This window comes from Saccopteryx bilineata, chromosome 4 (assembly GCF_036850765.1).
Source record: "Saccopteryx bilineata isolate mSacBil1 chromosome 4, mSacBil1_pri_phased_curated, whole genome shotgun sequence".
Lineage (NCBI taxonomy): Eukaryota > Metazoa > Chordata > Mammalia > Chiroptera > Emballonuridae > Saccopteryx > Saccopteryx bilineata.
Window position 1 is genome coordinate 8,712,128 of NC_089493.1, and position 248,185 is coordinate 8,960,312.

Here is a 248,185-nt window from a genome sequence, read left to right on the forward strand (position 1 = left end):
AATGACCAGGGCCACCTCTCAGTCCCAGGGCCAAGGACATCTAGGGGAGGGGAGCTCCTGGCGGGAAGCCAGCCAGGTTTCAAGAGCAGACCTGCCAACCACAGGGATTTTCCCAGAACTGAAGCACCTGGGTGTGAATGAAGGGGTCAGAGGTCCCCACCTCCACCCCTCCCCCTTCACAGGCTATGCTCCACAGAGAGCCACCGAGGAGGGCTCCCAGGAGGAGGTGGTGGAGTCTCGGCCCTGAGGCCCAGCCTCCGGAGGCTCGCGAGCCCCCGCTCCTCTGGATGGAAGGGGGTTTGCTGCAGTTCATGGAGCTCCGGCTCAGGGCCCTCCCAGGGCCTTCTCTCCCTCCCCAGCCCTGAGCCCAGTCCGCAGTTCTGTAAGCTGGCAGCCAGAACGCGGAAGCTCCAGGCTCCCCCAGGTCCGGATCTGCTCCCGGGATACACTGGCAACATCGGCCGAGGATCTGGACATTCAAATAAAGTGAGTGTAAGGGGGCGCTGGTAGAGGCCACATCTTATAATCGGAAAGGCGTGGGCTTGGGGGACAGAGGACCCTCCAGAGAAGGGGCCAGGGAGCGAGGACGGGACGGGGAGGGGAACAGGAAGAGGGGGCGGGCTTTCATTAGGCACCCCCTGCGTGCACCTGTGCTAAGCACTTTACACCATGATCTTACCATGATCTTATGTCATCTTCCCCGCCTCCGGAGAGGAAGCCGTGCCCTCATCTTGCAGAGGAGGAGACGGGACCTCAAAAGGTAAGCGGTCCCAGGAGTGGGCTGATTTCAAACGCGGGTCTGTGGTCCCCTGGGCCTCCCTTTTCCCCACTACGTACACGGCCTGGGCTCAAGTGTGCACAGGAGCTGGGGGGAGGGCAGCGTGAGCGTTTCAGATTCTGTTGGCACAGCTCACATCAGCGGCCTCGAAACAATTCTCAGGTGACCAGCCCATGGAAATTAACTGTAGGGCACCCTCCGTTACTAACTCAAAACCTGTACGATGGCTTTGGTAGTCTGTGTAGTTCGTTAGAGCACTGTTTTGTTTATGATTTTTCTTAAGAGAATGGATATAAATGTATTTATGTCCACAGATTCATAGTTTCACTTGTCATCTTGCTGGCCTCCGTATGAATCTCCCCATCCGTTCTCTCTTCGCCACCGTCCCCCCCTCCAGGGGGCATCCAGGAGCTAGGCCACCCCATCCCCACCCCTAAGGAGAGGAGAGGGAACGGATGCATCTAAAGAGGATTGATTTCACCTTTTTTGCCAAGGCCCGTAAGTGAGCTGCAATGTCCTCGGTGCTGTGTTAGGAGGGGCTTTGGCAGCTGTGGTCTGTTAACAATATCTGCCCTCCATGTGGAGGGAGAGGCACGTGGGAAGGTGCTGGTCCCTGGAAAGGCAGAAAACCCAGAATGACAGGCGGTCCTTGAGCTGCAGAAGGGAGTGTCAGTCTGGACATGTGTGTGGGTGGGTGTGGGGGTGCTCCTCCCTCCCCAAAGAACCTCTGCCATGGCCGGTGCCCTGGTGGCTGAGGTGGCCCCGGCCGAGATGAGTGATGTTGGGGGACTAAGACACCGGGTCCAGCCTGCGACAGCTGGGGACCTGGCATCACCTCTGTGACCAGGAGTCAGCTGGTCCGCCCCGCCCTAGGGAAGTGGGCTCAGCCCCAAGCCCTGGCTGAGGGAGGTCCGCGCCACCCCTGTCTCTGCCTGCCCGGGCCAGGGGCCCTCTCACATGGCCACCTGTGCGCCTCCAGCATCCATCCAAGTGTCAAAGGCGACGCTTCCTCTCGGATGTCACCGGAAAATGCTCATGTGAGACGTCTCTTATGTGAGCGATGCTAAATGAGGTCAGGGGGCTGCAGGACTTCCGTGGAGCAAGGAGACAGCTAGAGGTCCTATGCTGGGGACCCCCGTCCTCCAGGGCTGGGGTTCCTGTGAGGAAAGTAGAGCGTGCGCCTTGGGCGCAGAATTTAAGATGGTGCCCAAAATCAGGATAAATAATATTCTGGTGCAAAAAGTAATGGGGGAAAATCCACAACAAATAAAACAACATTTTGAATAAGGACAAGATCATCCTTACTGAACGTTCTTTTGTCTCAGGCTCTAACATAGCTCTGCCCAATTGAGCCTGTTTAAAATGTTGATATTTTGTTCATCGTGGTTTTTTGGGGTTTTGGGGTTTTTTGAGTAATTTTGAGTTTTTAAATATGGCATTAAAATACTGTTTCTCTTGATTACTGACATTTGGGGCGCCCCTCACATTCTGTGTAGGGAGGGCAGTGCCCCCCAGTTTCCACCTAGACCCCAGCTCCCTGCTGATTCTCCCTGCTATCTCCCCCCTTGGGCTCTGTCCCCCCTTCAGGAGCTATGATGAGTTCTTCCTGTTCTTTTAGGACCACTCAACTCTTTCTGTCCCTCCCTCCAAACTCAGTCCCCCATCTCCCAAGATCTGAAACTTTGAAATTACTCTTGGCCAGGAGCTGCCCAGTTCAGGGGATACATACAAGAGAGAGATCCCATGGAGGTGAGGCCCCGTGTACAGAGAGGGTTCTGGTTCCCTTTACTCTAAGAAGAGCCCCCATTGGCCAGGAGGAGGCTATAAGGGCAGGTGGATTTGGGGATCAAACCATTGGCCAGTGAACAAGAATGTGAGGTCAGTCTGTATGGCCACTGGGCGTGTTGGAAAGGGAGGTCATCCCTACCTCGGCCAGTCCTCTCTCAGAGTCCAGACCGTCGGCATCTTTCCTTGGCAGCTAAGGAGGTGCGGGCACACTCCGCGCAGGGCCCAAAGCTGGTTTGGAAAAGGAAGGGAGATGATGAACACATTCCGGCCTCTCCCTCTGGAGCTTGACGATTCCCTCATGGCTCTTAGTCCATACCTAAATTTTATATTCCAGATAGTCAAAGAACCACTCCTGCAGAAGAGATAATGAGAGAGACAGAAGAAGAGCAAGTACCAGATCACAATTTCTGAGAACACAGAACTTCTGCCTCTAAATCCAGAGACAAGCAGCGGCAGAGTTGAATGGGGGAGGACATCTCCTAGTCCTTATGATAAAAAAATGTAGGCCAGGTAAGTTTTACTTATTGCTTTGCTGTGTGAGTTTACTGAGCCGATTTTTTTTTTTTTTTTTTTTTTTTTTGTATTTTTCTGAAGCTGGAAACGGGGAGAGACAGTCAGACAGACTCCTGCATGCGCCCGACCGGGATCAACCCGGCACGCCCACCAGGGGCGACGCTCTGCCCCTCTGGGGCGTCGCTTTGCCGCGACCAGAGCCACTCTAGCACCTGGGGCAGAGGCCAAGAAGCCATCCCCAGCGCCCGGGCCATCTTTGCTCCAATGGAGCCTCGGCTGCGGGAGGGGAAGAGACAGAGAGGAAGGAGGGGGTGGGGGGTGGAGAAGCAAATGGACGCTTCTCCTATGTGCCCTGGCCGGGAATCGAACCCGGGTCCCCCGCAAGCCAGGCCGCCGCTCTACCACTGAGCCAACCGGCCAGGGCTGAGCCGATTATTTAAGCAGCCAGGGCTCTGTTTTCCCATCTGTAAAATGGAACAATACAAATAGCTTGCTCTTGTTTGAATTACAAGAACAATATAAAAGCTCAAATCTGCAAATTGTGGTGACTTCCTCAGAGGGTGTGGCAAGGGGACATTCCAGTGTGTTGCCATGATCACGATGAAGCATCATCCTTAATGGAACGAGAAGCCAGTGCCTAGAGCTACAAGGTCTAAATAAATGCCTGAGCTTCTGAATCTCCCTCTTCTCAGAGACCATTACCTCAGGGCTGGGAAGCACTGAGGACCAGGCCACCATTATTCTAGCCACAAGGCAGGGAGAAGCCCAGTGGGAAGGCAGGTGCATACACAACATTCTTCTTGCAGTTTTTCTGGCTTCAACAATGAAATTGCTGGTCCGTTGCCGATAGTTTGAAACATCAGCCAAACCAGGAACGTGGCAAGACAACGGGGCTGCAGAAACAAACTCTGCTGAGCACAGAGGGACACAGTGGAGGGGAGGACAGAGGGGCGAAATCTCCAGTCCAGAAGAAGGAAAGCCTGTGACCTTGGAGGGCCCAGACCCCGCAACCAGCCGGAGCCGCTGCAGACAGATCCTTCTCGCCCAGACGTCATCTTCCTGGCACCCCCGGAGATGTGCTGGGACTCGGAGCCGCGAGCCGGCTGCATGACCCAAACAGCCCAGTGCTGGGAGCGGGGGCCCTGCCCCTTCCCAGCTGTGCGCTTTTTGTGGGCACCTCCCCTCTCTGAGCTCACTTTTCTCTTCTGCAAAATGGGAACAGTGAAGCCCCTCTGACAGGGTTAAGAAGTAAGCAGCTAGTAATTTTTAGAAACGAAACAATGCATCCAAGGTTACACGCTGTCTGTGCTGGGACCAGAACCCAGGCCTCCCGTTCCTGCCCAGTGTCTGTCCACTGGGCCACCCAGCTATTTGTGGTCTGACACCCTTGTCACTTTATTTGTAACCAGGACAGAAGTTACAAACCGGTGGTCTAAGAGATAGTTGGTCTTCACAGCACTTAAACTTCTTTTTATTTTTGTTGCCAGCAGTTTGAAAACCATGGGAAATTCACATACAAGCATGGATTTCCATCCTCCCCTGAGAAATCAGGACCTCTGTGAATGGGGGGGCCTGATTCTCGTGTGACAATTGGCTGGCCCCTCCCCCAGCTTCCGCCAGGCCTGCTTCCTCGGTCCCCTTTCCTCTCCGGCCCCTGAGCATTTGGACACAGGCACCTGAAGCCCTTCAGAGCGTGAGTCCCTTGTCGCCTAGAAGAGGGGAGGAGACCTCTCAACCCCAGAGCTGATGTAAATTGCAAAGCACCCCTCAAAATGTGTCCGCGGTGATGAGCAGGCTTGGGGACATGATTTATGAAGAAGGATGAACACATCCCAATGTGCCGATTTGGCTAAACAGGGACGTGGTCAGAGATGCACCCAACCACCGGCCTCCTTGGAGAGGAGCTGAGTCCTTGGAAGCGCCCAGGTGTGTGTGGGGGTGGGGGTGGGGGTGCGCAGGGGGTGCAGTTCAGAGAAGCAGACACTGAGCCATGGAAATGACCAGCTGACTTATCGGGAGACTACTGCCCAAGCTGTGAAAGCCTGTGGGGAGGGCGGGGTGGCCCTAGAGAGGGCGGGAAATGCTGCTCTGTTTCCGCCTAACTTCATCTCACATGAGAACACGGACCACTGAGCGGACACAGGGTCAGCAGCTCTCCTGCTGGGAAGGTCTGAGAACGGGAGGAAGTGGCCCCCGGAGACGTGAGCAGCCCGCTGTCTTCAGAGCCCAGAGGAGGTGGCAAAGTCAGGCTCCCTGGGGCACCGGGGATGGCTGTCCAGGCAGGGCCATGGGATCCTGGTTTGGGTAGGTGACTTAGTCAAGGCTCTTCTCAGTTGCAACAAAAGCCCAACTTGAACTGGCTTATGTGAGAAAGACGAGTGTTGGCCTCCATAAGTGATCGTGTCAGAGGTAGAGCAGCTTCAGGCGTGGCTGAATCCAGGGGACAACTGCTGACATCAGGACCTGGTCTCTCTCCATCGTTCACCTCCGCTTTTTTCTCTGTTGGCTTCATTCTCAGGCAGCCCCTCCACGGTGGTAGATGTTCTCCATCACAGACGGGGACCACCAGCTCCAGGACCACCGCCTGGAGACTCCTTTCCATGAATCCCAGCAGACATCCACTCTTATTGGATCGTGTGCAACCTACCAGATTGATCTAGATAGAGATGTGACACAGTGATTGGCCATTGAGCACTCTGGGCCCACCCACGGTGCTGGGGTTGGGACAGGGTCGACCTCTGGCAATCCACATGAGCTGCTGGTGGGGAGGGTTCTCCGTAGGAAAGCTGGAATCCTGTGTCCAGAAGCAGAGGCAGGGAACTGGGGGGCAGAGCACAGAGGGCAGGGGACGGGTTGGCAACAACGAGGCAGCCTCTTGGGGCCTCCCAAGCAGAACCATCCCTGGGCCTCCTGGGGCACTCCAAGGTCTGGGAAGGTCAGCATGGAGGCTGGCCCGGGTCGCACAGTGGACCCAGGGCCATGAGGCTGGACGGTTAACATTCTGGCCACTTGGATGAGGGCCACCTTAGGGTACAGGCGAATCTGCAGTTTGAAGAAGTCAGTGCACACAGCCTCGAGGGGCCTGGAGGCATCTGTGCAGGGGGCCGGCGACTCTAAACCCAGAAGCACCAGAGGATGCTTCCCAGGCATCCCCCGTCCCCTCTCCCGGGCAGCCTCGGCCTCAGAAAGGGCGACTGTCCTCCCGTGAACGGCAGGTTTAGGCCTGGCCATGCGGTGCCAGCCGATGAGAGGGGTGGGAAAGAGGCCTGGACATCGGGAGAAGGTTGTCCTTGCTGATTAAAAAAAAAAAAAATCACGCCTGACCAGGCGGTGGCACAGTGGATAGAACGTCGGACTGGAATGTGGAGGACCCATGTTCGAGACCCCGAGGTCACCAGCTTGAACAGGAGCTCATCTGGTTTGAGCAAAGTTCACCAGCTTGAGCCCAAGGTCGCTGGCTCAAGCAAGGGTTCACTCGGTCTGCTGAAGGCCCGTGGTCAAGGCACATATAAGAAATCAATCAATGAACAACTAAGGAGCTGCAACGAACTGATGTTTCTCATCTCTCTTCCTTACTATCTGTCTGTCCCTATCTGTCCCTCCCTCTGACTATCTCTGTCACACACACACACACACACACACACACACACAAATCACATTTGATTGCATTTGTAAAAACAGCCCCTCTCCCCGCTGTGTCTGGATGGCAGGCCCATGCCGGGACTCGGGCGGGGGGGGCTGCAGCTGAGCTGCTGTGCTGGAGGTGGCCGGCTGGGGCGGCCGTGGGTCCTTGGGGATGTTGTGGAGTCGCTGAACTCGCCAACCGGGAGCCGCCACCTCTGGAAATGCAGTCATGTGACAGAAACTGTGCTTGGGGTTTTCTGTTCCATGCGGCATAGGGCAGCTTGCGTGACCCAGGACAGGACTGCAGCTCTGCTCCAAGCGGGAAGGGACGCGCGCAGGCTCAGAGCAGATGGCCCCAAGCGCGCTGGGGATCCAGGTCTGGCTGACAGACCTCCTGACCGCAGCCTCAGCTCCGCCAGCGGCCCTGACCACCATGGGCCTCTCTTATTGAAGACGGTTCAGCTTCCGCCCCTTCCCATCACTTCTCGTCCACAAAGGGACCATCTTTTCCCAAGTAACTTCCTTACTCTTTCTTTCAGTAAGCCTTCCTCAGAAAGGATCAGGGACACTCCTTTGTTCACAGAGGACTCCCAGCTCACTGTCCATCACCAGCGGTGACTGACTTCACTCAACCACAGCCGTCCAAGAGCCGTGTGTGTGGCTTGGTGCTAAACCAACGTGGACACGGTGATTAAAGGCATGGAGCTGCTTGTGGACGCCGTAGAGGGGGGAAGGGAGGACACAAAGCGACGTGCAGTGTGGTCCCGATGGCAGAGACACACACAGGGAGACGGGAGGAAGCACAGTCGTGTTCAGCCCCAAGTGAGGAATAGGGGGTGGTGATATTTATTTTTTACTTTTTATTCCTAGGTGGTTTTCTACACTGAGCATATACCATGATTGTAACCTCCCAAACTCTCATGAATATGAAGAGAACACACTTAACACAGCACGGGGAGGAGAGCAAAGTGGTTGTTCTTTTTCCACATTTACTTTCCAGTCACAGCTGGCACACCATAGTCTATTAGTCTCAGGTGTGCACCACAGTGAGTGAGTAGACATTATGTAACTTACAGAGTGACCCCCTTTTCTCCCCCCCCCCCGAAGGCTAGCACTCACCTGACACCACCATTCATAGTTATTACAATATTACTGAGTCCATTCCCTATGCTGTGTTCTTTGCATTGTCGTGAAGAACCCCCGAGCACCCACAGGCCACATCAGGGCAGAGCTGACCCTTCCGGGAGCTTCCGGCCAGTGTGAGGCTCACCCTGCTGAACACAAAAGGGGAGAGTCGGACGCCTGTCACCCGAGGCTCTGCATGGATGCCACCCCTCTGCCTCCAGTGCCTCTATCAAATCCTCTCCCCGGCTCGGCTGGGCTCAGCTGGGCTGGGCTGGGCTGGGCTGGACTGGCCGGATCTAGGGAGTTTCCTCCCCGAGGCCAGAAAGCAGCCGAGCCCCCCCTCCCCACTCCCACAAAATTCTTCAAGCTGAACTGTGTGGAAGCTGGCCCCCCCACCCCACGCCCCACCTCAGGCCGACTGCCCTGGAGCTCCTCACACTCCAGCAGTTCGGCACATGGGAGGTTAATTCTCTTTATCAAAACTGTACAAAATCCTAATTTTGCAGAGTGGCAATTTGGGGAGGGGCAGGGGGGGAAGAAAACCCAGCAATGGGAAAATGTTGGTTCTGCAGCACTAGACAGTCGGTTCTCAGGGGATCAATTATAAAAACACTCATTCAGCTATTTCTATTCAAATGAACACCTGAAGAGGAGGCCTCAATGGTTTTAAAAGTGTGTGGATATTACTGGATAAATGTTAGTCCAATAAAAGAGATCATCATCCGCTATTTGTGTACATTTAAGTTGACACTAAAAAGATCTTCGCGGAGGACGGCTGCGGCGGCTTCCGTTTCCGCGTGAGCTTTCATCTCCTGCTCCCTTAACGCTTTAGGGGCCCAAGAAAACAGGCCAGCTGCGTGGGTCGTTGGTCGTGGGGCTGGGTTTCCTTCTCCTTCTTCTTCTTCTTCTTCTTCTTTTTCCTCTGCGTCCTTCGAGACGAGACGAAAGGGAAGCGGGTGGTGGCAGGCAGGCCACACCTGCAGTGGGGAGCCAGGCCCCTCACACTTATAAATATGTAACGTCCCTGCTCCGAGGCACAGTCAAGATCCCTTAATGAGAATTCACCAGTCTGGGTTTGAAAACAGGCATTTCCATTTGCCCTGCGGTCACAGTACGGGGACCGTTCTTATTCAAAAATTTATTTTTCTTCTTTTTTTTTTAAGGCCTGGAAATATTCTGTGCCCGTGTTACGCTCGCACACACATGCACGCACACACGCATGCCCTTGTTTCTATGTTCTCTTTAAAAGGGAATGAAGGGGGAGGGGGCTCAGAGCCCTGCAGCCCTTTCCCCAGCACTGGCTGGACCTGAGGGAGGATCCCTAGCTCTCAGATGAGAGACTCCCCTAAACCTGGTTCCAGAGATATAGATATTTTCCATGTCCAAGAACTTTCTCAAATCAGAATGAAACGTGTAACTAAAAAGAAGGGGAGCAAAACAAATGAGGGAGGGGTACATTGGGGCTCAACAGCCCCCACAAAGCAAGGTCAGTGAGAGGTCCACTTACCTGAGGGCTGCCCAGAGGTGGTGGCATAGCCCAGCGAGGGCAGGACAGGATGACCAGGGGGCCATGGTTTCTGGGGAAAATTCCCAGGAAAAACAGCATCGGGCTGGTCAGTTTTGGGAAACAGACTTTTAGAAAAGGCCCATTCTCCTCCTGAATCACTAAGTTGTTGGCCGTGTTGGGGAAGGGTGGGTGTCACCATGGGAACCCCGCGGGAACACCCTACCTATTGGGTCTCTCCTCCCCTGCTGATCCCCCGGCAGGGGGCACAGGCTGGGCATCCGGTGCTTTGTCCCTACCTCCCACTGGCCCGAGCTTGTGAACACGCTTGAGTGCAGCTGCCTGTTCCCAAGCAGCAGACCCAGATGCCAACACCCAGTCTCAAACTGAGTTCCCACCTTTCCTCCACAGTGGGGGGCACAGCGGGGCAATTCCACAAACCCCCTGTTTTGCACCTTCCTCTGCCTAATTACAGCCCCCACCCCCGGGAAAGCCACTGGCACACTGTGGGACACGGTGCTTCCTGTGGGCCGGACTGTGTCAGACAGGTGCTGTTTTACTCCATCTGAGCTACAGGCGGGACAGACTGTAGGAGCTGGTCACTGAGCCCCCTGGCCGGAGCGGACAGATTCCTTTGTGGGCCTCCCTGTGGTAGGCAAGCTGAGCCCCCATGCCAGGACTAACAGTGACACCTGCAGTTTAACCTACCACATGTCACGCTGTGGACAGCCACCCAGGAGGGCACCTCAGGCCACCACACCACCACTCACCTTGTGGCCAGATGGGGAGGCTGGCCAGGGAACCCCTGGGGGCCAGGGAGGGACTCAGCTCTCACTTCCCTGGCAAAGGAGCCCAAGGGGCCAGCTCTGAGCCTCCAGAACAAGGGCCTGGGCCTGCTGCCCCACTGACCAGAGCCACCGCAAGCAGCCCTCCATGCAGTCCTGGGCTGCACTGGCTGGCGAGCTAGGCCGCGGGCAGTGGGACCCGGAGCCGTTTCTTGGGTACCTCCTCTGTGGAACAGCTCGCCACTGCTCCCTGGCCCCCTTGCCCCTCTGCAAGGTGAGAACACCCTCATGTTTCAGATGAGGAGACCGAAGACCACAGAGGGGAAGCGGTTGGGTCAAGGTCACCCAGAGAGACAGTACCTCAGTCTGTCCTCCAGCCTCTGACCACACAGCAGCACTCAGGACCGCCACGGCCCCTCGGCTTTGCAGAAGGCATTGATGGCGCCCTCCCGGCCCCCGCCGCCCCGCCCCCGTCTGCCCTCTGTGCGCGCAAGCTGTGCTGTGCGTGGGCAGTTGCCGGTCAAAGTCAGCGACTCCGACCCCTGGACCAGGTCCCGAGGTCGGTCTCCTTCCGAGGCCAGGCTCCGCAGCCGCAGCCCGGCTTTCTCCCGTCCACCCGCTGGCTTGCTCACTCGCACAAGTCTGAGAGCCAGGACGCGGGAGCGGGCATGAAAATGAACCGACGCGAAGATTTCTTTATATCTTTTCTCAATATTCTGCTGATTGCTAGCTCAGTAGCAGATGTGGTGTGCTTAATGATGCATAGACAAGCAGCAGCCCCTAATCCCTAAATGAACTTCTTATCTCTAAATATATACAGGAGAAGCTATATAAACTGGATTTAGCCCTCTGCTCTCCCAGCGCTCTGAGCAGAGGCATGGAGGGTGAGGGCGCCGGGGGCACCAGCACCCGGAGGGCAGAGTGGAGAAGGGCAGGGTGGCCACCCCCAGCGCCCACCGCTCCACGTCAGCACGACAACCCTGACAGACGGGAAGCCCAACTTCCTGTCCATCCCCCAGGGGGTCGCAGGGCCTTCGCCCCCAGGAGCCTTCCGTGGCAGCGACAGCAACAGCAGAGCCGGCGCCGGCCACACGCCACCCCCGCCCCCACTCTGCCTCGGTGCTCCGTTTCAGGCGCTGAGGTGATCCCTCCCACCGCCCTCGCTCCCTGACGTCGGCCCCTGCACGGGACACATGACGCCCTGCACGGGACACATGACGGGGACTCAGGGAGGGTTTGAAAGTGGATTCCTGACAAAGGAGGGGAAAGGGTCGGCGCTGGCTGGGGCGGCGCCAGTGGAGACAGGCGTGATTTCCAGTGCAGGTGTGTGTGTCGGAGTGGACCCTTGGGCGACAGGGATGCGGAGGGCCCTGCAGGAATGCCAGAGAGGGGACGGAAGAGACAGCCCCGCAGAGCCGGGGCAGAGGGGGCCTGTCCGTCTAGGAGCTGGCAGGTAACAGGCCGGTGGTGGCCGGAGGGCGGGGGTGGGGAAGGGGCCCCTGGGAGCAGCGGGGACAGGCCCTCCAGTATCAGGAAAGGGGCTTGATCTCCATCAGGCAGAAGGTGGAGACCCTGGGGCTTCTCTTCTCTCGGGTGGCGGCTGACCGGTAGCGGCCCCTACGGCCGCACCACGTGGGTGGGCAGGAGCCTCGAACTTCCGGTTCAAGTCCCCCGGTCCCTACAGGCCGGCTCAGCGTCCGGCCACACCCTCCCCATAGCCGTGTGTCCCCCACGGCCCGCTGCCCTTGAGGGAAACCCGAAGAAGCACCCGGGACTCCCCCGCCCCGCCCGCCCCCAGACCGGAGCCGCACACATTCAGCCCGGGCCCACTCGGAGAAGCCACGCCCGGGGTGCGGTGGGGGACCTACAGTTCACCGTACGTGGCACACAGCTGGGTTCAGACTGGCACCCGGTGCTCATATGCAAAAGAGGCAGCATCAGTATTCCTCAGGATGCTCCCTGGGAAGCCCGAGGGGCCCGGCTCCTTCATGAATTCCAAACAAAGAGAGATGGTGGGTGGAGCACTGGGCATGCCAGGGGGCGCCGCGCTGGCCAGCCAGAGCCAGGTGGGAAAGCCGCCGATGGGCCAGGAGGAGAGACCAAGCCTTCATGGGGGGGGGGGGACATCCTCAAAGAGGGGACTTAGGAACCCAAGGAGCCAGGAGCCAGGAGCTTCTCCCAGGACCCCAGTCAACCGGCCTCACTTTATTGCCGGAGAAACTGAGGCCCAGGGAGGTGGGAGGACTTGCGGAGGAGAACACACAGCCCGTGGTCGTTGACTTGGTCCCATCAGACATAGCTGTGTTTGATTCTGATGCTTGTTGGCACAGGTGAGGCAGGGCCGGTCCCTTCGAGGCCACGCTGGCCCTGCTGAACCCGCACGCAGGACAGAAGGCAGGGTCTTGGCTTCAGGATGCAGACCTCGTGTTTGGGGACGAAAGCAGCACTTAGCAAGCAACACGGAGCAAATTGTGGTAAGGAGAGGAGGGTGGGATGCCCTCCGTGTTCTCAAACAAGGGCACGAGCAGGCACTCCGCACCGGGTTCAGCCAGGTCTCTGTGGGGCTGGTGTCACCCCAGAGGGTGGGTGTGGGGGGGCTCTCGGGGCCTCGCAGCCATCCTTCACTCTGATCCCTGCTCTGGCTCTGTCCCCCACCCCGCCCCCCACACCACCACCAAGTCCCCTTCCTTAGGGTTTTCCGGGAGAAACGGTGGGCAAAATCCTCCCCCAGTTGTTGAGCCAATGGCACAGAGAAGACGCAGCTTAGATGGCGTACAGTGCGTGCGTCTGAAACAGTCAACCGAGGCCAAAAGCAGCCCGCCTCCCTCCTGCGGCACAGCTAGCAAATCGATTGGCAGGGAAGCTGTCTGCCTGGACGCCTGCGACCTACCAGCCGGACCCCTCTTGTCGGAGCTAGCTTCCTAACCCGTAAAACGCAGTTCAGAAGGCCACCCCCGGGCTTCCTGGAGGAGTCCAGGGTATCGGGTGGGCGCACCTGGCAGACATACAGCAACCAGCGCACCCGGTAGGCATACAGCAACCAGCGCACCCGGTAGGCATACAGCAACCAGCAGCCAGGATCGCCCGCTGTGAGCTGTGACAACAGACGTGCTCCAGGATGTGAAGCAGGAAAGACAGGCGGGACAGCCACCAGGGGACTGGCCGGGCGGCCACCTGGAGGGGGACAGGGCGCAGCCTGGGTGCCCGGCCCGGTGACGTTTCTGCTCAGAGCCCAGAAGCCTTGGCACTCACAGTTGAGAGATGGAGGCTGCGTTCCTGAGGGAGAGCGCGTGTGCCAGCCAGGCGTCCAGATAAGCGGGTTTTCCACTTCTCACGTCGCCTGGCGGCAACGCTTCCTCTACGGCCTTTTTAGCGCCGCTCCTGACGGGCTTAAGTCAGCACGTCTCCTTGGAGGGCAGTGGGGGCCCCACGGGAACCTGGCCCCCCGGGGACCTGGCCCCACGGGAACCTGGCCCCACGGGGACCTGGCCCCACGGGAACCTGGCACGGTTCTCTCCTGAAGGCTCCTGGCGTCCGTTTCAAGAAGTGAGTATTCGGGCGGTGACCCCATATTCGTGGGGGTTTTTTGTGGTTTTTTTTGTTTGTTTGTTTGTTTTTTGTATTTTTCTGAAGCTGGAAACGGGGAGAGACAGTCAGACAGACTCCCGCATGCGCCCAACCGGGATCCACCCGGCACGCCCACCAGGGGCGAAGCTCTGCCCACCAGGGGGCGATGCTCTGCCCCTCTGGGGCATCACTCAGCCGCGACCAGAGCCACTCCAGCACCTGGGGCAGAGGCCAAGGAGCCATCCCCAGCGCCCGGGCCATCTTTGCTCCAATGGAGCCTTGGCTGCGGGAGGGGAAGAGAGAGACAGAGAGGAAGGAGGGGGAGGGGAGTGGAGAAGCAAATGAGCGCTTCTCCTATGTGCCCTGGCCAGGAATCGAACCCGGGTCCCCCGCACGCCAGCCGACGCTCTACCGCTGAGCCAAACGGCCAGGGCCCCATATTCGTGTTTTATAGAAATGAATCACGGGCCAAGATGGGGGTTTTGAAATCACATAAGTTGCAGTTTATTTAGCCCTGTGCTTACGTGGTCTTTGGCCACCAAAGTTCTTTGGCCCTTGTCATTTTATTTCACAAAACCTGCCACAGCCAGGAAGGTGAAGAGCACCGAGTCTCTGGGTGGCCAGCCACTAGACCTTACAGGGATCCCCGATCTACAAGGACGCATTAGCCAGTCTCCCTGTCATGGCTTATTCAGTACATGACAATCTGAACTTTCACGCCACGGTCTCTTCCTCGCGCAGTGGGAGAGACCACAGGAGGAAACCACTTCAGGGTCCGATCACCCAGGAGCAGCCAGGGGGTTCAAGTTCCAAGGTGACTGCCTCCCAGCTGGTGCCCTTGAACGAGTCACCGAATTCCTCTGAAATCTGAGGTCAGGCAGCAACCATGAATGGGGGGTGCAGAAAGCCCCCAGCAGGGCCTCGGACACAGGGGAACCTTTCCTCTGTCCCCCGGCCCTGAACGTTCCCATCACAGCGGCTGCTCCGGCATCTACAAGGCGTGGGGCCTCGGACAAACGTCTCCCTGTTCTGTGCCTCGGTTTTGCCCTTTACACACTGGGAAATAGACTAGCTGCTTGAAGGATGGTGCCGCAGTGGGATAGCCCGCTGGGGGACTGGGCACCGTGTCCAGCTCACCGGGGCTTTATGAAACGTTAGCTGGAACTCCCCACCCCGCACAGCGGGGGCTCCTCAGAGCAGGAGGGCGTTGGTCCTTCAGTCCCTGACTTTGGCTGACAAGTGACTCTACCACACATCATGGGCTCTGGCTACAGACCCGGATCAAGCCATGGCCCAGCTTTCAAAGAGCTTGGTGTCTGGTTGGGGCGACACCATCCCACCCTGAGAGACGGGGCCGCAGAGGGCTTAGGGAAGGGAGGGCTCTAACCGAGCCAGTGGGACCAAGAGACTTGTACAGCCCGAGGGAGAGAGAGACAGACAAGCGCAGGGGATGCACAGTGCGGAGTCAGGGAGTCAGGGCGAGAGTTGCCAGGAGAAGGAAGAGCGAGGGGCCAGGGTACGGTCCCCCAGGTCCCGAGCCCCAGAAGTATGGGCTGGGGCCCCAGGGGTACTGCAGAGTGGCTGGGACCTTGGGACCAAGGTTCTGGCGAGGCTGCCTGCCCCGGAGGAAGCAGGCCGGGAGGAGTGTGGGGCTGCCCCGGCCGCACGCCCCTTGCCTCCTTCCGCAGAGGTTCCCAAAGATTTGCCCCGTTCGTCCTCTTCCCGGAAGCACCCCCGCCAGCCGCCCCCTCCCACCCCGCCCGAACTCCTCTTCCAGCTGAGACGTTCACTGCTCACTGCACCCCCCCTCGGGGAAGGCTGTGATTAGAACCAGCAGACAGACAGACAGCATCCGGTCGAGACGGGCGTGTCCCCAGACGCCTGCTAGGTTTTCTCCACTGTCTTCCGCTCCGGTTACAATTGCCGAATGCCTGGCAATGGGAGGACCCTGTGGTCAAACTACAACTCCCACCACGGGGTGCGCAAGCGTCTCCTACTTCACCTCCGCTTCTAGCCCAGTGGGGAGGGTGTTGGCGGGGGGTGGGGAGCCCTGGAGGTCAGTCAGCAGCGGACAGGGACAGCGAGTGAGCGGCAGAGCCTGGGCCGCAGTGTCTGTGGGCCGGCGGTGCAGAAGGACCGGGAGGGGTGGCCACGGTTATCAATGGACATTCGAAGAGCTGTTTCTGGTCCTGATTAAATAAAGCCTCATAAATATTCAGCTCAGCCAAGCCGAGCCCCACAGTGATAGATGTCAAGGGCGAGGAGGCACTCTGGGGGGGGAGGGCGGCAGAGACGTGGGCCCCTACCTCCACAGGTCACGTCACGGCGCCCACACACGTTGGGATGTGAGGGGCACGTGGCTCACGGCCTCCCCTGGCCTCAGTGACATCGCCCCCTCTCACACGCCCTGCAAGACAAGTGAACCTGGGTGCCAGGGGAGAAGTGCCACCAGCACGGTCCTGGGGTCGCAGTTCCGAGGAGGCAGGGGTGCCACTGGGAGCTGTGAACCGGGAGCCCGGCGCTCAGCTCACCAGACAAGCCAGGCTCTTCTCCGGGACCCCAGCCCCCTTCACGAGGCTGCTGAGGGGATCAGAGCAGGGGGGCTCGCACGGCTATCAGCACCAGCCTGGCACTCAGGACACAGGTGTGACCCTGTACTGTGGAAAGGGTGGTGTGTCCCCAAACACCCTGATCGGGAGGCGTGGGCCTGTGCCCATGGGGGGCTGAGGGCACCGCACGGTCGAGGAGTCCGGTGCAGACAGAGCAGCGTGGAGGGCTGGACACTGGACCTGGAACGAAAGGGGGACTCACAGCACGGGCAGGACAGCAAGGGGCTCCCACATGTCCCGGGGCAGGCTGGTCACTGGCGAAGGGGCACTTCTGGCCTCCCGCCGACCCTAAGCACGACGCAAGCTCTCAGGACGTGGCCGGAAGGCAGGGTCGGGGACGAGCCTATGGGACAGACGGGTCGTACAGCCATCCAGTTTGTGCTTTCTCTTCCCCACGCAGGTTGTAACCGTGCTAAGAGCTCAGACCACACCTTGTTCACATTGAAATGTTTTATGACCTTCAGGACCCCCCTTCCCCGGAGCTGCTGCGTCTTTCTGCTGACCGGTCACACTGCTTCCTGCCGGCTCCACGAGGGGCCTGCTGTTGACCAGCTCTGGGCTGTGCCAGGCCTTCCGCTCGGTGCCCGTGCCCCGCCCCACCTCTCCACCCCAAGTGCCACCTCCTGCTTCCAGCTCCCTGGCTCTGCTTCGTGTCACCAGCCAGTTACAGTTCAGGTGGTTTGTACTTCCCCATGTCACCCTCACAGCCAGCAGGAAGCACGTCAGGGCCTGTTACTATGCTGCGACACACCTGGGCGGCCACAGCTCTGCCAGCCCCGGGAACTCTGGCACCTTTGTTCCTCTGACTCTGGTCTCCGAGCTCCTTCTTGCCCAGAAAAATGCTGCCTGTCACTCTGCCACAGCGCTCTGCAGGCCGGAGCTCATCTAAGGGGCCTCCTGCCCTCTGGAAGCCCGGGGAGCTCCCCGAGAGCCTTCCAGCGATTTGCAATTCACGTGTTTCCTCGGCCACAGGCGGTCCCTGTGAACTGCGACCTTTCGTAAGGACGGGGCACCGCCAGGTATGTGCGCCTAGTCCCCAGGGCCTCTGCCTCACTGCTGAATGAACGGGTGTCTCAAAACAAGAAGGGCCAGGGCTTTGGAACCAGCCAGATCCTACCTGTGACTGGCTCCGCTGCCTAACCAGCGCACTGAGTCGTTACAGCAGCTCAGCGTGATGTCAGCAGAGCGCCCCAAGCACCCCCGCAGAACCAGCTTCCCTGCTCACCCGAGCCCCACGTAGCCGCCCCCAGCACGCGGAGGAGCGGTGACCCTTTGCTGGATGCGTAAGTCTCACGGGGGCAGGGGGGGGCAGAGCTGCGTCCTCTAGAATTGAGCCACCGCAGTATAGGTGCGGAGGACAGGAATCAGGCTAACGTAAGGCTCTCTGATCTTGCTCCTTCTAACCATCTGATGGGGGTGTTCATTTCTGCATGAAGCCCGTCATGGCCGCAGACTGCCATTATATGGTCCTCCAGCATCTCGGGGGGCCTTCTCCAGGGCACAGCCTCCCCTCGCCTTGGACACGATTCCCCCCGCGAGGTCCAAAGCCGCACCTGAGGCCTGGCTCATGAGGACACACGCGGTTTCTTCTCCATACCTGGTCACCAGCCAGGACGACGTGGGGGGACAGTGCTTATGACATAACATTGCTTACTGGTATGATCGCAACTATGGAAAAAAGAAAGTATATAGGCCCTGGCCGGTTGGCTCAGCGGTAGAGCGTCAGCCTGGCATGTGGGGGACCCGGGTTCGATTCCCGGCCAGGGCACATAGGAGAAGCGCCCATTTGCTTCTCCACCCCCACCCCCTCCTTCCTCTCTGTCTCTCTCTTCCCCTCCCGCAGCCAAGGCTCCATTGGAGCAGAGATGGCCCGGGCGCTGGGGATGGCTCCTTGGCCTCTGCCCCAGGCGCTAGAGTGGCTCTGGTCTCGGCAGAGCAACCCCCTGGAGGGGCAGAGCATCGCCCCCTGGTGGGCAGAGCGTGGCCCCTGGTGGGCGTGCCAGGTGGATCTCGGTCGGGCGCATGTGGGAGTCTGTCTGACTGTCTATCCCCGTTTCCAGCTTCAGAAAAATACAAAAAAAAAAAAAAAAAAAAAGAAAGTATATAAAAGACAAAGAAAATATGTACATAAAAGATCTTAAAAACGAACTCGGGGAGGTCAGATGACGGATGATTTTTATTTTCTTCATATTTTTGTATTTTTCAAGCATTACAATGAATATGTATTTCTGTTATGATCAGAAGAAAAAAGCTCAACATCAACAAATCCTAGATAGCATCACATGTGCCTAAAATCAATTCAGCTAATGATGAATTTCCCAACTGACATCGTCACGGGCAGTGCGCACCGTACACCAGGGTTTCTCAATCGCCGGCCCCCCACTGGCAGCTGGAAACAGTGCTGTAAACAATACTTGGCAGAGTCCGGGTGTTCAATATAATGAACAAGGCCTCCCACAAAAACAAACTCATTTTTTGATGTCAATTTCTATTTTTACATGTTTTGTAACATTAAGTATTGTTTTTCCTAAATCCTCTAAGGGGACTTCTGTCCTAATTTTGTGTTTTAAATAAAAATTTATCAGATGAGTACTGTCAGGTATGACAGAGCAGTCCAAGCGCCACCTGAGCCACGCCTGTCCCCACAGTACCCTGCGTACCCAGCTCTAAGCCACCCCCACCCTTCATGCCCTGTGTACCCAGCTCTAAGCCACCCCCCACCCTCCGTGCCCTGCGTACCCAGCTCTAAGCCACCCCCCACCCTCCGTGCCCTGCGTACCCAGCTCTAAGCCACCCCCCACCCTCCGTGCCCTGCGTACCCAGCTCTAAGCCACCCCCCACCCTCCGTGCCCTGCGTACCCAGCTCTAAGCCACCCCCCACCCTCCGTGCCCTGCGTACCCAGCTCTAAGCCAACCCCCACCCTCCGTGCCCTGCGTACCCAGCTCTAAGCCAACCCCCACCCTCCGTGCCCTGCGTACCCAGCTCTAAGCCACCCCCCACCCTCCGTGCCCTGCGTACCCAGCTCTAAGCCACCCCCCACCCTCCGTGCCCTGCGTACCCAGCTCTACGCCACCCCCCACCCTCCGTGCCCTGCGTACCCAGCTCTAAGCCACCCCCCACCCTCCGTGCCCTGCGTACCCAGCTCTAAGCCACCCCCCCACCCTCCGTGCCCTGCGTACCCAGCTCTAAGCCACCCCCACCCTCCGTGCCCTGCGTACCCAGCTCTAAGCCACCCCCACCCTCCGTGCCCTGCGTACCCAGCTCTAAGCCACCCCCCACCCTCCGTGCCCTGCGTACCCAGCTCTAAGCCACCCCCCACCCTCCGTGCCCTGCGTACCCAGCTCTAAGCCACCCCCCACCCTCCGTGCCCTGCGTACCCAGCTCTAAGCCACCCCCCACCCTCCGTGCCCTGCGTACCCAGCTCTAAGCCACCCCCCACCCTCCGTGCCCTGCGTACCCAGCTCTAAGCCACCCCCCACCCTCCGTGCCCTGCGTACCCAGCTCTAAGCCACCCCCACCCTCCGTGCCCTGCGTACCCAGCTCTAAGCCACCCCTCACCCTCCGTGCCCTGCGTACCCAGCTCTAAGCCACCCCCACCCTCCGTGCCCTGCGTACCCAGCTCTAAGCCACCCTCACCCTCCGTGCCCTGAGTACCCAGCTCTAAGCCACCCCTCACCCTCCGTGCCCTGCGTACCCAGCTCTAAGCCACCCCCACCCCCACCCTCCGTGCCCTGTGTACCCAGCTCTAAGCCACCCCTCACCCTCCGTACCCTGTGTACCCAGCTCTAAGCCACCCCTCACCCTCCGTGCCCTGCGTACCCAGCTCTAAACCACCCCTCACCCTCCGTACCCTGTGTACCCAGCTCTAAGCCACCCCTCACCCTCCATACCTTGTGTACCCAGCTCTAAGCCACCCCCCACCCCCACCCTCCGTGCCCTGTGTACCCAGCTCTAAGCCACCCCCCACCCCCACCCTCCGTGCCCTGCGTACCCAGCTCTAAGCCACCCCCCACCCCCACCCTCCGTGCCCTGCGTACCCAGCTCTAAGCCACCCCCCACCCTCCGTGCCCTGCGTACCCAGCTCTAAGCCACCCCTCACCCTCCGTGCCCTGCGTACCCAGCTCTAAGCCACCCCCACCCTCCGTGCCCTGCGTACCCAGCTCTAAGCCACCCCCCACCCTCCGTGCCCTGCGTACCCAGCTCTAAGCCACCCCCACCCTCCGTGCCCTGCGTACCCAGCTCTAAGCCACCCCCCACCCTCCGTGCCCTGCGTACCCAGCTCTAAGCCACCCCCCACCCTCCGTGCCCTGCGTACCCAGCTCTAAGCCACCCCCCCACCCTCCGTGCCCTGCGTACCCAGCTCTAAGCCACCCCCACCCACCGTGCCCTGCGTACCCAGCTCTAAGCCACCCCCCACCCTCCGTGCCCTGCGTACCCAGCTCTAAGCCACCCCCCACCCTCCGTGCCCTGCGTACCCAGCTCTAAGCCACCCCCCACCCTCCGTGCCCTGCGTACCCAGCTCTAAGCCACCCCCCACCCTCCGTGCCCTGCGTACCCAGCTCTAAGCCACCCCTCACCCTCCGTGCCCTGCGTACCCAGCTCTAAGCCACCCCTCACCCTCCGTGCCCTGCGTACCCAGCTCTAAGCCACCCCCACCCTCCGTGCCCTGCGTACCCAGCTCTAAGCCACTCCCCACCCTCCGTGCCCTGCGTACCCAGCTCTAAGCCACTCCCCACCCTCCGTGCCCTGTGTACCCAGCTCTAAGCCACCCCTCACCCTCCGTGCCCTGCGTACCCAGCTCTAAGCCACCCCCACCCTCCGTGCCCTGTGTACCCAGCTCTAAGCCACCCCCACCCTCCGTGCCCTGCGTACCCAGCTCTAAGCCACCCCCACCCTCCGTGCCCTGCGTACCCAGCTCTAAGCCACTCCCCACCCCCGTCCCCACAGTGCCCTGCGTACCCAGCTCTAAGCCACCCCTCACCCTCCGTGCCCTGTGTACCCAGCTCTAAGGGTGGCGCACGGCGGGAATGCGTTTCAGCTTTTCTGAAACTAGAAGCCAAGGCAGAAACTGGGGAGCCGACAACCCCGCCTTTCCCACGGAAAAGGCAGCACCGGAGAGCCAGAGACACAGGACACATTTCAGGGTTAAGCTTTAGAGTAAAAAGTAAGTTCAAAGCCCAGTTTCCTGTGTGCCCACGGGCAAGTTGTTCCACAAATACCCTGTTTTCCGCACCTGGAAGTGGTGATGCCCTCACCGTGTCCGTACTGAATGGACCGACTGCTTGACACCAGCTGTTGGGGTGCCCGCACCCTCAGCCAGGCTTTCTCATGAAGGTCACTCAGCCCCACCCACGCGCACTTTTTTAAAGGGAGTTGGGGGGGCTTTGCCTGACCCCAGACTTTCTTCTCCCTACTCTGGTCGTGCCCGGATTTCCTATCAGAAAGGCAGCATGGAGAATCGGGAGGGGTGGGTGCCAGGCACCCTGCCATTGGCCTTTGAGTCCACCCTCTAACATACTCAATTCAGGTTTAAACACTAAAAAAAATAAATAAATAAATAAATAAATAAATATATATATATATATATATATATATATATATATATATATATATCTGCTTCTCTAAGCATGTTATTTACTTGCTAATCCACATGTAAAATTCCAATAAGAAATGAAAATATAAAAAATGAGTTCCATTTGACTCAGAAACTGAACGTGTTCCTCCTTGTGGACAGTCCCCTGGCCCTGGCAGACAGAACTGTGCTGTCCTCCCCGAAGGCCTGTGTGTGTTCTGCATGCTGCCCAGGCCAGTGTCTTAGCACCGACCTCAGCCATGCTGGCCCTGGCTCTGGAAGCCCGAGGTCAAGACTGGGTGCAAACTGGAGCGCTTGAAAGGTCAATGTTTGGTGACTTTCAACTTACCATTGCCATTTTTTAATCTGGCAATTGAAGAGGTTGGTGCCCCTGACTAGTCAGGTAGTCTGTGCTTTAAAAATTCTTGTGGCACACAGGTTGAAAATCACTGGTTTGGGCTACTCATATCCACAAACAGAAGGTTTCAAAAAAACCAAAAACAATTGGTGACCATGTTTGGCTGACATATTTACCAAAAAAAAACCCACCATCAGGTTGATCTGGCACCTGAAACTTGAACAGACCCTCTAACATCCTTTCTCTTACCAGTGTGAGAATGGCCAGTGACCATTCGGCTAACCCCACTAAAAACGGTCAGTCAAAACTCGAAAGGCCATGAGTACTCTGGGCTGAGCACCACTGCGCTGAGGCCAAGATCGCAGTGCAGCTGACCTGAAAGCAGGCACCTCGCTACACCCTGGCCAGTTGACTCAGTGGTAGAGCGTCAGCCCGGCATATGGAAATCCTGACTTTAATTCCCAGTCAGGGCACACGGGAGAAGCACCCATCTGCTTCTCCATCCCTCCTCTTTCTCTCTCTCTCCCCCTCCCGCAGCTATGGCTCATTCCAGAGAGATGGCCCCGGGTGCTGAGGATGGTTCCCTGGTCACCACCTCAGGAGCTAAAAATAGCTCGGTTGCTGAGCAACGGAGCACCGTCCCACATGGGCAGCACATTGCCCCATAGGGGGCTTGCCAGGTGGGTCCTGGCCCAGGCAGATGCAGGAGCCTCTCTGCCTCCCCTCCTCGCTGTAGCACTTCTCTCATTGGTGGTTTCATGGAGCTTACAATTCCATTTCTGTTGAGTTTTTGTAAGAGCTATTTAGTCGTCAAACCACGGAAATTAAAAAAAAAAAAACTTCATTAAACAAGCATTTTTTGGGACTTCTCATTTGTAATTTGTGGTTGGATCACCGCTCAGGATGTGGCACTCAAAGCCGTGGGGCTTTCGTGAGTGAGGGCTTAGCAGTGGGAACACTGAGGCTCTGACTTGAGTGGGGTTCCATTTGAAACCTGCCACCATACTCACCATGGGGAGGAGGACACCTGGGCGTTGGGAGGCGATTGGAGGGTTGGGGCCTCGTGGAGAAGATGAGGGCTAGGATCTGTTCAGTGGAAGCCTTGAGCGGCCGCTTGTGGTGGAAGTGGTGTAAACAATGGCTTCCATAGGGCATTGGGTCATCTTTGTCAGGTGTGGCGCTGGAAAGAAACAGTCTTGCGCAAAAGTGCCCTCTGAGCCTGACCAGGCGGTGGCACAGTGGATAGACTGTTGGACTGGGTCTCAGAGGACTCAGGTTTGAAACCCCGAGGTCGCTGGCTTGAGCAAGGGGTCACTCGGTCTGCTATGGCTCCCCGGTCAAGGCACATATGAGAAAGCAATGAAGGTGTTGTAACGAAGAATTGATGCTTCTCATCTCTCTCCCTTCCTTCCTGTCTGTCTGTCTGTCTCTCTCTCTCCCTCTCTCTCTCTCTCTCTCTCTCTCTCACACACACACACACACACACACACACACACACACACACACACGCCCTTTGAGGCATCCATCCTGATGGCCACTTTCTCATGTTGGAAGAGCTGAAATACTTAGTGAACTCCTTTCCAAGTGGTAGTGCTAAGTGCCTGCCTGCTTTCTTTTATCTATCTATCTATCTATCTATCTATCTATCTACGTATCTATCTATCATTTCTCTAAAGAGTAGGAGAGACAGAGAGACAGACTCCCGGTCAGTAACATAGTAAGGTTTAAAATTATAAGCAAAATCTGTATCTTTAAGCTGAGTATTAGAGAATGTTGAAAATGCTGGTGGGCTCTCAAGACCACACAGAACAGGAAGCCGCTCCCCAGGACACAGCCGCCTAGCTCCCCAGCAGTGGAGGAAGCACACCGGATCACAAGCACGCGCCTGCGATCAACATCCTGTAACCAACGCACGCTAGAGCCAGCGCCTCTTCTCCAGGCTGCTGGACGGGGCTCCCTGAAGACTCTGGAGGGTTGCAGTCTAGAGGACTCTCAGGATTTCTACAAAAATTGTAGCAAAAGGCAAGATTTACACGGTCTGAGAAGCCAGAATATTGAGGGTATAATTTCTAAATAAGACTGTTTTATTTTAAAGATTTTATTCACTCATTTTAGAGGAGAGAGAGAGAGAGAGAGGAGAGAAGAGAGAAGGGAGGAGCAGGAAGCATCAACTCCCGTATGTGCCTTGACCAGGCACGCCCCAGGCTTTGAACCAGCGACCTCAGCATTCCAGGTTGGAGCTTTATCCACTGCCCAACCACAGGCCGGGAAAGGCTTAATTTTATTAAACCAAATTAGGAAGAATTATGATTGCTTCCAGGAATGTGCCAAAATGACTGAGCTGGGAAGCACGTGTCCTCTCTGCACAGACACTGGTCCTGAGCACCCTGTGAACTCGAGGAGAAACAGGAACGTGAGACCAGCCCACGGTACAGCTCCTCGCAGCCCTGGCACGGGGTCCAGGCACGAGTGGCGCTCCGCGGGGGGCGGCTTCTTGACTGTGAAGGCAGACCGTGCTGTCACTCATGGGGAGCAGTTCTGCCCAACTGTCTCTTTTCGACAACTTTATCATCAATCTCTTTATTAACAGCTCTGCTGCAGTCAGAAAGCGCAAACAAGGACCGATTCTCAGGCCAGATTTCTGGAAGCCGCACAGCACCAGGCACCATGCAGCGTGAGAGTTTGTGAGGGGGGTGTTGTGGTGTTGCGCCAAGAAAGCCAGCATCCACAAGGGACAAGGAGAGTTGGGACATTTTACGTTATTATTTTTAAATGCAAACACTTTTCTTTCATCTGTGTCAAGTTTGAAAGGATCCAATATCCACTTGTGTTGTGTGTGCACTCATGTGCACACGCGCGTGGGGACAGGGATGGGCACAGCAGAGACAAAAGATCAATTTACTCCCCGGAAACCTGGTCATTTTGCATTTACTTAAGTCTTCTTGGAGCAATTATTGTATCGTGCCAAGACTAAACTTAATAGCTTTAGGACTATATGACATTACTAGAACATTTACCAGGCTGAGATAAATGTCTGCAAAAGGAATTCATAAAATCGAAATTTTCAATTATTTAAAATATTTTCAAATGGAAATCCGTTGCATCAAAAACCAGCAACTCACAAATTAAAGGAAATGCTTCTATAAGGCTTACAAACATTTCTTAAGAGACTTAGACTAAAAAAAAATGACAGACTCATGACTAATAACGAAATTAAAAACATTCAAGTTTTCCCCGGTATGGAGGTAATACTTTATCACGGTGACTGTTAATTCATGATACTCAGTCCAAGACTTAAACCCACGCTAGGCCAGGGCTTACCCCTGATGCAGTTGTTTGAAATATATTCAAAACATCAGGTAAACAAAAATTTTACAAAATGTTGTTAAGACTCTGACCCCATCTAGCTGAACTGACACTGCTCCGTGTTCCAGGAACGGGTCTCAGGGCCGTGGTGCCTGCACTCAGGTGGAAAAGGAACTCGCTGCTAAGACCAAAGTGGCAAGTTCAAGCCTCAGTTAGCTCTGGGGCTTCCAGACCATTTCACAACGTGCAACAAAACCAACACACCCTCTGGCTCTCCCTGGTCAATTCTGGGGCCTGGTTAAGAGGAAGAGTGGAGGGTTTTGCATAAATCCCTTCTTACTGCTAAAAAACACAAAGAAACAAAAACTATAAGCTAGGTGGCAAGAAGGAACTATCATTAAAGGTGTTATCCTGTATTTTAGAAATATAGCAAAAAATATTCTGCTCACACAGACTGTCTGCTCTTCACTTCAAAGGCTACGTTCCCCATACTACTGGTAGAGTTTAAAGATGCCTCAAACAGAAGGGAAGAACTGCATGGTCTTACTTAAGGTGAAGTATGAACATTTTTCAAAGTTGCCATTTTAAGCAGTAGATGGTTCAACTCCACAAACTCTAACAATGCTATGCCCTAAGCTCTGAATCAGTAGAACTTTTAGTTAACCGAAAATGTGCAGCATCTAAGGTAACTAAAGGAAAAACACAATCATTCCCATCCGGACCTTCCCCACTGACCTGTGCGTTCTGAAACGCGAATTCAAGCACTGCCTTAATTCTGCCCTTTCAAAGGCCTGGGGATTGGGAGCGGACGTGGAAAAAAAGCAAATGTCCTTACTGTCCCACTGCTTCGAACACAATACAGATGTGATCTGATAAGCCGCAACGATGTTCCCAGGGCACGATACAAAAGCGCCCTCTCGGAGGAGTAAGAGCAGGAGCTGAAGTGGCTTCCTGAGTATATGAAACCACTTCCAGAATGAAGTAAAGGCGCTTCTGCCACTTGTGGCTCTGAAAGAGCAACGCCATCTTCTGTGGCGCCAATATATACATGAAACATCGTGAGGACCTTTAAACTGGGAGACACACGGAGGAGGGATGACTAATTGACTCCAGTATTCCACAGAAGCAAGCAGATCCCGGTCTCCAGGATGACTGAGGTCACGATGACAGAATACACTCAAGTGTTTCATTTACCGAGTTCAGGTCCGAGTAAGGACAGCACCCCTATGTGATTTGGGTTTGAAAAGCTAACAGAAGAATGAAGAGAATTAAAAAGAAAAACATACAATTCAGAATAAAAGGCAACTAATTTTCCTTGTACTATTTTTATTAGAATTAAAATGGGCAAAAATGGTCCAAAGCCCTGGTTGGCAAACCGCAGCTCGTGAGCCATATGCGGCTCTTTGGCCCCTTGAGTGTGGCTCTTCCACAGAATACCAGGTGCAGGCGCTACCTCGATAAGGTATGTACCTACCTATATAGTTTAAGCTTAAAAAATTTGGCTCTCAAAAGAAATTTCAATTGTTGTACTGTTGATATTTGGCTCTGCTAATGAGTTTGCCAACCACTGGAAGGATTGTTCAATGACTTTATAGGTGAACAGTGTATCTTTTACTTTATTTTAAATTTAATTTAGCCTGAGAGGAAGGGGGAAGGGGGGGAACATCAGTCTATTCCCATATGTGCCCTGACTGAGGATCAAACCGGCAACCTCTGTGCTTTGGGCCGATGCTCCGAGCTGTCCGGCCAGTGCAGTTTTTCTTTTTCTTTAAAATGCATTTAAGCTCACTGACAGTTAAGTGTCTCCCGGGCTCGGTCTACAGGTTTGAGTGTATTAATGATTTACCCTCTCACGTGTCAATGACTACTTGGAGCTGCTGACCACTGACGGCCACCCTGAGTGTGGCCAGGACTGACACTATGAAGAGCTGTGACACATTTTTCTGTGCGGAGGAAAAAAACAGAGGCATTAATTAGAAAAATAAAAACTTTATTCCAGAATACACCCAGAGCCACAAACACACAATTTTCAATCACCACTTTACTAGGAAGAAAACGCCCGAGGGCCACGTGGGTGACAAAGCGCAGAGGCGTGGTGCTCGGTCCCATGGGCAGTGTTCTGTCACAGGAGAGGAAGTACAGGAAGTTCAATTCTGTAAGTGTGGACAATGGAGTCGAGGGTAGTTTTTACAGTATTTTCTCTTTTATTGAATAGTCTCAAAAGTTTAGTAGAAAGTTATCCCACGTTGCAGTCATGTGGTTTTATACACAGGAAAGGTGTTAGAAGTTGGAATTTTGGGAGTAAGATACGCACAACTGTCTGTCCCTCGGAATAATGGCTTTTACATAAGGAGGTCTATCCCCCCCCACACACAGCACAGAAGATAAGCAAACTCCAGGGCTGGCTACCACACGGACATCCAGAGCGGCTCACTCCTAACCCGAGTTTACTAGGTAGTGCTGAGTACCTGGGGCTGTAGTAAAGCAGCATCTGATTTGGGGTTAAAAAATGAGAAACACAGGATCCTAGCTGGCTGTGTCTATAATCCCAAATTCACTAAAAAAACAACAGTGCCACCTGCTGACACTAGAGATACAGCACTGGTCCTTGGAAAACCAGCAGCTCTAGAGGAAGCACAGCAGGGGTGTGCCCTCTCCATGCAGGGAACAAACAGGCAAGGTGCAGCGCCCACACGCACAGGACACGGATTGTAGAGGGGACAGCTGGAAGTGAGCAACAACCACATTCAGATTTCCTACCTAACAATCACTTACATGAAAAACAAACAACTGTGTGGGCTATCAGTTAATATTAGGCTACTGGTATTGGCATAAACTAACCAGAAACAAATCTTTTCTAAATGTAACGGCAGTCAATTCTTTTATAAATCTTCCCTTAGAACCATACTATATAAACTTCAAGTAGAATCAATTATATCACTGAAACAACAATAGAAGAATAAGAATACAAAGTCAAAAGAAACCAGCCAACTGTGGGATTGTGCTGTTGTTTTTTTTCTTTTATTGTGTTTTCAATGGAGAAATACATCATCTGTTTACAAAATAGCTCTTGAAAAATACAAGGAGTACAGATACTATAAAACAAAGCAAACTCCAGTCATGAGACGCTACGTACATCATGCGAAAGCAACAGTCTGATCTTCAGGTTATGAAAACTAGAATTAAAAAGTCACTACACAGAAAAGGTCCAAGTTTCCAGCTTGGCAAAACTTGGGTGCAGTTACATGAAACGGTTAATAAACTGAACTTTTTCCCCCAATGTGTAAACAAAACGACAAGACTAAACCTGTGCCTGGCCATTTCCACCGAACTCTGAGGCTGCACAGAGCTGGACACCCGTCCCCTGCACCTGCTGGATGGCCCCTGCTTTCCCTCGGCTGCCGGGAGGGCGGGCGGGGCGACTGCGCAGAGCCAGGGCGTGGGAAGTGGAAATGCTGTCCACTAGACGTGATAAAGGATGGTGAAAAGAAGGCGTCAATTAATGCAGGGCCTACGGGGAAAAGACTACACTCCAACTTTGGAAAATTAAGTCAGAAGGTCAGGAAGAGTTTAAGTGACTGCAGTTTACCATGGAAATGCACATGTGGAAGAACGGAGCACAGTGGAAGAGGGGTCGGAAAACATGCTGTCAGAAAACTGTTGGGTTTGCTTTGTCCAGATGAAGGAACAGTGAGTTTGTCAACACCTGGCACCCCTTACAGTTCGTGAAGATGGGTGTTCCGCTGCTGAGTCATGAGGAACTACTATCTTTAAAGAAAAGCATCTAATCTATCGACAGGACGAAACAAAAGGAAACGGGATTAGCGAGACTGACTAGATGTCAAGTGCTTGCTAGAAATGATTTTTTAAATGTTTCTACATGTAAAATTTACTGACAAATTTTGGTCAACCACTTAAAAGTAAAAATTCTTGGAGAAAATGCCTTTTTGCCCACATGTTTAAAATTGGAAATCAACTTTACTATAGATAGGAGTTCTGTGGAGTGTACAAAATCCCTCCTATGTAGAGATCAAATGGCCGTCCAAGGTAGAGATCATGCTGGCAGGACTGCTCGGAGTCCTCCTAACGTGTCAGCCACGGGACCAAAAGTTAGTGTTCTGTGCCACGTGGCCACAGGGTCACTGGTTTCACATCATGGCTTAAAAAAATACTGGCATTTTGTTTTGTCTGAAAGAAACCCTACCCCTATGCATACAAGCAGGAAGGGGGAAAAAAACCAAGGTGGGAGGGAGCAAAAAGCTGTGTTTCAAAGACAACAGATTGAAGGCAAAGAATATGGAGCTTTCATGAGCTCAAGGAAAACATTTGCCGGCTGATCGCTGATTTCTATGCACTCTAAACAATCCTATAAATAAAACCAATATATCATCTCTTAATCATGACCCCATCAAACCAAGTATTTCTTAATTATTCTTTCAGTGTCAAATACATGTCCATGAACTGACAGTTCCCTGTGGAGGGTCCCAGCGGCCTCGCGGGACTGAAGGGGACAGACTCTCAGCCTCTGTCTGAAGCAGAGCAGCTCGCCGCTACACAATGGGACCCAACCTGAAGACTTAAGGTAAAGGAGATTCTTCCAGAAAAAATGAAAATCCATGAGGCTGAAAATCTAAAATCAGTTCTAGTCTCTAATTAAAAAAAAAAATACATAAAAGTGCATCATCAGAATAAGGAGTTCTTATGCCAGTTTGTATCACAAAGTTTCCAAACAATGCATCAAACATAAACCCAATCTGGATGTCAATTATGGATACAAATATAGCTTGAGGTTTGCTTTTTTTTTTTTTTGCTTTTTTTTCTTTTTAAAGGCAGTAATTTTTTGAAATAGTTAATGCAACTGTTGCTAACACAATAATAATAGTACTCCTGGCTTCACATACTGACCTGGACTTCCGATCAAGTGCTGATTAGCCCAGTAAGGGAGGTCACCAAAAACAAAAACAAAAACAAACAAACAAAAAAAAACCCAAACACCTAAATCCACGTTCAGCCATGTCTAGTCTTGCACCCTTCGTTCTCCTCTTTAGCATTTGAAGACAACAGGTTGAGTTGGCAGATATTGTTTATGGACCCCTGAGGTGGTTTTTACCGATTCAATCTCAGTTTTATTGAATTCTTGATAACAGGAATAGGATTTGCAGGGAGAGCAGGGATATCAGAAAGGTCTGTACTGGATGTTTTCTGAGAACAAAAGCAAAGAACACAACATTGTTCAAAGCACTGGAACTTACCGGGGAGATCCACCTTCCCATCGCTTCACTCCTAAGAAATGGGTGGGGCCTTAGCCTAAGTATTAAAAATTTAAAGAAAAATGCTCTAAAATGTCAAATGGAGTGAAGAGAAATTGACTTACTATGAAATTATTCCTTCTACATTTGTAGAAACATTTTAGCAATATATGGAAAACTTAAGTAATTTCAAATATAGCTTTTATAAACACACTCCTCTCAGAATCCCCTATCATGTAATTAAGTTCCTATTAAACTATTTTTACTTGTAATAACACTAATGGCTGCAATACTGACTGGTGTTGGAGCACCCTCATGTGGGGGAATACTTCAAGTTCACCTTACACACAGAAACAGCAGTTATCATTTTCTAAAAATTATTTTCTGACCCTGTAAATTATGAAATTAAATCTACACAACTGAGCAATAATTTATTCTAAATTTCAGGGAAGTTTCACATTAAAAATAAATTGCAAGGCTTCTTTAACATTCAAAAACATAGAGATGACTTTTTAAATGTTTTATTATGGAAAACTCCAAAAATACACAGAAGTCGAGAGCATGACCCGAGGAATCCCCATGCATTCATCATCCAGCTCTATCAACTGTCAGCTGGAAGCACCCCGGCTACTGGGCAGTCCGGCGCCTACCACTCCCTCTGCAAATGCTGCCAGTCTAGCTTACAGTAGTGAGGGCTGTTTGTCAGATAGAGCCACAGCATTTAATCACCCTGCCACATTCCCCTTATGTCACCAAATACAGGGGTGTATAATGTTAAATCAACATAATCACTCTTTCATAATTGTGTGATTTTCCTCTCAATGGGTCTCACAATCTTTTCATTAGAAGAAAATTCTACTTCCTCATAAAAATAGCTAGAGGGCCAACACCCATGGGTACTAATCACCATAGGGATGAACTCACTAGGACAGAACGATGAGCACAGTCCCCTAGAGAGTGAGTGACAACTGGAAGACGTGCAGCACACTGCAGGACAGTTCCCGTCGGATACACAGGTCTGTCCGTGTGTTGATAGGAAACACGACACCTCCTAATGTTGTTTCAGTTCCTCACCCCCAAACACATTTTTATTAGATAAAGGTTAGGAAAATAAAAGACATTCCAGGATAATAAACATAATATTCAGAATATCTTTAGGGGCTGTGATATAGGTTAACAGCCAACAAAAACACATTTTTGAATTATCACATTAAAATAGCTCTGAACTGCAAAGCAGCAAACACCCCTGTATCGGCTCCGCAGCACGGCCATATTGATCTCAGCTATTCTGCAGGGGTTAACAAATTTAACTTCTAGTTAAAGAAAATATTTACTTTGTGTCAGGGTTTGACCTAAACTCTGGAATATATTCAATTCAAAAGAATTCAAGAAAACATTTCACAAACAAAATGGAGGTTCACAGATCAATAGAAAAATGGTTACAGGTGCCTACTGTATGCAAGACTGTCACAAGTAGAATTTCTAGGTCAAACAAAAAAAGTTATTTTAAAGAACTACAGATTACATTAAATTCGTAACTGAAAGTCAGAAGTAAACTATAAGGCAGAAACACATTTTAAAAATAAAAGAGCATGTTAACCTTGTAAAAATAAAATCCATAAAGAATGGTGTTTAGTTGTTATCATTTCACTTTGACCGACAAAACCTCTACATTAACACTGCACACTGTGACTAGGAAGAAAGAATCTAAACGATTTGCAATACCAAATGTATAAGGAGCGGGATGTGTCAGTGTCTTCTGAGCAGGGAGGGGGCGGAGGGTCCATCAAGTCCTGTGCTCTACTAAACAAATACTCCTACAGGACAGCACGTAATTACGCCACAAAGATAATTTTATTAGTCGTCTGCATATGTTCATTTTAACTCATTATACCACACTAACCTTAACGACATTTATAAAACTCTCCTTGCTTTTTGCACTTAGTACCTGAGAGGCCAACAGAGAAGCCGCTGTCTGAACAGTTTCTGATTGGGTTGTACTTGTCTCTGTATCAAGCTGTTCCTGTGAGACAAAGAAGATGGGGGACGGAAGAGACTTAAAAAAGCGTAACAGAACATACCCGCATTATGGCTAATAGAGAAGACATACTAGAAAACAGGAAGATTAGAGAAAGATGCAACTACATTACAAAATCATCTAATAAGCCTCGTTGTAAGTTATTACCTCATTTCATAGACACATTAATTTTTATTTGCCCACTTAAATCTTTGAAGGCATGGTTACAATATCTCATGACTTTTCCAACCAACCTCCAATTTGGACATTCTAAGCAAACAATAATTAAAACACACAAAGGCACATTATGAAATGTTGCCCAGACAATAATTAACAAAATATAAACCCAGCTCTTAGCTATGTGAAAAAAACAAAGCCCACTCAACATCATTAAATAAAATTAACCAGAAACACAAAAACTGCTCCCATGCCTTTAATTAAAAGTAGAAACTGTCTCTAAAACATTCGTCCTTCCTTTTGGTTTCTCTTCCCAGCCTCAATAATCAATGATTCCACGTTTAATCAGAAAGTATAGGGTGAATGTATCATGTCAATTCTCCTGCTCTAAGCCTTTAAAAAGCAGGACACAAAAAAGATAACATACATTCATATGGATATACAAATAAAAGTAAACATAAAAGTTTGAATTTCCATAAAAAAAATATATATCTACAATAATAAAGCCATGAAACAGAGGTGTTCCCCTCCGAAACAACGGAGCAGGGAGCAGGGACATAAGGACAGAGGAGCAGGTGCAGAGTTTCGGTAGCACAGCTTGGCAACATGTATCCAGTCTTAAAAGAATACACACTATTTGCCCAGGCAATTCCTCTTTACTTAATTTATCCCAATGAAACATACACAAATGGCTGCAGGTATTTATTTGGCTATAGTCAATACTACAGTAGGGAAGAGCAGCTTTTCTTTAACAGAAACAATGGCTAACAACAGGAAACTGGCTGTATAAACAATGGTAACTGTTTTAAGAGAATAGGCAGCCATTTATAGTATTTTCTAGATTATAAAATGCCATGAAAAATTTTCTTTGTTTACCTAGTGAATCAAGATTAAAAAGCAAAAAGCACTGGCAGTGTACACAGACCACATCTGTAAAAACATAAAAACAATCCTTGCCAAAATATCAATCATGGGAATCTGGACAATGTGGGGGAATGAAGATTTCCAATTTTTCTACAGGTGGGAAGAAGTTAAAAGCCTTTAGTACATTTCGATTTCTGGAAACAAGAACACTCAAAGTTGAACCCGGCCTGGCTAAATCCACCTCTGCCCACGCATCCCTCTTGTTCAGGCCCGTGCACCTCAAGGTCTCGTCAGAACCTTCTGCGAAACCTAGTTCTCTAATCGCACCCTCCTCTCACCCCAACAGCGACATGACCTTCTTCGTCTTGGACTGCCAATAATCCTTCGAGGACAAACTACCTCAAATACTGTCTTCTTCTTCTTTGGAAGACTAACATTATTTCTGCACTCAGAAATAGTATCTAACTCCTCCTGCCTCGCACCACCCCTACCATCCTTCATCACTTTTTCTTTGAGAATGTAATTAACTGCTTCTGCCTTTCTTTTATTTCTTCCTTCCTTTCTTTTTTTTTATACTCAAGTTTAAGTTCTTTAAAGGTATGGAACACAGCCCACTCATCACCCTACCCCATCAGGGGCCCACCCGATGACAGTGCATCTAGAAGGACCTCAACGTTGGAGGGATTCCGTGTCAGCACCACAAGCTAACACTGAAAAGGAACAAACACGTATGTCTCTGAAAACAATACTGAAAACCTACAACAATCTTCTAGAAACATTCCTATCACACCTTCTGTCCTCTTAACTGCGTATGTATTCCAAGGCTAAATTCAGTATACCTTTGTTTCTGATTTATCATGTTCACTCAAAGCAGGACAGTTAGCATCTTCACTTGTTTCATCCTGTTTTTTAAAAAAGAAAGCTTTATTCTCTAAAATGAAAAATTTAGATTATTTGCCAATCAATGATTTAATCTACATTTTAAAATTATAAAATAATTTAACCTGTTGGATCAAATATGGCCTTAAAAATAGATTACTGGTTCACTTAATTTCTTTTCATATTAACAAATATAATTAGTATCATTTTTGGTATCTGCCAAAATTAAAAAGAACATGACAAAAACGATTGTTGATCGATCACCACCTAAAAGTACATTCCCAAAACCTCTGAGTTCATAAAATATTTTTTGTAAGAAAAGAGAAAAAAGAAGTTCCCTGATTAAACATTTTAGGAACTTGTACTATATACTATCACCTGCACTTAGGAGTCATTCACACACACACGTGCGCACACACACTCACTACTGTCTCCTGAATTTGGGAGTCACACATACACACACACACACACACACACACACACACACTACTGTCTCCTGTATTTGAGAGTCACACACACACACACACACACACACACACACACTACTGTCTCCTGTATTTGAGAGTCACACACACACACACACACTACTGTCTCCTGTATTTGGGAGTCTCTCTCACACACGCACGCACACACATAAAGGTTCCAGAAATAACATTCCTTTACCTTTCCCAAAGTTTATTAACCACAGAATCCCCTGCTTAGTAAGACCTATTAAAATCCTGAAGAGAAGGTTAGAGAAATGTTCTCAGATCTTAATTTTTTTAATTTCTTATAATTCTATTCAAAACAACTCATTTTTGATAAAGAGGGAAAGTGGGAAGCCAAAAACAACTGTACTTTCCCATTCCTGCGGTGACATAATAAACACCACTTTCCTAAGAAAAATAATTTTGACACTAATTTCTCTGCTTTATTTACTAAGCAGAACTAAAATTTAATTTTAAATGTGGCTCTAAAACAAGATATAGAAACCACAGGCTAAAATTGAGTACGAGAGATTTACCTGCAGTATTAGCCAATTACAATAAGAAACTTATGTGCATCCTGAAGATATACGAACTCAACAAATAATAATTAAAATCACTACTTGGCAAATTTCAATTCTGACTGGGTATGTGACATTATGGAACTATTGTTAATATTGATAAATACACTGACATATACACACATGAGAATATATATATGGTTGGTTTTTTATTAGTCTTTATTTTTGGAAATATTTACGGTTGAAATGATATGCCTGAGATCTGCTTTGTAACTGTGGGGAAGGGAGGAGACTTTTCCACAAGTTTTTAAACTAGAAATAGGGCATATTTCTCTATTTTTATTTTACATTCCTACCATTTATATAGACTTGAAAGGCTCTAGCACAGGGGTAGTCAACCTTTTTATACCTACCGCCCACTTTTGTATCTCTGTTAGTAGTAACATTTTCTAACCGCCCACTGGTTCCACAGTAATGGTGATTTATAAAGTAGGGAAGTAACTAACTTTACTTTTTTTTTTTTTTTACAGAGACAGAGAGTCAGAGAGAGGGATAGATGGGGCAGACAGGAACAGAGAGAGATGAGAAGCATCAATCATTAGCTTTTCGTTACAACACCTTAGTTGTTCATTGATTTCTTTCTCATATGTGCCTTGACCATGGGGCTACAGCAGACTGAGTAACCCCTTGCTTGAGCCAGCAACCTTGGGACCAAGCTGGTGAGCTTTGCTCAAACCGGATGAGCCTGCGCTCAAGCTGGCGACCTTGGGGTCTCAAATCCTGGGTCGTCCACATCCCAGTCTGATGCTCTATCCACTGCACCACCGCCTGGTCAGGCGTAACTTTACTTTTACTTACCAAGTACTTTATGTCAGATTTTCGCGAAATTTGGCAGAATAAATCTTTATAAAACAACTTGCTATAGTTAAATCTATCTTTTTATTTATACTTTGGTTGCTCCGCTACCGCCCACCATGAAAGCTGGAACGCCCACTAGTGGGTGGTAGGGACCAGGTTGACTACCACTGCTCTAGCACATGATACACATTAAGTAGAACTAAACAACCTGGCAATACCTAGAACCCGCTTCTTCTTCCTCATCTGCTAAAATCTCTAATACCAAGTACTCATGAAGAGTATAAAAGACCCAGTTCAAGAGCGCTTCAGAATTAGGTACTTACTTCTGACAATCTTCTTCAAACTTAGCATCGTGGTTTAGGCCTGGGTTCTAGACTTTCTGACTTTCACTGGCTTTGTAAATAGAAAAGCCAATGAATCTCAAGTTTCTCTTCTAAGAGATGAGATTAGTCTAAGAGCCTAAGATCCTTTCTCTATCTTAAAACTGCTTTTATTAGTCAATTCCATAGAGCTGCCATATAAGCATATCCCAGACTAAGAAAGTATGCAGAACAAAATATTGCAAGAAAAAAGGGGAGAAAACTAGACTTGACCAGTTACTCAAGAGACACCAATTCATTGCTTAACAGGGATCCTAATTAGTTACAGATTTGGACAAATCAGCCTTTTTGAAAAAATAAATCAATGATACAATCAAGAATATTTGGGCACTAAGTAGACATTTGAAATTAATGACGTTAGTTTTCTCTAAGTGGGTTACCTGTATTTTGTTATACTTTCTTTTATGTCACCATTATTTTTTAGATAAGATTTTTAAAAACTAATGTTATGATGTCTAGATTTTCCATCTAAATAATCCAAGTACGGGGAGAATGGAAAGGCTGGAAAAACAAGGGGCAAGGACGGGCTCAGTCCATCACACCCGAAGCTGCAGGATGGGTACATGAAACGATTCTCTTTACTCGTACATATATTTAAATTTTTCCCTACCAAGTTTTAATACTAGATCCCTGTTGCTCCTCAAATTAGACAGGAAACAATTATTTTCTACCAAAGTTTAAGAGCAAATGAAATTAAAAACATTGTGCCGGTCCACGTTTAGTTAGAGCTCACAGAGAATATTAAGAAATTAACCAATTAGCATTAAGGGAATGGAGTGATAGGCATCTGAAGTCAGGCTGACATATACCGTACTGAGGTGAAAAGAAATGTGAGCTCTGAAACATCCTGACAACCCCGAACAAGTATCGACAGACAAAATGTGGGATTACACTGAAACCAGCCCGTTCTGAGTCTGACGGGCCACACAGCCCAGCGGCACTGAGGCTTTTAATGAGATTCCGGAGCCTCGTTAGCTACTTGCCCACCACTCCCTGCTTCCAAACCGTTTTAGCCTAGTCTTTGGAAGAAGCAGATGACTGAGGAAGGGATGCACTGAGCTAATCCCTTTTTGGTAGTGTTTCTTTTTTAAAAAATATTAAATTTTACATGAAAAATTAACAATTATTTCTTAATTGTAAAAATAAAAAAGAAAAGAAAGGAAAAAGAAATCCCCAGGCCCAAGTCTTGAAGTCTCTGATTCAGTGTATCTGGAGGAGGCCCTGAAATCTACAGTGAGCAGAGGTAGGGGAGGGGGCATGGAGGAAGGGCCTGAAAAAGTAGGTCAGATATACACCCAGGGTTCAAAAATCACTGCTTTTAGAGATAACTACAAAGACACAGATGGGTTTTCCGAATACATGTTTTAAAATACACTGTAATCATTCTTCATTCACACTTAGTATCATCAGAGGGACAAAACTGATTATATTATTCATAGTTCATTAATAGTGACTATTTCCTAAAACAAAAACACTTCAGAAAAAAACAAGGAATAGAACATTTAAAATTTATAGACAGTAACTTTTTACTACAGATCACACACTCCCTGAAAAACAAATTTTTCCCCATTCTAAAGAAACTTTGTTGTAATGAGTTAAGTTCCTAAATAACCAACTGTCCCCCAAAATCACGACAAAATTGATGTTTTGGACTGTCACTTCTGTGGCAATGGTGGATGCCTCACTAACAGGACAACACATGACAGTGACTCCATTGAGTAATGAAAATGTATAACAAGGCTATTTCTATTCTACGACACACACTACAATCAATGTACACTTTTAATGGTTTTCTTAAAATTGTTTGAGACCGACGAGATAAACCATCCACTATAAAAAGTTGAAGTATTGCTAGAAAATTTCCTCGAGGGTTAGAGAAAATAATTGTTCAAGGTCCCAAAACTACTGTGGCTGCAGCTCTGGGCAGTCCCTTCGTGAGAACTCCCTGAGAACCACTTGTGTTCCGTGACCCTGCAGTAACCCCACGCACAGTGTGGAAACTCCAACCCCCGTTTGGAGCACAGAAACAGAAAACTGTATCCCAGAGGACCACAGAGACTCAGCACACGTAGGACAACTGTAAGGGAATAAATGGAGACGCCATCTAGTCCGTGCCAAGCTGTGTCACAAACCAGACATGCGACAGCAACTGGAAGGAGGCACAGCTGAGAGGAGGCTCCTGGGGGCCGGGAATAGGGAAACTGGCCCCAGGCACTCCCTACAACTTCCCCAAGCCTTCCTCTGCGCCATCTCCCACTCTGGCTCTGGCTCGGAGGGTCCTGCCCAGCCCCCCCCACACACCCCCGTTAGGGCTGTCAGCCCGATGCCCGATGTTCCCCAGGGTAACTAACACAGATACCTCTTCCGTTTTGGTTTTCTTGGGACTCTCTTCCTTATGAGGCGAGGATCTCCTCTTGACTCCGACCATAGGATTAGGTATTTTTGTTGCCGCGTTTCCTGAAGGTCTGGGTTGCGGGTTCACCAGGCGTGTTGATGAAACTACTCTGGAGACCGCAGGCTTTGGTGGTGACAAAGTGGCTGGCTGTGTGGCAGTTTGAGGAATGCTTTCACTCGATGTACCTGAGGGACAGACAGATGTTAACATCCAAACATTACAATAACTCACATCAACATCACATTACAAATAAAGCTTTGTCTCTGAATTAGATTTCATTGATAAATTTACAAGCAAATACTAACATGGCGTTAAAAACTGAGTTCAGGCCCTGGCCGGTTTGCTCTGTGGTAGAGCGTCGGCCTGGCGTGCAGGAGTCCCGGGTTCGATTCCCAGCCAGGGCACACAGGAGAAGCGCCCATCTGCTTCTCCACCCTTCCCCCTCTCCTTCCTCTCTGTCTCTCTCTTCCCCTCCTGCAGCCAAGGCTCCACTGAAGCAAAGTTTGCCCAGGCGCTGAGGATGGCTCTGTGGCCTCTGCCTCAGGCACTGGAATGGCTTTGGTTGCAACAGAGCATTGCCCCCTGGTGGGCATGCGGGAGTCTGTCTAGACTGCCTCCCCATTTCCAGCTTCGGAAAAATGAAAAGGAAAAAAAAAAACCCTGAGTTCAAACTACTTCATTAACAAAGAAAGCCATCGTTCCAAAAGAAAGCTAAGTCCTGCATAATCTAAGTGCTCCCAGCCGGTAAGATTCTCCTGACCCCGAGCTCTCACTGGTGGCACAGGGACTGCGGTGGCCAGTGTGTTGGTCACAGCCCCTCCTGACCCCAAGCTCTCACTGCTGGCACAGGGACTGCGGTGGCCAGTGTGTTGGTCACAGCCCCTCCTGACCCCAAGCTCTCACTGGTGGTGCAGGGACTGTGGTGGCCGGTTTGTTGGTCACAGCCCCTCCTTACCCCCTGAGCTCTCACTGGCATTCACTGGTGGCACAGAGACTTCAGTAGCCGGTATGTTGGTCACAGATGCTGCTGTTACAGCTGGAGCAGGACTGTTTCTGCTATTAAAAAAAGTAATCGAAAAGTAAATAAAGGATAAAACTCAGTAACAAAACTTATGTGAAGTTATTTTCTAAAGTGACTGTTCGGGCTTACTTCTCAGACATATACCGGTATATACATTAGTAGTGACTTTATCCGCTAGCCATAACCAACAATGGCGAGCACACACACCTTCCATAGCAGTGCTAGCTCAGAACTTCCTGTAGCATGTTCTCTGTCAGCATCGCCCCCGGGGCAGTGAAAGATGGACACAGCATGGGGCAGAAGCAGATTTCCAGTTGCCCGTGTGCAAAATAACACAATAACTAATACGTAATAATACAAATATAAACTCCGTTTTGTGTACTCACAACTGTAAGCCTACTTTTGCTCAACCCTATATTTAATTCTATTTAATATTAATTACATTTACAGTGCCACATGAGGCTAGTGACTACCATATTAGAACAGTTCTTAAAAACTCGTTCTTATCTGACTTAGGGTATAAAAGAATCGTATCAAAAAGTACAAGTAAGATAACAATCTGAGAAATGGACATAAGTTTCTGCACACAAAGTCTAAGGATCCGTGAAACCCTGAAGCCCCCAGTGGCCGAGAGAAACAGCAGAGCTGCTCGAAGCCCATGCCCCTTTCTGTGTTCCAGATCCCACTCCCTCCTGTCACCTTGCAAAACTCCAACGATTCCCCTTCACTCTCCTAGCTCTTCAACTTAGTTTCCAACAAATTCTATGTATAAGCACTTAAATAAGTCCTCTGTGGTTCCTCAATCCTTCAGCTCAAGCTCACACTCTTCAACTGATAAATGACGTCACGACAAGGTGAACAACACTAGAGGACTTAACGAATCCTGGTGCCTATGTGACATTCATATAAAAAACCAGAGTGCATTCAGCTTATAAATGCTTTGGAGCTAACTGGTATAGCAGGTCCTCAAATAATGTCATTTTATTATAATGCTGACGAGAAAGAAAAACAAACACTATAGGTTTCCGGCTGGGGACCCTGGACACTGTCTGTGTGAAGTCCTGCCCGCTCTCCCCACATCCGTGCGGGTTTTCCCCAGGTGCTCAGGGTAGGTGCTCTGGCTCCTCCCGCACCCGAAGACATACACGTTCTGTGAATGGTGGCCCAAACTGCCCCAGTCTGAGTGAGTGTGGGTGTGGGTGCAAGGGGCCTGGTGAGGAAAGTGCACCCTGTCCAGGACGGTTCCCATCTGGTCCCTCAAGCTGCCGGGATAAGCTCTGGCCACCCGCCACCCTGAACTGGAATAGGCAGGTTATAAAAGCATCACCTTACTTGTTTTTATTAATCTTTCTTAAATGTATGTATAACTCATATATTTCAATGTTTGATATTAGAATTGTTTGGAGTCTTTATTTAGAAATTTGGTGATGTTTTTGATACTAAAGATATGCCAGCCTGACCTGTAGTGGCGCAGTGGGATAAAGCGTCAACCTGGAAAACTGAGGTTGCCGGTTCGAAACCTTGGGCTTGTCTGGTCAAGGCACATATGGGAGTTGATGCTTCCTGCTCCTCCCCCTTCTCTCTCTCTCTCTCTCTCCCCCCTCTCTCTAAAAATCAATAAATAAAGATATGCCATGCGAAGTTAAGAGGGTTTAACCCAATCAGCCTCTGGTAAAACTGGTTTTGTTACACGCTTTGCTTCAAGTCACAGCTTCCAAGAACCTATCAATGACATTAAGCGAGGAGTTACTGTACAGGGAAGTAAATGAAGGCAACAGAGCAGGTGATACCCCAACCCAAGAAAGTACAGGGAGGAAATAAAGGCCCGAGGCGAGAACCCTCCAGGCACCACAATCTAACGATTGAGCTGGGGAGAAGAGCTGACCCCAGAACCACAGGAAGGAAAACCTGATGGAGCTGGAGAGGGGCCAGTGCATAAGAGATACTCATTATTTGTTAAGCAAATACACAACCATTAACTTCACAATCAGAAGTCTTCTGTACAGATGCTATTTAATATTACTTCTAATATTAAACTTTGGAAACTAATATTAAAATTTTTGAAATGATAAGTACCCGTTTTACATATACATTTACAGTTGTGAGTACGTGAACCAGCTTATTTTCGTATTATTTGTATTACAGCTGTGAGCCAACTTTTGCCTATCCTTGTATGTGCATGAATGCAAAAGTACACAAAGGCCTTTATACAAATCTTTAAATTCTTAAAATTTCTGCTTTTACATTTAAAAAAAATTAATAAAAATTTGAAAGGTAACACTATAAATGGGGAACAGTTTTAAAACTGAAGATTCAGAGGCAATGTCTTTATGTGAAGTCTTCAGATTATGCATTACACAGCCTAAAACGTATCGCATACTCACAGCCCAAGACAGAGAACAGAGCCCTTCTCTGCCCTCAGCATGTTTTATTTCAAGCTCATGCAAAGAATCATCCCAACTTGAATCTTCACCACTAGGAAAAACCTTTAAGAATCCAATTTCTACAATTCCTTTTTTTAAGTTTCAAGTGCTCAAATTTTAATGATCAACTCAACAAGTGATCAGCATAACCATTATAATTTAAATTAGCAGCATCCCCAAAAATCTACCATAACAGCTCCCTTTCAAAATACAGTTGTTTATCCAGTAAAAAAAAAAGTCTGCAAGTATACACTATAAAGATTTATAGAAGTTAAATATAAAAATGGCCTCCCCCTCTCATTTCTCTCTCTCTCTCTCTCACTTTCCCTCCTGCTGCCATGGCTCAATTGGAACGAGTTGGCCCCAGATGCTGAGGATGGCTCCACAACCTTCCACCTCAGGCACTAAGAAGAGCTCAGTGGTGGAGCAATGTCCCAGATGAGCAGAGCATCGCCCCCTAGTGGGCTTGCAAGGTGGATCCTGGTCAGGGTACATGCAAGAATTTGTTCCTGCTCCCCTTTCACTGAATTAAAAGAACAAAAACCTTTTATGCTCAAATTTTTGTTACCACAGCCATGTATTTCTTTCATAATAAAAACATTTAACTTCTATAAATGTTTTTTAAAAGAATTTAATTCTTCAAAAGAGTTTTCCTAACATAAACCAGCCCACATAGATCTTCACCTTCTTTAGGAGATCCCTAATATTCACAGATATGTTCCCCTGAGACACAGGTCTAAGCAGCTCTAGGACAGAAAAGTAACTTTGGCCCTCTCATCTGTTCTCCTTAGCACACCATACCACTCACTGTAGGCAGGCGTCTCAGTACATGAAACTGAAGGGCTGTGACACTAATACTCATATCTGTATCAAGACAATATGGAATACAAGTATGACATGGTAGGACAACAAATTACTTTCTGCAAAACTAAGAATTAAATGGCTATTTAAAAAATACATAAGATGGAGTAAAAATAATATTCTAAATAGATGACTTTAACAACAAGAGCATATCTAACTGTTCATAAATAGCCACGATAATAGAAATGCCCTTGTTTTCCTTACCCCTGAGAGCTGCCAGAACTGTTCAATGGACTGGTCTTCATAGCACTGGTAGGCGAAGGCACAGACATGCTGTTATCACTGTCCATAGATAAGTCGAGGCTGTTTTCATTTGGAGGTGTCAATCTGACACCTTCCACTGAATGCTGCAATTAATAAAATACTTAATCAAATACATCAGATCTTTGAAACATAAACATCTTGCTCATGAAGTCTGTAGTGAAACAAGTTTTCTAATATTCTAAACGATCATCTTTCGTATCCAAAAATGCTACCAGTCTCTCTCTCCACCAGACAGGGATTTGTGCAGTACACTACACTCAAGTTACCTTTTTCTTCTTCTGAAGCACATGATTAGGTAGTAGTTCGTGGAGTTGCTTTCTTCTTACATGCATTGCAGCAATTTTCATGTCCACCTCAAACATCTTGCTGTTTATTGCTTGCCTATAAACTGTACAATCAGGAAATTGTTACAAGAAATAGAAACATTTTAATAAAGGGAGTTAAACTCAACCTGGAGGGGCTATTTTAAGTAGGGATCCTTTATACATCAATACTTCCTACCTGTAAAATTATCAGGTGAGAACCTACCTCTACTCTGACAGTTCACTGCCTGACCAAACTCAAAGTTGCTTTTACCACAAGTCTACATAATGAACAAATCCACAAAGTATATGAACTCTTCCAGTGTAATAACTCTCAAAGTGGTAACCTTAATAACATATTTTCTATTACAGAAATAACTCAACAGGTCACAGAACAAAAATAATATGCTAAAAATAAGTAAAACCAAATAATTTCATTCCAGAGGTTCCCAAAAATGGAAACACTCATTCACTCAGTTAAACAACAAATATTTATGGTGTGGCTATACTGTATCACACTGTTCTAGACACAGAAAGACCAAAATAACTTCAGTCTGCATCCAGTAGAAAAAATACACAAGCAAAAAAATTTAGTCAAACATAGTTATCCTTTGAACACAGGAGTTAAGGGTGGCAACCTCCCAGGAAGTCAAAAAATATGAACACAGTAACTCTAGTTAGCCTTCTGCATAGTGGATTCCCAACTATGGGGCTGACCCTTGAACATGGGTTTAAACTGTGTGGATCCCGAAAGATTACACGTACAGTATAAGTGGACCTGCTCAGCGTCCACAAGACAGCAACCCATGTCGCTCAAGAGTTAGCTGTATTTCATATCAGATGGTGCCAGGTGCTACGCAACAACGGAGTAGGGGAGAGAGCAAGCTACGCCTGGGGACTGAGATTACATGAGTGAGGGAGGGAGCCCACTGTACCTGGTGGAACAGCACTCCAGGAAGAGAACCATCAGGACGAAACGTCCCGAGGGCAGAGCATGCCTGGAGTGCTTGAGGGACACCAAAGGCCACAGGAAAGGAGGCTTTAAAAGTAGAGATCAGTAATCCTTTATCTGCAATTCTAAAATCCCAAAAGCTCTCACCCAACACACAAGCTTTTCCTAAGATTGGCACCAAAACTCATCTGGCAACAAACCTTGAACTGAACTATTTGTGGCTATTTGGCCTCTACCTTTGTGACTATCAAATGCGACTATCAAAACAGTAAGGTTACTGTCTGACTACAAATGTTGCTCCGGGCCCTGGAGTGGTACTAACTTCAGTACCTTTCTGGCCCCGACACACATGGATAAAGCTTTCTGAACTTAAAAAGTGAAGTCAAGAGACATAATGAGAATGTCAGATCAGGTAAAGGCTTGTAAACCACAGTCAAGACTGGGACTTTGATTCTAAATGACATGAAAAGCCATTACAGGCTGTGAACAGGCGAGGCATGATTTAACATTTAGGATGCGGACCGAAACAGGTGAAGGGGGGCAGCGGGCAGAACAGGGATGCTACCACAAAGCAGAAACCCAGCCCAGCAAGCAGTGCTTAAGTGGCCTGGACTAGGCTGACAGCAGCAGAAATACCAATTAGCAGAAATTTCAATGTAGTATTCTGAAAGCATAGGCAAACAAATTTTTTAATGGATTTATACCAACTACAGCAGGTTCTCAACGTTTCATTATACCGCTGATGGGGGGGGGGGGGGGAGTTTGATTCCCGGCCAGGATGGCTGGCTGTGTGGTTTGCATGTTCTCCCCATGCGTGCACGGGCTTCCTTCCGGGGCCTCCGGTTTCCCCCCACATCCAGAGCTGTGCAGTTAGGTGAACAGGCATGTCTGACGGAGTGAGGGTGTGTGTCTGAGTGCACTGGAAGGGTGTCCTGTCCAGGAGAGTCCCACTTGTGCCCTAAGTTGCCAGGAGAAGCTCCAGCCACTAGTCACCTTGAACTGGAATAAGGGGAAATAATTATCGTACTTGTTTTTATTAATCTTCCTTAAATGTATGTATAACTCACCTTTATTTCAATGTTTAATATTAAAAGTATTTGGGATCAATATTTTGAAGTCTGGTGATTTTTTGAGACCAGAACTGTGCCATAGGAACGTAACTCGTGCTGATTATCAGCCTATGGTAAAACCGGTTTAGTCAGAGATCATTTTGCTTAAGTATAATTTTTCTAAGAAGCTATCAAGGACCTTAAGTGAGGATTTACTATACAAGAAATACAGGAGGAGGACTCCAAGTCCAAGTTTTCTAGTTTGAAAAAACTACAAGAATTTAGTTGCCAAGACCTGAGAACAGAAAGATTTGAAGAAGTTGGACGCGACTAGAGGTAAGAATCTGAGGTTTGAACATGTTAAATTTGTTTTATTAGAAAATACCAAAAGTATTCCATTAAAATCTTTTAAGATACAGAAGAAATATTTCCTGCTCAAAATACCTGAAAGTTCCTTGAAAATCTTGATGGTTCATTAATACAAATTTTGATAAACTGCTCAACTTAAGACTCAAAGTACAAAACAGATTTTCTACAATTTTTTATTTATTCATTTTTTTTGGGGGAGGAGAGAGAGAGGGAGAGAGAGAAACAGAGAGAGAGAGAGAGAGAGAGAGATAGGGGGAGGAGCTGGAAGCATCAACTCCCATATGTGCCTTGACCAGGCAAGCCCAGGGTTTCGAACCGGCAACCTCAGCATTTCCAGGTCGACACTTTATCCACTGCGCCACCACAGGTCAGGCCAAAACAGATTTTCTAATTCAAGTATCTCTACATGACTTGTTAGTTCTTAAATAGTTTAAGTTTGACATCAGTATTTTTACTTTGGAAAAAAACACTTCTGTGGTGCTCAGCAGGTGAAGGTATCACCCTCCAAGTCACTTTCAAAAAACCTAAGTGCTTTTGTTGTCACAATAACTAAGGGTTATTACTTGGTATGGATACCAATGGGGAGAGTTCCTCACAGTGAACAATGATACCATGTCCTACTTATATTCCTAAAGATAAAAAAAAAAACATACTGATCAATTATATGAACCAAGAACTCAATTCAATCTTATATAAAAACCATGAAGTAATTTTAATATGAACTTTCCAGCAATGCAACTACCATATATATCAAGAGATCACCTTTTGTTCAACTTAAAACTTTAACTTTTATTATGTCACCACTGGTAATGCTGCTGGTCTCTTAATCAAAACAGGTAACACCTGTATCAACTGGTCAGTAGGAATTCAAACACCACACTGCTGCTAATTCTACATATAGGTGTATTCACCTGATCAAAATATGTCTTCCAGTCATTGCACCTAAGCAATTAATACTGAAATATATATTCTTTTCCTTTTATTTCTCCCTTATATTTAGTGTATGATACAAGCTTTTAAACAAATTATAACAGTTTTTTCTCTCTACTTCTCCAAAGAAGTAAAAAAATTTTAATGTTAAATCTGAATGTCCTTTGGGGAAAATTCATTGAGGACAGGTAAAACTGACACACACTAAACAATTTTTAGTGGGGGGTACGGAAAAAAGAGGTGTCCAAAAGAAACTTAGTCCCTAAAAAAGATGCAATTTGTCATTGCCTCTATGCACATTCACCATTCCCTTGAAAAGCTGCATCACTACAATCTACCAATTAAACCAGGTGTTTAAATTATACTGCCTAATTATATCTCAGGGTACAGTCAACCTGAAATGTAGCTCTAATCACCCTATTTGAGTCTATATCTGAAAAGGACAATAAATTTCCTCACAGTCACCAAAAATTTAGCTTCATAAATTTTTTTTTAATCAAGAGCGAGAGAGAGAGACAGACAGGACAGAAAGGGAGAGAGATGAGAAGCATCAACTCGTGATTGTAGCACCTTAGTCGTCCATTGATTGCTTTCTCATATGTGCCTTGACCCGGGGGCTCCCGAAGAGCGAATGACCCCTTGCTCAAGCCAGTGATTTATGCTTCAAGCCACCGTGACCTTTTAGGCTAAAGTCAACGACCATGGGGTCATCATGTCTATGGTCCAACACTCAAGCTGGCCACCTCAGGGTTTTAAACCTGGGTACTCAGCATCCCAGGTTGACACTCTATATTCACTGTGCCACCGCCTGGTCAGGCAGCTTCAGAAATTTCTCAGGTTCAAGATTATCATGGCAGTCAGACACAGACTTGGCCTTGTGGACAATCAAATATTCAGGTTGTTTCTAATAAGTAACTGTGGACAAATCAAACTTAAAATAGTTTTACTTAACTTTAGGCTTACCACAATGGGGAAAAAAAACATTTCTATACTACACAATACTAAAACTATAAGTAATCCAGAATCATTAAATTATTTTGGTGACTATGGTTTACCACACCCAAGTACAGGGGGTCCTCGGGTTACGACAGTCTCGACATACAACGTTTTGAGTTTACAACGCTCACTCCCATAAAAAAAACTTAAAAAAATTGAGACACGAGTGTTTTGGCTTCCACTATTAGTGCCGTACTCATGGAGGACACGGGCAGACTGTGTGGTCTGGCTGCGGCGGTGGAAGAATGTGTAGTGACACGAATCCATACGCAGTCAGGTGAGTCATGAGTGAGGGAGTTGACAGCCCCCAGTTCGCTTGTCTATGCCATTTTGGACTGTTAAAAGCCCAAGTGTTCCGTTTGTGTTAGGCTAGGGTATGCTTCGACTTACACCAAAATTCAGGTTACATTACTGTCGTAGAAACAGAACTGTGTCGTAACCCGAGGATCCTCTGTAATTTTAACAGTTATTACAAATATCACTAAGGTATACATGGAGACAAATTAATTCAAATATGCAAGTACACATTTGTTTATCCAAATAGAGATATACCTGTATCTGTGAAAGACTGAATATCATAGGTGAGATCAACACTGAGATTTTCAGAGTTTTCAGTTTTTTTAAACACTAACCCAATCACCCACATGGTGCGGAATTCTTCCCTGAAAAGTAAAAAGAATATTACTGTAGTTTACCAGGATTTCATAAAAATACAGTTATCATGATTGACAACCTGAGATATGTGAAAAAACTTAAAATAGTAATGTATAAGCAAATTAAATAAAGTGATAAGCCCAAACTCCATCAAACTCAAAGCCCTCCCCACACACCTGTCCTCTATATCTCTATTAAAATTCAGAAACAACCAGGGTACTAGGACAAATACACTCGTATTTGTCAATCTACGTATTGACACTCAATTTTCTTCGTGATGACCCTAAAGCACCAGATGCACTACAAAGAAAAATTACATTCAAACTAATGAAAGGGAACTATATATTGTAGAAAATGTGAAACAAAAAGGAATATCCTAGCTATAAAAATTTAGCTAGAAGTTAATATACATTCCTAAACCTTTAAAACACAATTGAAAAGGCTGCATGCGCAGAATTGACGCAGCATAGTAACTAGAACAAGGGTGATTCAGCTAGCTTTGAACATTTAATGGCGAATCCACTGAATGGACCAGGTAATAATTAAGACTGGAGCAACAAGAAATGCAAAGAGCTCAAATCACTCTCTTTCACATGATTACAGAAGAAAATAATCTGGAGCAATCAAAAGAATAGCTATTCTATTACTACACAATCTCAAATGATCCACTCCCTTATATTTGCAATCTTTCTTAAATGCTATTTTAATTTGTTAAAAAAGTCTCGCTACTAAAACTCCCAAATGCAATGAAGTATATATAGGCAAAACAAACTCATAAAGTAAGACAGCAACAATCAAACCAGAAACAGACTTATTATAAAAGACCTTGAAAAGTATGAAGTGAGCCTGATTTTAACGTATCTTCTCAATGTTCCAGAATACATCACAAATCAAATTTTTACACAGTCAAATCCAAGTATGTTTTCTTTTAAAAATCTATAAGATAAAAAGCAAAGACTGATGCTTGGCATAACAGCCACTCTGACAGCCACTGTACAACAGGGCAAGAAAGAAAGGTTAAGAAATGCAGATCTGCAAAATTCGCACTCTGATTTGTTAGTGGGCACCTGACCACTACAGATGATTATCAGAGGAATTTATTTCAGAGGTAATTTTTCTCAAGGAGTAATTTTTGTCTTCAATGTTTCTAATCAGGAAAACCTAACCTATATGTAAATTTCGATGTGGCTTTGAGCTGTATTATAATCAATTTAACAGTGGCTCTAGTTATTAAAAATTGCCTATAAATGCTTCTAGGAGCAAAAGTTGAAAATGGAAAGAGGAAATCAGATCAAATGAGAAGGTGGCTTACTTGTCAGGATTTTCTTTGGGTGCTGGAAATGACTGAGGATTCACATGAGCCAGTGTAATAAATTCATTCTTCTCCAAACTTCCAACCAAGATTCGAATTTTTGACTCCACCAAGCCCACCCTGAACAAATGTCACTTAGTATTAATATGAATTCTGGTTAATTTTAAAAATAAAATAAAATCCTGATATGCCAAGATTGTGGGCTTGATCCTTGATCAGGGAGGGCACATACAAGAAATAACCAATGAATGCATAAATAAGTGGAACAACAAATTGATGTTTCTCTCTCTTACTTCCTCTAAAATCAATAAATGAAAAACAAATCTGTTTCTGTCTCTCTCCCCTCCTCTCTCTATAATCAATAAATACATTTAAAATAAACACACACATACATAAAACACAAAATCAAATGTTTATGTAAAGTAGTATTATAAGGATCATATTTAAACACAGGGAGCAGTTCAACTCTCTGGACCCCCATAGATAAAGTGAAACCTTTACGTTCCAGCCAAAAATGCCGAAGATAAAATGGGAGAATAGAATCAAGCCACATTTCAAACTAGGAGGTTACAAGATATCCTTACAAATTATTTTTTAAAACACTTGAAATATAGTTAGGAAGTGACACATGTATCTCTGAGCCAAACAGAATAAAAATTGTATATGAATCCCAAATTCCTCTATTTCTATTACAAGCAGTAAAGCTCCATTTTTGAATAAAACCAAACTGGGTGTTTTATGGACTTCCATCTCCTGAGCTCTGTGGTTATCTGATTAATTTGGAGTTTATTTTTTCTGTAAAGTCTAATCTTGTACTCACCATTCTAGGCGTTGCTTTTCTGTTGGTGCACTTGCTAGAAGTACAATATAATGCCTTTGAAGATAAAGACAACATGCTATTTATTTTATTTAAGTGCTTTTTGTAGGATATTAATACCATAATATAGTAAGCTTCATGAGTTATGTATCAGCATCGATTTAGCAAGGAGGAACTGTGATCTAAATATGTACATAGAATCATAAAAGCTAATTCCCAAGTTTCTGTAACTACTGGCAAGTTTAATTCCTCTGAAAAGTAATTACATTATGAATAATTACCCCAAAAGCAGCTAAATTCAAGAATGCTGAATAAATATGAAATGATAATTTGGGTCAATGACGACAGAGGAGTGCTTTACCTACAAAGTTAAAGAGCTGCTCACTAAAATATAATCCATTAGAACCAAGTTACTTCAATGGAAATAAAGCAACAAGATTGTAGCCACAAAAACAGCATGACTAAATATATACATTACATCAGTAACTTCAAAAAATAATAACAAACACATCATGCTTTTAAAAATTAGCAAAAATTAAGCCCAAGTTAATACTGAAGGTCTCACGACCTTTCTCAAGTAACAGGATAAATTTCTGTGACAAAGCAGCAGCACCACTAATGTGAGGGCACCAAAGAAATCTTGTTTCTGTGCAGATTCCAATTCCAATGAAATTAAAGAAAAAGCAAGTTTTGCTTTTAGAAAATATCATCATGACCAAATATCTATTTTAAGTCTTTTAAAAACAAACTGTAACTGCGTACAATTCATACAGTTCAGCTGCATAAAACTAAAATGTTCAGTTCAATAAGCTCTTCCCCAGAATCTGTTTTAGGGGTGCTGGAAGCCAAACTTCTCACCAGAAATTTTACCTCAAAAAGCAAACTGATGCCATGTCTAGTGTGGACACTGCTTTGAAAAGTCAGAACATAACCAAAATTTTTAAATTACTTTTTTCTTTCAAAAGGCTGAAATCTTTGTTATCTTTCACATCTGACAAATGAGATTTCTGGTCAAAAGCACATGTATGATCTAGGACCAGAAAAAAAGCTACCAACCCTAGTTCAAGTTAGCCCCTCCCCCAGCACCTCCACCAAAGACATTTAGGCAAGGGATACTTGCCTAATGAAGATTTGGCCAGTTTTAAGCATCTTTTAACCATACTCCCTTAAACAGACCACTTGATTATGCTCACAAAGTATCTGGAAAAAAATAGTCCCGATTCTTCACAACTATGCTAACCCAGACCTAAGACTTGGTTACGTATACCATCTGTACAATGGGATACTTCCGCTCTCCGTGACAGAGGAATTGTTAAGTTCAAATGAGCTACCTTCAGGTCTTTATAAATTTACTGTAACAGAAGTAATATACATACATATGAACGCATAGCCAGATGGGTGAATATGTAGTCAAATCCACACAAGTACTTCCTTTACCAGTTTAATCTGTTCAGTATTATTTAAAGCAAACCAAATACAAATGACCCTTGAACAACACAGGTATGAACTGCACGGGTCCACTTATAGGTGGGTGGGTTTTGTTTTTTTTTCAGTAAATAAATCTATCTTCCTTCTGATGTTAATAACATTTTTCCTGTAGCTTACTTTGTTAGGATAGAGCATACAAAACTTAACATACAAACTGAGTTTAGCAATGACCTGTTATCAGTAAGCCTTCCAGTCAACAGTACACTATTAGTAGTTATGGGGGAGTCGAGAGCTAGCCAAGGGTTTTGAACTGCATGGGGTTTTGGTGTCCCTAACTCCTGCATTTTTCAAGGGTCAACAGTATATAGATCAAGCACAGATGGTTCAAATAAGTAAGTCACATGAAAGCACTTTTAAAAAGTCATGCATTTTGTGTACACAGAAAACCTCCTCTCAAGGGCCCTAACTGCTCTTAAATCAAACAAAATCGTGACTTCCACTTCCCTGGGAAATTGAAAATGGACAGATTTAAGAAACAAGAACAGGAAAGGGAGATGGAGGGAGAGCTCTCTGACAAAGTAGAACAACTTATAAAAGGAGACAACAAAGTATAAAAAGCAGCATGCATAAAGAACACCAGTCAGATTGTTTGGGTTCACCTAGGTTAAGGACAAAACTCGCCTCTCTAGATCACTTCACCACACTATTAAAAAGGATATTCTTAATGACTGCCTGATTCTTCAACAAAAGTTTCAAGGATGTACATATAGTGTTCTCTATTTACTAAGGCAAAGATATAATCCATTTAAATATTTTTTTGGTAATTCAAAATTTCAAGTTGTGAAGCTTAAAGAGTTTAACTTTGGTTCTTAATGAAATGGGGAGTATCTATTCTGTACATTGTTTACAGACATGCATTTGTTTTAACACTGCTGAAAGTGTTACACAAGTAACAAGTACTTATACTGACGTTAAATGTTTACTTAGCCATATATAAGTAAATTTAAAGTGGTAGATACAAAATACAATAATTAAGCCTAATAGAAATAACCTGCCATTAGGAACTTATTTATAAAGCAAAAACTCTTCCATCTAAGAAACTGAACAGAATCCCAGTTCTTCAAATCCCTGAAAGCACAAAGGCCAAGTAGTATCTCTTCCAAAAATGTGACAACTCCTATTTTACACTGTTACTATCATGCTTATGATGCTCAGATGGCTTCAGGGACACTTTGAAGTCTTCATGTAACAGTGATTAACTTAAAGATTATCAATTTCCAATAATAAATTTAAGTATAAAAATGTGCCCCACGTAAATTTTAAAAACTCCTTGGAACAGTTTAGTTACTATTATTACTTAATAACTACCCCCCCAGAAAGCATCATGTAAATAGGTTTCCTGGACATTTCATCACATTATTATTTTACCGGGGTAGATCATAGCTTATATATGCAGCGAAAAATCTCAAACAATCCATGCAAGTCCAGCTTTAAGTAACTCAGGACCAAGAATTATAGCTTCACTATTTTTAGAGTTTTTAAAACATTATAAGGCTCAAGTATTCTATATATGTATACTTCTTGAAATGATATTATTTCTTGCACTTTAGAGAACATTCTGGATTTTTTCCTAATACTTTCCTGCTTGTTTCCCGTGAAATGAAACACCTGATGTATTCACATTTCCTAGGTTAACAATGAAGCACTTTATTGCTTTATTTTTATTTATTTTTTACTTAAGTGTCAATGAGTATCTCGCAAGGAAAAACATAAAAAATATTTTATTAGGACTACTTAAAATTTCACAAAGCAATGTTACGCTTTTCACAAGGAACGATGTTTTGTCTTAAAAAGCAAGATAACTTCCTCCATGGTTCTCTCCTTTCCAAGAATGGCAAACAGGTATATTACATATGATTTAAAATCCTACACATCAAAATACTTGCAGGACATATTTCAAATAAGGTTTAACCAACTTTGACTCAAGAGAAACTTAAGAACTTCAATTCAGTGTACAGTCAATCTTTGGACTATTTTATGTTTTTAAAAATTCATATCTGTGAATACCTCTGAAGTCTAATAAAAGTATTTACTAGAAATTTGGGGAGAAGTTTTGAATACAATTTGGTATAGATAAAATTAGACCACTGTTGTCATATCTTCAAATCTGTTTTCCAAAAACTCACAGCTGAAGTTTTAATTTTGCTGATATAATTTCTTCTATTTGTTGCTACATCCTCAAGCCTAATTATGTTTAAGGTCATTTGTGATAACCAAAGGACTGTTTCAAGATAATTCAGTATAAACATAGTAATCTACATCTTTTAATCAGTCAACTGAAGAGCTCACATGTACTATTTGGCATTGATTGAAAGATAGCCTAAAATTTTTAAAAGAAAAAATTAAGCAAGCTTTAGAAAAATCTTCAAAGTTCTAGTAATACAAATTTATTCAAACAAATAAGACTATCAAGGTTTGTTCAATTTCAACAATAATCTTGCTTAAAATGAAGAAAGATACTTAGGTACTTTCAAGAATTTCATTCTACCCACCTCTCACCCTATAAGGAAGTGAAATAGGAAAAATAGTAAATCCAGCTTCATCTTTGATTCTCAGGGATTAAGAGATGCTGATACTTCTCTACAAACCAATTTATTATTCTCCATACAAGTAATTATGTACTCTATAATGTAGTTTTTAAAGTATCAGAAAATATGTTCATTAGTTTAAATGTTCAAAAGTACTTCCTCCACACTGGTTCAAATAAAAAAACAAAGAAAAATTATCTGCCAAATGGAAAAGCACAACTTACAGGGAATAAGTAATAAACAGAATATTCAATGTTATGCTATTTAAATGTTTACTGACAGGTAGTGCTTCCAGAACACAACAATTAAGCTGGCTCCATCATTGCTTTATCATGCAAAAGATACAAACAAAACACAGAGACATCATGAAGGTCATCATTCTTGTTTTTAATTGGGGAAATAGAATAAAGCAATCTTGCTTAGATTATTACAAAACACAATCCACAAGATCAAATGGTCAGGAAAGTTTCAAGCATTAAAGAAAAAAATTTTAGTGGGACTTTGGCAAATTTTCAGCTCAGGGCAAATAAAAGTGCAAGTCCATTTTTTTAAAAGTAAGATTTATTGTAACTTACAATTTTCATCAAAACCAACACATTCAGGCTTTTAACCTGTACTAAGGTGTTAAACCATTATATTAAAACCTTTAGTAAAAACTATTACCCACACTTAGATTCCAAAAGAATTACTTGTAGAAATATCTGAAGGGGCTTTATTAACTTTAGAGGAAAACTACATGTAGGCCAATAGTATCGGTAAGTATTAAAAACATTTGACTATAAATGCTGACATGTTATTAGCTTTGCCTATATTATAGAGAATCTTAATGTTTCCAGAAATAGCTGGAAATACTTAGTTTTGTAATAGTGAATATTAATTATAAATTTTGACAGTCCACTTCTTTGCCAAGGTATACAGGTTTTGAGATTTGGTGAGGACTAACATGTGCCTACAAAACTGACGTTGCTATAAATACAGGAGGAGGTTACAGAAGGCAGCGAAACTGTAGGGACTACACTTCACCTTGACAGATAAAAAAAGGGAGGGGGGTTAACTAGAAACAGTACACCCTTTGTGACAGGAAAGTTCTATAGAAGATATTTAAAGGAAAATTCAAAACTACATTAGTCTAGAAAGAAGAGATTTCACATACGCAACCATTACTTAAGAGAGCAACATGTCCGACATGCCTTAAAATACATACTTGTACTTTTGAAAGAAGTTTGGAGCTTCAAAAAGTTTGGACCACTCTCCCTTACTCAGCAAAATTTCATCTGTGATAGCAAGACCTAAATTAAAAACATATTAAAATGTTTGCATGGTTCAGTCTAACAATCTAGAGTTTTAAAGATCTTAAAACATACCACATGCGTTCACTATAACCCTAAAATAATTTTAACAAAAGCAATTTTAGTCAATGACTTCAGAGCATAAAGGTTCTTACATACATAAACACTTTTCGAAAATGCTAGAGGATTTTTTGAGAGCGAGGTATCCGGTAAATTACCACTATTCTAAAATGTCATGCTCACAGAATGACTCTCTCCAAAAACTGAAGCACTGTAGTTACCAAGAAAAGTTTTCCCAAAAGCTTTGTTTCTTGTCTGGCTAAAAACATGCTTACTGCTGATTCTAAAAGATAGCAACATCTTCCCACGAAGAGCCTGTTTAGACTAACAGAAAAGACTTTCACACATCTGAGTTTGAAGCTGGTAGTCATACAGCTAATTCTATTTCTTAGATAGACTCGTGTCAGTCAAATCAAACAATCCTGTTCCGGTAACTTCCCTCAAAACTGTTTGGCAATAGCTGTACCTTCACACTAAAAGTACAACTGAGATTCAGAAAAGTTTAGAGGTTCTTCCAAAATAATGGGAAGTGTAGACCCAAGCCTCCTCAAAAGAGCTTTCCAAGAATATAGCCTGCTAACAACATCGCGTGCCACACAGTAGAGACAAACTATCATTTAGTTTTACATGGCAATAGTTAAGTATGGCAGTAAATCAGCCCCAAAAGGCCCTTCTTAGAGTATGGCTTTAAATGTTGGTTAATCTTCCAATATATAATCAAAATACTGCCTAAAAGGAATTACACTTTTTCAAGTCAGTTCACAAATATATATTGTAATCAATAAAAACACCAAAATTCACCTCAGTGAATGCTTTCTTCAATCTAAATTGTACACCCGACTACAGGGTCTACATTGGTTATGTAAGTTCTCTGTGTAGAAGGGAGAACAGAAGGATAGCCACTTACCTTGTTTAAACTCCTCAACCATGACCATCCGTGTTGAAACGGACACATTGTACGTGGAGTTCTGCTGTGGGTATGCTGGTGTAATTATAGGCATAAGATGGTACCTATCACTGGGGTTTACCTACATACAACAACAGCCAATCAGTTTCTTCAAGTACATATGCAACAGATATTTGGACTTTTTACCCCTTGTTAAAACTGAACCAATGATTAAGTTTTATTTCATTCACAGCTGGAGTTGAGAAAGAAAAAACATGGGAGGAGACATTCTTTTTATAAGAATTCTTTACAGAATCAAGATTTTGTCTAAATTAATTGTTTGTTCCGATCGTGTCGGCATGACTATTCTGGCAGCCTTACTAGCAACAGTGTGCCTAAGGGTCTACTGGGACGGCTACTGATGTTTAGTTTTTCTTTTTTCAACAACAGAAACTGGGATGCACACACAATTGTACTTTCAAGAAATATCATATTCCAATGTTCTGTGTAAAGCAAACTTGAAACCACATGAAAACTTCCGGTCTAAGAGAACCTCAACTCACATGCAATGAAGCTTAGCTCCCTCGTGGTGGAGCCGTGTTATCCATGCTGGTATCACTTTCAGAGATAACAAAATGATTTAAAAACTGTTCATCTTAATCTACACACTAAGGATAAGTGGCATATTTCCCGGAAGAAAACTATACTCATCCCTCCAAAACTGTCTTGGGGTTTGGAAAACTTGAAAATACGATAGTTTGATGTTAAGAACTTAAAACTGACAATATTTTTGAAATTGTAAGATAAGAAAACAATGTAGAAAAGAATTTTATAAATCCCTAAAGCTTTATTCTAACCTGAATAAAGTACATGTTGCTAACATTTAAACTGAGTAAGCAATAAAGATCATAACTTTCTAAGAAGCAGAATGGAAGTTCTTTAGCCCAACCTTGTTTTTATAATCTTTAATACCCAAAACCAATTCTTATAATTACATCATAGAAATTAAAGTGGTATTTCTTAGGAGGTTTCTGCCAAAGGTAAACATTAAGCAACAGTTTTCCTATAACAACTCAAATTTTTTAACAGAATACTTAGATCAAATAAAAAAATACAGGGATTTTTAGTATCCTTTTATTTTTTTTTTTAAGCACAAATGCCCACACAACTTTGACTTACAAGGTATTCTATATAAAATAAAATGTTAGTGAACTTGATATTACGAACTATGTACAATTAAATGTAGTTTACAGGGTACATAATTATGCTTCTCACATGAGAGGACAATTATAGTTGAGGTAATCTAAAAAGAAGTGTAATACGAACAGGTCACTCATATGTAAAAGGATGGAAAGTCTCCCTGAAGTTTATGCAGATGACTTTTACTTGTTATTGCAGAGTGTGAATTTGTAGGGGAAAAAATAATACACTAACCCTTGGGTCCCATACAGGCAAATTAAGATTGCATTCTTCAGGCTGTTTCAATAGCACTGGATTTGGCCATTCCCTGTTTAAAAAGAGTGTAGCACTTGATAAGACTTGGATATTACCATCTAAACGTATTTTGTTAAACATACAGCATTGTGAATGTGATCCTTCTTCATTCATTTTGCCCTCGTGGTACATATAATAATCTTTTATTCCTGTTGACGTTAAGACTACTTGAAATACTTTTCTTCTATTAAATTAAACCATTTGGTAACTTTCTCAGACTGCAGTCAAACATCTACTCTATTTCTCAAAGAACTTAGATAAAGCACTATTTAAATTAAAAAGTATTATCCCACAACATCTAATATGTTCACCTCTACCCTGAACTAGATAAATCCCTCGAGAGGCAAAAGTCCTGTCTTTATACTAGCTCCATCCAAATACAACCAAGAATGAAAAGTTAACGCATTACAGGCAAAGTATAAATAATAATAAAAACTGATTAGGAAAATTTTTCTCTACTTCATGACAAGAGTTATGAGTATGTGTAATAAAACTTTGTGACATGAACATATTATTTTCAAGGTGCATCCTATGAATTAGCTACTTCAGTCATTTATGGAGTAGATTAAAAACTAGAAAACATTTACCATATCTAACATCAAGGTTAACATCTTAAAAATGGTATTTGCTATGTATGTGTAACATTAAAAAAATTCTGACATCCTTTAGTCATTCCCATCAAACTGATTATATATGATTAAGTACTATAAAATCCGAAAATAACAGACTCAGTATTAAAAAGTGTAGCAGAAAATAAAAGTGTGGGAGAGTTCTACATTATCAACTGTAATCCAAAAACTCTTATTTTTATAAAATAACTAAAAGACTCTTTTTCTTCAGAGGGAGGAGGTATAGAAGTTAGCAGAAACAAGGAGGAAGGAAAAAAATCTCTAAAATCATTTTCATTAAAACCAAGAACCTGCCCCAGCCAGTTGGCTCAGTGGTAGAGCAGTGGCCTATCATGTGTATGGTCTACGTTTGATTTTCGTCAAGGCACACAGAAGCGACCATCTGCTTCTTCACCCCACCCCCTTCTTCTCCTACAGCCATGGCTTGGTTTGTTAAAGCAAGTTGGCCCCGGCGCTGAAGATGGCTTCATGGCCTCTCCTCAGGCGCTAAAATAGCTTGGCTGACGAGCAATGGAGCAACAGCCCCAGACAGGCAGAACATCGCCTGGTAGGGGGCTTGCTGGGTGGATCCTGGTCAGGGTGCATGCAGGAGCCTGTCTCTATGCCTCTTAATAAAAAAACAAAACAAAAAAAACAACCAAAAAAACCCCTAAGCTTTGGGGCCAAATCAGCTAATATAAAATGGCAATCACTTCTTATCTTATTTTTCTTAAAGAAAAAATCCTGTTTGACAGATGCAAAAATGCTGACACAAGGGCACTTAAAAATGGAAAATCTCTCCAGGGTTAATGACTAATCTCAAAGGGAGGGTCAACTGCCTTTTTTCAAGCACTTATAGTTACTGCATCTTAATATTTTATCAAAGATAAATGGGCAGCTAAAAACAAAAACAATCACAAGAAACTAAGGGCCTATAGATTTAGAAGAATTCAAAGAGTAAAAGTTTGGAATATATAAGTTCATCTAAGGTAACTGATACCCCAACCCTATCTAGTCTTTGATTTCACAGACATTACAGTTAAGATTTAGAGTTCAGTTAGAGGTAAGTTTATATGTGGAGGTACTAATAGCAACTGCCATAGCACCCTGGGAAAGCTAGGGGAAAGGAATGGAATTAAGTTTGCCAGTTTACATACATGATCCTCCCCCCCCCCACAGACTATCTAAGTGGCTAGATCATGAACTAACATTTGAATCTGATACCAGCTGCAGAAATGTCATAGAAATAAGACTAAACTTCAGTGTCTACAATCAATTTTATTTTAATATAATCTAAACACATACCATTTAGAAAATACCAAGAAAAATTTATGTACAAGAGTTGATGCTATTGCATTTGGATAAAGCTGGCAAGTTCTTGCTACTAGCATAGCCCAGGAAACACCACCGAGGAAACCTAAGATATTGGAATAGATGTTGTGGCCTGTTGATAAGGGAAAAGCAAAAAGAACAGTTAGTGTTGAATCAAAGTTTAAATAGTTTTAATAAGCTAGCCAACAAATTCTGAACTCACGTTTGGCCCACAGTTTGATAGCTCTCAGAGTCAACCTGAAGTTGTCAATGTTTGGTACTAGGTGTAAAATTTCATCGGTTACCCTACAACCTGATTAATAAGAATGGAAGAAAAAAAAAAAACCAGCATTAAATAACAAAAATTTTAATAATATTCCTTTTAAGTTTTCTGAGATTAATGTCAAATTAAAAATACTTAATTTGAATCAGTAATGTTAATTCAACAAGAAGGCAAATAAAAAACCTAAAAGTTTGATCTATTACAAATGCTACCGTCAACTAAAGAATCTGAACTGTAATCTGCCTAATCTCAAACTTTCAACCCATAATTGAACTTCTTCCACTCCACATACGTTGAGCACAGTTTGATCCACTTACATTGCCAAGAATTATTCAAGAGCATAGTAACAATCAATGATAATCAAAAATGTTCAAAGACAATCCTTTCAACACAACAGTTAACATTACAAAGGGCACCAGGGATCAAACTAATTTAGTAAAACCCAAATTAGCAACAGGTTATGTTGCACAGTCTTTACATGTCCCAGGAAATTAAAAAAAAAAAAAGTTACAAGATAAGTAAAATAAGTTAGCAAATACCCTCTAAAGTCTAACTATTAAATAAAGCATATGTAACTCAAGTCTCTATGGATAACAACTATGGCTACAAAAGGCTTCATTACAAGACCTGAGTTTAAAACTATTTCATATTTGACAGGAAGTGCTACTATGCAAAAGGAAGTAGGTTTTGACATACCGTTAAGACTTCTTATACATCTTATATCTAAATTTTTAAGCAGACTGTCATCCCGTAAATCCAAGTCTTCTGGAATAGTCTGCAGTGCTAATCTTGCAAATAAAATATCAATCTAAAACAGAAACAAAACTTAACATTCTGTATCTGTCTATTTTTTAGGCATTTCTTTAAAAAAGAAAACAACACTCCTTCCAGCAGAGCTCTTCTCATTAACTAGGAACATGACAACGCCTCCGCAAGTCCAGTGTTAATTCATGCCAGAGGCATGTTAACCAGATACTGTTAAAACATGACCATATGAAACAGAATTTACACAAATACATGTTTTAATCATACTAAGTTTTGGTTTACTAAGTTTTTTAAATGCATCTATTGGATTTACTAAGTTTGCTAAACCATCTATATAAACTGTAAAATGATTACATACTAAAAGGTGCACAAATATAAGGCCATATCCTTACTTAGCCCAAATATTCCTGTCAGTAAAAAAGAAGCTCCAACTGAACTATTACATTATATTTCTCCAACTGAGTTTTGACAAAGAAAACAAAAACTGGCTAATTTTGAAGGCTTCTCCCCCCCCCCCCAAAAAAAAAGGTTGGTGTGCAAAAACTCTTAGCACAGACTTGTTAATTATTCCTGAGGGTATGATTTCAGATGCTGCTAGAGGTATGCCTTTTATAAGATCACTTCAGAAACAAGTGTTTTAAGATTTTACTGTGAAAACACATTCACATGTACCTATAGGATAGAGAAAAACTGTATACATACAAATAGCACCTGTGATGTTGCATAAGTTTTCCAATAAAATATATTCCAAAGCCTGAATTTAAACAGAAATAAAGATTATATGCTCACAAAAATATTAACTCAAAAAGCAACTCAGTAAGCCAGCCAATGAGTCTGCTTATCTGAATGTGTTTCTGCAGAAATTTGGAGAAAGCTGGCAATAGTAAAGCCATGTTACAAGCCTTAAGGACATTTCAAGTCATTAAGGTCCCTGAAAGTGGCTATAAGGAAGAAAAAAAAAAGCAACTCAGTGATGACACTGATATTTAAAAAAAGAAAATTATTTCACAAAATGTTGAAATGGAAAAACACTCCCTAAAATATTATTTTATTATACAATGTAGAAATAGAAAAAACACCTTAAATATTTCAAGTAACCACCTGGCTTTCATCTCCATCCTGAAAATTTTACACAACTGAGTTAATTCTCCCACAGAAAAAAACTCCCTGTTCTTTCTGGGAAACAGGGAACCACCATACATTACAGATTGCTTTATATTCAATTATACATTGACAGTAAGTTAAAACTACCTGAACTTGATAATCTTTTACTAAATTTAACATTTTATTTCTACTTACTAATGTTAGTCATTTGCTTGTTCATAAAAGACTGAGTTGGCATCTTATGCAGCAATTATAGAAACCTGTTTTGCAAAAACAATGATGTTTTCAAAATTTTATGATCTTCACTGTTACTATCAGTGACTTTGCAGCCACGTCTTCTGTATGGGAGAAGTAACCTCATAACTAAAGTTGCTTCTCTGTCGCTTTGTTCCAATTACTTTCACTACACATGCTGAAAGCAGCAAAAATCAGTGTGCGGCCTCTCAGAGTCTGAGCTCGTACATCCTCCCCTATCGGAAAATACGTCAGCATACATAATATCAGGTCACAATTTTCTCCCAACTTCTTGAATATTTAATTTAAATGAAGTCAAGGTAAAGTTTGTTTATAAAATATATTGGTTTTAATTAGACTAAAAGTGTACAAAATTTGCATATGCAGAAACTACCAACTGTTTTGTAGCGGTATTTTATTGTTAGTTCATTACTTCTGTCTATATTTTAGCTATTTTCACTATACTCTTAAAACACTAAAAATGGTGTTTTTCTAAGAACAAGCAGTCACTTCCATTATAGAAACTTATTTCTTGTATCACACCAATTCACCAGTTATAAAACTTTTTAAAAAATCAAGTTTTTAACCTACATTGATCAAAATTACACATAGCAAAACCGTCTATCTGGACTACACCTTACCTCTATCCCATCAAAACATAGTTTGATAACTGGCACAAATGCCTCTTCAACGGCCTGTAAGAAAATCAAACAAATTCAGTCTCTGACCCTCCACATTAGACCTATACTAATTTCAGTACTTTTAAATGAATGTGATATTTCAAATTATTAAAAAGTAACTTAGCATAACACCTGACAGACTGGGCTTCTCAGCTTTAACAAACCAACTAACCTAAGTTCTAATCCTCGATCTCTAACACTAGGATGTGCGATCATGTCCAAAATGCTTAATATTTATTTTGTTTGCCTCGTTTCCTACTTTGTACACGAAATTACAGATTTGTGATTTTTAGGCTTATTGTAAAGAATAAAATGTAAGCAAGCATTTATGTTAAGCACTTAAAAAGGGTTTGGCAAATTTCAGGAGTTCAATAATGATGGCTATACCATAAAATTCACTCAATTGACTAATTTTTATATCTCCTCCCCTTTTACCCCGAACTTTTACGCACTCTTAAATCTTTTACTTCTTCTTGTAATTTCAACTTATCATAGAAAGAGGTGAAAAAGTCACTTCGGTCAACATGTCTTGGTGCAACACACAACGCATCGATGTCGGCACCTAAAAAAGATGAAGCCTGTCAATTGTTAATTACTATGCTGAGAATCTGTTAACGTCACACTGGTGAGTATCTAAAACCACACCCCTCCCCTTAAAAAAAAAAGTCAATACAGGAATAACATGATTCTAATTAATGGGGTATGTTTTTACTGCAGCATCCTTTAGTTGCAATGACCTAGGTGAACTGGGAGACAAAGACTAAGATAAGACTTCTATGGTGGAGAGAGAGGCTTTAATCAAGAATACGTCCAACATCTGGCCCTGGCCAGGTTGCTCAGTTGGTTAGAGCTTTGTCCCAATTCACCAAAGTTACAGGTTCAAGTCCTGGTCAGGGCATATACAAGAATCAACCAATGAATGCATAAATAAGTGAAACAACAAATCGATGTTTCTCTAATAAATAAAAATTTAAAGTTTAATAGAATAAAATCAATAAAAAACTTTAAAAGTTTTAAAAAGTAAAACTCAATAAATAAAAAAAATAACTGAGCCAACATTTTGATGTCATTAATCATAAACATGTTCATCAGTGAAACAAAGAAACCATTTTCTTCTATACATTGTGTAACTGGCACTTCTAGTCTCCTGCATATCCCCCAAATGGGACCTACAGGATAAACATCAAGAAGGACCACTGACAAGAAGCCAATGAGGTTGATCGTGGTAAGATATTTGTTATTAATTTAGTGCTTGGTAGCAGGCCAACACTGAATATGTAGGGAGAACACAAAAAAAGACAATTAGAATCAGTAATCAGGATCTTACAAGGGAGCGATGTAACTGTAAAATCAGGTCACACAGTCATTTTCCTAAGACTTAGCAGCTGAGGCCCCACCATGAGGGCGTTCTGGGGCCTATGCACACAGCAGTGCACAGCACACTGCTTTGTGGCAGATAACTTCTAACACAGAGGCCAGTGGCTAATGGTTGAAAAACACAGCCTCAAACACTCCAGAAGAACCCTAGCTCTGCTGAGGTGGCTGGGTGAGTCTGCTCAAGCTGTATTGCCTCTTTAAGTCTAGGCTCCTATGTTACATGAGAATAAGTGCTGAGGAATAAAAAGATAATGAAGACCAAGAACAGACTTGCTCCATGCTCAGTAGAGAAAGGCTCAGTAAATGTTCTTTGCCATGGTATTTTTGTGTATTTACCTTCACAGGGGAGAAAACTAAGTGTCAGTAAGAAAATTCACAGGCCCTGGCCAGCTGGCACAGTGGTTGAGCGTTGGCCTGGCATGTGGATGTTCCAGGTTCGATCCCGTGTCAGGGCACACAGGAAAAGCAACCATCTGCTTCTCCACCCCTCTCCCTCCACTCCCTCTCTTGCAGCCATAATTGGTTTGAGCATATCACACTGGGTGAGTATGGCTCCATGGAGCCTCCGTCTCAGGTGCTAAAAATAGCTCGGTAGCGAGCATAGCCCCAGATGGGCAGAGCATCAGCCCTAGACAGGGGTTGCCGGGTGGATCCCAGTTGGGTACATGTGGGAGTCTGTCTCTCTACCTCCCCTCCTCTCACTTAGAAATGAAGAAGAAGGAAAAGAAAGAAAAAATCCACAGGTGTTTTTTAAAAGCTTTAATTCATTTTGTTCTGGTTTCCAGAGCAATACTCCTCAGGCAGAAGGAAGGACTGAGAGCAGCACTGTTCAGAAGAGCCTTCCACTGGGAAGTGTTCTACAGCCACACTTCCCAATATGGCGGCCACTACCTGTAGGTGGCTAGTCAACATTTAAAATGTGACTACTTTTACTGAGGAACTGAATTTAAAATTTTAGTTAATACTGCATTGCACAGCACAGGTATAGAAAGCATCATTTTATTTTTCTTTTTACCTAATTTAGGCTCCTTGAAGTACTACTCTCTTTAATGTAAATTTAAGCTGTTATGCCATATGCAACTGAGAGGGATACATCATTATAATTTTAAGAACTAAAAGAATATTCTTTCTCGCCTGATCAGTGATGGCACAATGGATAGAGCATCAATCTGTGATGCTGAGGTCCCAGTTAGAAATCCGAAGTTGCTGGCTTGAGTGTAAATTATCCCGCTTGAGTCCAAGGTTGCTGGCTTGAGCAAGGGTTACTGGCTTGGCTTGAGCCCCCCAGTCAAGGTGCATATAAAAAGCAATCAATGAATAACTAAAGTGCTGCAACAATGAGTTGGTATTTCTCATCTCTTTCCCTTCCTGTCTCTCTCTCTTCCTCTCTCTCTCAATAAATAAAAGTATTCCTTCTCAAAATAATTAAAACATTGTTTACCTTTTGTGTGTACTCCTAATCTGTAGGATCCAAATGTAAAAATTTTTCCTCCAACATTTTCAATTACAGATTGTGGAAGATTCTGTTGAAACAACAACAAAAAATGGTTATTTTCTCAGTGGAGCAAAACAAAAATTATTTCAAATAACAATATACATTAAAAATAGACAAACAGAAAAGGCCAAGTAAGATTTCAGTGAAAATTTATATAGAAGGTAAACAAATTCTATAAACTCTACAAAACACCAGGCTTTTATAGATAACCTCATTTGAAATGGAAGCAATTTTCAATTTTTAATGAGTGTTCTATAGTAAAGACCCTTACTATGTATTTTAGAACTCTGCCACATTTCTGGAAACTGCATTAAAGATGACTATGGTAAAGGTGGTTGTGTGATTATACAGGAGCAATGAACCAGAGATCTTACTCAAAACAAGGATGCTGCATAAACCATGAATGTTAGAATATAACAAAACATATTCTGGTTGCTTAAAAGATTATATTATATGCAATGATTATAGCAAATATCCCATAGTACATCAGAGTATAATTTTACCATATCAAAATGGACTGATTTTGAGTCCAATACTGGTACATATGGTTTCGTTTTTCTTCAATTTCCAAGACTTTGGTGAAATGATTCTGAGCAGAAATCTTTCTTAAGACTAGAAACTGATGCTTTCTTAAGACTAGAAACACCAGAAACAGGAGAAAAGAAAGCATTTAAAACCACCTTTCTGACCCTGTCGTTGAAGGACCATGGTAAATATCCCTGGTGATAAGGATAATTTCTGCCCAAACAAAAGATAATTTTAATGTGTGCGAGGGTCAATTATTTCTCTGTATCTTCTAATTACTCAGTGTAGTAAAGTACTATTTAGTACCAGAGTAAAGAGGAGACCACTCTCTCCCTCTGCCCTGCCAAAATGATTTCAATGAAATGTTACTTCATATTCCAAAAACCATAAAAATCTTTACAGCACAGGTATAGAAGGCATCATTTTATTTTTCTTTTTACCTAATTTAGGCTCCTTGAAGTACTACTCTCTTTAATGTAAATTTAAGCTGTTATGATATGCCATATGCAACTGTAAAGATTCAGGGACTCCCCTGCATTTTAAGGACTCATTTGATCATCACTTAAAAAAACAGAAAATCTATATACATAATATTACATTTGTTGAAAGCTGTCAAGGCCAAGAACCACAAAAGACATCAAACAGCCAAAGCAATATTAAGAAAGAAAGAACAACAAAGCTGGAGGTATCATGCTACCTGATATCAAACTATACTAAAAGGCTATAGTAATCAAAACAGCATGGTACTGGCAAGAAACAGACACACAGATCAAAGAAATAAAATAGAGAGCCGAGAAATAAACCCAACCTATATGGTCAACTAATCTATGAAAAAGAAGGCAAGAATATGTAATGGGGTGAAGAGAGACTCTTTCAATAAATGGTGTTGAGAAAACTGGATGGAGACATGCAAAAAAACAAAAACAAGACTGGGTCACTGTCTTACACCATATACAAAAAAATTTTAAATGGATTAAAGACTAAAATGTAAGACTTGAAACCATAAAACTCCTAGAAGAAAATAGGCAGTAAACTCTTTGACATGGCTCTTAGCCATTTTTTTTTTTTGGATATATGTCTTTTCAGGGGAGGAAAACAAAGAAATAATAAACAAATACAAGATTCTCCCATATTTAACATATATTTTTAAAGTACCTTTCCAGAGAAATAGCTATTATTTCAATAAAGTATATAAGCAATTACTGAGTTTCAGCTTTGAAATGTTGCAACCAAAAAGGTACTTATTTAAAAAAAGAAGGCCCTTGGCTCAGTGGATGGAGCATCAGCCTGGTATGCAGATGTCCCAGTTCAATCCCCGATCAGTGCTCACATGAGACAGGACCATCTACTTCCCTTCCCCTCCCTCTCTCCCTTCTCTCTCTCTTCTCCTCTAGCAGCCAGTGGCTTGACTGGTTCAAGCAATGGCCCACGGTGCTGAGAACAGCTTGGCTGATTTGAGCATTGGCCCCAGACCGGGGTTGCCGGGTGGATCCCAGTCGGATCCCAGTTGAGGCACATGCAGGAATCTGTCTATCTCCCCTCCTCCCACTTAAAAAAAAAAAATTCACCGAATTCAGTTCAGTTTTTCCTGTTTTCAAAATAACTAGAAAACAATACATAAATTCTGTTTTCAAGACTCTAAATCTACTCACACAATAGGTTACAAAAGACAACTGCTATGTTCATATACAAGTAAGTCACCTTACCTTGCTTTCACTGATTTCTCGTATCCACTCTTTTACCAGATTATTTAATTTTCCCAAAATTAATATCCTGTTGATAAAGTAAATACTAATCATTAAACTGTTTGTTATTCCAAATCATTACTTATTAAAATGCAAAACCTTTTTAACGGTGGCTTCCTAACTTTTAAAGATTTTAAGTAATCAGAAAGAAAAGTATATAGTGGTTAAATTATATGTGGACACTGTTACACTGGATAAAGGCATTCCCCTTCCGCCTGACAATTCCATACTGTAATTATCAAAAGCATCAAAAATCAAAATTAGGGAAATGGAACTCTGTAGAAGCTTTCTAGGGATCCTCTTGTCTGAAACAGACATTGGGGGAATAATTCTGATTGTGAGTTGAGAACGCCTCAGAATTAGTTTATGCTAATAAGAAATGATCAGTGTTTATACATCTACCTGCGCTGCAGCTCCTCTTCCTCCTCAAAGACCCCAAAGGGCCTCAGAGTCTCGATGAGTTTCTGAGTGAGCAGGCAGTCCGTCTCCTTGGGGGCCGCTAGGCTGATGGGGGAGGTGATGCCATAGTGCCGCTGCTGTGGCTGTGTTTGCTGTGATCCCTGCGTTGTGACTGGACTACAAAGGTAATTGAGTAAAATTACTGCCAAAAAATGTCTACAATTTGAAACAAACTGGCATGCCTAGAAATACTGCTTTAGTAAAATGCATTTCTAAGTATAGTTGGTTCATGCCACATGCAAAAGACCTTTGTTTTCAAAAGACATTTTACTTGTCCTACAACAAAAGTTTAAGTTACATTAACTAAATGTAAGTGACCAAATGAAAACATTATTTCTCCTCCCACCCACTCAAAATTTAACTTTGTCACTACCTAAATATCTAAAACTGTAAGAATCAGATCAAATATAGTGCTGGGGAAAAATGCAATCTACAATAGAAGTAAACTGAGGAATTTTATTTCTTAAAAAAGAACCAAAACCTGTTAACACTGTTATTTCTAAAGCAATGACAAACATACTATAAAAACACTATTTTACCAATAAGAAACCCCCCAAGTGAAACTTACCTGACTCACAATGAATAAAGCTCATAGCTGAATAGGACATAAAAAACATAAACATAACTTGGGGAGGCAGAGAACTAGATTCACACAAAGCTTGTTACAATTTGTATTAAGAGATTAACACTTCAACAATGAGGCAAGTTTAAAAGGTTCTTCCATTTCAAGAGAAATGCAAATTTTACAACTAATGGGATTTTAATACAGCATGTTTTAGTTATTTTGGGGTGAACACAATTCTTGCTCCCCCCACCATTCTGTTAAATAATTAACTTTATAATTCAATGGACAAAGACTCTTAAAAATATGTAGCACAAGTATTATTTAAAAACTAACAAGTCACAGCCTGACCAGGCAGTGGCGCAGTGGATAGAGCGTCGGACTGGGATGCGGAGAACACAGGTTCAAGACCCCAAGCTCACCAGCATGAGCGCGGGCTCATCTGGTTTGAGCAAAGCTCACCAGCTTGGACCCACGGTTGCTGGCTCAAGAAAGGGGTTACTCGGTCTGCTGTAGCCCCACGGTCAAGGCACATATGAGAAAGCAATCAATGAACTAAGGTGTCACAACGAAAAAAACTGATGATTGATGCTTCTCATCTCTCTCTGTTCCTGTCTGTCTGTCCACATCTGTCCCTCTCTCTGACTCTGTCTGTAAAAAAAACAAAAAACTAACAAGTCACAAAAGACATGAAACCAGGTAGGGGCCAAGGGAAGAAAGAACCTAACATCTGTATCAGTTATTTCTCTCAAATTCTGTTCCTTAACAAATTTTTTGTTTTACACATACACATTTCTTTAAGTTCTAAATACCATTTTCTTTTTTAAAATTAAAGTGCAATAAACTACTTAAACATTAACAAACCAAATCCAAGAACCCCAGTCAGGTAAGTGTCATTATGCATTTACTACCTATTCAATGGGTTCTGGTTTATACTGAACTGTGATCTGTGGACTGTGTTTTGTATTTTGTCTTCTGGTAATTAACACAGACCTAAGAATGCCATGATACCCCTACTCTTTTTTTTTTTTTTTTTTTTTTTACAGAGACAGAGAGAGAGTCAGAGAGAGGGATAGACAGGGACAGACAGACAGGAACGGAGAGATGAGAAGCATCAATCATTAGTTTTTCGTTGCGCGTTTAATTGTCCATTGATTGCTTTCTCATACATGCCTTGACCTCGGGCCGTCAGCAGACCGAGTAACCCCTTGCTGGAGCCAGTGACCTTGGGCTTAAGCTGGTGAGCTTTTGCTCAAACCAGATGAGCCCGCGCTCAAGCTGGCGACCTCGGGGTCTCGAACCTGGGTCTTCCGCATCCCAGTCCGACGCTCTATCCACTACGCCGCCGCCTGGTCAGGCGATGCCCCTACTCTTGTCAGTAATTAGCCAGTGGGCTGTGTATCATCTAATCAATGTCTCATGATCTAGTTAGAAATTGTCTCAATTTATAAAATATTTTTTTATGTACTGTACTGATTTTAGAGAGAGGGAGGGAGAGAGTGACACGACCTGTTTCTGTATGTGCCCTGATCCGGGATTGAACTAGCGACCTTTAAATGTTGGGACTATGCTCTAACCAACAGAGCATAGCCCCAGCCAGGGCTGTCTCAAAATTTAACACAGAATTTACAGTAACGTTTACTAAGTAAATATCACAATTATTATCTCTCACAGCAGTTAATTCATGTCAGAGCACTTGCTCCTTATTCCTTTAATCTAAATTGCATAGCTATACAGGCTCTGATGTTATTTCAGAGCTGAGGATGCTCGTGAGCACCAAGCACTATTTGAGGACTACATATCTTTCATTAATGTTCTTCTAAAATTTATGCAACATCTCCTATTATTATAATATACAAATTAAGTATAAGTGCATTCATAAAGTCTTGGTTAATACATGTTTCCATCAATCAAGAAACAATTATCTGGTTCCATAAAACTGACATTAAACAGGTGGCCCTCAAAACCAGTCATTTCATAACCCTCCTTCACACCATACACTTCAGAGATGTCAGACAATTAGGTTAAAATACATATCCCAGAGTGACTACATTCTCTTGTGTCGTTCACTGCTTCATGAGTTTCTCCAAATAAACTACAGCACTTCATTACAATCCCAGGATTATGAATACTTTTATAAATTATCTTAACTTGAGCAGAGCCAGAAATGAAAATGAGTGTAAAGTTCATTCTGATAGAATTGGTTCCAGCAGGGAGAGCTTTCAAGTCAAGTATAAACTGAGTAAGTAATAAACCGCTATTGGAAAAGTTTTTGTTTTGAGCAAGTAATATTTCTCTACATTCTGTTCCTTTTTTTTAATTTTATTTATTTATTTATTCATTTTAGAAAGGAGAAGGAGAGACAGAGGGAGAGAGAGAGAGGAGAGACAGAGAGAGAGAAGGGGGGGGAGGAGCTGGAAGCATCAACTCCCATATGTGCCTTGACCAGGCAAGCCCAGGGTTTCAAACCGGCGACCTCAGCATTTCCAGGTCGATACTTTATCCACTGCGCCACCACAGGTCAGGCTACATTCTGTTCCTTTTTGATGGGTTAAATTCATTACCAGTTGAGTTTTAGATCAAAAAGAGTGAGTACCCATTTTTTGTGTACTCTCAACATTCTCTCTCAAGTACTCAGGTTTTTAACTGTCATACAAAAACAATGGTTGGAAGGCCTATTTCAACTATAGTATATGATCCGAGTATTAGGATATAGACTTGGATTTCTAAATTCATACCAAGTTTGTTCATTCTAATTTGATAAACAAATGTTGAATATCTACATTAGTTTCCACATTAGCACTTTGACAGCAAAACAAATTACATAGAAGTTGTAAGTTTTTACTTACTTTATTCAAAATGTCACATCTATAATAAAACTATATTTATGTATTTGTCCCATCTAATCAAGAAAGGACATATATAGTATGTATTAATATTTATGGTATGCCTATATAGACATATCTAATTGAAGTATACATATAGAACATATACTAATTCAAGAAAGAACACATATAAAAATAAATCACAACCAAACAAAAGGAAAGAAACAAATACATGTTCTAAAAGTTATAAGATAACCTGTTCCTTCAATAAAAATGACAATAAAAAGTGGCAGGGCTAGAAATTCCAGGCTGCCAGATGCTTTGAATTTCCGAAGTGTCCCAAGTAGAAACACTGACTTTACTTTAAATGGAAGAAGTCGTCTTCCGCTTAACTTAATATTAGAAAATAAGCAGAGCAATAAAACTTAGGGATCTTTATGTTGCTGTCTGTGGCTAACAGAACACAGACTCCTCCTGGAGCCACACACCAGACAGCTATCAATCCTCAAAATACAGGGCTCTTCCTTCTGTTCTCAGACACACCAGACGCCCGCCCATGTCTACCACTTTCTAGAGACTTTTTTTTTTCTAGAGACATTTTTTAAAGATAAAACTATAATTATGTGAAACGACAAAAAAACAACAACTAGATATAGAGAGCTACAGTATGTGTAACTCATTAAAATTTCTTTCTGGTTTTCAACATCAAGAATATTTGTTCTTTTGAACAACTGATTTATTTTCATCTTATAAACATGATTTGCATTCACCGTTAGGATACTGTCTGAATTCAAAGAGACACTAGTGTTGAGTCCAGTAAGTTCTCTACAAGTATCCAAGGATCACTGTTTCTGTAAGAACTATTTGGTGCCCTAATTTAATTTCTTCCTCTGCTTTATATCTCTATCCTTATTCTTCCTTTCTACCCACCTTAATGCAAACATCTTGCTAGTTTTTACCATGTGACTAAAGCATTCTTGGAAGTCTTACTCCTTTCTGGATAAGAGTAAAATAAACATACCTACACATACAGTACATACACAAATTTTACTTCCTCCCACGTGGGGCCGAGGGCTGAGAAGGAGGTAGAAGAGGGCACAGTGTTTTCAGAATCCTTCTCTCTCTCAGAACATTTAGAACATGGGGTATTTACTGCATTTAAATTATTTTCATCAGGGCAAAGAGGATACATGTCCATGTTTCCTTTTTAAATTGTTTTGTTTTGTTTTTTCTAACAACATTCTATGTAATAATTCCATTTTCACTACTCCAATTCTGACCCTTGATATTTTGGTCCCACTCTCTCTCCCCCCAACAGGCCCGTCCACCATCCATACTGCTAATTATATCTTCCTGAAACACGGCTTCCTTAAAACTCCATGGCATTCAAAACTGTCTACAAATTCTACTCTCAACTTCAGCGATCTGATCAAGTAGGAGAGAAAGCAGGCCTATTTTCTTTTCTACTAGTTATCTCCCTCTGTTGTTGCTGCTCCCACTAATATTATTTCTGGTAAGCTGTGCTCTATGGACTCACGTTGAGTTTACTGTATCTCTTCTCTAAGTTGGATGGCAAACTAGGAGTTTAAAAACTATGACACATTTATAATACTAAAGTTTTCCAAACATATAAAGTTTTTAGCCTGACCTGTGGTGGCGCAGTGGGTAAAAGCGTGGACCTGGAACACTAAGTTGCCAGTTCAAAACCTTAGTCATGGCAATAGGGGAGTTGATGCTTCCTGTTCCTCCCCACCCTGCCTTCTCTCTCCTCTCTCTAAAATGAATAAATAAAATCTAAAAAAGAAAGAAACCAGAAGCCAAACTTATAAAAAAATATAAAGTTTTTAAACCAATACTCAAAGCTCCATCCTTTCCCCATGATAGAATCCTAGACTTGACTCTAATTAAAATGTTAGATATTTAGTAATAGCAACATTTTTTGTAAAATTAGCATAGTACACCCCTTATTACAACTAGATAGTTGATTTAAAAGTTTAGGCACCCAGCTTAACCAATAATACATTCTGAAATATCAAGAACTACTTTGGTACAGTAATTATTCAATATAAACCTAACTTAGAGTATGGGTTCCTATGATTCGTTTGTACTGTAATTTAGTAGTCATATATCTAAGCAGTCCAAGTATGCTCAATCTTTGGATTTATTTATTATTATTATTATTATTAGAGAAGCAGGAAAAAAGAGAGACAGAAACTTCAAGCTGCTCCTATATGTAAAAAGTGGGGAATCGAACCCGGCAACCTCCGCACTCCAGGACAATGCTCCAACCACGCAAGCTATCCAGCCAGGGCTTGATTTTTATTGATTTTTAGAGACAGAGGAAGGGGGAGAGAGGGGAGAAGGGAAGTATTTGTTGTTCCACTCAGCCACGCTTTTCTCTTCCTTTTTTTTTTTTTTTGGTTACTTCCCATGTGTGCCCTGACCAGAAACCGAACCCACAACCTTGTTCTTTCCAGACAACACTCTTAACTGACTGAGCTAACTAGTCAGGGCCTGTTTCGGGTTTTTTTTAACAGAGACAGCAAGAGTCAGAGAGAGGGATAGATAGGGACAGACAGACAGGAACAGAGAGAGATAGGAAGCATCAATCATCAGTTTTTTTCATTGTGACACCTTAGTTGTTCATTGATTGCTTTCTCATATGTGCCTTGACCGTAGGCCTTCAGCAGACCGAGTAACCCCTTGCTCAAGCCAGCGACCTTGGGGTCTTGAACCTGGGTCCTCCGCATCCCAGTCCAACGCTCTATCCACTGCGCCACTGCCTGGTCAGGCCTGGATATTTATTATTGATAACTATTCCAAGTCAATGAAGTTTGGAAAACTCAAATGGCTTTGGTTATATATAGTAAAATCTAAATTCCTGATGCCATATCTCAAAACATTTAAGAACTATAGATATTTCAAAATGTTAAAGGAAATGAACACTATTTTTAGAACCACATTTAGGCAAGACACAAATCCCAAAACTCATACACAAAACAGATTTGTCTACATAAAAAAATTTCAACTTTTATATAGCAAAAATACATCATAAACAACGCTAAAGCAAATGATAAGGGTGGAAAATACATGTCAACTCTGCTAAACAGTAATAGTCTAAACACACACACACACACAGCTTCACTGCAAATCAGAAAGGCAAACTAAGACAACCATTTTCTGCTTGACCAGGCAGTGGCACAGTGGAGAGCGTTGACCTGGGATCCAGCTTGCATGTGGGCTCACTCTTGAGCGCTGGCTCGCAAGCTTGAGCTCAGGGTCACTGGCTTGAGTGTGGGATCATCGACATGATCCCACGGTTGCTGGCTTAAACCCAGTGGTTGCTGGCTGAAGCGCAGGGCTGCTGGCTTGAGCAAGGGGTCCCTGGCATAGCTAGACCCCCCCCCCCCAATCAAGGCACATATAAGAAGCAATTAATGAACAACTAAAAGTGCCACAACTACAAGCTGATGCTTCTCATCTCTCTCCCTTACTGGGTCTTTCTCTCACAAAAAAAATGACAACCATTTTCTACCAGACTGGAGAAAAACAGCTGATGGCTGATAAACATTAAAAACTTACTATAAACCTCCAATGAATGAGCACTCTTATCCATCACAATGGAAGTGAACTTGGTACATCCTTTTAAAAAGCAATCTGGCTGTCTTACTGGGTGGTGGCACAGTGGATAGAGCGTCGGACTGAAATGCAGAGGACCCAGTTCGAGACCCCAAGGTTGCCAGCTTGAGTGCAGGCTCATAGGTTTGAGCAAAGCTCACCAGCTTGGACCCAAGGTCACTGGCTCGAGCAAGGGGTTACTCGGTCTGCTGAAGGCCCACGGTCAAGGCACATATGAGAGAGCAATCAATGAACAACTAAGGCAGTGGCAGTCAACCTGGTCCCTACCGCCCACTAGTGGGTGTTCCAGCTTTCACGGTGGGCGGTAGCGGAGCAACCAAAGTATAAATAAAAAGATAGATTTAACTATATTAAGTTGTTTTATAAAGATTTATTTTGCCAAACAGCGAAAATCCGACATAAAGTACTTGGTAAGTAATTATTATTATATGCTTTAACTTGTTATAACTCTGCTTTATAAATTTTATAAAGTAAAGTTACTTCCCTACTTTATAAATCACCATTACTGTGGAACTGGTGGGCGGTTAGAAAATTTTACTACTAAGAGAGATACAAAAGTGGGTGGTAGGTATAAAAAGGTTGACTACTCCTGAACTAAGAGTAATGATTCACACAACATCTACCTAGTCATCACAACAAAAAACTAATGATTGATGCTTCTCATGTCTCTCCGTTCTGTCTGTCCCTATCTATCTCTCTCTCTCTGACTCTGTGTCACTGTAAAAAAAAAAAGGCAATCTGGCAATAATCATCAAAATTAAAAATGCAGCCTTGGCCAGTTGGCTCAGCGGTAGAGCGTCGGCCTGGCATGCGGGGGACCCGGGTTCGATTCCCGGCCAGGGCACATAGGAGAAGTGCCCATTTGCTTCTCCACTCCCACCCCCTCCTTCCTCTCTGTCTCTCTCTTCCCCTCCCCCAGCCAAGGCTGCATTGGAGCAAAGATGGCCCGGCCACTGGGGATGGCTCCTTGGCCTCTGCCCCAGGAGCTAGAGTGGCTCCGGTCGCAGCAGAGCGACGCCCCGGAGGGGCAGAGCATCGCCCCCTGGTGGGCGTGCCGGGTGGATCCCGGTCGGGCGCATGAGGGAGTCTGTCTGACTGTCTCTCCCCGTTTCCAGCTTCAGAAAAATAGAAAAAAAATAAAAATAAAATAAAAATAAAAATAAAAATGCATGTATCAATTTTAAAGTTTATGTCTAGCAACTTCACCTCTAGCAATCTACCACTCACAAATATACTGTTATCTTTTGCCGCAGTTGACCCTGTCAATCCCATGGACCACAAAGTAACCCAAATGCCCAATATGAGAAGGCAGGGAACCATTGGTAGTATGGGTTCTGTATAGTTTGGGGTGCAAAGGCAATTAACATTTATTATTTGGGAAAGCACCACTGATGATTTGCTGTTCTTTCTTTTTCTATTAGTCATCTACCTAGACTACACTCCTCCCCTCCATTTAGAGGGCACACCTTTTTCACTTTTTCCTGCTGCATAGCACTGACTTGTTTGTTTCTATAATATTTATTTTAAGCTTTTACTTTGCACTATGTGTTGTGTAAGGATCTGAACCCCAGGCCATTTTTGAGACTATCACTGAGAACAGAAGCTGCCCTAGTATTCCTGACATGAGCATTGTCTGTCTGTCTTATGTATCATATTTAGGTGTTCAGTAAGTTTCAGGCTAAGTATTTATTATAACTATACTTTTTGACAAAACTAAGTTAAATGAGAAAAAGGTTCTTTTAGGAAAACTGGATTGACGAAACTTGATCAATTTGGATCCTTAACAGTTTCCCGGAGCAATAAATCATGATGTGCTTTGTATCTGCTAGTTTTAATCTGAGTATTGAATTGGAAATTTCATTTTTAAAGTCTTGTTTTATTTTACTTTTTTAATAATACACTGCTGACAAAAGTTAGGGGATATTTCATTGCTTCATATCCATTTTGAAATATCCCTAATTTTTGTGAGCAGTATATATTTTTAGCATAAATGGGGTTTTTAGCTAGTAATCAAAAAGTTTTACATCAAGCATTTGTTTGGTGTTCCATTCTGCCAGGGGCTGATTTTAGCCTCCTTACTATTACTAACTTAATTTAATGGTGTATTTAGCTACCAGCAACAGAAAACACTATTTCACTTCTTTGTAGCTTTATTCAGCCAAGTTTAAACTGAAAGCTTGATATTCCTCTTTGGAAGCAATCGGATAAAGCTCAGTAACGTAGCTGATGTAACTATTCACCAGTATAATTCGCTATTTAAAGGTCTCCCCCTTAAACATAATGTGCCTCTTAGGGTTAAGCAGGAAAAAAGGGCTCTGGACAGAAGAAGAATAAGGGATCTCTCTCAACTCAGCGAATGTGCATTAAATATTAACTCTCAGCAGAAACAGTACAAATCTCTTTCCCATTAAGGGTAACATATTTTAATTTTACTAATAGCTTCCAATCGAGCATATAACCAAGACAATGTATTTATTTGCTATGAAATTCTTCTAAGGATGGCTAATTTGCCTGCCATGAGTTCTATGTAAGTGGTAAAAAATACACTGAGAGCCTGACCTGTGGTGGCGCAGCGGGTAAAGCGTCAACCTGGAAACGCTGAGGTTGCCGGTTCGAAACCCTGGGCTTGCCTGGTCAAGGCACATATGGGAGTTGATGCTTCCAGCTCCTCCCCCCTTCTCTCTCTCTGTCTCTCTCTCCTCTCTAAAAATAAATAAATAAATAAATAAATAAATAAAAAATACACTGAGAACCTAGTTATATTCTTAAAATTTGTACTCCAAGTGGATCATCCAACCAATATTTAGAAAGCAGCAGCAGAGGTTCAGACTCAAACAAACTAATAGTTTATGCTGAAGGAGAATCAATTATGATGACTCCCAAGGCCAAACTTTGGAAATTTAAGGTTACTTATGCAGGGAAAGAATACTTGTTACTCATTATAACAATGGCCAGGTTATTTTTACTTCCTTCTTAAGGGTACTTCCAACTGCCCCTTTGCTCTCTCTCTGCAGAGGATCTTCAAAGGAAATGCATGTTTACCTCCCTCCTTAAAGAAAGACTGGAAAAAGGAAGTATTAATTAAAAAGGAAACTTTTAATTTCTAGAAAGAAAGACAAATTATTTGAGTTATTTCCTCATTAATGCCTTTTAAAAAAGGCTTGTATTTCCTATCACTGATCAATCTTGAATACTGCCAAGATGATCAGTTTACTAATTTTGTATTGTACAAAGCCAGACAAACCACAGCACTCCTGCGTCAATGTGCCAAGAACACTTGAAAACGAAGGAGATGTAATAGAGTATCTGAAAAAGCATAAAAATGAGTCTTAAAGGAACAGTCAAAAGTATATTAAAGCACAATATTATACATTAATTTCAGGAAATGCAATTTTGATGTTTGCGATGACCAAAATGACAGGAACGCTATTCTTAACCCCAAACTATAAAAACTACCATAAATTTCAGGAAGCTGGTTTCTGGACAAACAATGGAATATAAATTTGAAAGACAAATCTGTAACAGAAGAGGAAGAAAGTAAAAATATCTTTAAAAACCCTTAAATCTTTTCTTTCCCAAGCCTTAAATTCCCACAAATGAGAATGCTATGCAATCCTACAGACCTGAAATCCAAAGATTAAAAAACAACAGACACCTTCCCACAGAAAGCAGAATGGAGTTTGTAACTGGTAAATCTGAGCATGGCTTCAAATAAACTAGTCATTAAAAAATATTACTAAGGGCCCTGGCTGGTTGGCTCAGCGGTAGAGCATCGGCCTGGCATGCGGGGGACCCGGGTTCGATTCCCGGCCAGGGCACATAGGAGAAGTGCCCATTTGCTTCTCCATCCCCTACCCCCCCACTCCTTCCTCTCTGTCTCTCTCTTCCCCTCCCGCAGCCAAGGCTCCATTGGAGCAAAGATGGCCAGGGCGCTGGGGATGGCTCCTTGGCCTCTGCCCCAGGCGCTAGAGTGGCTCTGGTCACAACAGAGTGACCCCCGGAGGGGCAGAGCATCAACCCCTGGTGGGCAGAGCCTCGCCCCTGGTGGGCGTGCCGGGTGGATCCCAGTAGGGCGCATGCGGGAGTCTGTCTGACTGTCTCTCCCCGTTTCCAGCTTCAGAAAAATACAAAAATATATATATATATTACTAAGACCTTGGGCTCTATAGTATATTTTAGATATACTATTAAGTATATAATAAATGTTACCAATATTAGATTTTAATGGTCTACATAAAAAAAAACCTTCATATTGAAAATTAATTCTATTTAAGACATACAAACAGACTCCAACTGAGTTAATCAAACAGTTCCCAACAAGCTTCACAGGACATAGTACAGTACTAGAATGAGAATGAAACTGGAACCCAGAGTTGAATTAAGGCCCAATCTACAACTTACCACCCTAATTCCTTGGACAAGTAACTACTCTGAGCCTCAATTTAACCAACTTTAAGGAGAACTAATGCCCCTAATGCTGTTGTTTTGCCAATCGTAAACTGAGATTGTGCAATTAATTAAAAGCTGATGAAACAAAGAATAGAATAAAAGCCCTGGCCGGTTGGCTCAGCGGTAGAGCGTCGGCCTAGCGTGCGGAGGACCTGGGTTCGATTCCTGGCCAGGGCACACAGGAGAAGCGCCCATTTGCTTCTCCACCCCTCCGCCGCGCCTTCCTCTCTGTCTCTCTCTTCCCCTCCCTCCCGCAGCCAAGGCTCCATTGGAGCAAAAATGGCCCGGGCGCTGGGGATGGCTCTGTGGCCTCTGCCTCAGGCGCTAGAGTGGCTCTGGTCGCAACATGGCGACGCCCAGGATGGGCAGAGCATCGCCCCCTGGTGGGCAGAGCGTTGCCCCATGGTGGGTGTGCCGGGTGGATCCTGGCCGGGCGCATGCGGGAGTCTGTCTCTCCGTTTCCAGCTTCAGAAAAATGCAAAAGAAAATGCAAAAAAAAAAAAAAGAATAGAATAAAAGATATGCCTCCCACTCCACCAAACAAGGGAAAATAGCTAAGAACCGTTTTGCCAGAAAAGTAGCTTTTATAAACTTGCCTAGATACAAATGAAGGTTAAAATTTAATTTAAATTTAACTTAAAGGTGGCTTAGTTACCAAGAAACGGAATGTCTAATGACTCAAACAAAACATTTATTTTTAAAACGAAACATTTTAGAAATTCCATGTTATCAAACCAGAAGGCTTTCCCCTAAAGCAGAAGTCGGGAACCTATGGCTGGCGAGCCAGATGTGGCTCTTTGGATGGCTGCATCTGGCACGCAGACAAATCTTAAATAAAAAAAAAATGTTAAAAATATAAAACATTCTCATGCATTACAATCCATTCATTTCCTACTGCTTATGTTCATGGTTGTGGGTGGCTGAAGCCAATCACAGCTGTCCTCCAGGACAACACCAAATTTTTATCGGATAATGTATAACGTACATGGGTCGTCGTATGGCTCTCACAGAATTACATTTTAAAATATGTGGCATTCACCCTGACCAGGCGGTGGCGCAGTGGATAGAGCGTCGGACTGAGATGCAGAGGACCCAGGTTTGAGACCCCGAGGTCCTCAGCTTGAGCAAAGCTCACCAGCTTGGACCCAAGGTCTCTGGCTAGAGCAAGGGGTTACTCAGTCTGCTGAAGGCCCACGGTCAAGGCACATATGAGAAAGCAATCAATGAACAACTAAGGTGTTGCAACGAAAAACTAATGATTGATGCTTCTCATATCCGTTCCTGTCTGTCTGTCCCTATCTACCCTCTCTCTGACTCTCTGTCTCTGTAATAAATAAATAAACAAACAATAAAAATGTGGCGTTCATGGCTCTCTCAACCAAAAAGGTTCCCGACCCCTGCACTAAAGGGACAGCTTAAGTTATCAGGAAATAGAACTAAACAGGCTCATAAACTTCAACTCAATACCTGCCCTCTCAACTTCTCCATGAAAAAGAGTGCACTGAAATCATGCCTAAGGTAAAATACCACATAACCATACCCAACATTTATTAAGCAGCAAGCAATTCCTTACGAAAATTTCTAAATCCTAAATTCTGAGAATCAAAATCTCTCACTTAGAAGTTACCTTCTCTAACAATTATCTCATGAATGGTTTTTCAATAACAAATGTTTTGTGTCCTTGCCTGATCAGGCGGTGGTGCAGTTGATACAGCATTGGACTGGGACACGATGGACCCAAGTTCAAAGCCCCGAGGTCGCCTGCTTGAAACACAGGCTCACCAGCTTGAGCGTGGGCTCAAAGACATGACCTCACGGTCACTGGCTTGAGCCTCCAAGGTCGTTGGCCTGAAGCCCAAGGTCGCTGGCTTGAGCAAGGTCTGCTGTAGCCCCCAGTCTAGGCACATAGGAGAAAGCAATTGATGAATAACCAAGGTGCCACAACCAAGAAGTGATGCTTCTCATCTCTCTCCCTTCCTGTCTGTCCCTCTGTGTCACAAAGAGAGAGAGAGAGAGAGAGAGAAATCAACTGATGAATAACCAAGGAGCCACAACCAAGAAGTGATGCTTCTCATCTCTCTCCCTTCCTGTCTGTCCCTCTGTGTCACAAAGAGAGAGAGAAAGAGAGAAATCAAGTGTCCTTTCTCCATATTATGTTTAAAAAGCACCAGATGAAAACAGCAGGCTGGGGCAGTGGTTAGCTGCTACTATACAGCAGCACTTCTCAAACTGTCTTAGGGCCCTTTTATGATTCTTAAAATTTACTGAAGATGCCAAAGAGCTTTTGTTTATATGGATTATGTTTACCAGTATTTATAGCATTGGAAATTATAACTAGAAAGTTTCTTTAATGTTTACTCATTTAAGTAACAAGAAATCTATTACATGTTAACATAAATAACAAAAAAACAACTTTTCCAAAACAAAAACTCATTAAGAAGCATGGCACAGTTTCATCTTTTGGCAAATCTCTTTAATTCTGGTTTAATCAAAATGGTTGGATCCCCATAGTATTTGCTTCTGCATATAAGCTGTTTCTGGAGACACATATGAAGAAAACCTGCCATCCGACTACTGTAACTAGAACAGTATTTTAGTAATCTTTTCAAATAATTGTGGATATTCTTCTTTGACACTACACCAAAACTCCACAAATGGTAATTTAATTAATATTAGGTACAGCATAAAAGCTGATACTGGATCAATAAACCCTTTGTACTCTGTTGCACTAAAATCCACTGGTCTATCTTGCACTTTGAATGTACCTTTAACTCGTAATATTTTGTTACATCATGATTGTGATTTGGAAAATGTGGGTTCACTGATTTATACATATCTTCCCAATGCTGACACATTATTATAAGCTATTAAAAAACTACATTCATTCAAAAGAACTATATTCATTAATATCACCACCAATCTAATTGGAAACATATTTGTTTGGAAGCAGTCAAATTCACCATGGCAGAAACAATCTTTCCAAAATTCTAATTTTTGCATGAAAGCTCAAATTTGATCACTGGCCACAAATTGTTATTTTCTTAGAGATATGCTCACTTCATTTTCAAGTAAATACTAAATAGTCAAGGATGAATACCCACAGTTCATCACTTGTTCTTTCAGGCAAAAACAGAGCTCCATGAGAAAAGCACTAGTTTAGCACACAGATCAATCGATCGTATTGTATGTTCTTCTCACAACGGCCACAGAACTCTTTAGTATACAGCTTTATGTGTGTTTCCCATTTTACCACAGCATATTTAAAAGACAAACTCAAGGGTCAAGATTTAATAAAATTAACATTAGTGCTTCATCAAGGATTTTATTTAACTGTGTGTGTGCAGTGACGAAATCCAGTGGCTACTACTACGCCGCCTCTGCCTTGATTCTTCCTAAGCCATGAGCTGAAGGATCACCATTGCTCTGAACCACCGTACTAGTGTCAACCCAGCAGAAAGACAAGTCATCTCAGTATTGTTATGAAAACAGTTTGGATTTCATGTTTTCCTAAAAGGATCTCAGAGATACCCCTCCCCCCCAAGGCTTTCACACTGCTACACACAATGTCCACCAGCAGGTCCCAGTTCTACCTGTGATGACTACATGAGACTACTCTATCCCTCTTTTCTGCAATAGCCCGACACATATTGAGGAAAAATATGTCTTGCTAAGTATCTCTTCTAGCAACTTTCACAATAGTCTGTGAATATGACACGAATGCTAGGTCACTTGTACTGGTTCCTCTCCTTAGTCTTTTCAAGTAAGATAGCTAGAAATGAGCTGATACAAATGATCTAACCAGTGCAGAAAGCGGAATACAGTTTCCACGAGGGCATCATACTGTTACTAATGCAGTGGTCCTCAACAAAAAGACTTTGCCCCCACAGTACATTTGGCAGTATCTAGTCTTTTTTTGGTCGTCACTTCTAGGGAGATGGGAGAGTTTGGCTCCTGAAACCTGGCAGGTAGAGGTCAGTGATGCTGGGAACACCCTACAATACACAGGGCAGCCCATGAAAGTAATTATGCAGCCCAAAATGTGAGAAACTCTATTAATAAATCCCATTACTATCAAAATTGCTGGAAGCTTTCATCACCATGGCTCTTAAATCATATGAGCTTTTCATAATTATATATGCAATTACATGTGATTTTTAGACAAAATATGAACATTTGTTCACAATGTTTTGTAATGACCTAAACCTCAATAATCTATTTTGATTTGGTCCATTCAATCCATCTGACAACTCACCTATCGTCTATGCCTCACCTGTGCCCACCTACCCAACTAAGGACAGGCATACCAAAAATTCAAGCCCAAGTCAAACATAGTATAGCCTGAAAAATCACAATTCAAAACATCAAAGAAACAAAATTAATGACAGTGTGACACCAGAATACTAAAAACAAAGTAAATTAATGACAAAAAAGGCCTATTTAACTAGGCAGGCTTTGGTCTTTTGTGTACATTTAGGGTGAAAAATGAGAGGGATAGCTAATGAAAAACTGGCCATATTGTTCACATTTCAGGAAACAAACTGGAAAGGCAATATTCATGTCAACTTGCTGTCTTGATTCTCTCTTCCATCTTAGATATATGAACTACTGTCAAAGAATTTGAAGCACTTAGGTCTTCAAAGAAAATGTATATCTCCCTCCTCAAAGAAAGTTTGGAAAAAGTAGGTGTGAAAAGACTTAATTTCTACAAAGAAATACAAATTACTACCTGACTTCCTCAGTAAAGTCTTTTAGGCTTACAATCACTGATCAATTTTAACACATGATTATCAGGAAGAGAAGTCCCTTTACAAAAGCAGCAATAAAATATGAGCTAAGAAATCACATGGCACCACTACAAACATTTAGGCTCATTTTAATTGCTACTGAACTGAAAAAGGCCCCCCAAAAAGTCCTGCGTAGGCTTGGTTCTCCTGGTGCCTCTTTACCTTTCCACAAAAGGATCAATCAATTACTGGGGATCTTGGAGGTTCTAAGATTTTAGGTTTGTATATATAATTAAAACAAATATTCTTATTACAGAACTACGTTGATAAGTCTCAACAAAATGACAGGAATGAGTGAAGAGTATAAAATTACTTTTTAAAATATTGTGTAAAATGGAACAGATGTCCTTAAAGCCTGTGTCAAAGTTAGAGCCTCACCTGTAAAGAGACATATACATATACACATATGTACATTCATATATATATAAATAAAACTAATCGGTGAGAGGTGCAAAAAAGTCTTTACTTAAAAAACAAACACTGGCCTGACCTGTGGTGGCGCAGTGGATAAAGCATCAACCTGGAAATGCTGAGGTCGCCGGTTCAAAACCCTGGGCTTGCCTGGTCAAGGCACATATGGGAGTTGATGCTTCCAGCTCCTCCCCCCTTCTCTCTCTCTGTTTCTCTCTCTCCCTCTCTCTCTCCTCTCCAAAAATGAATAAATAAAATTAAAAAAAAAAAGAAAAAAAAACAAACAAACACTGATTTGCTGCAAGAGCTGCCTAGAAACCACAACACCTTTATTGCATTTAAGTAAAACTTTGAGAGTCAATCACAAGCTTCGTTTGGGAGCTACAAAGAAAACTCGGTCCCCGGTCTCAAAGGGGGCCCTTTTGCTCTAAAAATGAAAGAAATGCAGTCTCACTATTTAGGCCTCCACATGCTGTAGAAGCGCAGAAAACAAACTGTCACCTTTCCCTCCCAATCATGATTACAACTACATCTCACTCTTTCCATGAGAAAAAGAAAACTTTTCAACCCTCCACAAAGGAGAGGAATACAGTAAGAAAGACAGTGTAAAATGCACGCCTCGCGAGATGGGAAGGCAGAGAAGGGCCGGCTTTAAGTGTAGAATCAGAAAAACAAGAGTGTCACTGAGAGACCCAGGGAGCAGGGAACAGGCGCCTGTCCCGCTATCCTATCAAAACAGAACTGGGCGAGCCACACGGAGCCTGGCGCGTTCCGGAGGGCAGGCTGGCGAGCGCCCCGAGGCCGGCGGGGACAGGCTGGGGAGGACCGGGGCGGGGGACTGGCTGGCGAGCGCCCCGATGCCGGCGGAGTCAGGCTGGGGAGGACCGGGGCGGGGGACAGGCTGGCGAGCGCCCCGCGGCCGGCGGGGACAGGCTGGGGAGGACTGGGGCGGGGGACAGCCTGGCGAGCGCCCCGAGGCCGGCGGGGACAGGCTGGGGAGGACTAGGGCGGGGGACAGCCTGGCGAGCGCCCCGAGGCCGGTGGGGACAGGCTGGCGAGAACCGGGGCGGGGGACAGACTGGGGAGGACCGGGGTGGGGGACAGGCTGGCGAGCGCCCCGATGCCGGCGGAGTCAGGCTGGGGAGGACCGGGGTGGGGGACAGGCTGGCGAGCGCCCCGATGCCGGCGGAGTCAGGCTGGGGAGGACCGGGGCGGGGGACAGGCTGGGGAGGACCGGGGTGGGGGACAGGCTGGCGAGCGCCCCGATGCCGGCGGAGTCAGGCTGGGGAGGACCGGGGCGGGGGACAGGCTGGCGAGCGCCCCGAGGCCGGCGGGGACAGGTTGGGGGGACAGACCGAAAAGGACCGTGGCGCGGAGGAGGGGTCCCGACAACGGGGCTGCCCCCAGCGCCCCAGCGGCCTCCGCCGTGGAAGCGGGTCAACCCGGGAGCGTGCCGTGGACACCCTGGAACCAGGACGACAGGGACGCAGCGGGGGCAGCCCCGGAACCGGGGCGCGAGCGGGCCCCACGCCGCGCGCAGCCCCGAAGGAGCAGGGCCTCCGCTTCGCCGCCGGACGCCGCGGGGTGAGAGGCGCCCCCGACTCTCCCGGAAGAGGAAGGCCGCTGGCCCGACGGCGGCTGAAGCCGGGAAGGGGTGGGGGAAGCGGGAAGGAGCGCCAGGGGAAGTGCGGCAGCCAGTGGGCGAGGAAACAGGAAGCGCCCCAGTCCCGCCGGCCGCCCCCACGGGGCGAGAGCCCGGCCCGCGCGCCACCCCTCCGCCGCCTTCTCCCGACGCCCCCGAGGCCCCGCCGGCGTGCTCAAGAAAACAGAATACAAATTACTTACAACGGCATCGTCTCCTGCGCCGGCACCGCCCAGTCACTTCCCCCCCGCAACCGCCGCCGCTGCCGCCCTGGGCATGATCCACTGAGGCGGGAGGGAAGGGGGGGGCCTGCCGCAGCCCTGGGTCCAACCCCACTCCCGCACCCGCTCCCGCCGCTTTAAGCGCTTCTCCTCCTTCCCCTTCGTCCTAACATGGCGCCCGAGCGCTACCACAGCAACGTTCTAGAACCGCTGACGCCGCCACGCACGCCGTGCGCGCGCCTGCGCAGAGGCAGCCCGGCGCCGCGAAGCCTCATGGGAAAAGTAGTTCTGGGGGCAGCCGAGGGTCGAGCAATTTTCTCTTTAATCCCCGTCCCTCTTTCGCGAGAGGTACAGTGAGTCTAACGGGAGCTGTGCGGAAGGCTCGGAGCGGCAGCGCAGCCCACCAAGCCGAGACGCTTCGGTCGCCGACGGCGGTATCGCGGTCCGGACTTCGCGAGGGAGGGCTCGCAGAGGTGCCGGGACCGCGAGGCGACGCTTCCGGCGCATTATGAGGTCCTGCCGCCCTCGTCGCCTTAGTTCGTGGCGGCTGCGCCTCCCCTCGAATGGCGCCTGTGCAGAGGCTTGGACGGGGGTGCTGAAGCACGCGCGCGCGCCCCGTGTGTCACCCCAGAGCGGGGCTCAGAGCGCGGCCAGGGTCGGTGCCTTGGGGTGGTAACAAGTGACCCAGCCTCTTCACACCGCTCTTCAGAGTGGGGCTAAACTCGATTCCTGCTGAATGTCATAGATCGCGCCCGAGGGGTGCTTGGCGGAGCTGGGACGGAGGGCGCACTGGGGTCCCCGGGACCCGCCTGCCCCCGGACTGAGTTCCTCGAGACGTGTTTGTTGAATGAAGGAAGTTCTGGAACGCGAGTGACATTTCACTCTTTAACAGGATGGAACCGACGGGTCAGTCCGCCCTTCTGTAGGAACTTGGATGGCAGTACCGTGGGGGATTTTTAGCCGGGGACGGTTTCGGCCATCGTTTCCCTGAGGCTGTGTTTTCCTGCCCTGCCCTCTCCCTGGGGCGGGACCTGGGAGCCTTCCCGCCCCCCGCCCCCACTCCACCGCCAATAAAAGCTGGAGAAACCGTCCCCGAGCCACACGCGGCTCAGAGATTCCTGCCATCTTCAAGTGAGAACGCCTTGTGAAGCGTCACACGGGTTGATGGAACGGAGGGGCAAGAAGGAATCAAACACGTGTGGTTCAAGTTTTAAATTCTTCAACTGTACAACGGAAATTTGACAAAGGCTTCCTTCAAAAAGGGAAAGCACCCCGCCCCCGCCCCAGAACATCCAGTGAGTCTAATGGCTCAATGGGAAAAACACAGGGTCTAAATCTGCGTTGTCCAGTTGGATATGATACATCAAAAAAACATTACAAAAATTCATTTCATCTTTGGTTTGTTTACATGTTAAAGTCTGGCTACTAGAACTTTTTAAATTGTATATGCGACCATCATTTCTATTGAACTCTCTGGAGACAGACTTGTATTTGATTCTTTTTTTTTTTTCATCTTTTTTTTTTTTGTATTTTTCTGAAGCTGGAGATGGAGAGACAGTCAGACAGACTCCCCCATGCGCCCCACCGGGATCCACCCGGCACGCCCACCAGGGGCGATGCTCTGCCCACCAGGGGGCGATGCTCTGCCCCTCCAGAGCGTCGCTTTGCCACGACCAGAGCCACTCTAGCGCCTGGGGCAGAGGCCAAGGAGCCATCCCCAGCGCCCAGGCCATCTCTGCTCCAATGGAGCCTTGGCTGCGGGAGGGGAAGAGAGAGACAGAGAGGAAGGAGGGGGGGGGCGGGGGTGGAGAAGCAAATGGGCGCTTCTCCTGTGTGCCCTGGCCGGGAATCGAACCCGGGTCCCGCACGCCAGGCGGACGCTCTACTGCTGAGCCAACCGGCCAGGGCCTTGTATTTGATTCTTAATTCTACTTACTTCTTACCCCCTTGTCATCCAGGTGGCTTTGGTTAAAAACCCAGACCTGTTCTTAATAGTTTGAAAATCTAAGATCTGAAGAAATCAAAATATTACAGCTGTGGTCTTCTTACACCTTGCTCATAAGGAGGCCCTGGCAGGTTGGCTCAGCAGTGGAGCGTCGGTCCGGCATGTGGAGGTCCCAGGTTCAATTCCTGGCCAGGGCATACAGGAGAAGCACCCATTTGCTTCTCCATCCTTCCCCCTCTCCTTTCTATCTCTCTCTTCCCCTCCAGCAGCCAAGGCTTCATTGGAGCAAAGTTGGCCCGGGCACTGAGGATGGCTCCATGGCCTCCGCCTCAGGCGCTAGAATGGCTCTGGCCACAACGGAACAACTCCCCAGATGGGCAGAGCATCATCCCCTAGTGGGCATGCCGGGTGGATCCCGGTCCGGCACATGCTGGAGTCTGTCTCTGCCTCCCTGCTTCTCACTTCAAAACAATACAAAAAAAAAAAAAAAAAAGCTTGCTCATAAAGATAGGCACTCATAATGTACTTTATGAATTAAAGAATGGGAACTTCTTGAGCTCCTAGCTGTGCTTGGCCTGCTGCCTGCGCAGTAGAGAAGAGATGGATTGTTTCTGCTGTCCACAGCCTGGGGCACCTGGGCAGCACAGCTGAAAAATATGTACTTAGTCCCGGGAATGTGCTAGGTGCCCTGTTGCTGAAGATTGTTAGAAGGAAGTGTATTTGTAGATGGAATCAAGATAGATTTTACGTAAGCGGTGACTTAAGAAATGTCCTGATAGAAAACTTAAGAGTTACTTACCTGGCAGGGGACATACCATGATCATGAAAATTTAAGATTTAGTACATGCTCAAGAGGAGAAGAGCATATCAGGTAGAGGGAAAATCTTTAAAAGAAGAAGAAGCCCTGGCCGGTTGGCTCAGCGGTAGAGCGTCGGCCTAGCGTGCAGAGGACCCGGGTTCGATTCCTGGCCAGGGCACACAGGAGAGGCGCCCATTTGCTTCTCCACCCCTCCGCCGCACCTTCCTCTCTGTCTCTCTCTTCCCCTCCCGCAGCCAAGGCTCCATTGGAGCAAAGATGGCTCGGGCGCTGGGGATGGCTCTGTGGCCTCTGCCTCAGGCGCTAGAGTGGCTCTGGTCGCAACATGGCGACGCCCAGGATGGGCAGAGCATCGCCCCCTGGTGGGCAGAGCGTTGCCCCATGGTGGGCGTGCCGGATGGATCCCGGTCGGGCACATGCGGGAGTTGTCTGACTGTCTCTCCCTGTTTCCAGCTTCAGAAAAATGCAAAAGAAAATGCAAAAAAATAAAAATTAAAAATAAAAGAAGAAGAAGAAGGGGAGGGGAAACAGAGAAGCAATTCTGATAGAAAACTTAAGATTTAATAAGTAGACAAGCCTGACCTGTGGTGGCGCAGTGGATCAAGTGTTGACCTGGAATGCTGAGGTTACAGGTTTGCAACTCTGGGCTCATCTGGTCAAAGCACATCATACAAGTAACAACTACATATTATGTGTTGATACTTCCCACTCCTACTCCCTTCTCTCTATATGTAATCAATAAATAAAATATTTTAAAATATAAGTAGACAAGAGTGTCATCAGAGGTATTTATTAAAACTCAAAGAAGTGAAAAGGAGCTAAGGATGGGTTATTTTCTACTATGAAAAGTATCAGTGAAGATCTCTGACCCACTTAGGCCTTAAATTCTAGGGGCGTTAGGGGCAGATTATAAACCCATAATCAGAATTGGGAGTTACTGGTTGTGATTAAGAACCATTAATAAAATAAACCAGGTGTTAGAATTATGGGGAGGTCAGACAAGGTCTCTGAGAGATGATCTCTGAGCTGAGACTTGAGGCCATTCTGAGAAATTTGGATTTTATCTTTTTGTGGATGGGGAAGCCATTGAAAGTTTTAAAATGGCATGAGATCACATATTTTTTAAAAGATCTCTCAGAGGGTAGGGGATGGATTTGAACTGGGAGAGATTCTCGAGTTGGAGGATCACCAGATGGATCTTGGCATGGTTCCAGTAAGAGGTGATGAAGCTTGAAACAAGTAAAGAAGGGACCCAACTGAGAGATATTTAGATGATGTAATTAATCCTGGTTGTGAGAGGCGATGGAGTGGAGGAAGACAAAAATGATTACAAAGATTCTAGGGAGGGTGACAATGAATGAAGCTACCACTGAATGAAATAAGGAGCAGGGAGACACTGGGTGAGTGGATGAGAGCGTGGGAATAGATTCACAGGGGTTGAATTTACAGCTCCGGTGAGACCTTCAAGATGTCTCCGGCAATTGAAAGCATGCCTCAGGATCCAAAGAGTGAAGTCAAGGCTGGTGATAGGGGTTAGAAACTCTGAAAGTGCCCGCCCAGGCGGTGGCGCAGTGGATAGAGCTTTGGACTGGGATGCGGAGGACCCAGGTTTGAGACCCTGAGGTCGCCAGCTTGAGTGCGGGGTCATCTGGCTTGAGCAAAAAGCTCACCAGCTTGGATCCAAAATCGCTGGTTCGAGCAAGTGGTTACTCGGTCTGCTGAAGGCCCACAGTCAAGGCACATATGAGAAAGCAATCAATGAACAACTAAGGTGTCGCAACGAAAAACTGATGATTGATGCTTCTCTCTCCATTCCTGTCTGTCCCTATCTATCCCTCTCTCTGTTCCTGTAAAAAAAAAAAGAAAGAAAGAAACTCTGAAAGTAAGAATTGCATTTTGGAATCATGTCTCAGTTCTGGAAGGGACTTACATACACCCAGCCGCTACAATCTAATGCAACTAAAATCTCACACATGAATAATGAGCTAGGCATTCAGATATCCCCAACACTTAGGACCCAATTAAGGATAAAACTTGAGCCAGGCGAGCCTGACTAGGCTGTGGCGCAATGGATAGAGCATCGGACTGGGACGCAGAGGACCCAGGTTCGAGACCCCGAGCTCTCCAGCTTGAGTGCAGGCTCATCTGCTTTGAGCAAAAGCTCACCAGCTTGAACCCAAGGTCCTTGGCTCAAGCAAGGGGTTACTCGGTCTGCTGTAGCCCCCCCCCTCGGTCAAGGCACATATGAGAAAGCAATCAATGAACAACTAAGGTCTCGCAATGAAAAACTAATGATTGATGCTTCTCATCTCTCTCCATTCCTGTCTATCTGTCCCTATCTATCTGACTCTCTCTGTGTCTCTGTAAAATAAAAAAATAAATAAATAAAACACATTATTTAAAAAAAAACAAAACCAAAAACTTGAGCCAGGCGAGTGGAGAGTGAGACAAAGCCCAGTACCAGTAACATTGGTGAAGACAGTGTCTATATTGTGAGCCTGGCCTTCCTCTCTTTTCCTCAGAGCCCCTGCCCACTCCCTCCAGCTGCTGCCTGTCCACCCTGCTGTCAACGGCCCTTCACCCCAGCCCTTTCCCTACCCCCACCCTAACCTAGCATCGTTTCTACCAGCTGCTCCAAAAGCAGATGTTTCCAGCCGGTATCTTAAGAATTGTTCCGATTGTTTTTTCCACACAACAATGTTACAAATAGGTAGAGTTCTTAAACTGGTTCTCTTAGGTCACAATGCAGTAGAATCAAATGCACGCAAATGTTCTTGAGAGAAGAATCTCTTCGCCTACTGGGAACTCCCTGGATTGTGTTTGTGTCACTGAAGGGGGTGATAATTGGAGATACTGTGTGAGATGGAGGTTTTTATCCCAACAAGAAAGTACAGTGATTCATTTGGCTATTAATGGTGCATACTCTTTAAAAATTTTAATCAAAAAGCAGATTTATGACTCACTAATGTAACAAACACTTTCATCAAATGTGTGCAGTACTCTTGAGCTATCTTTTCATTAAATTAGTTTATGTTTTGAAGAATGAGTCTTCTACCAATTGCATGCAAGAAAGAACCACAAGGGCGTGTTGGTTAGAACCGGCCCCAACCTGTGCCTCCTCTAGTTTCTGCCTCTCAGTCAGTAGCACAACCATCAAGCCAGAGCAACAAATCAGTATCCTTTTTTCTTTCTTTCCCTCACTACCCATATCTAACCTATGATCAAGTCCCACTGATACCATCTGCAAAATCCATCTGAAATCCATCCCCTTCTCTCCGCGTCCTCTGCCACCACTGCAGCCTTAGCCAGTGTCCTCTCTGAGACCACTGCAGTAGCCTCGGTACTCCTCCCACTTCCACTCGTGCTTTCCTCCTGTCCCTTCTCCGTACAGTAGCTGGATTTTCACAACATGCTCTAGGTTTTATCACCCCCTGCATTAAAACCCAATTTCATGGCTTCCCAGTTGCTCTTAGTTAATACAACCAAACTTAGTAATGGCTTTCAAGGTCCTGTATAATCTGGCTCTTACCGCATTTGCCCATGTATAAAATGTACCCTTTTGGCCTGACCTGTGGTGGCGCTGTGGATAAAGCGTCGACCTGGAAATGCTGAGGTCGCCTGGTCGAAACCCTGGGCTTGCCTGGTCAAGGCACATATGGGAGTTGATGCTTCCTGCTCCTCCCCCCTTCTCTCTCTCTCTCTTCTTTCTAAAATGAATAAAAAATAAAAACAAAAAAAAGTACCCTTTTTTGAAAAATCTGGGGTCTAAACACTGGGTGCATCGTATACAGTGGTTGTAGATATTTTTACTTGCATTTCCTGCTTTTTTCATGCTTGTTTTTTGCGCTCATTGTTGTAGACAATTTGACACCAGCCAGGAAGAGTGAAGAAACCAACTATAAGAGAAGTTTGTTCCTGGATGAAAAGATCCTGGGATAATATCAGGATTGAGATCGTTGTCAAGTCATTTAAGAAGTGTGGCATTTCAAATGCCATAGATGGAACTGAGGACGAGGCAATATGTGAAGACAATGATTTGTCATCAGACACAGATGAGGGCAAGTTCATAGGTGGGAGCTTTGACAGTGATGAGGAGTTGTATAAATTTTATCATGTATAAAACTTGAGTTCAATAACTGTATGTAATACATTTTTATTTCAAATTTGGGGCCCCAAAATTCAGGTACGTCTTATACTTGGGACGTCTTATACACGGGGAAATACGGTAATTTTCTCTACAGTCTCACCTCAAACTCTTCCCCTTTCCTGGCTGTGCCTCACCCTCCTGGCCCCTCTTCCTTTGACAGGGGAAGCTCCCTCCCACCTCTGAGCCTCCACACTCGTCCTCATCTGCAGTACTGCCTAGTTCAATGGCTGACTCATCCTCGGTCTGTCAAAGCTCAAATGTCTCCGTCTCATAGATGCCTTCCCGGAGCACTTGCCTCAACTTTGTTTGCATTATAGTCCTTATCACATAACCAGGACTTCCTTGTTAATTTTTAAAATTATTTATTTTGTCATCCTCACTAAAATATAAGTTCCATGAAGGTAGGGGGCCTGATTATATTAATACTAGTCTAAACTCAAAGCACAAAACAGCATCTTCGTCCGTATTGGCACTTAAATAATTAACTTGTTGCTGATTCTTTAAAGACAACTTAGGATGGCCGAGGATTTCCATTCAATCATTTCAATTCTGCAGTTAATCTGGCTAAAACAAACAAAACAACAACTGGTAATTATCTTAGCATGAGCTGCCATAACAAAATACCACGGAATGCGTGGCTTAAACAACAGAAATGTATTTCTCGCAATTCTAGAGGCTGAGAAGTTCGAGATCTTGGTGCCAAAATGGCCAGTTTCTAGTGAGGACCCTTCCGGGCTTGTAGATGGCAGCATTGTCACTGTGGCCTCACATGACAGAAACAGAGAATGCCCTTGCATGCTTGCTCCTGTGTAAGCTCTCTGGTGTTTTCTCTTATAAGGAGACTGATCCTACTGGTTCGGATCAGAACCCCACCCTTTTGACCTCACCTAACCTTATAGACTTCCTTAGAAGCCCCATCTCGAAATATAGTGTGTGTGGGGGAGACATGGGGTTTAGTGCTTCCACATACAAATTTTGGGGCATGCAAACATTCAGTCCATAATGCTGATGCTCACAAATACACTGATTGTTAATTCCTAGGAGGTAATAAATAACTGCCACAAACCTTAAGCTACTTAAAATAATACACGTTTATTATCAAACAGTTTCTGTAAGTCAGGAATTTGGACATGGCTTAGTTGGGTCCTCTGCTTCAAGGTCTCTCAACAAAGCTGTGCTCGTGATGTTAGGACTGGGTCTCATCTGAGGGCTCAACTGTGGAAGGATTCAGTTCCACGCCTGTTTGTTGGCAGAATTCAGTTCCTAGGAGCTGTTGGAGAGAAGGTGTCAGTGTTTTGTTGACTATTTGCTAAGTGCCCTCTCAGCTTCTGTCCAAGTGGGCCACTCCATATAGCAGGTTGCTTTATCAAAGCCTGTAAGTGGAGAAGACAATAGAACAGGGGTCCCCAAACTTTTTACACAGGGGGCCAGTTCACTGTCCCTCAGACCGTTGGAGGGTCGGACTATAAAAAAAACTATGAACAAATCCCTATGCACACTGCACATATCTTATTTTAAAGTAAAAAAACAAAACGGGAACAAATACAATATTTAAAGGAACAAGTAAATTTAAATCAACAAACTGACCAGTATTTCAATGGGAACTATGCTCCTCTCACTGACCACCAATAAAAGAGGTGCCCCTCCCGGAAGTGTGGTGGGGGCCGGATAAATGGCCTCAGGGGGCCGCATGCGGCCTGCGGGCTGTAGTTTGGGGACCTCTGCAATAGAGCCTGCTAGCATAATCTCATCTACAGTCTTATGTAACCTAAACTTTGCTTAGGTTCTATACAATGTATTCCATTGTACAGAAGCAAATCATAGGTCCCACTTACACTCAGAGATTATTCGAAGGCATACATACCTTCAGGCAGAGATCACTAGGGGCCATCTCAAGCTGGCTCAGCCACATCAACTAAACTTACTTTACGTAACACCTAATATTGTGCCACACCCAAATATACTAACTAAAGAATTTGGATCACATTTTGATTAATTTTAACTTTTTTATTGAATTTATTGGGATAACATTTGTTGATCAAATTATATGGGTTTCAGGTGTACAATTCTATAATAAATACATCATTTGGATACTGTATGTTCATCACCCCAAGTCAAGTCTCCTTCCATCACCATTTATCCCCTTTTTACCTTCTCCTATCTCCCCTCTTAATATTTTCAAATAGAAAAGATTCCAAATTTTTCATAGTTATTTAAATGGTCATTTCCTTTTCAGAAGTGGATCTAAGGAGCTCTATGGCTATAAACAAATCCACATTTTAAGGAGTTTTATGTTTTTGTTTTTACTTTAAGGACAAATGGTATACTTTACTATTTTTTAAGTACCAGCTCATTTAAAGAAGATCATTAAAGTACAACTTATACAGTAAAGTGTACAAACAATAAGATATTTATGCTTGTCTCCCATCTCTGTAGTACTCATTATTGAGCTGTATGAATTGTTATCTATGTGTACCCCTGTGTAACTCACATAAATCAAGATATAAAAAATTTCCAGTACCCAGCACGCTCCCTCCCAGTGGATAAATCTTCAACACTCATCATGACTGGCACGCCACCATCACCACCACCATCACCACCACCATCACCATCCCTACCACCACCACCATCACCACCACCACCATCACCACCACCATCACCATCACCATCACCACCATTGCCACCATCATCATCATCATCTGCATCACCATCATCATCTCCACCATCACCTCCACCATCACCATCACCACCACCACCACCACCATCACCACCATCACCTCCACCATCACCACCATCACCTCCACCATCACCATCACCACCACCACCACCACCATCACCACCACCATCACCATCACTACCACCACCATCACCACCACCACCATCACCACCATCATAATCATCATCCGCATCACCATCATCATCCCCACCACCACCACCATCACCACCACCACCATCACCACCATCATAATCATCATCCGCATCACCATCATCATCCCCACCACCACCACCATCACCACCACCACCATCACCACCACCATCACCATCACTACCACCACCATCACCACCACCACCATCACCACCATCATAATCATCATCCGCATCACCATCATCATCCCCCCACCACCACCATCACCACCACCACCACCATCATCATCACCATCACCACCACCATCACCATCACCACCACCACCATCACCATCATCCCCATCACCACCATCATCACCATCACCACCATCATCACCATCACCACCATCACCACCACCATCACCATCACCATCACCACCATAACCACCATCACCATCACCCCTACCACCACCACCACCACCACCACCACCACCACCACCATCACCACCACCACCACCATCACTACCACCACCAAATAATTAGTTATATCTGTTTTTAACTTCATACACATCAAATCATACAGTATTTACCCTTGTATCTAACTTCTTTGGCCCAATGTTATATCTGGGAGATTCTTTATGTTGAACATGGTAACAGTCCTTTCTTTTTTATTGCTGTGTAGTGTTCTCTACTGCCACAATATGTCTTTCTCCTGTTGGTGGAGATTTAGGCTGTTTCCACTTTGGGGCTTTTATGAGTAATGTTGCTATGAATAGTCCAATAAATGTGTTTCTATAGGCATAAACACTCATCCTCTTGGGTATATGAAATTGCTGGATCATGAGTGTATCTACAGTTAGCTTTGGTAAGTACTCCCAAATGGTTGTCAACGGATGAGTACCAATTTATACTCCCACCAGCAATATATATGCTGGTTCTAGTTGCTTCACAACCTCCCCAGCACTTGGTATAATCAGTCCATTTAATTTCAGCTATCTGGCAGTTTTGTAATAAGATTTTATTGCAGTTTTTATTTGCACTTCTCTGATGATTAATGGCTTTGAGCATTTTTAATGTACTAATTCGTCATTTGGATATCCTCTTTTAAGAAGTGGCTACTTCATGTCTTCTGCCTATTTTTGAATTGGGTTGTCAATATTATTGACTTGTAGGGATCTTTAATATTTTCTGAGAACAAGTCCTCTGTCATATATATGTATTACAAATATCTTTCCCATTCTGAAGTTTGCTTTTTTACTCTTTTAATGTTATCTTTGCCCAGCCAGGGTTATAAAGAATTCCTCTTATGTTTTATTCTATACTAGAAGCTTTATTATTTTGAACTTCATATTTCAGTCAACCATTCATCTCAAAATAATTTTGTGTATGGTGTGAGGTAGGGGTTAATAGTTTTTGTTTGTTTGGTTGGTTGATTGGTTGGTAGGTTTTAATATGTGGATCTCCAACCCACCTGCATTATTTATTGAAAAATGCATGCTTTCCTCATTGAATTGCAATGTCTTTATTGTAAATCAGGTAATTATAAGTGTGCATCTGTTTTTTGTTCTTTTTTATTATTATTATTTTTGTATTTTTCTGAAGCTGGAAACAGGGAGAGACAGTCAGACAGACTCCTGCATGCGCCCGACTGGGATCCACCCGGCATGCCCACCAGAGGCGATGCTCTGCCCACCAGGGGGTGATGCTCTGCCCCTCCCGGGCGTCGCTCTATTGCGACCAGAGCCACTGTAGCGCCCGGGGCAGAGGCCAAGGAGCCATCCCCAGCGCCTGGGCCATCTCTGCTCCAATGGAGCCTCGGCTGCGGGAGGGGAAGAGAGAGACAGAGAGGAAGGAGAGGGGGAGGGGTGGAGAAGCAGATGGGTGCTTCTCCTGTGTGCCCTGGCCGGAAATCGAACCCGGGACTTCTGCACGCCAGGCCGACGCTCTACCACTGAGCCAGCCGGCCAGGGCCGTGTGCATCTGTTTTTGGACTCCTTTCTCTGTTCCCGTAATCTTTATGTCTGTCTTAAGTAGTGTAGCTTTATACTAAGTCTTGACATCTGGAGAATGAAGTCCTCCATGTTTGTTGTTGTTCTTCAAGACTGCCTGCACTATTCCAGGTCCTTTGTATTATTATCCATTTCAGAATCAGATGATCAAATTCCACCCTATCCTTCCCCCCAAATAAAGGAGAAAGAGAGAGAAAAGAAACACTGGGATTTTGATTGGGATTACACTGACTTTACAGATAATTTGGGGAAGAATTGAAGTATTAACAATATTAAGCTTTAAATGCCATTAACATATGTTATCCCTCCTTTTATTTCATTTTTAATTACTATCACCAGTGTTTTGTAATTTTCAGTGTAGAGGTCTCTTAAACATTTTTTTTTTTAATATTTTTTTTCAAATTAAAGCTGGAAACGGGGAGAGACAGACTCCCGCATGTGCCCGACGGGATCCACCCGGCACGCCCACCAGGGGGCGATGCTCTGCCCCTCCGGGCTCCGCCGCAACCAGAGCCACTTAAGCGCCTGGGGCAGAGGCCAAGGAACCATCCCCAGCACCCGGGCCATCTCTGCTCCAATGGAGCCTTGGCTGCGGGAGGGGAAGAGAGAGACAGAGAGGAAGGAGGTGGGGGGTGGAAAAGCAAATGGGCGCTTCCCCCATGCGCCCTGGCCGGGAATCGAACCCGGGTCCCCTGCACGCCAGGCCGCTGCTCCACCGCTGAGCCAACCAGCCAGGGCCAAACATCTTTTTTTATATCATTCCTAGGTATTCCACTGTAAACAATACCAGTTCTTTCAAGCAATATAGGAATATCTCTATCCAAATAATGAAATTATAGTTATGTAGAGAAAATGCTTAGCAGTGGCAGGCTGGCTATTTTGAGGGTGGGAATTGCTTTCCGAGAGCTTAATTGTAAAAGGACACTTAATGGAGCAAACCAGAAGTAGGAAAATTCACTTTAAAGAGAGTAAATGCCTCCCAACCTGCAAAGATCTGGAAGTGTGAATATGTTAACATGTCTGAAGAGAGAATGTGTCAAGGAGAGTCACAGAGGTAGGTAAAGAATTGTCACTGCCGCCTGACCTGTGGTGGCGCAGTGGGTAAAGTATCGACCTGGAAACGTTGAGGTTGCCGGTTCGAAACCCTGGGCTCGCCTGGTCAAGGCACATATGGGAGTTGATGCTTCCAGCTTCTCCCCCCTTCTCTCTCTCTCTCTCTCTCTCTCCCCCCCTCCTCTCTAAAATGAATAAATAAAAAATTTTAAAAAAAATTTATAAAAAAAAAAAAAAGCCTGACCTGTGGTGGCGCAGTGGATAAGGCGTCAACCTGGAAACACTGAGGTTGCCGGTTCAAAACCCTGGCTTGCCTGGTCAAGGCACATATGGGAGTTGATGCTTCCTGCTCCTCCCCCTTCTCTCTCTCTCTCTCTTTCTCTCTCTCTCCCCCCCCTAAAATGAATAAATAAATAAATAAAAATTATAAAAAAAAAAAAGAATTGTCACTGCCCAAACAATGTCCAGGAATGTGCACCTTGTCAGGAAGGACTGAACACAGGACAGGTGTAGCAGGAACGGATACATCAAACCAGCGGAGGCTAATGCCTTCTCCTGGTTTTGCATTCACCAAGCCCTTCTGATCATTTGGCTTCTCATAGAAACTGCTTCCAAGAAGAGAATGTTCTGATGAAACAGGTGCAAGTATCAGCCCACCCAACAATTACGTAAATAAATAAGTGGGCACTCTGTCTTCTCTCTTGGTTGCTTAGAGTAGTTAAGCCAGGTCAGTGTCTTAGAGTCCCATCTTGTGGCTGAGACCATGCTTCTTGACTTGCATGGCTGCAGACTAGACTCCATAGTGAATTTTCCAAAATAAAAGCCACGTAGGGAAACCTCTTGGTGACCTTCAGAGTTGCTTAAGTGTCCCACCACAGCTCTATGGAAATGTGAGTGTTATGGACTTCATTGAGTGACTGGAGGTTGGAATTAGTTGTGGGGAGAAAAAAGAAAGAAAGAAAACATAGCTGTGTGACAAAATTTCAGCTCAACAGCTTTTATTCACTAACATTTATTAGACTTCTACCATGGGGGATGCACTTCTTTAGTCTCTGGAGATACAGAAAAGCAGAAGACCCTTGCCTTCACGGAGCTTGTAGTTCAGTGGGGGAGATAAGACACTAAACATGTAGGCACATGCAGTGATGTCACCTGTGAGCAGAGAAGAGGAGCTGTGGGCTGTCGCAGAGAGGACGGTCTGTGGAGGCCCTTCCGAGGACGGGACGATCTAGCTGAGCCCTGGGTGAAGTGAGAGTGGGCACGTGGATATGTGTGGGCCAAGTAGTTCAGGCAAAGCGCCCCAAACAGACTCTCTTTGGCAATGAGGATTGACGTGCGGGGGATAGTGAGGGGTCAGTGCTAGGGGTCAGACTGCATCGGGCCTCAGCGACCCAGGCCAGGACGTGGCCTTTCACTCCGGGTGAGGTGGAAAGCCACTGGAGGGCTTGGGGCAGGTCTCACTTCTGATTCAACAAGATCCCCTTACTGAAATGTTGAGAGAAGTTACAAAAAAGAGCAGGCGAGGTGACAGCAGAAATCCAGGCGGGAAAAGGTGGCATCTGGGGCTGGCACAGTAGAGTGGAGGGTGAGGAGACAGACTCTCTTTTGATCGTTTGGGTTTTCTCAGTGAAGGAAGAAGCAATGTAATGAAATGTAACCACCGTGAAGGCATGAAAAGTTACCTATTATAAAGGCTAATGAGCCTGACCAGGCAGTGGCACAGTGGATAGAGCATCAGCCTGGGGTACAGAGGACCCCGGTTCGAAATCGTGAGGTTGCCGGCTTGAGCATGATCTCACCAGCTTGAGCGCAGGGTAGCTGGCTTGAGCATGAGATCATAGACATGACCCCAATGTCGCTGGCTTGAAGCCCAAGGTCACTGGCTTGAGCAAGGGGTTACTGGCTCGGCTGTAGCCCCCTGGTCAAGGCACATATGAGAAAGCAATCAATGAACAACCCTTAGTTGTCACAATGAAGAATTGATGCTTCTCATCTCTCTCCCTTCCTGTCTGTTTATCCCTGTCTGTCCCTCACTCTGTGTGTCTCTTTTTCTGTCTCTCTCAGTAAAAAAAAAAATATTTACTTAGTAGTTTTATTAAAATATAGGGGTCAAAAATAGTGCACAGGAACAAAAGAAAAAATAGGTAAATTGGATGTCATCAAAATTTAAAACTTTTGTGCATTAAAGGGGACCATCAAGAAAATGAAAAGACAAGCCACAAAATGGAAGAAAAGATTTGTAAATCTTTAACTGCTATGGATCTTATATCCAGAAAATATAAAGAATTCTTATACTTTAATAGCAAAAGACCAACAAACCAAATAAAACGTGAGCAAAGGACTTGAATATACATTTCTCCAAAGAAGATGTACAAGTGTTCAGCAAGCACATGAAGAGATGCTTAGACACGATGTGATACACACTTCATTACCATTAAACACACACACACAAAATACAAAGTATTAGTAAGGAGCAGAAAAATTAGAATCCTCCTATATTGCTGCTGGGAATGTGAAATGATGTGGCCACTGTGGAAAACAGTTTGGCAGCTCCTCAATCAGTTAAACATAGAACTTCCTTCCAAATGACAGCAATTCCACTCCTCGCTCTCTACCCAAAAGAATTGACAACAGGTGTTCAAATGAGAACACACACACACAAATGTTCACAGCAGCTGTAGTCACAATATTTAAAGTTGGAAACAACCCAAATGTCCACCAACGAATGAATGATTAAAACGAATGTGGTCTAGCCACACAATGGAATATTATTCAGCCATGAAAAGGAAGGCAGTACGGATACCTGCTACAGCATGGATGGGTCTTGAAAGCATACTAAGTGAAAGAAGGCAGACGCAGAAGGCCACATAGTGCATGATTCTGTTTATACAAAATATCCCGAGTAGAGAAGTCCGAAGAGACAGAAAGCAGACTAGTGGTTGCCAGGAGCTGGGGGGAGAGATAATGGGGAGTGGCCACTCAATGAACACAGGGTTTACATTTGGGGTGAAGACGTTCTGGAGCTAGATTGTGGTGGTGAGTGACCAACACTGAGTGTACTCAGTGCCACTGAATTGCACACTTTAACATGGTTATAATGGTAAATTTTATGTTGTGTGTATTTTACTACAATAAAAAAAGTAGCATAGTTATGTTCAGATTACATTATCTAAAGGGATAAAATAGATATACCGTTAAAAGAAACCTAAACACATTTCTCACTCAGTGTAATTCTGAGAATTATAGGATTTTTAGAGACTGTAGGGATTGAGTCCTTATGCCTATACTGTACAGTTAGTTTGTTAAAAATAATTCGTCAACTTCTCTAATTATCATAAGTACTAGAATTATTCATTCTGTTACATGAATTTTTTTTTACCAAGAGGTTTGCAATGTGCTCTGACTCATTTGTTGGGGCACTGACCTTAAACTCAAAAAGCAGTCTTGTGGAAAACAATCACATCTGACTCACTGTGTGACTCAACAAAGCATAAACCATCCTAATTTATTTGCATGTCTAATACCACTGGCATTTAGGCCATAACAAAATGTGTAAATTCATTACCCTATATGCTCAAATAATGTATTGTCTGATTTTTCTCATTGCTGTAAGTTACTAGAAACATGAGTGTGAAGCCTTCTTGGATTAAGAATGAAATTTAAATCAACGCTTGTCCCACGAGCTACATCACAGATACCTTATCAAATTTACCTTTGAGAAGTGAAGTAGTCACTTGTTGCCATGTAACATTTTATACTGACTGCACTTAATAAAATATTTGCTTGCAGTGGAAAAGAAAGAATTTTCAAAAAACTAGGAAAGCATATTTTAAAGCAATTTTTCAAATTACAAGGTCGAAGACATCTCTAGCTCTGGAAGGGGTTACGGCACGAGGTCTTCCCAGTGTCACTGTGTTGCGGGATTGTTCTTGAAGAGATACTCTGCCTATAAGTGAGAGAAAGAAAGAAAAAACAAGTCAACAATTAGGAGGAGTTACGGGATATTTATGAGTCATGTATTTGTGCTATTAATATTTATAATTTAAAAATAAAAGTACAAAAATCTTTTACTTTTTTGAGTAATAAAAATCTTACTATAGCTAAATGAAATAAACCTTTCAGAGAAAGACAAATACCATAAAATTTCACTTCTGTGTGGAATCTGATGGACAAAATAGGAACAGACTCATAGATACAGAGAACAGACTAGCAGCTGTCAGAGGGGCGGGCAGTTGGCGGGGGCTGGGTGACAAAGGCGAAAGGATTAAGCAACAGACAGACAAAGGTATGGTGATCAGCAGAGGGAAAGGTGGGGGAGAGAGAAGAGGGGAGAGCGGTTAAATGGTGACAGTAGGAGAACTTGACTTGGGGTCGTGAACACACAGGACAATAAGCAGATGATGTGTTATAGAATTGTACACTTGAAACTATATAATTTTACTAACACATGTCATCCCAATAAATTCAATTTAAAAAATTGTTTTTAAATCTTAATATAGTCTGACCTGTGGTGGCGCAATGGATAAACCCATTGACCTCAAATGCTGAGGTTCCCAGTTCAAAACCCTGGGCTTGCCTGGTCAAGGCACCTATGGGAGTTGATGCTTCCGGCTCCTCCCCGCCCCTTCTCTCTCTCTCTCTCTTTCTCTCTCTTTCTCTCTCCTCTCTAAAATGAATAAATAAAATCTTAAAAAAAAAATCTTAATATAAACTGTGAAGGAATTAGAGGCTATTTCTGAAATAGCAGACACACAATTTATCTATGTCAACTGGCTTAGCATTTAGGTATATTTTACTTTTAGATTGATATTAAAAAAAAAAAAAAGATAACAAGCTCTTACCAGAAAATCAACAGGGTCCTCCGGTCTGACCTTACAACACTCGTTCAGCCCCTGCGTCAGCGTCGGCATAACGTAGGTCATTAAATAGTTTCTCAGGGGGGCAGACTGAGCCTCTAGTAATTCTGCTTCTTCTCTTCTCACCTCCTCTAGGCGCTTATTCTGCAGAGAGGACATAGGGGTGGGGTAAACAGTCAGAAAAGGGAGAACGCTTTCACACAACTCACCCCCTAAGGTACTGGACGCAGACTGTGCTATAAATGTTCACCACGTTATTATAAAGATGGCATTTCCGACCAGCAGAGAATAGATATAAATGGTGTTATAACAATGGGTTAGTCATTTAGAAAATAATCAACTGGACCCCTATGCTCACTTCTTTTTTTTTTTTTTTTTTTTTACAGAGACAGAGAGAGAATCAGAGAGAGGGATAGACAGGGGCAGACAGACAGGAACGGAGAGAGAGAAGCATCGATCATTAGTTTTTCGTTGCACATTGCGGCACCTTAGGAACCGCAACGAAGAATTGATGTTTCTCATCTCTCTCCCTTCCTGTCTGTCCCTATCTGTCCCTCTCTCTGACTCTCTGTCTCTGCCACAAAAAAAAAAAAAAAAAAAAAAGAAAGAAAGAAAGAAACTAACAAGCACAACTTATTTGGGGTATTTCTGTGATAGTTCTCTATACCAGGATGGGAGAGTGCAGCCGTCCTAAATGGCTTTGCTGTGTGTGCGCGCGGAGGAGCATACACAGGTGCACAGGCACGCGCACCCACTCACCCACTCCTCCCAGCGGGCCATCTTCTCTGCAGTCTCCAAGGCTTCCTTTTGCTGCCGGTTGGCTTCCTCCATTGCCGCCCTGGCCATGTGTTCCTCGGCCGCCCTCCGCACCTCTTCTGCCTTTTCTTCATCCGTTAAACCAAAGTTTCGAGGCTCCCCAATCTCTCTGATGAGATGTTTGATGGCGAGTCTGTTCTGGGCGTCTTCCGGTTTTCCTACCTCTTGAAATACCGGGAGAGAGAGAGGTGATAAACAAGGACTTCAATTCTGGGCCTGCCTGCAATATATTCCGAGACCATATCTGGGGGAGATTCTTCACCACCGTGAACTTGTGATGATCCGTTAGACCGCCCTGGGGCTTCCTTTTCTAGTTGCAAGCACAGATCAGAATGTTTTGTCACCCTGGCAGACCTCCGACCCGTGTCGGGGAAACAGGAGGAAGAAAGACTGGGCTCTGGTCGTCACATGCTGACGGTCAACTGTTAACTTAAGTGGATGGATGGGGGTGGGGAATGGACTTCCTCAAGACAAGCAAGCCTTGACGGAAGCACTTCAACTGGGGGTTTTCACCGGAAGAGGTCCTGTGCTTGTCGGATGGAGGCTGGACAGGGTGCTGTCCGGGGTGGTGTTGGGTTTCTCTGGCTCTGTTTCTGAGGATCAATTATTCTGGAACATGGTTTCAGTTTATATATATTTAATAAAAAATTAACCATTTCAATTAGCCTACTTGAATAGGAAAAAGTCCAAACTCCAGACTGACTCATGTAAATATCAGGACCAAGAAAAAAAAAGAGAAAAAAGGGCTTATTGGTAAATTCGACACCACCCTCTTGGGTTTTCTTGGAAAGTGTCTGCATCAAGGGTGTGCACTGGGTGTGTTTTGGTACTCAGTGATAGATACGTGAATTCCAAACTGCCCTCTTGATGTTCCGCTTATCTGTCAGACCTCACCCTTACTGGACTATCGCCCCTGAGACAGAGGAATTCCAAAAAGCTGACAAGCCGCCCCAAGGAGGGGCTCCGGACACACCAGGACTTTTGATTCAACACCCACATGCTCCAAGCCCCCAAGGAGGAGCATTTTGGACATACCAAGACTTTTACCTCGGTATCCCCTCAGGCTCTCCCAAACACTATATAACTCGCCCCTAGTCTGTAACTGGTGCTCTTCTCCCCAAGGAGAAGTGCCCGGCAGGGTTTCTTTCTTCCTCTCAATAAAGCCTGTTACTCTGGTCTTTCGGACTCCCATGGATTCTAACACTCAGAACCTCCTGGCCTTCTTCCAGGAAACCTGTAACCCTGCCCCCACCCCCCCACCCCCCGCAGCCAGGGTGGTGCTACCCTCCCCCACCCCAGGTGTACACACTATGACCTTAACCTAGACTACAGGCACCACCAGGTTCTAACACGGGAATAGGGGAAGACCAGGGCCAGTGCATCAACTGGTGGGTAGAAGCAAGCCCCCAAAAAAGGGCAAAAACAGAAACAAAAACTCACTTCTGCTGGTGCCTAAACACTACTAGCATTTAAATGTTTTTTTTTCTGCTTCCTCTAGTAGCGTCATTACAACCTTGAGGTGCTTGAAAGGGCTCTGAAACATATTTGAGAAGGGTCACTTTTGGAGGAGGGGCTCACGGAGAACAGTGCTGCCCCAGGAACACTTCTGCCCTGACCCTGGTGTGTGTGTGTGGGGGGGGGGGGTCTGTGGATGGGGCGGGATGGGCACCTGACCAAACGGCACCACGTGGCCTCTGACCTGCCTCCTTGGAATGTGGAATTATGACTGAAAGTCATGTCCAGCGCTAGGCTTGGCTCCTGGGAACACGGAAACTCTAGGTTGTAGGGCTGCCCCAGGCCACCACGTGAGCCAGAGAGGAGAGAGAGATTCTGGTCCAAAGGGTGAGAGAGGTAAGGGACAGGAGACAGAGGTGGAGTTCAGCGATGCGGAGGGAGGGTGCGGGCGCCAGCACCTTCCCAGGCTGCTCCAGACCCTTCTGAGGCCGGGCTGCCTTCCTGACCTTGACACCCTCCCCCACGCCCTCCTGTGATAGTTTCTCGCTTTGCTTGTGTTTCTCTCCCAGTTGTCAGCGTGGAGATAAGGCTGACTGTGCCTGCTGGGTGCGGGAGGAGACAGGAGCCCCATGGCCATACCTTCTCTCCACCCATTCTTTCTGCATCTCTCAACGTTCCTCCCTGGGGCTCTCCCGATCTTTCCATAAATAATTTCTGGGGTTTTACTGAAAAGATGACAATTGCTATTTTTGTGAAATTTGCTCATCATTTTTTTCCTAGTTCTCTAATTAAGTAGGGTAAAGGACTTTTCATATTAGCAGATGTCAAGTCCTTAGCTTTACACAGGAAATATATAAAATATATCCAATATGCACAGACACGGTCAGATGAGGGCAAAACCCAATCACTTCTGAGGGTGCAAAACGGAGATGAACGTGCAGGTTAATAAGCAGTGCTGCCTTGTCATTTCTCAATAGGCCATTTTATGCCTTAGTGTTGGTAGTAAAAACAAAATCACCACTAGCTGAACTCCTTCCGTGTGCTAGATACTTCCTATCTCTTATCTCTACCATTTGGAAGAACTGTACAAGCCAGGGATTATTCTCCTGTTTCACAGATGAGAAAACCGAGGCAGAGCCAGAACTGGAATTAGCTCTAAGCCTCCCAATACTTCAGGGTCCAGATGTTGCCCCATCTGGCTCTTGGGAGGGGGGTTAAGAGAGGCCTCCTCCGGAGGCCCTAGAAATCAGCCTGGCCACTAAGCTCCCACCAAGCCGGGACTTTTCTCAACAAAGGAGGAAGTGTCAGGTTTCTAGCTCAGCAGAAAGGAATTTGAGGGGTTCACTAAGCCAAGGGAAGTGGAAACAGCTATGACAACTGACATGCTGTCCCCAAAGAAGCTGCGGGAATGAATGGCCCAGAGCAGCCGACAGCAAACACGTTTCTTTGAAATGCCTTTTAAAATGTTGGTATTCCATTTCATAATATATGTTTCTATATAACAGTGACACTCCCCCACCAAGCCCTCCAGGAGGACTCCCCAGGAGAAGTGCCCTGTCCATCCTGTGACTTCCCAGCTCTCCCATCCCCCCACCCCCACCCCTACCGTCGCCTTGCTCTGGGGTTGCCTGGGGGGGGGGTCCTGACACTTGGCGGTGGCTGTGCAAATTCACACGATCCCTGACTTCATTTCATACCAATATGTATCGGGTGGATTTCAAACTCATCAAAGTAGTTGAGGACCGTCTCATCTTCGGTGTTGATGTCCCGGTAGTTGCTCAGGACGCGGAGGAAGCGGTCCTGGCTGTAGTGGGTGCCCGCCACAAGGCTCTCGGGCAGATTCATCACCCGGAACTTCAGGAACTCATCTGAGGCGTCCAGCGCGCACACCAATTCTGGGGAGAAGGAGAGGCTCCTGAGTTAACCCAGGGACGATGTGGGTTACTAACCAGCAGGTGCTCGTGGACAGGAAAACCTCTGGTTGGCAGCCAAGACCTCATGTTGCTCATGAGGAACATTCTCAGAGACAACCCTCTGAGGCCTGACTAGTTGGTATTTGTGGGAATCTATTATTTTTCTTAAACTCCCTCCCCCCTCCCTCCCTCCCTCTCCCTCCCTCCTTCTTTCCTTCCTTCCTTCCTTCCTTCCTTCCTTCCTTCCTTCCTTCCTTCCCTTCCCTTCCTTCCTCTCTCCTTCTCTCCCCCTCCCTCCTTCCCTCCTTCCCTCCCTCCCTCCCTTCTTTCCTTCTTTCCATCCCTTTAATAAAAGCAGCAGAAGTTACAAATAGTAAATCTCTGATAACCCCATGGTAGCTATCATCAGCCTCCCAGTCAATCTCCAAAGAAACCGGCGGCTATAAGCAAAATGCTTTAATGGCTGATTTGCCAAATTACCAAAAATGAGAACTCTCCTTGAGGTTTTATTTTTCCATGGTGCACTGTGGTCCTCCCTTCATGCCGCGGGCTGTGAAACATCTATATCCAGGACAACGTGGTCAGCACGCATCTATGTTTTCACACGTGGATCGTATTAATGACGATGTCATTTCACCCACCTGTGATCTTCTTTTGAACCATGAAAGCAGCTGTTTCTCCAGCATCTAGTGTAAGTTCAGTGGATATTTGTTGAGTGAATGAATGACTGGTGAAGGTGCAGGTCAGTGACATTAACTTTCTAGGCGAGTTACTCTTCTCAGATGTCCTCACCACAGCACACTGGTCAGCATACGGCCAGCAGACATGGCATGGCAAATAACTAGTTACCTGTCAGGGCCTGGCGAAGCTTGGGAATGATTTAATTTTTATTTAAAATTGTATTGGTTTGCTACGTAATAATGCCATTCTCATTTAATTGCATTCTAATATGCTTTCTTATTTTATTTATTTTTTTAAAGAGAGAGAAAAAGAGACAGGCAGACAGGAAGAGAGAGAGAGAGATGAGAAGCACTAACTCATAGCTGTGGCACTTTAGTTGTTCATTGCTTCTCATATGTGCCTTGACTGTAGGGCCTCCAGCCAAGCCAGTGACCTCTTGCTCAAGCCAGCGACCTTGGGCTCAAGCCAGCGACCTTGGGCTTTAAGCCAGCAACCTTTGGGTTCAAGCCAGTGATCGTGGGAATCATGTTTATAGACGAGCCTGCACTCAAGCCAGTGACCTCGGGATTTCAAACTTGGGTCCTCAGCATTGTAGGTCGAGGCTTTATCCACTGTGCTACCACGAGTCAGGACTAATATGCTCTCTTGAATGAGCAAGAAAACTATTAAGTGCAGAGCTCAGAGCAGGATGTGCCCGTGGAGCATAGGGAACATATGTGAACATTGTCTGCTTTGTGTGTTAACAGTGAAAATTAACATTGAGGACAGAGCTTGTGGAATAGATCCTGTAAATTCATAATCATAGTCTGATGCCACCACTATTTTGACCTAATTTAATTTAGTTTATTTATTTATTTTATATTAATTTTAGAGAGCTAGGAAAGGAAAGAGAGATACACCATGCATTCATTGGTTGTCTCTTGTATGTGCCCTGCCTGGGTATTGAACCCGCAACCTTGGCGTATTGGGATGATGCTCTAACCAACTGAACCACCCAGCCAGGGTTGTTTCATTTAGATGCTCATGTTTGGTCCAAGCTATGTTTTAAAAAGAAAAGGAGATAGCTAGACCCCAAATGCTGGTATAGTACTTAAATAAAAATTATGTCAATAAATTTATTGGAAATTAAATCTAAGCTCCATGATGTCAGTTATCTAGGTCAAGATTTAATAACTACCTCTTTAAAAATCTGTGAATTTCAAAATAAAATGCTGTATCTTTCTTCCAATATGGGGAGATGGAAGATTCTAGTTAATCAAATATTGTGAATAATGAGTGATATACTTGGCTTCCAATGTTCAAAGGATTTTAATATGATAAAATATATCTCCCACCAGATGGTATATTTTTTGAGGTCTTTTTCCGACTCAGGAAGAAAGTCAGGATTTTGCAGTAGCTTGAGATAATTATTCAGAACGCACACTTCTCTTGCGCTGGCTAACCGTGGACGGCGAGTAGTAGATTTCTGCTTGGTCAGATTGTTCAAAACAAAGAGGTCACTGTATGTGGCTCTCTGGAGTCATGTGAAAATCTAAGTTTTAACAAATGTTTCCATATTTATCAGGTAGGTACAACTTTAAAATTTGTCTCTTTCAACTAAGAAATCTGAAAACAGTCAAACTGGATATGTGCAGGCAGCAGAGGTAAAATGCAATGATTTACCCCCAAGACTTGGTTACCATCCATTCAAATGTGCTATCGTTCAAATCAAGCGCGGGTGCTGGTATTAATCATGTTATTTTAGGTATCTTAATGGTGTTTCGACGTCTTTTGGGGGCCTTATCGAGCTGGGGGGAGGCTGCCCTTCCCAAGGCTAGCTAGGTTTTACAAAGCATTCGTCATTTTAGCTCTGTTTCCATGTCTTTATCTTGTGGAGGGCTCTCACTGATTCCATGGTGAGGAGGCTGTGGAGCGGGAAGCGCCTGGGAGTGAGTCTAAGCCCTCCCGTTTACCAGCGAAGTGGACTCGGGTAAGTCCGTTCCGGCGGGCAAACACGGGAGTGATCCCCACCTCGCAGGGTAGTGGGGAGGGTCAAGGAGCAAGCCCACCCTCCTGAGCCGCCTGGGAGGGTAGTGGGGAGGGTCAAGGAGCAAGCCCACCCTCCTGAGCTGCCTGGGGGGGTAGTGGGGAGGGTCAAGGAGCAAGCCCACCCTCCTGAGCTGCCTGGGGCAGGACGGATGGTTCGCTGAGCTGAATCTTGTCTATTCATGTCTCAGCAAGAACAGGAGGGTTTATGACAAGGTCTGCAGCGAATGAATAGTGCCCAGAAGTGATAAACTCTCATAAACTGGACAGACCCGGTTATTTAGAGTAATGGAGTTCACTTTATAACCTTTTCTGAAGCAAATACATAAACAAAGGGGGAATGTGAGACAACCCACCCCTTTCGTGTTGCTGCCACGAACCCCCATCCCTGAGGACGGCTTCCGCTGGGGGTCTCAGGGCTTCCACAGGCCTCCTCGGAAGCTCTGCCTCGACCAAGAGGAGGAGAGGGTTACAGCCGTGAACTGACTTTCTTGGGGACTTTGACACGAGTGAACAGTCCCTTCTGAGTAACAGCTCTCGGGGCCCAGGACAGCCCACCCCAAGATAACCCACAGTGGCAGATCGATCATTTGGAATTAAAGTTGCTTAAAAAAACTGTGCAAGAAGAAAACCTTGACCTCTCGGTCCCCCTAAGAGCAGGAGATAACTTTGCCATGTGACCGGCACCCTCCCGAGAGACAACCTTATCACAGAGCTCAGAGAGCCCCGGTGTGTGTGTGTGTGTGTGTGTGTGTGTGTGCGCGCGCGCGCGCCTACAGCAGCCTGTGACGCCCTCGCCAGTGGCCAGTCACAGCTCAAGCCTGGTCCTGTTCAGGTTCCTGAGAGGAAGGCCCACAACTTGCTTGGATTTCTTTTTGCTGACCACTAACTTTCTTCTGTCAATTTCTCATCAGTTCATTGTTTCTTTGTCTGAAAAAGTATTAAAAAGTGCCTGGTTTGATTTTTTTCTTTGAGGCTCTTTTTAGGATCTGAAGCATCATATGATGATTCTTCTCTGCCCATATATAAAAGTTGGTGTTTCTCCTGTTAATGGAGTCTTATGTCAATTTCATTATTTTATTATTAGTCCAGCTGTAAGAACTAAAAAAGAGTGGCGAGGGTTGAGGGGATTCTACCTCTCTGCAACACAACCCTGTACTAAGTTGTTGAAAATAGCTTGTATTGGCCCTGGCCGGTTGGTTCAGCAGTGGAGCTTCGGCCGGGCGTGTGGAAGTCCCGGGTTCGATTTCCAGCCAGGGCACACAGGAGAAGCGCCCATCTGCTTCTTCACCCTTCCACTTCTCCTTCCTCTCTCTCTCTTCCCCTCCTGCAGCCAAGGCTCCATTGGAGCAAAGTTGGCCCGGGCGCTGAGTATGGCTCCATGGCCTCCACCTCAGGCGCTAGAATGGCTCCGGTTGCAACAGAGCAATGCCCCAGATGGGCAGAGCATCGCCCTTTGGTGGGCATGCTGTGTGGATCCTTGTCAGGTGCACACGGGAGTCTGTTTGTTTGCATCCCCTCTGCTTCTCACTTTGGAAAAATACAAAAAGAAAAAGAAAAAGAAAGAAAGAGAGAAAATAGCTTGTATTTACCATACAGGCAAAAATCATCTCCTATGATTACACCTCATGCAAACTGATTTTTTTTCTTTTTTTTTTTTAAGAAAAGAGAGGAAAACGTTTGAGAGTTCACGGCAAGGTCAGAAGACATGTCTGCCAGTTGCTCAGCAGCTCCTTTCTCGCAGAATAAGTTGTTTATGCTTCTCTTGTGAAATCTCTGTGTAAATATGTGATCGGAGAAATTCGCCCGTGGAGTTCACAGGGTGCCCACAAGCTTTTTTCCCCTGCCCAGTCTCAGTTCTGGATTCTGAACGCCTCCTGGTAGAGGCGACGGCATCGCCGGCCCCCAGAACAAGTAGGGGTGGCAGGGACCCAGTCCCTGGGGGTCTCGCCAGCTGACTCAGAAGTCAGGCTTTGTTATCGGAAGGAGCAGCAGAGACAGACATTCTCAGAGAACTTGAATAGCACAAATATTTACCCCCAATGCACTCCTTAGTTTGGAAATTTGATTTTAAGTGTATCATTTAAATTTTTTTCCCCCTAAAAAATAAATCTACTTTAGTAACATTAAAGAGATAATTCTGGTACAAAAGAGCTATCAAGTGGCAGTTCTTGAAACAGGACCTTGCAGAAATATTTTAAACTTACCAGGCATGGTTAATTTATCAAAGGGAAACATTTTGCCTCTGATTTCTTCCTCCTCCTCGTCTTCTTCTTCTAATAAAAACAAAAGGTACATTGTCCCGTTTATTACATATTATTACCGTGGATAGCTAAAAAATTAAACTCTTTTAACTAGCAGTCACTCATTTTGACTGGGTGACTATTGCTCTGCCCTGTAAAGTCACAACCTAACAGAATGTAACTCTTCAGAGCAGAGGGAGTGCTCAGACTCACGGCTGAACACGTCTTTGGCTTGATCGTAGGTCTTTGGGAACCCATCCAAAATGAAACCTTGGTTCCTGCAAGGCATAGATTTTAGCTTTTCTCTCATAAATCGAATTATATATTGATCTTCCAGTCGGCCTAATAAAAAGAAAAAATATATATATATTATTGTAGAGACACATTCCTATAGTCATCTGAAAAATTATACCGTAGTCAAAGTTGCTATTGCAAATCCCTTATGTTTTCCATCACAGTGAAAAATACGTGGTTTTGGGTCTCGAACACAACACATGAATTCTAATGCACAACAAAGTAGGAGACCCCAATGAGCTCGTCTCCGAGGAGGAACAGAAACAAATGCTGATGTCTGCATCTCCAGACTGCCCGCGGTGGCCACAGCTTCCGGGGACAGCTGATTACGGAGTAAGTGGAGAAATCCAGTGCATTCCTACACGACAGTAGGTCCGCTCAGTTCTGATTTGATATTATACCTCCGTCACTTTCCTACGTAATGGTAAATGCTTCCGTTGGGTGAGTGGAGGTTGTATGCATGTGTGTTGCTGGCACATGCCAGTAGGTGCTCAGCAAGCATTTGATGCATTTGAATAAAAACCAGACTTGACTGGAGCCCCAAGAGCACCATCCTCTTTAAAGCGGCAGAAAATGGCCTGACCTGTGGTGGCGCAGTGGATAAAGCGTCAACCTGGACTGTTGAGGTTGCCAGTTCGAAACCCTGGGCTTGCCTGGTCAAGGCACATATGGGAGTTGATGCTTCCTGCTCCTCCCCCCCGTCTCTCTCTCTCTCTCTCTCTCTCTCTCTCTCTCTCTCTTTCTCTCTTTCTCTCCTCTAAAATGAATAAATAAATAAAAATAATTAAAAAAAACTTCAAATTCAAGAAAATAAACTTAATTATAAAGCGGCAGAAAATGTCATGCCTCCCCAATTCCCTGTCCTTGTCTTTTCCAGTCCAAATGGAATTTTTGACCTTGGTCCCCTGGGCAGGTCCCTCTCAAGCCTTGGCCACTGCAATTGCCTGGGGAGGCTGGGGAGGAGTGAGTTTGTTCTAAAATGGCGCAGTCAGCCCTGGCCGGTTGGCTCAGTGGTAGAGCATCGGCCTGGCTTGCAGGAGTCCCGGGTTTGATTCCCGGCCAGGGCACACAGGAGAAGCACCCATTTGCTTCCCCACTCCTCCCCCTCTCCTTCCTCTCTGTCTCTCTCTTCTCCTCCCACAGCCAAGGCTCCATTGGAGCAAAGTTGGCTCGGGTGCTGAGGATGGCTCCATGGCCTCTGCCTCAGGCGCTAGAATGGCCCTGGTTGCAACAGAGCAACCAGATGAGCAGAGCATCGCCCCTGGTGGGCATGCCAGGTGGATCCCGGTCCAGCACATGTGGGAGTCTGTCTGCCTCCCCGTTTCCAGCTTCAGAAAAATACACAAAAAAATAAAAATAAATAAATAAATAAATAAATAAATAAATAAATAAATAAAACGGCGCAGTCATTAAAGATGTAGGGGTTCAGAACAGACCTCCCCAAAATGTGCACTTTTACCTGTGAATTATTTTGAACTTAAGGCAATTGAGACTTTTTGAGTTCAAGGAAAATTTTTCTCTCTCCTTTAAACTAGAGGCCTTGCTCATAATAAGAGTTATCATCAGAAATATATATTTATTTTACCTATCTGTATGGTAGGACAAACTACTAATTACCGAACATCGGCTTTTCTTATCGTCCTGTACATGACCTTCCTCCCCTCGGGACCTATCCCTAGCTCGGAATGTTTTATCGTCCTCATTTTCCCTTTCTGTCTGTGTCTCTCATGTGCACGTGGTCTCTGACTCTCTCATGTATAGGGCTGTTCCCATGTACATATGTAAGTAAATATGGTCATTTTCTCTTTTTAATCTGTCTTGTGTAGATTTTTGAAAAAGATTTTATTTATTGATTTTAGAGAGAGGAGAGAGAGAGAAAGGCAGGGGTGAGGGGAGAAGTAGGAAGCATCAATTTATAAGTTGCTTCTCATATGTGCCTTGACCCAGCAAGTCCAGGGTTTTGAACTGGTGACCTCAGTGTTCCAGGTGGACACCTTATCCACTGCGCCACCACAGGTCAGCCTCATGGTGATTTAATTAGACCAACCGAAAGAACCTAGGAGGATAGGGGAAATTTTCTCCCTCTTCACAGACAATATCCATTTATTATTTTATCATAATTATTGATCAGCTATCATTTCCAAAACAAGGCCCTGCCCATACTTTGCTTTATATATACATTATTATGGTGATGTGAGTCTGGCAAGTTCTAGAAATTGATCTCTGAACTGTTTCTAGGGTAGTACTACATTTCCAGTTTATCATGTTTCTATAAGATAAAATAAATAGTGTTTGGCATCTTTTTATCACTCTTTTTATCACTTTATTAATGACAATAAAATGACCTAATCAAAACATCTCTCCTATCTTCTACATTTCATTGTCACACTAATCGTTAAGTAGTAAGTAACTGATTCAGAAAATAACTGTCTTTCAGAAATTTAAATATTATGGCCGAGATAAAACATAATCAAAAGTGTTATTTAACATAATGAAATTTTTCAAAATGATCCGACATTACTTCCCAGTAAGGCTTACAATGATGCAAAGACATAAAAACAATTATTTTTTGTCAAGGGATTTGCTAGTATTCAAAGACAGGTGCCATTTAAGCACTCTACTTTCCATTTCCAAAGGCGTCCTTGGTAAAGCAAAGGCGCATACTCAGAAATCCGCCTTCCACCCCTAAAAACCTTGGCTTATTTAAAAAAAAATTTTTTTTTCCAAATTATTAAAGAAAGTCGATTTAGAAAGTTACAGAGGTAGAAAAGTGAGCCAGTTGGGCTGCGTGGCTCAGGAGCCAGGTTACAGAAGCAAAAGAAGGGCCCTTGGAGTTTAGGAGTGAGAAAGCAGAGGTACAGTGGGTACGTCACACCGTCCTGTTACATGACGTCCTTGGATCAGACTTTTGGGTCCTTGCGAAGACCTATTCTATAAGTCTCTGTCAAAAAATATTGTCCAGTGTTTGTCTCATCTGGTTCTTGCCTCTCTTCTGGAGTGGCCTCATTCGCTACCCCAGCGCCCACTTTCTGTCCTTACACCCCAGGCTTAGAGTGCACGTACACATGGCCACGCACACCTGTGGATTCCTAAACATCCCTGTCATCTACCCTTTATTTCTTATGTTTTTAAGAAAATTTTTATAAGACTTTGAGTCAAATTGATGACATCTCAGGAAGCAAGATCTCAAGTGCTCCGCCCCCTTTAATGTGGCCTGGCCAGATGTCTTTCCACAGGTGTGCCCACCATGGAATGTCTTATGTTGGGTTTTTCCTCTTCCCCAGATGGTGGACGCCAGGACTCTGAGACTAAACTAGGACAGCACCTCCCAGCTTCCCCCGGGTGAGGCAGGGGCAGTGGTACATGGCAAAGCATCAGTCTGTGTTTTCTGCACACCTTCCTTCCCTCTGAGGACACTCCCTGGGCCTTGAAATCCCATTTCCTCCCAGCGTGGCCCACATCAAAGCAGGGACTAAGGCAGAAATGCCCGCTGGTATAAGTGGACACTTGGAGTATGCTAACAAAGCCATTGTCTCCACCACTGAAAACAGATAGGCGCAGCCTGGGGGAAGGAGGGTGTGGAGGGGCAAGGGTCACTGAAGGTGAGTAGCTGGGAAGGGCCACCTGGAAGACAAAAGGGTGGAGGGCCAGAAGGTGGGGAGGGCGCTCAGGAGCAGTGCCTCAGGGTAAGGCAGGCGCATCCTCAGTGGCCCGTGAAAGCACACCAGCAAGGAGCAGCAAGCACTCAGGTCACCTGTCACCCAAGGCCAGTTTACATCTCTGTCCTTCTCTAACCTCCTTTTTTATTTGTTTGATTGATTGATTTTTAGACAGACAGAGAGGAAGGGAGAAAGGGTAGGGGTGGGGTGTTCATGTTCCACTTAGTCATGCATTCATTGGTCTCTTCCTGTATATTTCTTGACAGGGGATTGAACCCACAACCTTAGCGTTTCAGGACAACATTCTAACCAACTGAGTTAATGGGCCAGAGTCCCCTAAGTCCCTCTTGCTCCAGTCCAACCCTGGGGATCAGCAACAGCCACTAGCAAGATGGGAGAAGTAAACAGAGACAAGAAACCAAATGTGTGTGATAAAGAGTAAGGGGAGAAACTCCCGTTGTACGAGGGTCTCCACGATGGGACTAGTCTGCAGTCCCCACGATGGGACTGGTCTGCAGTCCCCACGATGGGACTGGTCTGCAGATCCCACGATGGGACTGGTCTGCAGTCCCCACGATGGGACTGGTCTGCAGTCCCCACGATGGGACTGGTCTGCAGATCCCACGATGGGACTGGTCTGCAGTCCCCACGATGGGACTGGTCTGCAGATCCCACGATGGGACTGGTCTGCAGTCCCCACGATGGGACTGGTCTGCAGTCCCCACGATGGGACTGGTCTGCAGATCCCACGATGGGACTGGTCTGCAGATCCCACGATGGGACTGGTCTGCAGTCCCCACGATGGGACTGGTCTGCAGTCCCCACGATGGGACTGGTCTGCAGATCCCACGATGGGACTGGTCTGCAGTCCCCACGATGGGACTGGTCTGCAGATCCCACGATGGGACTGGTCTGCAGTCCCCACGATGGGACTGGTCTGCAGATCCCACGATGGGACTGGTCTGCAGATCCCACGATGGGACTGGTCTGCAGATCCCACGATGGGACTAGTCTGCAGACGATACTAGCATAACCAGCTTGATGGAGGAACTCAACCGTCAAAGTATAAAAATGAAGCGGTTTTGTTTTTCTAATAACTGCTAACTGATGGTTTTCCGGCTTGGTAGCAAGCTCCCTTAGAAACATCTCAGTTCAAAGCCCAGTTTGTGTGTATGTATTTGAATGGACTTCTTAAAGCATGAATACACAATGAGGCCACTTACTTACTATCTCGGGGTTGCAGTGGGACCAGCCTTAAATTCCATAGCAGGGTGGGGGAAAAAATGAGTCTAGATTTTGAGTTGATAGTGACACTTGACTGTGATGAATTTGTTCAACTGGCTAAAATTACCAGGTGAGTATGGATGAAAAAAAGGGGGGTTTCTATATGGAAAGTAACACCGCAGGGTGATTGATCATGAGCCCCTAACTGGGCAGGTCGCGGTGGGCAGTCATGCTCCAGGACATAACTTTTCAGTGAAAGGTTTTAAGCGTGGCCACCCCATTGTTCGTGTGCACCTGGGCTGACACGTCAGAAGTAACCACCTAAAGGGGGGTATTCACCCTCAAGGGAGCACATAACTTTGTTCACTGTCCTGTAACCGAGTCCTCGCCTCGCTTCCCCCCACTTTCATGTAATCTCCCTTTGGTCCTCCCCTTCATCGCAGATGCATAAACGAAGCCGCACGCTGTCATTCTCCGGAGCACTTGGGATCCTGCGCCTCAGCACATGTCTTCAATTTGGCTAAAACTCTTATAAAAATTCTCTACAGCCCTGGCCGGTTGGCTCAGTGGTAGAGCGTCGGCCTGGCGTGCAGGAGTCCTGGGTTCGATTCCCAGCCAGGGCACACAGGAGAAGCGCCCATCTGCTTCTCCACCCCTCCCCCTCTCCTTCCTCCCTGTCTCTCTCTTCCCCTCCCACAGCCAAGGCTCCATTGGAGCAAAGTTGGCCTGGGCGCTGAGGATGGCTCTGTGGCCTCTGCCTCAGGTGCTAAAATGGCTCTGGTTGTAAACAGAGCAACGCCCCAGATCAGTAGAGCATCGCCCCCTGGTGGGCATGCCGGGTGGATCCCGGTTGGGTGCATGCAGGAGTCTGTCTGATTGCCTCCCCGTTTCCAACTTCAGAAAAATACAAAAAAATAAATAAATAAATATCTTTACATGTTTGGATGTTTCTTATGTCCAAACATGAGTAGGAATATGTTCCCATTGATTTGTATGTATTCCTTGCAGCATTGATTATGGGTCCAGGTTATTCATTAATTTTTTTTCTATTAAGAATTTAATGATTTTCTTATTAGTTTGCCTGAGTATTTTATATATTAAGGACACTAACTCTGTCATATTGGTGGCAAGTATTTTCTCCTAGTTTGTCCTTTGCTTTTTAATTAATGATTTTTTTTGTATTTTTCTGAAGTTGGAAATGGGAAGGCAGTCAGACAGACTCCCGCATGCGCCCGACCAGGATCCACCCGGCACGCCCACCAGGGAGCGATGCTCTGCCCATCCGGGGCGTCGCTCTGTTGCAACCAGAGCCATTCTAGTGCCTGAGGCAGAGGTCACAGAGCCATCCCCAGCGCCCGGGCCAACTTTGCTCCAATGGAGCCTTGGCTGCAGGAGGGGAAGAGAGAGACAGAGAGGAAGGAGAGGGGAAGGGGTGGAGAAGCAAATGGGCGCTTCTCCTGTGTGCCCTGGCCGGGAATCAAACCCGGACTCCTGCACGCCAGGCCGATGCTCTACCACTGAGCCAACCGGCCAGGGCTTAATTAATGATTTTTGATGCTTATACAATATTTGTGACTACACAGTTGGTTTATTTGATTTTATTTTTTAACTTGGGTAGTTCTTTCCCATCCTTTGATCAACCACCAAAATATTAATGGTGACTTCTTTTTTTTTTTCTGGGGTGGGAGAAGAGAGAGATTATAAATGAAACTCCTTTGTGGTTGTCATAATTTCTATACTTATAATAGCAAAAAAAAAAAAAAAAAAAGCAGTCTTTTATAACAAAGAAATGAAACCAAAAAGACTCACAGACCAAATTAGAAAAACAAAATAAATTTAAAAATAAAAGTGTTGTGCTGTCTACCTGTAGAAATAAAAAACAAAAACCAAAACCACTGTGCCCTGGCCAGGTGGCTCAGTGGATAGAGTGTCACTCCCCTACCCCCACGTGCCAGAGGTCGCAGGTTTGACCGCAGTCATGGCACGTGTGAGAAGCAGCCAATGAGCACACAGCTAAATGGAACACCTAGGTGGACCGAACTGATGCTTCTCTCTCTCTCTCTCTCTCTCTCTCTCTCTCTCTCTCTCTCCCCCCCATCTCTTTCTCTCAAATCAATGGAAAAATTAAACACAAACACAAAGAAATGAAAACCCACCGTTAGCAAGGCCAGCCCGCCCCCTGCTGGGCGCTACCTGCATTCTGCTCCATGCTCTCCTTGATGCTATCCAAGAGCTCCTGTGCCTCGTACACGTTCTCCTCCTCTTCCTCCTCATCCCCTTCTTCTCCCTCTGCTCCGTACTTAAGGGCCACGACCGCCTCCTGCACACGACAGGGACCCCCCCCCCCATTGGCTGCTGCCCTGCTCTCCCTCACCATCTGCCATAGGAGGGGCAGGGGCATACGGGAAATCTCTGATTCTGCCTCTCAGTTTTGCTGTGCACCTAAAACTGCTCTAAGAAAATAAAGCCTTTCTTTAAAAAAAAAAAAAAGCACCTTATAAATAAACTGTCTGATAATATCCTGAGAAGTGTATATCAAGAGTTTTTTTAAAATTAATAAAAGGTTCCAGTCAACAGTGAGAATACAAGACATATTTTGAGGAACAGCTGGAGACAGACTAAATTTCAAGGGCAGCCCTGGCCGGATGGCTCGGTTGGTTAGAGCATCGTCCGGAAGCACAGAGGTTGCCAGTTCGATCCCTGGTCAGGGCACATACAGGAACAGATTGATGTTCCTGTCTCTCTCCCTCTCTCTTCCTTCCTCTCTTTAAAATCAATAAAAAATAAAAATTAAAAATCAAATAATTTAAAAAAATATCAAGAGCAACCCATGCTTTCATCTCTTCGAGAAAAACACTGTGGATTCAGTGCTTCTATGAGTGGGACTAACAACAAAATCCAACAAAAGTGACAAATCTCTTTATAAGATGCCATGTAAAAACAGTGGTTCTTTATCACACAACTAAGAAAAGTCTTGTTTAAAATATAAAACTTCCCAGGCCCTGGCCGGTTGGCTCAGTGGTCAGGCCTGGAATGTGGAAGTCCCAGGTTTGATTCCTGGCCAGGACACACAGGAGAAGCGCCCATCTGCTTCTCCACCCCTCCCCTTCTCCTTCCTCTCTGTCTCTCTCTTCCCCTCCCGCAGCCAAGGCTCCATTAGAGCAAAATTGGCCTGGGTGCTGAGGATGGCTCCATGGCCTCCGCCTCAGGCACTAGAATGACTCTGGGTGAAGCAGAGCAGGGCCCCAGAGGGGCTGAGCACCACCCCCTCCCTGGTCGGGTGCATGTGGGAGTCTGTCTCTCTGCCTTCCCGCTTCTCACTTCAGAAAAAACAACAACAACAAAAATTCCCAATCAAATTGTTAAGAGAGATACCAGCTTTGCAATGGCTTCGGAAATGACATCCTTCAGCTTAATGTGATGGATTTTGTAGTACTTGGCCAGTACTTCAGCGATGCTGGTTTTCCCCACAGCAGGAGGACCGAGGATGCACAGCTTAACGGGCTGAAATAGGACAATGAAGATCAGCTAGTGCGCCCCGCACGACCCGTAGCTAGATGGAGGGTTTGCTGTCTCAGAGGCATGCCTTTCTGAGCCTCAGGATCCTATAAGGCTAACTCTCGACTGGCTTTCTCCGAGTACTCGGGAGCACCTGCGGCATGCAGTGGCCTGGCGGGGGGGAAGGGGCAATACGACACTCGCGTGTGAGCTCAGGAACACCTCTAGAGGATGTAGAAAGTGCTCGAGCACAACACGCTACCAGCTTCACAGCTATTGCGTTACTCCAGTAAGGAGAGCCAAGACAATCGAGAATTTCTGGCCTGGTGCAGGTAGTGCTTAATTTATTGCCTCGTGAATATTGCTTCTGGACTGAACTTGGTCTTTAATTTTACTTTCCGATTTAACACAGATAATTTACTCTAATTTTTAAAAGTACACTCATTAAAATAATGCTATTTCTTCTGCTGAATGCATGCTTGAATGCTAAAGACGCTCTGTCATATTCATCACCAGTGAGTAAATGTTTGAGTCAAACAGAAATAAAAATACCCTAATAGATAGTCATTTCAAAGTGGCCCAAACAGTTATGACACTGAAGCCTATTATTTTGCAAGGCAAATTAAAAGCATTTTTTTTATTTTAAAAAATGTTTTAAAAAATCATGCCAATGAGCCTGACCAGGCGGTGGCACAGTGGATAGAGCGTTGGACTGGGATGCAGAAGACCCAGGTTCGAGACCCCGAGGTCACCAGCTTGAGCGCGGGCTCATCTGGTTTGAGCAAAAGCCCACCAGCATGAACTCAAGGTCGCTGGCTCCAGCAAGGGGTTACTCAGTCTGCTAAAGGCCCGCGGTCAAGGCACATATGAGAAAGCAATCAATGAACAACTAAGGTGTTGCAATGTGCAATGAAAAACTAATGATTGATGCTTCTCATCTCTCTCCGTTCCTATCTGTCTGTCCCTGTCTATCCCTCTCTCTGACTCACTCTCTGTCTCTGTAAAAAAAAAAAAAATCATGCCAATGAAAAGAATTTCCATTGGCAGAGTCTCCATGTGCTTAACAATGACCTGATTTCATCCAGGAAGGTGGTTAATGTTATTGTTATTATCAGGTGTCCATGAGGAAACCAAGATCATGAAGGAAATGCGTAGGGACATTGTGTGGTGCCGGATGGGGAGTGGTGGACATCAAAGGTCCTGTCTGGTTAGTGACAGGCACTATCAGGGTGATGGTAATGACCAAAATGGCAGCAGGCAGTGGCGGGGGTGGGGGGAGGGCGGGACAGGTGTCAGAGAAAGCAACTCGGGAGCTGAGTCTTGATGGGCAGGGCTGGGCGGGGCTCCTGGGTGGGCTGGCTACATCCACAAGGCCTGAAGCCCATGGTCAACCGAACAAGTTCGCCTGCCTTGTTCTGTGCACAGACCACGGGCGGCTCTGTCTCCTGAGCTCACCGTATCCAGGTACAAAGCCTGCATGGAGGTTTACTCATGTATAATGAGAGGTATGACTACCACGGAACTCAGGACCGTCTGAGTGCACAGGGTCCGCTTCTCCCCTCAGGGCAGACAGGCGTGGAGGATGGCTTGATGAGCATTGACGACAACAAGAAGAGAGAGCTGAATGGACCGCTCATTGACACCGGGTCAAGGTGGGCTGACGCACCTGTCCCTGCGGCTAGAATGACCTTGCTTCCCTAAGGAACTGGAATCGCGCAAGCCCTGGGCTTGAGGCTCCATCTTTTCAGATGTTGCTGCCATGGCACTGTCTACACCAGGGGTCCCCAAACTACGGCCCGGCCCGTGGGCTGGATGCGGCCCCCTGAGGCCATTTATCCGGCCCCCACCGCACTTCCGGAAGGGGCACCTCTTTCATTGGTGGTCAGTGAGAGGAGCATAGTTCCCACTGAAATACTGGTCAGTTTGTTGATTTAAATTTACTTGTTCTTTATTTTAAATATTGTATTCGTTCCCATTTTGTTTTTTTACTTTAAAATAAGATATGTGCAGTGTGCATAGTGATTTGTTCATAGTTTTTTTTTTTAGTCCGGCCCTCCAATGGTCTGAGGGACAGTGAACTGGCCCCCTGTGTAAAAAGTTTGGGGACCCCTGGTCTACACAGTGCCCCCGTCGTGTTTCCTGTTCTGTGCTGCCACGCTGACCAGCGCCCCCAGGGGTGGAGAGACTGTTAAATTGTTAGATATGCTTATTCCTTCTATCCTGTTCTTGGCAGGTCTTGCTAATCAGGAACCTCACTGTCTCTTTAACATCTCTTCTCTCTAATTGTGTGTCTTATTACAGTTGATTCACAGAGGAAACACTAGTTTACTTCTTGAGTTGGGTGGGTCTGTGCCTCGGAATCGTCTCCACGGGTATCTCAGATGCTTAAAGGGGTCAGTGCTTCTTCTACTAAGTGGTACATCTTTTACTCATTATTAATGAGGCATGGTTTTCAGGAAAATATGGTTCTTAGGATATGAGGTGACACTGTACTTGCTTGTATGAAGTATTCCCATGCACAGGGGTCATTATGATTGTGATGGCACCACTACTCAGATGCTACACTACAGTTTCAGAACATTTCCTCACGTAATGCTCACTGTCACCTTTGTGGAGCTTCCCAGAAGTAAATCCAAAGATTGAGGCGAGTGCTGCAGTCACCTGCCTTCAGAGGGCGGTGTGGAGGCTCTGCGATGTGGCCGTTCTAAGTGTGCATCCTACCTCGTTTGAATCCCTAACTAGCCATATGACCGTGAAGAAATTGCTCCATCGCTCTGAGCCTTGGTCTTCACGTCTATACTAAGGAGATAAGAATATCTGCCTTGAAAAGCTGTGATGATTAAAATGACCGGTGAATCTCCTGGCCAATAGGATCCAAGTAATAACCAGACCTTCCCACCTTCTCTCCCATGCACATCCCCAGGGCCGATGCCGGCAGGCTGTAGGCACCGGGTTTTCCCCTTATACAGACAACTCTGGACATCAGTCTTGAGCTTACTAGCACGTTCAATGAGTGCCAAACTTAATAGTCACCAGGTTAACTTTATAATTTTTAATATTCGGTTGAAAGTAATAATATAATACACACATAGATGGTTAGACCTGAACAAATGGGTCAAACTTGAAAAAGCACTCAAATTTAGAAATGTGGACATTTGAGCAAGGCAATACCCCCACTGCTATCAGTACAAAGTCGGAACAGGACAGGGTCATAGTTACCAGGAGCCCTCGGCTTTGCTTGTACTCTTTGAGGATGCTGCTGATGTTCTCCACAAACCCTGCCTGGGCAGCCCAGCGGATGTTGAAGTTCTCCTTCACAAAGAGCGCCTCCATTCTCAAGTTGACCAGTAAATGGTCAATACTCCCTTGCTAAGAGAAAAGGGCACGTTTAGGGATGTGTCTCTTCTTTTTTTTAAAAGTGTTATTTAAGATATGACCATATTGCTTTTTTTATTTAAAAAAATATTTATTTATTTATTCATTTTTTAGAGAAGAGACAGAGTGAGAGAGAGAGAGAGAAAGGGAGGAGGAGCAGGAAGCATCAACTCCCCTATGTGCCTTGGCCAGGCAAGCCCAGGGTTTTGAACCAGCGACCTCAGTGTTCCAGGTTGATGCTTTATCCACTGCGCCACCACAGGTCAGGTTGTCTCTTCATTTTTATTTTGACAGTTCTAACGGACCAAAATTGATTTTAAAAATATATAAATATAGCCTGACCAGGCGGTGGCGCAGTGGATAGAGCGTCGGACTGGGATGCAGAGGACCCAGGTTCGAGACCCCGAGGTCCCCAGCTTGAGTGTGGACTCATCTGGTTTGAGCAAAAAGCCCACCAGCTTGAACCCATAAATGCAGCACTAAGCCCAGATGGAGCACTGCTGTGATGCTTCAACACCTCTACACACCCGCCGCCCTGCTCTCTCCTGAGGGCAGTACCCTGGCTCTCGTAGTTACACAGCCACTCATAGGAGGAAGATACTGGGGTGGTCCAAATAGAGGGTATTTTCTTAAAAATGTTTAATTGTATCTACTTTCTGAATAGTTCAAAAACCCAAGCAAGACACTGGTCCAGTGGATAGAGTACCATCCCGGCACACAGAGGTCGTGGGTTCCATCCCTAGTCAGGGCATATAGGAGAAGCCACCAGTGAGTACACAAGTAAATGGAACAACTAAGTGAAACAATGAATTGATGCCTCCCTCTCTCTCTTTGTCTCATCAATGGATTTTTTAAAAAAAAATTCAGTGAGAGGTGGGGAGGCAGAGAGAAAGACTCCCACATGCGCCCAGATCAGGATCCACCCAGAAAGCCCACTAGTGAGCAATGCTCTGCCCATCTGGGATGTTGCTTTGTTGCTCAGCAACTGAGCTCTTCTAGCTCCTGAGGCAGAGGCCAAGGAGCCATTCTCAGTGCCCAAGGTCAACTCACTCCAATGGAGCCATGGCTGCAGGAAGAGAAGAGAGAGAGAGAGAGAGAGAGAGAGAGAGAGAGAGAGAGAGGAGGGAGAGGGGCAGGGGTGGAGAAGCAGATGGGCGCTTCTCCTCTGTGCCCTGACTGGGAATCAAACCCGGGACATCCACACACTGGGACGACACTCTACCACTGAGCCAAATGACCAGGGGCATCAAAATTTAAAATTTAAAAAAAAAAATCCAAGAAAACCAACGGCAGAGGAAAACGCTCACTTGGACGCCATCACCACCAACCCAACCCAGTTCTGCTCCTCAGGCAACCAACGACACCAGCCCCTTCAGAAACATTCTCACAGGCAGTGTTTGTTTTGATCAGTTTATCCCTGAAACAGTCACACCCGGAGCGGAAGCCAGCTCGGAGAGCACACACTGGCTAAATCCGCACTGTTGTTTTGCTGCGATGGAGTCAGAGCCTCCGCCTCCCGTTTGAAGTTCCGAAAGAGGCCAAAGAGGATGACTGGGGTTTGTGCAGCATTTCCCGTGTCAAACAGCTTTCAAGTACATTTTCTGACCACAACGTCCGAGAGTTTTTCAGAAACGAAAATGGGCTCGCAAAGAAGAGAAAGTTGCTCTGGGGCAGCTGGCGAGCTGAGCAGGAGGGGCTGACAAGGCGCGTGGCAGCCAGGCACGCTGACTCCGGACCCCTCGAGGACTGCTCCATTTAGGGAAAGGGCAGGAAAAAGAATCTCAGATACTAACTGTTAAGTCCTTGGTCACGAAAGCATTTTCTTTGGGCACTTTCTGGACTTTCCCAGGGCCCATATTTTTACTGATGCACTGTGGGAGAAAAATAGAAATATTACTTGGTTTCCCCAGAAGGTTTTAAGATAAAAGTTCTCAAATGAATGCAAATATAACTGAATACTAAAATATAAATATACGTATATGTGTGTGTATATATGTATATGTACATACGGATGGGTGTGTGTGTGTGTCTGTGTGTGTGTATGCAAAACAGAGGGGAGGGCACTGAGCGTATTCTCTCATTGATTGGACCATCACCGCTGCATGCCGGGACTGGAGGTAAGGACGAGAAAGGCCCGTTCCTGCCCTCAGGAAGGGGCCTCTGAAAAGGCGGGCCTATGTGTGTACACAGGTGTGAAATGTTTGCGGCCTGCAAAGGGCATGCTGGGAGTACGGGAGAAACATCTGGCCTGCGCGGGAAATGGAAAGGAGGCAGGGAGGGTGCAGGGGAGGATATCTGAGCTGAGCCTTAAAGATGAGGGGAAGGGCAGGAGAAGGCTCTGAGGTGACAGATGGCTTTGGCAGAGCAGCCTGGACCACAGAGGGAGACTTGACAGACCCAGAGCTCCTGGCCGCTGCCGGCGGGCTTGGAGAACCCGACCACCAATACTTTGAGGCAAGCGTCCCCGGACGCTGTCACTGGAGAAAGATCACTTTGGTTGTCGTGCCCCAACACCTATACTGCGAGTGCAGATGGGGGAGTTTGGTTTTAAGGATATTCTGCATCAGGAGCCCCCAGTCTTGTAAGCACACCCGATTCCATAACTGCACTTTAGGGCTAACATGATTTAAGGCAGGGGAGCCCAAACTATGGCCCGCGGGTCACATGCGGCCCCCCGAGGCCATTTATCCGGCCCCGCTGCACTTCTGGAAGGGGCACCTCTTTCATTGGTGGTCAGTGAGAGGAGCATAGTTCCCATTGAAATACTGGTCAGTTTGTTGATTTAAATTTACTTGTTCTTTATTTTAAATATTGTATTTGTTCCCATTTTGTTTTTTTTTACTTTAAAATAAGATATGTGCAGTGTGCATAAGGATTTGTTCATAGTTTTTTTTATAGTCCGGCCCTCCAATGGTCTGAGGGACAGTGAACTGGCCCCCTGTGTAAAATGTTTAGGGACCGACCCCTGATTTAAGGAGTGCCATCAAATGCGGGTTAAATGGCTGTACCTTGATGAAGTCTTCCAAGGTGTGGAGGGACTCGTCCACAGCAACCAGGTAATGATTTTTCGGCACGTGGTCTATGACGTTTTGTATCACTCTGTAGACCGACAGGGGAAATCGTCAGGGAGGGAAGAGCAGAAGAGGTGTCAGAAACCGGAATTCACCGACCGGCAGCCCCACGTGCCCGGCACCACGGTGCTTGGCGTCACTTCGTTTCCAGCAAGGTCGGGGGCAGGATGAGGACCTGCCCTGCAGGGGAGGACACTGGTCAAGAGTTCAGTGATGTTTCTCTGGCTGAAGGGCCACGGGGTTTGAAGCCACACCGATCCAGCTCCAGATCCGTCCAGCACACTTCAGAGTGTTCCTGACCCCGCGGGCCTACAGCTTAGGAAGTCTGCCCTGTGGGAGGCTGCCAGAAGCCACACCACACGACCTGCCTGTGGGGCAGGTGCTTCACAAAGTAGACGCAGGGTCAGAGAATCTGTTGCTTTCTTAAGGGAGTCACATCGCTCTGGGGACGGGCCCAAGGTGTTCTACCCTGGATTAACAGTGACAGCCAGCGGTTCCTGGGGTTGGCTCTGGGCTCTGGGCTCTCTGGGTGTTACCCCTTTGAATCCACACAGCAATCTCATCAGGTGGGTACTCTGATTATCCTTATCTTACACACGAGAAAAATCAGACACAGAGAGCTGACGTACTGTTCCCAGCCCCGCACAGCGGGCGAGGGGCAGAGCAGGGACTTGAGAACAAAGGAAAGAACCCAGAGGGAAACCGCAGCGACCCGAAGTCTAATCCAGGCCTGTCGGTGCTGCCTCCATGGAAACCTCTTCCTTCAGTAACATGAAAAGGAAACCAATGTAGGCATCTAAATACCCGTGTCACATTTATTTTATATTAATTCCTCAGAACACGGCAGCCTTTAGTTTCTTCCTTTGTTAAATATTTGACAATCTTCAAAGAAATCTGCAGGGAAAAGAAAACGCTACCGAGTCCCTCTGGGATGGGGGTAACGTAACTCTCGAGTTTATCTGTTTGGAGGATGTTAAGGACTCAGGCTGAGCATTTTGTTGCGATGACGTAAAACACCCCTGCATATCTGTGAACCCTGATCACGTCACGCTGCGAGGTCTCTGCCTGAGCGTGGGCTGCCACGGACTGAGGCTCTCCATGGGGCCTGTGGCTCATATGTTTTAAAAAATAATAAAACTGAAGTCTAGGGCTTTGGTTGGAAGAGACCCAGGCAGGGGAGGGGTCCCAAAGTGAAAGCTTCATTTGATTTCCCAGGAGATATGTAAATCCGCCTGGGACTGTGACAGTGGGTGAGAATCTAGAGTTGAAGTCTAGATCGGGGAAGAGCTGAAACTGCGCCCTCAGTGTGTGTGTGTGTGTGTGTGTGTACCACCGTCTGACTCGTGTTTAAGTCACGGTGTACAGAGAAGAAGAGGGGGTCTCCAGACTGTCTGGAGCACAGAGTTGAGGTACCCTGTGAGTGTGAGAAGCATGTGTTAATTTTATCTACAGTTGCCAAAAGCAAACAAACAAACAAAAAAACACCCACGCCAGCTTTAGAGCTCGCTATCCGATTTCCAGAACTTAAATTTGTGGGCTGGGTGTAGCAATCTCACCTGGGACGGAAGAATGAGAAGGTAGGTCCCCAGAATGCACATAACAAGTGCCTTCTTTTCCAGAATTGCAAGACGTGCTATTCTGCCAATCAAGTTTGTGAAAGATGACCCTGAACTTGTCATCAGAAGTGTGGAGCTTTGAGATGGTGGACACAATGTCACCAGATGCAAAACGGAGACGATCACAGTCCCTGTCGCACTGAGTTGTCGTGAGGAGTGAATAAATACGGTAATACACTTGGTGAGCGCTCGATGAACACTCACTTATAAACAAAGGCAGTTATTAGTCAGTGACTCCGAGGGAAGTGACCTCTCTGGGGGGACACTTACCCCGCTAGGTCAAGAACGTGAATCGCTGGAATTGCATTTGATCCGTCTCCAAAAACTGGTAACGCAGGGACCTCCCCCAGCCAAGCGGACTGAAAGGAAGAAAAGCAAAAGCGTGTTCTCCCCGTTACACGTGTGTGACTGTTCCAGTTCCCGTATAGCGCCGTGGCCAGAGGCGCCCCAGGTCTGTCTGCCTGGTTCAGTACACATCAAACGAAGCCACAAAGAGATGCTTGGTCAACCGGTTCTGGTGAGATTTACCAAACCCGATTAAGAGAAATAAAGTGTAACCCCAGAGCCACAATACTTTTCAAGACATCTGTAATCTCACCAGCTGTCTTTAGTAGTCATCTGCCTGTTACCTACATCGGGAGAAAATGCTTATATAAGCATGATGTCTTTGATTCTCACAAAGATGACAATTAAAATTTTAAATGCAACCTCTCCCCCCCTCCCTCCGGCTGGCATAATTATCATCAGTTTATAGATGACGGGCCTGGTAAAATAATGGGCAGGGGCTTACACGTCTGATGAGTCCCCGAGCCTGAACTTGAACCCCGATCTTCAGACTCCAGATCCTTGTCTTTTCCCTTCGTTAAATATTTCGGCCAATAGACAGTCTGGGTGCTATCTCCCTGTCCTGTGGTTGGCCGGCGGAAGAGGAGGAGCCGAGGGCCACAGCAGACCGCGGGATGTTGTAAGGTCTTTTGGACTTCGGGAAACCACTGAAGGGTTGGGCAGTGAAGTGGCCTCATTAGATTTGTTTCTGTTGCCTTGTGAAGGGATGAGGGGAAGCGAGACTCTCAACAGGGCGGTGGAGACCAGGACAGCTGTGCGGACAAGAGCCGGCTTACCCTACCCTGTGGGTGGGGCGTGGGGGGGGGGGAGGTTGGAAAGGAGGTGGCTCCACAGTGCTGGAGATGTTGTGATGGGTGAAAAGGAGAGAGGGATTGGGTTCTAGCTGGTGCATCTGGGTGGAAGGTGGTCCAGTTTTCTGAGATGGGGCCTGGAGGAGCAGCAGTTTGGGGCGACTACAGGTATAGTTTGTTTGGATTTGTGAAACATCTAAATTGAGGCGCTGAGGAGGTTGCTGGTATTTCACACAGTTGGTCATTCTTTCTATTTACAAACACTTTTTGTTGGCCCCGGATGGGTAGCTTAGTTGGTTATAGCGTCATCCCAACACACCAAGGTTGTGGGTCCGATCCCCACTCAGGGCACAAACCAGAATCAACCAATGAATGCATAAACAGTGGAACAACAAATCAATGTTCCTCTTTCTCAAATCAATCAATTAAAAAAATTTTTTTAAAGGAACACTTTTTTTCTCTTGGCTTGACACTCTGCTCTGGTCTCCCCCTTCCCTCACTGGGCACCCCTTCTCAGATTCCTCTCCTGATTCTCTCCCAGCTCTGTGTAATCTGCAAGTAGTGGAGTGTTCCTGGCTTGGGTCCTCAGATCTCCTCTCCTCTCCACTCTTATTCTCCAGGTGACGTCATTGAGTCCCATGGCTTTAAATGCCATCCATATGCTGGCAGCTCCCAAGGTTCTATCTCTAGTCCTGACCACCCTGATCTCCAAACTCATATGCCCAACTCCCTACTCAGTACCGGTTCTTGGATGTCCGTCATCTCAAAGTTAACATATCTAACTAACACTGAGCTCCTGAACTTCCTGTGGCACGCCCCCCCCCCCATCCTGTTCCGTCCCCCGCTCTCCCTGTCCCTGGGAATGGCAGTTCCAGTGACTTAGACCAAAATCCTTCAAGTCATCTTTTATTTCCTGTCACCCTTACATCCAAGCTCTGAACCAATCCCATTGACCCTACCTTCCATATACACCCAAAGTCAGAATGATCTTCCGTCTCTCCACCATCTCCATGCAGGGCTGGGGCTCTACACGCCTCCCTAGTCTCCCTGCTCTGCTGGTGCCCCGCTGCAGCACATGCTCAGCACAGCAGAGGAGCAGGCACCCTTTTAAAACCGGAGACAGACGATGCCACGGCTGTGCTCAGACTGGTCTAAAGGCTTCCCAACCCACACAGTTAAAAGCCACAGTCCTCGCCATTGCCCACAGAGCTGGGCTCTGTCCGATGCCTCCGTCACCTCTTTGACATCATTGCCGACCGTCCTCCTGTTCTTGGGCGCATGGGTGTTTTCGCTGTTCCTTCACAAAGCCAGCACAGTCCTGCCTCAGTGCTTCGCTCTTCCCGCCCCCACCACCTGGAAGGGTCTCTCTGCAGAGAGCAAGTGAGTTTGCTGCCTCCCTGCCTTCCCCTTCTGCTCAAATGTCACGTCACTGGAGAGCCCTTTCTCAACCGCCGTCCCTACCCTGGCCCCCTCTTCTCACCGTTCTCTGCTCTCTCCCTTTCCACTTACTTCTCAACATCTGAAATTCCCTGCGTTCACTGGCTAACTTGTTTATGACCTATCGCTCCTCTTCCCTGCCCCTCCAGAAGGTAGCTGCACAGGTGCAGGGACTTGGTCGTGCCGTCGGATTCCCGGTACCCAGTATGTGTTTCCGGCATGTGGGGGGCGCTCGACCGATAACTGTCTTGTGAATGAGAGGAGCTCTAATCTATCTTTTTCTTTATTATCCTGAGAGCGGTGACTACAAAGTGTTGATACTGGGAAAAACAGGTGGCTACGTCTACACCCGTATTTCCCTGAACTCTCTGCTATTTCACCGGCATAGCCACAGCTAGAAGCAATCAAAAATATCTTCAAATTGTATAACCTTACTGTAAAACATTAAAAAAAAAATTCTTCACAGCCTGACCGGTGATGATGCCGTGGATAGAGCATTGACTTGGGATGCTGAGGTCCCAGGTTCGAAATCCTGAGGTCACTGGCTTTAGCGCTGGTGGGTTCATCTGGCTTGAGCACGGGCTCACCTGCTTGAGCACAGGGTCATCAGTTTGAATGTGGGATCATTGATATGATCGCTGGTTTAAGCCCAAACATCGCTGGCTCAAAGCCCAAGGTCACTGTATTGAGCCCTAAAGCTGCTGGCTTGAAGCCCAAGGTCACTGGCTTGAGCCCAAGGTTGCTGGCCTGAGCTCAAGGTCGCTGGCTTGAGCCCAAGATCCCTGACTTAGGCATGGGGTCACTAGTTCAGCTTGAGCTCTCCAGTAAAGGCATGTTTGAGAAGTAACCAAGGAACAACTAAAGTGACTCAACTATGAGTTGATATTTCTCATCTCTCTCCCTTCCTGTCTCTCGGTCTTAAAAAAAAAAAAAAAAAAAAAAATTCAGTCATTGAAAAGTCATACCTTAAAAAAGCAATGTAAGATTCCTTCTTCCACCCCATACTGAAGTCCAGCAGCAACGACGTAAGTCGCGAATTTTTTCATCTATTAGGTAAAATACAGGAAAAAAGCTAAATGTAATATTAGTAATCATAACCATAACTGGATTATTTTTGTGGTTAAAAATGAGTACTTTAGGAAGTCCCATGACCTCTTTCAGGCGACCAAGATATTGTTTAAGATAGAAATAGTACCATCTGAAGTGGACAATAGACACTACCCCCCACTATTCAGAAATGCATCTGGCCGCAATTAGAATTTAAGTGTCACTCTTAATTAAATGAAAGCCAGAGTTTATTATTTGTGAAGACAATACCTCTAAGTACTGTGTTGAGGACTTTGGGAAAAGGGAGATATAAAAATTATTCCTTCCACAAAGATCTTTAACTACCTAGTAGGGAAGGTGGACATATATTATATAAAGCCAAGGTGTTTAATAATAAACCTTAACACAAGGATTTTAATTGCCACGGAATGTCTATTCCTTCCAGAAGGAGCAATTTAGGCCTGGGAGATTTTGCCTCAGTATTTACTTAACCATTTAAAAAAAATCATCATGGTAGATGGCAAACTGTGGGGAAATGGGCTTTTTTTTTTTTTTTTGGCGCGTTGAAAAGCTTAAGGCAGAGATAATATTAAGAATACCTGGGCACCGATTCTTATTTTGATGCCCTCATTGCTAATAATCCAATAACCACATGCCTTTCATGATATTTAATTTAAAAATCCAGAGAGACTTGCGGAGCTGCTGGTGCAGTGCTTTCTGGATCCGATGTGAGTTCCAAGTGTAAGCGGTGCAGGGGCCCCAGACATCTGCTCAGGTTCCATCAAGTATTTGACCCACAGGGCGCCGCAGGCCACCCCACTGCAGATCGGACTTTTCTCTCCCCGGTTAATTAAACTGGAAATGTATGCTTACCTAAGCGAGAGTAACTTGTAAGTGTACATGTGTGTGACCCGGACCCTTCTTGCTAATCCACGACCCAATTAAAACACCATCGTGAGCCCCAGAAGTAGAATTATCCATCAAGACATTCCCCACGTCTGCACTAGGATTCGATTCTGGAAGGTTAGAGGTTGTGAGGCTGAAGGGGAGAGTAATGAGCTGAGGCCGGAACCCAAGTAGAGGCGGGGACCCCCGGCTGTGAGAGAACTGGGGTCCCTGAGCGAGGTTTCTGAGGAGGGTCTGTGGCATTGTCGCTGGTCCACGCTCCTCTCTGCCCGGACCAGTGGACAAGATGGGCAAGGGCAAGGTGCCAGGTAACCTAGCTCCCTGGCGTTCCCTAAATGTACTGGGTAAAGGGACAACAGAGTTCCCGCCCCGGCTGGCTGGGCAACTCAATTGGTTGGAGCACCCCAAAACACGAAGGTTGAGGATTTGATTTCTGGTCAGGGCACATATGAGAGTCAACTAATGAATGCATAAATAAGTGGAACACAAATCGATCTCTCTCTCTCTCTCTGTCTTCCTTCCTCTCTCTCAAATCAATTAAAAAAAAATTTTTTTTAAAGGAAAATCCCCCAAAGGATTTGAAAGCCTTTGGGCTTGAGGTTGGTGAACACGTGGAAACTTGGGGAGAGTGGCATTCCTGGAGAGGTCACAAAAGCTCTGCCACCCTGTCCCCGTCCCTTGCCCTGTGCCTTTCTTCTTTCCATCTGGCTCTTCCTGAATTATATCCTTTTATCATAAACCAGTGATCTAACAAGTCAATGTTCCTTTGAGTTCTGTGAGCCACTCTAGCCAATTAATCAAAGTCAAAATTGGGGAGTGGGGTGGACATCGGAACCTCTAATCTATTAGGGTTGGTCAGAAGCACAGGTGACAATCTGGGCTTGTCACTGGTGTCTGAAAGGTTGGGAGCAGTCTTGCAGAACTCAGCCTGTCATCTGTGGTTCTATCTCCGGGTGGATTGTGTCAGGATTGAGTTGAATTGTAGGACACCCAGATGGTATATGACAATTGCTTGGTAGTGTGGGAAAACCTGCCCCCTATACACTTTGTAATTGGATCCAGAGCCTTTATCAGGAAAATAGAATTCCTCTCTTCTGCTTCAAGTAATATGGTGGGTTAAAAAAAAAATCAAAAATTTTTTCTATATGGACATAAAGGGGGTGCTACAGAAAGTAACCCCACAGGGTGATTTGATCATAAATGCCTAAATGAGCAGTTAGTTCATGGTGGGTAGTCACGCCCTGGGAATATAACTTTTTTTAGTAAAAGCTTTGTCTTTGCCTTAAGCAGGCCCTGTCCATTCTTTTTGTTCATCTAGGTTAATACACCTTTGAAGTAAGCATAACGACCCTCCGGAGAGTACATAATCTCATTAACTCTGCTGTCATTCAGTCCCCACCTCGCTTTCTCCCACCTTCATGTAATCCTCCCTCTGTAATTTCAAAGACATAAAAGAAACTGCAAACTGTCATTCTTGGAAGCATTTAAGATTTTGCTTCCTGGCAACTGCTGTTAGTTTGCCTCAGATAAATTCTTATAAAAGTTCTCTATAGATTTGGACATTCTGATGTTGACACCTACTGTTACCTGTCCGAAGTCCGTGTGCCTGACACTTTAAAAGGCCGAAACAGAATGGCTGAGTTTAGAGTAGCGGAAGGTTTATTGATTGAGAAGGCTCCAACCGAGAAGATGGGAGCCCTAAAGGTACCTCAAATGCATCTTAGGGAACCACAGAATTCAGGCTTTATTTATATCAAAAGAAGGGGAAATGCCAGGGACAACTGGTGAGTGACCACTGAAGACATCTGGGTGCCAGCAGGGGTCTGAGGACGATTGTACTAGTTGCTGTGAGTCTGGTCGTGAGGTTCCAGCAAATCTTTAACACAATGCCTGCTTCTCTGATCTCCTCAAACCCCAAGCAGAATTCCTCTAAAGACTGACAAATCTCTATGCAAGATCAAGCAGAAGCTACTGGTCTGAAGGCCATGGGAACAAGTAGTCTTGAACCAGATGGAGTCAGAGAGGTCAAGCATTTCACCATGTTATAGGACAGTGCCTGTGAGTCCTTAGCCACAGTGCCTGGGGCATAGTAGGGTCCACACAGCTACGTGTGAAAGGAATGGGTTACGTGACTAATTCCAAGGTTCTGTCTATCTGATGAAAATTAGGGTCATTGCGATGACCAAGTTGGCCAGGTCAACCTTACTTATCTTATTAACTGTTGAGAAAAGAGTGATAAAAGCTGGGGATAAAAATAATAATTTTTTAAAAAATAAAGTTTTTATTCTATTATTTAGAGTATAGGACAAATTTAATGTTTTTTTTAACAAAAAATATACTAAGATAAAGCCATTTCTCCATTTTAGACTATCATTCACATCAATTATTTGTGAGTGTGTGTGTGTGTGTGTGTGTGTGTGTGTAAGGATGTGTTCTCAATTACTGAACTGCATAAATGATCAAGAAATTGTGGATTTTGTATTTGGGGGAATGGCTAATGTTTAATAAAATAATGCAGTTATAAGATTCAAAACTGGAAGAAATTTAAACTGTCTAGTCTTGCCCCTTTATTTATTTATTTTAACTCCAAAAGTTTAATCACTTGTCTAAGGTTATAAATTAATAAGTAGGAAAGTGGTTATAAATTCTAATTCTAATCCTATGTGGTTTCCTTCAAGCATTTTATACCCATAGTGTTTGTATTGCCAAAGTAAAAGAAAAAAAAAAAAAAAAAGGACAGAACTTGAACTCGGGGGACCAAGTTCCTAATGTAATATCCTCTGAGACCACTAGGTGTCACCTTAGAACTAGTATTCCATACCACTTCCGCAGGTCTTCAGCTAATGGGGAAATGTAGTGGATGGAACCTCTCAGAGGTCTGGGAGTTCCATGTAAGTTTTACAAAAACTCACTGAGGATGATGATAATAGCACCTAGTTCAGAGAATTTTCAGGATTGGATAAGAGACACGCGAGGATTACACGAGGTACCATAAGTAAACCAGTTAGCACAGTGCCTAAGATTTACAAGCCCTTCCTTTTAGCTGTGTTACTGCTTCACCAGGACATTCCTGTTATCTGTGTTGATAAAATATAAGAGAAATAAAATAATTTCATATATATACATGGTACATTTTGCTGCAACAGAAGGCTAATAAGCTACTATTATTGTTTACATGAACTTCTCAACTATAGGTATGTCTTAAAAATCGGTGACCTCGATGTATCAAGATAACTCTATTCAATGATGGAGTTTTAGAGTCAGAAACAAAACAAAATAAAACCGCAGGCCGATGGAGCTCGATTGGAATGACAGCTCCACCACTTCACATCTCTCACCCACAGTGTCCACACCTGTGAAATGGGGATAATGAGAACGTCTGTACTGTTTTAAGGGGCAGAGCAGACAGGCCCAGGAAGTGCTCAGCATGGCGCCTAGTAAATCCTACCTACGTGACCTTGACCAAGTTACTCAACCTCTGAAAACCTGTCTCTTCGTTTGTAAGATTTAGAGGTTAATATGCACTTTTCAGAGTTGTGAAACCAAAGGAGATTGATTCTGGAAAAAGGGAAAATGTGCCCTCCACATTCCAATTCTGAGTTATTTGCCTCTTCTGGGCTGAACAACGCTTCAGACCTACAGACTCCTCATTAGGTAAGAGCTTGAGTTCTGCTGGGGACCCAGAGGTGGATTTAATGGCGGGTGCACTGGGCGCGCGCCCTGGGCCCGACTTCTGAAGGGCCCCGCAAAACCCCAACTTTACACTTTTTTCTAATGACACCACATTTGGTTTCGTATGTGCAATTTTAACATTAATGGTACATAATATTTTTTATTGATTTAAAAATATGGTTAACATGTATTTTTATTTCCCCTCTCTCTTTTTCTTTTTAAGGGGCCCAATATTTTCTTCTGTACTTGGGGCCTCAACTGACTTTAATCCACCTCTGTGGGGACCCTATACAAGGCTTTCAGCTTAGTGGGCTGGACCAGAACCTGGGCCAGGCCCTGAGGACACTGCATCTTGGGGAGAGCCTGAGGCTCAGAAATCTGTGAGTGTCAGGATGAAAACACCAAACACAGAGATGTGTGATGCATTGAGAGGACTCATGGAAAGCATGCCGAAAGGTCCTGGCCGTGCCCATTGTACGCTGCGGCAAAAAGGACTTTTTCTTACCCACAATGCTCTTCTACTCCAGACTTACATTTTTTCCAAATTTGAGAACCAATTTTTCAGCATTTATGTGGTCCAGAAAATTGGGATGGTGCTTTCTTCTTCGATAATCCTCTTCAGTAAATGGGACCTCAGAGTCTTCCTATGAAAGGAAAAAGTCCAGACTCGGTGCGTTAGAGCTTTGGAAAACTAAACCCAGAGATGTCAGCTTGACTGTGTTACTTTAAGCTCAGATAAAGTGTTCTAAAAACGACTGCTTATTTGATAGTGATTTAGTTTTCTTGAAAATGTTTTAACTAGCCAAATTTCATCATTTAATCTTAATCTAAAGAAAATTAAAAATGGAAATGCCTTTATTTGTAGCGATGGTGCCAGGTTGGCACAGTGACTCCAAGAAGTCATTAAATAACCCATTCCTTAACAGTGCTTGTAATGTATGTATTTTGTTTTCTTTTTTATTATTATTTATTTATTTATTTATTTAATTTTTTACAGAGACAGAGAGTGAGTCAGAGAGAGGGATAGACAGGAACAGAGAGAGATGAGAGGCATCAATCATTAGTTAGTTGTTCATTGACTGCTTTCTCATATGTGCCTTGACCACAGGCCTTCAGCAAACCGAGTAACCCCTTGCTGGAGCCAGCGACCTTGGGTTCAAGCTGGTGAGCTTTTCCTCAAGGCAGATGAGCCCGCACTCAAGCTGGCGACCTCGGGGTCTCGAACCTGGGTCCTCTGCATCCCAGTCCGACGCTCTACCCACTGCGCCACCGCCTGGTCAGGCTGTATTTTGTTTTCAATCTAAATTGTGACTTTTTTTCTTTTCTACACTGCCCCTTGCCCTCCAATCAACCCCATGTGAATAAGAACATACCATGTACAACTTTCTGTCTCAGACTCTAAAAATTGGTTTCATCAGATAAGATAAAATATCCGTTTTCCCTGAGAACAGGAATGATAAATATTTCCCGACAGTCCCCTGAGCTGTCAGTCACACTCCGTCTCTCCTTGACCCGCCCTCCCATACTGTCCCATGGAGGGACACCTCTGAAACCACGAAATGAAAAGTTACCGGAGAACCAAAGGGAGAAACGAGTTCCGTGACACAGAGCGGGTTCTCCCAAATCCATCCACATTCAGAGGTCCTGCTCGGAGGAGGGTTTTAAAACGTAGCGTCCAGTGAGGAGCCTTTCAGTCACATGACGTCGGTCTCAGTTCAGTAGCCAGTCCAGAGCGCACAAGGCTTCCGGGAAATTAACCAGAGAGGGAGAAGAAGCCGGTCCCTGCGGTAGCACAGTCGTGGGCAGGTTTGACAAATGGGAAGAGGGGACCCAAATGACTGGAGCCCAGCTGGGGACTGATCGGGGATGAGGTGGGTCATAGCCAGGTCATCAGGCCTTGTGGACTACGAGGGGGATGTTAGATTTCTTCTAAGGGCGTTAGAAGGCATTGAAGGGTTTTCATCAGGACTCCAACAGGGTCTCAGTTCCTGTGAGACCAAGGCTGTGCCTTGGAGACCGACCCGGAGGAGGCGATGGCAGGTACCAGTTAGGCGGCCATGTTAGTGGTCCATGGATACAAAGAGAACAAGATGGATGAATGACAGAGTTGAGATGATGAATGAGCAGAACTGACTGGCTGGTGGATGGAAGGGAGTGAGGATGAGCAGCTAAAATGATGGAGATGTCACTGGGAGAACGGCTCAGGGGAATTCGTTTTTTGGGGGAGATCAAGTTAACCAACCTCAATTCCGGGGCCTTAGTACACATTCAGTGAAAACGTGCTAGCTAAATGGATGACTTCTTAAATATGCCCAGGGGGTCTGACCAGGCGGTGGCACAGTGGATAGAGCATCGGACTGAGATGCGGAGGACCCAGGTTCAAAACCTTGAGGTCGCTGGCCTGTGCGTGGACTCATCTAGTTTGAGCAAGGATCACCAGCTTGAGCCCTAGGTTGCTGGCTTGAGCAAGGGGTCAGTCGCTCTGCTGTAGCCCCCACTTCTTCCCCCCGGTCAAGGCACATAAGAGAAAGCCATCATTTAACAACTAAGGTGCCGCAACAAAGAATTGATGCTTCTCATCTCTCTCCCTTCCTGTCTGTCTGTCCCTCTCTCCGTCTCTGTCACAAAAAATAGAAATAAAAAATATATGCCCAGTGGCTCACATGTAGGTTTGCCAGATAAAATATAGGACACCCGGCTAAATTTAAATTTCAGATAAACACACACATTTTTGGTATAAGTCAGTCTTAAATATTGCATGGGATCTACTTATGCTAAAAATAATTTGCTGCTTATCTGAAATTCAAAGTTAACTGGGTATCCCGTGTCTTTACTTGCTAAATTTGGCAATCCTACTTGCACAGGGTCTGGAAACAAGTGTCATCCTCTCTGCCTTTGCATTGCATCCTGACATCTGCCCAGACCGGCCAATAGGACGTGGTGGCCAGCCTGCCTAAATGACCTTCCTGTTTCCTGTGACAGGCTGCCTAGCACCCCTCCACTGAGCATTGTCACACCCTCAGTTTTTCCTCTGGATAAAGCCAGTCCGCTCATCCAGAGGGTCACTCGAATTACTCGGTGAAGAATTCTAGACCAAACGACTGAATGTGTGAACCAACGGTTTTGTGAAGTCCTCTTACTGAGAACTAGTTATTGTTTATCAGGAAAATGCATGTAATGGGTTGCATCTGCTTGGCTATGCAATAGGATGGGATTTCCTTCCACCCTTCGAGTCTCTCAGTGCATCACTCGTGATATGCGTGACCTTCTGGTCTAAAGCTTATTCTGTGATAAAGCTGTTCTCTTTCTCCACTTCCCCGTGGAAAGATTTTTCTGGACTGGATGAAGGTTCTGTTTTTAATTAGATTTCCCCAGCAGTATACACATATTATATTTTCTGAACCATCTGAGAGTAGGCTGCTGGTGTCATGCCCCTTTTCTCCTGAGTTTTCAGGGTGTGTTTCCTAAGGACCTTCTCCCTACAGAACTGGAGTCCCGTTATGAAATTCAGGAAAGTTAACCATACGCCATGGTTTTATCCAATCAAGGACAGTCCGTGTTCCAATCCTGTCAATTTCCCAATAGTGTCCTTCTAGCATGTTTGCCTCCCGCGCAGGGCCAGCCCGAGAGCATGTCTCTCCATGTCTCTCTGGTCTTCTTTATCTGGACCTGTGTTTCAGTTTTCCTTGTCTTTTATTGCCAGTTTTAAAGAACATCGGCCAGTTACTTAATAGAATGTCCTTCCGTCTGGATTATGAGAAGTTTCCACGTGACGCGATGCAGGTTTCTGCAAAGCGAGTCTTGTGTCCCCTGTGCTCTCTCTACTCACTCGTTCCCTTGGGTTACTTCCCCTCTTGGATTTTATTTTACTTTTAATTTTTTTGTTGATTGATTTTAGAGACACAGAGAAAGGAAGGGAGAGAGAGATAGAAAGAGCAAGAGAGAGAGGAATAGAAAGAGAAAGAGAGAGAGAGATAGAAAGTGAAAGAGAGAGAAGGAATGTTCATTTATTGTTCCACTTAGTTGTGTGTTCATTGGTCACTCCCCATATGTGCTCTGACCGGGGATTGAACCTGCAACCTTAGTGTTTTGAAAGGACTTTCTAACTCAGTGGTCCCCAACCTTTTTTGGGCCACGGACCGGTTTAATGTCAGAAAATATTTTCACGGACCGACCTTTAGGGTGGGATGAATAAATGTATCACGTGACCGAGACAAGCGTCAAGAGTGAGTCTTAGACGGATGTAACAGAGGGAATCTGGTCATTTTTTAAAAATAAAACATTGTTCAGACTTAAATATAAATAAAACAAAAATAATGTAAGTTATTTATTCTTTCTCTGCGGACCGGTACCAAATGGCCCACGGACCGCTACCGGTCCGTGGCCCGGGGGTTGGGAACCACTGCTCTGACTGAGCTAACTGGCTAGGTACCCCAATCTTGGATTTTTTTAAAAGTAAATCTCAAATATAGAATTATCTCACCCATAAACACTTCATTAATTTTGTTCCAGTTGAATTAATCAGTCTTTTAAAAGAATATTTAGCATTATTGGGCCATGTGACAGAAATCCTTCCCTATAAGTTTTATAATTTTTCTTAAAAATTAAAGTTTTGCTTTTTTACTGTTAACTCTGTGATCCATCGGGAGCTGATCTCTTGTGTGTGGTGCGAGGGAGAGAAACGTAATGGGTGATGAGAATGCTCTGTGTTTGATTGTGTGGCTACACAGCTGTATGCATGTGTCAAAACTCACAGAACCATACAGTAAGAAGGGCTAAATTCACTGTATGTAGATTACACCTTAATAAGCCTGACTTAAAATCATTATGAGCCATTAGGGAAATGCAAATGAAAACCGCAGTGAGAGGACGGGGACATGTCAGGACATCAGAACTAAGACAGGTGTCATGTCCCCCCATCCAAGGAGGGAACCTCCTTCTCCCCCTTCAGCCTGTCTCTTTTAGGGGGCTGATCACCCTTCTTCTGCATGTGGGAATATGAGCCCAGGTCTGGCCAATCAGAGCTCCACGTTTCCCTGGCCACAGTGACTGGTTCAAAGTTAGGCCCCTGACCTAAGACCCGGTCAAACAGCACCTGCAGTCCTGGGATGGGACATTGCCAATGTGGAAAAGAGAATTGAGGCTCTAGGGACATAAGCCTGGCAGCTGCTCAGGGCCAGAAGGAGGGAGAGCTTAGCTGAGAATGGAGCCCACTCAGAGGAGAAAGGAAGCAATGGGAGAGAGAGACTAGGAGAGCTCTGCGGACATTGTTAAAGCCTCCAGACCCAGCTGTGCCTGAGGTCCGTTATTGGACATACCAGCTATGTGAGTCATTCAGTTCCCACTTTGCTAACGTCAGCGTGAGCTGGTTTATAACTGGGGACAACCAGTAAGGCCAGTCGGGTGACCACTGATTGTTTGCAGCAAACACCCTACTAGATACTCGGGCTCCTTCCCTTAGACTCATAACAGGAATTAAACGACTTGCCGGTCCCTGGAGATAACGCAACCAAGTGACCTAGATGTGGGGACTTTACAAGAAAAGAGCATGAAGCCGGGCCCCTGCCGGCGAGGATTTCCTGGTACACCAAGCGGGAGAGGATTAAACAAATGTCATCTGACAGAAGCAGTGTGACAAACGCCTAAGTATTTCCTTGTTATAAGTAATGTATCCCATTGATTCTGACATGTACATGTCTCCCATTTTAACATCTCTGAAATTAAATGTGTCTCGTGATTAATGACCGATGACAACTACAGCCAGTGAGGAAGCGCTGACCCTGTCCCTGCTGGCGCCTGGGGGACCTTGAGAGCGACTGTCCGTCTTGTCATCCCATCCCTCCCAGTTCACTTCGGTACTACACGTGTTGACCCAATGGCCCCGTAAGCGTCTTTGAAAAGATTATGCTGCGATTCAGCCCTGAAGTCAAAGGCAGTTCACCGGCACAGAGGTGCCGAGCGGCAAACCTAAGTCTGAGGTCAGCCGAGGAAAACGAGCCGCGCTCGGAGAATGACCCTACGTCCACATTTTCTTGCGAAGTAAGAGCCATGTGCTTTATGGGAAAGGGAGGTACCCACAAGGAAAGGTTCGATGCTGAGTTGTGGGGAGACAGAATGCAGGTGTGATTCAGAGAGGTTAGACTCTGAGTGAGTTTTGGGGCTGCCATGACCACTGTCTTCTGCTTCTATTTCCTTTTAGTGTATGCACAAGACGATAGAGGGCCAAACTATAGGTCTGAGTAAGTCTAAAAAGAGCGCTCTTACAACACATGGAAAAAGCCGAAGTGACAAGCAAGCATTGGTATAGTTTCACAGGCGGCACCTGCAGCGGTGGGCCCCCTTAGGCTGAGTGAGCTCGGACTCAGTGCATTTTGTCCGGTGCCTGTTTTGAGATTGGGTTCAGAAGAGTAAGAATAGATCCAGGATTCGCCGCAGAAGGTTCTCTCCGCATACAGATTACATGGTGTTAAGGATGAAACGTTGCCCAAGGGACAAGCTAGTGGCGCTGCACTACTTACAGGGTCCAGGGGTTTGGATCGTGCCCAGGTCATCACCGTGGAAACTAAAATAAACACCTTTCGTCTCTCAAAGTGGCTGACTTCTTCATTCAGGGCTGTAGGGCCAAAAAAGCAAGAGGTTACTTGGATCCATGCGGGACCTATTTTCGAAACCACGTGGACCGTGAGCGTTACTTGAGGTTACTCCTTTTCCCAGGAGCGACTTAACACCAGGGTGGCGTCCCCTCTCGCGCTTCACTGCCCACCCCCATCTCTGTTGTCGGCATTCTTCCTGCAGCCGCCTGACTTTTGAGCCCGGCTGAGAACTCGAACTCCCTTCCCACCTCAGGCCTGCGGCTGCGTGTTGTCACCTGCTTGGAGGGCCAGGGGTGGCAATAATCATAGTGGACGTGGATGGGCGCGATTCATGGGCATCATTGAAGTCGGACCGTTATGAGATGGGTACCACTCTGATCTCTGTTTTACAGGTGAGGGAACGGAGGTACAGTTTGCCTAGGGTCCTGGAGGGAAGCGGCTGCAAGGCCTGTGCTCCTCCCACTATGCAGGAGCAGCTAGCTGCCGGGGGAGTGGAGCAGGAGGCCCCAGCAAGGTTGGGGCTGGGGGCTGCGGGTGCGCCTGCGCAGAAGGGAGGGCCCTCTTAGGAACTCACATAAAGCAGCCCCATGTAGCCCAAGCCCTTGTGGAAGGAAGTAATTGGGAATGTGCCCACCCTTCCCACTTCCCTGGGTGGGGGAGAGTGGCCTCTGCCCGGAGGCTGTGGGCAGTGCTTGTGGGCCTTGGTGAGGTGGGAATGCTCGGTTGGGAACAGGTGTAGGCATCGGAATTTAAAACAGTGGTGAATGGAAGGGTGAGTATTTGATTTCCAAAGGCTTTTCTTTTTCTAGGAGGGCTTGCCACACATCTAAGCATCTACTCTACTTGAATACTTTGGGCACGTGATTCCATTAAAATATTTTTTGTGGCATGTAAAATTCCAGAGGAAAAAACTCTAAAGTGAGGTCTGATGAAATTGTCAGAGGATCTAAATGACACAGTCATGGTTCAGTTTTAGTCTCAGGAGCTGATTCCTTAAACAACCAGTAAAATAATGAAATGCCGGCTTCTACTATCTGACTGGGTCCTGACTGACCGTGAGAGAGTATCATTGAGTTCAGGCTAAGAGCACTATGTCCACACATCAATCCCAACTCAAATGCTAAGTTTAGTTTCTATCTTTGTTCTAGTAACAAAGATTGCCTCTTTCATTTAATTCTGCTTTCTGCCCTACGTTGTTTCAGATTGGCCTATTTTGTGAGTGTTGGCACACTTAGAGGTCCTCTAACTGGGTTACCGTCTTTATTTATCATTTTAATGGGTCAAAATGACCTGCTTGCTCACTTGTGAACAAGTGCATTTTATCCACGTGCACAAATGTTTCCTGTCATTTCTAATAACTTTCTTCCTTTCTCCTATGTCATTTTACCTTCTTTTGCTCGTACCTGAAAGGCGAGGTAGGAGAATTCTTTTATATTAAAATGTGTTAAGATAATTTAATAACACATTATTAAGAAGTAATACATATCCATTGCAAAGCCCAAATAAAACCAAACCCCCAAATCTAACAATGTCCTCAGGCAAAGTGACCAAGTGTCCCCCTCCTTCTCCATAGCCCCACCAACCCTATGCCCCCCCAGGTGACCCGGATGACAGACCAAGGGCCTCTGACTATACTTTCTTGCAGACACAGTCAACTCTTGATCTCAAAAATGAGGTGATACAATAAAAACCTTTCCACCCAATAGAGAGGTTAACATTTTCTTAATTATATAAAGTTCTGTGTTAGAATAAGAATCAGTTAAACATACTCTACATTTCAAAGCTCCAGAAAGGAAATGCAGCTTCCTTTCCAAGTCTGAGAACCAATTACATTCCCTTTGAGGGACACTGGGTGTGTGTGTGTGGGGGTGTCTTATGAGGGTGTGAGGGTCCGCTATCCATCATAGTGGAAGTCAGTGGTTAATGGCTAAAATTCATAATCAAAGGGCGCCGGTGCAGGTGTTTCTATGTATTAAAAGGAAAGAGTGTTAAAGCAGGTTCCTTTTGGGGAGTAGAAATGGAGTGGGAAGAAAATGCAGGGAGCTGTTGCTTTTTATTCTAAGCCCTACTGTGCTTTTCAATTTTCAAAACACGTCCAGGTTTTATTTCAGAAAAAAAGATATTAAAAATGTGAAGAAAATTGCACATATACATTATATAGAAAAATCAATTTCCAAAGCCTGCCACAAAGTAAGAACTCAGTAAACGTTAGCGCTGATTATTATTTCAGGTGGTGCAATTATTTCAGAAGGTGCAATTATCCGTCATTTGTAAATATTTGCAAAGGGACAAAATGCACAAAGCAGGCATCCAAGAGATGACACAATGTTCGTGTTTTTGATTTGCATCTTATTGAATGGAATTTAGATCCACAGTTATCAATGAGAAATCAATCATTCTAAGCTCCTCAGGAGTCCTATACACCCACAGAGAGTACTTTTCCATCATGATTTCCCAGAATGGGTACAGTCATTCCTGAGGCTCTATTCCATTTATTTTATTTGTTTTTTTAAATTTATTTATTGATTTTTTTTTAGAGAGACAGGAAGGGAGAGAAAAAGAAAGAGAGAAACATCAATTAGTCGTTTCACTTAGTCATGAATTCTTTGATTGATTCTTGTATATGCTCTAACGGGGAATGAACTTGCAACCTTGGTGTATTGGGATGATATTGTAACCAACTGACCTACCCGGCCAGGGCTTCTATTCTATTTCTTCAATTTAAGCCAAAACACAGCTTTGCTGTTGATACCTTTCAGGGGTTGGCAAAAGCACTGCCTGCTTTTTAAATAAATTTTGATCAGAACCAGACCATTTATTTACATATCTTCTGTGGCTATGTTTTGGCTGTAACAGCAGAGCAGTTGGCTTGACAAGCCAAAAATATTTACTGTGTGGCCCTGTGCAGAAGAAGTTGGCTGACCCCGTGATCTAAACTGCCTGAAACAAAGATAATGCTGTGGGGAAAGTATTGAAAAGTAAGGTGCTTTGTGTCTTCTGGGCTGTCCTAGTCTAGAAATTGTTCAAATGAACGGGTCTACTTTTTCCTTTGGTCCCGGCTTAATGAGATACATGACAAAGCATCAACGTGCTCAACATCACCTTGTCCTCTTGGACTTGAGGTCCTTAGAGTTCATCACATTTTTCAAGGCATCTTAAACTGCAAGTATTCCCCGTCGCCCTCTCTGGCTCTTATTCTCAGGGAATTTTTGTGGACTCGAATCCACTCCTCACAGTTAGAAATCATTTCTCTCCTCTTAACATCACGTCTGTCCTGTGATACCCTTCCTGGGAACATGCTGTTCTGGGCCTGCATTAAAGTTTCTCACGGGTGCCTCAGGGCTCTTGCAGGCCTCCAGGTGCCTGGAGGATATAATGTTTTGCTTATTTGTCTTTGTGCCTGCCCAATAAGATTCAACCACATCTCCTTAAGCAGTGCCTGCAGAATGGAGAAAGGTCACATTTTGGAAGTTAATGTTTCATTTGTTTTTTTTTTAAGTGAGAGTAGGGGAAATACAGAGACAGATTCTCACATGCACCCTGGGTGGGATCCACTTAGGAACCCCTGTCTGGAGACGATGCTCTGCCCATCTGGGGCTGATCGCAATCGAACTATTTTTAGCACCTGACATGGAGGCTCGAGGGAGCCACCTTCAGTGCCCGGGAGTGATGTGCTCAAATCAAGTGAGCCATGGCTGCGGGAGAGTGAAGGAGAGAGAAAGAGATAGAGATAGAGATAGAGAGAGAGAGAGATAAAAAGGGGGTGGGGTTAGGGTGGGTGGGGAGCAGATGGTTGTCTCTCCTGTGTGCCCTGACCGGGAATCAAACTTGGGACTTCCACATGCTGGGTCAAAGCTCTACCGCTAAGCCAACCGGCCAGAGCCTTCATTTCTTTTACTGATAAAAAAATAGTCTAAGTAGAATTATTATTTTTTAAATAATTAAACAAGAAGTCCCATTAGACTGAGGTGGTTCTGATACCTTCACAGCCTATAGAAGCAAACCAAGACCCAAGTCAGTTAATGCCTCAAGGTTAAGAAATCAAAATGTAAGGACAACAATCACAAACAGCCAAGTAGGCTCTTCCAGATAAGGTAGATGCTTAAGTTACAGCCCATCAAATCATTTCTTTGTTTCCAGCTTTTCTCTAGAAGAGCCTTTCCCCTGGCTCTTACTGATGCGTACTCCTAACCACCGCCCGTGTTACACTACCTAAATTGTATTGAGTTTCGCTCAAACTCTCAAAATTTTTCAAATACCCCTTTTTGCCTTTCAACACTGTTGATAGGCATATCCATTAGCTTGATTTTATTTTGTGTTTTAGGTAGGTCTCAAATTATTTTTTTTCCCTAATGGTGTTAATTTGCCAAGTGTTCATTAGAGGACTCTAAGGTAAAGTAAATTACACAAAAGTGGTGTCCCCAGAGATAAAAAGGCCTCCTCACTGACCAGAGACTGCCCAGGTGGCTTCTTCCACTTGCTGTGGGTGCTCAGTGATGTTATAAATAACAACGTCACACTCCAGCAGGCGCATGAGAAGCTCTTCCCGAGAGAGGGCCTGCAGAGAGAATCGACAGGCATTTGTTCAAGGAGGTAACGAAACAGCCTGAATACTCAGACAGAACGACAATTTCCAAATTAGATATGCTGCATTGAAGGGTCCCACAGAAAACATTTGCAGAAGGATTTCTATTTGAAATAAAATTTTGGCTCCCTTCTGTGTGTCATCTTCAAATAACAAAGAAGTTTATGAAAATAGCTGGGAACAGAAAATTGCATAATGATCTTAGGTATGCCGCTTACATCCCAATTCAGAAGGGAAGAATTAGAACATACTGGAAAAAACTGTGGGAGGCATTTAAAACCCACTCAAACTCTGTGCAAGATTACTTGGGCAATTATATATCTTGACTCACTTGGATGGGCTGATGAGTAATTTATGGGGATTGTTTCAGAATCCTTGAGGCGGAACCAATCTGCTCTCTTTCTAGATGTAAGGTCTCTTATTACGGTTGACTGTTGGGAATAGTTTAAAAATACAGAAACTTTTAATGGTAAAAAAAATATCAAGTTCTTATCTTGGACAAAAGTAACTGTGGTGATCATTGTGTTTTGACTAGTTATTCCTCACTGCGTGGACGCTAGCACATTTCCCAGGAGAGCAATGTCGCAGGTGGGTATTAAGATAACCACGTAAGGACCATGGACTTCCAAACCAGCCTTTGCATTTATCCTGAGGATCAGCTATCCCCCACAGGTCCTTGACCAGGTGCTTTAAAACAGAACCTTGCAGATCAAATTTGGTCTCTTACCACAATTGGTAGGAGAACCAAAGAAAAGTGAATGCTTTTTTTTAATCCTAGAGGACTACCTTGGGGAGTTTAATGCGTCCATGTCAAGTTCGACAGCCATGTCAAGTTCAACAGCGTGGAATGCTCATTTCTTTAGCTTGTTATTACATTATTTTCTGTGTCCAGCTATATTCATTTCCTAGGGTTTCTGTAACTAAGTCTTGCAAACTGAGTGGCTTGAACAACAGAGATGTATTGTCTCACAGTTCTGGAGCCTTGGACCCCAAGATCAAGGTGCCGGCAGGGCTGGCTGCTCCTGAGGGTGTGAGGGACAATCAGCTCCACGCCCCTCCCCCAGCTCTGTGGCTTCACTGGCAATGTTTGGTGTCCCTTGTCTTGGTGACACATCCCCAGCTCCCTGCCTTCATCTTCACATGACCTTCTCCCCGGGTGATGTCTGGGTCCCAGTTCCCCTAGAGGCCCAGCACCAGTCCCAGCTTCCCTAGTAGACCCCAACCTCCCAAAGGAGGCCCATCTGCAGGACTCTGTGCTGCTGGAGGCTCCAGGGTCTCCAGACCACAGGAGCTTAGGGGGCCTCGATCCGTGTGGGTCTGAGTTTGGAGCCCCATTCGCCTGGACTGGCTCTGTAGGTAAGACTGAGAACTCAGCCCCGGCTCTCTCCAGACTGCTCTGGACACTGCTGTGCACACCTCTGCCGCCATGTCCATTGTGCTGCTGTGAAACGAACAGTCTGTGGCACAGAGTCCCCGTCCGCTGTGAGCGCTCTGTCCACTGTGGATCCTTAGGGAGCTCCATACACACTCACTGACGCAGTGTCAGGTGTAAAAGGGGAGAGATGATGGGGAACTGAACTAAGGAAAGGAGGTGCCCCTTAGAGAGCTGGTAAAGAGAGATGGGGTTGAGGACCCCCTGACCAAGACGGTCTTGAAGGCAGGAGGAGCCAAGAGCCCATGGTGGGTGGTAGAGGAGCAACCAAAGTATAAATAAAAAGATAGATTTAACTACAGTACGTTGTTTTATAAAGATTTATTCTGCCAAACTTAGCAAAAATCCGACATAAAGTACTTGGTAAGTAATTATTATTATATGCTTTAATTTGCTGTCACTCTGCTTTATAAATTTTATAAAGTAAAGTTACTTCCCTACTTTATAAATCACCAATACTGTGGAACCGGTGGGTGGTTAGAAAATTTTACTACTAACAGAGATACAAAAGTGGGCAGTAGGTATAAAAAGGTTGACTACCCCTGGTCTAGAGCAGGGGTCCCCAAACTTTTTACACAGGGGCCAGTTCACTGTCCCTCAGACCATTGGAGGGTTGGACTATAAAAAAAACTATGAACAAATCCCTATGCACACTGCACATATCTTATTTTAAAGTAAAAAAACAAAACGGGAACAAATACAATATTTAAAATAAAGAACAAGTAACTTTAAATCAACAAACTGACCAGTATTTCAATGGGAACTATGCTCCTCTCACTGACCACCAATGGAAGAGGTGCCCCTTCCAGAAGTGCCGCAGGGCCGGATAAATGGCCTCAGGGGCTGCGGGCCATAGTCGGGGACCTCTGGTCTAGAGAGTATCAGGCAGGGTGATGGGAGGAGCTAACCTGGGAGGAACACCCCTCTTGGAGGTATTTCAATGTCTCAGGACGAGAACTGTGCAGAATTTGCTATATGGAAGCAGCAGTGTTTCCCAATAAGTTAGCAATATAATGGTATGTTATTCCTGAGAGACCTGTTAGCCAAGGAGATTTCTCTTTCGCAGAGAGTGTCTGCCATGACCCAGGGTTGTGTTGGGGTAATGCAGGACAAAATACATTTTAAATACAGTATTTATAGAGAATTGTAGGGACTTACAGAGTATGTCTCCAGGGCAAAATCGGGCACAGGTTTCTCAGGTGAGGAAAGCGTGCCCACGATCTGGAATGTGCCTTCCTTCAACTTGTTCGAGGAGGCGGCTAGCATGGCTGACTTACTTTCATCTTCCTCTTCCTCCTCTTCCATAATTTCTTCAAGGGAAGCCCCAACAACACAGTTAGATAGGAACTGCAAGACAAGAGAAATGTCCCCAATACTGAGAACAATGTGGAGTAAAATTCACCTTTAGTTAGGGCTTGCTAGAGGCGTCACATGTGGAAATAAAACACACATCACCGTGTATAGCTAACAGATAACTTAGCTTATTTGCACGTCTAAAAATTAGTTCCTTGAGTTTTCAACACCAACAGAAATTCCTCCCTTCTATTCGTGTAGTTATTCCCTTCCCCTTTGCCTTCACGCCCCTAATCGGAACACTATTTGGGCTTCTCCCTGGGTTGGTGCTTCCGGAACAGTCACTCTTTTTGGATCTCAAATACACGCTTGTTGCCTCTTCCTCAGCTTTTGGTTTTTAGGTTAACAGCACAGACAACAGCAGTTACTCGGCATGTGAGAAAGAGAGGTCCTGGCTAGTTTTGGGATAACCAGAAAACTCTGTTCATAAGCTTGTGAAGAAATATCTCTATACACTAAAAGTTTTATTTTGAAGATATGCTGTTAAAAAATAATCCGAGATCAAAAGGAGATAAAGTAAAAAGTTCCATTCTCTTCCTCCTCTCCCTTCTGGTTTCAATCATGTTGCCTCGCCTTTTAAATACTCTGCGATAGACTCTCCTTCATTGGTTCATGCAGCAAATGCCACTGGCTTGCTGACCATGTGTGAGGCTCTGCTGTTTAGCTGTGGAGCAGGGCCACATTCTGACTTTCATGGCCCTTTCCTCTGTAAAAAAACATATCACAAATTATACTTAAATGTGTATTGCTGTAAAGACAAACATAATCTTTGGCTCTCAAATTTCAGTTGCTTCCTTCTGCTTTTCAAAGAAATGAAAACATTTGTGTGGGCCCCAAAGTCTCGTGGGCTCTGGGCACCATGTCTGCTGCACCCAGGAAGTCAGACCTGGAGCTCCCAGGCACTGCTCCCATTCGGGGCCACTCTGTCCTCTGAAAATGCCAACCTGACCTCCACCTCAGAGTCTTTGCCCTTCTCATGAGCCCTGAGAACTAGTTCCTGGGGCTTGACCCTCATCCTGAGTTCAAGAGCCCTTCCATGCAACTCAATGCAAAGTAGCTGCTTTCACCCACCAGTCAACATGTTATGTCCTCTTTCCTTCAGAGTGCTTATCACACATTGAAATGCCTTGTTTATTCTCAAAATTAGCAGTTGTCTTCTTCCAGGAGAGGCAAGGTTCTTGAGGGCAGCAACTTTTTTTGGTCTTCTTCAGAGTGCAGTTCTCTGGGCCTGCCATTTTGTTGGTGCTCACGAATGAACCCCATCCTCCAGAGGCCGTACTAGTTAAGTTTCTTGTGTATCACTGGAGATATTTTCTACGTATAGATTATCTATCTATCTATCTATCTATCTTTTCTATATCTATCTTTTTCAAAGACACAAAGAAATGCACACCATACCTGTTTAACGCTTCCTTTCTTTAAAAAATGTTTTTGTTATGGTGCTGTTTTAGTTTTGTTTGTCCTTGTCCTTTCTTTTTCCATTCTTTCTGGTCATGTGTGTTTAGTCTCTTCCAGTAGACATTTACTATATATAATACATATAATATCACATATATTGTTTATCATAGATAATGACATGCTGTATAAAAATATATTGTTTTTGCACATAAATTATATATATACAGATATATATCACATATATATCTTTTTATTGCATCCATTAATAGGTTGCTGGGTGGTTTTTTTTTAATTAATTAATTAATTAATTTTTTACAGAGACAGAGAGTGAGTCAGAGAGAGGGATAGACAGGGACAGACAGACAAGAACGGAGAGAGATGAGAAGCATCAATCATTAGTTTTTCATTGCGCGTTGCAACACCTTAGTTGTTCATTGATTGCTTTCTCATATGTGCCTTGACCACGGGCCTTCAGCAGACTGAGTAACCCTTTGCTGGAGCCAGCGACCTTGGGTTCAAGCTGGTGGGCTTTTGCTCAAACCAGATGAGTCCACACTCAAGCTGGCGACCTCGGGGTCTTGAACCCGGGTCCTCTGCATCCCAGTCCGACGCTCTATCCACTGCGCCACCGCCTGGTCAGGCACATATATATCTTTTTAATTTACTGATTAACTTTAGATGATACACTGAGTTGAACAGTGCCCCCCCCCCAAAAAAAAAAAAAAAATTCCTGTCTACCTGGAACATAATCTGACCATATTTGGAAACAGGGTCTTTGCAGATATAATCAGGGTAAGTGAAGTTATACCAGATTAGGTGGGTTCTAATCCAATGACTGGTGTCCTTATAGGACCTGGGGCTGGGCTGGTGATCTCAGCCTTGGGGGTGACTTCCAGGTGGGGCCGTTGTCTACCGTGGACTCAAACTGGGGTCCTGGGGGTGTTGGCTGTGCCCAGACGAGGGACCCTTCCTCAGGAGAGGCCCCGACGGCGCCCCGTGGCACAAGACCTCTGTGACATGCCACTGCTCACCTTCCCGATGTTTCCGCTGCTGTAGGAGTCCAGCAGGTTTATAAACACCCTCTGGATCCGGATAACTTTGTCAGTCCGGGCAACAACCTCCTCTTCTGCCATGGCGGGAGCCACGCTAGTTGCTAAGGAGAAAGCGTCCTTTTGGTTGCCAAGGCTGCGGGGTCGCGGCCTTGGGAATGCTGGGTCGCCACGGCCCCGGGGGCGGGGCCTAAGGCGCTGGGCGGGGCGTTCCGGGATGGGGGCGGGGCTACTGATTTCCCGCGCTGGTGTATCTCTGCCGGGGTTTGGGAGCCAGGTAGGCGTCCCAGCGCCAGTTCTGTCTACCGTCGCGCCCTGTCCCTGCAGCCCGGGCCCCACTCTGCTCAGCTACACGCCGTGTGCCCTGGAGCAGGGCGCGTCTTAAGTTCTTTTCTTTCTCTTTCATTTGGAAACTCTGGACTCACGTTCCAGTGTTCACTTGACAGGGAAGACTAAAATTCGTGATTGATCTGAGGAGGAGGTAAAGCCTGCAGCCTTGGCCTCTTTTGAAATGTTGGCGTTGATGTGGGGTGACATAATCCTCTACTGCAAAGAAGACCTGTTGCTTTGGAATTCCGGGTCCTGGATACCCGAACGACTGTGTGTGTGTGTGTAGGCGCGCGCGTGTAGGGGGTTGGTTCCTACTGAGCAGCCAGTTGCCCTTTGGTCCATGGTGCTCAGCTGATTTAGGGGTTACTTCCTAACAGTTCCAAAAGATCTCTGGAAGTGGGTGGGGTCTGGTGGAATGGGTTGGAGGCAGCGGGGATTCAATCACACACATTTAGATTTTGACCTTTCCCAGTAAGAGCGTATGTGCAGTTGCCGAGATAAACTGACAAATGATGACATTCTATTTATTTCAGCGGTCATCACATCACAAAGGTCGTGGTGGACTATCACTACTTCTTGACATTTGTTATCTTGGAAAAGCCTGATTCCATTGAAATATCTTTGTGCTTTAAACATTAACTTGCTGAATGTCAAATGTTTAACAGATGCAGCAATTTTTATATTTTAAAATACTGATTGCTTTAAAAATGGAGGTGGCCAGGAGCTCCAGAAGACTTGGAGGCTCTGGGCTGTCGAGCACTTAGGTTTGCCTTTGAGTTACAGCTCTGAAGCCATTTGATGGAGACTGGGACCCACCTTTTAATCTTTCTCAAGCTGTAAAATCGGCTGTAAAGCAGGAGTGGAATCACCATCCTCGGGGCTGTTTGGATTAAGTAAGACACGCATGAAAGCGTTTTTCCAAAGGTGAAATTGAGTTTTATTCTGTAAACCTAAGGCACGCTGCTACAAATGGGAGCCCTTCCATGCCTTTTTTTTTTTTTTGATTCCCACCTTTTTCTTTTTAATACATAGGTATTTTTAAAGATATTTTTTAGATTTTATTCATTTTTAGAGAGAGAGAGAGAGAGAGAGAGGAGTTGGGGGGAGAAGGAAGAAGCATCAACTCCCATATGTGCCTTGGTCAGGGAAGCCCGGAGTTTCAAACGGGTGACCTGTGTTCCAGGTCGACGCTTTATGCACTGTACCACCACAGGCACACAAGTTTCATTAAAACTTGTTTTGTAAAATAATTAACCCTTTGAAATTTGGCAAACTCAATTTGGGGACAGCTTGCTCATAGCAACATTCTTTTAAAAAAGTTAACAATAAACTGCTGCCAACCAATTTAAATATAAACATATCATGCAAACAAAAAAAATACAAAAAATAAAAAAACAGAAAGAAAAAAAAATCATGCAAGACCAGTGCAGAACTTGATGGAATATTTCTCAGCATTCTTTCAAATGACTTACTTATTAGATTGAATATTCTAGAATTCACTAGATGCCTTATTTTCAGATTTTTAGCTTGCCCCTATTGATATGAAGTTAAGGAGGTAAGTACTTTGAAAGCGTCAACTGGTCATGCTACTATAAAACACTTCCCCTTCCTTTCATTCTCATTGTTCACGCCACTGATAACAGGTAAATGTGCTAGCTTCATAGCACTAAGGGGATGGCTTCCCGAGGATTTCATGTACTGGTAGGTTAGGAATGGAGATTTTTGAACCTATACCAACTAACACATCTTTTACCGTTATTCCTTTCCTCTTTCAAAATCAGCTTTCAGATAACTCGAGTTCAGGAGATGCTCTTGTTAACACACTTTTATGGGCAAGGTGGTGGAGTCAGAAGACCTGGGTTCTGACTCTACTGCATACAGGTGAGCAAGTCCCTCAATCTGTCCATGTATCAGCTATGTCATCACAAAATAAAGGGGTTGAAAGGCAGACTTTTGAAGTCAGCGTGTCACACAGAATGTGTTTTCCTGACGTGTTCTCCCTTGACAAGACATTTTGTTTTTGAACCCTGGAGAGAGAACTGTGCAGTGTGCGGTGGAAGGAGCTCTGAGAATGCTCCCACAGACACTGATTTGGGGTGCTGGAAGTGTAAGGTGGGGAGAGGGTCACCATGGGAAATGAGGTGTGCACTGTCTTCATAATCACACTGCCTCTTCAGGGATCCTGGACCGGACACAACTGAGCACCTAGTGAGGACTATGACTATGAACACATATTTTATTGCATTTTCCTATTACATAGAAGTCTTTCCCAAAATAGATTAGTTCTAGATTTTTTCATGTAGTTTAATTTTTCCCATTGCCTTTTCATGATTTTTAATGGCTACATATTTTTCCATCAAGAGAAAGTGATCTAACTTAATCACTTTTAGATCCATTCCAATTTTTCATTAGAGAAAATGACCTTGTAGTATATATTCTGCTGAATCATCCCCTAGGCTAGATTGCTAGGATTTTTTTTTTTTAGTGAGAGATAGAGAGACAGATTGGGACAGACAGGAAGAGAGAGAGATGAGAAGCATCAATTCTTCCTTGTGACACCTTAGTTGTTCATTGATTGCTTTCTCATATATGCCTTGATGGGGGTGGGGTGCAGCACTCCAGCTGAGCCAGTGACCCCTTGCTCAAGCCAGCGACCTTGGGGTCATGTCTCTGATCCCATCCATGCATAAACCAGTGACTGCAGGGTTTTGAACCTGGGTCCTCTGCGTCCCAGGCTGATGCTCTATCCACTGTGCCACCACCTGGTCAGGATGGATTGCTAGGATATTACCAGTACAGAAATTATAAGCTTTGTAAAAGCTCTATTACCAATGTTTTCCAGAAAGGTTTCATCAATATATCCTCCAATCAATGTAAGAGTACCCTCTTACTAAATCCTTACTGGCACCATTGTATTTAAATAAGAGAAATTACTAATTAGGTGAAATGCCCAATATGGCCGAACCTATTTACCATTCCTAAACTACTGGTTAGGCTGAATGTCTTTCAAGAGGTTAGTAGACATCTGTAATTCTTTTTAATTGCTTAATCATATTTTTTGCCCAGTCTCATTTTTCTCTTATTGATTTATAAGTTATTTAGAGCCCCCGCTTCCTCTGGAAGTGTAATCAAGGTTTAATTTATCTGGTTAAATTCTTTAAACAATCTAGGTAAAACTGAGGTTTTAATATCTAACGGAGGTTTTAATATAGTATCTGAGTTTTACTAAGTTTTCTCTCTCTGTTCCTCTTTTTTAGTAATAAAAAGAGCAAATCACCTCACATTAAATGTAACAAGACTGAATTCAAAAATGGAAACAGAAGCTCTTGCAATCAATTATTTATCACAAAACGAACAATCTCAATTATTAAACATACAATCACTTTTTTCTTCATACTTAACTCAAAATGAGTAATTAGAACTTGATTCAAACTTTACAAATACCCTTTACAGTTAGCCTGAGATTAGCACGAGAAAGGTCAACCTGAAGTAAGACTCACTGCCCGAACAGGTAAGCATCGGAAGGTGAAGCTGAGAATGAGTACGCAGTGTCACCATGCTGAAAGCATTCCAGTGCGGCTTGGCGATAAACTGACATGAACCAGCATCTTATTTGTTCGGGTCTACATAATCTTCAGAGCCTAAAAGTACCTGTTATTTAATAATGATAAAAAAAAGGCCTGCAAATGACAAATTTCTGAAGGTATATCCAGATGCAGAATTTTAGTTCAACATTTCTACAGCTGCTACTTCAGACTATTATTAAAAAAACCAACTGCCCCAATCCTTACTATTCAACATGTTGTTGAAAACATGTAGCAGCATGGTGTAGTTTACATTTATAAATATTAGTACCTGTAATAAAATATAAAATACAGATTCTCCCCCCTTCAAAATGAAGTCTCGGAATGCTTCCTTCATCCTTTGGTTTCACACCCATACAATGCACTCACGTGACATTGTGGGTTTAGCATTGAGACCAACACTGTACATCTGTTGGGAAAGAGAGGCGCTGGAAATACCAAAGCACTACATTATATAAAGTAAACGTTGAAGCAAAAATACTTTCTGAATATATACTGTACATCATGTAAACAAACATCCATAAGAATCAACACAGGCCAAAATATTGTTTTGTTTTTTTGAGGAAATCAGAACTTTCTTTTAAATACCACACACTGAAGATGTTTTTTGTTAAGAAAGAGAATGGAGCCTGTTCCTGTATTTGCTTATGTGCTTAAATACCTCGGAGAAAGTGATTACATTCATTTGCTAACGGCTTGTCCTCTTAGTTGGCTGGCTGTTGCGAACAGGGAAGACAACTATTTCAGTCCCTGTTGTTTGTTTAATACTAATATATAATTAATTAATCTTTATCAGTCCATATTAGTAATATAAATAGATTTAGTGAAGCCGTGAATTTCAAAATTTGTGCAGGGGAAACTAGTTGATAATGTTTCCAGTAAGGCTAGTACCAAAGTGATTACTACAAAGTTAGTCCACGCTAGTAGTAAACCCCTGATTTAGCAAGCTGAATCATAGTCTGCATTTAGATCATTTAAATTCCTATGTAACTGTGCAAATCCAGAATATCCTACATAATAGAGAGTGCTGGCAGCGTCAGAGCCCTGTAGTAACAGAACGAAATGCTGACTCGGCTTTGGAATGCAAAGATACTACATGAAGAAATTAGAATGTCTTATGATGGTGTCCCAACAATGGCCTCAGGATTCTTAATCAGGAACTAAGAAAGACAGTTCATGAGTCAATAATGTTCTGAGCCAAAAGCCTAATTAGAAGCAAGAAACAAGACACAAAACCAAAGATGCATTTTCTACTATGACCATATGCAAGAATTTCAAGCTTTCTGTCCACATTTTGTACCAGCAACTGCCCCCTCTAAAAGGAAAAGCATAGTCATGACTGTCCATCCCTTTTCAAAGCTTCCAGTCTTTGAAGGAGTGCATTTCCGAAGGCATCCCGGTAGGCAGGGCTGAGCGTATCCAACAGGGAGTAGACTGTTTCGTGGTAGGGAGTGTGTAAATGATCATCAACCTGGTCAAAAGCATAGCCCACCACCTACGAGAGAGCAGTGGATTCAGTAATTAGATTTCTTCTTGGTACAGACGGCAGAAACCAACTGTTTACGTGGGTCACTCTCTAATGACGCATTTCCAACCAATAGTTAAAATATGAATATTTTTAATACAGTCTTTAATATTTAAGCAATTTATAACTTATGGGAAGAAGGTCTACACAACGCTCTTTTTATACTTTTTTTCTCAGAATTTTAATGGTTTGATTTACCTACTCCTGGTCCTAAAAAAAAAAAGTAAAATAGAGAAAAGATTTAAAAAGCTACACAAGAACAGTGTTTCATTTTCATCATCTAAAATGTGCTTCAATTTAATTCCATACTTCAATTTAATATTGAGGGTCTGTTATATAAAGGCACCATAATAGATATTATCAGCCCACATTTTTATCACTATTTATTTGATTGGGACTCTTTTTATAAAGAATTCTAGAAAGTATTTATAGCTTTAATTCTGCTTTATAATTAGTTACCTGAAAGGCCACTTCACATTACTAATACAATTACTTATCTAGCAGGGAAACCAACGCACAACTCAGTGAGATAAAAGGAAATGTTAGTCCTGGCCAGTTGGTTCAGTGGTAGAGCGTCGGCCTGGCGTGCGTAAGTATCAGGTTCGATTCCTGGCCAGGGCACACAGGAGAAGTGCCCATCTGCTTCTCCATCCTTTTCCCTCTCCTTCCTCTCTGTCTCTCTCTTCCCCTCCTGCAGCCAAGGCTCCATTGGAGCAAAGTTGGCCTGGGCGCTGAGGGTGACTCCATGGCCTCCGCCTCAGGCACTAGAATGGCTCTGGTTGCAGAACACCACCCCAGAGGGGCCCAACATCGCCCCCTGGTGGGTGCATGCAGAAGTCTGTCTGCCTCCCCTACCCCACTTCTCACTTTGGAAAAATACACACAAAAAAGGGAATTTATTTATTTTTCTTTACATATATAGCTAAAGTTTTTCTCTCTGCCAAGATTATAAGACACATCATGGCTCTCCAGTACAGTATAGGGCAAAATTACTTTAGTTTTTGTTGACTTGCCTAAAGCTTGTGAATTCCCTCTATAAACGCTAAATTTTAATGACATCTATTCAAGCCATAGAAGACCCAAGCTTATGTTAGAAATAAAAGCGGTGGTGGTGTTCGAATGGAAAGTGAGGCAGACACCTGAGGAAAATGACTCACATGTCGTCAGAACCAAGCTGTACTGCGCACTTTCTACAGTGCCCAGCAGTCCCCTTAGCGGCAGGGCTGCGACCAAGACCCCCAGCAGAGGCCTGAGACCATGGCTAGTACCAAACCCTGCATGTACTATGTTTTCTCCTGCACACAGATGTGGCCCCTCTCTCTCTGACAATCAATCTGATGACTGGGATGGCTACTAAGTGATTAACGAGCGGGCAGTGTACACAGTGGGTATGCTGGACAAAGGGCTGATTCACGTCCCGGGCAGCACGGAGCAAGAAGGCACGAGGTTTCATGATACTACTCAGAAAGGCATGCAATTTAAAATGCCTAAATTGTTTACTTCTGGATTATTCCATGGAATCTTTTCAGACAGCAGCTGAGCACAGGTACCTGAGCCCGCAGAAAGTGAACTCGGGGTAACGGGGGGCACTGTATTACAGTTCAGTCTGCCCCTCTCTGATCCCTGTGAGACCGCTCTTAGTGGACAGGGCTCCTGTTTTATTCATGGTTTCATTTCCAATTCCTGACACAGGACAGTTGTCCAATGAATATTAACTGAATCAGGTTGAAAAAACATTTAAGTGCCTACATGCCAGACTTTAAAGCTGATCTAGATCTTTCTGTATACTTTATTCATCTAATCATCCTCCAGTCTGTTTTCACTTTTTACTTTAATCCCAGGTTATAGAGAATCAGACAGGGAGACTGAGGGGGAAGACTCCTGGCTGATCAGAACCCTTCCTCAGCACTGCCACCTCAGAATTTATTGATGTAAAACAGAATGAATTTATCCAGGGGCACTTATCTCTACTTTTGATTTGCCTGTTTCTATTTAAGATCCATTCCTAGAGGCTACAAACTTTTAGTACAAACACAGGGATTTAGAAAGGGGTGTACAACAATTAGTTAATTCAGGCCCTACTCTCTAAGCTAAGCAGCTGTGTACGCGGCAGCTGGGGGAGGGGCAGAGAGCGGCGGGGGAGGGGCGGAGAGCAGCGGGGGAGGGGTGGAGAGCAGCTAGGCTGCCGGCTCTGCCCTGGGCTTCCATGAGAGCAATCCTCTAACAGGATTCAAAATTAAGTCACAGCAGACATACTGGGCGGAGTCACATACAGCTTCAGCAAATGTTATCCAGTGAAATAGAGATGTTCATTTAGACACTGAACAGATTATTATATAGCATTCTTACTTATTAGGCTTTGTCCTTTACCTTACGATTCTGTGCAACTTTTGGAGATCATTCTTTTTTTTTTTTTTTTTTTTTTTAAATTTTAGCGAGCAAGAGAGACAGGGACAGACAGGCTGGAAGGGAGAGAGATGAGAAGCATCAATTCTTTGTTGCGGCTCCCTAGCTGTTCATTAACTGCTTTCTCATATGTGCCTTTACCAGGGGCTCCAGTGGAGTGAGTGACCCCTTGCTCAAACCAGCAATCCCAGGCTCAAGCTAGTGACCTTGGACTCAAGCCAGCGACCTTGGACTCCAGTCAGCAACCTTGGGGTCATGTCTATGATTCCACACTCAAGTTGGTGAGCTAATGCTCAAGCTGGTGACCTCAGGGTTTAGAACCTGGGTCCTCAGCATTCCAGGCCAACACTCTATTCACTGCTCCACTGCCTAGTCAGGCTGGGGAGCATTCTTAACAAATATAGAAACAGAAAAGTCAGAGATCTTTGACCAAAATTGAATTTCAATTAATTAGTAAAGTTAGAACTAAATTTTGAAGTTTCTAATGACTATTCCTTTATTCAGCAGGTCAAAATTTTGTAATAGTAAGTTTTTGTTTGTTTTAAATAAAGTTGGTTTCGGGTAGAACTCTCTACTATTATAAACTCAGGATTGTGGTTTAAAGGATATAAGCCGGTCACTCTGCCTAGAAAAGCTCACATGTTTTAAAGAGATACCTGCAATAAAGAGCCAATAGGACACTCTAGAATATTTGGAGATGCAACTGTCTGCTGTGACTTAATTTTGATCTAACTGCTAGGAAACAGTAGAGTCAAGTGTGTTGTTTTAATAGAACAGACATTTATAAGAGGTGGAAAAAAAATCCTCTCAACACAATGACTGTAAAAATTCAGCCAATATAGAAACTGCATAATTTGGTGGACATATTTAGCTACAGTTAAAACAAAGTAACACTGCCAATAAATTAAAAAAAAATTGTATTTCCTCATGTTGACAAAAGACTTTAGGATTATTAAAAATTTCTAGGTAAAAGTTTTCCTTAAAACAACCTTGGAATCTACTGCGTGTTGAGTTCTCATTTAACACTCTTTCCCACTCCCTGACCCCTCTTTGATAAACCGGTAAAGATAAAAATAACTTTTTTTTCAAGCAAGTACAGGCACTTACCTTCAGCCCTGCTTCCGTGAGCTCCAGGCAGTACCGGTTCCTTTCTCTAGTTTCCACGTTGATATAGGCCACGTCATCCGCACAGCGCAGGGTTTTGGAGACAAACATGTTGTTGACAGCAAAGAGAACGTCATTGACAACTGCCTCAGCTTCTAGCCTCATGTCTTTCATATCAGTTCCTTCAAAACCATTCATCTCTGCATTTTCTTCAAATCCTGACATACTGCTTAGCTCCACGGGATTACAGTCTGTTTCCATCCTGCGAACAAGAAGACACAGAACTTCTTTACAGCGAGACATTCCAAATATTACTGTGATTAAAAGTACCTGTGCTTAAAAAAAATACCTGTACAATTTTTACTTAGCAGAAAATAGTCTCTAGTTAACTTTTCTGGAAAATATTGTTTAAAACCATTTCTAATAGTTTTTCACAGCAAAATAATAGACACATAGGTTTTTCAGAAAAAAGAGCCTCAATCTTTTTTTGTGTGTGTATGTGTGTGTATGTGTGACAGAGACAGAGTCAAAGAGAGAAGGACAGATAGGGAAAGACAGATAGGAAGGGAGAGAGATGAGAAACATCACTTCTTTGTTGTGGCTCGTTAGTTGTTCATTGATTGCTTTCTCATATGTGCCTTGCCCAGAGGGGCTTCAGCAGACTGAGTGATCCCTTGCTCAAGCCAGCGACCTTGGGCTCAAGCTGGTGAGCCTTGCTCAAATCGATGAGCCCACACTCAAGCTGGTGAGCTCGGGGTCTCGAACCTGGGTCCTCCACATCCCAGTCCGACGTTCTATCCACTGCGCCACCGCCTGGTCAGGCAAGAGCCTCAATCTTGAACTATACTTTCTTCTTCCTGCTACTTTTTAAACAAGGAAATCATTAGCAAAACTGAACTGATAGTTTCCATTTATGAAGCTTTTAAAAATAAATGTTTTGAAATCAGCCAGCATCTCAGGTTGAAGCAACAAAAATAGTCATTTAAAAGGTAGGAACATATTGAAAAAAAAGAAAAAACTCTCCATAGACACCAGCTAATGTAGGAATCCCTGTTGGAAGCCAACCTTCCCTAGGAATGTAATGCTGAAAAAACAAACAAACAACAAAAAAACTGCAGCAAAAGGACAGCCTCACTCCTCCTCGTCCTCATTCTCTCACCCACTCCCCTGCTCCCGAGTGAACTTCTCCAGCCTAACTCTTCCCACACGGCCCCTGTTTATGTTTGTCCCCTTCCTGCAGCTGTGAGTTCCAGGAAGGCAGATGCTGTGTCATTCATAGAAAGAAAGAAAAAAGAGCCTCTGTTTCCTTCTCCACCTCAAGGTTAATTCTTATATTGATAGGACTTGAGAATATTTCAAACAATGCCACAGTAAAAATCTTAGTATGTAACTTCTTTTTAAACGTGTAATTCTTTTTCTAGGATATTTAGAACTAGAATTGCTGAGTCAAAGTACTTGCTCATTTTAACTTTCAACAGATGACAATGCATCTTTCCAAAAAAAAAAAAAAAAGGCTGTGCTGTTTTAAACTCCACCAAGAATAGGAAGGAATGTCCTCTTTTCTACCATATTCTTTCCAATACATTTTAATATTTGTCTATTTGCAAAGAATGATGTTCTCAGCCACTGACACCCACCTCAGAGAAACAAAATCAAAATCTCCGGGAGATTTTCCTGGGCATTTTTTCAGAGTTTCTGGGTGATTCTACTGTACAGTCAATTCTAAATTGTCGGCAAAAATCTTAAGGAGCTAGAGTTCCTATAGTTGCATGGCATTTACACATTACAAAAGTCAAAACTATGTGCTAAAGACCATTCATAATAAACTATGTAAAGCTACCTAAAAATTACATAGTGGGTGGTCTGGTCTATTGGCTCAGTGGTAAAGTGTTGGCCTGGCATGTGGAAATCCTGGGTTTGACTCCTGGTCAGGCCACAGAGGAGAAGTGATCATCTGCTTCTTCCCCTCTCATCCCCTTCTCTCTTCCCCTCCAGTAGCCATGGCTTGAATAGTTCGGGCAAAAGTTGGCCCCTCCTGCTGAGGATGGGCTCCAGAGCCTCAGCCTCAGATGCTAAAATAGCAGCTGGGCAGAGTTATCACCTGGTAGGGGCTTGCTGGGTGGATCCTGGTCTGGGTGCACGCGGGAGTCACTGCCTCCCTGTCTCTCACTTAATTAAAAAAAAAGAAAAGAAAAATTACATAGCAAATGTACAAATAATATATTTCCCAGTTCTAGTTCAAGATATTTGTTAAAGATCCTTTATCCAGCCTCTCATAGCACTTTCCAAAATTAGTCACTGTGAACAATATAAGTTAATTATACTTATCTATTTTTCCTGGAGCAATTTGTCAGATAACTGAATCTAATATTGACTTACTATATAAGATAGTGAAAATGTTTTCTAAAAACTTCTACTTTACTCTAAAAATAATCATTATACTCCTTCATACTTGGTTTTATGTATCAAAAATGAGCCTATTTTAGTTGTTTTTTTACAAACTTAGTTTGAAGACTTCAAAATGTGACTGTCCACTATCACTCTCTTAACATCATGAATATAAACATCTTTATTTGGCTTAAGTAATCAAGTATCTCAATTAGGAAGGTCAGAAATAATAATCATTACATGAAAAAGATGTTTATATGAGATAGCTTGGCAGTACATAAGGATTTTAAAGCAAGAGTTAAGTTCATTGCAATAAGAATGATGGAGAAAGATGAAGCATCTAATACTAGGATGGGAGAAATCCTTATGGGTCAAGAAACAGATCATCAAACTGTTGTGTAATAATTAGCATCAAGGGGCAAAAAGAGAATGACCCATTCAGCATCCTTTTACAGAATTCTTAAAAGGTTCATATTGAGCCCTGGATGGGTGGCTCAGTGGATAAAGCATTGTCCCCATGCACCAAGGTTGCTGGTTTGATCCCCAGTCTTGATCCCCAGTCGGCACATATGAGAAGGATTCAATGAACGCAGAGCTAAATGGAACAACTAAGTGGAGTGGCGAGTTGATGCTTCTCTCTCTCTTCCTTCCTATCTCTCAGATCAATGGAAAAAATTGAAAAAGGAGAAAGTTCACACTGACATTGGTTCCTAAAGCCATTTAGGTTTCAGGTGTACAGCTCAACAAAACATCATCTGCATAAAACAAAGTTCCCTGGGTTTTTTGGGGGTAATTATCTTCATCTTCCTCAATTAAGGCTAGGTGTTAACATTTTGTGACAGTACTTTTATAAAACAAAAACAGCACTGATTTAGGATGAGTTCGTACTTTATTTGAGCAAAAGATAAGATGACAGGGCCTAAACCTTAACATTTATGCTGAATTTTTCCTAGAAAGCATAAAATGTACAAGGTAACATGTTTAACTTTGAAAGGAGCATGTTTGCTATAAAATCTTCCAATTTTTTATATTCCTTTTCTGACATTTGAAATTTCAGGCATTCTACAGATAGCATAAATATATTCCAAAAAAAAAAAAAAATCACTTTTTAACATGTGAACCTGAATTAAGTTAATTGTCCCCATTCCTCAAAAGTTCAGTTGCAACCTGCCAAGGCCTATTCAATTCCTTGCCACAGGTGAGATCCCAGCTTTCCATATCACTTTGTTTATACTCCTTTTATGCCAAGTATTACAATTATTATTCACAAACATGTCTTATCTTCAAGCTATATCCAGAATCCAACTGCTTCTACTTTTTTGGAAGGGGAAAGGGTGGAATGAAGAGAGAGAGAAGCATCAACTTGTTATTCCACTTAGTTGTGTCATTAATTGATTGTCACATGTGCCCTGGCCGGGGATTAAACCGGTGACCTTGGTGCTCCAGGATGACGTTCTCGCTACTGACTAGCCAGGGTCCAATTGCTTCTTACCATCTTAACTGCTACCACTCTAGTCCAAACCACTGTCATCTTTTGCTGGGATGACTGCAATGTCCTTCTAACGAGTCTTGCTGTTTTCTTTTTAAAATTAATTTTAATGGGGTGACATAGATCAATCAGGGTTCATATGTTCAGAGAAAACATCTCCAGGTTATTTTGACATTTGATTATGTTGCATACCCATCACTCAAAGTCAAACTGTCTTCCATTACCTTCTATCTGGTTTTCTTTGTGCCTCCTCCTCTCCCCCTGCTGTTTTCACCTTTGCCTCCCCCCCCCCAGTCTATTCTTAGCACAGCAGTTAGTAAAAACAGGCAGTCACTCCTCTCCTCAAACTCCTCTGCCCAGAGTAAAAGTCAAAGTCCTTCTAACAGCCTACAAAGCACACTGAATGACTTGGCCCTCGTTCCACCTGGACCCCCATCCTTCCCTTCACTCCCCCATCCTTCTTGAACTCAAGATCACCCAAGCATGATCCAGTCACAGGGCCTCGCACTCGCTGTGCTCCCTGCCTGGAAAACAACTCTTCCAGGCACTGGTACCTTGCTACCCTAGCTTCTTCCTCCAAGTCTTTGCTCTAAAATGTCACCTTATTAAATAAGAGGCCTCTCCGTACCCCTCTATATAAAAGTGACAAATCTCTTCCCTTTCCATTCCTTTCCTACTGCTTTATTTTTTTTCCTATGGCTCTTATCACTACAAGGCAGATGATTTATTATTTGTTTCCTCTGCCTTCAAATAAATGTCAAGTGGGGGGGGGGGGCAGGGCCTTAACTGGTTCAGTGCTGTACATGCAGCACTTAGAACACTCCCTGGCTCCAGCAGGAACCTTTACTAAATAAAGGACTAGATCTTTCACTGTAGGACATAAGCTCCTGGAGGTCCTGCCTGATCCTTCTCCACCCTTTTCACCTTACCGGTTGCTAAGACTTTCATTTAACGGACCCTCAACAAATACGGAGAGCAAGGGAGGAGAAGTCACTGAGAATGCTCGGGACAAGCCTACCAAGAATGAGGGCACCCACCACCCAGGCAAGCGCTCGCTCTGGAGCGCACGCTGGTTCTCAAATGAAAAGGTGGTTGTGGAAAGAAAACCAGGGCAGGGCTTTCGCCACCTGACAATATTTTGGGGCTGTGTTACTATTTCTAAGGCATTCATGAGTTACCAACAGATAAACAAAACCCCCTTACACAGAACATCTTAATTTACTATCCTTAAACTAAATGTATCAGGACTCGTACCATTTGATTTTCGTAACAATCCTCGGAACTTAGATATTAACACGCTCGCCCGCGCGGCAAAGGCTCAGAAAGCAGTGCCCGGCTGGTTCAAAGTGGCTCGGCTCGGTGGCCAGAGGCAGGATGGCCATCCAGGACCCCCGGCTCGCAGGCCTTTCGGGGTCGCCCAAGTTAAGAGCCGGCGCGGCCTCTGCAGGAGCCGCCTCCTGAAAAGCAGAAATACGGTGGCGCAGACTCCCAGCCCGGCTCCGCACTTCCCCACGTTTCCGCGGGCTCGGGCGGCGGGGGCGGCGGCCAGAGCCGGCAGCTCGGCCCACCCAGGCCTCGAACTCTCCCGCTTCCCGTCACCGGGGCAGCACCCTCGGGATGGAGAGAGCGCTCCGCGAGCGGCCAGCCGCCCAACAGGAAGGAAGACGAAGCTTTGGAAACAATACCCGTTCGAGCCGGGCGACGAGCAACTTGCTGACAATGGGCAACGCAGGTCCATGCTGGGGGCGGCGGGGATGCGCGACAGCGGCGGCAGCCCTCCCGCCCAGCCGGCGGCGCTCCGAGCGCCCGTTCCCGGGTCGGGGTCCGAGTTATCCCCGGCGGCCCAGGCCGGCCCCACCCCCGGCCCCTTCTGCCGCTGCCCTGCACGGCCCGGCCGGCAACGCCGCGTCCGGCTCGGAGGGCCCTGGGCCCGTCCTCCCCGGCCGCCCTCCTTCGGCCCGCCGTCAGCTCCGCGGCCGCTCACCTGCGCGCGCCCGGCGTCCCGGTCTTCCCTCCCAGGGCGTCTGGAGCCGACCAACGGCGCCGCCCCTTCTCCTCCCCGCCCTCGTCGTCCCGCCCCCTCGGAGCCGGAACTGCTCGCTTCCGGGTCCTTCTTCCCGCCTCCGGCTCCCAGTGTGGCGTCACTTCCGCCAGCGCCGGGTCGCGCGCTGGGAGTCCGGGTCTCGCGAACGCGCTGGGAGCGTCGCCAGAGCCGGGAGCGCGCCCTCGGATGACAACAAATTCGTCGCGCGGCGGCGGTGGAGGTGTCCGCTCGAGCCCCCGCCCGAGGCCCTGCTACCTCCCCACTCGCGCTCCTGCAGCCTCCCTCTGTGTGGACTAGGGTCCTCCCCGTAGCTCCCCGGGCCCGGGCGACAGGGACTCCCCCGCCCCTTGTCTCCGCCGGGCCTAGAGCGAGCGGCGCGGCACAGGAGATGGGGTCGCCCTGAGGGACGCCTGGTGCCTGGCGGGCATGGAGGGGCCGCCCCGAGCCTAGGCCCCGCCGCGGCCTGGGGACCCCGGCCGGGACCCGAGGCGCCGCCGACGCCGCGGCCTGAATCCGGAGCCCGATCCCCGAGGCCGGAGCCGCCGCCGCCCGCAGCCCCTGCCGGTCCAGCTGCCAGCCGCATCATGCCGTGGCCGTTTTCAGAGTCCATCAAGAAGAGGGCCTGTCGGTACCTCCTGCAGAGGTACCTGGGCCACTTCCTGCAGGAGAAGCTGAGCCTGGAGCAGCTCAGCCTGGACCTGTACCAGGGCACGGGCTCCCTCGCCCAGGTCCCCTTGGACAAATGGGTAAGAGCCGCCAGCGGCCAGCCCGGCGGGACTCGCTCCCCTCTCTCTTAGGGCGCCTTCAAGAAGTGTCATCCCAAATTGGTGACACTCAGCCTCTCCCTGGGAAGTGTGGCGGGGCTCAGATAAATGTGTTCCAGTGTTGGGTGTTTAATCTGATTCTAGCAAGTTAGCGTCTCCCAAATCACGTGTTTCAGAAACAGAACCGAGGCATTGGAGGAACACTGTGGGAACCAGTTGAGTCAGTGACTTGGGGTCTGGAAAGCTGAACTGTGAAGGGGTCCATGGAGGGAGGTGACCAGTGCTGCCCCTGCGGGTCAGAAGGGGTCGCGGGGTCGTGTGGCAAACAGACAAACCCGTTTTCAGGGGATGACACTCCGGAAAGGTTAAGGATGCGGAGACCCCGTGGGTTGTCAGAATTCCTGGTTATTCGTGTGTTTGTTTTGGGTCGGCCCCTTGCACACCGCGGCCTCCGTCCAGCGTTAGCTTAAGGCCTCCTCTGCCGGTTTGCCTGCTTTTGCTTGATGATCTGTTGCAGGGCCAGCTTGTGAATGGCTGCGTGGCCCTGAGAGTGCTGCTTGTTTCACGTGACAGAGCGGAAACGCAGGTGTTGCAAAAGCGCTGAAGCTGCACATTTCAGACATTTAAAATCCTGGGTTTTTGGGTTTTTTGCTTGTCATCCAGTGGCTGTGAGTTGACTCACTGTGTCTTACAGGTGCTTCGTGTATATTTCAACTCACCGCATATAGTTGTACCTGCATTTGCGTGTTCACAGCATAGATTTTATTTAAAGTATACTCAGCCTTGGGTTTGATAAGAATGGACTGGCTTTCCCCCTTCCTCCAATCCTTTATTGTTGCACTAGAGCAGCGGTTCTCAACCTGTGGGTCGCGACCCCGGGGGGGGGTCAAACGACCAAAACACAGGGTTCGCCTAAAGCCATTGCGACCCACAGGTTGAGAACCGCTGCACTAGAGTTTGCTGCTTACATTTTGAATTGCTTGTGCCATTCTAGGGTCTTCTATTCTAAAAGCATTGCTACACAGTTTACATTAAGGAAATCGTAAATGTAGGTGACTTTCCTGTGATAGTTGTGCAGAACAAAGGGAATGTTTTTTCTCCTAATTTAAGCTGTATAAGAAGTTGTGCTTTTTTCTTTTATGTAAGACTACTTTAACAATGTAATGATTTCGTTAGCCATAGAAACTTGAATAGCACAAATTATGCTAATACTGTATTATGACCCTTAAATTAATTTGCACTAGCATGAATATCTACAAGTAGATGATTTAAGGAGAGTACATAGGATAGTGGAAAGAGCCCTGGTCTGAGTAGCAGAAAGACCCAGTCCCCCACAGGCCAGTCCAGGCTGCCATGGTTAGCCTGACACTGGACATAGTAATTCACCTGAGTTCAGTAAACATTAATGGAGTATCCACTTCATGCCAGGCACTGTGGCAGGGTACTGTATTGCTGTAATTCTTATCAGAAGATAGGGATTATGATGGATATTTTTATTTTTATGTTTATTTTTATTGATTTTAGAGAAAGAGGAAGAGAGAGAGAGAGGAACATTGATCTGTTCCTGTATGTGCCCTGACCAGGGATCAAACCAGCAACCTCTGTGCTTCAGGAGGATGCTCTAACCAGCCTAGCTATATCTAGCCAGGGCAATGGGTATTTTTAAATTCAGTGACCTGTGAGTCTATACTTTTGGTTCAGTTATGAACAGGCTATTTTGAAGGAGAAGTGTTGGACATTTATTAACTGTCTTTTGTGGGTTGAATGATTTTATGTATTACTCTTTAATGACTTTTCACATTAACTTTAAAAGATGGGGATTTTTATTTCCATTTACAGATGGAGTAATTTTCCTCAAGTGACACAGCCAAATGATACAGTGAGAATTCAAACCTGTCTAATTCCTAAAGCCGTTATTTTTTTTATTCTATGGCTTCAAGACAAGGAAAGAACAGTAAATGTTTATTATCTATTTATTTAAGGCACTGTTTCGGCACTTTTTAAAAAATACTTTTTATTGAATTTATTGGGGTTACACTGATTAATAAAATTATACAGGTTTCGCCTGACCAGGCGGTGGCGCAGTGGATAGAGCGTCGGACCGGGATGTGGTCACCAGCTTAAGCGTGGGCTCATCTGGTTTGAGCAAAACTCACCAGGTTGGACCCAAGGTCGCTGGCTCAAGCAAGGGGTTACTTGGTCTGCTGAAGGCCCACAGTCAAGGCACATATGAGAAAGCAATCAATGAACAACTAAGGTGTCACAACAAAAAACTGATGATTGATGCTTCTTGTCTCTCTCTGTTCCTGTCTGTCCCTATCTATTCCTCTCTCTGATGCTCTCTCTGTCCCTGTAAAAGTAAAAAAAAAAATTATACAGGTTTCAGGTACACAGTTCCACAATACATCAACTGTACACTGAATTGTGTGTTCACCACCCCAAGGAGGTGGTGATGTTTGAATTTTACAGTTTGATTACAGGATCATTGACAGTGATTTATGGCTAGCTTTAAATCTGAAGATTGTTTTGTTTTGTTTGTTGAAGGCGAGGGATGTGCCCAACCAAAGTGATAATGTCAAATAAAGCATCCAGTAAATGTTTGCTGTTGCTGTTTATTTACTTATTATAGTGTGTACTCTTGACGACCAAGATAAATCTTGATGTGACACTTAGAGCAATTCGAACTTCTGATTCCAAACTCAGTTACTTTTGACACTTGATTTAATGACTTCATTACTGAAAAAAAGATGCCTCACAAATTCATAGATCCAAATAGAAGAACTGTATCATTGGTAACATCACTAATTGATCAACCATCAATTATACATTAGATTATGTGACATTTCCTTCCTTGATCTCCGTTATTCTTGCTAATTAATTGGAAGGTATTCTCTGTGTGTGTGTATATGTGTGTGTGTGTGTGTATATATATATATATATATATACACACACATTTATATTTGGTCAGAGTGAGGGTGCCCTTTGTATATTAAATATTAGTACAACCTTTAAATCTAAAAAATTTGTGAAAAATGTAATGGAGAATGCTTAATTTTCTACTTACACCCCTATTGGATCATCTGTTATACTCTTGGGGATAGATACGTTTTGGAGACTACCAACTTAGAAGGGCTTGAAGGAAGGAGAAATAGAGGCAAGGAGTTTGGAACTATTCCACAGTTGGGATGGGCTGTCTTGTAGGTTCATTAGTTCTTTTCCCATTGAAGTGGTTAAAAATGCACATAGTATTGGAGTTGAGGAAGAGCTGGAGATCCAGATTTGGGAGTTACCAGGGTATCAGTGGTGGCCGAAACAGTGGGAGGGTGTAAAGTGCACGGGCAGTTTTAGATTTAGTTGAGAAATGGAAGAGGCTGAAGATGAAAATACCATCATTTTAAGTGGTAAAGAATTGGAAAAGAAAGACTGAGAGCGTGAAGAGTGTTAGGGAATCCAAGGAAAGTTAGAATTTCAAAATGGGAATTAGATTGAGATGATAACTCAGGGAACATGAGGACTAAACCTCATTCATTGCATCTGTCACTTGATTGGCAGTTAAGAGAAGTTGGAGGGGAGCGAGAGTTAGTAGTTTGTCCTTTGAGCAAATAGCTGCCTTGACTAAAGAAAGAAATGAGGTTGATGACTAGTAGGAGATATGGCGTCAAGGTGGGGGGATTCTATTTTGCTTTTGAAAATAATAGTGATCACTTATTAAGCACCTTATATCTCTCTATATTGTTCTGGGTGCTTTTACATACATTTTCTTGCTCTAAGTTGGGTGCTACCATTTCCATTGTACCATGAGGCTGAGTAACTTGGGGGCCTAGTATCCGCAGCGCAGTGAGATTTCAAAGACTTTCGGACTCCTGTCCTCTTTTTGTACCCCACTCTGTCTCAGAGGGTTCATGGAAACTGAGTTTCTGAAACATAAGTGGCAGAGGGTTCACCTGTGAAGTTTGCTAACATGCAGGCTTCTTGCTTCTTCCCAGTAGGTTCTGGTTCTAAAGACACAAGAATCTACATTTTTAAGAAGCATCCTATGAAGTTCTGATGATACACATGGTCCTTGATTGCATTTTGAAAAACACCAGTCCTGAAGGATTGGGCATTTTTCCGTTTAGTTTTAAAAGCTTCTAGAAGTCAGCTCCCAAGCCCAAACACTAGATTTTTGAGAATTATGATTTTAGCACACGATTTCGCTTAGCCTATAAAAATCTTCCATTGTGAAAATATTATTTCTTTTTTATATTTTAAATTGAAGACCTTTTGCAAGTTACTTAGTTTTTCTGATCCTCAGTTGTCATGCCTATAAAATGGGCACAAAAATACCTAATTCAGAGGGCTATTTTGAAGATTTAGTGGAATAATGTAGGTATAAAATAGTATAGTATGCTGTCCTATATGTATTAAGTGCTAATTATATGTTAATTGGTCTAAACTAGTTCTGTATATTTTTATGCTTAGTGTTATCTATTTGAATTCTGATATCTCGGTTTAAACTAATAAGGACGTATTCTTAGTCTTATGGCACTTATTAAAGAGAAACATAAAACGTGTGTTAGCTTTCCTTCATACTACCAAGCACACCTTGAATTCCTGATAGTGCTCATCACAGTGCTCGGCAGGCACTGTGGAAGATAAAGAACAGTAGTCAACCTATATGAAGTGTTTACTTGGTATAAGGAACTATGTTGGTAGCTTGTATTGTTATTATCTCGTATACATTCACAGCAACCCTACGAAATAGGTATTATCCTTATTTTGAGTTGAGGAAATTGAGACTCAGTAGTTAAGAACTTGTCCAAAGCCCCCAGTGAGTAAGAGACTGATCTAGGACCTGAACACATGCTGTTTTTTTGTTTGTTTGTTTTTGTTTTTGACAGAGAGAGAGAGAGAGAGAGAGAGAGAGTCAGAGAGAGGGATAGATAGGGACAGACAGAAAGGGAGATAGAGGAGAAGCATCAATTTTTTTTTTTTTCCCCGTTGCGGCTCTTTAGTTGTTCATTGATTGCTTTCTCATATGTGCCTTGACCGCAGTCCTTCAGCAGGCCGAGTAACCCCTTGCTCGAGCCAGCGACCTTGGGTCCAAGCTGGTGAGCCTTGCTCAAAGCAGATGAACCCGCGCTCAAGCTGGTGACCTCGGGGTCTTGAACCTAGGTCCTCTGCATCCCAGTCCAATGCTCTATCCACTGTGCCACCGCCTGGTCAGGCACACGTGCTGTTTTAAAGCAATGTCCTTCAAACACATTTGCCTAATTTTCTCTTAAAATTTTTTGAAAAACTACTGTAGTCCTTGTACATTTAAAAATTGACTGTAAAAAGTTTTCATTATGTTTAAATAGTTGATAACTTTTTTGAGTTGTAGGTATTGATATAAAAATATATATTTTTTTGCCCAGTGGGGTCAAATTCCCACCATTATACATTTAAAAATGCTTGAACATGCTATTCGTTAATAGTTGGAAATTTAACATTGTATCTTTTTCCCATTGAATTTGTGTCTATCTTACTTTCTCTGCAGAATTTTATAATTTATTTATTTTATGCCTAAGCCTTTTATTGATCATACTATCATTTCTCGACAATGAAAACGTGACTAAATTGAAATTGATTATATTTAAATTTTTCCTGTTACCATTAACCTTCCCCTTGTGCTAAGTGAATATTTTCTAGTGTAATATTTTAATTCCTTTAATTATTTCTTTACTGATTTTTCTTTGGTTTTTAGTGGTTGGGAAAGGATTTGTTTAGAGATTGAGGATCTAGGTATTTGTACCTTAAACCACTCATGCCCATGTACTTTCTAGAAAGTTGTAGGATTATACAAACAGCAGGGTGAAGAAAGCCTTTTAGTAGTAACCTTTGATAAAACCTAAGCGGTCTTAATGTCAATGTTCAGCATTAGGAGTTTAGACAAAGAATTATGACTCGTATGCAGCATGACATCCAGAAGTGCCCTACATAAAAAACTGGTATTTAATAATTATTTTTATTTTTATTTGAGAAATACATTGGCATCCTGGCTGGATAGCTAGGTTGATTGGAGCATCATCCCAAAGCTCAAAGGTTGAGGGTTTGATCCCCAGTCAGGGCACATACAGGAACAGCTTGATGTTCCTATCTCTCTCTCATTCTCTTTTTCCCTTTTTCTCTCACTTAAATCAATAAATAAAAATTTTAAAAAGGAGTCCATTGCCTGTCAAAAATTTCATTTAATTATTCTGCACACTATATTCACATCCATTCTGTCTTTCTTCTGTTATAGTCTGGTTTGCCTCACGCCTCCGCTGAAATCGCTCTCCATGACATCCCTAATACCCTAGATATCACTAGACCCAGTGGACATTTCCGAACCTTTGACTTCTTGTTAGCTTTTGCTGCACTCAACTACTCTTCTTTCATATCGTCGTCGTTCCATGATTTTCTGGGACGTGAAGCTTTCTTGTTTTTCCTTCTCCTCTCTGCTTTTTGCAGGTTCCTCTATCTTAACCCGTTTCTTAAATACTGGTGTTTATCATCAGAGTTCTGTCCTAGGCCTCTTGGTATTTTACTCTACATAAGTTCCTAGAGTTTGTCCTCCTCACCCCGCAGCTACGCCTACCCTCCGTGTTTATCTCCTGCCCAGACAACACTCCCAAGCTCTGCTGGAATCCCCCCACCCCAGACATAGCCACCTGGATGCCTGCTCAAATGTGGTGTTTGGGCCGGAGCTCCCTTCTTCCCCCTAATCAGCTTCTCCAGGTTTCCCTGTCTCAGTAAATAGTACTACTGACTAAGCAGTGGGCCAAGTCAGCACCCCGAAGTCATTCTTCATTCCTTTTCTTTATCCCTCATGATGCCAGTGAACTTCGCTTCCTAATACAGAAATCTATCCTCTTCTAAATGTCCTCGCTGTCACTCACCATGTCAAACCGATTTCTCTAGCCTCTCTTACTCCTAACAACCATTCTGCCCGCGTTTTGCTTTCTTCCAGTGCGTGCTCTCTCCCTGGCAGTAGTAGACGCCCTCTAAAGGTTCTAATCCAGGGTCAGGAACCTATGGCTCGTGAGCCAGATAGGGCTCTTTTGATGGCTGCATCTGGCTCGCAGACAAATCTTTAATTAAAGAAATAATAACGTTAAAAATATAAAACATTCTCATGTATTACAATCCATTCATTTCCTACCGCTCATGTTCATGGTTGCAGGTGGCTAGAGCCAATCACAGCTGTCCTTCGGGACAACACCAAATTTTTATTGGATAATGCGTAATGTACATGGGTCGTTGTATGCTCTCAAGGAATCACATTTTAAAATATGTGGCGTTAATGGCTCTCTCAGCCAAAAAGGTTCCCGACCCCTGTATCTCACCATGGCACCCTTGCCTAAACTCCTTCAGTGGTTTCACCTTGCCCTTGAGATACGGTTCAGACTCTTGAACATGAATTCCTAGGCTCTTTGGATTCCACTCTCCCTTATCTACGTAGCCTTATCTCTGGCTCACCACGCTGGCCTAGCACACTAAATCTGAGGTGCCTTTTCTCTTCGGGCACGCTTGTGGCTTATATATGTCTGCTTGCACCCGGTCACCTCTGTCTTTCCTTTTTTGAATCCTTTCATATGGCTTTTTCTCTGTCTGGAACACTTTGCCTGGTTAACTCCCCGCCTTCTGGTCTCATCTTTCAGTAGCACTTCCTCAGCTGGCCCGCCTTGAATCTCCAGGTTAGGTTCCTGACATGCTCCAATAGCACAGCGCATTCTCTCTGTCATATAACATCACACTGTAATTACACGTCTTTCATGGCCAGCTGTGGCTGTGCGCTTAGTGATGACCGGGAGTCATTCTGAACTTGTTTTCTGCTTCGTTTATCCCTAGTGCCCGACACATATGTAAGCATATTCAACATCTTTGAATAAGTTAACAGTGTTAAGTTCTGTGGTTTCAAATCGCACTTGGTTTTTCTCTTTAGTGTCTCAATGAGATCTTGGAGTCAGCAGATGCGCCTTTGGAAGTCACTGAAGGGTTCATCCAGTCCATTTCTCTGTCAGTTCCGTGGGGCTCCTTGCTACAGGATAATTGTGCACTGGAAGTGAAGGGGCTGGAAATGGTCTTCCGACCCAGACCTCGCCTAGGTAGGTGTGTCATGTGGTCCTGCTTGCTTCTGTTTTTCAGAGATTGGGAAAATAATCTAAGGGCTCAAAGTTCAGTATTTAATTTAGTATTTTGCCTTGTATTTGTGACACAGATAAAATGTTAGGATTTGGGTCTATGTAATAAGGTGGTTCTAATTGTACCTTTAGCATTATTTCTCTCCCTATTAACACTGTTTACCCACAGGAACTTTAGTATCCAGATGGTTGGTTTAATTATTTGTTACCAATTTACCTGTTATATTTTAAAGATTCAAAGTATTATACCAGAAAGCAAGGACATGCTCAAAAACTGATAGAGAAATGTTGAAAGGGCACAGAATTGGGCCCCTTTATTTATTTTTTTATTTCTATGAAGGGTGTATACTGCTCACAAAAATTAGGGGATATTTCAAAATGAATATGGAGTGATAAAAGGAAGCATTTTTTTTTAATTAAACAAGAAATCAGAAAAGCAAACGACAAGTCAAAGAAAGTTGTTCGATTATGCAAGTGAGATGCAAAACCAACTTTTATTTCATTGGTGAAAATGTACTATATACAGAAGGCTGAAAGTACTGAAGCATCTGCTTGCTTCCTGATGTTCTAATTTTTGTGAGCAGTGTCGTTGTCTACTAATTTTTCTTAATCTTACGTATTTCTTCCACTATGTTGTAGGCTCTCCGAGGACAGAATTAATAATTATTTTTCTTCCCCTACAGGAGGGTCAGCTAACTATGCCTGGCAGGCCAAAGTCTGGTCTGTCCCCTCTTTTTGTAACTTAATTTGTATTGGAGCATCAACATACTCCATTTATTTGTTCTCTGTGGCTGCTTTTGTACTGGACTGGAAGAGTTGAGTAGTCTTGATAGAGACTGAGTGTCGTCTGTATACAGAGAGTTTGTCAACCTCTGCTCTACAGTATTTTGAACAGCCCATGCGTGTGTAAGATACCCATTAAGTATGTGTTGAATGAATACATGAATTAAGATTTGGAAGATATACATATATCATGTAGTGAGTCCAGAGAGTGTCTCTGGACTTTCTGATCTTCCCCTTCTCAGTCATTATAAGACAATGTTTAAATCTCGAGGGTAATTTCTAGAATATTGTATCCTGGATAACACCATGATGCTAAGTATCTCAGAGAGAATTAAAAATTTATCTATCTGAAATAGTATGTTATTTTAAGAAATGGCTTTGTGGTAACTATGAGAAATTACTTAGACTTAATCTGTATTTTCTGCAGCAACTGGTTCTGAGCCTATGTATTGGTCAAGTTTCATGACCAGCAGTATGCAGTTGGCAAAAGAATGTCTTAGCCAGAAACTAACAGATGAACAAGGGGAAGGATCCCAGCCTTTTGAAGGACTTGAGAAGTTTGCTGAAACCATTGAAACAGGTTTGGCATGATTATTTAAAACATATTGAGATTTTATTTAGTACCTTTATTGAGTAAGCTTTGTTTAAGGAAAAACCATTGGAGTGATTTTTAAATGAACCTGTTCTCACTTTAGAACATTAGAATTAAAGCCATTTAAATATTGAATTCAATTTAATTTCATGTTCTTTTGTACCCTGGTTTCTCCTTGGTATATTATGCTCAGAATTGGGATTGAGTTCAACAGAAAATGTTAGTCAATTGCCCTAAATATCTATTGAGATATAACAAGGGCTAGGTGCTCAGTGAAGCAAAATATTTAATACAGAACTCAAGATTTGGGGATTTTTAAAGAACGGAGTTCAATTTTATTTTGTAAGTGTATATTAAACTAATTTAGTATTCTTTGAAGTTTTTATTTCTGTCTCTTATGTTGATGATTACATGTTTAGTACTAAGAAGAGTGAAAGTCACTTTTATAGACACTGTCTTGAGAATTGAACATGTGCCAGAAAATTCCAAAACTGGAACCGCACTTGAAATCCGAATAGAAAGGTAAGACTCCTTATAGCTGAACAAAATGACCCTGTTCTATTCTTTCATGAATAATAGTAATCTCATTCTTACCTCAGACTTCCGAATGCTTTTGGAGATGAGAGGTAACAATATTAAATTAACATGTTGCCTAATTTCATAGTGAAGTGCTGCTCTCCAACTTATGTTCTAGCCCATTACTGGAAACTTAAAGTACCAGTTGAGGTTATAATTATATATAATGCTATGCTGAATTAAAAGCAAGTAATTCTCTTTCAGTTACTATCAAATCAAAACAATGACTATTCGCGTGCTGGTAAATGTAAGGCACCCTGGTTGGAGAGGTTTAGTCTTTTCACGGAAGCAGCGTCCTGTTCAGGTGTGTCTCATTAACATAAGCTGCGTTCTTCCTGCTTTGGTGAGAAAGGCTAAACTGCTGTTTCCTCTAAGGATATTGTAAGGGTAACATGGGCAGTTGTGATTTACGTGAAAAGATAGGGACACATCACTTTAGGTTTTCTGTGTGTGCCCACTGGCGCTTCTGTAATTAGCTCTCAATCAGGGGTTGGCTAAAGTGCGCGCTCCTTGGCGTGGGTTAGAGCCGGTGACTATTCACCGGTGTCTCCATTGCCATGTGCGTTGTCCGCAGGAACAAGCGCAATGAAGTGTGCACACTGCACCAAAGACACCTCAGTGTGCATCTGTGGGGGCCTTGGCCGCTTTTTACACAGATAGGGTATGGTTTCTGTTTTCTCACAGAACATACCTATCAGTGTCAATTTTAACAGATCTTTGAAATTAGGTTGCATTACCTTAAATGGTATGTTAAGAGATATCTAAAATCTTGTGCATTTAGAGCTAATTTCTTTATTTTGTTTAAACTGAAGATTAGTCGAGAATGTGTAGCAGCCTGACCAGTGGTGGTGTACTGGATAGAGTTGACCTGGGAGGGACAGTGAGGTCCCAGGTTTGAAGTCCTGAGGTCTCTGGCTTGAGCATGGGATCATTGATGTGACCCCATGGTCGCTGTCTTGAGCTCAGAGGTTGCTGGCTTGGCTGGACCACCCCCACCCCTGCCCTCCAACAAGTTGATGCTTTTTATATCTCTCCCTTCTTGTCTCTCCCTCAAAAAACAAACAAACAAAATATATATATAGCATAGTCATAAGAATCCAAGAAATACCATTTATGTCAGGCTTTGACTTGGAGCCAAATGCGGTCTCACTATTACCCAGAGAGGTTTGTGAGAGGTGCAAGAGTTATTTTCATGAAGCTAACTTTAGGAAGTTACTGATTTCCCCCCAAATTTAAGGCCTCATAAAGTCATCCTTCTTACGGGTAAGGTCTCCTCATGAAACATTTATTTGTATTAAAGCATGGTATGCTGACCCATACTATAGGCATATTCTAAGGTGCTGACACTTGAAAAATTCCTTTAACTTGAAATGCCATGTGCACTTCATATCGATGCGAGTCGGTTTCCCTTGGAGTTTTACGCAAACACCCTCTTTGTTGTTGACATCCAGAACTGTATACTGCGATGAAGCTGCTGACGAGAACTCAGGAATAAATGTACACCAGCCCACAGCCTTTGCTCACAAGTTACTTCAGCTCTCTGGAGTGTCTCTCTTCTGGGATGAGTTTTCTGCATCAGCAAAATCTTCCCCAGTGTGTTCAACTGCACCAGTGGTAAGAAAAACAAAGCAGAAAAACCAAAGCCAGATCACAGCTTTTTAAAAGGTTTAAATGAGAGCTATTAAATTTTGCTAGGATATAGAATGTGTTGATGTTTCCATCTACTCTGGAATTCACAAATATTGAGTAAGGGGATGTATTTCAGGGATTTTAAAACATTCATATTTATAGTTAATGCCTTTTTTTTTTTGGCTGGGTGTTAATTTTATAGAGAAACATTACCTACTGTGTCTTGGGGAGAAATGGTCCTTAGAGAATAAACACGGGAAATCAAGCAGTGTTCACATTTACCTTACATAGTGATTGTATTGCTGAAAATGTATCTTACAGATTATGAAAGGGTTATAATTAAGGAGATCTTGATTAATTCCTTCTAAGAGTAGAGAATCCTTTTATTTATCAAAATCAGTTATTCTATAATTTGTCTTTTATATTATTTCACAAATCAGATTTTCTTAATTACAGAATGTCTGTTAAGGTTTCTTATTACTATAATTTGAACAGATGCTGTACATTTTTTCATAAATTCCTTTTCCATTATTTGTCTTCATTACCAAGGTACTGTGCTAACATACACTGTTTCATACTAGCTGTAAGAAAGCCAGTTTACCTGATGTAATATAATCCACTTTTACATATCAAATATTTTATTCTTTTTAAGTTGATATTTGTATTTTGCATTTTGATTTATTTACAGTAATACATACTTTATTGTGTTGGTATAGGAAACTGAGCCAAAGCTGTCACCTAGCTGGAATCCTAAAATTGTCTATGAGCCACACCCACAGCTAACTAGAAATTTACCAGAGGTAGCGCCCTCTGACCCAGTGCAAGTTGGAGGACTAATTGGTAGGTTGGAGTTGAGTCTCACGCTGAAGCAGAATGAAGTACTTCCTGGAGCTAAGGTTAGTGTTTATTTTCTATAGTAAACAAATGAAATGAAACTACAAGTGTTCATTATAATCTATGCAGTGACCCCCTGATGGTTATTGTGTGTTATCTTGGAACGAGAGGACCCAATGTCCTGGGTCAGCATTTTTGCTGTCAGCTGGTGCTTGTGAGATTAGGTCACAGAATGCCTTTGTCCTTCGGCTGTAGACCAGGCTTCAGAGTTGCCTCCTATACTCACTTTCCCCAACTCTCTCAACTCAGAAACATTCACTAGTTCAAGAACTAGGAAAGTACGGTTAGAGAATACCTTTCTAGTATCACAAAATAATGTTTAAAGGAGAGATTTGGAAAGCAAGTTGACTGGAGATGTTTAGTTATATATAAAAATAAGCCTTATGTGTATTTTTAACTGAATGACCACTTTTATAGTTGTATACCATTTATGAAAAGAAAATGACTTTTCATGATGTCGCAGTTTTTTGAAGACTGTAGAGACAACTGTACTAGTTTCTTAGGGAGCAGTATCGAACAGTCTATTGGAGAATCAGGCAATGTACATTTATTCAGTCAAACATGTATTTGTCATGTATTATTTTCAGACTTTAGAAATGAATTTCCTATATAATCACTATAATATAGTTTCAGTTGAGAAGATATTGGGACTTAGTCATTTGTGTGCTCCTGAGTGGGCCGGGCTCTGGACGTTTGCGTGTCTGCTGCATGTCAGGCCCTGGCAAACTCTTGGGATAGATGCAGAGATGCGTGAATTGAGTCTTTGCCTTTTAATAGAAGATACAGTGTGGGGTTAGAAATTGCCGTGGGGCTGTGGAAGAGAGAGCGCTAAGTATGTGTGAGTGCCCACAGGAAGGCCTTCGGAGGCTCAAGGCCCCCAGAGGCTGTCCTTGGATTGGTGCATCTGATGTGTGTTGGAGGAGGAAGGTGGTGATGAGAATGACAGCATTCCTATTACTGATTGTCCCCTTGCCACTTGGTTTATTGCTCTGTCCTACCTCAGATGGTGTGAAATCCTTTCGTCAGGTCTTAAGCCTCTTTATTAAATAACAGGAGGGGAGAGGGGAAGTGGGGGAGTTGAAGGAGGGGAGAGGGGGGATAGATGGTGAGGGAAGGTGACTCGACTAGGGGTAGTGAGCACACGATGCAGCATACAGATGATTTATGGTAGAATTGTGTACTTGAAACCCATATCATTTTATTTACCAATGTCACCCCAAGAAATTCAATAAAAAAATTAAGAAAAAAAATAACAGAGGAGTGTTAATGCAGCAGAAAGCCATCGGTATGTGCTAACACTGCAGGGAAGCCCCTGCCTGGTACCATCCTTGGGAAGTGAACACACCCGTGGCCCTGGGAGTGCGTTTGCTCTTTCTCCAAGAGGGAGGACCGTGGCAATACCCTTTATGGTTCTGTTTTGATTAATTACAGGTAGTACTCAGCACTGGTGTATTTGATATTTGTGCTAACCCAAACTTTTGCACATTATGTATTGATTAGTATAAATGCCTTTTAGATGTTTCTTCTGGATATTTGTATTAGGTGACAAATGCACATTGGAAACTGTTGTGTGGTGGCACCATCTGCCAGTCAGTGTTTAATATCTGGAGATATTACTGTCCTTGTCCCCATGTAGGTTTCTGTGTAATGACTTGAGTGTTTGAGTACATTTTGTTTTTCTTTAATGAAAATGAGTACTTAATGAAAAAATAAAAGTTCTAGGTACTAGCATTGAGAAACACAGATCTCATAAACTTAATATAGTATAGATGAAGAGGGCATTAATTAGGGTGCCCAAAGTGGTACATTTAGTCTCTTTCTGATGTTCATTAGCCTTAAGTCTTCAAACTGTGTGTCCGTAATCTTGTGAAAGGTTTCATGTTTTTCTTTAGTTCTCTGGGGCTAGTATCCACCTGAAATAGTGCTGTGAGTCTTAGGTGTTTCACATACTAAGTTTTAGGATGTTTTCAGGAATGTGTTACATATGAAAACAGGGACTGCCTGGATTGAATTTACAGACATTCTGTTTCAGTTACCACTGAGTTCGAAATTGATTTTAGTGTTACATTCTAGTTGTAATATGCTTTTAATACTGAGAAATTAAAAAATAATGCTTAAATTTGGCATAATCAGACAGATATTTCCCCTCATTGTCCCAGCCCTAACTCCTTGCTGTTTTATGGCCTGTGATGTCAGCAGCCAGTAAGGAGCCCCGTAAAACAAGTCTCCTCTTGACATAAGAAACATCAAAACCTGTATAAAATTATTATAAGAGTTTGAGACCAAACTGACGACAGTTGCCAGGAAGAAATGTCTCCGCTCCTTCCGAGAATGACAGTTTTGTTGTTTCTTTTATGCATTTGGAATTGAGGAAAGTAAGGAGGATGACAGGAAGGTGGGAGAAAGCCAGGTGGGGATTGGATTGCGGGATAGTCTGCAGGACTGTGTGCTTTCAGCACCCGAGGTACGTGGCTGGGGCATGACTGCTCAGCCTGACCTGTCTAGTCGGGAATTTATGATCAGTTCCCCCTGTGAGGTTCCTTGCTGTAGAACCTCTTTTTCATCCACACCTCTGTGGACAGAATGGAGAGCCGTGCCGTGGGAGGGATGGGGACTTTCCACCTGGGTCAGCACAGGTTAACATCCCGGCTCTGCATCTCTTAGACGGCCTTGCGCTAGTCGCTTTATCTTTGTGAACCTGGTTCCTCCTCTGTAAAGCAGCAACAGTAGGAGAATTAGAGGAAACACAGTAGAAGCACCTAGTGTAGTGCCCTAATACTCAAAAAAGGAAATGATGGTGATGATGATTATTGGAGAGTTCTTGGTTGGATCATGGAAATCACTTAATCATTAAGTAATTTATTTTTATTGCCAGAATCAGAATGATTTCTTTTTCGTTTGAGATGCCATTTTCCAAATATAAATGTTTTATTAACTGAATCATTTTAAAATTGCAATAGGAGTCACTGTTAGCATTAGAACCGAAAAGAGGTGAATGAAAAGTTTTTAGACTATGATGTACAGAACAGAGTAATTGTTTTTTTCAGAATATACTACACAGAAATCAGGATGGGAGTGGGATGGGGCTTTTATTGCTAGAGGGAAAAATGGACAAAGAGCCAGTAGGGAGATTGGAAGTCCACATGAGCGTCCCTCTTCCATTGGCATTTTGCTGTGGCTCAGTCCTGTGCCCAGCTGAGAGTCGTCCTTGTGGAACGCAATAGGCCTGTGGAAAGGCACCCCATTGGTTGAGAAAGTCCCTATGTCTCTGTAGAGAATGTTATCCATGGGCAAACTTACAACAGCCAACTTTATTTGCTGTTGGTTTGAATCATGTTTTAAGGATTATGACTTGAGTCTTTTGAAATCATGATGGAATGAATATTCTACTACTGCTATCTTAATATTCTTTCTTGGAGACTGTTTTAAGGCCTCCTCAAGTACATACCTTAAATACTCAGAAAACTCGGACAAAAAGTATGGCATCGGACTTGCCAATATGGACTTTCTCGGGAGAATTTTTCCTCTTAGAACAAGTTTCATAATCTAAGTCTGATTATTTAGATTGTTTGAATTAGTAGAGAGAATCTTAGGGAAAGGAATCCAAGACTAAATAATCAGTACTTAGCTCAGTGTGTTAAGTATAGTGAGATTTGTGGTGATGAGTGCTCATCCTGAATGTCTCTCTCTTTGAAGTTGGATATTGACGGACAGATGGACTCTATTCATCTGTTCCTGTCTCCAAGGCAGGTGCACTTGCTTCTGGACATGTTAGCAGCCATCGCAGGACCAGGCAAGTATTACTCTGTTACTATGTTTCATTTTTCAAAACTTTATGTTTAAAATTTATAACATGCATATAGGTCATTTTCTTATAGAAGAATGTGTAAAATTAAAGATGTATTGTAAATAAAAATCCTAAACAGTTACATTTGATTGGATCTTTTAAATTGTGTTACCATGGCACAAATTAGCATTCAGATTATTTATGTCACCTTTTTAACTTTTTCAAAATTGTCTTGACTGACTTTCTTGGTTGGGGATAGTACTTCATACAACTGAGAAAGTATAATTTTTTTAACACAATAAGTAGCACACATTTTTAATGACTCATCCATCAAAGATAAGATTTTTGTGATTTCTAGCTGTATGCTTAGTTACTGCGTAGCTTGCTGTGAACACTGAACAGTGGTGGTTTTGTGCTGACAGGGTTGTTAAGGCTGCTGTCAGTTAGCAGTAAGGAACAGCAGGTCCCTCCTATAGGCAGGGTTCAGTGTCTCAGTTGGTCTAACCACACAGCCTCGCAGAGACAGCGCAGCACTGGCACACCTGCTACCGTGTCCCTTTCGGACTGCATTTTCTTTTATAAATCATGATTTATTCTTAGGGAAGTCAGTTTACTAGAAATGTTGCCATTGCTATTAGATAAGTAGGTTTTGGGAGATAAATGATTAAGTACTGCCAGATTTAATTACTGTTTTGCTTTCCTTTTGTGTACCTGTAGAAAACTCTAGCAAAATAGGTTTAGCTAATAAAGATAGAAAAAATCGACCCATGCAGCAGGAGGAAGAATATCGCATTCAGATGGAATTAAACCGGTATTATCTGAGAAAAGATTCCCTCTCTGTGGGAGTATCTTCAGAGCAAAGCTTTTATGAGACAGAAACGGCCCGTACACCTTCTAGCCGTGGTAAGCAACTTGGATCATTGACACCAGAATAGTGTGTGATCATCAGAGAGCAAACTTAAGTTCATTTTTGCCGCTGTGAAGTGGGGTCAGTAATGAAAGAACAAGAGATCCATAGTGTAAGGAGGTTTAAGTGTCTGAGTTTGAATTTCTATCCACAGCATTACCTTGATATTCTGTATTGATCTTTTTTTGGTGGTAGTGTTTATATAAATCATGATTTATTTTAAGAAAATTCAATTTACAAAAATGTAGATTTACACAAGAGATAAATGGGGTAATTATTTTGTCAAATTCTTATGTACTTGTAAAATGATTCATAGATTCCTTTAAGTAGGAACCTTTTCTATTAATCTATCAATTACATGTAAATATAATCTTTATCTAGTTTATATTGTATTTAGAAGTGTTTCAGAATGTATGAGTACTAATATCCTAAATAGTAAGAATAAATTTTTTAAGCATGAAATGTTGAACTAAATAGAAAATTAGAGTCAACTTAAGAAATTTTGGCCATAACAAACCTTATTTTGATGAGGGTAAAACAGTCTTCAGAAAGAAAGAAGTGAATTGTAGAATTCAAAATAATATGTGCAGCTCTTTTTTTATTTAATTTCATTTTTTTTAAAGAAATAGCTATACGATATGAAATGAGAGGTTGCAAGATATATATAAAATCTGGATTTTAACTTCTAAATTGTAATATGACACTTAAAAATATACCAGGTAATACTGTGTATCATATGTTTAAAAAAAAGTTCACCAGATAGTGTAACCTTTTGTCAACCTTTGTTCAGTTGAGATTTTACTGTGCCATTTATATCTTAAATCCAAAGAAATTATGCCATTGGAAGTAACAGAAAATTTAGGGTACAACTAGATCTCAGATAATTTGAAGGAAGAATATTAATGTATATTTACTTAAACATAGATTTGTGGAATTATAATTCAATTGACAAAGTTTAATTCTCTCTAGAAGAAGAAGTTTTCTTCTCCATGGCTGATATGGACATGTCCCATAGTCTCTCTTCACTTCCACCCCTTGGGGACCCCCCAAATATGGACCTTGAGTTATCATTAACTAGTACATATACAAATACCCCAGCAGGATCTCCATTAAGTGCTACAGTGGTAAAGTATTACTTAATTTTTGTTCTATTCTTGAAAACTTGCTTCTAAAATTCATTACTTTATTCATCCACTTAAAAAAACTTATTTTATTTATAGCTTCAGCCAACATGGGGAGATTTCCTTGATCATCATAAAGAACAGCCAGTAAGAGGATCAACATTGCCGTCCAACCTAATTCACCCGTCATCTTTGCAGAAGACTTGTAAGTGAAAATAAGGCATTTATTGATGGTTTTCACTGGAATTTAAAATTTTTTTAAAAAAGATGCCATTCTCCTGTTTCTTTCATTTCATTCTTTTTTGGTCTGGAACATTTAACAAAATTTAGGAAGAAAGTGAAGCATTGTTGAACAATTCACTGTGAAGTACTTTAGTCTAGTTGTCCATTCACTGTGTTCTTCGGGTATTTTTAGTAGAAAGTACACGATAAGTTTCATGTTATTATCACAGTTTAAGAGTCTCAGTCAACCATCTGATTTTTGTTGCACTGTTTATACTTTTCCTTGAAAGAATACCAGGGTTTCTTCCCTGAAAAATTTAATTGAGAGAGACACAAGGTTTAGAGGAGAATTTGGTTCACAGCTTGGGTTAACCTCTGACTTTTCCAATACTGTTTTATTAGTGCAGAGCTTTGTTCCTACGTTTCCTATGGTAGCACATTCTTTTGTACTTAAAGTACCAAGGATCCTGGATATAAAATGCAGGAAGTTAATAGTTTATTTTATTTTACGTGTTCAATATCATTCAAACTGTTGTGTGATCACCTGTTTTTGAAGACGAATACATGAGTAAATGTTCTATAATTTTGATGTGTAATGGGTTGTTTTTAAGTGTTAAATTTTATGTATATCATTTTAACGTATGTATTTCAGCTCTCCCAGCTAGGTCCGTTTCAGTGGATGAATCCAGGCCTGAGCTTATTTTTAGACTAGCTGTGGGAACTCTTTCAGTCTCTGTGCTTCACATTGATCCATTATCTCCACCGGAAACGTCATTGAATCTTAATCCTTTGACACCTATGGCGATAGCATTTTTTTCTTGTATAGAAAAGATTGATCCAGCGAGATTTTCAACAGACGATTTTAAGTCTTTCCGAACAGTATTTGCAGAAGCCTGTTCACATGATCACCTTAGGTAAACTCTCTCCTATTTATTAATGATCCTTGAAAAGCAACCAATAGTGGACTTTTGTTTTTATCTGTCTACCTAACTCCAGTTTGTTCTTATCATTCGTATTTTATTTGTAAATGAGTGGAATGAGTGAGGTGTTCTTCCAGGGCTGCCAAGATGTTTACCATAGAATCAGTCATTCAGGTTCCTTGGCATGTGAAACGTTCAGCTGTGAGCTCTCGATAATCTGAAGTTTGGAGATGATCTTTTCTTTAGCTCCCTGCGCTGCTCTTGTCAAACTTCCTTGACCACATTTGTCATATCATTGACACCATTTCAGCCATAAACATAGGTGTTACTGCTTCTGGCTTAGCAGAGATGGGTGTGGTGGTGAGAGCAGAATGAGCTTCATAGAAGTAACTTGGAAATGACCTGTATGCCAGGGACTGTGAGGATGTGACTCCAAGGCTGATCAAGCTTGGATGCTACATTTTTACCATCTGCTTAAAAAAATCAAAGCTCTCCAGATGGCCAATGATCCCTTCATGGGTTGAGTTCTAATAGATGAGATAATTAAATTTATAAGTATAATATCGTTAAATGTGCACATGCTATTTATTTTAACATGAAAGTGACCTGTAAAATGTTATTTTATACAGTGATTTATACAATATATTAATATTTTCAGAAAATACTTTGGGCTTTTATTAATGAAATATTAATATGCAAATTAGTTTTTATACCTAGCAAAAGAAATTCTGCAGGTTACAACCATAGTATTTATTTATAATTAAACTGCAAAGGCCTGACCTGTGGTGGCGCAGTGGGATAAAGCGTTGACCTGGAACACTGAGGTCGCCGGTTCGAAACCTTGGGCTTGCCTGGTCAAGGCACATATGGGAGTTGATGCTTCCTGCTCCTCCCCCTTCTCTCTCTCTCTCTGTCTCTCTCTCTCCTCTCTCTCTAAAAAATCAATAAATAAATTATTTAAAAACAAAAAAACTGCAAAAACATTTTTTCTTCCCATTTTTGACAAGGTTTCAAGTATCTTTCAGTAGGAAATAGAGCAAAAGCAATAAAAACTTGAGGAATACCTTCATTTGAGCTATACTAGAATTCTAAAAAATATTGCATGATGCTTTTAGATAATTTTAAGAAATTATTACGTATGTATATTTTATGGATTTTAAAGATTTTTCTTCACGGCAATGTAAATTGTAAAATGTGAAAGAAGGAAGGGAAGTGTTGGGAAATAAATATATCCTGAGTAATTTCCTATCAACAGAACTGGTTTCTTTATCTTACGTGAGGGAAGTCTGAAGTAATCTTTCTGGTTAATATCCTTAGGAATATTAGTTACAACTTGAACTTGTCAGAATAGGTAGGTAATTGTTATACTTTATTAACACGTGTACTATTTCACTTACTGTTCAATCTAGTAGTAATTGGATACTATTAAACTCTGCATTTCTTATGATAGGTTTATAGGTACTGGCATCAAAGTATCGTATGAACAAAGACAGAGGTCAGCGTCTAGATATTTTAGTACTGATATGTCCATCGGGCAAATGGAACTTTTGGAGTGCCTGTTTCCGACTGATTTTCATTCTGTATCTCCTCACCACACAGAGGTAAGTGCTATTACTTTTCCTTTGTCATTATTCTTTAAAACTGTCCTGCTTTTTAAGAATTGTATGATCAGTAATGATTTTTGAAAAAAGGGGGTAGGAAATCATGTAGGAAGACTTGAGTGTGTGTACGTGCATGCATTTGTGTTTTGTTGAAACAGAATTTTAAGTATGGCATTCAGGGCTATAAGAGCCTGTTAAAACTTTTAATTTAGAGTTGACTTGTTTTAGAGTGGTAGACAGATTATGGGCAAATGACTTCATTTCACTCATTTTCTAAGTGCTCCTAATTTCAGAAGAATTCTGATAATCTCCAGATAACTGCTGTGTGCTCCTAAGCACTGTTTAATCACTGTTGAAGACAAGTGAAATGTCTTGTGTGCATTTATTAGTCATCTGTTCTTGTTTCTACCCTAATAGTGTAGTAATAGTCCTAGAGAAACTTTTCAAAGCTGTCAGAGTGACATTTGTTGCTTTTACTTGCCCTTAGATATTATTTTATCTCACAGCACTTTCTTGGGCATTAATCTACTTGACTCCTCCCCTTCACTGTAGATGAGACACTGAGTATCACAGAGGTTAAGTTGTCTAAGATTCACATTGGCAGTAAGTGACAGTGAACCTTAAAGCAGGCTGTTCTGACTCCAAAAAATTCTTCCCAACATTACGTTAGCACCCCTGTTAATTCATATGATTAATTATAGCTTAATATTTTACATTTAATTCATCTTTGTCTTTTTTTTTAAGCTTTTAATGTTCCATTCCAAAGAACAAACCGATTCCCACTCCCCTGTGTGTCTTCAGCTTCATTATAAACATTTAGAGAATAAAGGACCCCAGGTGAGATGTTTTTCTGTGATGAACACCTGTAAATTTTCACTTGAAAGGTTTTCACTTAGTTCGATAGTATTGTTAGTGATCATACTAATGCTTATTTTTTTTTTAAAGGGTAATCAAGCAAGACTTAGTTCTGTTCCTCAGAAGGCGGAATTACAAATTAAATTAAATCCAGTATTTTGTGAGCTGGATATCAGTATTGTGGACAGGTTAAATTCCTTGCTTCAACCACAGAAACTTACTACGGTAGAGATGATGGCATCTCACATGTATACTTCCTATAATAAGCATATTAGTCTGGTAAGCAAAAATTGCAAATACTAATCAGAATTTTTGTTAGCTAATAGGCTTATGTGCATTATTTCTGACCTTAAGTATTCTTAATAGAGTAAATAGCATGTATTATTAAAATAGCATTGGTAATAATGAAAAAATGGGGCAACTTTTATATCTCAATACTAGATAGCGAAATAAGTTTTAACATACTGGGTGAAATTCTTTGCCTCCATTTTAAATGATGTTATGCAGATGGTGCAGTAACATGAAGAAGGCTTGTAAAGAATGAACTCCCATTACCAGTGTGTGTATAAAATTGATGTATAGAAAAAAAGTGCATAGAAGTAAACCAGTTTGGTAGCATTGATTATGTTCGAGAAATAGAATTAGTTTTTCTTCTGTGTGTGTGTGTTATCTGATTTTTACAAACTATGATTATATTTGCATCATATTATATTGAACATCACATATATCACTTTTACTTAAATCTGGTACCTGGTGTCTTTTCTAGGCAAATCAAGTCAAATTTGCAAGAAGTCTGTTAGGAATTTGGGGCTGTAGCACCAGGGACAGAGATAATTTTGGTTGAAAAGAAAAGGGAAAGGATATTTTAATATTTTTTTTACTTTATTTGCTTTTTTCTCAATTCGTGATGGTATTTACATTAAATCATCATTCTTTATTTTTTGTCACCAATTGCTTGTTATTTTAAGTTCTGCTAGGCTAATAATGTCTGTATTTGCTGTCAGCTATAGTGTATCATAGTGATGGTTTAATCTCGGATTATTTTTGCTGAAGTAACAATGTTGGAAAGTCAAAATAGGGGAGAGAAAGAATAGATTTATTAAAAATTCCAGTCTAGCATAAAAGGGAACTTTTTAATCTGGGAGGTTAGAGACTGATTTGTGTTGGTGTACCCTGGACCAAAGCTTTGTCAGTGTGTTTTAGAGAAAGAATACAATTAGGCTCTTCCCTGCAGGGCATTTTCTTTGAACTTTTTATTATAACCTGGCTTTGAGTAAATGGTTTCTAAGAGCCATTTGATAGTATCATACCCTTAGGTTGGATGGGAACTTTATTATAACCTGGCTTTGAGTAAATGGTTTCTAAGAGCCATTTGATAGTATCATACCCTTAGGTTGGATGGGAACTTGAGTGAATCAGTTATTTAAAATCAATGATGTGTAAAGTTCTAGATTTAGTGCTAGAAATACAAAGATGAGTTAGGGATGGGCCTTTGTAATTGGCATAATTCACCTGATTTTATGTTTACATTGAGTCTTTTTGTTTGTTTGTTTGTTTGTTTGTTTTTACTGAGACAGAGAAAGAGTGAGAGAGAGGGATAGACAGGGACAGACAGACAGGAACGGAGAGATGAGAAGCATCAATCATTAGTTTTTCGTTGCGCATTGTAACACCTTAATTGTTCATTGATTGCCTTCTCATATGTGCCTTGACCGCGGGCCTTCAGCAGACCGAGTAACCCCTTGCTCGAGTTAGCGAGCTTGGGCTCAAGCTGGTGAGCTTTTGCTCAAACCAGATGAGCCCTCACTGAAGCTGGCGACCTCAGGGTCCTGAACCTGGGTCTTCCGCATCCCAGTCCGATGCTCCATCCACTGCGCCACCACCTGGTCAGGCTACATTGAGTCTTTAAAGTAGCATATTTGTAGATAAATCCTTCAAATTGAATACTGGGTATGATAATGATTTTTAATATTGAGTTTATTGTTAAGCTAATTTATGTTATTCTTACTTAGTCTGTGGTAAAATATATATGCATCTGTGGTGCTTTTGTCTTCATTTTGGTTCAGCTTTTATTTTTACTTATTTTATATGAGAGTTTACCTTTTGCCCATAGTTCTGGCTTTTGTCATTAGCTGTTGCATTATAAAATTTCATTACGCTAAACTAATATGGGAGTGGTTATTTTGAATTATATTTTAATGTATTATACTGAATGAAGAAATAGTGATTATACATAATATTAATGTCAGTTATGTTTATTGACTTAATTTAACATTTGGCTTATATTTTGTTTTGTGATGTTTTGTGTTTTAGCATAAGGCTTTCACAGAAGTGTTTCTGGATGACTCCCATAGTCCTGCGAATTGTCGGATATCAGTACAAGTTGCCACTCCAGCATTAAACCTTTCTGTTCGCTTCCCGATACCCGATCTTCGGTCAGATCAAGAGAGAGGACCCTGGTTTAAGAAGTCACTTCAGAAGGAGATCCTTCATTTAGAATTCACAGATCTAGAATTTAAGACTGAATTCATAGGAGGATCAACCCCAGAACAAATTAAATTGGAACTTACCTTTAGAGAACTAGCTGGTAAGATTGAGTGGGCCTGTAAGGGACCCAGACTACACACAGACAGCTGCTACTGAGACTTGGGGCACTGCAGAGCACATAACAGCCGCAAAACACAGTGCAGTTAAAGAATGTTACGTTAGGAAACTAGTCACATCTTTTTTCCAGTACTGTGCACAAATGTGTGACGTAAGTCCGTTTTTGAAAAGAAATGACTCAGCATGATGATTTAGTCACTTGGTTGCCCTAGTTCTTTCCTCTGGGGCACGTGGGGCTGTTGCCCCCAGTTGTACCGCCAGCTGTGCGTCCCCTTACCTGCGGGCTGCTCGCCACCAGGATTTGAGGGCCACTTTGGGTTAGCTCTCGTGCTGAGCACTTCACACACGTTACCTTGTTTCCTTTCATCACAGTTCTGTAGGTTTATTATCGCCAGTCGTTTTTGTTGTTTGCAAGCTGCAGTTTCCCTTCCCTTCTCTCTGAGTTTTCACCTTCTTAGAGATATTTAGATCGACTTTTGCCGATTATGACTCCATGAAAGGGCCGTTAGGGGTATCTGGTCTTTCCTTATCTGCACTGGTAAGAAACTCATTATTCTGGGGGAAAGTCATTCTTTATTAAGTGGAGCGGAGAGACACATATAGGGTATTGTCAACAGAGGTGACTCTTGCAGTGCTTGATACAGAGGTAACTCTTACAGTGCTTGATACAACTCAAATGCATTCAAGATGCAGTTCTTATCTCTGTGCTCCTAGATGAACTGCGTACACTTCTGTGAAGAATAATCATTAAGTGGCACTCAGGAACTGGTCCCTGCCTTGTTTACTGTGTTATGACCATACCCCTGCACATTAAACATTGCACAGAGCAGAAAACAGCATCTTGAGTTTATTTGCTGCCCTGCACAAACACAAGAAACAGGAACAAATGAGTCCAGGCCATAGAACTTAGTGTTGCATTGTGTTCCTGATTTAGAGGATCTTTGCTTCCTAAGGAGGAAGGTACCTTGTCGCCCGTGAGGAGAAATGCAGTTTGATTAATCGGTTTTGTTTTGTTAGGGTCGTTCCAGGAAGATAAAGGAGAGCCGTCTGTGAAGTTTTTCCATGTGTCCAGTGCAGTAGATGGAGACACAGCATCATCCGATGACTTTGATTGGCCACGGTAAGTAAGCAGATGGATGGGAGGCATATATATATTTAATGAGATTTTCTTTTTAAACAAGTAAATTACTATAGTCTTCATAACCATCACTTTGGCTATTAAATCTAAGCTAAAAATACCAGCCATGAGGAAGGAGCCAAGGGGAAGATGGAAGAGTGGAATAAAATACGTATTTTGAGCACTGCTCTGTGATAGGTGCCTATAGGTATTGTGAGAGATGGAAGCCTGAGTGTGTCCTCTGGTCTCAAGTTGCCTGATTAAGTGGAGGGATCAAAGAATCATGGAGCATTTTAAAAACAGTTCAAGGCTGCAGTGGAAGAGATATCACAGGGCACCATTTGGTTACTTGTCAAGTGAATTTTATAGTCAGTGATGCTTTGGGACAGGGTTTTTCAAATCTGGGGAGCTTTTACAAAATACTGGTTCTTGGTACCGCATCCCGGGGTTCTCAGAGCCTCGGCATCGGGATAGTCTCAGAGTCACACCGGGGGCCCAGGGCGCAGGTGGACTTAAAGGGCCACCGCTTCCGGCAGCTGTGGTCACCGTTAGGTGAAGTTAGTCCAGTGGCAGGCTTGGGTCATATCTAAAAGAACTTTGTTTACTTGGAATAGCGAGCCATTATTATATTGAAAACGCAGTGTTGGAAGGCTGTTTAGAAGTGATCTTTTCTGTGCCATGCTCCTGCCTGCCTTCTTTACACCCGCCACCTACGAGGCAGACCTGTCAGGCTCAGGACCGCAGAGCAGGGCGTGCCCGGAGGCCGCAGGACCTGGAGCCTCGCTTTCACCATAAGAGAGGGCTCTACTTCAGTGATGGAATTTGGAAGCACAGTTTACATTAGGATATCTGTAAATTAGGAGACAGTTGTGATCACTTATGACTAGAAGCAACTGGGGTCACTTACTCAGTAAAAAAGAAAAAGCCATTCTAGATGTAAACTTGCTGAAAGGTAGTTTCTAAACATTACACTTAAAAATAATGTTTGTACCTTCAAAAGATGAGATTTTCAGTTAGCAAAGAGTAAAATGTTATGCCTTTTTTTTATTGGTTTGTTTCTTCAATTCCATACTTTCATGTTCACAACACGCTCAGAAGCGGGCTAGCTGAGACGTAATCGGACTTGGTAGAGAAGCTGAACCTCACCCCTGATGATTCAATCAGTGGTTTTTGTATTAAGTTGTGTAAAAGTTCAAGTTTTGCAGTATATGTATAGATCTTGATTCTTCAAATTGTCTTTGCTGTCAGAATTGTCCTGAAAGTGAACCCGCCAGCCATGCACTCCATCTTGGAGCGAATAGCAGCCGAGGAGGAAGAGGAGAGTGACGGCCACTACCAGGAGGAGGAGGACGGGGGAGCTCACTCCCTGAAGGACGTGTGCGACCTGAGAAGACCGGCCCCCTCGCCCTTTTCCTCTCGTATAGTCATGTTTGAGAACGAGCAGGTGAAGGAGAAGCGTGAGCAAGCCGCGAAGGAGTTGTCCTCCTTCATGTAGCAATGGATTTAAAGCTTTTCCTTTAACAAAAACACTTGTATACTGTTGTATTAGGTTTTTAACTCCAGGAGTGAATAATAGCTATTTTTTTCTTGGTTAATGTTAAAAGTTGCATGCATGTTTATTTGCTGACACACCAAATCCTATATCTAGAGTGAGAAGATGCAGATAAGCATAAAATGGTTATTTGATGCGTTTTTGCACTGGACTGTTATGTTTTAGATGGTGATGCCTGGAGACCCTGTAGAAATGACAGAATTTCAGGATAAAGCAATCAGCAATTCTCACTATGTGCTGGAACTAACGTTGCCTAATATTCATATAGCGCTGCCCGACAAAAGCTTTTATGAGAGGCTTTATAACAGGTGAGTTTAAACACATTTTGTTGAGTGTTTGGGATAGACTTTTTGGCCTCCCTGTCCCCCTCTCTCCTGTCCCCCTGTCCCCTGTCCCCCTCTCTCCTGTCCCCCTGTCCCCTGTCCCCCTCTCTCCTGTCCCCCTGTCCCCTGTCCCCCCTCTCCTATCCCCGTTTCCCTCTGTCCCCCGTCTTCCTTTCTTTGCTTGCTTCATGTTATCTCCCTCCTCAGAGTACTCTGTGTGGCGATGATTATAGAACCGTTACTGTTGTGGCTCTTGTCACAGCAGAGCTTCCTGACCAGTGTGCCCGCTTGCTGCGTCACTTGTTACCCTCCTGTTGGTCAGTCGCTTTCCGCCCCCTTGCCGTAGGTCCTGAGCAGATGTGTCTTCTGTGTGCGCAGTGACGTGAGAGGAGCTGGCCGGCGGGTGCTGGGGGAGCCAGGGTCCTGGAGTCTGTACGAGGGGCTTCCTGTCTCAGAGTTCAGGAAAGGGGCTACTAGAAGGCTAAACTCTTAACTTACAGATGTGTGTATACAATTTTAAATTCATTAAAGCCCCTTAAACATGTATACCAAGAAAATATGTTTGTTTGTTTTTTTTTTTTTTTGCTTTTTTTTTTTTTTTTTTTGCATTTTTCTGAAGCTGGAAACAGGGAGAGACAGACAGACTCCCGCATGCGCCCGACCGGGATCCACCCGGCATGCCCACCAGGGGCGACGCTCTGTCCACCAGGGGGCGATGCTCTGCCCATCCTGGGCGTCGCCATGTTGCAACCAGAGCCACTCTAGCGCCTGGGGCAGAGGCCACAGAGCCATCCCCAGCGCCCGGGCCATCTTTGCTCCAATGGAGCCTTGGCTGCGGGAGGGGAAGAGAGAGACAGAGAGGAAGGCGCGGCGGAGGGGTGGAGAAGCAAATGGGCGCTTCTCCTATGTGCCCTGGCCGGGAATCGAACCCGGGTCCTCCGCACGCTAGGCCGACGCTCTACCGCTGAGCCAACCGGCCAGGGCCAAGAAAATATGTTTAGATAAGTGGCAGCCGAGAGCTGAAAGAGCACAGACTGGGGAGACCTGGCCGTGTGCCCAGCCTCCGTGAGCCCCGCATCCCGGTCTGTGAACGGGATTCTGCACCAACCTCCCGTTGCGGGGGCAGGGTCAAGTGACGCAGCGCTCGCGGTGCGGAGAGCAGCACCTGGCACGGACAGAGCAAGCACTTGGCCGTTTCCGTGTTCTCCTCCCTCCCACCAAGGCCCCTCTCCTGTGGCCCACCTGAGAGCTGTCCCCGTGGGCTGCTGGGCGCAGAGGCCCGCCCTCCGTGCTGTCCACACCAGCGGCCCAGTGCGGACGAGCTAGTCTAACCTGTTCCTCTTCAGAAACTTCACACGGTGGTTGCCGTAGACTGACTTGATATCAGATGTCATTGGCCCGTTTTTCCCGAAGTGTTAATAGTAAACTTTGGGTCTTCTCACTGACTTCCAGTGACTAGGACTGTTGGTGTTAGAATCAGAAAAAAAAAATTCCAGAAAATTCTATTTACTTCAGTTGATTTGAAAATGAACTTCACAGAACAGACCATTGACTGTAGGAAGAAAATGTTAGAGCTTCTGTTTAACTTAAAAGAACTTTAAAAACTTCTATTTTATATTTATTTTGTAGTACGTAATTTATAAATAGTTGCGTATAACTTATAAATTCACATTAGAGAGCTTTCATGATTTTTTGAACTGTTAGGGTGAATGTAGGATCTAGAGTTTGGGAACCGCTGATCTCAAGCCTCGTCCCTTGCTGGGTGCTTGGGGCATGTCTGCTAGACTCTAGCACCTAGAAATGCGCAAGGCTGAGGCTGAGCCAATGACGTGACTAGTTCGGGGCTGGCCCTGACGGCAGGAGGGCTTCGTCCATGTTTTTTCTTTCTGTGTTGACTGATTGTTGGTCAAATGGGGATGTTAGAACAGTGATACACACCTTAAACATGCAGTTGATAAATATATATTTACCACTTCTTTCTAAAATGTAAGACAAGGCCCATTTCTCAGTATGAGCCACTGGTTGGAATTTACATAATGTCTGCTCAGAAGTCTTTGTCTGTAATTGTCAGTTTCAGGTTTTTTAAAGTGTAGTAAAAAATAGTTTCAAAGCTGTCTGAATGCAGAGCCCTTCTAGATCATGAAGGTTTTTCCTTCTGAGTCTGTATACTTAGAAGTCATCAGTTAGCTCAACATTTAATTAAACTATACTGACAATAATCGATATAGCTGGGATGAGCAGATTCGAGGCCAAGCACCATTGACCCATGGTGCATGTGAAAAACAGAGTTCAACTTGGGGTGGTGGGTTTCTTAGCTCTGCTGGGGAGCAGTTGCACCAACAGCCAGCACTTAGCATCCGTCAGAATGGCAGGCAGGGAACTTGCGAGCGCCTGTTCATCATGGTGGTGGTTGTTCAATGGGGGCTGCTTATGACGTTTCTGTTCTGTCTCCCTCTGCCTGCTCGATCTCTCAGGCCCTGGAACCCTGTGAATACTGAAGAGCTCTTTCACTTTGTGGGTCATGTAAGGCACATGTCTTCAGTTTCTCAGGGTGTGACGTCCTTGCCCCTTATGTGGCTTTGTATATATTTATAAATTTAAAATTGATATTATTAAAAAAAATTTAAACATTCTTAAACTTACAGAAAAGTTGCAAGTACAGCAAAACCTTTTTCCCTGAACCACTTGAGAGTAAGTTGCTGACCTGATACCGTTCCAGCTTCAAGCCCTTGAGTGTGTGTTTCTCACCTGCGAGGACATCTGCAGTTCACCAGTCAAAACAAGGACGTCACTATAATACATTACTGCTGTCTGGTCCTCAGGTCCCAGTCAGGTTTTGCTGATGTCTCCATAATGTCCTTAGAGAGGTATACTTTTTAAAAATCATCTCTCTGAGTTGCAACAGGAGTTCTAACCAACTCCACCTTTCCTTCATCCATTTAAAATACTGGTTTATTCCATTAGTGCCTTGGTCAACTAGCTCTTTTTAAAAAGACAGTCTCAGGTAACAGAATAGTTTCTGTGTAAAGTCCTTTGAAATAGAATATATAAAAAAGAATTCTAACTTGTTTTATTACATATTTATTGAGCTTCTGTTATGTTTCAGACTCATAGCCACAGAATCACAGTGATGTGTCCTTAATCTTGTTTGTTTTCTTTCTTTTTTTTTTTTTTTTTTTACAGAGACAGAGAGAAAGTCAGAGAGTGGGATAGACAGGGACAGACAGACAGGAATGGAGTGATGAGAAGCATCAATCATCAGTTTTTTGTTGCGTTTTGCGACACTATAGTTGTTCATTGATTGCTTTCTCATATGTGCCTTGACCGTGGGCCTTCAGCAGACCAAGTAACCCCTTGCTGGAGCCAGGAACCTTGGGTCCAAGCTGGTGAGCCTTGCTCAAATCAGATGAGCCCGTGCTCAAGCTGGCGACCTCAGGGTCTTGAACCTGGGTCCTCTGCATCCCAGTCTGACACTCTATCCACTGTGCCACCGCCTGGTCAGGCTGTTTTCTTTCTTGATATTAAAAACATCACCCTCTGTTTTATAGTAGTAATGAAATCGTGACTGTGCTTAGACCAAAATGTAAAAAAGGGGAACAGTAAAATCATATGACACTTTATTTATATACTATGAACTCCAGGTTTTATTTTAAATAATAGCTTCTCTTTAATCTATGAAGATAAAAGAGTGGTTATAGGGAATAAGGTAAAGGAAGAGCATTTCCTGAGAAATTTTATTTTGTACCTTCATTATTTATTTATAAAGGAGTTCAGACTAAGATCTAGATTTAAACTCTTTTGTTTTAATAAATACACCCAAGAAGCAGTGAGCCAAATAGTACCACACAGCTCTGGGGCACAGCTGTGAGCGTGTCTGTGCTGATTCATAATTGTGTCTGATATCCCTGGTGTCTTTCACACCAAATGCTCCAAAACGGGTCCTTTCGGGTGGGGGTTACGCTCTGCGTGAGTCACGGTGCTTTTCCTGGGTTATACTTTCTAGGGCTTCCGCGCACAGGGATTGGCCGGGACGTTCCTAGACAAGTGGCTTGTCTCAGGCGGGGCCAGGGCTGCCTCATGGCTTGGCACCTTGCTTGATATTCACACTGGGCTTTACGATGAGTTCTTGCTTTTGGCAGGCCCTCCGTGTGAGTCATGCACTGGTCCCTGCATCGCCGGGCCTTCACAGCCTGCTCTGCGAGCCACTGTGCTGGGCTCGTAGAGGTGAGAGGCCTTTTCTCTGAGGGGCTGCAGCCTAGGAAACAGGGAAACAGGAGCTGGCTGGCTGCTGTGGTTGAATTTGCATGTGTGGAGGAGACGCTATGGGTGCAGATCTAACAGAAGGCCTTAGAGGATGCTGTATTGTCTTCATTTTCATGAAACAGACGGGTGATGAGGGGAGGGTAAGGATGGAAGAACGTCTGAGTAATAACAAATATTTCCTTAATATTTATATTAAATATTTCCTTAAAATATTTAATATAAATATTTATAAAAAATTTAAAGAAAAAAGAAATGAGTTAGGGAAAGAGGTTAAATAAAGCTAAATCCTATCTACAATAATAGAAAATCAATGGATAATGTTTAGAATTGATGTCTCAAGAGACAGCTATAAGGCATATTATTTAGCTATCTGGTATAAATAGCTTACAGTTGGAAGTGCTGTTCTTGGAAAACAGATCAGGTTGAAGTGAGAGTAAGAAGAAGAGACTTCTGTTTTTTTTATAAGTTTTTTTTTTAATTATAATTTTATTTTTTTAATGGGGCGACATCAATAAATCAGGTTACATATATTCAAAGATCAACAAGTCCAGGTTATCTTGTCTTTCAATTATTTTTTTTTATAAGTCTTGTAGCAGTAATTGACATCTTTAATTATGTATTTATCCCATGAATACAAATAAAACACAATTTTTAAAAGAAAAAAAGAAAAGGCAGGATCTGGTCATAGTCTAGCTTGACATCTGTCACCCTGTTGGTCGCCAGTATTGACTTGTGTACTAGCTTGTTGTCGAGATTTCCTTTCTTAATTCCCTGTTCTGTGTGCATTCTTCATCCCATGCGATGGTCCCGGCGACTCCGTGCTTTCTGTTGAAGAGGGTTAAGGCAGGTACCCTCAGAGGGTGTGAGTGACGGAAAAGGGCATTGGGAGCCGGCTGGGGGCTGGGGGCTGGGCTCCGGGCGCAGTGGTTCCACTCATTAGCTGTGACCTTGGGTAGGTCACTTAACCTGAATGAGGCAGGTTCTTCAAGTGTAAGTGAGTGCGGATTCCACCTTGGCTGCCCCACAGGGTTGGTGTGGGGTCAGGTGAGACCGTGCATCATCTGTTATAGTTCACGGAGTGCTCTAATGTATGCGAACAGTCTTCCTTTTGTTCTTATGTTGTTTTTCTAAACAAACTTTTTAATTAACTTCCTTCTTTAAAATGCGTTTAGATGTATGCCATTTGATGTATGTAACACAGGTCAAACTAAGCAGGTATCTAATTGTACAAATTCTTTTCTCTCTACCCTGCATTATAACCATATCAGTTACTTCTCCGTTATATGAAAATAATTGATATTAAGAAAAAAAAACCGTTTTAGGATCTAATTTCTGTTTCACCATTTAGAAAAATTATTATTCGTGAGATTTCTTTAAGTGATATTCTTTAGTTTGCCTTCAGTTGAACAAGGAATTATGGACTGATTTTTCAACTTCGTCTTCATAGGATCTTTAATGACTTGCTGCTGTGGGAACCAACAGCTCCTTCACCAGTTGAGACGTTTGAGAATATTTCATACGGGATCGGGCTTTCAGTCGCCAGTCAGCTGATCAGCACCTTCAACAAAGATAGCTGTAGTCCATTTAAATCTGCAGTTCACTATGGTAATATGTTCTAAATGGGCGCTGATGCCACGCCTGGTTTTTCAGTGGAGTAGTAACCTTTTTAATTAATGGATTTAAAAATGTTTCTTGGATGATGTTTTTCATTTATATCTTATGTCTTTTAGTAATTTATATTTCTCCATTTCTGTCTGTATGTTGAGAATATGGTTATTAATTAAATGTTATCTTTATAGTGATAGTATATACATTGTCTGAAGTTCAGTAGTATATTGGAAAACATAGCAAGTATATTTTTATTATCATACCAAATTCTTTATAAAAGTAAACAGATTGTAAAATAAATAATCATGTGATAATGATTGTGTTGTTATTTTTTTTAATAAGCTGTCAGAACCATGTAATTGTGACATTTATTTCTCATAGAGGAGGAGAGTGGATCTGAGGAGGAGACTTTGCAGTATTTTTCTACTCTTGATCCCAACTATCGTTCCCGTAGGAAAAAAAAACTCGACTCTCAGAACAAGAACTCGCAGAGTTTTCTCTCAGTCCTTCTGAATATCAACCATGGAGTAATGGCAGTGTTTACAGATGTCAAGGTAAGGATTTACGAATCCCAAAGAGTTTCTTCCCGTGCCCCATCTTATTTTAAACCCACCATGATTACCACACCCAGTGACTGAGGGAGTTTGAAGTTGCTCTGGTGGCTGAAGGTCAGTTTCCTGAGACGCCACGGCGACAGCAACTTTGGTGGTCTACCTTCTGTTGCAGATCAGAAGACACATTATATACACCTTCTTTTGGAAAATGTGCTGGCTCCGCTCCTGAGACGATAACTAGTAGTTTGTCCATTGTAAAGGAGGATGGAGCACGGATTGGTTCGACAGAAGAGGCCTGATTTAATTGTTCAGTTTTTAACACCACCATGTTGGGTGGGTCATGAGTCAGACCACTTGGCTACAACATGAGAGACTCTGTCCCAGGGTTTCTACATTTAAGTAATGACATCTATGTTTTCTGATCTTTCTGTTAGCAAGATAATGGAGAGCTGTTGGAAAACAAGCATGGTGAATTCTGGTTAGAGTTCAATGGTGGTTCGTTATTTTGCGTGACAAAATATGAAGGTTTTGATGACAAGCACTACATCTGCCTTCATTCCAGTGCCTTCAGTCTGTACCACAAAGGTAGGACAGCTGTTAGATATGTGTGCTTAGTTCACTTCTGCTTAGACTTGTCTGAATTTTGTTTAATAAAGAAAATCTACTGAGAACAGAACTCTGATATTAGAAATAATTTGCTGTGGGATGTTCTGATTCCACTGGCAAAATGATACTATGACTTGACTGTTCTTTGTTTGCAGTATGATATAATTCACGTCTCATGTACAGTTCATCCAGTTAAAGTATACATTCAGTAGTTTTTAGTATGTCCCAGAGTTGCATAACTACTATCATCATCAACTTTAGAACATTTGCGTCACCCCCAGAAGAAACTCTGTACCCTGTAGGTAGAACCTCCCAAAGCTCTCCCAGCCCCTCAGCCCTAAGCAACTACTAATCCACTTCCTGTCTCTAAGGATGTAGTATTCCTGGTGTTTCCCGTGAATCAAATTACACAGTATGTGACCTTTTGCGTCTGGCATGTTTTCAAGGTTTATCAAAGTATATGAGTATTTCATTCCTTTTTATTGCCAATACTATTCTACTTTATGGGTATACCATACAATATCTATTGATCATTTGATGGGGTTTTACAGTCTTTATTCTCAAGCAGTATTTCCTTTCGGTAACAGATACAGAATTTGCCATTCTTTGTGCACATTTCCCGTGTTACCTTGTGAATAGACACGAGATACTTGCACATTCTTAATGTTTACCAGATTTCGCTATGTAAATTTAAGTATCCTAGCATTGTCAATCTTAATTCTTTTTAAGTTGGGTACTGCAATCATACCAAGAGAGGGATGACTTCTTTTTATTTATTTATTTATTTATTTATTATTATTATTTTTTTTTTGTATTTTTCTGAAGCTGGAAACGGGGAGAGACAGTCAGACAGACTCCCGCATGCGCCCGACCGGGATCCACCCGGCACGCCCACCAGGGGCGTCGCTCTGCCGCGACCAGAGCCACTCTAGCGCCTGGGGCAGAGGCCAAGGAGCCATCCCCAGCGCCCGGGCCATCTTTGCTCCAATGGAGCCTCGGTTGCGGGAGGGGAAGAGAGAGACAGAGAGGAAGGAGTGGGGGAGGGGTGGAGAAGCAGGTGGGCGCTTCTCCTATGTGCCCTGGCCGGGAATCGAACCCGGGTCCCCCGCACGCCAGGCCGACGCTCTACCGCTGAGCCAACCGGCCAGGGCCAAGAGGGATGGCTTCTTAATGCCAAGTTGGTTCTTGCCCATTTTGCCTACAGAATCATGTTGTATTCAGTGGAAGTACGTGGTTTTTTTTTTTCACTTATAGAAGTCTGTGAACTAATGTCAAGTAATCATTTTGTTATATTTTCACCTCAATGTGCTTGTAGGCATAGTGGATGGAGTGGTTCTTCCTACAGAAATACGACTGCCCAGTTCAACCCGCCCACACTGGTTGGAACCTACTATTTATTCCTCTGAAGAAAATGGCCTCAGCAGAGCTTCCTCCGATGGTGTTGGAGGAGACACTTTGAATATGCTCTCTGTTGCAGTTAAAATATTGTCTGATAAATCAGAATCCAATACAAAGGTATTTTAAACTTTTGTACTATTAAATACTTGCTATTGATTTGATTACTAGCTAAAATGATTGCATGAGAGGCAACGCCTTTATTTTGTTAGGACAGCTGCAGGTTTTGAGTTGGAGGGATGCGCGGGTGACAGGTGTGGTCCTTTGTGTTGCTCTGTGCAGGACTTTCTCATCGCCGTGGGGCTGAAGGGAGCCACCCTGCAGCACCGAGTGCTCCCGTCTGGGCTCAGCTGGCACGAGCAGGTAAGAGAGCTGCGTGTGCGTCATGGTCTCTTGTGTTTATATTGACATACACATGCTGAAAGTCCACTAGTTACATATGTTCAGCTCAGTAAATTATCATGAAGTAAACGCTCCTTACAACCACCTTTTAGATTAGGAAATAGAACATTGTTAGCACTGCAGCATGTGATTGATTTTTTTACCTTAAAGTTCGGTCCCAACCATCCTGTAGACATAGTTACCCTTTACGTGATTAAAGGGAAGGGGGTCTGTGTCCCAGGACCTGCGGGTGCCTGGCATAGTGGAGTGGTCAGTGGTGTGCCGACTTGCCCTGATAGCCATCTGTTCTTTAAGTGCCAGGTCAGAATTATTCTCTGGGCCATTAACGTGGTTTGAGGCATTTATAAGAATTTCTGTAATTCATTTCCAGTTTAATAACTGTATCTGGTTAATGAAATACTGTTGATTATTTTTCAGAGGAAACTTTGGGTGTGAAGTTAACTCTTCTTTATGGGAGGATGAAAATAGCCTGCTGATTCCTGTTTGTTTTCTCAGCAAGGGGAACATTTTCTGTGCCGGGAAGATAGCAAATTATTTTAAACTTGAATGTTCCCAGAAGGCTTTGTTCATAAAAGCATTTAGGAAACAGGAGCTATTCTGTCTGTAAAAACATGAGGAGATATTCTTTAGCATATCAGTATCTACATCTGTCTCTTTGTGCCTGTAAAGCAGGGCCGGAGAAGTGGTTAGAGTGAACGCGGGGCTGGCTCTCAGGGGGAGATGCAGCCTGTGCTTGGTGTCTGCTCAGATTAGAGATATGTGAGGACAGACGTTGGGGAGAGGGACTGGTTTTCAGACCGAGCTCTAAGTATAAACGAAAGGTAAAGAACTTCTCCTAACAATGGATTATTTAAAAAATTATTTAAAACCAGATGGATAGTTTTAAGCAATCTTTAGGAAAAAACAATTTTTTTTTCAAGAATGGTTCCAAGGAAAGTATGTTATACATACTTTGTTAGGTTCATAAACTAGGACTTCTCTAAGGTCTCTGTAGCCTTGCAGTTGTTGGGTGAACCTTTTATTTCACATTCTAGTCTTGTAAATACTTTTTTTTTTTTGTATTTTTCCGAAGCTGGAAACGGGTAGGCAGACAGACTCCTGCATGCGCCTGACCGGATTCCACCTGGCACGCCCACCAGGGGGCGATGCTCTGTCGCGACCAGAGCCACTCTAGCTCCTGGGGCAGAGGCCAAGGAGACATCCCTAGCGCCCGGGCCATCTTTGCTCCAATGGAGCCTTGGCTGCGGGAGGGGAAGAGAGAGACAGAGAGGAAGGAGAGGGGGAGGGGTGGAGAAGCAGATGGGCGCTTCTCCTGTGTGCCCTGGCCGGGAATCGAACCCGGGACTTCTGCACGCCAGGCTGACGCTCTACCACTGAGCCAACCGGCCAGGGCCGTAAATACTTTTTGAAATAAATTTCTTCAAAATTATTATTTCCTTTTAGAGTTATTGTCTTCCCATACATGGTTGTTTTTTGTGTAAGATATTTTGTTTTACATTGGTATTAATAACATCATATCACAACTTTTTTTTCTTCTAAAGCAGGGCATTTTATATGTTTTGTGATTATAGATTTTATACTTCTTAAATATTGCTGATGAACCTGTTCTGGGGTATAACCCTCCAACTTCATTTACAACATTTCACGTTCATCTCTGGAGCTGTGCACTGGATTATAGGTGAGTGCACAGATAACACAAAATACAGTTTTACTGTTAAGTATGCATTAAGTCTTGGAAAAATACATGATTCGTTAGTGTTAAGGTTCCGAATGCTCTTTAAAAGGAGTTTCTGTTGTTGCAGCATTCTGACGCTCTGATGTTTCTTCTTGGTGTTAGGCCTCTTTACCTGCCAATTCGATCGCTTCTTACAGTTGAAACATTCAGTGTTTCAAGTAGTGTCGCCTTGGACAAGTCATCGTCTACCCTCAGGTACCTGTGCGAACCCCACTGTTGCTCCTGCAGCTGCTCAGGAATCAGACCGACGGCTTCATCAGGACCGTTGGGTCGAATTTTCAGTCTTTTGTTAAAGTCAGCGTTCTTTGACTACCAGCCATGTCCTTTTGTCCCAGTTTCCAGTTTCTCTTTCTCATGTGATTCGTCCCGTCTGTTCCATTCATGACTGCTTTTTATTTTTAGGGAGGAATCAATTCTTGAGATTGAGAGTTTACATTTTTAAAATAAATACATAAACTTCCATAATATCTGGTACACTTTAGTTTTAATATTTAAACCTTATGAATTTGAACATCAATTAAAAAAATAACTGCTGACAATTTAGAATTAATTTAAGCAGCTGCCTTCGTCTTATTCTTTATATAGTTTAAATATTCCGGTAGTCCTAAGTGCCGAGTTTTAAAAAAATGTTACATGATATAAGTTAGAAAGCTGCACGTGACTTTGATAACATTATCTCAGAAACAATGATACAACTAGCTAAGTATATAGTGATCAAGTGGCATTTATTCGAGGCTAGATTTCCAGAGGTTGATTTTCTCTTCTTCCTCAGAATTATCCTGGATGAAGCTGCTTTGCATCTGTCTGACAAGTGTAATACTGTCACTATAAATCTGAATAGAGGTAAGAGTTAAAGACCAAAATCTGGACTAGATGAATGCTTTTTTATTTATTTGTGTGTGTGAGAGAATATTTTAAAGCATTTAGCCCTGGAATAATGCCAATGAACCAGGATTTTATTAAATATCAGTTTGAAGTTGTAATATCCTATAGTGCAGTGGTCGTCAAATTCATTAGCCAACAGAGCCAAATATCAACAGCACGATGTTTGAAATTTCTTTTGAGAGCCAAATTTTTTAAACTTAAACTATGTAGGTAGGTACATTCCTTATTGAGGTAGTGCCCACACTTGGTATTTTGTGGAAGAGCCACACTCAAGGGGCCAAAGAGCAGCATGTGGCTTGTGAGCTGCAGTTTGCTAACCAGGACTTTAGTGCATCAAATTATATATACTCTATTTAACGTAAGGCAAACTTTGTTTCTAACTAAAATAATTTGTAGGATTTTTTAGGATGAAATTGTATTTCTGTTGCATTATAAATATTTGAAGCATAAGCTGTCATGAAGTGTAGAGGTGCTAGTTTTGTTAGGGGTTGGACAGCAGTTTTTGAAAGCTATACTCAAACATTTTATTAATTTTTATAATTTTAGATTATGTCCGTGTGATGGATATGGGGCTTTTGGAATTAACCATAACTGCAGTGAAGTCTGATTCTGATGGAGAGCAAGTAAGTTATTAAAATAAATGGAAATGTTTAGTTGTCATTTTATTTTTTATAGGAGAAACTAAAAAAATATTGGCTTTTATTGTAAAATTATTTTTCCACTTACCTAAGTTTGGTCAAAAATAGATAAAATATTTAAAAATTAAGATTGAGTTGTTATAAATACACACCTCCTGTGACAAAACAGTCCTATTTTATTGAACTTTCTGTCCTCCTCTTCTCCTGTGTCGTGTCCAGACAGACTCGCGCTTTGAGTTGCACTGCTCCAGCGACACCGTCCACATCAGGACGTGCTCAGACTCCTGTGCCGCGCTGATGAACCTCATCCAGTACATTGCCAGCTATGGGGACCTGCACACCGCTCACAAGGTGGACACGAAGCCGGGAGCCCCGCAGAGGAAGACCACGGTACAATCGGGGGCCCAATCAGTGCGCCCGCTGCCCCGGCCCCATCCCCGCCGCACACGTGACATGCTGACATCAGCGAGGTCTTCAGGAGCGTCAGGAGGTAGAAGAGAAGCTGCAGAGTCCTCTGTTCCTACTGCAGAGGAACTGCGTCTGGAGAGGGGATGCCAGGGCCCTCCGGGAAAGCCATGCCGCTGTGTGCGAGTCTGTTTCAGGGCATTCATCTTCTCAGCCGACACGATAGTCTTAGACTTGTTATTTAATGTTCCGAGGGAAGAAGGAGCACATGTATCATGTGAGAGCTTGCTATTTACTAGTTGTGTGTAAACATGGTGTGAGAAAATAGAGGGCAGGTGTTAGTTTATGTAATACTAGCATCCGTGTTATTACCTCTGACTCGATCCAGTCTTCAGTGCACTTTCCCATAGGTGAGCTTTAACACAGCGCCCTACGGAGGTTAGAGACGATGATCTGTTTCACAGATAATAAGCCGAGACTCGGAGAATTTGGTGTTTTGCCGTAGTCAGCAGAAATAGCAGCAAAGCCCAGTGTGATTCCTGGTTTGGTGTTTTCTTATGCCCCCCAGTGCCACCTCGCTGCCCTCTCTCATGTCCAGATCAAACAGTGTCCAGTCTGTTTAGCATTGTTTAAGTGTTTCAGTGTGGGTTCATTCTTCTTCACACCTCCGCTGTGGACAGAAGTTTCAGTGCCCTTCAGTTGCGGAATCTCTAAGGGCCTGACGGCCTGGCCTCGTTCCGCTCGGGGCGATCTTGCCCTTGTCTGTGTTACACTTCTGCTGTTGGTCTCTTGCCGCTCCTCTGTTCTACCTGATAACACGCTGGTTCATGACATTCCTTCTCGACTGCGTTCTCTCTTTTTGGAAACAGTCTCCAGTTTATTACAAGTTATTATAAATCATCCCTTTCAAATTGGATGTTTCCATTTTAGAGTCATGCTCACATTTAACAAGCATGGCCTGGATTCAGTGAACCACAGGTCACTAACCAACCTGGTGAAGCATCAGGGCTGGGACTGAGCCCCAGGAAGCGTCCCTGGGTCGGCTTCCTTCCTGAGCATGTCCCCCTTTTCCCTCCCCCCCCCCCCCCCCCCCCGTCCTGAAGTTGTTCTTTCCAGGGACAGGCTGTGAGCTGCAGTGACTGTCTCAGAGCATCAAAGGCCCGTTGCGGCAGGCTTGACAGACTGCGGAGCGAGAGCCCGCTCCCCAGCTGGATGGCACTTTGTCACCTTTCCCTCTTCCGCTGTGTTGTCTCTTCAAGACCCAAGTCTCCTGTGCTGGTTTTGAGGCAGTGACACATCACCCTATTGCCAGTAGTTGTTGGGGTGATGATACCAAAAACTGAAGATAAAAACGTAACAGCTCCTGAGCATAGTAGAGAAAGTGAATGTTTTTCTGTGTGTGCTGTTGTGTAAAGTGTTGTGTATTTCTGGGAGAAAGTAATGTTAAATGGTTTGTATTTTAGAGCAATTTAAGTAGTTTATTCTTTTATTGAATTTATTGGGGTGACATTGGTTAATAAAATTATATAGGTTTCTATACTACATCGTCTGTACGTTGTACTGTGTTCACCACCCCCAGTCAGGCCTCCTCCTGTCACCATTTCTCCCCGTATCCTCTTTCCCCACCCCCACCAGTTATTTTTAATTAGCTTTCTGACTGTAGGTGGATTCTGGTGTTCGGTCCCCCTCACGAGGTCCAGTGCTCCCCGAAGCAGATCAGCAGATTTTACGTGATTTGATGAGCGATGCTATGGAGGAGATTGACGTGCACCGAGCCACTTCCTCTGTGAAACCGCAGTCTAACGGTAGGACAGACCTGCCTTTTCTCTGGGCGCATGTCGCAGTCGAGGCTTACGTTACTGTGTTCTTATAAACTCGTCAGTCAGTAACTTATTAAAGAAAAAGCCAGTCTGAATGTAGGTGGTTATCAGTCAGCTTACTGAGTGTCTGGTAGATAAATATGTAACACTTGCCAGGGTATTGTGGGGGATGCTTTGTTGAAGACAAAGCTGTGTTTTCTGGTAGCTTATAGGTTAGCAAGACAAATGGCACTGAACAGACTGAGAACAATGCAGAAGCAATAAGACAGGAAACGCGCAGAATGTGTTGTGTGCTCTGACTACTGTTCGAAAGGATCGAATCTGTGCCTTAGATGTTAGGAAAGTACAGTGAGCTGGCTTTTAAAAGGCGAGCAGACGTAGGTGCGGAGGAGAGAGAAGGGGAGTCTGGGCAAGGTCACTCACCTGAAAGGCACAGAGAAAGGCACGTGGGAGGCCTCGTTACCGGCTGGCATGGGCTCGTGCTGTAACAGAAGTTCCCTTAGTGAAAACAGTTGGACAGTAAAGTTGGATAGGCGGGGGAAGTGGATGGGAAACATCCAAATATTTTCAAGCACGTATTGAGTATTTTTTGCTAATTCAATAAATTTAGCTATTTTTATATGTTGTGTACTCTTAATTCTTAAAAATTATTTTATGGTCTTCTAAGACTTTAGCATGAAATGTTCATGCTAACTTAGAGTTAATTAGAACTGAGGAAGCAGATGTGAATTCTCAGCCCCCATGCACCATATCTCTTTGTAAAATTAGGAGCTCACTGACTTGTGTGGGAAAGGGTAGTTAATGATTATTTACTGAGCGGATTCATATACAAGATGCTGCACTGGGCACTGGGCACCTTAAGGATGTACAGATTCAGGGTGCTGCCATAGAAGAATTTGAAATCTAGTCTGTACCTCTTGAGGCAAATGTCATTTTATTCATCTCGGGTGTTCTCAGCCTATTATGAGGTTGGTTTGACTGACTGATTAGAGAAAGGCTTGGTGAATCTAATATGAAATAAAATATATAAAAATTGTACATTTACAAAGAGATTTTGGATTTTGGTGCAAATGAACTCTTTTGTGAACTTCATATCAAGACGACTAACTAAGAACAGGTGTCCCGTGTGGGTGTCCAGCACCCCACGCAGTTGTCTGTCTGTGGCTTGGAGTCCCTTGGAGTCCTGCTCAGACGCTGTGTCCACCCCTCCCTAAGCAGAGGTTTTCTGTAGGTTTAGGTGAGGCGCTGCTGGGACAGCCGGTTCCCCTGCATGTACAGTGTTGTCCAAGAGGTTTCTTCAGAGCTCTGAGCCCAGGGCAGAACTGTCATGCTGAAGTCCTGGCTGACACCACACTCCAGTCAGCTGCTGCCGGATCCCTGAGCTTCTAATAACAAGGAGCTAAGAGGAGACTGTGACCTGATGAGACCATCACTCACTCTTTTCTTAGAGAACTCAGACTCACTTTTAGTCTTTTTATTAGTAGTCAGAGCATGATCGTAATAAAAAAAAAAAGAGATTTTGCAGGTGAAAGCACTCAACATAATGTGTCTCTGACACATGGTTAAAATGCTTACTGAGGTTTTGGTTGATGTTTCAGAATGTCCGGAGACTGAACGCTGTCATCTTTTACGTAGGCATTCTGGATGAGAAAGCTCACATTCAGGAGCCGTGCTGTTCGGACCTCTTCCTGTTCCCTGATGAGAGTGGGAATGTGTCCCAAGAGTCCGGTCCCACCTGTGCCTCATTCACCCCCCACTTGATCAGTGACGCAATGACAGGGGTGCCCACTGAGAATGATGACTTTTGCATTCTTTTTGCACCAAGAGCAACCATTCAGGTAATAAACTGATAACATAGTGGAGACCTTTAGAGAGCATTCCAGACTGAATTGACCAAAGGCCTAAAAAGAGTCTTTAGATTTTAACTCTTTATATCAATAGTTGAGAATTACTTTGTTTTGTAATGTACTCTTAATGTTTGTAATGTTTGTTACACTTTACTGTTTCTACGACACATCTCTCAAAGACTTAGAGAAGAATGCTCTCTATTTGCAAAACTGCCTTCACAGATAACTGACCTGCAGATGTTGTGTGTAGTAAGGGAACTCTTCAGGGCGGGCGGGCTCGTGGCAGAAAGACTGCTGCAGGGTTGGTCGTCCAGGACCGGGGGGAAGAAGATGTGGTTTGTGGGAAGGCTGATGGTGGTTGATATGTGTAATTTCTATGGTAGAGTCATGCTCACATTTAAAACACACGTTTTTATGCATTTAATGACTAACCAAAATGGTAAAGTGTTGGTGCTAGAGTAGAACCCCATTCAAAATGAATCACCATTTAGTGTATATATGCTTTAAACTGCCCAGTAGTAACTTAGTAGGTGAGTGTATTTATTTGACTAATTTCTGAGAAATTAAGAGAATAAAAGCAGTCACATTCATTATAAACTCATTATTAGGAACATGGTAATTTGGTCAGGATGTTGAAGTCTGTTAAATTTGGAATGCAGTAATTAAGGAACTATATACGTGCACATGCATATACACATAGCCACACACTCACACACTCACACACTCACACACTCGTGCGTGCATGCTCTCTCTCTCTCTCTCTCTCCATAGTCCACTCTGGTTAGTTATGTAGAATGTCTTATGTGATTATTAATGTCAGTTTGTAGTCTCCCATTTTATATATTAAAATTACTAGAAAGAATGCACAATCAAGAAATCCCTGAGACATGCAGCATAATCAGTGGTTTTTACTGAGATGAGACAGTATGTGTTCCCTGTTTCTCTCTTTTAGGAGAAGGAGGAAGAACCAGTTGTAAAAATAATGGTCGACGATGCAATTGTGATAAGAGAGAATTACTTCAGTCTGCCCATGAAGAAGACAGACACGAGCAGAGCCCCGCTGCACTTCCCCGCACCTGTGGTGCGGTACGTCGTGAAAGAGGTCTCTCTGGTTTGGCATCTTTATGGAGGAAAGGACTTTGGAACGGCCCCTCCTACTTCTCCTGCCAAGAGCTGCATGTAAGTTCAATTAACTTCTATTAATACTTAAGTTTATTTGCCAGGTCAATATAGTCTTTTTGTAGAAAAATACATAGTATTTATTGTTTTGTGAATAGTTAATAGGTAGTGTTAAAATCTATAATTTAAGTGTTACTCTTTAAATGTTAGTGTTAAAAGAGTTTTCCGTTTTGGAAACTTTTGCGGTGTTTGTATTTTTACTAAAATGTGGTAACTTAAGTGATTTCCATTCAACAAAATTTTTTGGGTACCTAGCATTTTTCAGAGCTGTGTTAGAGAGAGGTGCATTGACCAAAAATGACTATGACCAGGGCCCTGTCCTGGTTCGAAAGGGAGAGATAGCGCGTGAGCCAAGGAGGGCAGTGCCGTGTGTGCATGCCATGTGTGTGCATGCTGTGTGTGTGTCAGGAGGCCGGGAACACACTGCCCCGAACCTCAGCACTAGCTGGGAACCAGGCGGAGTCAGCGCTCCTGAAGTGCTTGTTAGTGTGTTACTCGCGAGATCGCTGAGAGCTCCAGAGCGGACAGGGCGCGGGGCAGACATGCCACAGAGCAGCGGACGGGGCGCGGGGCAGATGTGCCACAGAGCGAACTGGGTGCGGGGCAGATGTGCCACAGAGCGGACAGGGCGCGGGGCAGACGCGCCACAGAGCGAACTGGGTGCGGGGCAGACGCGCCACAGAGCGGACGGGGCGCGGGGCAGACGCGCCACAGAGCGAACTGGGTGCGGGGCAGACGCGCCACAGAGCGGACGGGGCGCGGGGCAGACGCGCCACAGAGCGGACGGGGCGCTGGGCAGACGCGCCACAGAGCGGACGGGGCGCGGGGCAGACGCGCCACAGAGCGGACGGGGCGCGGGGCAGACGCGCCACAGAGCGGACGGGGCGCTGGGCAGACGCGCCACAGAGCGGACGGGGCGCTGGGCAGACGCGCCACAGAGCGGACGGGGCGCGGGTCAGATGTGCCACAGAGCGAACTGGGTGCGGGGCAGATGTGCCACAGAGCGGACGGGGCGCGGGGCAGACGTGCCACAGAGCAGCGGACGGGGCGCGGGGCAGACGTGCCACAGAGCGGACGGGGCGCGGGGCAGACGTGCCACAGAGCAGCAGACGGGGCGCGGGGCAGACGTGCCACAGAGCGGACGGGGCGCGGGGCAGATGTGCCACAGAGTGGACTGGGTGCGGGAGGGCAGATGTTCTCCCCGGGGGGAGGAGCTGGGAAGCCTGCAGGAGGCAGGCGTTTGGCACAACGGTGTAGTGTCTTTTTCTATTTAAAAGTAATTTTTTCAGCACTTGTGAGTTTTCTGTAATTCTTTTCAGTATTTGGTGGGATTTCTAGGACTGGTACTTGGAATGTCAGGGGTTTGTGAAGTAACGGGACTTAAAGGCGGTGTCATTTCTAAGTCTGTCCTGTGGCGTGGCCACTAACGCCACAGTTAGTCTGTTCTGCTCAGCAGGCAGACGGTGGCCGTGGTGGCAGAGTGCTCATGTTCTCAGTGTCTCTGCAGCGTAGTGCTGTGGTTTCACTGATAGTCACACAGTTTGTGGAAATGTCCTGACAGCTCTGTAATCTTACTCTCTTTTCATCTTGTTACTTTTCCTGTTGTTATTCATTGCCTTTCTCTGAATATGCCTTCAACACAAGTTTTGTTTTCTTATTACAGTAGTCCCCACAGTTCACCTTCTCACACACCCACAAGGCATGGACACAGCACAGTATGTGGGGGGAAAGGAAGAAACCCTGACTTTCTCATGGAAATACAGTTAAGCAAGGTAAGGGAGCGTCTTGAAAGGAAAATTCCACTGAAGGAGGAGTGTTAGTGAGGGTTCGTTAGTGCCCTTGTCTGTGTGCAAGCATCAGACTCCCAGGTTGCTGGGCCCCAGAATTTCTGATTTGGTAGATCTGAGGTGGGGCCCAGAGTGTGCATTTTTAATGAGTTCTTGGGGATTCTGACTCTGATTTTCCTGGAACCACGCCTGGGGAACCGCTGCCTGGAGTGTCTGCATAGCACAAGTGTCAGGCCCTTGGCGAACATCTAGGGACCAGTGGGGCCAGTCCCTCAGTGACATTATATGCATTGAATTCTGTCAGCTTGTCTGGAATTGTGCTGAGTGTCATATATTAGGGTGCTTCCTGTGGAACATAGTGATGCCAATTCCACGTATTTAATTGTATCCTTGTCCACTTTGGAACGTAAACCCTGCTTTCATTGATTCACCTTCAAGCAGTTGCATAAGTGTGCAAGGTGATAGTTTCATGTCTTATTCCTATCGAGGGTTTTGCTCGTAAAGGATAGGGATTTTACCAGGGCCAGATAGGAAAAGTCAGTCAAGCTTGTCCTGTGTGGTCGCGTGTGCACAGATTAATAACTAAGTGAACAAAGAAAGTGGAATTGAAAGCTGAGCGTTCAGGAAACATGATGAGTGACATTTTGCATTGCAAAGAGACAGTCCAGGTTAAATAAAATGTCACGATGGCTCCGTGTTCCTCCTCTGTCTGTGAAGGTGAAGTTCCAGCATGAGGTGTACCCCCCATGCCAGCCCGAGAGCAGCCCCCGCCTCCCGGAGCACCCGGTCTCCCGGCAGGTGTTCATCGTGCAGGACCTGGAGATCCGAGACCGCCTGGCCGCGTCGCAGATGAACAAGTTCTTGTACCTGTACTGCAGCAAGGAAATGCCTCGGAAAGCACATTCCAACATGGTGAGATTTAAGATTCTCTTTCCTGTTACATAAGTGACAGAGAAGTGTTTTCAGTCTATCCAACTGCGGAAGATTTAGATTGGAGGAAATCACTGGATGTTTTTTCTCGTTTTGATATGAAAATCCTTTCTAAATATGCTGCTTAAAGTTTTACGCTTTAAAAATTATTTGGCTTATGACTTTTAGGGTCCATGAATTAAAATTGTCAATGTAATGATCCCTGAGGCAAGTCAGAAGCCCATAGTGCCCTGCACAGAGTGGTTAGTATTGCTGGGAGTGTTCAGACTTTTAGTACGCTAAGATTTAGTGGTATAGAAGTGATCCACGAAAGACATCCCGAAGGAAACGTCCCAGAGGCTGTGCCTGGGGCTCGGGTCTGCGGGCAGCCTCCCAGGCCCAGCGGCCCCTCTGCAGCGGCCCCCCTGCGCTGCGTGGCCGGCACTGTGTGTGCATTTTTCCTGCCAAGGAGGATCTGTCTTGCTCATCAGATTCTTGGGGGGGGGGGGTGACCCACAATGTTTGATGCAGATTTTTAAGGAAAGAGAGTAAATGAATCCCCTTTTTGTCCTAGTATAGTAGATAAAAAGGTAATTTTTTTCTTTCCTTTTTGATTTTCTTTTTAAAAATGAGAACAGCCCTGGCCGGTTGGCTCAGCGGTAGAGCGTCGGCCTAGCATGCGGAGGACCCGGGTTCGATTCCCGGCCAGGGCACACAGGAGAAGCGCCCATTTGCTTCTCCACCCCTCTGCCGCGCCTTCCTCTCTGTCTCTCTCTTCCCCTCCCGCAGCCAAGGCTCCATTGGAGCAAAGATGGCCCGGGCGCTGGGGATGGCTCTGTGGCCTCTGCCTCAGGCGCTGGAGTGGCTCTGGTCGCAATATGGCGACGCCCAGGATGGGCAGAGCATCGCCCCCTGGTGGGCAGAGCTTCGCCCCATGGTGGGCGTGCCGGGTGGATCCCGCCGGTCGGGCGCATGCGGGAGTCTGTCTGACTGTCTTTCCCTGTTTCCAGCTTCAGAAAAATGCAAAAAAAAAAAATAATAAATAATAAAAATGAGAACAAAGTCATAGTATCATTGAGGAAAACATGTTTTTCTCTTTTTTTATCATGTAGCTGACCATTAAAGCCCTGCACGTGCGCCCAGAGTCCGGCAGGTCGCCGCAGGAGTGCTGCTTGAGGGTGTCCCTGATGCCACTTCGCCTCAATATCGACCAGGTCTGTGCCGGGAGCGCAGTGCACAGAACTATAGTGCAGTACACCTCCCACGTTCAGGATGAGAGCCTTATTCAGTAGCTTTACGTGCTTATTTAGCTTTCATGAAAGTTGCATAATTAACACAGACTTCGGCTGGTAAAGAACAGGGCTAAGTTGTTCAGCTGTGGGAATCTGAGCTGCTGATGAGTGAATGTCCTTAGATGTGGTCTCCAGCCTCCCAGCCAGTGCACGATGTAGCACTGAGCCTGCTTCTCCCTCTGGTCTCACCCGCAGACGTCTGGCAGCCGCGCAGGTCCTTTCAGTCTCACAGGAACCCGACACCTGGTTGAGGTAGAAAGGGGCTGTGTCTTAATCACAGCACCTGGAATACAATTCCTCTGCCCGGGGTAAAATGACAAATTAGTAAATTGGCACCTAAACAGTGACAAGCAACAGAGCATTACGGAAAGACAAAGAAATCCACTTTCCCGTATTCTCATAAGCATCCATCCCATCAAGTTATTTTCAGTTTTGCTTTGAGCCAGATTGCTGTTGAAAGCCTAGTTTGTGCCTCTTCTGCACTTCATGCAAGGCCTATGAAAACACGAAGCTCTGTGGAGGTGCAGGGCAGTGGTGGGGGCGTCAGTTTGGGGTCAGGCCTGGGCTTAAATCTCAGTTCTCTATTACTAGTTGGTGGCTTTGGGTATGTTACTTTATTTTTTCAAGCCTCAGGTTCTTCATTGATGAAGTGTGAAGAAATAGTAATACATGTAGCATTTTTTTCTAAAAAAGAAGAGTAAAGGAGACTAGTGTATGTAAAAATGTTTAGCATGATGCCTGGCACAGAATGTTAAAGATCGAAAATGTTAAGAACTGAAGCATATAACAACTGAAGAAAATAAACGGGGCTTTAAAAATAATATGCTTCTGAAATAATAAAACCCTCCTGTGATATCTTGTATTGGTGAGGGTTCAGGTTTGGAAGTAGAGCATGTCTGAGGCGGTAGCATTATTCACTTAATATCGACTGAATAATAGTGATTTGTTACTTAAATAAGTAACAGATCAGGAAAAAGTATAAATATTTATATTGTAAACAAAATATACACTTTTTTCAGAGAAAATGTATTGTGAAGGAGAGAAGTTTAGCACAACTTTACATTCATATTTGTAGCTCCTGAGCTGGGTCCGACTTACCAAGGAGTACTCTAGATCAGTGGGCCCCAACCCCTGGGCTGCGGACCGGTACCGGTCCACAGAGAAAGAATAAATAACTTACATTATTTCCGTTTTATTTATATTTAAGTCTGAACGATGTTTTATTTTTTAAAAATGACCAGATTCCTTCTGTTACATCCGTCTAAGACTCATTCTTGACGCTTGTCTCGGTCACGTGAAACATTTATCCATCCCACCCTAAAGGCCAGTCCCTGAAAATATTTTCTGACATTAAACTGGTCCGTGGCCCAAAAAACGTTGGGGACCATTGCTCTAAATTTATGTGTTCTCATTATGAGAAGAATATCTTGTGATACCCATATTCTGATTTAATTTAGCCATACAGTGGCCTAGTAGGAATATGATGAAGTATTCATGGGAATTTTCATTTGTGGGAAATCACACGTGAGCAAAGAATTTTAGCAAGGCATGTCTTCATAAGACTTAGCAAGCCCAATTTTCTTTAATAGACTTTTTTCTGTAATATTGAGCTTAATTTCTTCTTTAAAACTATAAAGCATTATGATTTTAATGTGGGGGAATATTAATCTTAGAGAAAACGGTCAGGGGAATAAATGTTATGACTCAACCGAGGAGTGGGAAATAATTTCCCCAGATATGAACCCTGGGAAACAAAGCCGTGCTACGAATATGGAAGCCTCGATGAGGTAAATCACTGATGAAACAGCGCCCTTCGGGTTCGCCTCTTCTGAGATTGACAGGCCGTATTTTGAGATAGCAAATGGTCTGAATGGAAAACCAAATATTTGTGTTCTTCATTTTTTCTTTTGACGTCAAGTCAGTTGATGAATGATAATGCTTTGAGTAATTTTTTTTTACCAAACATCTCTCTCCTTATTTATCTTCACTGGCTCATAGACAGTAAATATGAAAGCAGCACAGTGTTTTCTCATGTTTCTAAAAAGCTGCATTGCTGTTGAAGTTCAGTGGGATTGCTTCCAAAGCTCAGCGTGCCGGTAGGGTAGGCAGATGGAGTGATCGCCCTCTAGGGGTACGTAGATGATGAAGGCCATAGAACGAGGCAGTTTGAGATCCAAAACACAAAGGGGCCGGATTTCCTGACTCTCCTAGTCTTGCGTTTATTTTAGTACCATGCGCCTGGAAATCTGCAGGGCAGATATGCTCATTAGGTCCGGATCGTTGGCTGAATGCCAGCCTCCTCCCCGTTCTGTACTAGGCTGCTTGGATACAAAGATGAGTAAACATCTTATCTTCGGGTCCCTGTGTAGTGTGAGGAGACCAGCCTATGACTTAACACCTGTGGGGAGTTAACACAAGTGACGAAGCTAGGCTTAGGATGAGATGCCCCACAAGGAGAGGGCTCCCTAGCTAGGCTAGGGGTTTGGAAGAGTGAGGGGTGATCAGGAAAGGCTTTCTGGAGGAGGTGACACTTGAGTAGGTCTTCAGGAATGCAGTGGAGTGAACCATGCTAAGAGTTTTGTAAAAGTGTGATGGGCTGACTCGGGTTATGAGATGAGGTGCAAGGCCATTCCCGGGGGGCTGTGTGCCCGGCTGAGGTTGTAAGTGGTGACTGTGTAGCAGGACCAGTTTGTGTTGGGGCTTTTTCAGTATCTCTGCTCAGTGACCTGAGTATGACATTAGAAGTAATTCTTTTAGCCATTTGTCATATTGCACTGTTAATGTTAGATATCATAGGATCTTAAAACTAGAAATAACTATTTTATAGTCCAAATTCAGCATAAAGAATAAGCTAAATTTTTAGGCCTGACCTGTGGTGGCGCAGTGGATAAAGTGTCAACCTGGAAACGCTGAGGTTGCCGGTTCAAAACCCTGGACTTGCCTGGTCAAGGCACATATGGGAGTTGATGCTTCCTGCTCCTCCCCCTTCTCTCTCTCTCTCTCTCTCTCTCTCTCTCTCTCTCTTCTCTATAATGAATAAATAAAATCTTAACAAAAAATAGTTGACCTTTAAAAGCCCTGGCTGGTTGGCTCAGTGGTAGAGCGTCGGCCTGGCGTGCAGGACTCCCGGGTTCGATTCCCGGCCAGGGCACACAGGAGAAGTGCCCATCTGCTTCTCCACCTCTCCCCCTCTCCTTCCTCTCTGTCTCTCTCTTCCCCTCCTGTAGCCAAGGCTCCACTGGAGCAAAGTTTGCCCAGGTGCTGAGGATGGCTCTATGGCCTCTGCCTCAGGCGCTAGAATGGCTCTGGTTGTAACAGAGCAACGCCCCAGATGGGCAGAGCATCACCCTGGGGTGGGCATTAGATCCCGGTCAGGTGCATGCGGGAGTCTGTCTGACTGCCTCCCCATTTCCAGCTTCGGAAAAATACAAAAAAAGAAAAAAAAAAGAATAAGCTAAATTTTTAAGTTTAAAAATTGATTGTATTGAAGTATAATTTGCACAGAATAAAATGCACTGAGTTTAGGTGTACAGTAGAGCTTGACAGATATATACACTTGAGTAGTTACAAGACCAATTGAAATATAGACCATTTTCTGTACCCTGCAGAATCCCCCCCATGTCTGTTTGTACTCCGTCTCCACCACTCCAAACAACCACTGCTCCCATCTCTGCCACCATAGATTAGGCTATACCATTCTGCCACTTCATGGTAGTGGAGTTGTATCTGGCCTCCTCCCCTCAACATTGTGTCCGTCTGTGTGCTGGCGTGTATAGGCAGTCTGTCCATTTTCATTGCTCAGTAGTAGTTCAGTTCATCAGGTGGGTATGCCACAGTTTGTTTGTTTACTTATTGACTTACATTTAGGTGGTTTTCTTGTTTTGGACTTTTATAAATAAAGCTGTTGGAAATTTGTGTATAAGTCTTTTTATGGACACATGCTTTCATTTTCATTGAGTATTACAAACAATTTCTGGGTGTCAGGATAGATGTGTGTTTAACTTTCATAAACAGAAGCCAACCAGTTTCCAGAGTGGTCACACCGTTGTACGTTCCCACCGAGGACCATGAGCACTGCAGGGACAAAACTTGGTGTCACTGCCTGACCAGGCGGTGGCGCAGTGGATAGAGCGTCGGACTGGGATGCAGAAGTACCCAGGTTCGAGACTCCCAGGTCGCGCGCGGGCTCATCTGGCTTGAGCAAAGAGCTCGCCAGCTTGGACCCAAGGTCGCTGGCTCCAGCAGGGGGTTACTCGGTCTGCTGAAGGCCCACGGTCAAGGCACATGTGAGAAAAGCAATCAATGAACAACTAAGAAGTCGCAATGCGCAACGAGAAACTGATGATTGATGCTTCTCATCTCTCTCTGTTCCTGTCTGTCTGTCCCTGTCTATCTCTGCCTCTGTAAAAAAAAAAAACAACAAAAAAAAAACTTGGTGTCACTGTCTTTTTACTTTGGCTGTCGCACTTGCTGTTCCTGTGGTTTGAGTCAGGGTTTCCCTGATGACTGATGGCGCTGACTGCCTTTCCACACGCTCATGTGCTGCTTGTTTATCTTCTGTAAAATGTCTCTGTGTTGCTCGTTTCAAAATTAGGTTGTTTGTCTTATGAATTGTAAAGAGTTTAGCATAAATACCCAAATAAAAATTCTGAGGATATGATGAAAAGCCGAGGATTAGTATCCCTTTGTCTGTTGTTTTGTGCATTTATAGTAAAAATGGGTAAACCACTGTCTCTAGTCTTCCTTTTTATAAAGAGCACATTTCTACCTGGAATTTTCTCTGTGTTTTTTGAAGGCAGTCATAAAAAACATAGCATTAAAATATCACCATCTAGTGGCTAAAGAATAGCATTTTATATACGATTAACTTTGTTGACATCTAATATTTGGGATATATACGCATACATATACAGTAATATAAGGTCTACCGGAAAGTTCTGTCCGTTTTTGGAATAAAACAAAATACAAATTTTTCTTACTGTCAATAAACTTTATTAAATAATATAATTGCCATTATTATTAATGATTTCTTGCCAGTGTGAGGGCAATTTGTATATCCCATTTTTGAAAAATGTTTTATCTTTTGATGTGAAAAATTGAACCAGTGCTTGTTTGATATCTTCTTCATTTTTGAATTTTTTGCCCTTCAAAAAATTTTGTAAGGACTAAAACAAGTGATAGTTGGAGGGTGCTAAGTCTGGGGAATATGGTGGATGCGACAGACATACTTCTGTAGCATTTCTTCTTTGTTGAAATTCGTAAAAATTACAGTGGCGTAAATGAACTTTATCAGTAGCCATGGGTACACTATCGCTTCACACATAAGACTAACGTGAATCAACTTTGTTTTAGTTAATTTGCTACGTCAGTATGTATACATTAAGTGATAAAAATAGGCACACATGCACCAAATAAACGTGCTTACATGTCGAAACTTGTTGTGATAGAAACGGACAGAACTTTCCGGTAGACTTTATACATAATGTGTAGGCAATATAAAGCCTATATATATAGATAGATGTGTAAAGGATACTATAATGAACAGTTCATGAGCCCACTGCCCGCCTGCAGAACCAGAGTGTTTCTGGAGTGCTGAAACTACCTGCTTGTTCTTCAGTCCTGTTGGCCGTGCCACCCAGGAAAGTGCCCTCTGACCTTCATTATTTGTACTTCTGATACACGGGAGCAGTAGTAGGTCAGGTTCGTTGGAATTGCCAGTCAGACTTTTGCCATGCTACCAAATATTGTGACCCTGTAATTTCCCTTTACATTGCATTTTGGTACAATATTAATGTTTTATACTAATTTAGAATTTTTAAATGGAGGGGAAGGATGAAGAACAGGCTCAGGCATTTAAATTTTCATTTTCCTGACACTGGGTGTGTCAGTTTGAGTGAGGGGCCAAGCGAAGCCCCTGATGATGGGCAGGTACTGTTTGCATATACAGCATCAAGATAGAGCCATACATTGGGGTTTGTAATTTTTATAATTTCAGAAGAGACCAAACAGAATGGGCGATTTTATTTATTTTTAATTTGAATATCATCCTCAATGAAGAAAATGTATTAAGGCAATGTAACCTAGTGGTGAAAGCAGAAATTAGACAGAACTTCTAAGGCGCATGTAACTGCAGGACGTGCCCGCTCTGGTGGTCTTGGCGGCGGCGTTACCACCGCAGCGCAGAGTGAGCGCCGATACCTGCATTGTTACCACCGCCGCGCAGAGTGAGCGCCGATACCTGCATTGTTACCACCGCAGCGCAGAGTGAGCGCCGATACCTGCCGGTGCGAGTGAGAAGGCTGCGTGGCTAAGAAAACGAACATGCACTTTGATTTAGAAGTAGCTATGTAATTTTAACCTCTCTGTGTCCTGGTTTTCTCATCTGTAAGTTAGTTTTCTCATTGAGTTGTGAGAACTAACAGGGAAGCGTGTGTGAGAGGGTGAGAGAATGAGAGTGGAACAATGCCCAACATATGGTAAGGACTCAGTACATCATGGCTGGATATGAATAACTAGTTGAAATATGGGATTTTTTTTTACAATGACAGAGAGAGAGGGATAGGTAGGGACAGACAGGAACGGAGAGAGATGGGAAGCATCAATCATCAGTTTTTCGTTGTGACACCTTAGTTGTTCATTGATTGCTTTCTCATATGTGCCTTGACCGTGGGGCTACAGCAGACCAAGTAACCCCTTGCTTGAGCCAGCGACCTTGGGTCCAAGCTGGTGAGCTTTGCTCAAACCAGATGAGCCCGCGCTCAGACTGGTGACCTTGGGGTCTCAAACCTGGGTCCTCTGCATCCCAGTCTGATGCTCTATCCACTGTGCCACCACCCGGTCAGGCGAAATATGGTACTTTGTTTCACAGATTTAGAAATAGATGTACCTTTTCCCCTCCTTCTACTTATAGTTACATCTCTTAATTTTAGGATGCCTTGTTCTTCCTGAAGGATTTCTTCACAAGTCTTTCTGCAGAAGTAGAGCTTCTAGTGGCTCCAGACCCAGAAGGTACTAAATGTGTTCGGAAAGTCTATGACAAGTCCTTGGGTTGATTATGTTATGTGTCCTTTTTGAGAATGTACTTGTATAGTCTTCATTTTCATTAGATAATTGTATTCTGTTATGCAAATGTAGTTTATGTAAAAGTACTTTAAAAGGTGAAAATCAATTTTCTCTATAGCAGTAAATCGTGTTTATTAAATAAAATGTAGCAAAAGATGTTAAATGTAGGTTGATTTCTATGGTGTTGCTCTAAAAAGCATCCCTAATTAATTTGTCTGCCGTGGACGTTACCTTTCAGTTAAAAAGTCTCCGGGAGCCGATGTCACCTGTAGTGTGCCAAGGCGTTTAAGTACCTCAAAGGAGCCAAGTCTAGTCCTCTCTTTCCCTGGGCCAAAGCAACGTCCACAAAATGCTAGTGCCAACCCAGCCAAGGCGGTGAACGGGCAGCCGGGGCAGGACTTCTCGGCCGAAGAAGCATCGTTCAGTGACCAGCCTGTGTTTTTTAGGTAAATTGTTTAATTTTGATAACAAATGAAGTTCTTTTAGAGTTTTGAAGATATTCCCTTAGCGTGTAGGGGGAGCTGAAGTCACATTAGCTTCCCTTTGCACTGCCAAGTAGTCGGCTGGTGTGTGCATTTCTGTGTGGTCCCCAGCCCCGCCTCTCCTGCACACGGAGTCACCCTGCCTGAGGGGGCATCGCTCTGTTGGTTCTGTAGCAGGAGTTCCTGTTTCCTCTTAGCTTCTTCCTGTTTCCTTCTCCTGCCTCTCTTCCCGGTCTCCGTATGGCTTTGCCTCCTGAAACACGGAGGCACCCTTTTCCTCTTTCCCTTGACCCACCGCAACTTCGACCTCCCTCCCTTTCTCCTGATGGGATTACGTGTCTGGTCTTCTCTGTCTGCCCGCCCCTCATGTGCACCTTTCCTGTGCTGCTGTGCTCGCTGCCTGACCGCTCGGCCAGCTGCCGACACCGGAGGGTGTCCCTCCTTCTCTTGAGATCCCTTGATTTCCCCTATCTATCCTCCCTCCTTCCCTTCCCTTCCCTTCCCTTCCCTTCCCTTCCCTTCCCTTCCCTTCCCTTCCCTTCCCTTCCCTTCCCTTCCCTTCCCTTCCCTTCCTTCTTTTCCCTTCCCTCCCTTTTCCCTTCCCTTCCCTTCCCTTTTCCCTTCCCTTTTCCTTTTCCTTTTCCTTTTCCTTTTCCTTTTCTTTTTTATTAAGTTAGAGGCAGGGAGGCAGAGAGACAGACTCCTGTATGCCCCTAATCAGGATCTGCCCGACAGGCTCCCTACCAGGAGATGCTCTGCCTGTCTGGGCTGCTGCTCCATTGCTCAGCAACTGAGTTATTTCAGCACCTGAGGCGAGGCCATGAAGCCATCCCCAGTGTCCAGGGCCAACTTTGCTCGAATCATTCGAGCCATGGCTGCAGGAGGAGAAGGGGGAGGGGAGTGGAGAAGCAGATGGGCGCTTCTCCTGTGTGCTCTGACTGGGAATCAAACCCGGGACCTCCACATGCTGGGCAACACTCTATCACTGAGCCAACTGGCCAGGGCCATCTTCTTTCTTTCCCAACCCTTGATGTTAGAGATGGCACCTAGGCTCTGTTGGAAGGAGAGAGGTTGACAAACAAACCCACCTGTGCTGTAAGGGACAGTTAGTTACCTTCCCTGGTTTTCCATACTCTTCTCCCTTTGGCATCAGTGGTCCCTAAATTCGTCTTTCCCTCTAAGTTCTGAGGTTAGATTTTGGCCCAAAATAAGCAGCATAACTATTTTTAACTGTTTCTTATGTTTTGAATATCTTGTGTACTGATGAAAGATTTAGAAAACCCCAGAAACAGAACGCGAGGGTTAGAACAGCCCTGGGAGAGATGGTCTCGGGGCCCGAGCCTTTCCGCCACAGGAGAGGATCTCTGGTTTTCCCACGGCGATCTTTTCCTTTTAAAGCTTTTTCTACCAAAAATTTGTGTATTTTAACTAATAATTTGAATTTTCATTTTATATTAATCACGGATAAACTACGTGCTAGGTTCTTGTAAATACTGGAAAATCGATATAGAAGAACTTGTTAAAATTCTGGCATGAAAGCAAAGAAATTTAACACTTTTCAGCTTGTAGAGCCTTACTTACTTACCTAGATAAATGTTTATTTTTTTCATTAGACTGTTTAAAATAGCTCCCCGATTTCTGTTTCTACTCTGAGAAGCTCCTGGAGGGTCCAGGACCCTGGGATGGTCATCAGTATGTAGTCCATACTACTCATTATAGAAATGAGGAAGCCAGCACCCAGAGAGGAGGGTTCACTTGCTTAAGACCACACAGTTAGTGGCTGAGTCAGGACTAGATCACAGGTCTTAATTCCAAATTAGTGCATTCTCCAAGTGATGGCCTAATACATTCTCCCCAACATTTAGTCACCTGTATTTGTTGAATGGTTACTATATGTATTGCCACATTTTATTCTAGGCACAGTGAACAAAGTAGAGAAAAATCACTATTTAACAGAACTTAAAAATAATTAAACATATCCATAATTCGTCCTGCTGTGTGCCATGGAGAGAAAAAGAGCAAGGGAGGAAGAGGCAGGTGGGAGGGCCGTTGTTCAGGGAGCCAAGTGGAGAGGGGTATTCAGAAGATGAGAGAGGACCGAGAGTCCAGGCTTCTTGTAGTGACTGGTGTGCACACAGCACGCTCATTTAATGAAATGTGGTGTGACGTGGTCTGCGTGTGTGGCTTAGGATATAGCCACCAGTATTAATTCTGTAGACAAAACATGGTCAAGTTCCAGTTGACAGTTCAGCCACTGCAAGCCTGCTTCTTTTGTTTGATGTGTGCACTCAGTGGGTGACTTCATTCTCATAGAAGTCCCAGTATTCATGCTTCGGTTCCCTGTTTAGCAGCATTCATCTAGGAATGAATGCGCAGTAAAGTTCACCAGTGAGGGTGGCACATAAAAACTTACTGACCACGATTATTAGGCCCAGAGAGACCTAGCGATTTGCCCATGATTGCAGCCTATGTTACTGAGAAAACTGGGAGTCATGTCCAGTTTTTCTGGCTCTTTCTGCTTCACAAAGGAGCTAAAAATCAGTAAATACCTTACTGTTTTTCTCTTTACTTTTTGGTAATGACTATATTATTTGGTGTAATTTATTAATTTGTTCTTCATATGAGTTGAGGATATCTGCCAGAATAAATTTTTTTTAAGATGAACATTACTTAGTAAACTAGGAAAATTTTTTGTGAGAAATTTTAAGTAATAAAATAAATACAATTTATAAGATGATTACCATTGGTTTAATTGTTATATTACCCTAAAATCTAAAGCTAAAGACATTCTTTTTTATTTATTTTGTGGTTTTGTTTTTATTCTGCAATTGAACAAATTAATTTATATCTAATTTCAAATGTCAATAATTTGAATATAAATAACTCCTCTCCTTTCTTTATTTGCAGAGAATTTAGATTCACATCAGAAGTTCCTATTCGACTTGATTATCATGGCAAACACGTATCAATGGATCAGGTTTGGAAACTTTGTATAAATAGACTCTACAAAGTTATCTCATTTGTTTTTCTAATGGACTCAATTAAAATTTTTTTTCTGTCAGAGTTTTATATATGAAATAAAGTACAAGATTTTAAAATGTGTTTTTAAGGTAAATTAAATACATTTGCTTAAGAACCCATGAGTAAAATTTGATATAAATTGGGTCATACCTGTTATAAAATATGTATTGTTTTGCTGTAAATATCTTAAGTGTTTTAGCTTCATTAGTGAATATTGCTCTGACTTTCCCAAATAATAACTATTTTAAATGTTGAGTCTCTCAATTTGCAGATTAATGTGGCCTTTTTTTTTAATTGTAAAGGGTACACTAGCTGGGATTTTGATTGGTCTGGCCCAGTTAAACTGCTCCGAACTGAAGCTGAAGAGGCTTTTCTATCGGCATGGGTAAGCTGACTGGCGAGGCTAAGCTGACTCAGCATGGGTAGGCTGACTCAGCATGGGAGGCTCTAAGGCAGTGGTTCTCAAACGTTTTGAAGTCGGGGTACATTTAAAATTCTACAAATAATTGTAGGCACACTATATACAAATTTCTGAGAAATATAATAAGTCAAATATTAAAGAAAAAAATATAAAGTCCAAGCATGTTTTTATGGTATTAAAATAAATATGACAAAATTAAATTTATTCTGACATTAAAAGACATTTTTATGTTACATTTTTTGAGTTATGCTTTTCAGAATTTGTAAAAAAGGGATTAAAAAATAAAAAAATGACAAAAAAGTTATCTTTTTATATATAGAGATACATTCTTAGTAAGATTTAGTAAATTCAGCAGGTCCTGGCACGAATGTGTTAAGTTTTCTCATTCTTGTGTTTATGAGAAACATGAGCCTGATGTGTCCTAGTGATTTCTTCAAAGTTTGGGCATATATTTGAAAGGCAAACTCTCATTTCCTGTCAATACATTGAAGAATTTCTCTCTTTTTACTCTTGTGTTGAGTGCAGAAAAGGGGACCATACATATCATCTTAACTTTACACCAAACAAAGGATAGAAGAAACTTCCTCCAGTCTTTCTGGGGAACATGGGGGGTAGTGTAAACAATCCAGCACCACGGCTTAACAGCCTTTTGCAACCTAATCAGGCAAGTGAGGTGGGGGGTTGGGCAGACTGTCAGTTTACAGCCAATTCCCCACACCTCTGTCCCCCAAAAATCTAAGCTCCAAAAACCGTGTTGGTTTTTTGGTCCCCAACAGGCACATATTTCTCTGCAATACCATAGGGCGTACCTGGAAATCTTCTAGGGTGCACACTTTGAGAACCTCTGCCCTAAGGTGTCATTACTGAAGTCAGTTTACAACGAATTGAAAATGGAATTTTCTTAGCCAAGTGTACATTATTTAATTGTTTGACAGTATTGTTGCAGAGAGCCTCATTTTTAGAGGCTCCGTACTGATGAGCAGGTAGGTTTTATTCTGAGAGAGTAGAAGTAATTTGAACAAAGTAGTATTTTTTTAAAAATAGCTCTAGTTATAATATTTTTAATAATTTTCCAAAGTTGTAAATCAGATTCCTCAGTGAAAAGACTGGAAGTTCTCACAAGGTGACGGTTCGTGGTAGCCCAGAACTGGGTGGCAGCTGATGGACGTTGTTCGTCCTATGCCAGAGCTTTGGGTGCTCAAGCCGTAAAACAGTGTAGACACACTGACACAGACTGCCAGCCGTGTGGAAGTTAGCATTGCAGTTGGGTTATATATGTGTGTATACATTTATTTATATATATGTCTTTAGGTTGAACACCTGTAAGATTTTGCCCTTGTAGTTTGTAAATTTCCTTTTGTCTTTTTTTTATTTTTATTTTTTCACAGGGACAGAGAGAGAGTCAGAGAGAGGGATAGACAGGGACAGACAGACAGGAACGGAGAGAGATGAGAAGAATCAATCATCAGTTTTTTGTTGCGAGACCTTAGTTGTTCATTGATTGCTTTCTCATATGTGCCTTGACCATGGGCCTTCAGCAGACCGAATAACCCCTTGCTTGAGCCAGCGACCTTGGGTCCAAGCTGGTGAGCTTTTGCTCAAACCAGATGAGCCTGCGCTCAAGCTGGCGACCTCGGGGTCTTGAACCTGGGTCCTGTGCATCCCAGTTCGATGCTCTATCCACTGCGCCACTGCCTGGTCAGGCTCCTTTAGTCTTAAGTGAAAATATCTTCCAAACTTATCTGAAGCTGTAAATTTCTTTCTCCTTCTTGTGGACTAACAGTCACTTGCTCTAGTTTGCTAGGTGTTGACAAGTTATTCTCCTATGCAATATCTGAATGGCTCACTGACATTAAGAAGAACCAGCTACCAGGAATCCTGGGAGGTGTTGGGCCCATGCACTCACTAGTACAATTAGGTGAGTTTTCCTTTTTAATCAAAAGATAATTCATTTCATCTAATCAGTGATACTTAACCATTTTCAGGTTATGCATGCTTTTGAGAGTCAATGTGAGGACTATCTGTCTAGAAAACTTAGATTTATAGTCATAGACACAAAACTTTGCTTCCCATTTCAGGGGTTAAAAACCCAGGGCTGAGTGAGAGCGGAGGCCAGAGCTCAGCACGGCTGTTGACTCTCGTGTTGATGTTGTTTTAGTGCAAGGCCTGAAGGACTTGGTCTGGCTGCCGATAGAGCAATACCGGAAGGACGGCCGCATCGTCAGGGGGTTCCAGAGAGGCGCTGCCTCCTTTGGCACCTCGACAGCCATGGCTGCCCTAGAACTCACCAACAGAATGGTTCAAACCATACAGGTATCTTTCCATAGGCGACCTGGCTGTGCAGAGGGGGTGAGCCATTGCAAAACAGTCTATCATTTTGTTTTTAAAATGACATTGTGAAAATATACAGATGTTGAGAATAGATAATGTATTTGTAATACCATGCCTTTTTTTTTTTTTTTTTTTTTTTGTATTTTTCTGATGCTGGAAACGGGGAGAGACAGTCAGACAGACTCCCGCATGCACCTGACTGGGATCCACCCGGCACGCCCACCAGGGGCGACGCTCTGCCCACCAGGGGGCGATGCTCTGCCCCTCCGGGGCGTCGCTCTGCCGCGACCAGAGCCACTCTAGCGCCTGGGGCAGAGGCCAAGGAGCCATCCCCAGCGCCTGGGCCATCTTTGCTCCAATGGAGCCTTGGCTGCGGGAGGGGAAGAGAGAGACAGAGAGGAAGGAGGGGGTGGGGGTGGAGAAGCAAATGGGCGCTTCTCCTATGTGCCCTGGCCGGGAATCGAACCTGGTCCCCCGCACACCAGGCCGACGCTCTACCGCTGAGCCAACCGGCCAGGGCCCTATGCCTTTTTTATTGGTTATCTGGTGTCAGTGGAATACAGTATTAAATTTGTTTGCCTGTTTCAGGTAAATTATAGCCATTAAGTTAGCCAAGGATCTATTTCACCACACTTATATGGAAAGATCACGGCTCCACGTAAAGAAAGCATACAAATCAAACGGTGGTTGCATGAAGGGTTGTTACATTAAGTGTTAGGCTCCAACTGACCTCGTCCAGACTGCATTCTTGACTAACCTGGTGACATGGAAAATGTCCTCGGAGGGACAGAGCAGGGGCTGAAAAGCCAGCTTGATCCAGAGGGCATTCGTTTTGAGTGTATACATTGGTGTGCTTGTTACGGAAGTGGTAACTTCCTGTAAAGGTGTCAGATGCTGCAGAAGTCCTGGGAGTCAGCCCCTGCGGGAGTGTATTCTTGGGGCGTGACTTCAGACTTCCCTCTAATTCAGTCCTCGCTTTCTATCACATGGTCCAGGCAGCGGCCGAGACTGCTTATGACATGGTGTCTCCTGGTACCCTTTCTGTTGAGCCCAAGAAGATCAGAAGGTTTCCTCACCACCGCTTAGCCCACCAGCCCGTAGACCTGCGGGAAGGCGTGGCCAAGGCCTACAGCGTCGTGAAGGAGGTAGGTGATACGTGCGTGGGACAAGCCGGAGCTCGCCTCCGTGCTTCCCAGCTTTCGTCTGAAGAGCCCGCGGCGGTTGGAGTCTGTTCCCGAGAGACTTCTGGGAGTGGATTTGGAACTGTGCCACAGTGGGCGTGATGCGAGCATTGGCTAAGAGCAGGGGGCCGCGGGTGACAAGAGGAGTGGTCCCTTGCGAGGACAGTGAGGAGGAAGGGCTCCAGGGCTCCCCAGGGTTCAGTGCGTGTTTACTTGGCTGCCGCCACCTCGGATTTGTGTAAAACCCGTTTTCCCATCCCGGTCCCATGTTCCGCCTCCCCTGCCCCGAGAAGGTGCCGGTTTCTCTGCGCGCTTTCCGATTGCTTTTATACGAGGATATACTCATAAGCGAAACATGCTGCTGTAACCACAAATGTATGTTGTCGTTCTGTGACTTATGTCTTTCAGGATACCCGTGGTGATGTATTTATACCTAATTTAAACTGTTTTTCATTGTGCGAATATAGCATAAGTTACTTATTTTCCTGTCGGTGGACACAGAGTTTCCATTTTTCTTTAAAACTCCGCTACAGGAATGTTCCTATGAAAGTCCCTTTTTTTCATCTGTGGAGCTGTTAGTGTAGAATTGGTGATTTATAACAACTTGCATTTTGGCATTTGCTATAAACATTGCCAACTCGTCACCTGGCTGCAGCGGTGGGCCCTGGTCCTGTGGCAGTTGTCGGGCATTCCTGTCTCACTCCTACATGACATTCTTTGTAATATGACATGCAGTTTGAGGTCACTTTACGATTCTCATATAAGGATTTTCTTAGAGATACTTTCCCCCATGTTCTGACAGGCAGGAGTGCCTGGCAGCCTCTCAGCTGACAGAGGAGCCCAGATGGCCCCGGCGGTGGGGAGGCCACTGAGGCAGGGCCCCGGGAAATATGTGAGTGGGTGCATAAAGGCAGGCCCTGGTCACCCTCCGAGAAAGATCGAGTCAGGAGAGTTGAGAGAGCGGTCAGACCCGTTTCTGCAGATGGCGGGATTGGGCCGTCATCAGTAGACACGTTAGCAGGCAGGTTGGAAGTGACCCTGGAAGCAGGCTCGGCATCACTCTTGGACAGGTAGCACTGCCGTTTGCAAAATGCTTGCCTAATGTCATATGTATTCATTTAAAATAAATGTTTGTGCACCTATTCTGTGCCAGGTGCGTAGTGACCCATAAAGACAGGCGGTGTCGCTCACCGAGAGGCGGGAAGCAGGCTTAGCAGGGGTGGCCCCAGTGCATTGTGGCCACCCGGTCACGGGGCAGGATCGGAAGCCAGGACTTGGGTCTAAAACTGCCAACATGCAAATGAAGGAAGGCAGGTGGGAGCAGTAAGCGTGGGCAGAGGTGTAGGGACTACTTGGTTGGGCAGAATCTTTCAGTAGAGGTTCCTACACGGTGATAAATAGTTCTTCCTTTTAGATGTTAGTAACTCAGAGCTCAAGAGAGGCACTGTGTGTTTCACAGACAGGCTCCTCCTGTAGGTCAGGGGTCAGCACTTGATCTTCCAGGTCAGAGCTGCCCATGGCTTCTTTTTGTGGCCCTTCCAGCTAAGAACAATCTTTACAATTTTAGAGGACTCTGAAAAGAAGAGTGAACAACCAAGACTTAGGGCCTACAAGTAAAATAGGGGATATTTTATCTCTTCATTTTCATTTCAGTATCCCCTAATTTTTGTGAGGAGTATATTGACCCTCTGGCCCTTTGTAGAGAAAGGTGGCCCACCCCCACTTTTCATAATTCTGTCAGGTAGTCAGGCAGAATGGTAAGGGTAGTAGTGGCTATCTAGGAATTAGTTTATAAACACTTAGCTGTGCCAAGCTCTTTAGAGGCATTATTTTATTGAATTCCAACAATCACTGCAGTATTTCAGTTCCCCATTGAAAGGACTTGTGTAAGTCTTGAGACTTGGATTTACTTCTGTTGTCTCCAGACTGGGTGGTAGCGATTATTTTCATAAACTAGTACCTTACTATTTGTGGGTTAGGGAGAGGAGCTGAGAGGGGAGGAAGGTGCTGTGGACAAATCTGTAAACTAAACATTTTTTATTGTATTGACGTTTCACACACTGACTGTTAGCCTGTAGATTAGATACAACAATAGCACTTATTATTTTTAGTTCTTCTGTGCTTTATCACGTCCCTCCACCTGCCACCTTGTGGGGTAGAAACGATACTGTTAGCTTGTCAGAGTGCTGGCTGGGTCCTGGGTAGCACCCGGTTCTTTGATTTCCCCTGGAGAGCCCAAAGTTTCCGATACTGCCTCTCACTGCAACGTCACAGTGGAACAGTGCCCCTTGTCCCCTTAGGGATTTCTGCGTTAGACGGAGGGTAGACATTCGAACATCATGTGTGAAGTTTTCCTCCAACGCCTGACCTCACGTTTGTACATTGGCTCTGAAGCTCAGTGGTTGTGGTGCCCAGATGTTAGGCAGTGGTGAGGGGGCCGAGCTGCAGAGGCTGTGTCTCTGCGTGTCTGACGTGCTCCTGCGTCCTGCTCTACACCTTCTTCATTTAATTTCGTAAAATGTTCTGTTTAGTCCTTTATCTTAATTGAATGCTGCACAGTAATCAGTTGTTTTTTCTAATACATAGCCAGTAATTTAAAACCAATGAGATAACATTTTGGAGTTTAGCAGAATTAGGTTTTCTTGTTGCAGTTGAGTCAGAGGAACTGTCACCATGTTCCTCTAGGTGGTATTTATTCCAGAAGCCGGTTTGCTAAATTTGATTTAACTGGAGTGAGTAATGGTGCAGGACCGCTGCTCTTGGACCATTCAAGACCTTTGTAAGCTTCCCCATGGGTACTTGTAGATTGGCTACATTTCTGTACATGAGTGTCACAACAAGATACTAAATCGTAATAATTGCTTCTTTCTCTCCCTTATAATCAGATTTTTGTCATAAAAATAGTAATCCTGGGGTATCTCAAAAGTAGGTTTTTTTTGTCTACTTACAAACATAATGTTGAGTAATTGTACTGCAGTGTGTATTACAGGATAATTGAGAGCGTTCTGAACAGTGACTCACTCCTTTCTCTGCTGCCCCCACCCAGGGCATCACGGACACAGCCCACACCATTTACGAGACCGCGGCCCGTGAGCATGAGAGCCGGGGAGTCACCGGGGCTGTGGGCGAGGTCCTGCGTCAGATCCCCCCGGCAGTGGTAAAGCCTCTGATCGTGGCCACAGAAGCAACCTCAAACGTGTTAGGAGGCATGAGAAACCAGATCAGACCAGACGTTCGGCAGGACGAATCCCAGAAGTGGCGCCATGGGGAAGACTGACTTTTCAGACAGATTCTGAATGGCGATGACCAGGTGGAGCTGAGGAGCAGAGGTCCCGCTGGCCACGTTAAAGGGAACTCGTTTAATTTTATTGCACTCATCTCAGGAACAGAAGTATTTCTTAGTTTAATAATTTAATATCATAAACACATGCAACCAAAACTTCTGCCATTTTAGGGCTAGTTTGGTACTTGCCTGTAGAAATGTCGGTGGCTGGTGTCAAAGTCCTTAAAGCATTTGCTGCCAAGTTAGTGGGATGCTTGCTTTCAGTAAAATGACTCCAACTCTCCTAGTTACAGACAGCTATCATTGGGAATTTCTTGTCAGAGTGCTTGGAAATATTGGAGCACTTTGAAAACATTACTTAGTTTGCTCTGAGTCTATTTTTCTCAAAGTTTAAAAAGAATTGCAGCTTTCAAACTTCCATGGAAAATGAGAGACAGAGCCATAGGCAAAGCAGAAAGCAAATAGGATTGTCCGTATGCGTATCGGGGAGGAGTAGAGAACCTAGCTTGTCGGATCTTGTTCGTGCCCTCAGACCATATGGTTTCCACTGACTCAGAACGCCCGCCTCCCCTCTGGGGAGCTGAGAACGGCGAGTGCAGACTGTTCTCTTGTGTTGCACTTTATCCTGTGTGTGTGTATCCGTTTTAGGTTAATAGGAGTCATGTGCTGTCTTTTTTATGTAATTTACAAAGTTACACAAAATACAACAAAGAATCGATCTGAAAGTTTTTGGCAAAGGAAGTTAACCCCAGTGTAATCATTTCCACTCCCTTGAGCCGTAAATGAAAACGCCTCCCCTGAGGAGCTGGGCCCACCTATTGTTTGTATGTTCAGTGAGTGGTGCAGTGCAGGCTTGTTGGGAGTGTGTGGACAGGGACGTGGTTTTTACGCTTTTAAAATTAACCAAAAATCCTCCAAATATGCCCAAAGCAGTTACTTCGAAGTACTGTTTTTACTTGGTAAACAATGTACGTTTTGATACCCTGTCAGGAATGAATAAAGTATTTTTATTTAAAGGTAAGATTGTTTTACGCCTCCATGAATACTGTGCTTTTCTTAGAGCAGATTCACAGATGCAGTACGATGATTTATCCGAGAGCCTTGGGAACGAGTCTCAGAACTGACTTTGGTTACTAGCAAAGTAGATCATCTCCTGGGAGCGAGAGGGACTATTCTCAAGGTCTCAGCTGTGGCCCGAGACGGACCCAGTAGAGAGGACAGGCAGGACTTGGAACTCACCCACTCACTGGTGCACGATGAGGACTCTCATTTCTGCAGTGGGGGCACGTCACCGAGGTCAACTGAGGCTTCAGAACCACATTTCGGTTTGGGGCTTGGGGTTTGGAAAATGATGTTGAATCAGTTTTATTTTCCACATTTTATAAACAAGAAAGCAATGTAAACCAAACATCTGAACATTTAAAATGTATAAAAATTGTGCTAAATAGCATGTTTATTGTGTTTCCTTTTTACTGCTGAAAAATGTGAAAGGGCAGCGCTCAGAGGACCCACCTGTCTCAGCATCACGGGACCGCGGGCTGTCCGGTTCGCTGGAGTCCACGCAGACCGCGGTCCTGAGGGAACAAGGCCTGCTGGTCGTTATCTGAAGGTTCTGCCTGTTAGTGGGGCACGTTCTGACCACCCTGGTCCCCACCCCAGTGGGCTCCATTGCCTCTTACCGTGGAATATACTGTGTATGTCTTCTGTGATGACCGATCAGAATGAAAAACACTCAAAAGTATAAAATCTCCTAACTTTTAAATATATTTTCTGTAGTTACACTATTTATTTCCGTTCAATGACCTATAGTGTAGGGAAGAGTAATCTTTGTATTGTGATGGACAGATGGACCCGTCTCCTGACAAACTAAGTTCATAGACCCATGTAAACTGAACGCCTTTATACTGTGAGCCCGGGGTTTCCCCCGGCTGCCCTCCTGCACCAGCTGCTGAGAGACTCTGGGTCCGCGTCTCAGAAAGGCTTGGAGTCGGGGGTCTAGTCATTGCCTTTGACCTGATGCTCTGTCCTGGACACTTTTGTATTGGAGCCGTTCTGCATTCTTAAGTATCACTAATTTTTTTTTCTTTTTAAAAAGTGTCCTGTCAAACTTCTGTGTGGCAGTGACACAGTAAAAAGGTTGTTGGGCAGGCTCCTTGGGCTGCTGTGACTTACAGCGGGTGACTCGGCCAAGACATTTCATTTCTCTGAAGCTCTGTTTCTCTCCGTGAACAAAGGGGTTTCTTAGGACAAAGCCCAAGAAAGATTTTCAGGGGATGAGGGTGTGCGTGTGTGTGTGTGAACGGTGGTATGGATATAATGCCCAGTAGAGTGCCCCAGCCCTGCGCCACCTCAGACTGGTGGCGTTGTCGGGTGAGCACACTGGTCACGTGCACAGAGTCGCTGTGGGCTCCCTCAGGCGTTGGGTGTCTCAGAGTTTTGCATTTCTGAATGGCCACGGTGCCTGCAACGTTGGCTTTGGATGTAGGCTTCTGAACGGGGTTGACTCCGCGTGCCCCCTCGTGGCTGCCCTGAGTCCGGTGGGTGTCTCCCCCAGGAGCCCAGGTAAGCGAGCCCGGTGCAGGGCCGCCGCGAGGTTCAGAACCCTGCGGTGTCACTGCGCCCTGTCCACACCTTCCATTACCAGGCAGCCAGGGCCGTGGCCGTGTCTTCTCCTGAACAGGGCCGGTTGGGACTTCCCAGTTTCCTCCCGTCCGTCCCAACTGCTGTTGCTTACAAGCAGAATGTCCGCCCCACGTCGACTTTCCAGGTGGTTGATGCAGTAGTTTGGACAGAGCAGCGGACTTCTCCCGTCTGCCCCCAACTGCTGTTGCTTACAAGCAGAGTGTCCGCCCCACGTCGACTTTCCGGGTAGTTGATGCAGTAGTTTGGACAGAGCAGCGGACTTTCCGGGTAGTTGATGCAGTAGTTTGGACAGAGCAGCGGACTTTCCGGGTAGTTGATGCAGTAGTTTGGACAGAGCAGTGGACTTCTCCCGTCCGCCCCCGACTGCTGTTGCTTACAAGCAGAAGGTCCGCCCCACGTCGACTTTCCAGGTAGTTGATGCAGTAGTTTGGACAGAGCAGCGGACTTCCTTTTCGTAGTTTGTTCCAGTTTGGATTCCCACTTAAGCACATATCTTTAACATTCATTTTTTTATGATGAAAAACTCCCTTTAAGGGGAAAAAACTTCCCGAGTAGCAGTGTGCCTACAATGGCAGAAACACTAAAAACCGGTGTTTTCAGCTTTGAAGGGAATGACTTTGTAACCATCGTCTTCAGTAACTGTGTTTTGTAGGTTTGATGCCTCTGTTCCATTTCAGAACTGTCCGGACAGCTCTGCTCCCCTGCAGGGGCTGCTTGTCCAGAGGTGGGGGCCTCCCACGTGCTGCTGCCGGGCTTGGGTCCTTGCACTGGGAGAACTCGGCAGAGTGCAGAGACAGGGGCCGCGTTGAGGTTAAGCTCTTTGAAGTGAGGAGGCGACCCTTGCACCAGTGGTTTCAGGATTAACAATTAATCGTCAACATTACATGTACGAGTACAAAGCTGGGGACTGGACTCAAGCGAAGTCGTGGACCTTTGTGTCTATGTTCTCCTTCCGGCTTTGGGTCTGGTCCCTCTGAATGACAGGATGTGTGGCAGGGCACAGGTACTGGGCTGAGCATGCTCATTCCCTGTTGTCCTCTTGACCTACTTAAGACACGAGAGAATAGCTATGAAGTCCTTGAAGCTGCGTGAAAGGAAGGTACTAAGCAAACACCCAGTGATGCCTCCTGGTACCAGATAGAATAAGTCAAGCTTACGTCTGTGAGCCTTGGGGTCAAAAGGAAGGCTCTTTGTATAGTGTATAGATGATGATGATTTCTTTGTTTCCATTACCAACGTGTCTTATCCCTTCTGTTTATTGGAAGGTAGTTGTTTCATGTCAGAGTAATTGAATGCTTTGATGCCAGTTTATCTTTATCTCAGCATCTTCAGGGTCACGCCAGGCAGTCTGGTCCCTTTCGTATAGACTTTCTGTGCACAGTCAGCCCGCTGCAACCAGAGGAGTTTCCCTGGTGTCGTCGTGTCTGCAGAGCAGGTGGCAAAGGCGGCCTCTCACACCACCGCGACAGGTGGCTTCTCTTGGGACGTGAAATTCAAGGGTGTTTCCACAACTCGTACTTTGAAATGTCAGCCATTTAAAAAAATATAGGTGCCAGGGAGATATTTTCACCCCCTATGACGACTGTTGGCCTCTTGGTTTCAAGCACGTGACTTCGCAGTAAACACCGGCGACTTCCAGAGATTGTAAACAGATGTCGGCTGACGCAGCGACATCTCTGATGCCCTGAGTGGTTGAAATCACAGCCCCTCCTGTAAAAAAATGTGTTTCCTGTGCTGTTTCACATGTCATGAATTGGCAGCTCCCGATGTTAGTTGGCTCTGCCTTACGTTGTTTGTACATCTTGCTACTTTTCGTCGTGAACGCGGGTGGGGCCGCCAAGCTCAGCCCTTGCGAACCCATTCTGCCGTCCTGACTTGTCGACATCGCCTTGATCTCGCCGCAAGCAGAGGGCCTACACTGTACGTGTTGACTATCGTTGCTGTGCCTCCTAACTTTCCTAATTAAGGTCATTGTGGCTGTGAATACTTGAAAAATACTGATGCTGTACGAGTACTTTTGTGGAAATGTAACTGGTCAGTGTGACTATTTAACATAGTATGAAATTAAGAATACTCTCGAAGACAATTAAAATACTTACTCTTTGGTATTTTCTCTAAACACTATTGTCTTTCGCCAAGAATTGTGCCCAAAGCTTGTGCACTGTGCTTTTGGGGGGGGGGGGCGCGGGCGGAGGTCTGTGTCAGATCCTGTTACTAGGAAATGGGGTTCCTACGGTCTTGGCACTGCCGACGGCAGACGCTTTATGCAGCTGCTGTGAACTCCTGAGATGGATAGGTGTGTGATACGTGGGCCACGCCAGCGCCTTGGGATATGAACCACTGCAGTAGTTATAATATCTTTGTGATGTAGACTCCTGGCAAACACGCCTTGTAGGTTTGATCTAGGGACCTAGGTAAATACTTGATAAACCTGTTTTATTTGGAGAACTATTTTACTTATAAAAGGAATATTTAAATTTTAAAGAAGTTTTTATGAGAGTTTATTTGAGCCAAATCGATGAGCAGAGAACAAGATCTCACATACTTCCAGGAAATCCTCATTTTTAAAGACAGTACTTTGAGAGAGATTTTGATGTGACACACATCACAATATAATCATCCATGTTGAACAATCAGGGAAAAATCACAAGTTGCACGTCACACGTGGCTCTGGTGAGATGCTCCCTGTGCGCCAGGAATCACAGTGTGTTCTTTCTGCCCTCGGCGCCCGACAGGCAGTTGGTAAAGTCCCTGTTTTCCACAGGACCAGAGGTTCATGAGGACTGGGGCTCAGAGAGGTCAGGTACCTGCTCATGGTCACATGGTTTGACTCCCAACTGCCATGCTCTTCCAAGGATTTCATCTAAGAGAAACTTGTACACTTTCACCAATTCCCTTTGCTAATTAGGAAACTAAGAAAGGAATTTTGCGAGAAGATTGAGATGAAAGGCGGAGATGGGAACAACCTTGCTTACCCATCTCTTCACCTGGGTCTGCAGCCCCTCCCTCGCCTGGCTGCCCGCCAGCCGCACTCACCACACCCCCGTCAGGAGTGGGGGAGAGCCACCTGGTGCCGAAGCCCGGACCCCACTCAACACCAGGTACATGGAAGCCTGGGAGTGCGGCTGGCTCAGGCCCCTACCCCTCAGCCTCAGAGCTTCACGTGTGGGGCAACATGTCCTCACGGTGGGGGCTGTTCTGTGCCCTCAAGGATGCTTAGCAGCATCTCTGGCCTCTGCCCACAAGATGCAAGTTGCATTTCCTCCCTGTGTGTAAAACCCAAAGTGTCACCAGATAGGCCCAAATGTTCCCTGGGTGGCCCAAGGCCCGCTGGCGCCAACCACTGGGCTAAAAGCTATCCTGGTGGAAATGCCGTGCTTCCCGGAGCAGGAGCAGCGCCTGAGGCCCTTCCCACCTTCCTTATAGAATGCCCCCTGCCTCTTCCTCCTAACCTCAGCCTCCCCATTGCCGTTCCAGACGGGCCCAGCACCTGACCTAGCCCTTCATTCTCCATGACAACATACACTCCCTAACGCAGCCCTCTGTGGGCCTTCTTTCATGTTATAAAGCCGTATTGATCTGTTCCCTACTCACTGTCTGATGCCCTCTGTGAGGACTACGCATCTACCTGGTGCCCAGCACAGAGTTAAGGAAACGGGGACTGGTGAGTGGAGGGATGGGTGGATGGATAGATGGATGAATGAATCTATCTTAGAGGTCACCTGTCCTATATAGTCACTTGGCATTTGAGGACATGAAACCCAGGGAGGGAAATTGCTTGCCTAAGATCACGATTAATACTGGAAGAGATCCTTTATTCAGTGCAATTTTGTGTTTTCTTGGCTTTAGCAATAATCTAAGCAGTAATAATATATCAATACATATAAAATAAAGTGAAAACTAAACGTGTTGAGTGTTGACTACATAACTCCTACTACGTTCCGCACTCCTGGGCGCTCACAGCCGCTGTCAGCCAGGTCCTGGTAGGAAGCAGACGGGCCTGCGGGTGACTGAGCAGGGCACAAGGAAGGGACTGGTCAGCACAGGCAGGCAGCAGCCAGGGAGACCCGCACGTGCACGGGGCCTGTCCAGGGCCCGGGTCACCTGAGTCAGCGGTGACGTCTCGCCTTTTCCGGCTCTCCTTGGCAAAGGCAACACGATGCCCCCCTCCTCTCCATCCCATCTGTCCTGCGGCTGAAGCAACCTAAGCCTCGTGGCAGGCCTGAAGGGACAGAGGGCAAGAGTGACTCACGGAACCTGTGGCTGGAGGAGAGGGGTGCCCGACAGCAGCCGTGGCCCTTAGCTAGTGCGCAGCGGCCAGGCGGGCACAGAACCCTCGTCCCTGGGCTCCTGTGGGAGCCACCACAGGCCAAACCCAGCTTCTGTGCAGTGTGTGGGGATCACTGGCAGAGGGCAGGTGGAGGGCGGAGCTGAACAGCAAACGGAAGCCGGGGTGTAGTCCTATTTGTAGTCCTGTTACCTTTATCCTGCAGGTGACAAAAGCGAGGCTGAGGATCGTGAGACCTACCCAAAGCCACACTGTGCTAGTTAAGGAACAGTTGTCACCAGTGACAGCCCCCCAAATACCAGCAGCTTAACAGAAAGAAGCATCTCATTTCCATCAAGTCCCGCTGGTGCTCCTGAGTACCTGGCTATTCTCCACGGGGGGACGGGGCAACCCAGGTGCCTTCTGCCTTGTGGCTCTGCCTCCCCTACATCCTCAGCGCCTGCCTCGTGGGAGAGAGAGGACAGCGTAGTGCGGGGGACTCGGGCACATTCTAGCAGCAGAATCCGGTCACGTGATCACAGCCAGCCTCCAGGGAAGCCGGGTCATGCAGTCTGGCTCCAAGGCCTCGGAAGGAAGAAAAACGGACTGCTGAGCAAGCAGTGTAGCTCGTAATTTAGAATTTGACTTCAGGTATGTCTGACCTCAGACCCATGCTCGCAGCACAGGCTCTATTCCAATTACAGTTAGTTGCACTGCAAGATAATTCACCACTACCAGGGTTGGATCGGTTTTTCCTCTCCTGGGCTTTTTTGTTTATATACCCGAAACCAGTTTCACATGGAGCAGATTGAATTCAGTAGACATTAGCTGGGTAATGAGGCAGGATAGTATCATGTAGTGGTCCTCAAAACTAGCCTGCATATAGGATTCACCAGAAGAGCTCTTAAAAATTCCAAAACCCAGGCCACATTCAACAGCACTTAAATCACAATCCCTGGGGTGGATATTTGAGGTTCTCCGGGTGACCAATGTGTAGACCAATTTAGGAACCACTAATATAGCTAGGGGCTAAGAATACAGATGATAGAGTCAGGCTGCCTGGGGCTCCACTACTTGTTAGCTGTGTGAGCTTGGGGAAGTTTCTGAACCTCTCTGTGCTATAATATAACACAGAACTATAATAGGGTTGTTATGAGGATTACACGAGTTACTATACAGGCAAAGTGTTTAGATAAGTGTCTGACATACAGTAAATTCCATGTAAGTGTTAGATATTATCGTTACTGTTCCCTGAAAGCCTACTGTGTGCAATGCCCTGGGCTAGAGATGGGAGGTTCTGTCCTTGCTGGTGGGTAGCTCAGAACCCAGTGGGAGGACATCCCAACTAATCATTCCAGCTATTGGTTCCTTATGAATGGAAATCAGCTCATTTGCTCTGAGAAACTGGAGTGGCAGTGCACAAAGCCAGCCAGCGAAGGGAGCAGTAAAACCACTTGGAGCAGTTTTTGAATTGGAATTCCTGGTTTGGAAGACACCACCTTTCCCACGGCCACCTGGATAGCTGTTTCCCTGGCATTAAACACCAATCCAGGCAGCCTTGGGATACCTGGAGAATCGATTCTCCTCTTAGCCTGATATTCAGAACTGCCTGGTCATGGGGAAATTTCATCCGAAGGGTGCATCTTGGGGTAGAATTTGGAAAGAAAAGTCAAGGAGGGTGTTGGAGGCAAAATTTTTTGGGTTTTAGGGTAGCTGAGGAAAATGAACAGTAGCACATCCTTATGGTAAGAATTTCCATGGCGATCAGGAGAGGGCAAAGCATCCTCTTGTGTCTAGAGTCCGCTGAGGTATAAAGGAAAACATGACTTGCTCAGTGCAAAGCACTAACTTTACTTCCAAACCTCTAATGTGAGCATTTTGTCAGCACAGATGTAGCCTAATCATTTTTAGGGTGAGGGAGAACTCAAGGGTGTAACTACAAAAAACATTTAGTAAAAGTTGAACGCCTGCCCCCAACCCCATGCTATTTGAAAATCAATATCAATGTTGTCGAACTCAAGAATAAAACATGTTTCACCAGCAAGAAAAATGGGTTTATTTAGGAATAGCGGAGAATTGCAATTCAGGGCATTCAAGCTATGGCAACACCATAGGCAAGTCTGGGGAACAAAGTAGAGGGATGTTCTTTCATACAGGAAAGAGGGGCGTTGGGAGGGGCTGTTATAAACAAAGAGTCCACTGAAGGAAACCGGGAGGTAGAACATAGTGGCTTTTCATTGGCTGGGTTGTCACACTCTAGAATTGGCTGGTCTGTTGCTGGGGGCGGAGGAAATCTTCCTTCTGTTGGGCTAGTGGAGTAGATAACATCTTCCCCTTGGGGGACCTGTGTCTTCCTGTTTGGAGCAACCAACGATGATGGTAGGGTGTGAGAGCTCCCTCCACAGGCCCTCTTGACTCCGATCTTAGTGGAGATTTCTTTTGTTAATTTCCCCAATGTTATAGCTCCATTGACAGCAATCCTCCTTTCATTTGCAACAAACATGTCTGAGGCCAAATAAATACTGTCCTCTCTTCTCCATTTCCGTTTAAGCTGAAGTTTTACTTACACCCCCGCACTCCCCCCTTCCAGGACACACTGCTTTCTTTAAAA

At 44.4% G+C, this 248,185-nt stretch overlaps 4 protein-coding genes and 1 non-coding gene across 10 annotated transcripts; 2 read left to right on the forward strand and 3 right to left on the reverse strand.

Moving 5' to 3' along the window:
* Positions 1–27,503: 27,503 nt before the first annotated feature.
* Positions 27,504–88,360, reverse strand: PAPOLA (poly(A) polymerase alpha). 2 transcript variants are annotated; one of them, XM_066276263.1, is made up of 22 exons: positions 88,131–88,360; positions 69,559–69,732; positions 69,118–69,184; positions 66,833–66,914; positions 64,467–64,576; positions 63,976–64,029; positions 61,928–62,039; positions 61,172–61,261; positions 60,943–61,081; positions 58,970–59,042; positions 57,557–57,677; positions 56,505–56,589; positions 51,288–51,341; positions 50,468–50,587; positions 49,054–49,163; positions 44,170–44,291; positions 43,844–43,986; positions 40,290–40,390; positions 39,299–39,519; positions 34,677–34,739; positions 32,728–32,802; positions 27,504–30,732 (listed from the first exon to the last, which is right to left on the reverse strand). In XM_066276263.1, the coding sequence occupies exons 1-22, from the start codon at positions 88,136–88,138 to the stop codon at positions 30,637–30,639; spliced, it is 2,220 nt and encodes a 739-aa protein (XP_066132360.1). In that variant the 5' UTR covers positions 88,139–88,360; the 3' UTR covers positions 27,504–30,636. The 2 variants fall into 2 exon arrangements, with proteins under 2 accessions (XP_066132360.1, XP_066132361.1); XM_066276264.1 differs by lacking the exon at positions 34,677–34,739.
* Positions 62,815–62,945, forward strand: LOC136336681 (small nucleolar RNA SNORA33). The gene has a single exon (XR_010731512.1). It is a non-coding gene; the product is annotated as a small nucleolar RNA SNORA33 (small nucleolar RNA).
* A 13,590-nt stretch (positions 88,361–101,950) lies between the features above and the next one.
* Positions 101,951–156,406, reverse strand: AK7 (adenylate kinase 7). The gene is made up of 18 exons (XM_066276615.1): positions 156,280–156,406; positions 153,656–153,844; positions 150,930–151,038; positions 146,406–146,500; positions 140,421–140,531; positions 135,228–135,308; positions 131,960–132,048; positions 130,011–130,101; positions 128,796–128,873; positions 126,847–126,996; positions 123,505–123,633; positions 122,323–122,449; positions 115,166–115,294; positions 114,917–114,985; positions 109,788–109,985; positions 106,579–106,799; positions 105,805–105,963; positions 101,951–104,909 (listed from the first exon to the last, which is right to left on the reverse strand). The coding sequence occupies exons 1-18, from the start codon at positions 156,379–156,381 to the stop codon at positions 104,871–104,873; spliced, it is 2,166 nt and encodes a 721-aa protein (XP_066132712.1). The 5' UTR covers positions 156,382–156,406; the 3' UTR covers positions 101,951–104,870.
* Positions 156,407–159,951: 3,545 nt separating this feature from the next.
* Positions 159,952–171,188, reverse strand: GSKIP (GSK3B interacting protein). Of its 5 annotated transcripts, none has more exons than XM_066276147.1 (4): positions 171,108–171,176; positions 170,378–170,580; positions 165,250–165,508; positions 159,952–161,706 (listed from the first exon to the last, which is right to left on the reverse strand). In XM_066276147.1, exons 3-4 carry the CDS (start codon positions 165,505–165,507, stop codon positions 161,545–161,547), a joined length of 420 nt encoding a protein of 139 aa, XP_066132244.1. In that variant the 5' UTR covers position 165,508; positions 170,378–170,580; positions 171,108–171,176; the 3' UTR covers positions 159,952–161,544. The 5 variants fall into 5 exon arrangements, with proteins under 5 accessions (XP_066132244.1, XP_066132245.1, XP_066132247.1 ...); XM_066276148.1 differs by lacking the exon at positions 171,108–171,176 and adding an exon at positions 170,809–171,100; XM_066276150.1 differs by lacking the exon at positions 170,378–170,580 and having other exon boundaries at positions 171,108–171,188.
* Positions 171,189–171,285: 97 nt separating this feature from the next.
* On the forward strand, positions 171,286–239,685 carry ATG2B (autophagy related 2B). The gene is made up of 42 exons (XM_066277789.1): positions 171,286–171,913; positions 179,877–180,039; positions 181,286–181,438; positions 181,870–181,972; positions 183,478–183,640; positions 184,372–184,551; positions 188,246–188,342; positions 189,054–189,239; positions 190,213–190,367; positions 190,464–190,569; positions 191,239–191,500; positions 192,957–193,107; positions 193,852–193,944; positions 194,053–194,241; positions 196,276–196,549; positions 197,584–197,686; positions 198,932–199,127; positions 199,401–199,543; positions 205,269–205,426; positions 205,811–205,983; positions 206,418–206,568; positions 207,905–208,104; positions 208,267–208,347; positions 209,958–210,064; positions 210,224–210,316; positions 210,894–210,964; positions 211,553–211,629; positions 211,864–212,034; positions 213,713–213,854; positions 215,505–215,707; positions 216,669–216,895; positions 218,559–218,667; positions 219,400–219,594; positions 220,704–220,805; positions 227,813–227,891; positions 228,184–228,391; positions 231,335–231,404; positions 231,751–231,833; positions 233,666–233,787; positions 234,028–234,182; positions 235,196–235,345; positions 238,428–239,685. The coding sequence occupies exons 1-42, from the start codon at positions 171,752–171,754 to the stop codon at positions 238,656–238,658; spliced, it is 6,237 nt and encodes a 2,078-aa protein (XP_066133886.1). The 5' UTR covers positions 171,286–171,751; the 3' UTR covers positions 238,659–239,685.
* The last annotated feature ends 8,500 nt before the right edge of the window (positions 239,686–248,185 follow it).

Bases quoted from the DNA above. Each gene is read 5' to 3' on its own strand.
- GSKIP (XM_066276145.1), bottom strand. From the start codon at position 170,861: ATGGACCTGCGTTGCCCATTGTCAGCAAGTTGCTCGTCGCCCGGCTCG. The intron at 165,509-170,808 runs GTATTGTTTCCA...TCTTGTTCGCAG, and splicing joins TCGTCGCCCGGCTCGAACGG to GATGGAAACAGACTGTAATC. The intron at 161,707-165,249 runs GTAAGTGCCTGT...GCTCTCTCGTAG, and splicing joins TCACGGAAGCAGGGCTGAAG to GTGGTGGGCTATGCTTTTGA.
- PAPOLA (XM_066276263.1), bottom strand. The intron at 61,082-61,171 runs GTGAGTTCAGAA...CCTTATCAACAG, and splicing joins TATCAAACTGTGGGCCAAAC to GCCACAACATCTATTCCAAT. The intron at 32,803-34,676 runs GTATACTGAATT...TTTGTCTCACAG, and splicing joins ATGATAAATCAGAAACAAAG to GAACAGCTTGATACAGAGAC.
- ATG2B (XM_066277789.1), top strand. From the start codon at position 171,752: ATGCCGTGGCCGTTTTCAGAGTCCATCAAGAAGAGGGCCTGTCGGTAC. The intron at 171,914-179,876 runs GTAAGAGCCGCC...TTTTCTCTTTAG, and splicing joins AGGTCCCCTTGGACAAATGG to TGTCTCAATGAGATCTTGGA. The intron at 205,427-205,810 runs GTAATATGTTCT...TATTTCTCATAG, and splicing joins TAAATCTGCAGTTCACTATG to AGGAGGAGAGTGGATCTGAG.
- AK7 (XM_066276615.1), bottom strand. From the start codon at position 156,381: ATGGCAGAAGAGGAGGTTGTTGCCCGGACTGACAAAGTTATCCGGATC. The intron at 128,874-130,010 runs GTACAGCCATTT...TTTCTCCCACAG, and splicing joins CCTTGGAAGACTTCATCAAG to TGCATCAGTAAAAATATGGG. The intron at 114,986-115,165 runs GTGAGTCTGAGC...TGTTTTTATTAG, and splicing joins AGCCAAAGACGTGTTCAGCC to AAGAAGAAGACGAGGAGGAG.